Source organism: Fundulus heteroclitus, chromosome 3, assembly GCF_011125445.2.
Source record: "Fundulus heteroclitus isolate FHET01 chromosome 3, MU-UCD_Fhet_4.1, whole genome shotgun sequence".
NCBI lineage: Eukaryota > Metazoa > Chordata > Actinopteri > Cyprinodontiformes > Fundulidae > Fundulus > Fundulus heteroclitus.
In genome coordinates this window covers 7,123,594-7,355,149 of record NC_046363.1, presented here as the reverse complement: position 1 = coordinate 7,355,149, position 231,556 = coordinate 7,123,594, and the positions used below count along the sequence as shown (strand labels likewise).

At 42.3% G+C, this 231,556-nt stretch overlaps 2 protein-coding genes across 4 annotated transcripts in view; one reads left to right on the top strand and one right to left on the bottom strand.

The window, feature by feature from the left end:
- Window positions 1–9,461: 9,461 nt before the first annotated feature.
- On the top strand, window positions 9,462–223,994 carry oxr1a (oxidation resistance 1a). Of its 3 annotated transcripts, XM_036129399.1 has the most exons (17): window positions 9,462–9,628; window positions 23,886–23,971; window positions 105,510–105,706; window positions 165,225–165,307; window positions 184,348–184,455; window positions 187,876–187,989; window positions 200,159–200,311; window positions 203,060–203,244; window positions 206,503–207,173; window positions 210,066–210,225; window positions 214,867–215,032; window positions 218,644–218,724; window positions 219,919–220,044; window positions 221,542–221,694; window positions 221,783–221,878; window positions 222,344–222,417; window positions 223,184–223,994. In XM_036129399.1, exons 2-17 carry the CDS (start codon window positions 23,955–23,957, stop codon window positions 223,317–223,319), a joined length of 2,520 nt encoding a protein of 839 aa, XP_035985292.1. In that variant the 5' UTR covers window positions 9,462–9,628; window positions 23,886–23,954; the 3' UTR covers window positions 223,320–223,994. The 3 variants fall into 3 exon arrangements, with proteins under 3 accessions (XP_035985292.1, XP_035985301.1, XP_035985298.1); XM_036129408.1 differs by lacking the exon at window positions 218,644–218,724 and having other exon boundaries at window positions 9,463–9,628; XM_036129405.1 differs by lacking the exons at window positions 9,462–9,628; window positions 23,886–23,971; window positions 105,510–105,706 and adding an exon at window positions 136,807–137,128.
- Window positions 223,995–227,027: 3,033 nt separating this feature from the next.
- sqlea (squalene epoxidase a) overlaps window positions 227,028–231,556 on the bottom strand; it is an 11,117-nt gene continuing 6,588 nt past the window's right edge. The window contains exons 8-11 of the mRNA XM_012872869.3: window positions 230,873–231,015; window positions 230,457–230,553; window positions 230,230–230,317; window positions 227,028–228,467 (exon numbers count right to left, since the gene is read on the bottom strand). Coding sequence (XP_012728323.2) covers window positions 228,275–228,467; window positions 230,230–230,317; window positions 230,457–230,553; window positions 230,873–231,015 — 521 coding nt within the window. The 3' untranslated portion in view covers window positions 227,028–228,274. The remainder of the gene's footprint in view (window positions 228,468–230,229; window positions 230,318–230,456; window positions 230,554–230,872; window positions 231,016–231,556) is intronic.

The window sequence follows — 231,556 nt, the reverse complement described above, 5'->3', positions numbered from 1 at the left end:
GTGCATGTTAGCTGATATGTCAGTTATCACATGTAATATATATATATATATTTTTTTTTTTGCAAACACTTTAATCCTGAAGAATGAATTCTCATGACAAGCCTTTCAAGTCGAGCTTTAAACAAATCGGCCATGCAGTCTGTATGGGAGTCATTTTTTTAACTTTACAGATTTTTTTTTAAATTAAAGTGCCCTTTAAGGCAAGAAGAAAGTGTTCTTTTTTCTTATTTTTTTATTTCACATGTTATTTATGAGAAAGTTAGAATAACATCCGCCCTCCAGCGAATGAGGACGGCAGAGTTGCCAGGTCACTTTGACACCATGCTGGGTGTTTTTTTATTTATTTATTTATTTATTTATTTATTTATTTTTGCCATGTCTGGAGGCATCCTTCTCCACCCCAGCGCTGACATTCTGCAGAGGCGGACAGAACACATTTTATCCTTTCGCTGCACAGCGCCTTCCCAAAACAGCACATATACGACGGGACAGCTGCTGAAAAACAGAGAACGTAACAAATTCCGAGTGCAAATAATAACCTATTGTTGTGACATTTATGGAACATGACCTTCCTTGCAGGAGCCTTTGTGTTTAGTCCCAGGCCATGCTTTTTTGCTTGATCTCAAGTCTGAATTATGTTTTTTTTTTTTTTTTTTTGTTATGTAAAACTATCACATCACACCAACGTGTTGACCCACATGCCTACAGACTTTCCTTGTGTTCTTGAAATTAAATTGTACTTGCGATAATATGGGAGGGGAGTGAAAAGCCATTTCCTGTTTGTCTTATCAGTATCGTCACATACGGAGCAGGTTAACTGGCTGATGTTTACGCACGTGGCTATCTGCAGCAGCAAAGGCCCTCATTAAACCCTGCAGGAGGATGTATGTCCCTCTGCATGCTGGGTTGCTTTTATTAATGCCTCCTGAATGGGTCAGGTGCACACACACACACACACACACACACACATACACACCATCTTCCTCACTGTTCATGGTTTAAGATGAACTTGTGTCCTCATCTATGCTAGTTTGCCAGTTTATCTGACTGCAGACATCAGCTGTCATAATGTGAGTGTGCGAGACCCTAGTGCTGGCAACAACTCCGGACAACAGAGGCAGGCTGAACAGATTTATTCACACAAGCGAAATAATGAATCTCTTTTATTGGTTCGGGGGAAAAGTCCAGGTCAGCAATAAAGGAGGAGAGGTAAGAGAAGTGGAGATGGTGGTGAAGAAATAGGGGCCTCGCTGTTGCTGTGACGTCGGGCGAGTCCAGAGGAGAGGTGAATAAATCCACAGCGGCTGGGGTTGGCAGCTAGCGGTGTGTTTTTGCAGGAAATGTCAGAAATGACAAGGGGCGCGTTGGAGGGTGGACAGGCAGGTTAGTGATGGTGGTAGGATGAAGGTGAGCCCAAACAGTGGATCCAGAGGAGCGACCAGATGATTGTTGAGGAGACAAGCGGATGGGGTCCTGTCCTGAGAGGAGTTCCTCTATGATACCCAGGAACAGGAGTCCTTGAACAGACCTTGAGCTGGATTTTGGTTTCCTGGAAGGAGGACAACAAACGAGGAGTTAGGACTGGATCATAAAGTGGAGTAAATATCAAGGTGGGAAAAGAGATGACTACTATACTGTGAGCTGGAACGATCTGGTATCTGTCTCTGCTACCAAGCAGAGTAATTTATTGTCATAATTTGACTCAGGGTAATGGCTTCCAAGCTTTCTGAAACTAAAAAGCAAGGGTATTCAGGAATTTACCACAGAACCCAGTCTGAATATCCACTAACCTGGCTTTGTGAAACAGGGCCCTGTTGTTTTCGGTTTTGTTTTTATTGTGTAAAGCATAGGTTCCTCCAGAACCAGGATTTTTTTTCTCGTCCATTTTGAATAAACTTAGATTTGTGGACAGCAGAGCAGTGTTACCATTTCCACTAGCGGCGCTTTTAAACCATTTCCTCCATTCATCTACTCCCAATACGAGATTGTGTAGGTGTTTACCATGATGCTGTTTACATCTGATCACCCCGTCTAGACCGGAGAGCTTTGGTCACTCAGCTGCATCCTCATCAGTGATGGAACCTGAAAATAGATAAAACTAATAAACATCGTGGGGATAAAATTAACCATGTATAAACTTGTTAATTTGTCTTCTGGTATTAAAAAGAAGGAAATATAGACATATAGACGCATGTAAATGTATTTTAATTCTATTAAAATGTTGCACTGCATAGTCCCTTTTTTGGAAACAGAGTTGTTCTTTAACAACTCTGTGGTTGGTGGTTAAACATTTATACCACTTCCAGTACAAGTCCTAAAAATCTCTATTGACATCTACAGATTAAGAACTACAGTAACACTGAAGACAGTATACATGACAGTTGGATAACTCGTATATTATTAGCACTGGGTCAAAGACAAGATTTAAAGAACTCGACTGGAGTGTGTTTCACTCGAGTTTCACTTCATGATCAAAACTTACCTCCTCCTTTTTCTAGATACAACTGTGTGACTGGGCCAATGAAAAAGCCAACTACGTCCAATCATTTCTCCTTCAGCTCCACAGTGAATTCAGACGTCCGTTCAGTTTGCCTCGGCATTTCTACAACTGAACAACTGCAGATGGAAGCTGTTGTCAACGACTGCAAAACATCCCACCAAAATGAAAGTTTTGGAGCAGCTCATTCAAAGTCTGGACCTAAATCTGTTGCATGACCTTCAACAGGCCATTCAGACTTCAAGCTCCTCCAGTGCGGCTGAATTAAAACAACTTCCGCTAAGCTTGGCACAACTAGTTATAAGGTTCCCACGAAGGGCCAGGTTGGTTTGGATAGCTTGGAAAGCTTCGTTTACCAAATTAAATCCTCATTATTTAATAAAGCTATCTTTTTCCTATATTCAAGATGTAAAACATGTAAGTTTTATTGTCGAGCCAAATTTATTTTAAAAATGATTATTGTCACAGCGACTAAATCTTAGAACTGCATCCAAAGGCCTATTTGTCTATATATTGTGAAAATTTTCAACTTTTCAAAAACAACTCTTTAACCAGTCACAAACATTTGTTTGTTTTGTGCAGAATTAAAAGGACTTTATCAGAGCCTCTTCCTCTGCACATACAACCGTCATTTCTATTTATTTATGAGGGAGTCTTAAGATGTTCAGGAGAGTTTTCTGCACAGGAATCAGTCCTCGGCCTCAATGTGGCCATCAGTGCACCATCACTCAATACAGTAACAAGTCTTTATTTATAATTGAGAAATGCAGCCTCCAACCCTGCCAGTACGACATTGAACTGTTGTCAGTCCAGCTGTATAGGCAGGGCTGCATCCTGCTCTAGGCATCCTACTTATCCCATCATGACTGCCACGGCACCGTGCAGCCACCACAATGTCAATGAAACCGTGGCCACTTACAAAAGTAACGCTGGGAGGAACAGGTCTTGGAACAACAGGATAAAAATAACAGCCGGTGAAATGGCAGGAAACAAAATTCAGAGTAAAACAGTGGAAGAAACCAACAGAGGACGACGAGTGCCTGGGGGCTTGAATACAGAAGCAGGGGTTGGGGAAATGGCAATAAAACCAGAAGAGCGATCAGATTAAATGATGAGCAGCTGAGGTAGCGAAGGCAGGGCAGCTGAAGGAGGGAGACTAACCAGGATAGAGCTGAACATCAATACTAAGGAAACCCAGGGAAGTACAGGGGTTGGACTATGAAACTGAAAAACCTGGTTTTAGACCACAATAATTTATTAGTATAGTGTAGGGCCTCCTTTTGCGGCCAATACAGCATCAATTCGTCTTGGGAATGACATATACAAGTCCTGCACAGTGGTCAGAGGGATTTTAAGCCATTCTTCTTGCAGGATAGTGGCCAGGTCACGATGTGATGCTGGTGGAGGAAAATGTTTCCTGACTCGCTCCTCCAAAACACCCCAAAGTGGCTCAATAATATTTAGATCTGGTGATTGTGCAGGCCATGGGAGATGTTCAACTTCACTTTCATGTTCATCAAACCAATCTTTCACCAGTCTTGCTGTGTGTATTGGTGCATTGTCATCCTGATACACGACACCTCCTTCAGGATACAATGTTTGAACCATTGGATGCACATGGTCCTCCAGAATGGTTCGGTAGTCCTTGGCAGTGAGGCCCCCATCTAGCACAAGTATGGGACCAAGGGAATGCCATGATATGGCAGCCCAAACCATCACTGATCCACCCCCATGCCTCACTCTGGGCATGCAACAGTCTGGGTGCTACGCTTCTTTGGGGCTTCTCCACACCGTAACTCTCCCGGATGTGGGGAAAACAGTAAAGGTGGACTCATCAGAGAACTATACATGTTTCACATTGTCCACAGCCCAAGATTTGCGCTCCTTGCACCATTGAAACCGACGTTTGGCATTGGCACGAGTGACCAAAGGTTTGGCTATAGCAGCCCGGCCGTGGATATTGACCCTGTGGATCTCCCGACGGACAGTTTTGGTGGAAACAGAAGAGTTGAGGTGCACATTTAATTCTGCCGTGATTTGGGGAGCCGTGGTTTTATGTTTTCTGGATACAATCCGGGTTAGCACCCGAACATCCCTTTCAGACAGCGTCCTCTTGCGTCCACAGTTAATCCTGCTGGATGTGGTTCGTCCTTCTTGGTGGTATGCTGACATTACCCTGGACACCGTGGCTCTTGATACATCACAAACACTTGCTGTCTTGGTCACAGATGCGCCAGCAAGACGTGCACCAACAATTTGTCCTCTTTTGAACTCTGGAATGTCACCCATAATGTTGTGTGCATTGCAATATTTTGAGCAAAACTCTGCTCTTACCCTGCTAATTGGACCTTCACACTCTGCTCTTATTGGTTCAATGTGCAATTAATGATGATTGGCCACCAGGCTGGTCCAATTTAGCCATGAAACCTCCCACACTAAAATGAGAGGTGTTTCATTTTCATTGTCCAACCCCTGTATCTAACAGGAAAATCTCTAAATGTACAAAAAAATACTCAAGTAAAGTAGAATGCTAACTACAGAACTAATATGGAAAGGGCGTGTGGCTCCTGTGCATCTATTTCTTTGCTCATGTTAATTTTAGAATGATGGAAAGATTGGATTTCAGTTCAACCTTTAATTAATGATCAAGTACTTCTAGCCATCCTCTGCTGCACTCATAATCAAAAATCAAAAGCTTAAGGAGAAACACAACCGGGTTACCACCTTAGTTTGCTGTTATTTGATCTACCCTTGGCAGTAAGCCACTGATGCTGTGACCACATTCAGAGATCCCGCTTGGATGTAATGTTCCCATTATAATGGTGATTTATCGAAGCACTGGGATGGGGGAATCTGTGCAAAATTCTAGAAGAAGACATTATACATGCAGAAATGGGCCAGTGACCCCTAAAAAGGGTGGCGAAGACAAATATGTCTCTTATGTAAAATGTTAGGTGCTGTTCTTTTCTGATGGAAAACCACCGTTCTGCCGACCCGGAGACATTGAGACTTGTCACAGTCTTAAAATTATTTATTGTTCTACTTAGAATCAGAATCAAAAGAAGCGTATTGTTCAAGTATTAAACTGAGTAATGCATTGTCTGCATCATAGCCTAATCTATCTCCTAGCTTGGTCATCTACTTTCCTTCAGAACTGTCTCTGTCATGTTTCGGGATCATTTCCTTACCAACAAACAGAGATACCCAAGATGCACTGCGAACACCTCTTATTCCTGTTTGAAAGTGACCCATACCAACAGTAAGAACTGACTCAATAAAACAACAATGGAACACTTTCATGAAAAACAGCACTGACATTAAAAATGAAACGTTTCTGAAAAAAGTGCAAGCGGCAGTTTGCTTTTTTAACCAATGACTTCCTGGGGGCCGAAGCTCAATTTGTCATCAATAAGTACTCCCAGGTATTTACGTTGTGGCACCAGCTTGACTGGTTGCTGATCCCTAACAGAGTGATTGAGGTGGCGCTATTACTAAAGAGAAAACAGACATCTTTCGTCTCGTCCACATGCATGTTTAAAAACAGAAGCTTTGCACCATTTTAAAACGCCATTAATTACCAGGCCATGTTCCACCTTTTCACTCCTTAAAAGCGACACACACACACAGAATCATTTGCAGAATTCATAATGTGGTGCCCAGTGTAATGGCTCTGGGACTCATATGTGCAAAACAAAATTAGACGGGGTAGAGGACACAAACCTGGGGAGACCGGGCAGAGAAGACAAGGGGCTATGATAAAAGACCGTTACATCTGACCCACTGTGTCCTCAATGTTATAAAACTCATCAACCAGGAGTTAAAACCAGGGTTAATATTATTACAACTATTTTACCAGTGAGTTAAATTTGAGCTCGCTAAATCATAACCACTGAAGGAAAGTGCTGATTTTTTGGTCTGCATCTCCATCATGTTTTTCACTCCTTCCAGAGCAGGACATGAGCTTCCTGTTCCCTGCATGGCCCCCGCATCCTCTTTGGATGCGTGCTTAGCTCATTTAATTTCCATCTTCAGCTGTTCAGTGCGCTCCCTCTGTTGAGACCCTCTGTGGTCTCACACAAACACACACCAGCATCACGACTGGATCATGGCGATACGTCCAGGTTAGCTGCGACTGGCAGCAGCCAAAAGAAGTGTCTTGGAGCTCTGCAGGTTATATGCTTTAGTTTGCTAATAAATACAATTTTTGTGTTTACCGGCGTTCCTGTGTTGTTTTTGAAGGTCTCTCCTCAAGGGAGAGCAGGTGGGGTTTTGTTGTTGGTTTTGAATAGAAAACGTTAGGAGCGGAGCTTACTGGCAGGGCATTTCAGCAGAGCTGAGCTCTTTCAGGGCCAACACCTTGACTTGTCACAGGGGAAACTTGTTGTGACTTTGTTCCATCTAGTGTCCCTGTGAGCCATGCCAGTCAGTCAGCGTGTGCTAAAATAAAACTACTTCTGTGATTTCCATACTGTGGAAATACTGTGGTGTATAGTCCCTGATTTTCAAAAGGTGTTGGGTGTTTATCTTCATATATTTTCAAATAATACGCTATAATTCAAAAGTGTATTAAAGGTGCAACTCTGTTGTTTTTTTTTTTTTTTTTTTTTGGTAAATCACGGACTTAAACCTCTAGATGTTTTCTACTGTGTCAACATGAAGGAAAGGATGCTTTATTATTTCTCACTTTTGGATTTATTTATTTATTTCTGATGACACCAGTATTTTCAAATCTGGTGGAGATCTGGTAACCTGACGCCCCCAGATAGATTTGCTCCGCATATCCATCTGGAAACCTTCCGTTGAAGTAATTTTGGGAATGGCCAAAAATACTGGTTAGCTGATTGGCCTATGTTGGTGATAGACGGGCCAAATAAACCAATCAGATCAACAAAGCATATGACGTACTCGTCAACATGCTTCGTCGTCACTCTGTTACGAGCGACGACGAAAACACAACCACAAGCCAAGCTACTCTTGCTGCTGCAGGTAAAGGCTCGTTAGCTCAGCAAAGAAATACTCTGTAATTCCGATAAAACTTGCTGGATAGCCACGCTAACGCTAGTTTCATCGGCTGAAGCCGCCATGTTCTTTAGACTGAACTGTCGCGCTTCCCGTTGCGTCACACCTCAACCCGCCTCAAAGCCAACGCTGATTGGACGTTCGTTTGGTGAACGGCTCCAAATTTTCTTTAACGGAGAGTAGCCAGACTGATCTGCGAGTGAAACCTTGAAAGCTCGCGAGATCAGGATGGTCTCACGAGGCTAGAGATCTGTTTAATAAAAACAGTAAGTTTTTATTTGGAAAGAAACTCATTTTAATTCTAAAAATGTGTTTAAATGCACATGTAATGATTTGAGTAAGAAGGGGCTATATTAGATACTAGACTTAGCTTAAAAGCACACATTGGAAACACTCATTCTAAATTAAGAGCCATTATAGTCCTAACTCTTAAAGCCCAGCAGGTGTTAGAGTACAGGAATTGCATTTTTTGCCAATCCCTGGTTTCACCTTGTTTAAGCTATTGTGTGAAAGAACATTATTTTCACTTTTTATTTCTTAATAAGAAAAGCGGGGATAGAAAGCCATGAGAAGTCCTGTTTTGTATGCCACAAAACATGTAGGGCACACAATTTACGTATGGAAGAAGATTATCTTTGCCTATAAAAAAAATATATATATCTGGGAGGAAAATACCAGGCTCATCCCCCTGTACATGGATCCTCACAGTAAAACATGGTGGGGGCAGTATTATGCAATGGGAAGGCTTTTCTTCCACAAGGACAGGGAAGCTGGCTGCAGTTGGTGGTAATACAGATGGAGCTAAATACAGGGCCAGGCTGGAGAAAACCTGTTTGAGGAGGCAAAAAACCTGGGCTGAGATTCGATTTCCAAAGGACGCAGACAGTTTGCACTTTGTGTGTCGGATTTTTGTGATTGCAGCCTTTCTCTTTCGCTGTATTTTTCCATTGCGTGTGTGTCTTTGTGCGTTAGCCTCTGTTTTGTGCTTGGAGTACTTTTTGTGTTTGCAGTGCGTTTATATACATGCAGTGAGTTTGCACATCTTGGCCGTGGCAGAAAGGTCTAGATTGAAGCAAGTTCCTTTGTTAGAATCACCCAGTCAAAAGCCAGACCTTCATCCAAGTGAGAAACTTTGATGTAATTTGAAAATTGCACTTCACAGATGCTCTCCAATCTGACTGAGTTTAGGCTTATTTACGAAGAATGGGCAGAAATTTCAGTTTCTAGGTGTAAACTGTTTTAGACATTGTCTCAAACAAGGTGGGTCTACTTACTACACTTTTCTGATTTTTACACGTTTCCCTTCCACCTTACAGTTGTTCCCTGCGTCTTGACTGTCTGTCTATAATAATCCCCTAAAAGCACATGGAGGGCTGTGGCTGTGAGAACTTCCAAGTAGTGTAGGCCCACATCACGCACTGTGCACTTCTCCCTTTCGTTCTTTCTTTCTTTCTTTCTTTCTTTCTGTCTTTTTTTTTTTTTTAGATTTTTATTTGCTACTAACCCTCCCTCGCACCACTTTCTGCTTCTTGTTTCCACGCTCAGACCCAATTAACTGAACAGACCTGAAAGGGCAATCGCAGCATGTGTCGTGCGGTCGCCTGTTTGTCCATTTCCCATGCAGGAGAAATTGTATCTGCAGGGTCACAGCATCAACGTAAACAGCTTGGGACAGGTCGCTCTCTGCTGGGGAGTGACCGGGCTCATCAGCTGGGCTTGGCCTCCGCTCTCAAACACACATAACATGCTGCATTGCCCGTGTGTGTCCCTGCCCTGCGTGCTCTGCGTGAGCCCCATCCCTGCAGCCTCCGTGGAAACATCCCAGCATGACAGCTCCCCTCCCCGCCCCGCCCCCCTCCTTCGCCGGCCGGGACCTTCCGCTTGGTACGGTCCGCTCCTCCCCTCCGCTACGTCGCGCCGATGGTAGTTCCTATTGGGAGAAGGTCAAATGACTCCGCATGTCTGCCTCTGTGTACATTCCCGCTACGGCACACGCCTGCTGCTGAGGAAGCGCGCTTCCATCCACGGCCACAGCACAGCCTCCCGCCCGGTAGGGGGGACGCGTGTCCGAGCATCTCCTGCGGGACGTCGGCCATCCGAGCCTCTCTGAAAGTGAGTGGTGACGCGCCGCGCGTTCGCCGAAACCGAGCCGCAGTTGTTTGGATCGATGTTGTAGCGTTGGTCCGGGCCGGTCCGGTCCGCTCCGTCTCCTCGTCGAGGTTTTGGTGTTTGCAGAAGAGTTGCGTTTCCGTGCAGCTGGTGGACCTGCCGCGTTAAAAATAGTTCTGGATGGGAGGGGAGGAGGGGGGATGCTGCTGGTGGCTCAATTAAAGGTGCGTTAAAGTGACCTGCCGGCTCCCATCCCTGCGTTAAAGCGCGAGAAAGTAGCCTGCAGGAACACGCTTAGGTATAAGTAGACTGACTCAATAATGCAAAAAGTAAATGATGCAACCAACACGGGAGGAATTAGAAATAAAGTCATCCTGATCAGGGGCGTTACAGCCCCCTTTTCAACCCTTATACACTGTAGGTGTCTTCAGAAGTCGGCGCTCTAAGATGGAAAGTTCTCCCAAACTGAAGCTCTGAGGAAGGCAGGCTTAATGAAGTGAGTCATCTGAGTGAGGCCAATAGCTCCCCTCCCCTGCAGAGTAGTGTGCAGCTAAGCCTATTACAGCATTGCATAATGATATGAGGTATAGTCCCTTAAGGTGCAGAGTGAGCTGCCTGCAGGGTTCCATGGCTGGAAGCCTGGATGTGTGTGTGTGTGTGTGTGTGTGTGTGTGTGTGTGTGTGTGTGTGTGTACGTTCAGGTTCCTTTTTAATCTCTCATTATACCTCCCCCTAATAAAACATCCCAGTCCAGAGAGAGGAGTCGGGTTGTTCGGAGCTGACAGGAGTGGAAACTGGATCACTCTTCACCAACTCACTCTGCTGCAATATTCTGCGAGGTAGTTTGCTCAAGGTCAGTGAGAAAACGAAGGTTGACGAAAGTAGAAGGAGCTTTAAGGGTGAAGTGAGGCTTTATTATTCTTCTTGATGAGGTATAAGCTGATAAAAGGTTCGTCGATTTGCTGCAGTTTGGGTAGATGCATCTCTTGGAGCAGGGATCTGCAACCTGCTGCTCCGGAGCCCCAAAGGGCTCTTAGGACTTCCTCAATGGGCCGTGATAATTGTGGCTAGGAATTACACCTTTTTTTTATTTTATTATATCTAATCAAATATATAATAAAAAATGCTGGGTTTAGCAGATTTTTTAGTTTTTCAAGGAATATTTAGAATAAGCCTTCACAGCAGAATGACACTAAAAGGACCAGTCATGTGTTTTAGATTGTTTCTTGTCATTAAGTTGGAAACAAATTTTCCACTAATATCAAGGTACAGAAGAATTTTTTTTCCATCTTCTTTTTGGAAAAGATTTATGCTTTTCTTCATTTTAAAATGGTAGAACTCTTTAAAGAATGACAACATTTTCTTATAGTAGATCTTTATCAACATTTATAAGTGACCTTTTTTTCCCCCACAAGGTCGTACAACATTTGCAGCTTTGAAGTAGTTTTATTTAGCTGGGCTGAGAGCAGATATGGCCCTTTGGTTTGTAACAGTGGCAGAGCCCTGCCTTAGATATTCGCCGTTCTGAGGCTTCATAGCCAATTTTCTAATCACTGACACAGCTGTGACCTGTCGGGGTTTTTTTTTGTTGTTTTTGTTTTTTGCTGCTTGACGTGACAGGAAAAAAAATTTTTTTTTACCTATGATTAAAGCCGGAGTACCAAAAATAATAGCATATAATCTCTTTCACTCCAACCTTAATTTGACTGGAAGATTTCCAAAAGAATGCAATCATTTCCAAATTCAGCACGTTCTGTGACAGACGCCATTGGACTCTTCAAAAGGATCAAACTGAGCCAAATTTCTGCATTTTTGCTCCGTTTAGCTCCTTTCTGTTTTCTGCTGCTGTCTGTTGTGGAGTGATACAAAAAAATTACTTCATTTGACTTTTTTCTTGACAAATCCTCTGTATGGGTCTGTTATTGAGTACTCAAGGAGGAAACGGTAAAGAAATAATTTTATATGCAGTAGTCTTTCTCTAGTTATTGTAAAGGTTTGAATCCAGCATTTTCCACAAGAGACGACTCAGAAGGATAAAACTGGAGCAGCTTTGCTGTTTCTCTATCAGCCTTCCTGTTATCTGTTAAACGTCTCACTCTCTCTGGCAGCCTGAGTGAACCTTGTCTCGACGTGTCATGAGGTTTCTGTTTTGTTTGCGTATCTACTCACACCTTCGAGCTTTCACTAACTTTAGTTGACTCATCTCCACTGAAAAGAACGTCTTCACACAGTAGCTACGTTTACATGGGCTAAAGTAATTGGAATAAAGGGCAGATCGGGTTAAAAATGTGTCATGTGAACAAGGCAATCGGAATATTGCGAGCAGATTCAGCTCAATCAGAATGAAATTGTAATCCGAATGAGAGGGGTGGTTTATGCCGATTGATAATCTGATCGACGTGCATTTAAACGCTTGTCAAAAACAAGTTATTCCGAATGAGGCAAACTGACCTGACTGCACATGTGTGCCCGACGTAAACGTGACGTATTTCCGCTTAGTTGGGTGTCGGAAACATGTGGGGGAGCAAACCTGTCTGCGCTTCCAATACAACCTTTCTATTTGAAACATTCAAAGAGCTCAAAATTGTTATTTATTCAGCAATGCATATTTTATTTTTTATTTTTAGGGAAATTTGATACATGCGCATGTTAGAATGGTTCTATTTTGAATAAAGCCAGTTGCCTATACATGCCCATATGAAAGGGGCAGTCTGATTTCTTTCTTTCTTTTTTTTTTTTCATCCAAATATATTTCACTCTGATTGTGAATACCAAACATAGCTTGTGTCAGCTTCCACACTGGACACTTTTTTTTTTTTTTATTGTAGGTGTGATCTGGTATAGGGTTGACGAATGATGTTTGCTGATCAGCCCAAAGATGGGGTGTCCTAAGTTTCCAGATTAAGCTGAAAATTGACAAATTTTTAGGTCACCAGCCGAGTTCTTGGTGCACATGAACTTATTTATGGACCATATTGACTGGTGGACGAGTTGATCCTTCTGGGAACATCATTTCATCAGCAAGTTGAATTAAAATCTACTTCGTAAAGATGATTGGTTAGTTGTTGTTGGCGTTTTGCACCCTGAAATGACGAACCTACCGAAGGAAAATAAAAAAATTGTGTCTCTCGCCAGAATAATACACTCATTCTTTCAGCTCTGTGAACTTTAGATTCACTTGTTGAGTTCTTGTTTGAAATATCACAGCCGTAAAGCTTGGAGGACACACACACACACACACACACACACACACACACACACACACACACACACACACACACACACACACACACACACACACACACACCCCTTGAGTAATAGCTGTCACGATCAAATTATGCACGGCGCCTCCGGCTTTGATTAATCCCTCCCCTTGCCATCATCAGTGTGTGCTTGCTGTTACCAATTGATTACTGCGTGCTACTGATGAAACTGAACTGGATTCATGTAGTAGAAATAATTTCAAACACGCTCCTTTAGAGGGAACAAATGCAATTCGTTTTAGAGATTTTGTAATTTATATTTCATGTGCATCTCTGAACTTTTTTTTTCAATTAAAAAAAAATAATTTTTTTTTTGATAAGCTGAACCCGTTGGAGACCTCAGTGTCTGTTGTCTTCAACGCTCTGCAGACGTGTCGGTTTGCAACAGATGCAGCTGCGCTAAGCTCATGAACGCATCGCCACACAGGTAAAACCTCTGTGAATGAGCAAAAGAAATGTCAAGTTGGCAACAACAGAGCTCACGTGTTGCCAAGCTCTGTTTTTAAGACACATTTTGAGCAAAGTAGATGGCGGTTTTTTGAGAGTATTTTTTTGGGTAGGGGTGGGAGATTATGAAACAAAATATCGTCTAGTGAATGCACGCTTTTGTTCTTAAATGATAAGACATGAACAAACCAGCGTGATGCATATTGGAATATATGTAAGGCTCTCCTTAGATTTTTTTTTTTTTTTTTGCATCAGATAGACCAGATGGAACAATAGCGCTTGTAACAAGCTGCTTCTAAGACTGACCGGTACCAATCTGTGCCTAACCCTGAACTGAAGATGTTCTGTAGAAGTTGTCGCCTGGAACTCAAATCACTACGCTCCTGATCCCAGGGAGCCGAGTAAAATGACGGGCCTTTAAAGAGCTGGGCGAAGAATTCAGATGAACTCATCTAATCTGACATTAGAGCTGCACAAGTTATCACATCGCAGTCGTCTCACCACCAGCATGCGCCATATCACAAAGGGCTGCTTTGATACAGTATTTGGTGCACTATTGCATTTTTCAAGCTATGGTTTCATGCTTTGAATGCTAATATTAGACTTTGACTGCCCTTGATGCCCACAGCTGATGTAGAATGTATTGGTTAAGTTGCTGAAGCTGACAGAGTGGTGGGGATTTTGTCTCAACAAAAACAAAAGACAGTAGAGCGGGGCGATTACAGTTCGTAATGTGATTGCGGTATTTAACGTTGGCATTGTGTAATGTTGCAACCCTATTTGGTGCACATTGTTGTATGAAGTTTAGCAGTCGTATGTAGAATCTGGTTGTTGTGCATTTGAAGCCTCTGAACCTTTTGCCAGAGAGCAGCAGCAGCTGAGGGAGTTGTAAAAAGCCCGTATGTAGCTTATAGAGTTACCGAAGGCCTGAAGAACAACAAGGACCGTCTTGAATTTGTTGATTCCTGTGCTAATTTGATATCAAGGACTTAGCTTTTTTTTTTTTTTTTTTTTACAATTTGTTACTATAGAGATTGTAGAGAAAGATTAGAAAAGGACCAAATGTTTAATGTGTCTTTGAGACGAGATGCATTTTTCCTTGACAAAACATCTACGTCCTGTTTATATCTAGAAAAGCTTTAAAAAGAAAATGGGGGAAAAAAAGAATTGATTTGGGATGCTAAAAAGCACAGCGATCATGGCTGATTTGTTGTCTCACTTCCATCTGTGTGATCTTCACTGCTTTTGTTGGGCTGTCTCTCTGTTATCCCACAGTCTAATCATGATAATCTCCAAATGGGCTTATGGGGGGATGAACGTCCTCTGCGGTCTTCTCAAAAGAGCAGGTGAAGAATAAGTAAGGTCAAGGCTGAGCGGCAGTGGGACATGGCTTACTCAGTGGTGGGCCACTCCTGGTTTTGGTCCGTCATAGCTTTACCTACATGCAGTAAACAGCTCCATGGAACTGGTTGGAGGATTAGAGGATTTGCTGTGCTAAGCCACAGGAACCCAGCCCAACGACTCCCTCGTGTCTCCTCCTCCCTTGCTGTTCAACAATCCACTCTCCTCTTTCCTCCCAGTTGTCCAGAGCGTGGCCATGTGACCAAGATCAGAGATCATATGGATGGGATAAAGGAAGTTGGAGGCAGACTTGGAGCTTTCATGGAGTGATTAAATTGGTTTGCCCTTCGATTTAGTTTGAAAGCAGCGAGTTCACGTTTTTCCCAACTCTGCTCAGGTTACCGTTTTCAGACAAAAGTGCAGATTTTACACAACGTGTCATGGAAGCCTGCTGCCAGCCACGTGCAGAGAGGTGGACGGTGGACGACACGCTTTCCGAGGGCCGAGTCGTGGAGCGTGGGGGGGTGGACGACACGTTTTCCGCGGACAGAGTCGCGGAGCGGGGGTATCCATGTGTTTTTTCCATGCCATTCACGCACGCGCGAAAGCGCGTGTTAACGTCACTTTTTTTTTTTGTTTTTTTTTTGTTTGTTTTTTTTTTTTGTTGGAATGTTGGCGTGGCGGTAGCGTGACTTTGGCGTGGCGGCTGCCACGCCAAGATAGCGCTGCGGGAAACACTGAAATCTGACCTGGCCCCATCAGTAGAGTTAAGCAAGCATTGCCTTTAGTTCCACTTGGAGACAGCCTGAAAGCTAATTGAATCACAGCAAGGGGACGGGGTCATTGTTGACTGACAATCCACGGGCGTTTGTCTCTGTCAGCCTAATATCACACTGGAGAGTCTCGGCAGAGAGCGGTCCCCAACCCGGCCCGGTACGTGCCTTTAACTCAAACTGACAGTGCCCCAGTCCACGTACATACCTTGCCACCAGCAACTCGGCTGGAAAGCTGAAGTTTTCCTTTTGTTTATTTGACTGTCGTCATCATGGACTGATGACATGAACTGAAAAAGCAGCAGATCATGTTCCACAGAGGGTGATCTCCTTGAAATGGACCCCAGTAGTCCGCTTGTCTGTAGTGTCAGTTCTTGTGACTTGCTATTGTAAATCTGATTCCCGCTGGTTCTTTTCTGTAATTCCTGGTTAACCCAATGAATGTTACTTACTTTGTAAGTAACAATCTTTTATCGTTAGTTTAATTTGATCACACAGTGTCGTTTCTTCTCTTGGCATGAAAAGACTGAACAGTCTTTATCAAGGCTAAAACGTAGATACTAACTGTTCATTTTACGTGAACTTGAAAGTGTTTTTTTTTTTTTTTCAACCTTTTGTCTTTTTTACCCACTAAAGGGGTCGTACATACCAGGGTCAGAGAAATGCTTTCCTTTTCTTCATGAGGCAAAAAAAATAACAACATACTTTGTTCTGGCTAGAATATTTCATTATTCATTAGAAACCCAACTACCAAGCTCCTAGGAAGTTCTCACTGGGTCCATCCAATGCAGCATACATCGGGTAAAGACAAATATATAAAACTAACATTTAGGGATGAACTGACAAGGAAATCTTTTTTCTGTACCTGAGAGTGAAAGATACACAAAGACCCTAGTCTAATGCAAGAATAAAATCAATGTTGTGTTTATTCTTGAAAATGTTATTTTAACGTATCACTTGAATATTATAAAATTCACAAGTTTGGGTTTCTCAGGACAGCACTTATAATATTTTGTTCAATTGAGCTATATGGTGCACAGTAGCTGCATACAATTATATTTGCCAATGTAACAAATGCAAACCACACCTTCAGTTTTAGGGTTTACAAACATCAGTAAGAGTTTATCAGTTTTCATCAATTGCTATGCGGTAATTCCCGAAACCTACTCAACACATGCTGTTGCAATCATCAGTAAACTCACATCTCACTCCTTTTCCTGATTTATTTGTCTTTTATTTGTGGCAGCTTGTTGAAGTGTTAAGGCTAACTATAACGTGTTTACTCTATTTTTGACAAGAGAGTTGAGTTGTTGATAATTGAGCTGGTAATATATTTCGATCTGGTTCCAGGTAATCGTGTGCAAAGAGAACTGAGGACAAGTTGTTTTGCTTCACAAACTTAGTGCTTTGCTTTAAAGGCTGCAAAAATGAATGACTAATGTTTCAGCTGTACTCAGGGCCCTAAAAAAAATGATAAGCCAGTGTGGCTTATTGTCAGCAAATTTAAATAGTCACATTATAGAGTTGATTGAAGCCTTGGTCAAAAACTGAAACTCATACGTTTACAAGCATAGACAAAGATCGTTGAGGATGTGACCCGCAGACTGAAACCAGCAGTAATTGTGCTGGTTGTAGGAAGAAGTTCGTACTTAAATGTGCATGTCCCTCTGTCCAGCGGGTAGGTCCTGCATCCAGTGTTCTCCAGAAAACAGATGTTGGAAGTGTTCGGAAACCCATCCCTGTTCCCTGATGTCACTGAACAGAGGATATTTTACAATCTACATTTGCTAATGGCCCATTCTTGTCAGCTTAAATAAAAATACCAGGTTAAAGAGTTCAAAACCCAATTTTATTTATATAGCACCAATTCACAACACATGTCATATCAAGGCACTTTACAAATTCAATCAAATCATCCAGTCATATTGGTCAAAAAGTTTCCTATTTAAGGAAACCCAGCAGATTGCATCGGGTCTTGACAAGCAGCATTCACTCCTTATGAAAGAGCGTAGAGCCACAGGGGACAGTCGTCTGCATTGTCCATGGATTTGCAGCAATCCCTCATACTGAGCATGCATGAAGTGACAGTGGAGAGGAAAACTCCCCTTTAACAGGAAGGAAACCTCCAGTAGAACTAGGCTGAGTGTGAACGGTCATCTGTCTCAACCCACTTGGGGTTAGAGAGGACAGAGCAGAGACACAAAAGCACAGAAGCAGGGAATACAGTATGAACATTGGTGTTCACAGAAGTGGAAGCTAAAGCTGCCGATCGCTCAGATTTGCCTGAAGAGTTGATTGACGTGAGTAAACGTCCTTATTAATACTGTGATAATAGTTGTAGCAATGGTCTTCTTAGCTTCTACAGTCTTAAGTACAAACAGCATTATAAAGGGATTGATTAACTGATTGATTTTTACCTTGATGCCGTGTCCCCGTTTCTGTTTATGAACGGGAAATTCGTTTCTCCATGATGTTCTGACATGAGGCAAGCCAAATTTATTTGTATAGCACATTTCAGTACAAGGACAACGAAAAGTGTCTTAGGCTCTTAGAGTTGCTGTAGATTAGTTTATTTAACTTATAACGGCTGGTCTTCGATCACGTCGAGCTGGTGCTTTACCATGAGGCGTTTCAGTGGTCAGGCTCGGTCCTGAGTTATTTAATTTTGATTTAGTAGTCGCCATCTAGCTTTCTGATAGCTCTGCGGTACTGCTGGTAGATGGTGCCACGTATATCTGCTCATCGCGCCTGATGAGCTGGTTATTTTTAGGCTCAAAAAGTACTATCAAAACTCTATCTGGATGGATGCTTGGAGTATATAGCCTTATTTTATCATAATCAACTGGATTTTGGTCTTTTTGGCATAGGCATATAATGTGGCTATGTACCTTTTTTTATTTTTTTTTTATTTTTTATTTTTTTAATTTTTTTTTTACCTTAAAATTGTATATTTTCTAAAAAAATAAAAAATAAATAGTGACCATAAAATGTTGAAATGGAACATCCCTTTTTAATGCACTGTTCTGACAACAAATGCATAAATCAACTTTAAACAACCGATACATGTAGCGCTGTTGAGAAACACTATGGTAGGAAAATTTGACAGGGTAGCTTGTTTTCTTAGAACTCCGACCTACATCTCAAATAGCTTCTGTAATTTATATTACTGAGCTGGAAGCAGATCATTGCAAATAAAATCCACCACAGTTTTAAATTTTGAGTTGCATCAAATGTAGTAAAAATCAATATATTTTAGATAAAGCTTGACTTTGACTACCTTCTTGATTTTCTGTTCAACTGTAGGAAAAACTAAAATTGGAAACTTGGAACACACTTTTTTACTTAAAAAAGGCCGTCAACTCTTACCTGTTGCAAATTCTGCAAGTGAAAGCTTAAAGTTGATGTCAGTATAAAGGCACCATTACTGCTAATAGATGTTTTGATGGTAAATTCAGACATGACAAAGGTGTTGTTATGCGTTTCGGACAAATGTTTATACTGGGATATTTTATTTGCCTGTGCTTTAAAGCATTTATATCAAAGATCGCATCAATTAAACTTGCAGATGTGGCTGGTTTTATCCTAGACATTTAGATGAGATGCCTTTTGGAAGATAACATGCAATACCAATAGCCCAACACAAGTCTGGGAGTCAGAAATGACAAAGATGGTGTCTATTCCCTGCACCTTAATTGACTGATCATTACCATAATGGCATTGTGTTTCCTGCCGACCAGTTGTGACCCTTTATTAACTCAGGAAACAGAATGCAATCAGGGCCGGTAAGTGCCATCAGATCCAGCCAAGGATAGGAATTGAGAAGAGAAAGGGGAGATGAGGGGTTTGAGGGGGAGAGACGTAAGCAATGGAGAGGTGCCGACTGTGGGACAAACAAGGGACAGCAGTGAGGAACAGAAGGGAAGATGAGTCATATTACTGCAGCACACCGGGCTCAAACTGAAATGTGAATGCAGGAACTGCACTAAGATTTTGGTTTAGTCCAGCATGGATTAACATTTGTCTTGGCAAATGCTCCACAGTTTCATCTCAAGGAGGGGCTTGTGCTGAGCTCCAAGAACAAATGTTCTACCTATCCACTTCTCCGGATGCAGGAATTATGAAAATAAAAGCCCCACATCATCCTAGTTATAAATAGAGCAGAGTTGTTTCATTTGAGTTAAACTTTAAAGGTAGGCGGACTGGCATCGCCTAAAATATCTAGCCCTGGCAACTGTATCGTTGTGGCCTTTGCTGGCCTTTTTTCTTCTGTGCTTTCCTGTATAACAGTTTCCACTTTAACTTCATGCTGGGCCAGCTAATCCTCCCATAAATCAATACTCTTCTTCTACCGCTCCATCTGCTTTTTCCATCCAAGTGTCAGCTCAGCTCATATCTTCATTCACATTGTTGGCTTGTTTGTGACTGTTGAAGTCTAAACCATGCAACATTATTGTTTACATCTGGAAGGATTAGATGTGTGTACAGTGTTTTTACATTTCACATTTTATCATATTACAATCACAAACTTGAATGTATTTGTGGGGGGGTCGTGTATGACCATTTTCTTCCATTCAATTCCCATTTATGCAATACTTTGTCGATCTAGCTCATGAAATGCCAGCAAGGCACTGCATTATATAACATGCTTAGCTCATCATTGCATTCTACGAAGTAGCTCTCAGAGTAAAAAGCATCCTGCATCTTGTTGTACTGTGCACTTCACTGGCACCTCGTTGTTTTTACAGTCGGCGGCTCTGGACACAGAAGTCTTGTACCAAACACAGACGATACCTCCTGATCCATCTGTGAGTCGGACGGATTCGCCTCGATCCATTACATGCTCGGATGCTGATGGTGTTTGTCAGCATGCTCTGCATGGCCAGAGACAATTAAGCTGAAACACAAGGTTGATTTAATGAAGCCTGGCAGGAAAAACATCCTCAAACAAGTTTTGCCTTTGAGATGGAAGCCAGGGGGTGAGCACGGCCGTAGTGAGGCTTCACGGAGTAACGATGAAATAAAAAAGATTAAAAAAAAGCAGGTGAACAAAACCAACAGCGTATTCCCTTGAAATAACCAATGGGTTTTAGTCCTCTTTTTCTGGGGGATCCCAGGACATTTCCAGGGCAGTCTCATCAGCTAGTTTTGGGTCTCCCTCCTGGGTTAGCCTCAGGAAACCTCTGATGGGAGATGTCCTAGAAGCATTTCAGATCAAAAACTAAAACCTTTCGGTGCAGAGGAGCAGTAGCTCTACTCCGAGCTCCCCCCCAGGATGATGTTGTTTATTACCCTCGCTCTATGTCTAAGGTCAGCAGCAGTACCAGGAAGCTAACTTCATTCACTTGTATATTTTTTCTCACCCACATGATCATGATAACAAGGAGAGGACTGGAATGTCGAAGAACCAGTTAATCAAGAGCTTTGACAGAACGTTATCCCACAGGATCTATTTGATTAGGCGCCTAAAGTTTATAATGCTAAATTCAACAAAGGTTCTGTTGAAGATTTAGAAGCTGGCTTTTTAATTTGCTTTGGTAATAAGGACACACTTTAAAAGAATAACAGAGTCAGGTTCTGTGGGACAGCCAATGGTTGGGGTAGGAGGTGGGAGACGGTGTTTTTACCAGTCTGGATGAGAAACCCATTCCTGTGAGAAATTAGATAAAATGTTGAAGATGTAACTCGTTGGGAACCACTGATGCCAAACTAGCTCCTATCTTCCCAGACTAAAGTTCTGACACGGCGACGCTGGATCTATAAAACAGTAAGGGTTACCACTGCATACAAGATAATTTAGCCGATAGCATTGTTTGCTTTACCGATTGACTTATTCGGCTGAATGCTGTGGCTTAGCTTGTTTGGCTCGTTCCCTGTTTGATCATGGAGCAGATCTCTTGCAACACAGCATGTAAAGCATGAAACCAAGGACAGTTTAAACACAGACAAAACACTTTCAAAATGCCAGAAAAACATTTAATTGCAATAATACTGCAACTTTTGTGACAATATTCATTATGGTAACCAATACTTTAGATATAAACTTAAAGGGGACATACCAAGAAAAAGTTACATATTTAGCTTTTAAATAAATGTTGTATACAAAACAAATGTGTGTTAGAGTCTCTAGGAGCGTAGAAAAGTAGTGTCTCCAGGTGCTGCGTAGATATCTTTGTTTGGGTCATACTTTTCAATGTGTTTAGTTTTGTTCCCTATTACGATACTTTTTCCAGCTAACCAACTTAACAAATCTGCCGTTTTTATTTCTGGCAGCAATTTTGCTCTCCAAGCTGAAGTTTGTTGTTTTCATCCTCCTCTCGCTCTGGCTCAGACTCTGGCTCAAAGATGTAAGGCTGGATGAACATGTATTCCATTGTTGTATCTTTTTAATTAATAAATAATCAATAAAAGGTTTTTGCACTGCTAGATAGTCATATCTCTGTTATTAAATCACAAATATGGCCGAACGGGGTGGAGTGGAACTCTGTGTGACATGGTCATGTGGACGGTCTTATTTGCATTTAAAAACACAGAACCAATACAAGTTGCTCTGAGGCACACCTCAGAACAGGGGTAAAAGAGAGGAGCTTCTTCTGCGGTGGCACATGCTCTATTTGTATGTCAGTAGAGGACAACACATGTACTCCGCTGTACTCCTCCCCTTGTGCCTGTTCTCTGTCTCAGTGGCATAGCAAATGAGGAGCTTGTGTGTCGTCTTTGAAACCCATCTTTTAAAATACCACACCAAAGAAAGCTGCGAACCAGTTGACATAGTGTTGGTTAAATAGCCTGCCAACACAGTCGGTTCATTTGACCTTTATAACTCTAGTGTTAGAGAAACTACAATGCTGTTATCAAAATCGTTAATGTTTGACCCCAGAGGCAGGTGCTAAATATCCTTGAATATGCTAGATGTTGCTGTGAATGCAGTGTTAAATGTAATTTTTAATTTTGTTTGCCTCTTATACCAGCTCTTGTATAACTAGCCTTGAATTATTAACCCCTGCGATTCCTGTTGGCATCCTGACAGCAACCATGATGTCATGGTGAAATCTGACTGAAGTTATTGAAACTGAAGACGTTGTGGGGAAAGGGACACTGGATCACATGAGTAGCTTTTGTTTTCCTCAGCAGCTTGACGGGTGTATCCCTGTCGGTGCTTGATTGGCGGCTGAAAGCTGGCCGATTCCCAGCAGGGGAAAAAGAGACAAAGTAAACAAACATGCTGAGTTGGTTAGACCGTAGATCTGAGCAGAACTGACCGCACCAGCATCTTAAGTGGGAATGGAGGACAATTTCAATGTCTTTGCATGTAGTTCATGCAGCAGACAATATGTTGAATTATTATTTTCCTATCTGTTTTGATTGCTTACACGTTTGTTTCTCATTAATAACTAAGGGTGATCCGAATGAGTATCAAGGCTCCTGCATCTAAAAGAAAATTCAGGTTGCTTTAAATCCTAAGGAAATCTCTGTTTGGGTTCCTGTTAGCCTAACAGAGCTCACAGGATTTCCTCACATTTTCTTATAACGCCACAGAACCATGGATTAAAAAGAATAAAAAAAAGAATCTGCCTGTAAAACGATGACTGGAGCCTGGCAACATTCTAAATAAACGTTTAGATAAATTCTGTCCTTAAAGTTGTTAGGAAGCTGCGTGTGCCAACACCGACGGAAAGGGTTAAGAATAAGGCCCTCAGGGTATTTCACACTCTGACGTGATGAGCTGGTGTGGACTGCCGCTCACTTGGACGAGAGGATGACCGCAGACGTTGGCCGGCGTCGGTGCTTTAGTCCCTTCTCTTCCTCTCCCTCTGTCCCTCCACTCATCTCATTACCGACAGCAGAGGGTGAGAAGTGAGGCCCGTATAGACCTCTGCATTAATTATTGAATCCTATCTTCTTTTACCTCGGCTCCGCCTCCACAGTCCATGATAACCTTTACATAAAAGAGCGGAGGCCAACTTGCGGGCTTCATGCAGCAGAAATGAAAGCGGCAAAACGGCCTCATTGGGACTTCATCTTTCAGAGGGCGTGCTACTTAAATGGCCTGTGTGTGACATGTTTGCATTAGACAATGCTCCCTGTTTTTTAATTACGTTTTGATTGTTCCAGTCGAGCCTCATACCCAATTAATTCCATTCAGCTTTAAATGGTGTGGCGAGGTAAGGCAAATAATTATTAAAAATGCCATTTGACTCCGCGCATTGTCTTTGCTTGTTAGCTGAGCTCTGCGCCCGTGCCACGTCCACTCAATTTGAATCGCTCAGTTTGAGGCCAGCTAATGGAGGCTGAGGAGGTCAGTGCGGCCGAGGCTTTCGGACAACTGGAGGGCTCACCGTGATGCTGAAAATCTCCCAGTCCCCCCCCCCCCCCCCCTCTGTCCCCTGACCCTGCCTTTGTGCTGACTCTGTGTGTGTGTGTGTTTGCTTCCTGCAGGTTTGAAAAGGCAACATCAAAACTCGACCTCCCAAAGCCCCCTAGCAAGAGAAAGAAGACGCCGGCAAGATGTTCAGCACCAAAAGGTCAGCGCAATGTCACTTTTGATCTATTCTTGTGTATGCATAAAAAGAAATCTGAAAAAAGTCAGCAGAGATATCTGGGAGTTAGAAAGAAAAGGATGGTAATGGCTGATATCGCAACTCGACAAACACATCAGAAGCAAAAGGTAAGAGGTGTAATCAGGTCATAGTACAAAACACACGGTGTGTTATGTAATATGAGACCCACAGATATATGCACCTGCCGTATTGCACTAAAGGTTAGCCTTCAAACATAAGCGTGAATATTTTCCTTGAACCTTATGCAGGATGTTTTGGTAGTCCAATGTACAAACCTGTGCATTTTTAATGCGGCCCATGGTTGCATACATTCTACATGAATGATTCATCAGTTTGGCTTCTCTACATGTTGACTGCAAGCTGTTAAAGGTCACGTTGTGTTACTGGTGGGGATGCAACATGGACAGAGGGGGAACCCAAAATATAGGCGGTAAACAACTAGCCCTGGACATGTTGGGCTTTGATGATAAAATAAAATTACATATTTGAGAATAAGCATCAACGTTTTTTTCTTTTCTTTTTACTTTCTAAGGTGCATTTCTTTCTAGAATAAATTTATTCTTTACTTATTTTTTTGAAGGAGGAAATTGGAATCCTAGTTTTACAATCTAATTTAAAATGGTACAACTTCAAGGTCTAAACCAAAATAAAGTGCATATTTTCATATTTCTTCGTATTGCCCTGTAACGTTTACTGTTTTTAAAAACAATGACCAAGTTTGCTAAGCAATGAATTATTTCTGTGTTTATCACTGATGTAGCTGGCTTCCTAAGCAGAAAATGTCATCCTTTATAATAAGCGACCAGGGGTGTTTGGGTCTGATTGAGAATTTGTCCTTAATTTCACATTCGTTCTTAACAGTAAAAGATTTGTTGTTGGAAAAATTGAAAAAGTTCTCACATGCCGCATTATTAAAAATGAATGAATACAGTAAAATTGTTCAGTTTATTGCACAGAAGTAGATTCTTTCTAGATAAAGAATAATTGTGCATGTTCTTTAGTCTTTTACGTTACTGTGTTTGTTTTTTTTTACCACCACTCATTGCCAAAATGAGGAGATATGGGGTTGCTTAAAGTCACAACCGATGAGAAGCACAGTGTTATTCCTAGTTTATGTGTCGGACCCCGAGGGTTAGGTTTAAATTTTTCACATCATCTTACATTTTAGTGACAAAGTGTTGTGTTTTGTTTTCCTGCTCAGATCTGTAAGCGGTTTAACATTATAACCACATTTCATCTGCCAGGAGAGTTCAAAGTGTTTCACATCCGGTATCCTCGACAAAAAAATAAATAAATAAATAAATAACTGAAACATGAGGAAAAGTAAGGGAAGTCCTGATCGGGATTTTCAGATTTCCTGTCTGATGCTATAGCAAAGTCAGTGCCGTGTATATATTGCAAAATAACACACTGTGGTAATTCGCTTTACATTATCTATTGTAATTGTGTTTAACATGAATGCCACCAGGAGGCAGCAGAAAATATTTCCTACAGGTAGATGTGTTATCCCAGCAGGAGCTTTGAGAGAAAGCCATTTGTTTGTAACACTGTATATAAACCTATTTAAACATATAAACTCCTGCTGGTGATGTTTTCATCTAGAGCAGTGTGCTACCATGCCTCCTTTCTATTTTGATATGAGTTATTGATCATTTAGCAAGTTTAATTGTGATTTCAGGAAAGAAAAATAAACCTCCAGAAAACTTTTATAGCGGGTGTTTCATTTGCAATGTCCTGGTCTCTGGTGAAAGATGTGTTCACAGTTCACGAAGGAAGTCACATGACATGGCAAACTGCAGCACTCCATACGGTCTCTCTTTTAGTGGAAACATCACTGTAAAGACTTCAAGCAAAAACCTAAGTTTATCAGACCATCAGTTGCAAATCATGGGCACAATGAACACCATGATTTATTTATGTATTTTATTTAGTTTTAAAGGGCCGGCATTGCTGAGGGATGTGTAAGTTCAGTAAGGGAGCACAGTAGAGGCAGCGTAACAACAACCGGTATCTGGAGTTGTTTATTCAAGGCCTTTGATACGGATCTTCTAAATAGCTTAAAAGAATACTTTAGATGGGATCAGAACAATCTTATTTGAAATACAACAATTTATCAATAACAAAATTATTACATGTGCCGTTTTTACACAAACTGTAAGGTTGCTCCTCCCACATGGAAGTGAACCCAAGACCGATCTTACCCCCAAAAACAAAGACGTTAGTGGCGCCGATAGTGTAGCTCTGTGCGCAACTATGAGGCATTTTTGCCTTTTCTATCAACATTAAAGCAAAAAATACAGCGGGAATACATTTTCTAATGAGTTGTCAATGTTATTTCAAGGTAACCACGGACAAATAAACATTAAAACCCACATTTAAAAACCCGATATGTTAGTAGATTAAAATAGTTATTGCAGACTGCAGCAGATGTTTTTAAGCTGCTATCGAGCTATCCATGCCAAGAATTTACAGTGAAATTCTGTATTAGGAGTGTAAATTTGACTTATCACTGAATATTAAAATGGGAGGTTGCATGCTTTTATCCCTCGTTTACATTTTTCTAGACTCCTTTTTAAGGTTTTGGGAAAGGGGGCAAAAAAACTGTATTTCCCCATTTAAAAAAAAAAAAAAAGCCAGGATAACATGTGACTGAATTATACTTTCCTCACTGACAGCGTTTAACCATTTTTGAATTTTTTTTTACTGATGTCTTTTAGCTAAATCCCTCTGACAGCAATGTGTTAATGTAAAATCCCGGCAATGTTGTTGGAGCTAAAGGCTCTGCAGCTCATGCAGGTAAGGGATGTTTAACTTTTAGGAAAAATTGCGATTGCTGATTGGTCAGTTACTGACGAGCCTCCAGGTTTGGTTGACAGGCGCCGCCATGTCAATCGTGGCAAAGAATCACAGAAAAGCCAATGTCTGACTCACAGCAAGATGGTAATAATCATCTTTATTTGTCATTGCAACCTTTTTTTTGTTTGTAGATTTCAATAAAATGTGTCCTGCAATTAACCCATCCCCTAGGGAGTAGTGTGCTGCCACGATGCAGAGTGTTCTGGGGCTGATGGGTCTTGTTCAGGGACCCAGGGCGGCAGTCGGGGGAGTCAAACCTGGTCCCAGGTTGGACTCCTTGGTCTAGCCACTAGGCCGCTACTCCTCTATCAAAAAGCTGGATGATTCCTTCTCCAGGAAAAGGCTGCAGTATTCAGCCCACAGTGAGGTTAACCCTACTTTGCAATCATGTTCAGGAAAAAAAAACAGCGAGCCAGAGAGCAGCGTCTTTCACTTTGACATGGAGAACGACCCACAAGTGAGAACTTTGGTACTGAAGGTTAGTTGGATTTTCACCCCAGTCACTAAAGAGTTTATCATAACGCCCCATCCCCATCCAAACCAGTACCTTTCAGAATGTCTTGTTAGAATATTTTTATACATCTTGACTACTCACAAAGATCTCTCCATATTTTCTCATCTCTACCTGGTGCATTTAAAACTTCGTTCAGAAGTTACCTATACACTGGTACTATATTGATTCCTTATTCTTCCAGAGTTGCACTTTTCAAAGTAACCCACCGAGTTCAGCCCTTAGGTCAGCATTAAAACTTTGTTGCTGCATTAACAGTATACAGCTTCCACGGGGAAAGGGGAAACGTAAATGTATAATAATGCGATGCTGTCCCGATGCTGCATCCCTTTAGCCGTCTCATGCTGCTGTGTGTAATCATCATACAGCGTGTGAGGAGATGATTAAACCATGCCGGGCCTCCATCTTTGGGGAGCTGTGTCAGCACAGTCGATGACACAGATATGCTCAGAATGACTCTGTTCAGCTGCCATTTTCAAATGCAAATGCTGAAAAGCCTGTCACCTTTTTTTTTTTTTTTTTTTTTTGCTGATCAAGTCACAAAAGGACAGTCTCTGTCATCCAGAGATTGCTCTGCAGTAAATCTTTGTAAATGAGGCCTCTCTTCTTTTTTTTCTCTTTTCAATCGCTCCCTCGAGTCACAACACAAGTATTTAAAAGTCTTTTGGTAAATTTGATTTGAACATCCTGACAATGTTGGAAAACATTTGGTGTAACTTAAGGAAGAGGGTTCCTTTGTTTAGCCCTCTTTGACAGAAGGTGCTGTCTCGCTGTTGTGGATGAGCTGAGGGTTCTCGCTGCATGATTGTTTATTTCTACATGTGTTCCTCATAAAACTAGGACACTAAAAATCCACTATTAATACTCTGCAATTTCTGAACATTTATGACATGACCGAGTCTGATTTTTATGGCCTCTTTAATATGCCAGCTCCATTAAAACCAGCTGCACATCCTGTTAAAGTTTTAAGATGGTAAAGATGCAGTTTTAGGCATGGCTTGTGAATTTTTCTTGTCGTTTTCACAGATGTGGGGGGCCGTGTGAAGTAGTTAACGTAGAAAATTCTCATGCACCGATCAGAGAAGCTCTCACCTGCCGATGCTGTATTCATTTTATTCCGCTTTAGCTTTAAACTTATTCTTTTACTTTCTGAATACAATTAATATTTTTCTCAACCATAAATTGCTTGTATTAAAATAAATGTATGTTTTATTTAAAAACCATCCCAAAGTTACAGCATACTTAAAAACCTTGTAATGGAGCAAAAACTTGCTTCATGGGACAGAGGGAACTGTAAAATACTACAAAGAACACAGGCATACCACATTTACCCCTTTACAGGTCAGACTATATTTCTAGACCTGTCACAATAACGCATTTTGCTGAACGATACGTTTTTCAAAAAATTATTGTGATAAATCATATTGTTGTCATTTGGAGATCTTGTTCAACTAATATGATAACGGCATATTAACGCAAGTATATCGTCACGACCTACTGGCTCAGACAAATTAAGTGGGGGCGGTATTTGGTTTAAATCCAAAAAACATCCACCCTGCAGTGGTCGTGTTCGCCTTTGACACCAATTTAGTTCAGTTTGTTTTTAAACTAGCGTTTCTCTGACTCTACCTCACCAGGTTCTCATGTTAACTTTGAGGATGAGCCTACCTGACAAGCTGGGTTTCCCCACACAGTATTATAACCCCCCCCCCCCCCATAGTTTCAACATTTGAAAATATAATCTATACTATTCAATTTTATTTATATAGCACCAGTTCATGAAACATGTCTTCTCAAGGCACTTAACAAAGTCAAATTCAATTCATACAGATTGGGTCAGATTATACAGATTGGTCAAACATTTCCTATCTAAGGAAACCCAGTTGATTGCATCAAAGTCCCGACAAGCAGCATTCACTGCTAAAGAAGCGTAGAGCCACAGGGAGAGCCATCTGCATTGTCCATGGCTTTGCAGCAATCCCTCATACTGAGCAAGCATGAAGCGACAGTGGGAAGAAAAACTCCCCATTAACGGGAAGGAAAAACCTCCGGCAGAACCGGGCTCAGTATGAACGGTCATCTGCCTCGACCGACTGGAGGTTACAGAAGACAGAGCAGAGACACAACAAGAGAGACAAAAAAGCAAAGAAGCAAACATTGATCCAGTAATCTGTTCTACATTAGATGGTAATAGCGAGTGATCTGTCTTCCCTGGATGATGTCAGAGTTAACAGAACGCCAGACCAGGTGTACCTTCTATGAAGAAAAAAGAGAGAGGGCAAAAAGTTAAAAGCTGAAATGACGACAAGCAATGCATAATTGAAGAACAGTAGAAATCAGTAGAGTGAGAAAAATAGATCCTGATGTCCTCCAGTAGCCTAAGCCTATAGCAGCATAACTATAGATGTAACTCAGGGTAACATGAGCCACTCTAACTATAAGCTTTGTCAAAAAGGAAAGTTTTAAGATTATTCTTAAAAGTAGACAGGGTGTCTGCCTCACGGACCAAAACTGGGAGTTGGTTCCACAGGAGAGGAGCCTGATGGCTAAAGGATCTGCCTCCCATTCTACTTTTAGAGACTCTAGGATATACTATATGACATAAAAACATTTTTCAACATTGTCTCACATACCATATCTTTCCGACTTAATATTCAAGTTGGTTTTACGTGATGTGTTTTTATACATTAAACTGGTAAGTCATTCAACTTTGTAACTATACCGGAAACTAAAAAAGCCTTTTTGTCATAATCTTTATTTGTATTCGAAGCAGAGGTGATATCCCACCATCTACGTGAGAGAGCAGTAGGTGTTACACAACTCCTACTGTAGAAAATATTGTCTCAAGCTAAAGACAAAGTGATTTAGGAGTTGGTAGAAATTAGGAGTTATACAGTTTACGAGTTGTAGACGGTCCTTCGTATCTTTAAATAAGTATTTTGCATATTTATGGCAGCTGGCCTTACTGACATCAGTCTCTGTTTGACCCCTTGAACTCTGAGATTTCCCGTAGACTGCCAACCCAGCATGTCCCGTGATGTATAGAATTAGACTTTGAAAAAGGACGAAACAAGGTAACTTGGTAGAAATGTGTTCAGCTTCGGCACCCCCCAGGAACAGCTCACATGCCTTCATTGAAAATACAATTTCCAATTTCTAGAAGCTTCTTGCACGTTTTTTGTAGTTCCTCGTTTTGGTCTTGAAATGGCTCCATGATAATAAAACCTTTGACTTGGAGTCTTTTTAGATAGTAACACCCTCCTCACTGAAGTGTTTTCATGCCAGTGTGTGTGACCCGCTTATGGGTTCATTCACTGATGGTTTCCAACCAGCTGTTGACCCATCATGGCCAGCCAAGAGTGAAATTGTCTGGTTTTGTTCACCAGCTGACTTCTGTTTTAAAATCCTACCTGTAGCTGAGGAACGGTTGTTTTCTTTGTTTTGCATCGCGCGCATTTGCATTTCTGAACCGTGCGAGACATGCATGAGGACAAGATTATTATGAGTCTGCTGCTTGTGTCCATACACACAGACAACCATATTAATGGTGTCAGATTTAACTCTTACAGCCGTGACCTTGGTAATTCAGACCCTGCTGTTTCTTTCCTTTTTCAAATCTGGATGGAGTCACAAACGACAAATAAGTGTGAAACTTGAGAAAGAACATGCGTTCTAAACGGGAGGCAGCGTGTCAACCGCGAGCTGCTCCACCCTCCATGACATCCTCTGCTTTAACGTCTGAAGGGAACCTTAATTCATGGTCCGTCTCGCCACTTTGTGAAAAGCAGCATACTGAAAGAGTAATCACAGCTGCCTTTTTATCTGTCATGTTGTGAAAAGAGTAAGTCACCCTCCGGAATGAATAGCACATCTGACCTCACTGCTGTTATATGATGCTTTTTGTTTTAGTTCATGTGAAGCAGGAAAAAATGGCAGTGAAGCCATTTATGTGCTCCTTTTATTGTTAATTAAGGTTCTTCATCTCTCCAATGCAAGCACCGACTTACATTTTGCTTTAAAAACATTGGGAACTAGTGATGGGAAGCTGTCAATACCCTGTTGTGCTTTTTGGTTTTAATCGCCGTAAGAATTTTGTTGCATTGTGACGGCAATAAATCCGGCTTGAAGCCTACTGACCCCAAAGACTGAAAGCAGTGTTGCGATTGCTACGTGTAATGTTTTCTCCACTGTTGGTTCCACCTGGGCAGTAATGTAAATGTCTTTTAACACATGATTAGCTGCAGTTACTGTGCCGGGAAGACCGGACAGATTTTTAAATGCTTTCTATAATAATTTTTATCGCTATCACAATAAAAGGCCCAAAATATTGTGACAAACGTTTAAGTCGATCTTGCCCATCCCATTTGGGAAAACCCTGATTGTGTTGCCAAAATGGCACGGACCCTAAACTGGAGCCCTGCATTGGGATCCCGCATGGTGGGAGTGGGCAGCTTTGGGTGGCAAAATTATTTTTAAAAGGATGGCGAGTATCACTGTGGTTGGTAACACAATAAAGACTGGAGACATGAGGAAAAATAAATAATATAATTTAATAATATAATCATTAAATTGAAAAAAAATACTTTAATTCAAAAATGGATGAATAGTATCTTAAATCGCTTTTATGGATTATAATATTCTAGGGCTGGGCAACGATTAAAATCTTTAATTGCATAATTTGCCTGATTAATCATGATTAATCGCATTGTATTTACAAACTCCATAAATGAATTCAAAAGTAGTGTAAAGAGCACTTTTATTTTAATGTTCTGCTGCCATATGAATAAAATTGTTGTAACATTTGTAGCACTTATCAGTAACATATTTAGTGTAAAGCTCAACTTAAACATGTAAAACAAAAAATAGCAATAATAGTAAATTAAAGCTTATTGCCACTGGCAGGAAATTCTCTTTATTGGGAAAAAATCTACCAAAAACCGGCAATTTCTGAGGTAACAGCAGGGAGCAGCATTACCATTTTATGTTCAATACCAAAGTGTGAAGCACAAAAAAAGGTCTACAGTAGCTATCCACTTCACCATTACATTGGTTAGCTTCTCTGAGTCATTGAATTGTTTGGTGATGTCTAGAGTGTGTTTGGCATTTAAGTGATAAGTTTCTGTCATATTCATTGCTGGAAGAACTTTAAACTAAAATGCTTGCTAACTCGATATGCGTGCATGTTTATTTGACGTTAACACGCGTTTTTTTGTTGTTTCTTTCTCGCGTGCCCCCCCGCTCCGCTCCGCACAAAACTTGTTCTGTTCGCCAACTCACCGCCTCGCCTAAGCAAATTCCTGCGGGAAACACCGCCTTCCGCATGTCGGCTTTGTTTTTTTCCGGCCAGCACCTTTCTTCCTCTTTGAATCTGAGGCTGGGCTGACAGCGAGGTTATTGGCGCATTATTGCCACCTACTGTTCTGACTCAAACCCCTACACCGCAGCAACAGACCTTCACAAAATAAAAGCATGTGAGCAACATGCGTTAATGCGCGTTAAAGTAAATATCGCCGTTAATAGTCTAATGAATTAACGCAAAATTAACACGTTAACTTTCCCAGCCCTATAATATTCACAATTTCATCCAAAGAAGTAAAACAAATCACTCAGAACATGGGCTTTGAGGTTGCCCTAGCGGGGGGGGGGGGGGGGGGATATATCCCCCACCTGGTTTGCAGAGTGGGAAGAAGATTGCTCCTTCAATTCAGGCTCAAAGTCCGTAGATACAGAAACGAGAGAATACCTCAGCGCTCCGCTGTGAGACAACACAGTCCCAAATCCATGAGTCAAAGCATGCGAGGCTTATTCTGCGTGTGAGTCCAGTCCGTATCAGAGAGAGCATCCGGAGAGAGCGGTGTCTGTGAGCGTATTCTAAAAGAGACCAGTCTCTCAGCAATATGCTCCTTCTGGACAGTAACCTCAAGACAGACAGCTGTCCCAGTTCCGTTTAACTGTTGCTAATGTTGTGAGCTAGTTGTGGCGTTCTGAGCCATCGTTTTGTGTTGCTGCTCAGCAATAAAGAATATATGATTTATTCTGCTCTAGTTAAACTGCAGTAAAACTTTCAGTGGGTAAACATTTGTTGAATTGTGCAGCGCATAAAGTGGTGAGGGTGGGAAGGAACAACGGACACAGACGGTGGGAGCACAAGTGCGGTGCGAAAGATTTTTGAGAACTCTCAGAACCAGGGTTGCCAGATCTGACTGCCAGTTTTCAGCCCCAACACGGCAATTCCACCACCACCTGATGTTAGAAGCATGAAACTATTACACACATGATGATAGACGCGCCATAAGCACCGGATGGCACTAAAGCAGAGATGTCCAAAGTGCGTTGGAAACTTTTTTTATTTTTAATCAGGGCAACATTTTTACAGACAAGTTACAATTTAAAATGTTAGGTACAATACAAAGCATTTTTATGTCACATCTATCCAAGGTTTTTTACTTAAATCCAAAATTTGGGGTACCAAAATATACTTTGAATTAATTTATTCAAATTGGCTAAATAAAGTGTTTTCAAAGAAATGGGTCTACAGACCCAAATCCTTTTCTGATATTACTAGACTATTCATTACTATGAATCTTTTTTTTTTTTTTTTCGTTCCCAAAACAATTTACAAACTGGATTTTAATAAGGCAAATGACCTTCGGATCTACAATAATTTGCACAATCCTTTCCAAAAGAGAAGCTGACTAATTTGTTTGTTTAAAATTTAAAATGAAGTGGGTTTAAAATGGGTTATTGTACACTCTCTGTCCTTTCTATGCCAACTTATTTGCTGCAGTTGCAGTCACAATTCCTGTGCATAGATGTTTGTTTTTGTTGCAACCGTCAATGGAAACTCTTTAACATCACACCCTCAATGCAGTCTTTTTGATAATGATGGTAATACTTTATTTTTAAGTCATTTTTAATATCTTTTTAATCTTTCTATTAAATAGTCACCACAAGGGATCACCATGCTTGCAAGGGATTGCCATGCTAATAGCACATTCATTTGCTTGATTGGATGCTGTAATCTGTAAGTCTCTAGTTGGATGGAAAATAATGACTGCATGTGCTTTTTTTAACATTCTGTGCAGGATAGTATGCACAGTAATGGTGTTATGGTTTGGTAATGTATCTGCATGATGTTAGCATTACCAAATGAGTCATAACAATTTCAAGATACAAAGAAGAAACTTTTATTTGTGATGCCACATACTCCCTAATTGGTCCTTGATAAACTTTCACTGCAATGGTCTGCAGCTCTGACACCTTTAACACTGATCTGTGTTTCATTGTCACCATCTTTAATGTTATCTCTGTTAATCAGTAAATCTCACATTAATTTTTTCTGTGTCCTGTCAGGCAATGTAGCATTAAGAATTGTTGTTTAACACCAAAAAGAGCCCAACAGATTTTACTTTCACAAGTGGAGCCTTACTGCTTTCGCCATAGTTCTCCACTTGAATTATATATGCAAGAAGCTTTATTAGAATTTATGCTGGGACTATTTCATGTTCAGTGGACACTGAAAAGGGAAGGTAAAAGAGGAAAAAAGGAGAGAAACAGATGACTCAAACTGCTAAAAGGGAGAAGAGGTAAAAGAAAGAGGAGAGGAAATGAAAGCACAATGACATTCTCTGAGTCTGCTTCTTCGCCTGCAGAGGGAGTTATAAAAAAAACCCAGTAAAACCAACCGATAAAGTATTAAAGGTACAAACAACCAACGCCTTGATAACATCACTGAAAAATATACTGTATTAATTAATTACATATATGAAGTGACAACTAAAGATAATAAAAGGGTTTTCTGTATAGAACTGAATCTGTAAGCTCCTGAATCCAAGCCTCTGTATGTGTTAGTGTGTAAGGTTTATCTATAAGAAAAAAATAAATCTCACATTCAGCCCTGATGCAGTCCCACCTGCATACCCGTCCTTGACTCTGAGCTGCTGACATCAAGCGGCCTTGCACTTGACTATTTATTTATGTATGCAGAGGAAAAGGAATTGTGTTTGGGGAGCGTAGTGCATGCTGTGCTCCATTAACCCCCCCCCCCCCCAAAGGTCTGCTGGTCCAGTCATGACGTGCAACCTGTGACCTTGACGTCATACGCCGACTTCCCCCTGAACTGACCTGGGAGGGTGTTGCCCGTTTCAACTAAGGGTGATGCTCCTTAGTTTAAATTTAATTCAGCTTATTTATATAGCACCAATTCACAACATAAAATGCAAAATTAAATTTTATATTTTATTCAATTCAAAACCAGTTTGGAGTCAAACACACACATTGCTATTGATCCGATGTCAAACACTGCTGTCAAGTTCAGTTTGGTATACAGATTGGTGAAGAAGTTTTCTAAGGATACCCAGCAGATCGAGCCATTGACTCACAGCATTCACTCCTGGATGAGCGTTCTGCAGTTATTCTCCAAGTGCCGTCTCACAGTCTGCTGCAGCTGTCTCATCCTGAAACCCCCGCCTGCAGAGCAGAGAGAGCGGAGAGAAGAGCTACTTTGTTTTCACATTGCAAATGTAGCCCGTTCTGTGGATTACAAAGCGGGATAAAATATTATATTGTTTAAAATATAGTCTTTTTTTTCCTCTGAAACTGTTGCACTAAAGTAATTCCCTGAATTTGATTCGCAAATTTAGGCAACGTATAAAGATTCATATATAATTTCATAAGGTTCATTTGTAGATCTACTGAGCCCTTAAAGGGACATTGAAGGGAAATAAAAAATAGTACTCGCTCTAGCAAACCAGAACGCGTCAGGTGTGCACCAGAAAGTACTTTTTTTTTAAATTCCCTTCAATGTCCCTTAAGGGGCTCCTTGTAGATCCAAACAAGTCTATACATTGAGAAATAAATGTTAAAGTGAAAATTTTTGATATTGTATTATTAGACTTAACAGTTATTACCACATAAACACACAAAGTGACTTGGAGAAATTGCATTCACGACACTCGAGATGTAATATCGTACATATTGATATTATGATGAAGATTGGATGTCGTGCAGGCCTAGACTCTCTAATGTTTCAATAGAGAAAGGACTTGGCAAACTATAGCCAGTGGATTATTGCTAGTTTAACACCAGCCTTGTCCTTTCAGTCAGAACCTGGCTCCTAAGCAACACAGAGGGACTATATTAACAAGAAGCTACAAGAACAATACAAACTAAGGACAGTAACTGTAATAATGACAGTAACTGTAACACTAGGCCTTTACATCACACGGCTGTGGGATATATCTGCAAATGTGAGCTCTACCTTAAGCTCCCTCACTCTTCCATACGCCATGAGTAGCGAGCTTTTAAAATGATGGCCACATCCCGCGTTTGTGTGAACGTTTGACAGCGGCACCCCTATCCCCACACGCTGGCGCTCTTGGACGCTTTATCTTCGTTGCCTCACATTACCAAATAGTGCTGAGCTTTATTTGTGAGTCCATCTCCCTTAGCATTGGGTGTCTTTTATTTCCTTCTTAGTAGTGGAACATTTTTGATTATGCAACATTTAATTTCAGTAGTCTGGTTTCCAATGTGGCACTAATCCACACTTTTGCACTGGCTGATTTACAATTCATGAGAGATCATAACTCTTGATCAACCAAAAAATAAATAACCATGAGTGCAAATCTCACAGTACAAATTTCATACAGCAAATTAGAGTAGGCTTCTTGAAATCATCATATTTCTAAACATAAAAAAAGACACAACAAGCAGGTGGCTCCTTTTTCAAAGCGACTAAAGTTGGAAAAACACCAAACACGCAAAAATACACTGATAAAGTGGCAAAGGAAGGAAGTAACCAGCAGCCTTTCAACCCTCTCCCTACTTCATACCTACCCTCCAACTTTGTTTTGTGATTCCCTCACAGTGCAGTCATGAAAATGTTGGATTAACCACCTCAACCCCTCGTAAACCCTCCTCAGTCATTAGACGCCCTCTGGCTGTCTCAATGTGACCTATCTAAAATCTATCCATGGTTTTTAATGAACTGTTGAAGTCAAACAGTGGATAAAGGAGTCTTGGTAAAGGCTCTTCACTCTTTCCTAACAAGATTTGAATGCAGCTTTCCAGGTTAGGCGTGTCCGGCCCTACCTAATGTATAAAAGAACGTTGCATTGTCTAAGAACACACAGGTGCTACTATGTACGGCAGAACATTGGGAGTACATATATATCTTGCATCAGCAGGGAGATAATCCCGTCCTTCCATGGGTTGGCTACGATCTGTGCCTTTAAACTGCTTCGTTCACCTTTTCAAACTGCGGCAGCGTTTTGATCTAGCAGCCCCCAGTGTGGCAGATCGCCGGCGGTAATGAAGCCCGAGTACCGACAATGTCTGAGTAATGAGGAGAGGACTTTCTGCTGACACAGGAAGAGGCAGGTATCAAATGTCAAGGGATGGGTTAATTTAAGTCTCTTCATCAGCCTGTGCAAAAGAAGAAAGGGTCTCATGTCACTTAATGAGCAACGTGATATTTACATGTTCACAAATATAGTAATGGTCAAACATGTTTCTGCAAAGAGCTGATAGTAAAGTTTTCTATGTGCTTTCATTTAGCTTTCGCTCGACTAAAGGCAGCATTTGTAGTTCACTTCGGCTGCACTTCAGCACCTTTCAATTGCCCTTTCCTGCTTGTGACAAAATAAATCTTGAACAGGTGGGATTTTGATGGATGCAAAACGTTGTACTGTCTAGAAATGGGTTGGAAGAATGTCAAGGATAACTTAAACCCAAGGACCAAAAGCCATACCCCCCCCCCCCCCCCGACCAACTTCCTGCCCAATTAAAATGGAAATATCCCTGATGGGGATGTTACCTTTTTACCTATATCAAAATATAGGATTGTATAGTTGTTTAATGTTTAAGACATGAAACCAACACTTTTCTAAATGACCAATGGATTCTGAACATTGACTGTCCTCAAAGTCTATTGAAAGACTTCACAATTCCAAGAGTTTTTCCCACAGAAAGTGTGGTTCTAAACCCACAAGCCGTCTGCGAGGAGTAGGTTTGTGATGGAGGCTGCGTTGACACAAGCTTAGTTATGACACTTTTCAGCTGTGTTTGCTTCCGGTAGAAACTTGCAGCTGTATCTCCAAACAGTCCCCTCATTAGGAGGCTCTTCACGGACGTAAATGTGACACATTTGGAGGTCCAATAGTTTCCTTCCTGTTGCCTTCTCATAGTGAAGGTAATGGGGGCAACTGATGGGTGAGGGGGTAGGCAGCGTCAGGAGATGAATGCAGCTACATTAAAATGAATTGGCCTTCTGTGGGCGTTTGCGTGCACCTTCCTCCCTCGGTGTCGATCTCCTCCCCCTGCAACACATAAGTAATCAAGCGCAAAGGCCCCTCGATGGTGATCAGCGTCTCAGAGCAGCCGATATCTAATTACGCCTAATGAGGGCCATCGCTTTGAGAAATGTTCTAAAATATGGCAGAATTAGCCTTTTGAAGCAGAACAAGCGTGCTTGTCTAGGCCCCGTGGGGGGCAGCGGTGCTAGCCTAAATTAAAATGCGCCATCATAAAGAGTTGCAAGGGTCAAGCTACGTAAACACAGTGAGCAACAGTTGCAGTTTGGTTTAGTTGTCAAGTTGAATGCTTGACACTTTCAACCACTTTTAAAGGCCTGATGTCGCACCGTTTCCCAACTAGTTGTGTAGTTCTTGTCTGTCTTCACTTGATACAATTTAATGTTTATTACTGGTCTCACAACCAGTGACCGTTTCGATGTTTTTATCTTTTCATGATGTAAGGCACTTTCTGCTGAAATGTACTGTACAAATAAACTTAACTTCTACAAGGAAAGAATAGCTATAAAGTTAAGTGATACCTTCTGTATTATTCAGTCTGTAAATAAACCTTTGCAAATAAACATTTGCACTTTTAGTCTTATTGTCAGTAGTCGTCGTAGTAGTAGTACTTGGTTTTTAATTGATTGTTGCTTTCTGGATTGGATATTCCAAAAGCAAGCCAAGAAGCTGTGTGTTAGCCCTGTTTTGTAACCATTTTTTTATACCACTTTTACCCCATACGTTTAAAATGCAGAGATTTAATGAGAGTTATAGCTGCAGGCGTAGAAGTACCTGAGGTTAGTTATCCCAATCAACAAGTAATGCACAGTGGAGGTGAAGAAGAGCGTTCAGGCGGAGTGGATTGGGGGGATTTGGAAGGGGGGGTTGTGATAAAAAGGAATAGGTGCATGAGGTGGCCAGCGCTATGCTGCCACGGATGTTTCTATTTAGCTGGAACAGGAAGTTCATCGGAGGTGGTGAGAAGATGAGATGGTTCTAATTCAAAACAAATTTTGTTTTTTGTTGTTATTCTAACGTGTCCCACCCAACACGCTCTGTGATTAGGAAATCAAAGTACTGTAAGTGCTTAAAAACAAGTGTTTAGCACCAATCAGAGGTTCCTTTTCACCTCCTATAAATCGAAATGTTCTCACAAAAAACTTCAACGAAATAACATAAAAGGTCTTTACGTCTCCGTAATGTGCAAGTTTTCTCTTGGAGGCACATTGTGTTCTTTGTTCCATCACCACCTCCTCGCTTTTCCGCCCCGACAACGTGTCAGTCATGTTGATGTCGGCTGTCAGCCTTCAGCTGGAGGCGACAAATCTTCTAGAAAAAAATAAAAATTAACTGAAAAAAATGTGGTGTTGTTTTTTGTTTGTTTGTTTGTTTCCATGTTATTTGCGTCGTTCTTCAGAAGCTGTTATGACCTTTTTTAGGTGAGTCACAGACCACATGGCATCGGTAATCAAACTCCTATTTACTTTTTATATAAACCAAGAGTTGGTTCAAGTTTTTAATTGGAGGACGAGGAACCAGCTTTCTACTCCGCCAGGAGCTCTAATCAGTTGGAATATATCAAGTCTATGTACAGGGGTTGAATGTCAGCCAGTGACACAGGTAAAAGTAATTTTCATTTGGCTTTATTTAGAACTGTATTTTACGGGATTACGTTGCAGGCTCTGTTTCCACTTCAAAGGTAAGCTTTCCCCACTGCTGGGGGTTGTGTCACTGAACTCCGCAGAACGGGACGCTTCCTCCATAGTTGCAGCTTTTGGGAGACGGTTTTTACTTGCCTTAGTTTGGCATGCAGAAGCCTTGCAGGGCTTTATTTGTTGAAACTTTTTTCCTTTTTGCTCTGCTAAACCATGACAGAAGAACTGCGGCGGGTCTGTGTGTGTTGCTCTCTGTGAGATTAGATTAGCTCTTTATTCACTTGTGGCTAGATGAGAGCGTGTGAGAGCGATTGGTGCACAGAGGAGTGTCTGAACTGGCTCCCTTTTTTATTTAAAAAGGGGCTCTTCAGTTTATTTTAGGAGGCGTGATTCTATTCTGGCACTCTACAAGAGGAGGAGAACTTTGCACAATATCACTCTTTAAATATTTATGTTATGCTGTTTTGCAGGCCAAAGTTTATTCAGTGGATTGGGAAAAACGGGCATCGCTTGTACCGATGAAAGCGCTTAGTGTTACCAAAATTTTTGTTCTGACTGGAAAGGATAACATTATGTTGTAGACGGGCTCAGTCAGAGTCCTGACTTGATTCTGATGAAGAATATGTGGAGCAAGCTAAAGATTAGGGTGATGGACTTGGAGCTCATCTCCAGAGATAAATAGTGAGAATATCCGTGGAAACGTGCAAAAAGCAGGTCAGCAACTATAACAATGTCTGAATGGTGTGATGCCAATATAGATTTGTCCGCTTGTTGTTCAGTAGAATATAGTTTTGTCATCCCGTTTTTTTCTTTAAATATAACTTAAAAAGAGATCAATATTTTTTTTTAAAACTGATACTCCTTTTACACTTATTTATTTTTTTTTTGAACAAGGCATGTCTCACCTCCTTTCAGAAACAAACGTCTTGGTGAAATAAAAAAAAAAAAAAAAACATTTCCAACCAATTGAAATAATCCTTTTGGGCCTTAATTATATACGTAAAATTCTTAAGTTGAAAAGATAAGGGCTAAAATATTGTTTGGACGCATAATTCTTAATGTGATCGATCAGTAATTATTTATTTTAGTAACGGAGGCGACATAATGTGTCTAAGTGCAAACACTATAAAACCAACTGGCTTTAAAAACAGAAGGATTAAAAGTTGACATTTTGAGCTGTCTTTAACATATTTATTAGTGACTAACATAATCATCGGGGTTGGTATTACAAACTATAATCAGTTGTCTCTGTATGTATTCCCTAGTTACTGTCATTTCCAAAAGGCTGCAAACAAGGGCTGGGTGATAAATCGATTTAATCAAGTATTCGAATTTACAGTTTTTTAAAGATTTAATATTTGGAAAATTGCAATTTTACTTTGCAAATGCAGTCATTGGGCTTCCATGAAGAAAATAACAGGCAATGCTGAACATTTTGTCAAAATATTGTAAATAGGAAACAATTTCTTTCACCATAATAGGAGGCACTTTAATTTACTGACTTTTTTAAAAACTTAGTTTGACATTACACAAGTGAAGTTAAGCCTGTTCTCAGCTCATTGTGTAATACGACTAGCAGCGAACATTTAGTTATATTGTCACTGTTTTCAACGGCAGTGCTGCCATCTTGTTTTACAAGCACGTTTCACAGCTTGTATTTAGTTTGAATTCAGGTCAACTCCCAGATGATGCTTGACATGAAAGCAAGTTGTACTTCTTGTAACTTCTATTTGTGAAACCAAAAGAAGGAAAAGAAATCAACTAATTTTATTTGGTACAATAAAATCAGATATTTTATTTTTAAGCCATATCGCCCAGCCCTACTGCAAACATTTTCAAATCCCTCATATATTCAATGACCAGTCCTCCTGGTATCTACCGATGTCCGCTGCGGTACCCTTTGCTCCTTCGCTGATTCTACTAAATCAATCTGACTGGTAAGAATAGACGACCCTTCTGCTGACAACTTATCTTTTGTACCAAAACAACAGCAACAACAAAAAAGTCAGATACGAAAAAGCCAAATCTGCAAATGTAAAACCTGGTAAACGTAGCAAAATGTGCAGCAGCCTCCAAAGACCAGCTTTCTGCTGTTGCAGCCAGTAGAAAAAGATTTGGCCTCTGTAAAAAAAAAAAAAAAAAAAAAAAAATACAGTTTCCTGTTGAATAACTTTGTACAGATTTAGTTCTTTCTTTGAGTCATAAGTTCACTGAAAAGATGGGATTTGGGCTTTCAAGCAGCCGGTCACCCATCAACGCTGACGGAGCTGAAGATTGAGTGATTGGGGTCACCAGTCTATTTCTTAGCGCGTCTCTGGTGTTTATCTGTTGGATCTCCTGTGTGCATGAAGACTAGATGGGCTGGGAAAACCCTCATCTCCTGATAGTTTTAACAAAGGAAGGGCCGTCCTCGGCATACTTTAAAAACAAAATAATGTCCCATGAGGAATTTCACCAGACAAAAATGCTCAACGTTTGTTTTACCTGTGCTGTTAGCAGACAGGGGGAAGGTTGTAGTCTGGACCTGTGCTGCTTGCTGCTCCTCCCCACACCAGAGCAGGTCCAGGCCACAACAAACCATCAGGTTTGATCGGGTGAAGATCGGGTTCGACCTTCACCTCCATCCAGGACCTGTGCAGGTCAAGGGTCTGGAAAAGTTCAGACCCCACACCTCCTGCACACAAACTGTTTAAACTTTTCCCTTGTTTATGGGCAGAAACTTGCCGATTAAAGCTGATGCTGATTCTAAAGAAGCTGAAACACAGAAAAGCGTTTGTTTTGTTTTGAAGTGGTTTTCCTACACCAAAGGAGGCTCATTAGATATGTTCAGGTTATTCAACATTTATTTTTTATTTGTTCTCTTAGATTTCAGACATTTCCTTTCACTCTTTCGCCCCACCTTTTCCTGGATTCTACACGTCTCCTCCCTGTTTCTCCCTGTTTCTCCCAGTCATCCCATCCTCCTCTCCTTGAACCTCCTGCGTGTCGGAGGCCGTTCAGCCCTCCAAGGTTGAGCAGCTGCTGCCACGGGGGAGATCAGCGACCTGTCGTGAACACGCAACAGGATCCCAATTACCATTTGTTTCATTACTTACTCCAGCAGCAGCAGCAGATTTCAATGTCATTTCAAAAGCAGACGTGGCTCAGCCGAGGGAAGCAACAAGAACATTGTCTTAACGTGCCGTCCTTGCTCCTGGAACATAGTGGCAGTGTTTGTTTAGAACATGCTGACTTGAAGAGGCATTCGTAATCTCCTCAGCAGCCCCTTTCCTCTCTATTTTGAAGATTTAACATGTTACGTCATACACGCAGACTGAGCGAGTAGGAGCGGATGAGCAGCAGAGAGAGAGAGAGAGAGACACCTCTAGGAGGCTGGATGTGTTTGTTAAAGCGTGGTCATTGTCTCCGAAAACGCTAGAGGAAAAAGAAAAGAGAAACAAATGCCAGCGCTTTAAAGACGCACCGCTCCTGCAGCCATGCAGCCTTTTCCCTTGTCCGGGCTTTTATCCCCATGGCTCAGATTATTCCATGTCTTATTTACAGATAGAAAAAATAAATACATTTAAATCAAGAAAAAGAAGTCTTGGCAAAAAAAAAAAAAAAAAAAAGTGGCTTCAAGCGACCACGCTTTAGCAGTCAGATATGCAGCGGGCACGGCTCGCTTCCTCTGCTGTGCCATCTAACTCAATATGCTGACTGCTGTGACATTTTTGTGATCACGGGGAAAAAAAGTGCAGTGCCTGGATTTACGGCCACAGAGCCTCAGCTTTTGGTTTTTGTTGCGGGGGGGTGAGGTCGCAGATGAACGTGCCGTGAGCTCAGCCTTATCTGGCGGGGAAAGTTAAAGCTTGACACTGATCATTTGTTTCCCTGCCTTTTTATAAAACTGACAGCCAAGCAATGAAAAACCCAGAGATGGGACAAGTTTAAAGGGGGGGGGGCGATCCAAGTGGGTCAGCCGGAGAACCATATCTAGGTGCTGCGCTGGTGGATGAATCTAAATGAAGTGTAAAAATAGAACCTAATTTTAGGCTCTTAATGTGATTAGATGTCGAGCCTACGTGGAGGTCCATGTCTCTTTAAATGGCTCTGGATTTACAGGTGTGTGTAAGACATAAAGAGCCATGTGGTGGTCTCTGACAGCTCCTAAAAGGTAAAAGCCTCGCTTTTCTTGGTGGTGAGCTAACCCACTCAGGCAGTTATTCTAATTTATGGCTTTAGAAAAGATGGCTCGGTGAATGTCCAATTAAATTACTCTGGCTGATTACTTAAAATCTGAAAATGCATATATATATATTTAAAAAAAAAACACCAATTCATGTGCTTGTTGGATGAGAGCCATGTTTTAAGAGGTGATCCAGAACCTACAAATGCAAACAAAATGAGATGGATTGTTAAAAAAAAAAGTGTATTCACCATGTAGCTGATGGATTGTGTGCCCTTCTGCTGTCAAGGAAGACGATGTCAAAGAGGATGTTACATTGCCCACCCCCCTTTACCGATATTTAGTTTTTGTTTTCTTAGCCTACTGGGAGTTTGTTTGATCTGAAGCATTTAATACCAGACGGCAATAACCTGAGTAGATACCAGATGACGTTTTCAAATGACGATGTCATTTATTCAGGGAGAAAAAGCTATCCAAACCGACTGTGGTGGAGCCTTGTTTACATCACTTTGTAGGACTATTCTGCCAATCTTTCTTTGCAAAACTGTGACAAGTTGAGCAGTTTTTGAGCTTTAATTACATATTTAAGGCAAAGCAGCAGTATCTCAAAGGCCTTGTCAAAAGTCTGAGCGCTAGGCCACTGAAAAAAAGACTTCTTATTTAGATCATCGTCCTGCTGCATGTGCTTATAGGTCAAGCCTGATGGTCAGGGTGTCTGGTTTTGGATTACCTACTGTAGAAGAGCAGATTTCCTCAAATACAGCAAATGGGTCCAGGCTCTGAAGCAGCAAAGTTGTCCAAGACTGTCACTCTACTACCACCATGTATGACTGCTGGTGTAACGTTACTTTTCTAAGATGCTGTATTAGTTTTACGTCAAAATAATCAGGAGTCACGCTTTTCCAAATAAGTTTTATCCTTATTTGGGGATCATGAAGACGTTTTTTGGCAAAATTGAAACGGGCCTTTGTGTTAGTTTTGGTCAGCGGTGGTTTTCTCCTTGGATTTCTCATGGATGGCAGCAGTGCTGAATGTCTTTCTTTTTCCTTTTAATCATGAACACTGATTCAGACTGATCCAGACTGATGGATGCCAGTGACTTGTTTCTCCTCTGTTCTCGACTTTCTCTAGTTTGGAGCATGTTGGTTTTGAGGTCTTTTTGTCTTTGTCGTCATAAAGGTTATATTTAAGTGATTTTGTTTTTATTATACCGGTCAGGCAGTAAATAGGCCTGGGTGTAGTCTGTAAAATTGAACCAACAAAATGTGGTGAATCCCAATTATATCCCAATTAAACACGCATGGCAAATATATTTACCTGGTGAGAAATCCGTGGGGAAGCAAATACTTGTTTCACAGGCTGATGGAAAAGAACAAGAAACTTTGCCTGTTTGATTCACTTTGCGCAGGGTTCACAGGAAGGTAGCGGTGTCAACAACTCTCTAGTGCTCATCAGCCTCCTACACAGAGCCAACTGCTTGCTCCAGTTTGCTCTTCTGTAGTGTAGCCTTTAGTTAATCTTTTTTTCCCTTTCTCATGATGTCTCCTCCTTCCACTCTAATGTTGCACAGCTGAAGTGGCCTGGAGGGGGAAGGACACATAATGGACAAAGTACTCCCGTTTGGTTAAAAGACTGAAGACTGGTTGGTTTTGCTTCAATGCTTTTATTTGGTGCATCAAAAACTATGATAATTGATTACACTTGCAGACCAACCATGGCTATGCAAGTGATTTATATTTACAAGGGGCTGGTACGTGTAGAATAGGCACCGGAAGGCATCATGAGTGGAGCCTTCAGTTCCTCTTAGGGTGAGTCTGCAGAAGAGGCACTAAGACGGCACCCTGTTTCAGCATTTCTAAAGCCAAACACGATCAGACAATGCACATGTCTACTGGTGGTCAGGTCCCCCCACTGTTTTTTCTGACCTGTGCCGCATTAGCTTAGATGTCAGATCCATCCTATTGCTTACTTGACAGAAATTCAGGACCAGCCGAGGCAGCTGATGGCTGACTCGGAGAGGATACAACAAGTGTCTAGCTTCTTTCATAAAACAATTCAAAGTAGGAAATGGATGCCTTTTCTCATCTATGGGTTTATTGTGGAAGGGCTAGATTGGTTAAGAGGGTTTAAGTCAACCCACTGCTGTTACACCCCTGACTCACTGAGTGAGATAATCACAGCCCCATAAACGCTGATGGAAGATGGATAAGGCTAAAAAGATGGCTGGTGTATTTAAGACATTAGACTGCTATTGTGGCGTTTACTTTATGCACATAACTTACTACCATAAAAACCCATTGGACTAGTTGCACTAAAGTGTGGAGAGACAGAACAGATCAAAGGACATTGGCTAACGGTAGTTTCTTCAGTTAGGGGGACGATAAAAATGGAATGAATTAAAATGAAGTACTCTATCAGCCATAGTCATTTCCACTCCACACCTCCTTTGGCAGGCGATGACCGCCTTAGTTTTGTAAAGCTCAGATTGTGGGTCATCCATGGCTGGATTTGTGATTTATTAACGGCCCGAGGCAGCTCACAGGCAGTTGGCTTTGGGTGTTTCTGATGGAGCTATTTTGTGAAAGAAGCACAAAGACTCTCAGAATCGGCTTCTTTTTTTTTTCTCGACCTGATGGTGTGCACGACCACGCTGATGAGAGAATAGCAGTGTAATCATTGCAAGACAGCTTAATTTTAACCACTCCATCAGGGTGTTAAACTTTGTTGTTGCAAAAATGAAAACAGTTTTGAATTTTTTGTTCAGTGAGACAAATCAGATCTGGAAAACATGAAGCCTTGGCTGACATCCACCTTTTTAAATGGGCTTAAGACGGAGATAAAGTTGGTGAGCGGACCTTTTTGTCAGGTAAGCTGTTAGGCTTTGACAATAATATCAATATTGCTTAACTGATGAGTCGCCATGACCTCCTCAGTGGACATTGTTTTCATGTTTCTGTAGAGCAGGGGTGTCAAACAATTTAGTCCGGCCCGGTGGCTAAATGCATTATCATTATTCAAAAAATATATATAATAATTTTCTCCAGTGTCCTGTCTGGCAATGTGGCAATAAGAATTGTTGTCTTAATGCCAAAAAGAGCATTTGACTTTCACAAGTGGAGCAGTACTGCTTTTGCCATAGTGCTCCACTTGATTTATGAATGTGAATAGTTTTATTATGATTCATGCAGGGAATATCTCAAATTATGTGGACACTACAATGGGAAAGTAGGGGAGGAAAGGAAGAACAAAATAAAAGGTGAAAGAAAGAGGAGATAAAAGGAAGAGAATGATAAACAATTATTGAAAAAAACATGTACTTCGTTTAATTGAAAATCTGCAGTTCCTATATTGTCCACGAGGGGCGCTGTGTTTTAATCAGCAGATTGTAGCACTGAGGTTCAGATGTGGAAAATTGATTTTAAATCATTTCTTAATTTTTATCTGTTTGATGTATTTTGTCATGCAGGACAGTGTTTTTAAGTTCCAAACAATGTGATTTTTTTTTTTCAACATTGTGCAATCACTGTGATCAGTTCTTATGCATAATGCACAAGTAAAAGTTTAACTAAGTAAAAATATTGTTAAATTGCACATACTTTTCTTAAAAACGCTGAGGTTATTCATAATATATTGTGTAAAAGTGAAATTCATATAATATAAAAATCAACAACAAGTTCACTTTTATTAGTTCTATTTAATCTTGCAATGAGTTTACTCGTGTGGCCCTCTTGAGATCAGATTAAGGCAAGGCGAGGCAAATTTATTTATATAGCACAATTCAGTACAGGGACAATGCAAAGTGCTTTACATGATTAAAATATAGCAAATTAAAACAGAATAAAAGCAAGTAGGAATAAAATGTAGATAGAAAATAGAACAAAAAAGTGGTGATTCAGTTAACTAGAACAGTTGAAGGCAATCCTAAACAAATGTGTTTTTAATCTTGATTTAAAGGAACTCAGGCTTTCCGCACCTTTACAATTTTCTGGAAGTTTGTTCCAGATAAGCGGAGCATAGGAACTAAATGCTGCATTAAGCTGAATGCGGCCCCTAAACCAAAATGAGTTTGACACCCCTGCTGTAGAGTAATTTACCTTGTGACAAAGACCAAGCTGCCTTGTTTTAGGCTAAGATGGGCAACTGCGTTATCTGCAGTATTTAACTTTGTGGAGTTTTTTCTGTCCCATCCTTGTGGCAAAATGTCTTCAAGATTTATTATCAATACATTTCTAAAGAATCTATTGGTTGCTACATGTCTCAGTAGAACCACCAATAAGCTAATGAGGGACAAGTGAAAGCAGTGGTTACCAACTGCTGAAGGAGGCAACAACATGTGGAGCGGTTTTAATTCCCCTGGTGTTTTTTTTTTTATTTATTTTTTATTCTTTTTTTTTATACATATATACATATGCACTTTAGAAACACTGTATGGTTATGAAATCATTTTTGTCCCCCAAACAACTTGTACACACATTGGCACACACAAACCTCCTGCATATGCACACCGTATATATATTCATGCAAATATCTGCCGCTTGTAAGTTCCAATGGAGCATCTCTAAATGATTTCTGACAAATCTACCCCCAGTGGTACAGAGGCATCTTAAAATAAACTGCACCCCCCCCCCCCCCCCCCTCATCTTTCCATGGCTGCTGCTGGATTGGACTCTCCTCTCCCTCCCCGTTCCTCCCCGGCTCTGTTGCCTAGGGTTGGGCCCGTGACTCATCATAAAAGAAGAGGGGAGTTAGATAACGTGGAGGGGCACTGAACACAATGCACACGGCGTACTTATATAAAGCGCTATACGTAAAGAAGCGAGGTCGGGCTCAATAACTGAGGGAGCGTTTGGAGAGCAGGATGGTCGTAATGACAGAGCACCAAAAGCTAAGGAGGATAATCTACTAGGAACTAAATAAAAAAACCAGAGCGACGATTATTGAAGACTTGGGGAAAAAAGTACACATTTATTGCAGTAAAACCAATGATGCCCCGTTAACATAGATTAAAGGTTAACAATCAAAGTGTCTTCTAAATAAATTATACCAGTCAATTATTAATGATGTTCTAAATAATGAATGCATCCGGTCTTCAGCTAAATAAATTATCTGATGGAAATGGAAATTAGAACGGCAACAATAAATTGTGAAATTACTGTATGTTTATATTGCACTGTACATTTCATTGGGAATATCAGCTGCATCTCCCATCCAGATCTTCAAATTTAAAAAAATAAATAAAAAAAATCCCCAGCTTTTTTTGAATCGCCACCTGATGAATTACACACTCCTGTGCTTTTTATTCACATCCATAGAAATAAATCTGTCATAGTGAGAGCATTTTTTTCTTCTTTCTTTGTTTTAGTTTTAGATTTACGAGCCTTCACCATGACCTTGCGCTGCTGCTGCTGCGTCTCCCAAACGGTATTTGTGTTTATTGTATCAAGGTTGGTGTAAGCATCCCACAGACTGTCGCCTTTTTATGTCTTCATCTGATCAAATGTAAATCACGCTCGTGAGCCGTTGGCTGTGAGCGGGCGGCAGACTGATTGCAGCTGGTGATGTGTTTACAGTCTGAAGGCCCTGATTAACTGCCAGGAAGGTTGTTCTTCATCTGCTGCAGGTAAATTAAAGCAGGGAGGCGAGAGAGGCCCCCTTCGGGAGCGGCTTTGGCACGTCACGCTAGAGTAAATTGGCTGCAAAGTCAGCGAAAACCGTTGCCTCACCTGCTATAGCATATTAGCAGCGTCATTTAAACAGGAAATGCTGATTTTGGGGGGGAAAAGCCCAGGATTCCCCCATAATTTGCCAAACTCCTCTGCATCTATAGCACACTCATAGAAACTGTGGCAACTACTGCTGCGAGGTTAAAAGCAGACGTTTTACCGCATGCATACATGTGACGTGCATCTAAGATGGATAGGGTTTTTAAAGTGCTCGACCTTGAGACGTACCTGATAATGTCCATCGTGATTTGTGCGTATTCTAATTATCCCCACAGGAAAGGACTGTTTAAATGACCAGGTTTTGATTGTGCAGTTGTTGGTGGGTTAGCTATACAGTCTTACAAAAGTAGGCATCCTCCTTGAACTTTTTTGCATTTTGTCACATTTTGACCACAAGCTTTATTCATTGGGATTTTAGGTGCCGGGAATTAACGCAAAGTAGTGCATCCATGACCTGGAAGTCCAGAGATGTATGTGTTTTTCCAAGATTCTAATCTGCAGGTACTGAAAAAAATTCAGTTTATTTTAAACACGCTATTCTTTCGTTCCAGAAATTGATCCTTGTCTAGGAGCAATTAATAGTATCGTTCATTAGACGGCTATTGCCAATTTAGCAACTTTTCTGGTAAATTCAGGGGCTCTTTGGACCCCTTTAGGTGCTGTTTAAAAAAAAAACAAAAGTGATATGTATTTGTATTTTTGGAGACTTTGACACCGAGACGGGAATGCATTGTTTGCTCTTATTGTTCTGAACAAGGAGCAGGTGCTGCTGTGGTCCCCACCTCCATCCTGAAGCACTCATAGGTGGCCCAGTCCTCATGCAGCATCCTCTCTCAGCTGCAGCTGCACACCCTCACCATCCACACTGAAAATGAACACAGGCAGACGATTATTATTTTTTTTTGTCTAAAATAAATCATTGCATTTCAGTTGTGTTTTGGTCCATTTACATTAGATGGTTAATGTTGAATACGTGCAAATAAATTTTAAAAATGTTTCAGTGACTTGTTGATACCTGAGTAAACCATAGGAACAAAAAACAAATCAGATTTAAGAATAATAAACTAAAATAATATTAATGCCAAATAGAGAAATTATTATTATTATTATTATTATTATTAAAAAAAGCATTTTAAACTTTTGCAGGCTTGGTGTTGAGGTGAGTGGGGTTGTTAAAAACAAGAATCAACCGAGGTTCATTTGTCATTTTAAATATATTTAGGATGTTTTAATTTCCATCATTATTGTCTCTCCCACTATGTTATCCTTCCCACTTACAGCATCCATTATAGTTCCATACTGATGGCCAATGGGGAAATTAGTTGGACAGCCAACAGCTTCTTTCCTTAGAAAATTGAAAGTAGCGGAAAGCAAGCTTCTGTGGTAGACCCGGCACACTATAGATGTGCATTAGTCTCTTATTTAGTACCTATCATTCCAATCTTGCATTTTGCGTATTGTTCCTTTATTTTCACACAACATGAATGCTTTTGTTGTGAAGCAGGTAGGGGTGCAGAGATTAAACTCTATTTTTTATTTTAATTTCTCTCACTAGTGATGCATTCCACAGTATATAACAGCTGTTTTCTTTGGGTATGTTTCAAATGTGGCCCCCGCGGGAGCCTGCGGAGGCCAACATTGGCTATAAGCAGCCAAAATCTAGAAACAATGATATCTCTGGCAACATTTTGAAATCATTGCGTTCTTTCAAAGAACTTTCAGCACTTTTGTTATATCTTGTCAATATTCAAGCTAAAACGAAATGCATATTACAGTAAACTGAAATGTAAATAATCAAGCTTAATTGAATAAAATTCCTTAAAATTTTTCAGTGATTACTAAATACTGAGCCTGTATAATAGTCTGTGTCTTTCCACCGGAGTCAACCTTCTTTACCTGGAGGACTTTGGTTTCTCCACATGGATAAGGTCGTTGTGAGGGGAAACTTCAGCATTCCAGCATCGTTGGTTTTTAAAATTACAGCATCCATATTTAATGATCATGAGCCTGTTTTCCTAGAAACCAGCCTGTTCTGGAAAAACCTTCCTACCTGCCATGCGGATCACTCATTTCTGATCTTATCTGTCTTTGGATCCTTTAAATCGGTTTTCTGTGGCTGTGACTATCAGGAAAGTAGAAATACATCATTTCCCCTTTTCAAAGTGGAGGAAAAGCATCAGTTTTGGGTTCGGACTTGAACCGTCTCTGTCACAGCGTAACTAAACAAATCCTTCTACCTGATTGGTCTCTGAGGCGAGCGCGCACACACACACACACACACACACACACACACACACACACACACACACAAAGTGGCTGCTAATGTTAACATTTGTCAGCGTGGCAACCAGTGAGACTGAGTGCTGTGTGGACATGAATGTTTAATTATATGCACCGTGACGCTGCTCCTTTTGCTTTGAATACTCGCGCACGCCCATCTGTAATGAGCTTTGTTCGTTCAGTCTGGGGGGGAATGAGTTGATATGCTGTTGCAGATGGTATCCATCCAGACAAAGGCTGCCCTAAATGTTAATGATGCCTGAAAAATGAGAGGCCAGAGTAGACTGTCTGCACATTTTCACCAAAGCACTGAACACTGGCTGGTCTCAAGGTACACAAAGTGACTCATCAGAATTACTCCTCTTTTTTTTTATTGTGTGTATTTTTTTATTTAATTTTTTTCACTAAATGTGTCCCTCAGGATAAGAAGGCATCCTCAAGGTTTTATAATTTAGATTCTTTTTTTTTATTCTCTTGTTTTTCCATCCTTCACAAGAACCCCCCTGTTTTTCCTCAATGTAATGACACGAACTGAAACAACAGATTCAACCCGAGTGAGTTGTTTTTTTGTTTTTTTTATGGCATTATTATTTGTTAAATGATGCCATAACAAAAACAAGGTAATAACCAAGGGAGAACATGTAGTTGCGTATTTTAAATTGTATGCTGAAGGCGACGACCTCTTCTTTTGTCAACTTCCAAACATTTTTCTTTTTTCATTAAGGCCACTTATTGACCAATATTGCATCCAAGACCAGACTGAACGTTTACTGCCACTCTCTGACCACACTTTAGAAGCCTTAAAAATATATATATATATTAGATTCATGTCAATAAACATGTGTTTAATTGCCTCTGTTTAAAAGTTTCCAAAGTAGTCATGTAATTCCAATGTAACAATGTAATTTTTGTTTTTGGAATAAATTTAACACCAGGGTCCCATATGTCATGCTCAAAGCACTCAACTTATCTAGCATTACTCACTACAGCAGTTTATATTAGCGTTTTAAACCAGAATAAAAGGTAATGAATGCCGTAGTTTCCTTTGATCACTTTATGTTTGCAAATGGATGCACATGCAGTAGAGAATGCATTGCGTACCGCCCATGGATCCACTAAGTACAGGTCCTTAATGTAACTGTCTCCAGTTACAGTTGCATAACTGGAAAGTGACTCTATAGAGTCCCACCAACACTTTATAGCCTCTTGAACCAAACCACACATGTGCAGAGACACGCGTGCAGATAAGTGACGGGCTTCTTGACCGAGCGTAGGAAGCAGACACTAAAGGCAGGGCAGTGAAAGCCTACAGGGCTGTTACGACTGCTCCCGTTAAAGGAGCGTTTCACCTCCAAGATATGTGGATATGTTATGTAATCAAATGACCATGACTGCCGTCCTCAGAGGGATGCCATGCAGAGGAATTGATGTCCAGCATGTAACTCTGGAGCTTAGTGGCAAATCAATTTGTGCCAAGCAATAAGACAAGAATGCAAATATTATTATTTTTATTTTTTTTAAGAAACAAAATAAGTAAAAAATGTGCAGGGGTTCAGAGACTGAGTGAGAGAGAGCGCGATGTACTCATAAAGCCGCCAACTGAGCTCCCAGCATGAAAAGCTGCCTGTAACCGCCCATCCAGCGCTTGTCTTTGGTTGCTCCATATTAGTGTAGAAGGTGACACGAGACAACTGCTATAACAGCTGGACCTGTCTGCTGGATCAAGAAGAACTAATTTGCCTCAGAGAGCCTACCTGTGAGCTGCAGCACTTATTTTTGGCCAATTAGGCCTCACCACTTCCATCGCCTTGTTATTGCAGTCCTTCCCCGGACATGGCTGGGAGAGACGGCTCTACACGTGATGTTTTTTTAGACTTGCAGATTCCAGACAGCGCTCGGACATCTTAGAAAACCTATGTTTCTAGTCAGTTTATCGATGCCTGAGGGCTTTCTTTATAGTTTACAGCTGTTCGATTGTTTGACACAGATGCGACTGAATCAACTGAAGTTGAAACCGGGCATCAGAATGAAGAAATGGGATTTAAGTGACTTTGAATAGGACACATTGGGCCCAGCAGGCTGGTCTGACGGGTTCAACAGGACGGTACATGTTGGAATTGTGTTCAAACTCAAGGTTTTTTGGCATCTAGTGTCCAAATGCATGAATCATGCAACTAAATCCCTGCTGTGGACCCTCCCTTGCTATGCTTGACTTGACAGTTGAAACCAACATAAACTCGAGAGCTGTCAGTTGTGTAATGCCCCCCCCCCTCCCCTCTCCTCTCCAGCTGATGGCCCAAGGACGCTGGGCCGCAATTATTGTGAAAGGTCATTTAGTGTAGCAGAATACGCCGCATCCGCTCGGCTGCATGCATAATTCAGGACGACGCGCTCAGGGGTTGAATGTAATGTGTTTGCTGGTCAGTCGTCACGACGCCCATTCAGGCATGCTCTGGAATTAAAATAAAATGCATTTGAATAAATTAAGTCGGGCCCCTGTTTTTTTTGTTGTGGAGCAGCGTTGGTGTAAAACTCAAGTCATGTTGGTCAAGGAGGAAGTTGGAGCCTTGTTGGAAAATAGCATCATTCTTTGTCTGCATCGCTTTTTTTTTTAGACATCATGCAACATAGGCGGACTGTAGAGAAAGACGGCTACTATAATAGTATAGTACAATTAAAGTCACTCGCAGCTTTCTGGTGGCTGATGTTTGCTGGTAGTTCAAAATGATGCACAGTCATGGCCAAAAGGTTTGGCACCGACCAAAATGTCTTGCAGCTTAAATGTTTTATTTTTTTATGTTGACGACTCACGTTGTTAGATTATGCAGAGTGATCAGATGTGTCTTGATTGTTGAAAAGAGCTTTGTTAAATCAGAAGTTTAACTTGAAACAAACTATTCTCTCACAGAGGGCTATGAAAGAGCGGTACCTGTTTGAAACATGGTTTTGTGTTAGCAGTAAATTACTCAAAAGATGAATGTGCATGCGCCTTAATATTTTGTGGCTAATGGGAAACTGTAAATTGAGGTAAGAAGAGGTTCAGGATTGCAGGGAGTGTCCAGAACGCATTCCTGCAAACCTGAACCAATTAACCAGGCGTAGAAAATCGACTGAACCCTCCTCCTTGTTGCTTGGAGTAGACCTCTGCAACCTGTGGCTCTTTGGACTTTTGACAATTAAAGGCTTTGGCTTAAATGCTAAATGTTGAATTTCTGACATTAAAAAGTACCAGCAGTATTCTTTCTGATCTGGTCATTTACATTTGATACTATGGGCATTTTGTTTTACATCATTTTACACAAATATCAACATCCTGTAAGAAAACAGATCCGTCGTCTTTTGGTAGAAGTATTTTTTTTTTACATTTTAAAATCTAAAAATAGAAATATAATAGTTGTTCTTTAAAAAATGACAACAAATAACCCATAGCAGGCATTTATAAAAAAGATGTATTTTATTAAAAGATCCTATAACATTTGTGGCACTAAATGAGCTTTATTTAGCTGGACTGAGGGCAAATATTTTTGATTGTAAAGGTTGCAGCCACGCCATTGTCGGATATCTGAAAACATCATTGGTGTTATTGAGATGAACCATGAAACCCAGATTATGCTCAAAAAGCTTCTCTAAAGGCAACTTTTCCACCAACAAACATTTTAGTAGGGAAACTTCTCAAATGTTGTCCACTTTTCTTGGGCATAGCAAAGAAACATGGAGAAAAGCAAATCTTAAACAGTTAAAGCTATAAACATACTACTTATACAACCGTTGTCTCAACATTCAGTTTTTGGTACCACCTCTAAGAAGGGGAACAAATGAAATAGTTGCTAATATTTTACTGATCTGTGCAGTTGATCCTTAAAACAAAGCCCAGTCCATAGTGGTTCAGTGATTTCTGCTGCTGGTGTGTGTTTTTGTCTGTGTGAGTGTACCTGTTAGTAGTTCGCAGCAACAAGTGAATGAACATGAGAAAATCGCACCAAGAGTTCCTCTCAGCTCTGCACCGAGGTGTGAATGATGGGGAATATTCTTTGAGGGGAGATTTGTTGAAGAATAGCTACTCAGTTTTTCTGCTTTACCAGTTTGATCAGACTATCAGTGTGAGCTTGTTTCTAATCGGGCATAACATTATAACCACCTGGTGAATAATCTGTTTCCCCTTTTCCTGTTAAAACAAATTCTGACCTGTTGAGGCGTTGTCTTCAGTGTACCCCTGGTGGTTTGCTATGGGACTGGAACAAAAACATTTGCAGCAGATTATTACGTCCTGCCAGCTGGGAGGCGGGGCCTCCATGGATCAGACGTCTTGTTCCTGCACATCCTACAGAAGCGTTTAATAGCTTGAAGTCTGTGGAATTTGGAGGCCAAGCAAACACCTCAAATCCTTCCTCATTATTTTCTGCTTTGTGGCAGGGTGCAATATCCTGCTGAAAGAAGCCATGTCGACAGGGAAGACTGTTTTAATGAAAGGGCCACCTAAATGGTAAATGGACTGGATGTATTCAGAGCTTTTCTAGTCATAGCAACTTCTCAAAGTACCTTTACTCAAAGTACCTTTACTCGCAGTCTCTTTCACCAAGCTCCTTCACTCGCTCAAAACTTTGCCCTTTCTCACTTTTCTGCTTCTAACACATCAGCGTTAAAGACGCAGTGCTTGCATGCTGCTTGATATCCCACCCAATTCACTTCACCGGTCAGTGGTCATAATGTTATGGCTGATCAGCATAATTTAGCTTTAGCCCTGGCAGCTGCATAGTAGAGACTGTGAAACCAAAACTTGCAGAACATGTTTTCCTATGATTTTGGACAAAACCGGATCTCGGAACCGCCTTGGCAGCCCAGTGCAGCTGAAGAGAGTTAATACGGCGTTTCGGGTTTTCATCTGTAGAAAATATAATTGCAGAAATTAGGTTGAAGGCAAGCAGCCAATGAGCACAGTCTCATTCCATTCACCAAGCTTTACAACTCTTCACAAAAAAAAAAAAAAAAAAAACTGAGTCGCCCAAAACAACATTTGCTTCATTTATAGCTGCTATGTACCAAAGTCATTTCAGGTCATGTTTTGACAGATTTCAATGCGAGCGAGAAGAGTTCCGCAGAAATGTGCAAGAAAAACATCTTTGACGACTCAGTCGAGAGTCTAGAGGTGGAAAAATATAAACAACACCCTCAAGATTTTTCTGTCTTTGCACTACTGGCTGTCTGATTTAAATGTCAAATCAGTTAGTTGTAGTTTTTATTTATTTTTTTGTTATACCCAGTAAGCCCAGGGACACATTCACCACCGTCCCTTATGTCTGCTGTAGATGACAAAGAGTGCTGCATTTTCACTTCACGTCTTCCTTTCAGGCGACCAGGCAGACGCAGAGCACACAGTGTTTGGGGTGCGCGCGCGTATATGTCGCGCTTTTATGGCTCTTGGTCCAAAGGTGCCATCTTTCATAAGTGTGTTTGCTGACATTCTCCTCACACTTAGCAAGTAGTGGAGCATGCATCAGGGTTTTAGAACATCAGTGTTAGAACCGTTCCATGTGTGTCATGTTTTGCTTTTTTATGTTTATTTTTGGACTTTAAACTTTTAGTTTTCTCCTAGAAGCAACATATCGGGCTTTCCTGAGTGGTAAAATCAGAAAATATGCACCCCTTAAGAGGATATCTATTATCCACATCGCTATATCAATTATATTAACAATCTATTTACATCAATGCAAATTAAAAACGTTGATCCATTTTATAGTTTTTAAGATGAAAGATAAATATTTTGAACTTCACAAACCATGGAACTATTGTGAACAGGTGATCTATTAATATTATTTCATCATTAGATGAATGCTGTTTTTTATTTAAATGCCTGATGCCTGTAGCCTCGTGAGACCATCCTGATCTCGCGAGGTTTCAAGGTTTCACTCGCAGATCAGTCTGGATACTCTCCGTTAAAGAAAATTTGGAGCCGTTCACCAAACGAACGTCCAATCAGCGTTGGCTTTGAGGCGGGTTGAGGTGTGACGCAATGAGGAGCGACAGTTCAGTCTAAAGAACATGGCGGCTTCAGCCGATGAAACTAGCGTTAGCACGGCTATCGAGCAAGTTTTATCGGAATTACAGAGTATTTCTCCGCTGAGCTAACGAGCCTTTACTTGCAGCAGCAAGAGTAGCTTGGCTTGTGGTTGTGTTTTCGTCGTCGCTCTGTTACGAGCGACGACGAATCTGATTGGTTTATTTGGCCCGTCTATCACCAACATAGGCCAATCAGCTAACCAGTATTTTGGCCCCTTCCCAAAATTACTTCAACGGAAGGTTTCCAGATGGATATGCGGAGCAAATCTATCTGGCGGAGTCAGGTAATGATGCCTGTAAGAGCTTAGAAGAAAATCATATTTGTTGTTTCTATGTATTTTCTTGTTGGTTTATATCGGCGTAAATAATAGTGTTTATTTCGGCAGATGATATCACATCATACCAATCACAGACTTGTGAACTGAGTTTAGTGGGAATTATGTCATAATAGACTTTGCGATATCGGCAAACATTGTGTTGTCGCTGAACAAATTGATATGACATATCGTGGTAAAGCTGGTGATTTACATCTGTTCAAAATGACTTTTTTGCTGCTATTTGTTTGTTGAACAGTTGTCTCTGGACTTATACATCATTACCGTGATGTACACAATGAGGTAATCTCTTTCTAAAAATAACACCAAGAGGATTGTCTGGCCTGATATTAAATTTTCATACAGGATAAAAGTATTTATGTAATGCTGCCCACGCTCTGTAGCCTCCAGCCTTTGGTGCTGCAGGCTTTGGCCTTTTTTTTTCTTTTTTTTGTTGTTTTTGCTATTGATTTAAAAGCCAGTGTTGGTCCCCTGTGAAAGGACTTATTTGATGCATCGCAGAGAAAGACATGGTGAGACAACAGAAAATGTCTTACTTTGCTGATTGCCAGGGTTCTTACGCAGTCTGGAACCACAACTGAAGAGCTGAATGTGATTTGAGCCTACTGCAGGTCTCTACAAGTATGGAGATAGGACACATGGAGAAAATGTTCACTACCCCCTTGACTAAATATTGTCCTTCCTACCAGCCTGTGTCTTCCTTTTCTTCTTTGGGCCATCTTTGTCTTCTTGTATTTTTCTTTCCTTACATCTGTCCATACTTCCTTGTGTCCTTTTTCCATTACTTCCCTTTTAACCCTCCCTTCCTTTCTTGTTTACTTGTGTCCTTCCTCGCTTGCTTGAGTCCTTTTCTTGGAGCTTTCTACAAAGGCTGGGAATGCCGCAATAATTGGAGACTATTTTGACTTCCGAACAACAATACTTAAAAAAAATTTCTAACCGATTGTGGTCCTGGGAGTGCTCTGACCAGGTTCAATGCTCAGATTGGCTGCCTTACTTTTCAGCTGGGTTTACCAAAGTATCCTGATGCTACCAGACAGATTCAGGAGATGGCAGTGCTCCTTTTGTGAGGAAAGCATTACAAAACACAGCCATTTTTCACCCTCTGCTCTGAAACGTAATCATGCATTGCCCAACCCAAAGCGGGACAGGAAACAGATGGGTAAGGCGGAGTTTCATTACCCAAAATATTTCACTAGAAGAGGAGAATTCCTCAGCAAAATGGAGACCGAGACGCTCCCGACTCTCATATTTGAGTTTTATAGTCACAGAACTGCCCGTAGATTAGAAGAGGAGAAGAGGAAATATCCTTCGTTGTCCTCCAGTGAGGAAATTCAGGTGCATGAGCAGCAAAGTGAAATGCAAATTGAAGCACAAGGGTAAGAAATATCCAAACAAAAAATATGAATAAGAGACTTTACAGTACAAGCATATTTACAACATATGAACAAACACTGTATAGTCATTTTATGGCATATTCAAAAGGAAATAAGTGTGCAACTGAGTAAGGTGATTAATTTATTTATTTATTATGTGCAAAATGTGTGTATGTTTATACATATAAAACAGACTATTATTTATTTACAAGAAATAACACACTGCAAATAGCAGAAGGGATGTAAAGACTTTATTGAGTTTGTTGGCAGCAGGATTAGTTGTAAAGTCTGACAGATGCTCAGAGGAAGGATCTGCGATAGCACTCTTTTGTGTAGCTAGGATGCAGCAGTCTGTCACAGACGGAGCTCCCCAGCTCTTCAGTAGCTTTGTGCATTGAGTGGCTGACATTGTCCAACAGTGATGTTATCTTTGCCAGGATCCATCTGTCTCCCACCACCCACACTTGGTCGAGGGAAGGGGGCATCCTTTGACAGAGATGGTCTTCCTGAAGACCTTATTTAATCACTTCCTCTTAGCCGTTGATGAGCTGCTGCTCCTACAAACTGCACCACATAAGATGACTGATGCCACCACAGAGTCAGGGAAGGTCTTCACGAGCTACTGATCACCTTCTGCGCTGCCATCATCCAGTCCATCTTGTGTTCGTCCATTTTTGCATGATAGCTGCCGACCAAACACATCCTGGTCGCAGTTTATTCAGACGCTACAGAGCACGGAAAGCTAAAATGATCCGACACAGAGCCATGTTTTAACCCCAGGCTGCGTCTTTGACGTATACCTTACAGCCAGGGTAGCATTCTGCAGTACACACACAAATATACACTGCTCAAACAAATAAAGGGAACATTAAAATAACACATCCTAGATCTGAATGAATGAAATCTTTTTAATAAATACTTTGTTCTTTACATAGTTGGATGTGCTGACAACAAAATCACGCAAAACTTATCACGTGCCTGTATTACCTCCCTACAACGCCTGGGCATGATCCTGGAGAGGTGGCAGATGATCTCCTCCTGAGGGATCTCCTCCCAGACCTGGACTAACGCATCCACCAACTCCTGGACAGTCTGTGATGCAAAGTGGTGTTGGTGGATGGGGCGAGAATGATGTCCCAGATGTGCTCAATTGGATTCAGGTCTGGGGAACGGGTGGGCAGGTCCATAGCATCAATGCCTTCGTCTTACAGGAACTGCTGACTCACTCCAGCCACATGAGGTCTAGCACTGACTAGCATCAGGAGGAACCCAGGGCCACCAGCATATGGTCTCACTATGGGTCTGAGGATCTCATCTCTGAACCTAATGGCAGTCAGACTACCTCTGGTGAGCACATGGAGGGATGTGCGGCCCCCCAAACAAATCATGCCCCCCCACACCATTACTGACCCACTGCCAAACCATCATCGACATGTGACATGAGGAAGCTAGAGTTGAACTGACAACTTTTAAAACTTATTCAAATTAAAGCAGAGTTGTTGTAGTATTCTTTCAATCAAGCTTAAATAAATTCCTTCAACTTGATATGATTTTTATGTAGAACCCAAATTGGGAAAAAAAAAAAACGGTCAACATTCTGGGTATCTTAAGGCATGCCTTTGTGTTTGACTATTTAATGTATGAGCTCAGAAAACTGTATTTTATAACATAAGGATCCACCAACGCAGCGACTGGCCTAAAGACAGCTTAAATAAAGTATATTTTGCCCCTTGGATGGAGTAGTTTATCACTTGTATCTTGAATGCTTGAATGATTACGTACTGTTAATCCTAGAAAGGTTATCTAAAGCAAACATTATTCTCTAAAATATAATGCTAATTTCATCTGTCCAGTGTGAACCCCGCCTCTCACCCATTGACAGCTGGAGATGGGCACCAGCACCCCTCACGACCCCATAAGGGATAGACGTAATGGATAATGCTAATTTCTGCAGCTTTAGCATTTACCTATAACTACTGATATTATTTCAAATACAATTTTGTGAAAGGAGGAAAACTCAGTGAAATTGTTTCTACTATAAGGAGCTTAAGGATTTATTAGTAGACATATTAAGTTGGCCATAAATCAGACTCGTGCAGTAATTTGCACGAGTCCGCTGCAGAGACGAAGCTGCTGCGTAATTTTCTGTACAGTGAAGCCCTCTGTTGACAGATAGGGGGCAGCAGAGGTGAACCTGTGCAAACCAGCATCCTCAGCATTACTCTGTAGAAGGAAACGTGGATGTGAGAAGAGTGTGAAGTGTCGGTGGTTTTATAAAAAAAAACAGGAAAAAGGATTTGGGTCAGATGTGGCCTGAAGGAAAGGAGCTGTCACACTGGAACTGAGCTCTGCGATTGTTTGCATTTATCTCAGAGGAAGCATGCATGCTGCCATGAATATGAGGTCACTCCGCATCAGCTGCAGCAAATCTATATTTTTGCAGCCCTTGGATGCAATTTAAGACATGCTGCTAAGCGGAAGGTTGTCCGTATGCACATTTTTCTTCTTTCACTTTATTTTGGGAAGTTTTCCACCCGGTTTTTGGCATGCACACATGCTTCCGTTCCGGGTCAGGAGACAGGGCCTGGCTTTAAATTCAATGAGTTGTAGAGTCCTCACTCATTGCTTCATTTCTAATGAAATCCAGATAGTGTCAGCTTGTATTGATCTTTTTTTTTTCCTCCACCGAGTAGCAATCACATAAAATGTGGAATGCTAATGCTTCGAAAGGACACGTACTGTACACGCCCGCTTGATGGTCTGCAATCTCATGCCTAGTCAGAGCAAACAAGAACAGAGACGGTGTGACTCATCACCAGATGGCTAAGCGCGAGCGTGGAACATCTCTGCCACCAGGAGCCCTTATGCTTTTACCACCTGGAAAAGCCCCAGCTGACAAGCTTCTGGAGCTCGGCCACCTGGGACACGCAGCCAGAACCTGGCAACGTGGGGCAAATGTACACTGCTTTGCAAAAGTGTTCAGATTCTCTAGAACTTTTTTGACATTTTTTTTTTTTTTTAATCAACATTTTGTCACATTCCAACCCAATAAATGAATTTATTTTAATGGAGTTTTCCTGTAAAATTTTCCTCCTCAGAGTTTACATGCAAAAACATCAATTCAGTTCCAATTGACCAATTCATTTTCAGAGGTATGAATTGGACCAGGAGTATAGTAGCCGTACATTAGGACCTGCACTTTAAGAGAAAAATAACAGTTGATAGATTATCCTATCTGTTTACTCTTGTTGGGGTTTATAAATTGGCTTTCTATATTTTTTTTCCATCGATGACAGACTACGTTCTCACAGTTTGTCTCAAGTGACAGAAACGTTCCAGACCACCTTCACAAGTCGAGCTGGATAAAGTCGCTCTCCATTGACTGTGGAGGAAGCAGCTCTGCTGTTACTGCAGCAACAGGAAGAAACTTTTTTTTTTTTTTTTTTTAATCATCTCCAGTCTCATTCATACTTCTCTGACTGGGAGAAGAAAACTCTTGTTAGAACTGCATTTCTACGAAGCTGACTCTGGTTTTTCCAAGAGCCAATGCCAACAGGTTTTGTGCAGCGGACCTTTTTAATGTATTAAAAACGTCAGAAATGCAAATAAAACGCCTCGTTTTGAAGTAAACGTGGAATCATAATGGCAGGTCATAAGACAGATATTTTTTAATCAGGTGTATTTTTTTGCCCTTTGTGGATTCTGGGGCTTGAGGGCAGAAGCTCGGGTCTGACGATGCCCATGTTGTCTTCAGTTTAGCTGCATCCATCTTAACCTTGAACTGTGACCTGTATTCCAGCCCTTGCTGAAGAAAAACGGTTTGAACGGTTTTCCTGCATCTTTTACTGCACGCCCTTTCCTCCAGAAGCCGTTTCCCTCTGTAATGGGGTGTAAAACTGGCTGAATTTTAAGCAGTTGGTTTTGTTGGGGGAGCTTATTGTGCATTTTGCTTATTTAGCATTTTGGTGAGCAGTCGTGGTGGGCGAAGCCTTTCTGTTTCATTACAATGCTTTATCAAGGAAATCAAAGGAGTCTTTTTTTTTTTTTTTTTCTGGCTAGAGCTTATCCTAAAGCTTTGACTTTTAAAGCTGTAACGGGAAAATCCTTAAGCACAGCAGTTAATGCTTTATTTTCTCTGGAATGGTTTGGGCTTCAGTCGAGACTAAAACCTTTTGATTCTGACTGGTTAGGAAATGCTCCCAATCGATTTTGCCGAAGGTGGTGCCGAGTTGAGGGGAAGAAAGGTCTGTTATACCTATTCACTCATAGGCAACAGCATAAATACATTGAAAGAGTTTTTTTTCTTTTTTTAAATAAAATTGTTAGCGTTCTAAAGCGCTCATCGCAGAGCCAGTCGTTTGTCCACAGTAGCCACGGCACCGGCATAAACCGCACTGATTTAGCTCCAGATGGTGGAAGCATCAGTACGCTGCTTTGACAGGCCTTCCAAAGGGAAGCGTCATTTTCCACACTAGCTTTTCGCAGGCACATCATCCGTTTTCCAGATCACCTCTCTCTGCCATCGCACACAATCAGAGCTGTCTGGCTAAATGGTCAGAAAGCTTCAGTGTGGCCCGGCCAGCAGCTTGGCGCAATGATGGATCCTTTGGAGCAAAGGCATTTTTTTTTTTAAAAAACACTGCTGTGGCTAAACATTTACAAAACAGATGCATGCTGTAAAATAATGATGGTTAATGTGAATGTTTTATTCAAGTAGCTGCAGAAATGTCCATTATTTTGCTGCAATCACAAAGGAAGGATCTAGCGCAGTCATCTCTCAGGAGTTAAGTTTGTCTGATGCTTTATTTTAATCCAGTTTAGACAGGTTGAATTTTAGCCTCAGTTGACGGGGACTAAAAAAAATAATCGTTAGGTACTTGATTGCTTCAGTTTGCGTGTGAAAGCTGTGTTCACTCTGGCATCAGAAGTTGGGGGAAGCTAAACATGTTGACTTACTAGAACGACACACGTGAACATCTTTGCTTCACTGTAAACCCAAACGACATAAAAGTGAGAAGTCGTGAGGTTCAGCCCGCGATAAGAGCATTATTAGTTCAGCTTCTGGTCACCTCTAATGGTTTTTTTTTTCAGAAGAACACGGAAATTTCATATAGGTGTATAAAACAGAATAAAATGAAAATCGGCTGGAAAATCCAGACGGAGAGCTTCTGGCGGGTTCTGACGTCGGTTGGAGGCTGAGCAGTGCTGGTGTGGACGTGTTGCTTACTTGCTTCCAGCATTCCTAGTGCGCACAGATGGTGCAGCGCTTTGGCTGATTGTGGGGAAAATAAAGCGCAATGGTCCACAAGAAATTGCAACAAATCAGCTCCACTTTGTCTGAATGAGTCCTAATAGCACTTCAGATCCTGTTTTTAGGTGATATTATTTGATTTTAGGGCTGCAGACGAGAACCTTCATATAATCGAACGTGCATGACATCACATGCAGTGTGCAATTGGGAACTGGTTCTTTTGTTCTTTACACGTTGTGACCGTCTGACATGTAGCTATTTTCCGTCTAGAATACCAACCTAACTGTAAAATCTGGCTCCTCTTTTGGTCCCTGTCTTTAAGGTGCAAAATTGGAGTAACTAGCTGTTTGAAGTGCATTGAAGCCTTGACCAAGTGCACCCCCAGGGAAGCCAGGGCTCAAGGTTTTTGATGACATTTATGTACCCGAAGCCAGCCTGGCCGTTTCCCTTTGATCTTTATGAGTGCCACCTTATAGGATGTGGCTCTGAATGTTTTCTAGGGACGTCGTGCCCTGGTGACGTAAGCTAAGTGGGTCTATATTAGCGCTGACACACAGGCATAGGTTGACAGTGGCCTTGGCAGAGTGAGCGAAAAGAGCACTTCAGGACATGTTTGTGATCTGCACTACTGCCCCGCTAATCAGTGGAAGAAGTGGATTTGGTGCTGAAGTGTGGGGAGAAATCCAGCGGCCCAGATAGACTGAGTGACTGAAAGGTCTGCGAGAGGCGAGCGAAAGAGGGAGCTGATCAAAGCAGCACGGCTCCTGAGTGTGCCTGAACAACATTCATGGAAGTGGTTTAGGGTCCGCTAATAAACTCTGACGTTTCACTTTCAACGTTCTCTAAGCCATAAATACTTAACGGGATTACCTCAGCAAACCTGGACAGATGAACTTTTCTTTTAACGCAAAACATGGTCCTACGTCCACACGCGGATGGTCCGCGTCAGCGTCCCTCCAGAGGAACAACTGACTGGGCTGCACCGTCTGTTTCTAATGAGGAAACTAATTCAATTCAATTTCATTTCAAAAATACTTTATTCATCCCAAAGAGAAATTAAATGTTGATGTAACTCATTTTGTCAAGTTAGATTGGGACATCCTGTTCTCGTGGTTTTGGACATGCATTATTTATTTAGATTAAAGCAAAATAAAAACTTTTAAATCTGAAAATTCGAACGCCTAACCTGACTAAAAATCATGATGAAATTGGAACTAAAATTATTAAGCTGGGTATCAAGTTTCATACATCAGCTGGGGTTAAATCTTCATTGGCGCACAAAATGTGAATTTAGTTTTAGTTGCTCTGGAGCTGCTGAAACAGATTTTAGCTGATTCTGATTTACTTTAAGAACATTAATATAGGAAGATAGATTGGCTTACTGACATATCGATTTAACTAAAAAAATAAAAAAACCTATGTGGATTTTTCAAATTGGATATGTTCCAAAAGAGTGCAGTGCTTTGAGCAAAGGAGTACAGATGAGTCCTCCTCCCAGCCTTCCTGTTATCTGTGGAAAGTCTCGCTCTCTCACAGCCACTGTTTTTTGTTTTATTTTATTTATCTTGTGATCTTGTATCAAAATGTATTATTTGTTTTTGTATTTCTGATTTAGGAATGAAGGCTACTTTTCTAGGTTTTGTGAGTGCACAACATTCGGAGTTAATCACGTTAAAAAAAAAAAGTGCCAAGACTTGACCTCTGCAATTCCTGGGTTTTGGGAATCCTGAAATGTTCTGCATACTATTAAAAACAAAATTGAGGTCTTTCTAGAGTCAAATTTGTGTTCTACCGGTAATGACATTCTTGTAAGTAAAAGTACAATGGCATGGTGTATACAGTGAGAAACAGACAGCTGATTTTAAGAAGTATTGCATATTTTGTTGAGTAGACTGGGAGCTGAAAATGCTGAAATATGCAGTGACTCGGTGCTGTATGGTCATATTTTTACATAAATGAATCAGGACTGAGTCACATGTCTCCTTTATACCCTTGGATGTTTCTGTGTGTGTTTGTGATGGAGATGCAGAGGGTCTCACACCTAAAAGTGTGTGTGTGTGTGTGTGTGTGTGTGTGTGTGTGTGTGTGTGTGTGTGTGTGTGTGTGTGTGTGTGTGTGTGTGTGTGTGTGTGTGTGTGTGTGTGTGTGTGTGGCCGCTGCGTTGTTCTGTCGGTTGTGATTAACATTAAACTCAAGTGGGAGCAGCATGCTGCGTGGATGTGTTCGTCAGGCTTTCAGATGTGTCTGAAAACATTCCACTGTGACAAATATCCAGCTGCTAATGTTATATAAGCTGAAGACACCTTTGCTCCAAAGATTACAAGTTAAAGTTTGTCTTTTAGAGTCTTTTTAGCGTTTTGCACTGAGCAGTTATTACCAAAGGAGGTTTATTATGCACATGTGCCAGAAGATTTGATAGATTTCCTTTACTGTCAATACTTCCTCATCACCTCTGCACTCGTCCCTGAATTGCTGAATACTACTTTCAGGGCCCAAATCCTGACTGACGGTGAGCCTCTCTTATCTTAATTCTTCCGTTTTTCTGTCCGCTTTATAAGAACTGACTAGAGGTTCTCTGTGAGATTAGGAGCTGAACAGTTTTTTGACCACCTGTCTAAAATGTCATTGTTACGATCTTATAGTAACGTTATCATTTGCTGTGCTCGATAGTGCTGGAAAATACACATATCAATAATAACACGTGCCTGGATTGTTGTAAGATGTTTCTCTTGCATGAACCTTTTATGCCACTGTTTGTTCTCAAGGTCGTTTATTTAATATACATTTGTAATGAGACGCAGCCCACACATAGACTCTTGGCACAGCTCAGCGCTGAGCTGTTCTGGACAAATGATGTTTCCGCATATCAACTAATCAGCATCAGTCTTCTTTAGTCTTCCATCCTTTCCTGCTGCATATCCGTCTGTCATGAATGTTTCTGTCCGTGACTGAAGTGGCTCCTCTCCGTGTGTTTAGATTCACTCTGTTTCCTACCTGCTGCCAGTGATGGCTAGCTCTGCTCTGGTAGCAATTAGATTTTCAAACATTACACATTCTGGGCACTTGGTGGACGGACTCTGGGATGTCCTGAAGCCTTCTTCATCTGAACTGAGCGTCGAAGTTCTCGATGATCCAGACAGCTGTCCTTTGCACTGTTCTGCATCTGAGGCCATTTAGATGCAAAGTGATGATGGCTGCACGCTTCTCTTTGGAGGGTAACCATAACTAACCAAAAAAGACCAGAGCCAGAAGTCCAAAGCTTTCTTCATCATCTTCAGTTTTGATCGCCAGCTGGAAACTAGTAAGGCTCTCTAAATGCATGCAGGCCTTATTCAGAATCTGAAGCGAGTCCGGAGTGGGTCCAGGTGAACATGTACTCCCACAGCGGAGCGCTGAAACGGACGCAGTTCAGTTCTTGAGCGATGTGTTCAGCTTGATCCATCTTCACGAGTCACAGAAACCGTTTCTTTCTAAACAGCGTTAAGTAGCTGCATAAGTAGCCATGTGTTTTCTTCAAGCACGCAGCTTATTGGCCGACACATAACAGAGGCCTGCGAGGAGCCAAACGAAGGCGGTACACAATGAGCGGCGGGGTTCCCCTACCCTACATTCGGATGTGGGCCAGCTGGTACTTAAGCTGAAAACGGGTCGCGTTTAAACACAAAAGTTTACCATTTTTGAAACGTCCGAAACGGTCAATTAAAGCCTTGAATGGTTTCTTTGTAACTTCCACCAACACATTTTGCAATAAAACAAAAATCCTGATTTTTCTCAGAAATTGAAGGTTTTTCTCAGTTCTCTCCGTTTTGTGCTCCGCCGACTTGTTCCTGGTTTTCCCGAGGCGCGTTGCGAAACATTTGTGTCACTGCCAGAAGTTATTAGCATGACTGAAAAGTAGTGTTGCGCCAATGCCATTTTTTGGCCCCGATACGATACCCGATACCTGGCTGTGCCGATACCATACCGATACCATCTGTTTGAAATTGATGTGTGTTTGCATATATGAAGAACTGCATACTACTTAGGGTAGTAGAACTTTTCATTGCCTACCTGGAATGGGTGACAATAGTTGAATAAACTTTTGGCTCTCAAAGGCCAAAATAGTGCAACATTCATGAATTTATAACATGTATAATAGTAGTCCCACAGTAAGACAGTAAGATTACAATAATTGAATAATCTCTTTTAAAACCTGAGTTTTGGCTCTCAAATGCCAAAATAGTGCAACTTTCATGAACTTGTATAACATGTATAATACTAGTCGGGGGAGAGAAGGCTGCGTTCAGGTGACATACAAACATCAAAATGGTATTTTGTTGGTACTCGCCGATACCAATACCATCATTTTAGTGCTGGATCGGGGCCCCGTCTGATACTGGTATCGCTATCGGTGCAACACTACTGAAAAGTGCAAGATGATCCATTTTATAACCCTCCACGCCTTACTTGTGTGAGAACTTCCACTTTTCCTACAGCTCTCCTGCAAATATTCACTGTATTCTCAATAATCCTTCCTATTACTGTATGAGCGTAGATCAGCCACAGACAGCTGGTTAGGGTTTCTTCCACATGTTATGTAATAAACTGACCCAGGTTGGTAAAACACCTCACTGCTGAAAGAAATGCAGGAGTAATAGACCAGCCAGATGGTATCTTTCTCTTTTATTAGATTTAACAGTGAGCAGATCTCATACCTCCTTGTTTAAATTGTTTCCTGTCCTCTTTTTTTTCTACATTCATCAAAAAATTCATCACAAAAAGGAGTATTTGTTTATTTTATGATGGAGCTCATGCTTGTTTCCTGAGGGGGGCCTACTGGCTTCAAGAGTGGAAAAGATATACACACAGAGATTCTGTCCAGCTCGTGGAAAATATGTCTGCATTGGACCCTTCAGAGCTGGACAGTGAATCAGGAGGGGGGGGGGGGGGGGGATGTGTCAGCATGTTTCCCTGTCCAGAAGCAGAAGCCAGCATGCTTTTTTTATTCAGGAAGTTTTCAGGAGATTTGTGGTGATGGATTAATGGTGGCAGCACTGTCTTCACAGTGAGGGTGGGGGTTGAGGGAAAGTGATGCAATGGAGAGAAGTCATTGCCTCATCCTGCTGCCACACTAGACTCTAGAAATAATGAAGAAGCAGATATAGGGACATGTATATTTCCTTGCCTTAATATCCCCAGGAGTATATTTGGAATTCCTTTGCAAAATACTTCAATGAGACTGGATTGGGAAAATATCTGAAGTTTTCATGTCTTGCCACAGATTCTGAAATGAATTTAGGAACAAAATGCGACCTGGCCACTCATACTGATACATAGATTTACTTGAATTGAGTTGATTTTTGTCGTAGTTCTGGCTGTATGTTAAGTCTTTGTTCTCAAGTCTTTTACAGGATCTCACAGGTTTCCTATCCTGATGAGGTTAGCTACATCTGTCTTCACATCTACTCTGACCAGCCTCTTTGTCCTACAGAGGAAAAGCATCCCCACAGCATGATGCTGGTCCCACCATGCATCACCATGCATAGTGTGTTCAGGGCCATGTGCAGTGTTAGTTTTTTGCCACGTGGATCATAGTGTTTTGTGTGTTTGCCAAAAAGGACTTCTTTTTGCTATATTTTATTGACGGCCGTCTTGTCACTCTGTCACAAAGGCCAGATTTGTAAAGTAGACAACAAAAAGTTTGTGCTTTAACATATTCCTCCCCACCTGAGCTGTGGATCACTGCAGCTCCCTCAGAGTTACCTTTCTCTGGTTTAATGCTGCTCTTGCCCAACTTCCGGTTTAGGTCGATGATCTTGGTAGGTTGGCAGTTGTTCCATTTTGGACGGTAGACTGAACAGTTCTCTGTGTTAAAAGCTGGGAGTATTGTTTTATAACTTAACGCTTCTTTAAACTTCTCTAGTCCTTCACCCCTGACCTCTCTATTGTGTTAATTAGTCTTCATGGGGCTGTTTTTTTCATTAATGTTCTTTAAAAAGAAACCTCTAAAGCAGGGGTCACCAACCTTTTTGAAACTGAGAGCTACTTCACTGGTGTTGTCATACGAAGGGCTACCAGTACTGATCTTTGAACTAGAAGAGTCAGAGTTTACTTTAACTTTATGTAAAATAAGCAACTTTTTCAAGCTTTGTTTATAGATATTGTCATTTTAAAATCTATATAAATGCAAGTGTGAGTAAAAAAAGGAAGAGTAACGGAATAAAAACGTTTTAGATGCAGCTCACTGGTGGATTGCACTTTATTTTTAAGAACAGTCTCATGGGCACAACATGTGGTCCTTGGGGGCTACTTGGTGCCCCCTGCTCTAAGGCCTTCATAGAACACCTGGATTTACGCAAAGATTTATTTATACACAGGTGGACTCTGTTCATCATTTCGGTTACTTCTAGAGTTACTGGGAGAAAAGGGGTTTAATACAAATGTGATATTGTTTAGATTTAATCTAGTAAAAATTATAAAACCTTAATTTTTCATCAACTTCACAATTATGCCCCACTTTCTGTCGCTCTGTCACAAAAACCTCCATTAAAAAAGAAACAGACTGAATTCTCTACTGGGCGGTGTCGATGGGTTGTTTGTGGGTGGAGTAAGGATGGAAGGGAAGAGCAAGGAGGCAAGACTTGATACAACAAGATGAATGTAAAGACTTAGACTCAATTAGGTTTTTTGTTTTTTTTCATGAATTTCTCTGGTGACTGAAACCATTTACAACAACACTACCCTCACTGTGTGCTTCACGGGGAAAGAGTTGTGCATCATCAAGCTTTTGAACAACATTTTGGGTACTGTAAACTGCGAAAGACTCTCAGGGGAAAAGCACTAATTGGTAGAACCTTTTATTTAACAACCTAATGTATAATCCGCAACTGAAACCTGTATCACTGAAGGACTAATAATGATTCTCTCTTCAAAACAAATATATTCCTCGGTCTAATCCTGCTTGAGTAAGAGAGGCAGAATTTAAATGTTACTCTGAGACAGAACTCTAGAGAGACTGATTTAAGTGTTCATTTGTGTTACCGGTACGATTACCGATACGATTATTCTGACATCAGTCTAATAGATGCCTGATCTGTGCTGCCAATTTTTTGATATTTTTTTTCTTCATCTTCTATTTATATGATAAAAATAACACAATAACTAATGTTACACAAGTCTCAAAACTTGTTTAGTCCAGCTAATATTAACAATCAGCTTCATACCCCAGTTTAAAGGTACAAAGAAAAACATGCATCACAAAAAAAGAGTTTCTGTAGGTGAATGAGGAGAAGGAGAAAAAACACTGACCACCACTGCAGTGTATGGACATTATTTTATGTAAAGTAAGTGATTGGTAATTATTTTAGTTGGACACATGATTCTCCACGGAGACGAACACATGCACAGCAGTGGCAGCTGGCCAGCTGGAGATCAGACGTGGGTTTTTAGACACTGAAATTGACACACACCGCTGCTCCCTCCGGCTTACGGTGGGACAGAGACAGACTTTCAAAGGCTAGATGCAGCTAAATTAGACAGTGAAAACTACATCAAAAGTTAAAACGTACCGTTGTTTGTTGGCACCCAGTCTTACAACATGGAGTTCACAGGTACAGCCATGCGATAGATTAAACCTCTGATTATTGTAGGGCTGAAACAATTAACGGGATTGATTGACTATTAAAATAATTGTCAACTAATTTAGGAATCTAATCGTTAACTGGAGCCTGCAGAATATAAAAAAATTTATTTCCTGAAAGAACAACCCACTCAGTGTAGTAATTAAGTCAGGACTGTGCAAAAAATATATACATTTTGCATTTAAGATGAAACCCTTCTGAAATGTGTAAATGTGCTCTATCCAGAACTTCTCAAGTAGCATAGTTTCAGCTTCACCTGGTTCAAGGTTTTAAAAAAAAACGAAAGGTTTGCAGTTTGAATATTAATTGGTTCATCAAAAAATAGTACACAGATTAAACAATTAGCACAATGATATATGCGGTCCCGATTATATTGTCAACTGTTTTGCCAAGCAGGGATAGGTAGATTACCATGTTATCAGCATTAAACAGTTTTTTTTTTTTTTTTTTTTACATGTTTCTATCCTTTACAATGCATCCTTTGAAATGTACAATAATGTTGGCTTTTTAGTCCAAGACACTTGTTTATTGAGTTATGTTAATTTATGAATAGTATCTCTTATTAGATTAATTGATTAATGGAAAAAAAATTATAGGTTCATTGATCACTAAAATAATGGCTGGCTGCTGCCCTAGATTATTGACCACTTGTCTCATCTATTATACAGCCTAATGAATCAACCTCAGAGTGACATTTCACAATGCTCTCTCTTTTAAACCTACTCTGAAGGTGGCTGCTTGTCCTGTTTTCTATTCATTCTATTTAAGGAACACTGGGTAATTGAGCTCTTTATTTCCGATGTTGGGTTGCAAATGGATATTCACGCACTGTATTAATTCCCTAAATTAAAAAGCTCTATGGGTCATCTACAACTGGTCCAAAATGAAACCACTACCTCCCGTTTTACATCTTTAATGATATCGCTACGCTGGCTGACTGTTCGCCACAGAACCCAGGTTAAAGTTCTGGTTTGGACTCTTTAAGGCTCTTCGGTGAAATGCTCCATCGTAAATCTCAGAGGCTTTACACCTGGGATAGAACATTTGCACTTTTAGACCCATACTTTAGATCAGTTTGCCCCTCTATCTGCATTTCATGGAAGTTTTTTTAAATTAGATTAAGACTCATCTTTGATGGCTTTTGATTTTGTTATTTAGTTTGTTTTGTGAAGCAGATTTTATCTTGAAAGGCTCTATAAAAAAGTGGATTCTCTTATGTCACTTTGTGCAATAAACAGATCATGGCCCTTTATTTTTCATTTCTGTTAATTGTAACATACGGTGGACTAGCAAGGGTAACAAATCCACATCACTGAGCCTGTGCCACATGCAGTTGCACATCTGTACAGCGGGCTTGTTTATCTGCAGCGTCCTGCAGCAGCTCTCGGGTCCACGGTGACATATTGGGGGCTAAAAATACACAGCAGTTATGTCTGTGTGGTTGACGGCCGGGCTCAGTATTAGTGCGGATGATTCAGTGCAGATTATGACTGTTCGTCAGCCACATTTAGACACTCAATCCTGTGGATGTGTGTCACACGTGTAAGGCAGACCCCTGTGTTGGTGTGCTTTTGCGCAGGTAGGGCCTTTAATCTGTCTAGCTGGTCACAGACATGGTTTCAGTGTTTATTGGTGGCTCACGGCTCTGAAACGGCTTAGCTCCGGGAATAGACTGTGTAAGGCAGTTGAAGCAAACGTTTGTTTAGTTTTTATCCCAAGTTGGCAGGATTTACTGAGGTTTGAAGTGTCTGACGTTTTTGGTAAAACACAGCCGGATTAAAGCAGCTCCCTTTACCATTTCTCTGGAGGTTTTCTCTCCTGCAGCTGGTTTTGGGAGGAGGTGAGAGACACTTATCGCTCACTTTTGCTCAAGGCCGTGACTAAGCTTGGCCCGGTATGAGATTCTCACTATAACATGACCTCTTATTTAAAAAAAAAAAAAAAAAAGAAAAAGCCACAGTAAAAACATAAAAATAAAATATGCAACATTATCAAATTGCTTTTACGTAAAATTGAAAAGCAAGTCATTTCTGCTCGCTAGGCTTTAAATATAATTATTAATAAACTTCTCTAAAACATTTAATGTGTTATTTTAATACAGTCTGGGGGTGGGGTGGGGGGGCTTGAGTGTGTTGACAGTGGCGTCAGTCGTGGACCAATGAGCTCCAGGAGAGCTCTTGGTGTGAACACGATAAGCTTGCTACCGTCGGGGAGAGCCGGATCTTCAGCCTCTCCTCCTCTGCTTCCCTGGGAAGGAATCTGTTTGGACGGGCGCACCATGTGACCAGTCCATGCAAAGACGATCGTACCATTATGTGAAGGACAGGGGGGGAAGGGTGTTCTGAAGATGGTGACTTGGTCAATAAACATGATAGCAAAGGGGTAGCACTGCCCTGTTCCGCTTTGCAACGTTGGAACAAATTCTGGTCCGCGCGAAACTGTATCTGACATGTTATCTGAAGGACTTTACACTGTAGGAATGATATAAGGGGAATATTGTGAGATTTTGAACCTTTTTATCCTTTTAAAACAACAGTGTCCAAACTTGCTACATGCACCAGAACTTCCAAGTTGAGAGTAAATAAATCTATTTTTTAATTAATGTAAAATTAAAGTGCCATTTCTCTTTTATTGTTATTCTTTCTTATCTTTTTAACAAGAAACTAAGCATCCAAAATTTGAATTCAACAAAGTAAATCATTGTAGATCTAGGAAAGGACATTTATTGAGTTATTGCCAAAAAATTTCATTAATCGATAATAGTTTTGATTTACTGTGAAAATGGTGAATTCCAATCAATGATGTCTGGAAACACCCAAAAACAGTACTGTCTGCGTTGCTCCTAAAGTTTTCTCCACTTTTGGTTACATGGGTGCATGAGTAAATATCCTACAATTTCCAAATAATATCAAATGCAGTTACTTTAGTCATCAAAATCGCATTCCTTTGTGTAACTGCAGTCCTGAATCAGCCTATTTCAAAATGGGCATGGGCAAAATATACCACAAGATGTGATTAAAATGTTAAGTCCATATCACCCACCCCTTGTCAAAAACAATGCAATTACACAATATAAAGAACTTGGTCCTTGATACTGGTCGAGTGAATAAGGCGGATATCTATCCTGAATTTGCCATGTGGAGACTGTTTAATTAGACTTTTCTCTGTAAATTTGTACTTCTCGGTTCAAGATGTGATCCAACCAAAGGTACTTTTGTATTCTATTTTTAATAGGTTTGCTTGAGTTTTCTTTCAGATATAATTTTAGATATATATTAAAATAAAGCTGTCTTTAACGCACAGAAAAACAGGAAGCATCAGATTATAATTTTTTTTCACATGTTCTGTCGTGGCATTTCAGGTATACCATATTGAGAATGTGGTTGCCTACATGTGCCAGGGCAGTTTCACTTAACAGAAAGGATATCTCAAGACAAAATCCAAACCGTGTGATTGAATTTACTAAATCAAGATTCTAGCCAGCATCAATGTATGCAGATGACAATGTGCCTGTGCTTGTATTACCTTCAACCATTTGGATTATTTGTGGGCGTGTGTATGTGTGTGCTGAGCACATGTGTACAAATGTGTGTTTGTGTTGAGTGGGTGTATGTGAGCACGTTTGTCACTTGGAGGTGTACAGTTGTTAGAGAATGGTAGAAGGCCTGCAACACAGCACCCAAAGGTAGCAAAGGACAGGTGGACTTGGCTACAGAAGGCTGCAGCAGCCCCAGACAGACACAAAGCATCATAGCCGTATGCCCAGCACAGAGGTAAGGGTGTCAGTGAAGCAAAGGAGCAGCAGCCCCCAGACGTAAGCCTTGCGTCCCCAAAGAACTCCGTTTGAAGAAAATAAATAAAAATATGCGATCTTTGCTCTTTAATTCCCCAAGCATCCGCAAACCTTTGTTCTGTCCGCAAGTGGAATGAAAGTCATCAAAAAATCTGGGGTAACTACACACGCTTGAACTTTTGCAACTTGATTTACCTTTAGGCTGCCTTCTCACAACATGCTTGAAAGTTAGCGAAATATTAACATGAACTGCATCCCAACTCTGTGAATTGGAAATGAACACGGAAGCAGATGGGCCGTCCATCCACATTCCTCTGGTGACACCTTCTTGTGTGGAAGGTGGTGCATGGAGGCCTTGCTGCAAGAAACGAACAGATGTCCCATTTGAGCCGAGCTGTGCTGGGAATATCAAGTGTAGCTGCCTGCATGGTGCTAGTTGGCTGCTGTAGCATGAAGACGGGCTGTTCACTAAGTGCTGCCCAGTGGGAAGGATCAGCTACCTCTTACACTTGCCCTGCCCTGTGGCATAATGACTACATCACATCCAGCTCACACGGTGCATTCTCACACACACCAGGAAAAGTGACAACTCCTTACGCCTCCTTTGTGTTTTTATGCTTGGATTTGTTGAACGGTACCTGGTCTCTGGTCACTTAAAACATTTTATTGAAGAAAGAATTTTAATTGGTAGCTCCCTCTCTTGACAGTAAAGGCAAGGGAGGGTTGGGTAATTGTCTGGGAGTTGTAAGTTTCAGGCTGTTAAATCATTTGAAGGATCTCTTTTTAGGGTAACTGTCATAGATGTTCTTTATACTGAAGATGAAATGATCAGAGTTTTATTGTCAATTTGTTTTTGTTAAGATTTGACCTGTCAATAACACACCAATTCCAATTTCTGTTTAAGAACCGTAACATAAGCAAGTGTAAAATAGAAGAAATAAAGCCTATTTGTAGGCATCCTGCTGTGAGTGGGTCATATATTTAATTTGATTGACTCATTAAGAAGGTATTTCAAAGCGGCTTTATCATATTACAGTATATTAGCAGTTAGCATGATTAGCACAGTAAGCATTGCTTTAACAGCTCTATCTGCGCATGTTATTGCGGGTTCACACGGCAGGAGGATTAGCCCGATATTTGTTGCTCGTGTTGCTCTTGTCGTTTGACCGGACACCACACACTGTACGAACAAATCCTTTTATACAGTATCCACATTTTTTTTTTTTTTTTTACATGTTTAGGGTCTTGGAGGTTTTGAAAATGGACCGTTTTAAAATCTTTCTGGATGAACCAGGTATGAGCTTAACAGTTCCTAACATTTCCAAATTCACCATGCATCCATGGTGGAGAGAGGTTGAAAGCACAAAAGAATAAGTCTCTCTCTCCCTCTCCTTCCCTTGGTTTGTAAACGCTGGTTCACATGGCAGGATTTTTGCCCCGATTCCCCCTTCTGAGAGGCGCCTGATTATCGGTGTATCTCTTAAAATAATCTTAAGACAATATCCAGCCATTTGTGATGTGTTAAGAGCGATCGGGTCCGCTCAGTGGAACGTCATGACCGCTCCGACCTCAAATCAGGGATATTCAACATGTTTGATTGTCTTCCCCGATATCCTGCCACCTGCTGAATGTGACATTAGCCAATCAGAAAGCGAGGTGAGGGATGCCCCAAGAGAAAAAAAACCCAACTCTCCTCCATTTCATAGTGCAGCAAGCATAGATGGTCTTGTCTCCGCTTCTTTAACCTTTTCTTTTTATGTTTTTTCTCCGTTAAAATTAGTCCACAGACTATCACCATTATTCTTCCTGGTCGTCCATGTTTATTTACTCTGAACACACGTTTGATCTTGAGAGGATTTGCAAGATTTCCCGTCTGACATCTGAATGATCTTAAGTGTAATCTGTTCGTATGTGTTGCCCTTGTCGTCTGACTGGACACCACATGCCGTACGACCAAACCATGAAAATCGGACGACTATTTTAAAATCCTGCCATGTGAACCAGCCTTTACACCTTCATGATTCCTCTGACATCATTTCAAACACTTCTATGATCCTGAAAATGAATAGCTGTGAGTTTTTCTACAGTAAACGTTCTCACCAAAGCGTTGTTAGTTCAGACAATTAGTGCTTATGTAGGCTGTATTTACTGCTGGGAGAGGATATCAGATTTTTGATTTTGCCGCCACCCACAAACCTTCCATATATCAAGATATCATTTGCACGTTTATGGGTCTAAAAGTGCAAATGAGCTGAAATATGGAGATGGTAAAATAGTTCTCTCCTTTTCAAATGCTTATTGAATTTCAACAACGGGCAGTCTGTCATATTGTCACTCTAAGAAGAACTAAGAAGGTTAGTCTTAAAGCTGAGTTAAGCAGTGTTTTAATTCCAATCATTGCGGGATTGATGGGTTATTTCAAATGCAATATTTAAACACTGAAATGCAACCTTAGAAGTTATTATAGCATCTATATCTAATTTGCTTTTGCTCAATGTGAATAAAAATGGTGGTACAAATGAAGCCGGGTGTACTAACTGGTGTGCAGGACGTTATAGTTCAGCCTACAGCAGATGCCAGATAAATCAACCGGAAAATATAACGTTTTAGAAACTGTTCAAGGATGAGAATATTCATTACGACCTTTCCAGAATTGACTGTGAAGATTTTATTTACACACAATAAAATATTCACTGGAAGTGCCACATCCCAGTTATGTCGACCTCAGACAGTCCACTAATGTCGGCCTTATTTATTTAATAGCTTTTGTTTAATTCTTTTAAAACTGGGTGTTGGTTGTTCCCTAACTTTTCCATTGATGTTTTCACATGTTCCTCAGTATGTATGACTAATTTTGGAGCCATTTATTTTATCCAACCCTTCGTTGAGCCGTTTGTTCCCTTTGGTGTTGCCGATTTGTTTTCGATTTATCAGAATTGAACGCTATTCAGTCCCTCAACGATGTGATCGATGACATTTTTTCAAACCTTCATTCACTTCAGGATTTATTCATGCATGGAACGCCTCTGTTGCACGCCGGATTTTTAACAAAGGTTACAAGGACTTCACATAGAGCAGGAGGAAAATACTTTAGATTGGTCTCAAGATGCTGCTACATCCTTGGTAAAATCTTTTTCTGGTGTGCAAAGAATTGTTCCCTTCTCTTCGTGCACTTGATTCAACCAAGAAGCTTCACTTGCTCCTGCCGATGAGTAGGCTACAACTGGTCGGTAATGATTTGCTACAAGAGCAAGTTTGACATGATTGACAACTGCCCAGAGAGCTCCTGGAGGCTCCGTCTTCATTTGCTGAGCCTGTCTGGACTGTCGCTCTCCATTTAGGAGCTGCTCTTTCTCCTAACGTCATGGATTAGACGCTTTTCACTCTCGTTTAGAGAGAGATTCATCTCACCTAAACTACCTCTCAGATCCACGTCCACTTCTAGTTGTTTTATCTTGTGCACCAGTTAAAATTCGCTGCACAGCAGTAGGCTAATGTGTTTCCTGGGTGGGTTTCAGCGAGCCACAAAACGTGCCAAGCCCCGTCACTGCTGCTCTCTGCAGAGGGGCCACCAGGTCGACCGGCGGGAGCCAACAGTCCTGCCAGCCGTCGGGGTGGGGTAGAGAGTGGGAGGATAAAAAGAAAAGGAGTTGGTTCAAGACATAAGACACAGAGGTCATTCAGGTGCCAGCTCAGCCTCCTGAATTAGAGTCGCCCCCCCACAAACGAGTCCGACCACAACTCTCCAACTCCTGGGTACTGGCAGATGCCGATAACACCAGTGGTGGCAGATGCCGATGCCTCCAGTCAACCAGCCGATGCTCTCTGTTTCAGTAATGAACAGATGTGTGAGAGGGAGAGAGTGCAGTGAAGTCTGCGCGTCTCATGTCTGTTCAAGGGCTGGCATCCAGGCAGAGACAATGGAGAATGGCTGCCATGTTGGCAGGAGTGTGATATCGCAGCACACGCCTGAGGAAACATGTAACGCATCACTTTCTCTCCCGGTCACCAGCATCGTGCCGTTCTGCGGTATAAATCCGAATCTCCGTCTGCAGAGCAGCAGAGATAACATTTGTAGCTTTGTCTGACTCTGTTCTCAATGAATGAGTGGCTCATGTGACAGATCGTATGGCTTGGCAGTCCTTGTTGAAATGCTGTCCTTCTTAACATCAAGAGAAATCAGCTTTTTGAGTAGCGTTGCACCAAGAAATGGGTAAGCAGAAAGGGAAATGGTCTGTGGACGTCCCCCTGCAGCACAGTTCTAACCATAGCTGTCTGATGCCAAAGCCTGGCTCTGCCCTTTTCTCGTCCAACACAGTAAAGAGTCAGGTTGATGTGTGCTGAGGTTGAGATCCCTACTATGGTAGTCAGTTGGATGGCAGAGATTTAAAGGTGACCCGGATGATTGCTTAATTCATCCGCTGAGTTTATCCCCAGCATTCGAAACAAGCACATCTTTTTAGCTGCGCAGGTACCCATCACTATGGTGCTTCAGGGTGATGTCAAGAGAACGACATTAGTCCATCATGTTAACAATGCCTGAGCTATGATCTCCTTATTGTGTTCCTAAACTGTATTTAATTAAAAATGAGACTAACTAATGTACCTTGAAATCATCAGCTGGCTTAAAAAAAGATTTAATATTTTTCCTTTGCATAAAAGCATGTCATTTTATCCAGATGTAAAACATGCTAACAATAGTATCAATTAGATTTGATGTCCACTATATTCGATATCACTTCTTGTACAGAACCTCACATGGATCAAACCTGTTTAAAAGTCATAAAAATGCCTCTCCAATTGCCACCTCTAGACTGCCGTTTATCCCCCCCTCATTAATCCCAGAATGCAATGCAGCGTGATTTCTGTGCCTGTCTGCTATTGGCTCTGACCATTGACTGGTTGGTCGGAAAGACAGACGCTTTTCTGATCTGCGGACTTGGCCGTTCCAGGCTGCACTGACAACATTCTTCATTGTGGATACAGTGACTGAGTGAAAGACTGTTGTAGCTTTTTTTTAGTTTCAGTGACGTGTTTTTATGATGTCAGGGGAAGTAAAGCGATGCAAGGATGATTGGGGGGCGGGGGGGATCCCTGTTGAGACATGTCTGATTCACTCAAGCTGAGCGAGAACAAAATGTCTCCAAGCTGCTCTGTTTGATGCTTCCAACTCTTCTGCTGTGCTGCATGCTGGATTTGGAAATGTTGACAGTATTTTGAAAATGGCAAAGTAGTAGTAAGGGGTCTCCATTCTGTAGTGTAGGGGAAACTGACTGTGGGAACCGCTGACAGAAGAAGCGACAGTAAGATTAAAATGTCAACCCCTTAACTATTGTTTTATTTTTTTATTTAAAAATATTAAGTCAGTAAAAAATGCTGTTGCAGGGTCATGAATGTGTCCAGCTTTGTGTTTAATACCCGAAATGGCTCATGCCTATGTCCTTCCTTTTAATCACATGACCTTCATATATACGCACATAAAGTAGTTTCAAGAGCCATCCTGGGTCAGATAAGAACTTTGTATTACTTAAAATACTTTAACAGCTGTGCTACACATGTGGGCCTAGTTATAAATGAATAAATAAATGAGAGAGGCTTCATCAGACCAGTGTCATATTGCCAGTGGCGACACGTTGTGTCCTTCCCATCCAGATTCTGAAAATGTCCACAGTGAGACGGCAGGGCTGCGCTGTGTTATTTCAAGGACATGGCATAAATTAGATGGCTGGTGTCTAGCACTTTCTTTTCCTAATTAATTTGGGCAGCCATTCAGAGGTTTGTGTGTCAAGAAACGGTTGTAGTTTCATCACCGCCTCTGCTCAGAGTCAGGTTGGAGGCTTGTTTAAAGTAAAACGGAAGATTCTGTGAACTTTCTCCAATGGGGATTTTCTTTCCTCCAGCTTCACATCACAGCTGAGCACCATGGATCTCTGCCCACGCTGACCCCATGTCCTCTAATATCTTCCCAAACATTAATTTGCTGAGGTGAATTTGTTGGCCAACAAGCAAACCATAGAGACTAAAAACTCGCCAAGTCCATTTAAAATGAGACGGCTAGTTCAGCCTGGGGTTAAATGAATGGAGAAATGCTTTTGTTATATCTAGAAAGTATAAAACATTTAAATAAGAATTATGTCTAAATCTCCAGTGTTCACTGTGGTGAATCTATTAGTGACTTGCATTATAACAAGTTGTTTCAGTAACAAGGCAGTTCAAAGTGCTTTGTATGAATAGAACATAAGAAAAACAGAGATATAGACTTAGACAGACTTTATTGTCGTTAGGCTACACCTTCACAATGTACATTTGAGCAAAGGTTTGTTGCAAGGCTCAGAGTAAAAGCACAAGACAAAAGAGAAACATTATCTAATGATAATATTTGTTAATAACAAATATAAGTATTTGTTATTAACAACAGCCTGCCACAATAAATGCAGGTAGTTGGAATACAAACCTAAACAAATGAAGTTTCATCTAAAGCTATAGGTGGTAATTCTGTTCAGAATTTTTTTTTTTTTGTTATACTGAGTAAAATGGTTCTTCCATCCTGACAGTAGTGAATATGTTATGTATTCAGAAAAAGGAGATTAAACAATTAGATCTCTGTGGGCAGCCAGACTGGAGTGGGAGCTACAGGCTTACAAAAACTCAGACCAATCCTGTCATTTGGACCGGATGGCAGGGATTGTTTTTTTTTTTCCTGCTCTCACTCCCCCCTGTCATTCAAGTTTTGGGGGTATCACCTTATCTATTGGTTGTCCCACATGCCAATCATTCTGACACGCTCACGTAACACCAGTGTGTGTGCTCCTTCCCTGTTAGTTTCCGCTTGCTGGCTGCGCTTGTGCACTTCTAGTGTTTGTGTATCCGGTTAGCTTCAGTGTTTATAAAGCATTTATTGTTGCTCCACTACTCTCACCGTATACTTTGAACATGGCAAAGAGTCGCAAGAAGCAATCTGTCTTACAAGTTTATGAGAAGGACTCAGTAGAAAGAAATTAGACTAGAGTGAATTTGGGAGAGGAGTGGATTGAGCCATAAGACCTTAGTGGTCTGGATGGTTGATACACTGATAACAAGTCTGTGATGTATTTAGGTGCTAATCCATTCAGTAATTTATAGACTAACAGAAGTATTTTAAAGTCTATTCTCTGAGATACAGGGAGCCAGTGTAAGGACTTTAGAACTGGGGTTATGTGCTCTACTTTCTTAGTCTTAGTGAGGACACGGGCAGCAGCGTTCTGGATCAGCTGCAGCTGTCTGATCCACTTTTTAGGAAGACCTGTGAAAACACCGTTGGCAGTAATCAATTCTACTAAATATAAACGCATGGATTTGTTTTTCCAGATCCTGCTGAGACATTAGTCCTTTAATCCTGGAAATGTTCTTGAGGTGATAAAAAGCCAACCTTGTAACTGTCTTTAGATGCTTTTGGAGGTTCAGGTCTGAGTCCATCACTACTCTCAGATTGCAGGCCTGATCAGTGGTTGCTTTCTGATCTCTGTTGGTCCAAAATGATTACCTCAGTTTTTTGATTCAGCTGAAGAAAATTTTGGCACATCCATGCATTGATTTCTTCTAAGTATTTTTACTCGGTGGTTGAATTAGTTCATAGTTACCTGGTGACTTGGTGATGTAGAGCTGTTTGTCATCTGCATAGTTAATGTAACTTATATTGTAGTATGTTATGATGTGAGCTAGTGGGAGCATGTAGATATTGGATAGGATTGCTTGCATATGATTTGTGTGGTCTCTGATGTAAAGTTACCTACGGGCACAAGAAAATCCCTGTCCTTCCAGTGGGATTCAAACCAGTTAATTGCCACTAGAGTGATCAACTGGGTCGGAGAGTAAAATCAAAAGCCATTTTCAAATGTCTTTCACTTGTTCATTGCACTCAAAGCGCATTCCATTATCAAGTTAATTACTATTTCAAAGTGTTTTTTTCCCTGTAATTGATCATTTTAAAAGTTAAAAACTGACAGTGTGCGTTTCCAGCACATGGCAATAAGCCCTTATCTGTTTTTTGCATAGCTCTGATTCTCCAATGCAGATTTATTTTACACATTCTGATGTCCCTTGAAGAACTAATGTTAACTTTTTTCCTAGCCTTTCTGTTGTAAGCGTAATTATTTATTTTAGGAACAATGTCACTAAATGTGTGCGAGAGAGGAACAGGTTTGGGTTGCTATGAGATTCTCTCCATATTAATTAGCAAGAAACTGTAGCGTTATTGAATCACTTTAACAGTAAAGCAAGTTAATACTGATGCTGCTAACTATACTGAAATAATCTATTAGGTTATGTCATCTTTTATTTAAATATTTTTTGTGAACCTAAGTTAAAAAATAAATACATTTAGCACAGGTAACTGGACTTTTTTACAGTTTTGATCTTTGTAGAGTAAGTCGGCATTAAAAAATTTTTTATTGAGATGGGAGAGTAGTCGGGCTGTTTGCTCAGGTAGCACCTGCAGTCAGCTGATTAAAAGAAATGCCACTCATAACTCATTGACAGTAGTTTTAAAACAGCATTACCTTAGAAAGTGGTGGCTGGCACTCCTTCACTCTCAACAAAATTACGTCTGTGTTTTTTACAACTGTGAGTATTTTCTAAAAAAAATCTAGGAGCCTTCTTTCAGCACACTGACCAGCAGAGTGCAGCAACAGACAGGGAAAAGAGAAAGCTGCGTTGTTCTTTTCTCCATACAGCTAAATAGACCCCCACCTTAATCTGACTTTCTCTGGAATCACACAAAAACCACTTGGATGATGGAAATTACAATAACTCCCCTCAGCTCAGAGCTGTCAATATAAAAGTTTTATTACTTTCAATATGTATGTTCTTATCATCAAGTCTTCAGCCCCCATTGTAACTTGAGCTGATTACTCTACTGGCTGAGCTGAACAGCCTTCTAGTTTATTACAGGTCGCACACAAGAATTTCAATAAGATTACCGGGAACAAGAGCTTAAAATAGACGAAGGGTCCCAAGATCTTTGGACAGATGCAGAGTGCAACTGAGGTTGGTAATCAAATCAACATTGGAGAAAAATAAATTAAATAATCGAATAATATAGTAATTAAATACAAAAATTATTAAACAGATAAATAGTAACGCAGTATTTTAAATTTTTTACAAAGTTGGACAACAATTCACTCAGAACATAGTCTCTGACATTGCCCTTTGCACAGAAGAAAAATAATCCCCACCTGGTTTGCAGAGTAGAAAAAGATTCCTCCTTCAATTCAGGCCCAAAGTCCATTGATAAAGAAATAACTGTATATCTCAGCGACAGCGCCTGACTGTCGGACAACCCAGTCCCAAATCCATGAGTCTAAGCTTGTGAGGCCTATTTTGAATGCGAGTCCAGTGCGCATTAGAGATAGGGCTGGACAATTAATCGCATTTGCAATATAATCACAATAAAAAAAACACAATTTTCAAATCAGCGGCCTGCAATTCTTGGCTACATAACAATTAATGGATAAGATGCGTCCTTTACGTGTCGGTAATATGTTTTAAAGTGGGTTTGCCTCCAAATGGAAAGGAAGAGAGCTGCAGCAGTGAGAAAATCCAATTTTATTACTTGTTTTAGAGTTTATATAATCATAGTTTACCAGAAACTTTCTGGAATCTTACCATAGCATTAAGTACTGGTCAAATCCTTTAATACAGTTTGTTGGTTGCACTTTGCACTATATTTTCAACAAGGACTGATGTCCAAATCAATTAAAAGCTATTCTCTTAAAAACTATTCTCTTGAATAATAATATTCTGATTAATAAAAGCAGTTAAAAAATTGTTTTAAATAGTCAATGTTTATGAATATCTTTATATACAGGCCATTTTTGTTGCTTGTGGTTAATGCAGAGAAAAGTCATAATTCAGTTGTAATTATGGTTGAAAAATATAATAACTATGATTTTTGGCAAAATCATACAGCCCTATTTAGAGAGAGCATTTAGTGTCTGTGAGCGTATTTTAGAAGAAAGCCGTCTCTCAACAATAAATCGGATAGACGGCTGTCCCAGGTCCATTTAACCGGCATAATCTTGGTTATTTGTATCTTATGAGACATTCTTTCACATTGTTCTTCAGCAATTCTGAATTAATTCAAATGTTTCTCTGGGTTTTCATGATATTTCGGCACTTTTGTTTTACAGATTTTAGAAGAGCAATAAGCAATATTTCACCACTGGGTGGTGCTTGAGCACTGTCTGTAGACCAAAACAACATCTGTGACGAGCCACGCCTCCGGCTCCTCCTTTCCCTTCTCACATGTGGCCTCCTATACGCATATTTATAGAGGATGAAAACACAGCAAAACAGCATCACCTTTCAGAGGAACATTTCTAGAGAAGTACCTAACTCATAACTTTATAATGCCATTAGCAGGAGAACATTTTGATCTGCTGGGGGTGCTCTCGGCTGTGTTGCTCCAGCGCTCAACTAATCTGACGGTGGCGTCTAAGATCTGAGTTGCAGCTGTTCACATGCACGCGCGGCTGGCCCGACTATGTAAACAAGGAACTGGAGGACAACACAGAAAGATGCAGTGTGACATCATACCTTAGTCTATCTAAAATATAAAAAATAATACAATTTTGCTCATTGCACTTTTAAATATATTTGTTTCTGCGCAGATATATTTTTGGTGTATGCCCTCAGCTTACATGAGAATTAATGATCAAAGCAGAAAAATTTAAATATGTTTATTCTGTTATTGTTGAACTATAGTAAAACATTCAGGGAATATACACATTTATTGACTTGTACAGTGCATGCGTTAAATTAGTTGCAGGTATTGAGGAGTGGGCCGTGAGTGACGAGAGACGGATAACTGGAGCGGGCGATAATAGTCAGACATTTTTAAAATAGGCGTAGTAGCTACACATGGCAGGTATTAGTTTGGGTCCCGAGCAAGTGCTAGAAATGACAACGGTGGCATACTTTTGTCTCAGGTCAACATTCTCTTTATTCAAAGAAAATATCAAATAAAAATATGTTGTAAAAAGCTGTAGGAGAATCCAGAGCAATGCGAATTATTATCTTCCTTTTCTTGCTGCAGCGTCGCCAACAATGACGTTATCACCCCCTGCTGGTCCCTCTGGAGTTTTTTTTTTTTTTTTTTTTTTTTTTTTTTTTATATCTCTTTGTTACGCAGAGACGTTTCCGCAGATTTTGTTTTCAAGCATATTAGGAACAGATTCCCTTCGAATGCCTCGTCATTCCTGCAGTCTGTCCTCCATCTCTCACCCCCCTCCCTGTTTGTAATGATCGAATCGATTCTACATACGCTGCTAAGAGCTGCCGGGGACCTTCCTCTACTTTCTGACAAAGTGGTGTCTTGTTATACCCAGTATGTGCGTTGACCAATCGTTTCCTGTTTGTCACCGGTGCTCAGCAAATGAGATCAGCACTGATCCCGGCAACAGTCAGTGGAGGCACGGAAGGGGGAGGCCCACAGCAGGTTCTCACTGACTGCAACGCTGAAGGGTGCGTGTGATTGAAGGGCCGAGTCAGGCGGAGTGTGTTTGCATGCTGCTCCCTCTGTGTTTCTATGCATTTAGTTATACGCATAAAGGCAAAAGGCGTAGCAGGAAAAAAAAAAAACATGGCCTTCAGTCATAATGAAGCACTGATATTTTCTCCTCCCTTTCATTTTTTTTTGCTTCAAATCAGCCTTGTGTCAGCAAAGTCCACGGTTAGTCAAGTGAAAGGCTGGAGCTGAGGGGTGTTTCAGTGAGATATAAATGCACTTTGGAGAAATATCAGTCTTTCCACCAGCTGTGTGCCCTCAGGCTGAAATGTTGATTTATGGGCTGTTTTTCTATCTAAATGGAGATGTTTGATACTGTTGACAGATGCTGCTAAGTGGAAGAAAAATCATTGGATTTAGTTCCAGGGTTGGCTGGCTGCGGGGACATTTTTTTTGTTTCATGTGTCGCTTCACTGGATGAGGCGGTTTCCTCCAATGAATAAAATGTGCAAGCTGATTTTGTGAGGATTTTGGTTTAGTCCAATGTCTGTGGTTCTGAGATTCTATTCATGACCAGACCTCAAAATTCTTAATTCATTTTTTTTTTTCTTGCAGCTTTGGTGTAAACATGAGAGTTGGCATTCACATACAAAGGTGTTGATTTGAGGGTTAGAAGAACATGAACTGAACGTTCTGTGGTTCTCATTTTACCATCTCTGTTTCTAAACACAGGATATTTCTATATGTGCACAAAGATTACGTAACAATTTAGCGCATTCTCTGGTGAGTCTGGATTTTCTTTTCAACTGGAATTTGTCCTCAGACCAGCATGGGCAGTTTGTTGGACAAAAAGTCACAGCTTTTCTTAACTGAAAAGGGAAAAACATCAATGCTAATGCAGATGGTAGAGCGCCACCAGACTTAGAAAATGCATCAACGTCCAGCTGCTGCAAAATTGTGCTGGAACCCTCATTGCGACAAAGTGCTGGCTGTCACGATGGCAGCGATTCAGCGTGTCTCTATGAAGAACATCACGCATGTTTGGAGTGTTTTTCAGTTCACCGTGAGGCCACACTGACAAGAAGCAATCTATAACCAATCCATTAAAGCAAATCATATCTCTGTGACAGTTGTGTTTTCAAGGAGTGCCGACACTCAGAAGCACTTAGTTTAGTTTATTTCCCCTGAAAGCATGTCTGACAGCACCAGGTGGCATGTAGGGGGTTGGACCCTTACAGCCATTTTAGAAAACAGTCTTCCCTTTTGCTTGCAATGAGGAAGTTGTGGGTTATATTCCAGCTATTGCCTGTCACATGACAACGTGCCCATGTGCAAGGCACTAAACCCTAAGTAGCGTACCGATCTGAACAAAATGGCTGCTGTGAGTACAGTCCTTTGCAAAACTATTCAGTCTGGAAACCCACTAAACCTTATCATGTTTTGGTCATGTGATATAAAATTATTAAGTGAAGGGAACATGTCTTTGTCTTCATATTTTTTTTTTCTATTTTTTTATTTGCAAGTAAAAATCTGAATAGTGTTCTACGTTTCTACTAGTCAGCAAACTGCAGATGGCTGAAGACTAAGGGACACAGGAGACAGGTACAGGATAAAGTTTTGAAAAGCTTTAAAGCAGGGTTCCTTGATAATATTCCTTGTGAACGGATAGGCTAGGGAAGGAGTGCACTAATCAGAGAAGCAGCCCAGGGACCATGCTAACTTGCAGCTTGCCAGCAGCTATGTAGGGGAAGCACCAAACACGTGAAAGAAGGCCATCTGTTTGTCGAACAGAGCTTCAAGGCGAAACAGCGTGTCCAAGAAATCCCCCCCCCCCACACACACACACCATCCCTACTGTAAAGCAAGATGGGGGCAGCAACATGCTGTGGGAATGCTTGTGTTTACCAGGGACTGAGGGCTGATCTAAGAGGATGATGAGATAGATGGACACTTATCACCATTGTTTGCAGTGAAATCACAATCAGGATTTTTCTTCAGTTTCCTTGCAGAGTGACATAACCTATAAATAAAATATGTATGAGAGTGTTGAGACTAAATAACTTTTCTGAACAGATCTAATCATTTTGTACAATATTACTAATGTGACCAACACACATGCCCCAACACTAATAAAATTAGGACCCCACATTTGCTTGATCTGGCTGTTGTCTTAAAAGGGAGGTGACAACACCATTCAGAGTGTACTCTTGCTGTGTGACTTGAGAAAACTAAAGCATTTAAAATGGTTGAGTTAGTTTAAGAGCACTGCCGCAGCAGACATAATGTTCTGCAAAGCAACCAGCAAAGCAGAGAGACCCCGGTCTCTCTGCTTTGCTAGTTCAATAAGTTCTTCACGGTCTAATACCATCATGTAGTCCACACCTATTCTGGACAGGAGCTTGTTTATGTTTTAGAGTTACCCAGTTAATATCCCAGCCTAAATTCACTCAAGAACCTTTGGCAAGACTGGACATTGATGTTTACAGATGCATTCTCATTCAGTCAGACTGAGTTTGAACTATTTTATAAAGAATGTTCAAGGATTTCATTTTCCAGATAAAGCCAGATAAAGAAAGGGAAAATGTAGCTGTTGTACATCTTGTGCTTCTTTCAGGTTCACATGAACACAGGAATTCAAAAACTATAAGTGGTGCATTATCTCTCACTAACATATGGCTTTTAACAAGGTTTGAATAAATATGAAAGGCCTGACCTTAAACCTGCTAAAACCCAGTTGGTAGATTTTGTGAACTGTTGAACCCATGTGAAATATTGTACTCGTCTGACATCTGTCTTTTATATTCAGATAGAATGTGCGGCTATTTTCCTTCCAGAGTCAAAGTGGCCGTACATGCTAGGTGTCTTTCCAACACTTTTAACAGTCTCACTGAGATGCACGGAGCCTGACATGGAGTTTTCTGAACTCTTGGCATTTTACTCTGAGCAGTACATGACCTGATCTTGATGTGAACCTGCTGTGCTTTCCACTCCTTGTCAAAATCAACTCAATGTTTTCCACTTGTGTGCAATGTTTCTAACTATCGAATGAATGCCTACATGTTTAATAAAAAGACATTTTTGACCCTTTCCAGAGTGGAGGCTTAGTAAGATCTTTGCTGATGGATTTTCCTTTTTGTGAATGCTCCACACCAGCAAACTATCAAAGCATCTATAGGTTAGAGGTGTTTTTCAGCGCTTTTGGTGAGGACGTCTGGCCTTAGTATCTCACACACACCAATGACATCTGACCACAATTCGGATAGGTTGAAACTCTGCTTGCCCAGCTCACCTATGGGTAGGTCAGAAACTAAAAATGAAATCCTTTTCATGATCCACAAAGTCAGGTTAAACAAACCTTTTGTGTGTAGAAGTTCTTTTGTTCCTGATTTTACTGACTTGGTTATTAGCAATGTCAGTGAGCTGTGTAAAAATGAAGTTGGACGAAAGACAAAAGCAAAGTCTCTCATTTGAAGGAGACTTGAAGACTGTTTTATTGATGCTTCCACAATGGGCAGTGAGACGAGAAGTTGAACACATTACAGCTAAGGTGCTCTGTTTAACCCTGAGAGAGTGTAGTGTGTGTATTATGGAACATGCTGGATTAGGAAATGTTGGCCTCTTTAGAAGTCTCAAACAGACGGATTTTAGTATTGCTAATCTCTCTAATTGGGTGCTAAAGACTATTTAAATGAACTCTGTAATCATGTTGTCCTTATTTTTGATATAAGGAAATCCTGTTTAATTGTTTTTGAATGGGGTGGAGAAAAGTGTCAGGTGTGCTGTGTGAGTATCAACGAGAAGGAAAAAAAGATGGCGGCGAGAGCAGTGACGTATGGTTTAGAGTCAGTGGCACTGAGCTGGAGGCAGCAGAGATAAAGATGTTGAGGTTCTCTTTGGGAGTGACGAGGATGGATAGGACCAGGGACGAGTTTATCAGAGGGACAGCTCATGTTGGGTGTTATGGAGATTAAGCCAGAGAGGCCAGGCTGAGGTGGTTTGGAAATGGACAGAGCATGGATAGTGAGTACATGGTTAGAAGGATGCTGAGGGTGGAGTACTAGAGGAAGACCAAAGAGAAGATGTATTGATGGGAGTTAAAGAGGACTTAAAGGTAGCTGCTGTGAAGAAGAAGAAGATGTAGAAGCTGGTGTTAGACGCAGATGACTCACTTTGGCGACTCCTGATGGAGAAGTGAATTTTTGTTTAACTGCAGAGCGGTGTAAGACAGACTGCTCTCTCTAACACATGGCAAGACATCTGGGTTACCAATATAAATAACGAATGATCAGTCGCAATGGAAGGGTTTTATTCTATTTTATAGCTAAAATAAATGATTTAACAGGGTCTCAATAGTTAGGCAGCTTTTAGCTCTGTCGCCTTTGAGCAAGAAGGTCCTGGGTTCAAATCTTTCTGTATGTGTGCGTGTGTGTGGGCTCTTTCCGGCCACTCCGGCTTCCTACCACAGTGCAAAGATATGACTGTTAAATAATCAAAATAACGCTTGTTATATGTGGGGGTGCAAAAGTCTCATGTTTTTCTTAATAAAAGAAAGATGCACGTTTTCCTAATTTCTCTTTTGTTGGTCTAAAAAATGTTAAAAATGCAACGAAAAGGAGAACTTTCTTTGAAAACCATTGCCGTGTTTGGCCAAGGTTAATGAATGGCTGTGGCGAAGGCTGTTTGTGAATAAAACTTTGCAGGATGTTGTTTGGCAGTGCTCACTATGATATCAAAATGAAAGGGCGAAAAGGAACATGTCTATTAAAAGAGAACTAAGTTGTGCTCTATGTCTATTTTCTATTTGAAAAGACATAAATATGTCAGTCAGAATCTCACCCTAAAAAGTGTCCTTCTGTTTCAGCACCATTTGCTAGGAGGCCAAATTTGGCCCATTTTTGGATTGCAGTCAGGGCCCACGAAGAATAATTTCAATATCCAACATGCTGCTCTTTGGACACTCCTGGTCTAATGCAACAGTAAATCAGATTTGTTTTGTAGTGATAGAATCATCTATACTTCTGGAAATGAAATCGGAATCTGTTAAGACTGCTTTCAGCAAGTCAGAGCCTCACAAAAATGGGTGAATCCTTTCATTCATTTCTTAGTTTTTGCCCAGATTGTGCTTTTATAATCTAAAAAACAACTGATAGCGTTAGTGGTGTAATTTACAAACTGCACACTGTAATTTACCACATATATGCGACTACATATACAGTGATTCGATCACGGTTAGCCCAGTGCTCACCCTGTGCGCTCTGTCTCATCTTGGACAGGAGATTTCACCTCCTTGTGACTTTAACAGCACTGACTGAAACCCTCACAGCTGGAATGCCCCTCTTTTGATCTTGCCCTCCGTCCGCCCTTGCCACAGGCTAAACAAAGTGAGACAGTTTGAAGACAAGAAAAAGAAAACAAAAAACCGAATGAGTCGGGGTTACATCGAATCAGTTAGTTTAGAGAGGGGACACGAATCGAACCACCCACTCAGCCAGGAAACAACCAGGCCTGGTTTCTCTGTGATGTTATAGCAAGCAACAGAGATGAGATTTACTGTTTACATTTTCAGGTTATAGACATTAATAATCCAGGTCTTTTTATTCCACCTTTTTTTTTTATGTCCTTTTGTTGTTGCCGTCACCACTTTGTTACGTGGGCAGGCCAACTTTAACGTCTCATTGGTCAAATCCGCCACATCGACCTTTGACACGGAATCGCCGCCGTGGCATTTAGCTCGGGGGCCGGTGAACGTGATGTGGCGCACGGCTCCCTTGATCACGACGAGAAGTTATCCGACAGATGAGCAGAGAGCGGCGGATTCAGGCCGCATTTCATTAGAGCTTCCGGACACAACAGAGGTCCTCATTAGCATGCATGGCCACAGGTTGTTACTGCCCTCTCTTTTCCCTTCCCTATTGAGTGCTGGGAGCCCAGGCTCCACACGGGGCCGACTCATTATTGTTCGGGCTTAAGGTAGTCCACAGTTGTCTGCTTGTTTTTTTGTTATGACTGCCTGCCTCACAAGCTGAAGTCTTCGCAGTCCTGTTCGAAAATACAATTTGAAGCAACGCTACTGGGTGGTGCGAATTCTGGGGGAGATTCATCAATCGACACATCGGATTTATTCCTGAGTTTATGAAACACAACAGTAGTTCTTGTACATTTATTCATAAATTATCTACCGCTGTCTGTGACATTTCTAGTTGGTGGTTTTATTCCCCCAAAACACTTTGGCGCCTGAAGTGATCAGCATCGTCCATCTGTGAAAATAAAATGTTACAGAGTGCTGTGGCTTTGAGTAACATTAACTATCTGTGTGAAATGAGCGGTCTGCTTAACTACCCCACAGAAGCTATTTCTACCGCCCTTTCATCTTCAAAAGCTTACCGAGTTGTAATGTGTCAGGATGAGATTTGGTCACTTCACTGATAACATTGAGTGAAATTACCAAAGGGTTTTACCCAGAATTGCAAATCAAAAATGGATGGCATGATCTAATTGGTTTACAACAGAAAAGCTGCAGTCACTTCTACAGCTGCAAAAGTAACATGGTGTGGAGTATTAGTTATAAAAAAGATATTAAAAGCCTTTATTTACAAATGTAAAGAATAATCCTAAGAATTTTTTAACAATACTTTACTGTTTTCAAGAAAATGTGTTTGTTACTTAGATTTCTGTACCTTTTAGGTGTTCTGCTGTTTATCAGATAACGGTTACTTAGCGCATATCAGCTGGTTAATTCCTCAGGTTGTATATGTTCAGGTCTCCAGCCTGCAGTCTGCTGCTCAACACACCTCCTGCTTGTAGGTTGATGACTATACAGTAGTTTCAAAACTAACTTCACCTCAAAGGATTTTCGATTGAAGAGCAGTTTTGTCAAATTATTAGTAATGGTTTCCTTACCTCATATAGAAAGATGTCATCTCACGACATCTTGCTGAAATCTGAGGAAATTGGAAGAAGCTAACTATCAGACATACGCCACCCATTTTAGTCGACATTAGCATTTCAAAAGCAATCTAAAGCAACTATGAATTTAATCCGGTTTGATCCGGTTTTGTTCAACCGACTGCGTCAGTGTTTTTATGTGGAGCAAGAGGAACTGGTACTGATAAATCCCAGAACCTCAGCTCAACACATCCAAACAGTCCTTTTTGATAGGAGTGATGGGTGGCCCTCCTTTTAGCCTCCACACAATGACTCTAAATGTTTTTCCTGACTGGAAACATTTGCGGAAACTTTTCCTTGTTTTAATCAAGGGAAAAGCATCTGAGGCTTCTTTCAGCCAGCTGACTGGCAGCGTGCAGCAACATGAGGGAGATGGTTCAACACTGTGTGAAGCCTGAGAAGAGTCCAGTCTTTTTGCATTTTGTTTAAAGAATTTTAAACCGGTATTCTTTAGTATCGCTTATCAGCCCAGGCCTATTGCCATGTTTGCTCTTAAAGAGCTTTTATTTAAGAGAAAAAAACAAACCTGTTTTGTTGGGTTTTTTTTATTTAAATGTATTTTGCTGTTTTACTTTGGGTGGATAAATGCTTACTTGCCACACCTTTTTTTTTTTTTACTCTGTTGGTGTGCATCTAAAGCCAGGCATACACAATACCATATTTTCAATCGTTGTACTCAGATACAGCTCAAACTGTAGGACGAAACTGCAGGGTTTAAAGGTTCACAGCTCACAATATCTGTTCTTACACTGTACGGCCCGACGCTCTGATGCGACCTGGCTGCTCACTGTACGTCCAAAAACCACGTCAGATTCTGCCCGTAAAGAGATGGCGCTTGTCGGACTCAATCCAAACGAAAACAGTAGAAGAAGAAAAAGACGGAAGTGCCGATGCTCATTGTTAAAAATGAGGCTCACTAGAACGAAACGCGCTGCCTTGGCAATTCTACTAGTTGCTCCTCCGTAGTTTGACTCCATGTCACATGTACCACCCCCATGCTTCTCTTTCCACTCCTATGTTTTCGTCTGAGAAGAAGAAGAAGAATTCCCTTGTTTGCACATGCGCAATGCGCAAGGTTGGGGGAAATCGGCTCGTAGATGGTGGTAACTCTGCTTCAACAGCAGGATGCGCTCACGATCACTCACGAGGGCCGACTGAATTTTAAACGTTTGGTTTTCATCCGGCCGTATGATTCCTGATCGGGAGGATCAGGAATCACGTGAGAGGCTAATCGCCCCTCGTTAACCCCTGTATACTACATGACGCACGATGCAGCTGAAACTCGGCCCAATCTAAAAAATCTCGCACGGCTTAGCCCAAAAAGGACAAAAAAATCATACAGTGTATGCCCAGCTTAAAGGTCGTCTGTTGGTGGAAAGCTGCAAATTTACCAGTAGGTGTCCCTTAATGGAGCTATAAGTAATACTGACACCTTGTGGCTCAAATCAGTACAACCGCTTGCCAATCACAACAATCTAATATGCCGTTTTTAAATGGTGTGAAACCCTTCTAAATTTTTACTTCCACAGGATCATTTGTATTCTGTTCTATGGTCCGCTTCTCTTACTGGCTTCCATGTTTGCAGGCTGCTGCTCTTTTGCCAAGATTAAATGCCAAAGGCTGCTGCTTTGTTTTGGGAACAAAGGGGACTCTCATATGATTGGCTCAGGAACCAGGAAGTAAACACGTGCTACACTCTGAACTGAAGTAGTTCTGGACCGTACCTCTAGGTTTGAAAGGAGAAAAACGTGACTAAGGCGTTGATGGAGAGGACCGATTTTTTATAAGGAATGTTACTTCCATCCTGGGTGACAAATGAGAATGATTTAGGTTCATTTTACAGTAAATATCTTATTTTTTAGCTCCTTTAACCTTACAATGCTTCGCTTTCTAAACGCATAATTTCACCAAGACGCTTTGAAGATCTGGCAACAGAAAGACATCAGAGCCTTTGAACATCAGACTGCAGCATGCTACGTTTTAAAAGGAGCTTGAGCTCCACTGTGGAAATGTTCTTAATCTTAATTTGTTTTTCCCAAAATGAATCAAAAGGGTTTTTTTTTTCTCTTTTTCCTTTAAACAGTTACATAAGCAGCATTCGTAGTTTGCCTAACTCAGACAGGCCATTGTTCTGCCAGAACTCAGACTGTGACATTAAAAGTATTGTGCTGCTGCAACAGGATTTAAAGCAGAGGAAGTCGATACAGACGCAGCCCCCTTTTTCTCTAGGTCTAATCCCTCTTAGTAGGGGAGCGATAAGCACATTTTGACTTAGCCCCAAATTTCCCCTTGTTCGTGCAATCTTGGCCAAACCACGTGGATCCCTGTAGAGTCGCACGTTTTCGCGGTCCCACTTTGTTCCAGGTGGGACTGCCACTGCAGAGTGGGGTGCAAAATGTCGCTGCCTCTCTTCACATATTCATCTTTTCCTCCCCCTGTTTGAATCTGGGAGGGTTTGATTGTTGATCTGTGTCTTTGTTTACGTTTTTTCCCCTCCGTTCTGTTGCTCATGGGCTTTTATGCTCACAGAAGAGATGCCTCACTGGTGTGAGGGGATAAGCAGCCTGATGGTGCAGCCTTCCACCAGGTGCAGCTTGTTCTACTTTTTACGGTTGAAGAGCCGAATGTTAATGGCCCTATCAGTTGGGTGGTGAAACTCCTTGGTGTAACAATGTGATTTGATTTAGAAGCACCCTTTGGCATTCAAGCACAGAGCCTAGTTGCATCTTGTCAGGATGTCCTTTAACAGTACCAATTAAATGTTTACCTGCACTTCAGACCACTTCTTTTCCAGGGTGGAAAGAGGAAACAACTTTTACTTTCCTTTAAAAAGCAAGATAGGATGCAAGTTTGAATAATGGGCTGAAATAGTGTGATAGTGAAGTTTTTAATCATCTCTCGTTAGTGTGGAATAATCCAATTGGCTGCTGTTAAACTCAAATTAAGACCATACTACTTTGAAGATTTAGTCTTAAAGTTTTTTTCATTGTAGGATTTTCTTTTTGACTGCGAGCAATATTGTTCTCAAGTCGCCCAGCCACTTCCCAGGCTTGAATCTCATAAAGAATCTCTGGAGGGCACTAAAGATTAGGGTAATGGCATGGAGGGCTTCCGACATCAAAGACTTTGGAGCTCATCACCAAAGATACGCAAATCACCCAATTACCAGGGGTCACTTGCAAAATGCTTGCCAGCAATTATAGGAGAGGTCTGATTGCTTTTAGAGGGGGCGACAGTGGCGCAAGAGTTGGGGAGTTTGTCCTGTTACTGGCGGGTTGTCGGTTACAGCCCGTTTCTCTCTTCTTTCATTAAAAGGACTCTAAACTGTAGGAATGGTATGATGGAAGGTTTTAGTGGTCCTGAAACTGTAACTAAGCATACCTCGATACTGAATACTGACTCCTTTCTAGTTGGGTACATGCCCCAGCTGTGGAGGGTCAGCAGGCTCGTTTGGTTTTTAACACCTAGTAACCCATATACATGCTCCACATTAACAGAGAAACTTGTTCTTTCACTTGAGATGACAAGAACAGAGTTTGTTCTGACCAGGAAGTTTCAGATTTTATGAAACGCAACTATTGTAACCTCACCTCTTCAAATTTCTGACCAATCACATGATAGTTGGTGGACACCACAAAAGAAAGTCCTGCTCAGATGAAGTGTAAAGAACAAACTGCAAGAACTCCAAACAATGTGTAGAGGGGATATTTCTCTGCTCCACAGACCTTTTGAGCTTTCTTTTCCCAGCGCAACCTTTTAGGAGGGTTCTCTACCTTCAGTCGTCTGACCATCACCTAGCCTAGGCATAGGCTGGTTGTGAGATTAACTCAACGTTATGTAGTGGCAAAGTGCTATGGTTATATTGAAAATTAGAAGCCAAAACATGATCTAGTTGCTTTTATTTAAAGCAGGGGAAAAAAATGCTTTTATTGGAAGTGCTGAAAAAATAACATTCATACACTTATGTTTTCCATACGCCTTATCTCGATTTTGAAATATAGGCTTTTAATTTTTAAGTGTTTTTTTTTTTTTTTTTGCAACACATTTTACATTTTTGACGCTGCTATTTCTAGAGCAACACAAGTATAACAGGCTGATAACGGGTTTGTCGGGCCGTCTGCTCAGGTAGCCGTACCGCAGACCAAACACAGTGCTTTTTTCTTGACAACTACTTTTAAAATGGTATTATCCTCTGGAGAGGTTGGCAGGTGACACTTGTGCACAGCAACAGGTAGGACTGGGAGCAGCAGCAAGGCAGTAAATCAGAGCGACATTGTGACGGAGCAATTTAGCAGGACTGAAACCGTGACTTTTTAAAACCATACCTTGAGACAGTAACCCATGACTACCAAAAGTTTCCAGTTACAGGAGGAAAGCTGCGTAGCTCTAGAAAACTCTGGCACTTTTTGTAACCCACTCAAGTAATTAAACATGAAGAAGAACATGATGGAATTTTATACAGAATTTGATTTTATAGTTTTTGTCAAAGCCATGGTATACCATAGTACTCAGATTATTGCTGAATGTATGGACACAGATGGTCTGTGCACCACTAAGCACTTAACTCTACCAGTAAGCTGTCACTGCCTATTTACACTTAGGTTTTTGAAATCATACTATTGTCATAATTGTCAGGATTTGTCACGATAAACCCGAACACATGCCACACACGGAGCTTAGTTTTGAGAGTTTATTGAAGGAGAGATGGATTGTGGATCAGCAGCAGCGTAGCAGAGAGAGTCCTTGGAGGTGCAGACAGGCGCAGGCATAGGAACTCTGGCAGACTGACGTGGAAAAATCTCAGGCTGGCAGAAGTGGGTAGGTTTAGGCTCAGACAGACAGACGTGGGAAGATCTCTGAGTGGCAAGCATGAGATGATTGACGACGGTCCGGCGGTGAGGAGCTGACTGGAGTGAGTTTATATAGGGAGGCTTGCAGGTGGAATGAGTCCAGGATGATTGATGGCTGAGCAGGTGTGGATAATTAGGCAGAGTGGAGACAGAGCTGGGCGGGAGAAGGAAGGTGCTGGAAAGGCTCTGGGTGCCGCAGGCAGAATTGCACCCTGACAATAATGGTTTTTAATTTGAGGTGGGGGTTTTTTTCCTCCTAAATGTCATATTTCTGTGTTTAACCGTCCCTTGGAAACAACTGCTGTTTGGATGTGCTTAGAAACAAAGTGGCTCGTAAATAAACTTTGTGTTTATTGAACCTTAAAGCTATGCTCGGGGAAAAAAAAGCTTGTGCACAGAGTGCCTCTTCTTTACCCAGTTCTCCTTCCATGTCTCTTTCTTACACAAACTTATTGATTTATTCTCATCCTTCTTTGCTGATCTTGGACACACACTTGGAGCACTCCCCTGCCCTCCCCGCACGTAACCACACACCAGCATTTCCACCCATATTTGGACTTTGTATTTCCCAGTATATTCCCAAACCTAATCCTAAAGAAAACCTAACGCACACCATAGCTCTAAGACCTAACCCCTAATTCTAAAAAAACGGGGTTCACTGCATTAGGACCGTGCTTCGGTCCGCATAAAGCCTCGTAGTAGATCCATTAAACCAAGTTAGAAGAGGGGGCTTCTGTTCCCCTGATGAGACAGTAATTAGTACTGACTCCCAAGGGAGTGCGGATAGACTTCACACAGCTCGGCATCCCCGCCACCCAGCTCTCTCTGTCCTCCTCTGCCATTAACAGCAGCAAGTCTCTGCTTCTCACTTATTCTCCAGCCTCATTATGTGCCATCCAAACAAACCCTCTGCTTCCTCTGAACAGTTGCCGGCGCATCCAGGAAACTCCGTCTGCTGGTGCTTTATTTAGTGTGACCTTCTGCTACATGCAAACAGAGCAGAGTGAATGTGCGTGAATAAGCGTAAACTATGTCATCGGGCTAAATGTTTTGCAAGGAGAATAGTAACTTTGTGGAGGTTGAGTCTAAAAACACTGTAGTGAACATCTGTGAGGAGCCGGAGTGGCTTCCGCCCTACTGCTCTGATGTTAGGAGGACAAACGGTGATGGACAGCATTTCCATGGAGATTATGCATTTTCATTAGGCACTTAGACTCTGTGCCATGCGTGCCGCCTTGGACCATGAGGGGATGGGCACTTGGGTGAAATGGCCAGAAAGATTCTGTTCGCTTCAGCAGTTTTGCTGGAATGATTGAAAGAGTGTGCGAGGAAGCGCAGTGCTGGGAATCTCGTATTGCTGTTTCAGGACTTTTTCAGACTAGAGACAGATAGTGTTTCACGAGCAATTCTTCACTTTGTTGCTCTAAGTTTTTGTCGGTGTATTTTTAAACTGTCTCTTTTGGATATTTGTGTGCCTGTGACTGTCTCCCAGTGGGTTGGAGTGTTCTGGTGTGTGTTTGTCTGTATCCCTGTGTGGATGTAGAGTTCATATCGGGGCCAATCAGTTGCTGAGTGCAGGATTAACTGTCCAGATTAGCCTAGTTAGCTCACTTTTATCTATAAACCTTAAACTAAAGATCTCGTTAACCTTTTAATAGGCTTTGTGTTGTTGTTGGAGACAGGCTTGATTCGACCTCAAGTAGGTCTTTAAAGCCTCTTACGTAAGCTGTGCTGTTCAAAAGGCCTTTACGGCTAAAATGTTTGTGTCACATGTTCATTCTACAAATTGACCTATTTTCTATTTCCCTACTCTGCCCAGGACCATGTTTAATGCATAATTAACCTGCACTATAGTTGGCTGTGTTCAATATATCATGATCAGGAAATAGCAGATTGTCTTAAAGCAATAATAGCAATATATAAAACTGCACACTGCTGTAAGATATTTACCGTTACTTTACAACTTTTTATCTAGTCCAGATCCAGAATTTTAATCCAGCCCAGATATATTAATTGAATTAGATGCCAATAGTGGTATTTTCTGATTTAAAGCGCTTCTACCTACCTATTTGTATTAATGTTTTTTTTTTCCTGGTGGTGTTTGAGTGAATGTAAATAAACCACATAGACACGGTCAGCGTTTAAGCTACAATGGTTATGTGGTTAAAAAGCCACTACATCCAGCAACAGATATTTATTGTTAATTGAATTTAGCAGGCCTTTATGCCTAGAATAGTTATTAATTATTCATGAGTACAGAAAGACTGACAGAATTCGAGCAAAAAGGCTTGACGGGGAAGGAATTTACTTTTAAAACGCACATTGGTGAGAATTACAACAACAAAGAACGTTTTGCAACATTCGATGGCGATTAGCACCATAAGGCTAAACGCACCACAGGACAAGTACAATCACCAATGCTAACAGCTCTTTCTGTTGCTGTTCCAGCTGTATTTTCTTCTTTTAACCTCTCCAAAAAAAGGCAACGCTTGGCATCAGACTGCTTCCTCTGTAACGCCCCACAGGATCCCTAACGTCTGGTTTGGTGGATGGAAAGCTACAAACATTGAAATTGGCCATAATCGTTGCATTAGTGGGAGAACTTGGGCTGAGACTTTACAGGTCAGGCAATTGTAAATGCATTTATGGGAAAGAAAACGAATAATATTTACCTTCAAAACTTGAGCTATGCACCTTTAAATGTCTATATAAAAATGTCTGACGGTTCAGCAAGGAGGAATGAATAAAGTTAGTTACCCAGAGCGCTCTGGTAGAAGACTGCTAGCGTACAATGCTAACATCAATTAACCATAAGTGCATCTAAATTTTCAGTTTTTTTTATCATTCTCCCCATTTATCCTGGTTTTTGGTTTTTCAGGTCTTCATAACTATCACAGAGTAGATTTATGGTGTTTCATTTATAACAATAAGTTGATAAAAATACTTCTGAAGTTGGAATTCTGACTTTGAAAGGCGTATATTCCTCGCCATGTGCACTTAAATGTTTAAACTCATAAAATCAGAGAAATGCATCGTGATCAACTTTTATAGCTTATAACCATTACTCTTGTCACTTAGAAAAACAATTAACAGGTTTTATGACTTGCTAATTGACTGTGACGTCTTTCTCAGAGCCGACTTCCAAGACAAAAGGAGTGCAGCAGTCATATTTGTAAATAATGCAACATGGCGTATTGGCTGATCTTTTTTTTGACTTTCTGTTTATAGCCTCTATGAATCTTTCAGCAACAAGAAGCCGCATTCAGGTGTCCATTCACAGTGTAAGAGAAGAGTGCAGTGCTGGCCTGAGGAGGCCACGTTATCTCTGCAGGACTGTTTTGAGGGGGGACCATATTGGGAGACGCTTAGAAAATCCCGATACTGAAGGTCACACCTCCTCTCTGCTGGCATATATTAACTTCTGCACAAACAATGTAATGCCAAAATCAAATCAAAATGTTTCCCAAACAAAAGCCCTGGTTCAACAGCACTGAGCTCAGGAGACGAGGAGGCCCACAGAAAATTAAAAACTGACCTGAACAAAGCAATCAATGCAGTTAAAAACCGATGTAAAGAACACATAGCGGCAAACTTCTGGGAAAATGACCTCTGCTCCATGAGCCAAGGCATCCAGTATATAATGGAGCTTTAACAGTCCCTTGCGCCGACGGCTCTCGCTTTGATAAGGACACCACACAGGCAGTCGACACACTGCTGAGACCATCAGAAGACCATCAGCCACTCATCCTTCAACAGCAGTTCGCCACAACAAACTACAGTAGAGTCCCCGGCTGCCTGAAACCTGCCCAAACCTTTGCCATCACAGGTCTGGATGAAACCAGTAATAATGAAATGCACAGAGAAACTGATGCTGCAGCATATTAACACCCTCATGTCACCAGTTTGCTCACAGGTCCAACAGATCCATAGATGATGCTATTGCCACTTGGAAAAGGTTCTTTGGGCTAAATATTTGGGAAGACCTTAGCTGAAAAGCCAAGCGGCTCCTATTGTACCTGGGAACGCTTAGAGAAGCGTTCCTGTGCCAGAGCAGAAAAAGAGACGGCAGCAGTGGGTCATTAAGGCGCCTCAGTGCGGCGCTGGCTGCCCGCTTCAATATGAGCATAAAATCTACTGAACTTGTCTTCTTTGACGGGCCAAAAATATCCAGAATGACCCCAGCCTTCCAGGACTCCCTCTGTTCACAACCCTCCCCTGTGATAGGCTGAGAGTAATACCAGCTGACTTAAATGCACCCGCTTCCCCAGAGCTGCGTGAAAAGATTTCTGCAGGAACCACAGGCCGGTTTTCCCAGTCCTCCCTCCGTTCTCTCCACACACAAACAGCACCCATCTACATGAATGACTAAGAAAAGCAACAAGAACACGCAAAGAACACAAAACAAACCCACACAGACACACTGCCTTCTTCTGTCTCCAGCTAATTCTGCGCAGTAATCTGGTCTGCTGGAATGGGAGCACTTTGGCATTTTAATACCTTTGAGTAGATATATTTTTATATACAGTACATTTATGTGGTTAAACTGTCTTTTTTTTTTATTATTTTGTTTTTCCTTTAGGCATTGTAGCTGGGTGCTGGCATTGTCGCCAACAACATTTCATTCTACCCAAGAATCCAATGACAGTAAAGCCGGATTTTCTAAAGTTATATTCTGTCGTACCGCTTTAAAAAGTCCGAAAGTCGATTTTCTGTTCAGTCCCGGTGGGTTGTAACTTGAAAGGACAAAGTTGTTGATAGAACCATGACTCTGTGGCCATGTCGTCTGGTCCATTTATCAACAGATCAGTGTTACGCCGACTTTTTAAAAGAAGACAACAGTGTCGTCTGGGATGTATGACATACAAACTTCTACCTGAATACATTGCCTACAGCTTCGTCACCTTTTTCAGCTCAGTCCTTCCCCCTTGGCTCCTGCGGCTCTCTTCCCATACCCTGCTGTTTTATCCTCCTGTACAGTAGACAGCTCTACACCGGGGAGAGACGAGGGATGCTAATGGATTCACCCTTAACAAGGGTGTGATTAACCTATTGATTTCTTTTATTTTCCCCCTCCTCCCTTTTTGGCCACTTTTGAAAATTGTCTTGCACGATTCCATTACTGTAACACAGCACAATGACACCAACCCAGACGCACGTACTTCAGATCAGATGCATTCATTCTTCTCGCCCTTGAACTGTGAAGGTCACCTGTTCTCGTTTTAGCGTTCCCTCTCTAACAACCGCTGCGTGCTGTGATTTTCCCCCCTTATGATCATGTTCGTAATTGTTTCTTTCCTTCCCCCTCTCCAGGCTGAAGCAGAAGTCTCAGTCGGTGGATATCGCCAGTCAAGGTTTCTCTCCAACTCTGGTGCCAGCCTCGCCCCGCAACAAGGCTGCGCCACCTGTTGCCAAGGCGACCACCGGCCTGGCGGTGCAGGAGAACAACACCACCAACGCCCAGCTGCGCTCTCCTCGTTGCGTCGAACTGAAGAGAGGGTACACCATAGGTAAATGACATGCGGTGGTGTTTGTTCAGCAGATTGACATATATAATCCTCCCTTTTCAGTCTATTTCAGTTTGACTTGACTCTGACGCATTACAATCTCCCTGCCTTTCGAGTTTTTCTTTTTTTTTTTTTTTTTATAATTGTCTCATATTTATCCGGGGCATTCATGCCGGTGTGCCTTTTTTAAATCTGTTGACATGAATGTCACACCTCTAAAACTTTACCACGCCACTTTCGAGGCTGGCTGTTCTTCTTTCAGACGACCAGACTAACTGCGGGCGACAAACTGTTAGCATAGGTCCCAGATGAGATTAACACCTGTGACGAATTCTATCTTTGGCCACTGCGATGACTTTGTGGGGGCTAATTATCTGCCTCGGCTCTGTTTCTGGCTTTCAAGGGTCGGTTGCTGCTCTGAGAGTTAAGTGCACTTTGGGGAGTTGACTTCATACAGTTGATGAAGTGAGTCTTAGTTAAACTAATGGTGAACAGATGAGTGTAATGCATCCCTATTCTGTTCACTGATGTGATTTAGTTAGCAAGTTGCTTTGGTCAATGTGAGGAGGAGGAAACGCAATACATTTTTCTGTAGGTGATCGACCATGTTCGGCTTTCCCAGTAATGCAAACCTATTTCTGTCCTATGGCATCCATTAGAGGCTGCGTGGGCATGTTGATGACGGTGGCTGCTTGTAAATAAAGTACCACTTTACAAAAAGTCACCAAGTTCATTAAGTTAATTTTAAATTGGGCTGAAGGGATAGTTACAAATGTTTAATTAGGGGTTATGTGGAGCAGTTGTGACCAATTAGTATGTTATTTGGATTACAGAATTCCCTCAAGAGAAATATGGTCTGTGTGTTCAGACAAGCAAATGGTTACTAAGAAAGTGTAGGGCATGTCTTGTATTAGATTAATATAACATTAAAACAAAACCATGTAACTTGTCTACAATATAGATTTCAGTATTTCTTTTGGAACAAGTCTCTAAGTATAATTGTAGTTTTCAAGTAAACTTTAGTGCTTATAATAATATACAATTTTTGCCATTTCCCCTTTTATAGAGTAACAGTGGGAATGTGTCCAAATATAACAAGTTGATATAAGGTGAGTAAAGCCTTGTTTATGCTTGATGCATTCATGAGGTCCGCACGGCCATATTACGTCATTTTGGCTACCATGGCCCTCCACGTGGCCAAACGTTTCTGCTCCACACACCGAGGAAACTTCCTAATTACATGAACAGTCCAATGCAGAAAATTACGGTGGACGAGCAAGAGCTCCTACTGGTGGAAGTTCGTAAAGTTCATCTTTATGGTTCGGCCAATAAAGATCACTGTGATCATCGCATTAACAATTCCTGGAGATGAATCACCATCACTCTTAGACAAAAGGAAGAGGCTTTAAAATGTTGGAAAAATTGTGTTTTTATATGTAGTGAGGTGTAGTACCCTTGGTGTAGGAGCACAACACTGCCCTCTAGAGTGTAGGAGAATAGTGCTACTTTGGAGGAAAAGCCACAACAAACATAAATGCTACAGACTGCACGTCTCACTTCCATGCAGAATATATGTGTATCAAACATAAACCAGCCTTAATTAAGCTAGCCTACCCCTGGTTAGCTACAATTAAGTGCCAACTGTAGTTAAAGCAGCCTTACCTTAATCAGAGTGATCAGTGGCACAGAAAGTGTATTTCTTGTGAGGGAAAAGTACCTTATTTCAGTCAGCTAACCAGTAGTGTGCAGCAATGGCTAAAGCAGGGGCAGCCCTTCATTATTTTAGACTCCATCTAGACAACGCTTTTGCCAGTGTCTCATTAAAATGTCTTTACCCAGAAGGAAATGTATAACAGAACATTACAGCTGTTTTAAAACCTTTACCTAGGTAAGTGGAACATTATTGGTAACATACCAAAATCCTCAGCGTAAGTAATCATAAGTAATCATACCTAAGGAAATAGCGGCAGAAATCCAGAACCTGTTAAAAGCTAAACTATTCCTCTATATCAGAGCAGCACCAGGATAGTCCTGGCACTAGGTGTCGCTGTGGGCTCTGGGAAGTGCGCGTGCTACCAGGGTGGGGGGCAGGGGTGTGCGTTGCATCATGCGGCTCGAAGGAGGGCCACAATGTGGTGTGCATCGAGCTAATCACAGCTAGCATGTTAGCTATTTCAACCGGGAGGTTTTCTGCCGAACGGGAACTTTATTGACCGTTTTATGTCGCTCTCAAACATTTTATGTTTATTTAAAATAAACAGACGACGCTTAACCTGTGGAGTTGATACTTTTAATACGCTGTGGGAAACCCTGAGCACTGGAGCTTTTTTTAGAAGGAGGGAGGCGTCTAATGGGGTGGGTTTCCAAGGGGGTTTAGCCACATTAGAGACCAAGGGAGTATTGTGTAGCTGCGTTTGTGTGAGTGTGGGTGTACTCCCACAGAGTCATCATGCATCGACTCTTTCCTGCCGGCCAGGATTGTATCAGGAAGCGGGTTGACCTGTGGTCATCTGCATAAGCGCAGTAGGCGATAATCAATGATGGAAATTTGGGGATAACAGCTTGGCAGCCCAGGTGGACTGACTGTTCATATGTCATCCAGCCTTATTCATCCATTAGCCATTCAGTGTCAACAGTAGGCTCCTTTTAAAAGCGCAGGAGGTGGGCATAAGTCAGGCAGTAAATGACTTATTGTGCATTTACAGCTTTTAACAGCAACATGACAAATTGTGCAAGCCTTGAACACATGAGTTAATAATTTGCCCTGGCTGCCATTGGCCTAGATGAACCACATTCAGAGCAAGGCCTGTGTTTTCACTATATGACTACAGAAATAAGGCATCAACACTGCTGCAGTACATAATGAGACATTGATTAGTGAGTGCCCCAACTCTCCAGTTCCTATCTTGATGGGATGCTGTAAGCATAGCCCCGTGGCACAGCCCAGACCGCGCTGCTCCTACTGGGCTGATCATGCTAATTTATTCTAATGGGATACTAAAAATGTGACCGTGCTCGTCTGCAAAGCTTGAGACTGTTCTGTTATTAGAGGCACTCAGCATCTTGGCAAAAGACATCTTAATAACCTGGCAAATGAGGCCCCCCCCCCATACGGGTAAGCGTTTGATGATGTTGGGGGTTGTCTTCCATTAAATGCATGTGTCCTTTGACTCAAGATGAGGAATCATGGCTTACTCGAATGTCAGAAGAGCAAAAAGAAAAGGGGTCGAGGAGAATTTTACACGGTCGGTGGGAAGCTGTTCTTGTTTTATCTCAGAGTCCATGCATACACTCCTGTGGCTGCGAAGACGAGTTAAAACTAGTCTGAGGTGAAGGAAAGGACAGAAAAACAAAATGGACAGAGAGCTATGCTAAGGGAAGAGGAGTTAAACTAGCGAACTGAGATGATAAAAAAAGGAAGCAATGAGATGAAATGGAAAGATTAGGAAGAAACGCGGGGCATGGAAGCAAGACGAATTAATTGGAGGGTAAAATAGAGGAAAGAAATTGAAAGGGAGGGTGAATGAGACACAGTGGAGGAGAAATTAGATAACTGGAAATAAGAGGGAAGGAAAAGATGTTTCAAAGAAACGAGATGAGAGTACATAGAAAAGAGAAAGTCTTGTAGGATGAAGATGGAGAGGAATAAATTAAAATTGTAAAAGCAAAACTATCCTGCAGAATATGAAGGTTTAGGAGATGACAGAACAGATGAAAGCAGTGTAGAAGTGTTGTGGTTATGCTCAGGTAAAAATAAAGGTAATAAGCCAAGTTGAAGGAATCAAATATAAAATAATAGCTGAAAGTAAAAACACTAAAGATGAAGCATGGAGAAAGGCGTTGTTCTGTGATATGTGATGCAGTAAAGATGTGGAAACTAAGACACTGCTGGAGAGGGAAGGGATAGCCTGGATTAAAGTAAACTGGACCCCATGGAATTAGATGGAAAATGTTCTGGAGAAGGTGTGACACCTGATACCAGCTCTCCTTGGACTCAGCCTCAGAGTACCATGACCTCACCTGACCTTTTACTTCATTACTGGGGCGTTGGCCTATTATCGACTGTTACCTCTAAGCTACACATCTCTACAGACGCAGTCTCATTTACAAGCTCCTGCAGTCAAAGAGCACCTGAGAAAAGCGTTTAATGCCACAGTGCCGATGCTGAGTTACATGAAGTTCTTCATCTCTTCATATTTCAGGCCTGGCTTATTATTCTCTGTGCCTAAATACAGTGCCCACGGGTAGGCATGGGGCTATTGGTGATTCTCACGATATGGTGACCTAAGAGTCAGTTCCTCCAAATCTGAAAATAGTTCACTTGGAAAATGGTTGTTAACTTCCTCCAACTCAGAGTTTAGTCTATGACTTAAGCCGAGGAGTTTAAGAAGGTTGGTGATTTGTTCACAAGTTGGTGGCAGGATGAAACAAGAGATGACTAAACGGACGCCAGGCCCTCCTCCAGTCTGCTTAACACAAACGTAGTTAGAAAAACAATGTTATCCTAATAATAGGGAGGCCCCATTTATTTTTCTTTTAAGCATAGGAATTGAATGTGCGCCTTCTCCCAGCCTGCTGGCCAGCACCAGGCATTAGGGGGGGCTGTCCTGCATTGCTCTGCGCACCACGGAGCTGTTCCTTTGGCATTAAAGGGACTTGAAACTACATGAACATTATGGCAGAAAGTGTGTCCGGTTTTAAAATCACAACCTTTTAAAAACCTTAATGTAGTCTGATACTGGCAATCAGTCCGTTCCTACATTCTATATGCTTTCTGCAATAACTATGTGAGGACAACCTGTGGCTCACATGAGATCCTTCACCATCCCTCCTTTAGACCTGTGGGTAGAGAGCCTTCTCAACAGCCAGTGGAGGAAAGCTGCCTTCCTCCATACCCCCGCTATGTCTCTCTATTTGTCCTTCTGTGATCCATCTCTTTATTTCTTGCTCTCTCCACCTTTAAAACATCTTCCTCGTTACCCGCTAATGCATTTCCTGTGTGTCTGACCGGGGGCGTAGGGGGACGCCTGATCTGTCACAAGGACAGACGGCTCCAACGGACCGCTACAAGCTGTGGCACCAACCTTGCCTTCTGCCTTCATGTCTTTCGCAGCGTTACGCCCCTGTTTGACCTGATCGTATCAGGCGAGGTATTGATTTTTTTTTTCTGGGATCAGAATTTTAGCCGAAGAGCAGAGTCGGGTTCGGATAAAAGTCCAGCAATCACCCAGGGGCCGTCCTGTCACGAAACATTCTCCTATCACGAGACGCTTTGTGTTTGCGGGGGGAGAGACACGGTCCTACTGCGTGCTTCCGCGTGTCGTGGCTCGCAGGAAGAAAGTGGACTTCTTGCTCTGCTAACACAGCGGTGCAATACACACAGCAGAGTGTATCTCCAGCAGCTGACACAGCAAATGCAAATAAACAAGAGGGAACGACGCGTACCGGTGAACCCTGGCGCCCGGAGAGCGCTGGACCCTTACTCCGCTGACTGATTATTCTCCTGTTAGTTATTCATTGGATTTTCCCTGCGGGGTTGAAAAGGGGACGGACCAGCAAGGCTTGCTCGATGTGCAGTTTTAGGAGCGTAGCCACAATTCCATTAGCAGATGTTCAGTAGACTGAAGAAGGTGACAGGGTGGGTGTTAAGTCGCTCCCTCGTTGCTCCCGTACTTGTGCTGCCTGCAGGTTTTCAGAGGCTGTTGTGTTTGTCCTATAAAACTGCACTCTGTGCTGCCCGGCAGCGGCATGCTGGTATCAGGGGAGGGCTGGAAGTGGCCATTCTAGTGGAAGCTGAAGGTTATAGCCAGAGCCGTACAGCCGTGTTCCTGTCTCTGTCCGACGCTGTTGTCTCAGGTGGCAGATTTCTGGTGCTTAAACCGGCCGGACCGTAGCCAGAGGTGCCGATTATACACTTCCATATTTGTAACCATTTTTTAAGGCGCTGGAATGGCTCTGTGTGGTATTCTCAGCAGGATTTCCATTCTCGTTCTTTCCTCAAGCTTTAAGTTTAAATGAGTTGAGAAGGACGAGCGTTTCTACATGATGGCTTTACTTTATTCAGACGAGAAACTGCTTTTCATGTCGCTTTGGCTCAGACTAATTAGAAGCTGTTCCTGAAGATGCCACGCGGAGAGAAATGCTGGTAATTACCTGTTCAGAGGCTCGTGACTCCGTTATTGTGGATCCTTTTCCCTGCCTTTATTTAGGTAATGGACCAACAGCAATTAGTGCGTGGTTGGTATGCAAAAAGAATGTGAAGCATGATTTTCACTACTGTTTATGAATAGAAATTTCAAAAGTGTGGCACACTGTATGTATTTTACCCTTTTTTTCAGATGCCCCTAAATAAAATCCAGTGAACCCAGTTGCCTTTCGATAGGGTGTCCATATTTTGATTTGCAAAGAAAAGGACACAAGAGACACCTTGATACTGCTTACCTAAAGAACACCAATGATTTTAACATTTAAAGTATGCCTTCTCTGTGTGATTACAAAGCATTTTTAAATAAGAAACTTCGGGTAGGCTTTTACGAGTCATCAAGCACAAAAATTACTTTAACATGTTTGGAATCAAATAATGACAAAAATAGTGACTCTTGTGTAAAAGAAAATCAACCTGTAACAACATTAGCTCACTTTTTGAGTCATATTGGACATACAAATAAATAAAAATCTGAAATAATATTCTGATTTTTTTTTTATTTAAAAAGTATTCTTTTCCATGTAATGATAAAAATAAAAAGCAAATCTCACAAAGGCACTTATTTAACAAACAAAATTATATTTGACATAAAAAAAATTCAAATGTAAAACCATTTCAGTAGACCAGGATGTTCAGTGCGCGTGTTACCGACTGTTGATTGTAAACAATAAAAATAAAAAGTTAATGTATTAATTTTGGAGTTCTCTCAGTGTAGATGGTGGTCCTACATGCCAGTCATTGGGACGTGCTCACCTAAAGCCAGTGTGCGTGCACATTCCTCCTCAGTTTCCTCTTGCTGGCCGCACACGTCCAGTGTTTAAGTCTCCAGCTAGCTTTGGTTTCAGCCATTCATTGTAGCTCCACTGCTCTCACCGTACACTTTGAGAATGGCGCGAAACTGTCTTACAAGTTTATTAGAAGAAGAGGAAGGCCTCAGTAGAAAGAAATAAGACCAGAGTGGATTTGGGAGATTCTTTCACACGATCCCTCTGAGGAACGGAGGAGCAGGTAAGATGGTCTTTCACATGTGCGGTTAATCAAAAAAGGGACTAGGGCTTTTCATACCTACATTTATGGAAAAATCGTCCTCTACCTTTAATACACTGTGATGTCAAACATAGCATTAATAAGCAATGTAAAGCAGGGACAGTTAATGGAGAAACATTTCAATGGGAAATGTTTTTGGATACCTTCATCTAGAACTGACATGTTTTACATACAGCGGCCCACAAACGTCTCTGCTGTGGACCTGTGCAGCTCCTTCAGGGTGACCTTTGGTCTCTGTGCTGCCTCTCAGATTCATGCCCTCCTGGCCCAGTCTGTGACTTTGGTGGGTTTCCCACTGCTGGCAGATTTGTTGTGGTACCGTGTGCCTGCCATTTGAAGATGATGGATGTGATGGTGCTCCAGGGGATTGTCAAAGATTTTGGCAATTTTTTTCTAGCTCCAGCTTGATGTGTACTTCTTAACAACTTTGTTACTGACTCATTTGGAGAGCTCCTTGGTCTTATGGTAACAAAATGGGTGTAAAACCAAGAGGGGTGAATACTTACAAGGCAGAGTAGATTGTCTGGTTGCTCCACTCTTCAGTCCAGTAAACAAAGACATTGCTGTTCACTTAGAGGAACCGTTGGGACAAAGAGAAGATTAATCAGAGAAACCACAAGAGGAGTTGTAGAATCACAGACTCAGGCAGAGGAAACTATTTCGTCATTCAACTTCACAGATCTGGAAGAATGGCAAGATAAAGGCCATTCATTCCTGCAAGAAAGTCATAAGAAGTCTGGTCTGATAAAATCCAACTTTTTGGCCTACATGGAAAATGCTGAGTTGCAGAAGCTAAATTGCACACCAGCCTGAACACAGTACTCTGATATTGAAACAGTGTTTCGGTAGAATCATGCCATGGAGATTATTTTCTTCATCAGCTGCAGGGAAGCTAGTCACAGTTGGATATAGGGAATACAGGTCAGTCCTGGAATAAAATCAAGTTTGAGGCTGCAACAAACTTGAGACTGGGGCAGGTATTCACCTTCCAGCTGGACATTGACTCTAAACATACAACCAGAGCTACAACAGAATTATTCAGATCAAAGCATTCATGATTTTCAAATGCGTAAGTCAAGGCATAAGATCTAAATCCAAATGAGACTCTAAGGAAATAGAACAGTTGTTTAGATGCTCCCCATCTAATCTGATTGAGCTGGGAGTGTTTTACAAAGAAAGATGGACGCTTGTTGTAGCAATGTGACAAAATGTGAACTTAAAATGAACTAGTAACTAGTAACATGGTCTGACATGTTACCCGCTGCACCGTTTGTCCTTTATGCATCCAGGTTCAACCCTGAGTTTGGCACTAAGGCCGCCCTTCTGTCTGCACGATGTGTCCACGGTTCTAATTATGTTTCACATGAACTCCTGAAACAGGCAGTTCCAGACAGATTAGATGTGATCCAGAAGGTCCATAACTTGGCTGATCTGTCCATATTTTAATGCATTAAAAGAAATGGAATGGAGCATTGAAATTAAGTTTATGAAAAAACTGATCAGCTTTCTAATTTCTTTATTAATCCCTTTGTGATCTGTCGTGTTTTACTGCACGGTACGAAATGACATTGTGCATATCTAAGAGGTTTAAGCTGCTTATCTCACCAAATACCAACATTTCTGCTCTCCTTCTCATTAGGACAGATCAGATTACATACCGTTCATTTGGCGGCCTCTACCACTCATCCACTGGGGTCGTAGTAGTAGCGTCTGCTCAGTGAGATATTACAGGACTTCAGCTTCTTTCATTTTGCTCTAATTATTCAGTTCACCATGTGTTATGCAGTTTTCATACTAAATCAGAAAATCTGTTTTCATTAGAAATGATGAAATATTAGGGACTAGAACAGCCCACCCTTCTGATCATCTAGTAGGTTCCTCACACCTAAAGGTTGTGATGCCTGCGTTTGTCAATTTGCTGCAGCCTCCAGTACTGGTGCCACGGATCTTTGAAAAGAACATGAAGCTAAAATTTTGTTCTATGAGGGAATCTACATAAATTCAAGTTTAAGAACCCAATTCCTATGTATAAAAAAATATATATATAACTATAACTGAATGACATTCATGCCAGTAATCCGTGTACTTCAACCCAAGTCTGATCTAGAGATGTGGTGAGGAGTGCGATTATGAACTATTTAAAATACCACATCTGAGCAGTGTCACAATATTACAGCACTAATCAAAACAAACATGTAAAACATTCACTTTTATTTAGTAACACAAGTACAGTTAAATGGAAAATTTGGGACACATGCTTGTTGACGTCTACATATTTGAACATATGGGTTTTTGACAATTAACAATTCTGGCCAAATTTAAGTGTAACCAAACAATTAAAACCTTTTAAAAGGTCTGTATTACTTAATAAAAATGCAATTTCCGATAAAGAATAAAATGGGACACCGCCGCATTTCTTTTCCCACCTAAAATGGTTGAGGTCAATCAGGTACACTTCAGGTGTCCTGACTGTCAAAGTGATACGGAACATCGTATTAAGATCCAAAGAGTTCTTAAAAGTATTTAAAATCCACCACTGCACTGTCCACTAGAAAATGGTCTTCAAGTGAAGGACAGAATAAAACAACCACCAGCATGCTGAGTTCTTACTGTCAAAGCAAATTCAGACTCTAAAAGAAGTCTGAAAGGATCCTAAAATGTCGTAACGAGACCTCCTGCCGGCTCCTGCTAATGTTGATGAGAAAGCACGCCTGTCCAGTTGGAAAGCGACAACTTTACAAGTTTAACACTCATGGGCGGAATGCATGGAGAAACCTTTGCTCCCAAAGAAAACTGAGATTTTATTAGGACACAACAGACAACATTTGGGAAATTTAATGTTCCAGGAAAAGAGCATTATACCAGCTGTGAAGCATGGAGGTGGAAATATCATGGTTGGGCAAATCTTTGCTGTAGCAGATCCTGGCCAGCTACTGACATATAATTTAAACAAAAAAAATAAGTAAAATAACGTGGCTATGCACGTTTAATCTCATCAAGATGTTACAGTAAGTGACGCATTCAGGATCATCTGAAGAGGGACGACAATGTGCTTTATGATGCCTGAGAATAGGCTTTCTCTACCCCTTTTTCTGGAATGTGGTTTAAACGAAATAAAACCATTGGAACAAACGTTTTAAAGGTTTGGAAAGCGTTGCTTAAAAGATTTCTATACCTTGATATGGGTATACAGGGTCCAAACTACAACAACGGTTAGGTCTGCAGAGAGGATCGTCAGCGGTGACCGTCCCACTATCTAGGACGTGGGCAGGTCTAGGGTCAGAGAAAAGTTAGCTCACATTTCTGCAGACCCCACACATCCTGACCTGCACACAGACTGCTTAGACTTTTACCTTCAGGTCGGTGCTGTAGAGCGCTACTTACAAAAACCTGCCACCAAGAGACCATTTCTTCTCCCAGGCTGTCACTCTGACCTTTTTATGTTTGCTAGCAAACAATAAAACTGTCCAACTGAATTGCTGAGGCTTGGTGGATAGTTACATTTTTTGTCCATATCTGAATCACTTCAGTTAAAAATGAAATAAAAGCATAATCTGCCTCAGTTTATGCATTTTTTTCTTTTATCCACCTCATGAAAGAGTTTTTGGTGGAGCTCCTTTGAACTGTGAATAAGTTTGGTTTGAGGAAATGCATCTGAGCAGGATGGGTCTCCTTCACATCGTTTTTTTCTGAATATGTACAGCAAGTCCACTGGAAACCCAGCTGTGAAGATGAGTGGACAGACAAAGAAGGGGAGACCTCAGGATTGAAATCCACCTTGAATGTGAGCGTTCATCCTGACCCTTTGGCAACAATCACACTTTAACATCTCCATCCCCGAAATAAAGAAAGATGGCATTGGCGACCACAGAGGCCAACTGTAAAATGTGAACGAGAGTGGTGGGATCAGAGCAATTGGGCACAGTCTCACGGCAGAACCCACGGCTATGCCGCTGTGCCTGTGCCAGCGGTGCTGCTTGTGTGCGCCGAGATAAGCCCGATCCGTCTTGCCTTGGCAGCAGAGGCTGGTCACGTAGTACCAGAAGGCAGCTTAGCCTCTTTACAAATCCAGAGGAGCCTCTTTTTCCTATGCTTACTTCCTCCCACTCAGTCTTTCTGTCTCGCTCCTGGCTTTGCGGGGATCTGTGGCTTTTCAGTCGTTCTGCTTCTCCGTCAGTGTTTGACTCTGTCTGTTTGCTAAACAGACCAAATATTACCATTGTTCTCGTTGAGCTACAACCTGATGGGCATGCATACGACTGGTCAGATTTATGCTCAGTCCTCCCTTCTTTTAAGTAATGTTGTATGAAGTGAGTTTTTTTTTTTTTTTTTTTTTTTTTTACTTTTGTCTGGACAATCAAGTCCAGAGTAACATACTCATCTACCTACCAGATATCTACAGTGGCCTGAAACTGATTTCTGCTGTTTTTGTTGTTTCGTCCCGATTAAACTTTTCAGCTCAGACAGATTCTAGTATTAGTCATTGATAACCTGAGTTAATTCAGAACTGCAGTTTTATACTGGTGATGTTATCTGTTCAATGAAAGTAGCGCTCCAAACCAAGATGACCCTGTGCAAAGAAGGTATTTGCTCACTAAAGTCAATAACTGCTTGTGCCGCAAGCAGTTATTGACTGCTTGCGGCATCCATCGGTTTGTCCACAAACCGATGGATGGACATTCTCCCTATGGATTTGTTGGTAAAAGAGCAGATTTCATGCTCCCAGGAAGTGAACCAGCTACTAAAGCAGGAAATGCTGCTGCAATGTTTTGTTTCCTGGATGCTGTTAGTTTTGCGCCAGAAATGACATGATGTAGACCGTCCAAAAAGTTCACCTTTAATCCTCTCATCAAGATATTTAGAAAGGGGGGCAATTGTGAGACAAGCCTATGTGTTTTAGGTTTTTGTGAGTCTCTTTTTTTTTTTTTCCTTCAATCATGAACTCTGACCTTAACTGTAGGGAGTGAGGTCTGCAGTGGTTTACATGACCTAAAGAAGGGGCTCAACTGTTCTGTGGTATCTCCATTTGTGGCTATTGGCCATCCCTGTGGTTCACTTTAGTCCCAAAAAACTTTAAAAAGGGCCTTTGTAACCCTTTCTAGACTGAGGTCATTTACTTTTTCTCTTCTGTTTCTGTATATCTTTAGATCAGTTGGGATCCTTGATCCTATATAATGTTTACTCAAATGTTCTGTTTGTGTGATTTTTATCCTACAGGTCTGTAATCAGGCCTGGATGAAATCAGACTTTTTTATGTTTCACAACAGATTATGAATTAGATGAATTATGATTCAACAAGGACAAGCATTTATACTTTTTACAAGGCAAGGTTTGTTCAGTTATGTGTTTTTCTGTAATAAATGAACTCATGATTTGAAAACTTTATTTATTTTATTTACATGAGTCTTAGTGTTAAAGTTAGTTTCATGTCAGTGGAAGATATGACTTCCTGAACGGATGAGCGTTTCCGCTGTGCATTGAAAAGAAAATGTATCTTCCAAAAATCCTGCCTGCCTTGCAGTCTTCTCTCTGTACACACTTGGTATTCTGTCCAAACGCAAAGGTTTAAGTCAGTTTGGGTAAAATTGAGTTAATCTGGCGAGAGCGCCGCTGCCCGAGGTTCCACCGTTTTTATTGTGCCTGTTGACGAGAAAAGCCTGACAACGATGTGCCCCCAGGGCTGCATGACTCTGAAAAGCTCAAATCACAGTGTCGTCGCAAACCCTAATTGGGATATCTGATGCGTCTGGGGTATTATTATCCCTGGAAACAACAAAGAGCTCATTTGTCTCATTCAGGTGGATCTTGTGTAGCCGCTCGTGGTGTAAAGTATGATGGAGGTGCATGGCGGTGGCCATGAGTCACAGACGGGAAGGTCAGCGTACAGGCCCCACGAGGGCTCGCAGCCATTACCACAAAGGTTAATAGTATGCTTTAACTGTCTCCAGCCGGCAACGGTGAGGATTTGATGCTAACGTGCTTACAGGCAGAGAATGTCGCCTCTGGTTTACCACGTTTTGACTTTTTACGCCGCGCTTATTATTCTCCTAGCTCCCTCGACGGCTCTTGCCCCCGACCAGACCGGCGCTGGATTTAATCTCTGCCATCTAGAACTGGACTTTTTTTTTTTTTTTTTATGACGACTGCTGATAACGAGAGGAAGAAAGGTGATTGTGAAAGAAACTGCGTGACTTCTAGGGGAAGGCTTGTTTCAGCGTATGCATGTTCCGTTTTATTATAAAGCTCGTCTGAAAGGCTTGCTTAATGAAGTGAACTCATTTTACTGTGTTATAACACACCCCAGAGACGATAAGAGTGTGTCTCTGGTTCTATTATCTCCAGTAATGGTGGTATTACAGCTATGCTGAGGCTCCATTTTAGCGACTCCAGCGATACTGGAGCAAGATCATCTTTAAAAAATCTTGTACTGCTTACTCGGAAGTCCATCCCTCCCTGGACAATTGTTATTTTTCAATATGCTAATTGCTGAGTCCAACTCTTTTTGACTCAAAACCCAATTTGTCAGATGTGACCTGCCAACGTCTGGGTGCAGTTCTTCCCAGCAACAGTAGCATTCAGTGACTGTAGGAGAGGACACGCGGGGTTTGCTCTGCATGTCTGAATCATTCAGGCCGAAACATTTGTAGTAGTGGAGCTGCTCATTCTTTGACATTTTCACTTATTTCGGAGACAAAATAAACTGAAAACACAAATGCTTAAAAAGTCACTGAAAATCCCTCAAACGGTGGGCTTGGAGTGCGCTTTACCTTAACTGATGCCGAGGGCACCAAATGCAGATTTTTCTCCACAGTGGTAGTATGCTGTCGTGTGCTTGAGTCACGCTGTGCAGATCTAAATCATTACCCTGACTCACGGCTCGGCCCGCAGCAAGAACGCCACAGAGATTTGTAGCAAGCAAGGCCACTGTTTGTTTCTTCTTTGTTTCTTCTTTCTTCTCCCCTCCTTAGACGGCTATATAAAAACATTGGTTTCTTTCTGTTGTGCAAAAAAAGCCAATGCGGGGGATAGCGGTCTGAATTTACTGCAGCCGGGCTGTAAAAAAACATCGGTGCCTCCGATTTATTGGCCTGCCGGTGTAATGACGTTGACCGGGAGTCTCTTGGTGGCCCTCCTCTCGTTGGGCTCAATTTATAAATGCCAGCGAGCCAGTAATCCCAGCGTTTCCCTCACTTAGTCTGGAAAGGGCTGCAGCCATCCTGCGCCTGGGATTGATTACATATTGCTCAAATGAAGAGTAAGCAGTTTTCCGCTGTCGATTGCTTACACCGGCCCCTGCTATTGATTTATCTACAGCGGAGGGAAAATAAGATCTGCCACTTCACATAACTGTTGATATTTGTTTCTCTTTAGCTCATGAATTTATGGACTGAAAACGGCTCTGTTTTGCTTGTATTTAATACACTTGCTCCGAAAGAGAAACACCCTCTTTAGTTGACAGAAACCAGTGCAAAGTATTATTTAAGGGCCAGGAAAAAACGCTCAAGCTGGCACGGAAGACATTGTAGGAGGAGAAAGCCATCGGTGGAAATGATCTGATGCGTTAACGTACCAGCAACAGAAACGAATCCCCGATGACGCAGTGCAGATAATCTGATAAAGCGTGGGGTGTTTTTGTATTAGTCGATTGGAAACACAAGATGTTTTAATGATCTCCAGGGAAGCATAGAAGTTTGCTTAAAATGAAAATGAGGTTGATAAATAACGCTGTAAACATTCAGTGCAAATACCCTTTCTAATGCTTAATTGTGGTCACTATATGTGGATAAAAGGCAAAAGAACAAGATCCTGAACTAAAACCATGTGCCTCCAGAGTCACCAGGTTCTGTAAGTGCATTTTTCCTATTCACAGCCATAAAATTAGGTACACCTTGCTAGTACCTAACCCTCTTTTCCTTGACATACATTCAGCAAGATTCATGGCGCTTATTGACATGACATACAGCACACAGTTACTGCAGATTTCTATATGCATGTTGGGGTTCCCCTGTTCCACCACATGCCAAGTGTGCTCCAAAGATTGAGGTCCAGTGATGATGGAGGTCATCGGAGTACAGTGTAGGGTTTTCAAAATTACATATTTTAGTATAAGCAAAACCAAGAATAAAGAATTACTCAGATATACTTGTTTATGACAGAATCAATATAAACTGACCCACATAGATTTGACACTCAGCCGCTCACCTGACCAAAACAGTCAGGGGCGGTTCTAGACAGGGGCCAACAGGGGCCTGTGCCCCTGTAGAACTGTTCCTGGCCCCTGTTATGGCCCCTGTACTAAAGACATGATATTAAATTTCTTAGGATGATAAATGCTGACAAAGATACCGTGACTGAATGGTCATTTGGATCAGTTGTATTTTTTTCATTTTTGTTTTTACCCAATAACAAAATAACAAAATAATTAAAAAATAAATATAACAAAAATAACAATAATTAAAAATTAAGCCATTTCACGTTAAGCTCCCGCTGTATTGAGAAAAGATCAGGAGTCTGCAACCTGCAGTTCCAGAGCAACAATTTACTCTTTGGCTTACTTAATATATTAAAATTATATATATTATATAAAATTATATATTAAATATATATTAAAATAATATATTAAAATAAATTTCGTTCAGTATGCACTCTGTGCATACAAAATGACAATAAAGTCCCCAATATTTGTTCTGTGCCCCTGTGAAAAAACACTGGCCCCACCGTGGCCCCCCTGCTAAATTTGGTCTAGAACCCCCACTGAAAACAGTGATCTGCTGCTGGAAGTTTGAAACTCTAACGTGGCGAGTACATCGAGAAAAAAACATATGCGACCCTCTTTGGCTGAAGAGGCAAAAGGAGAGGCGTTGTTTTGGAGGAGCCCTCTCTATGAGGCAGACGGACAGACGACCGGCTAAATAGCAAAGCAACAAAACAATCCAGTGCTGAATCAAAGGTACATACTTCCATAAAGTATATTAACACTGACACTGTTGGTGTTGCCTATTGTTTTGCGAAACGAAACAGAGGCTCAAATGTTCCCTCCTTATTGGCTTCCTCCTAATTAAGAAAGTTATTGTCATATTGTAATTAACCACAGTTTGTGCTCTTAACTGGAAAGAACCCTGTGCCTTCAAAAACTGTTGCTGTGATATCAAAAATGCTATCGATATTTTTTCTTAGTGTTATTGAGTTTGATATTTTTGCGTCGAGGAGACAATCCATGTACAGTAAACGGTTTGAGATGATTTGAGCTTTAAAGCATGGTGGATTATCTTGTGGGAAGTAGCTATTGGTAGATGTGTACAGTGTGTTCATGAGATGTTAATAAAGACTTTCTAATAGACCTGGTAAATAAACGATGCTCAGCATGCCCAAAATATCCCCAACACCACTACACTACCACCAACAGCCTGAACCGGTAATACAAGACAGGATAGAATCAGTGGAGATAATGACAGTAGATAGGAGCCTTGGCTCTAATCCAGAATGGATCGAGTTGAGAACGATTCAAACCCGATTATAGCTTATCCACATCCACCTTGAGCCCTGCTCTTCACCAATTCCCGTTACCCCTGCCCCACACCCCGCAGCGCCGCACATTACGACTTCCAGGTCCACATTTCAGTGGCTTATCCAAGAGAAGAAAAAATAACTGCAGTGTAAGATTCGTCTTCTCTACATGGGTCTGAATAATCACCGGATGGCAGGACTGTGGAAAGCTGTCAGATGGTGGTGTAGTAGCAGAACCTACGTGAAGAGGGTTTACAGCCTTTCCTGTCCCTTCAAGGGCCAAACAAAGTAACCCAGGAAGAGCGGCTGGCTTCTAGAGGGAAACCTGCTCAAAATGCTTCTCGTCACTCAAAACTTCAATTTGAGTTCCCTTTTTATCAGGGTTATTTAGGATAAGTGCGTTGAATTTGTGATTGCGGATGTCTCATTTAGAATGCATTTATGCTTCACTTTTGAGGCACTTTATAGCTATTATTATGGAGCTTTTTGGAGCAAAGCAAAACAGCGCTGATTTAAGGAGACAACACATTAATCACAGAGTGCAGCGTCAGCGGGGTCACGGCTGTCTGCTCTCGTCGACGTGTCTTTCTGATCCCTCGCCACGTCGTTGTCGGTCTGTTTGGACATTTTAAAGCAAAGGCTGTGGGCATTCGGGTGCCATGTTGGTTTGAATGAATCGTGTCGTGACGTCATCTTTTCTCGGGTGCGGCCGGCCTGATAGCTTGTCCTAACGGGAGGCGTATGGTTGCTAATGTTCCTTGAGATACTCGCCCTGTTCGGCTGAGCTAGCTTCCAACAATGTATTAACAATAGTCCAATGAAATTAGAGATTATAGAGAGACAGAAAAAAATTGAAGACTAAACCTAATATACATCGCAATTACATGCATTCACTGATTTAGGTGAACCTTTGAATTGGTGCAGTATAAAAGTAACAACTTGATAATATAAAACCTTCTGTTTCTATAGACTGATGGTTTATTTGAGCAGAGTATATTTCACGAATAGACTGATTATTATCAATGAGTCCCTCCCTGCACAGTTAATTACATCTTCACTGCTTCCTAATTGACTCTTGTTGCTGCTTACCTAAAAGGTTGGATCCATTTAACCACACTGACATCTCCCACCTCAAATGATGCAATATGTCTGCTGCTCGTAATTTAGCCAGCAACGTATCCATCCAGCGCGTCTCCGGGGGGGTGGGTGGGGAAATTCATTAGCCAGTGTGGCGTACTAGTGGACTGTGAGATGTCAGGTGATGGATGAAGAGTGTCCGAGGATGAGGACAGCTTTACGGCAGCTTTGGGGGAGGAGGGGGTGAGCAGAACCCCCGTTATGCATCCCTCCTGGATTTGAGATGTCTGTCTGGCTCACTCCTCCTGTGTGCCAGGCTTTCTGGGTGCAGTCTAATTCCTGCCTGGGTTCCCAGGACCACCTTTGAGGTTTTGATGTGGCTAAGTGATTTATGAGGAGTTTTTCTTTAGGGTAATGACGGAATATATGGCTGTGTCTGAGTTTAAAGGGAGGTAATTAACTCCTGCGCGGGGGTTCAGCACAGATAAGCCAGTGGACAGTGACATAACAGCGTGTTTGTTTTGTGTATTTGCCTATCAGTGCCTTTGTTGTGGCTCCTCTTTCTGTCTCCCTGTCAGGTTTACTGTGGACTTAACCTTCAGCGCTCGGCTTGGCGTTATTATTTTCATAAATTACCGTTCATGAAGGGAGCAGCGGTGCATGTCTGATCCAAGTCGCCTCTCCTTCCCTTCCTCCCTGCAACCCTCTCTTCCTTTCTCATCTCCGACCATCTCGTGTTTTCCTCCTCCTCCTGTCTGTTTCTGCGCCTATAACTAAGAGTTTTCTGGAAGCTGTCATGCATCTCCTCCTCCTAACATGGCTCTGTTACTAGGGGGTAACATGAAACGCATCCACAAGGCAGAAAGAAGCCTGTGGAGCGATTGAAAGGGAAGCGCAGATCCTCTCAGGTGACGGATGTGCTCGTCCGGCTAAGCCAGTGGCCATCAGTCGCCGAGGCCGCCCAGGCTCTCGCCGAGCCTTCAGACAGTGCCGACGCCCACACCGGATAGATGACCCTGAGCGGGGGCAGCGGATGAGGCGCTGAAAGATGGCCCGCTCTGGCGCCACCGCTTATCGATCACTGCTAGCCACCCTGTTGAAGTGTCCTGAGAGACGAGTCTGGCAATAACAGCGGGCTGAAACGTAGCGGCGGCAGGTCGGTGTGTCCGGCTTGACGACACACCAGCAACTCACATTTCATAAATCTGCTAAAATATTAGACTGAAATACAGATCCCCATACTTATTTCCATCTCCGTGCTCACTGACCTCACAGACGTCGGGCATGAACATGCATGTGACGTTCAGTCAGGAAGCTTATATAGCCCTTATGCTCTTTCATTGTTTAAAATGTTCTCATGGTAACAGTTGATCCAAGTTGATGGATTGACCTTCATTTAACATATACTGTATGATGCAAAGATAATTGTGTGTCTTGAACATTTTGCCTCATTAGAAACATAAGCTTCCATGGAATCTATTGGATATGACCGACAAGAAAGTAGTGCATAGTTCTGAAGTGGAAGGATAATGAAACATGGATTTTTCTACTAATAAATAACCTGATAATTGTATGGCTCATTTCTATTCAGCTCCCCTGAGTCAATTCTCTGTTAAAGCTCTACTTGTTGCAATTACAGCCTTCTGAGATGTCTCCTCCAGCTTTACACATCTGGAGGCTGACGTGGTTTCTTTCCAGCTCAGTCAGATTGGTTGGATAGCCTCTGTAATCTGGAGTGTTGCTGTCATTTTATAGCTTTGTTAGTGGTTTTTGGTCTGGACTTTGACTAGGCCAGACGTAAAATTGGTTTGAGCTAAGCCATTCCACTTCAGCGCTGTCTTCTCAGCCCCAGTCTAAAATCGTTTGCAGCTTCTAACAGGTTTTGCTCCTGGCTTGTCCTCAGGTTAGCTCCATCCATCTTGTTGTCAATTCTGACCAGATTCAATGTTGGAAATAATTTTGTTTTTTGGAGGATGTGCAGTATACATTTTCATTTTTTTAGCCAAACGTACCATATCTCAGTCTGAAATTTCAAGTTAGTTTCCACTTAATTGCTGTGAATCCCACATGGTGTTTGCCCAACTGCAAATTTTCTGTCTTCCAAAGAGTTTTTTAATGATAATTCTTTGCCTTTTTAATTATATCTGGATGATTCTGTGGGCTAATGTTGCAGTACAGCTTGAAATTCAAATCCTACTAGCTCTAAACAGGTGGAGCTGTTTTGATGTAATCCTTCCCATGTGTTTTAATTTTACTTCTAGATTGTTCTCAGTTTGTTTGTTGTATCTTTGTTAAACGGATATGATTTGAACCATAGACCTGGTAGGAACTAGATCTGTCCCTTCTGTCATAACAAATGGGTTACCAGGAAGCAACTGTGGGTTTGACTTACTTAACACCATCTGCTGCTTAATCGCCCAGTCATACAGTTCATACTGAATGCTTGATATAGAAAACACTGTCAACCCGTCTTGTTGTTTGGTTTTCTTATTGTGTTTCCATTACATGATGGGATGTAGGCAAAACTCGAGATGTTTTTAAAAATTAGAAAATAGTTCTCTGATGTTGATTGGCAAATGATCACATGAAAAAAGGAAAAATACACCCTCAAATCAAAAAATATGGAATTATTTGTAAAACCCATCTTAAAGGTAGTGGACGATTTTTCCAGAAATGTAGGTAAGAAACAGCCAAATCCCTTTTTTGAATAGCTGCACGCATGCTATTCCTCTCCTTTAGGGGGAATAACATGGAAAAAAATCTCCCAAATCCCCTCTGGTCTCATTTCTTTCTTCTGAGGCCTTCCTCTTTTCCTCATAAACTAGTTCTTGCGACTCTCAACCATTTTCAAAGTATACGATGAGAGCAGCGGAGCTATATTGAACGGCTAAGACCGAAGCTACATAACATAAACACTAGAAATGCGCAGCCAGCAAGTGGAAAGTAACAAGGAGCGTGCACGCACACTGGTGTTACATGAGCACTTCACAATGATTGACATGTGGGACAACCAATCGATAAGGTAAACTCAAGGCCAAAAAAGATAGTTCACTAGCCACACCGTGTAAGTATTAGCTTAATTTGAGATATATTCGTCAATATATGGCATATGGATGCTCAGTGCAAGGCAACACGAGTTTATTTATAAAGCACTTTTCATAAACAAAACAAGCTGCCCTTCTCAAAAACTCGACTGTGTAACTTAAGAGGGTCGAATCCATTGCTGAATGGGTCTTGTGACCTAAAGCGTTGCTTTACGGCAGTCTGAGCTCCCCTTAGTCATGAGAGCTATCCTTGCTTGCTTCTACTTTTCTCCTCAAGTCAATGTTTGTCACAGCCGAGGAAAGCAAAAAGAGAAAACTATGAGGAGACCAAACAGAGAAAGTGAGACAGGGAAATTCCAGAGGAAAAACAAGAGTGGGTCTTGCATAAGAACTTACTCCTTGGTGTTTGATGAAAGAGCAATCAGGATGTAAGACCCATTCTCTTTTTGTGTTATCAGACTGGTAAGTTATCTTTTTGCCTGTTGTATAAAGAATACATTTTTTAGTTTTGCAGGAGCTAAATGCAAAGCTACCTGGCTAAAAGTTGTTGTTAGGCAACAAAGCAGATATGACACTTACCTGATCAAACCTATTTTTGGTTCTCTGATGTAGGATTTAACCTAGAGTGGTGATTATATGGCCTTGTCTTTACTAGTAACTCCATGACTTCTCAATCTGGTGGTCCAAAGTGGTCTGCTATCAGATTCCAAAACACGGAGGGAAACTGTTTCATTTTACGACAGTGCAGTGTTTCCAGTGGTCTTCAGGGGTGCTAGATCTTTAACTTCCAGGTTTAAAGTTATGTGGTGCTGCTTTCATTTCTACGTAGAAAGTCTAAAGCACTCAAAGGGGTGAGGTTTTGTTCACGGTACACCTTTTTAAATCTATATTAGGATTATTGGTCATCATAGTAAACATGAGCAGTGGCTAGCAACCAAAAGTTTACAGAAAATGCAGTTCAGAACTAAGTAGACACAAAAATCATTTAAAATGTCTGAAATCTACAAAAAGGAAAACAGATTGGAAATATTATAGAAACATGACGTCTCTAACAACAGAAACCAAACATATCTTCATTCATACCTCCAGAATGGTGTTTTCTGGATACAAAGTTACTCCGATATTCTCTAGAGAGAGGACTTTCTCCTGGCAGGCCACCCCTGCTTACATACTACTGTGCAATTATACACTGTTTAAAGGTATTTAATGTTTCATAAATAACCGTCTGTTAAGTATTGTCTGGTGATAATGAGGTCTTAAGCTGATATTGACAATGGTTGAAAGGGATGAATTTGAGCACTAGCAATGTTTTAACAGCAAACTCTGCACACACATAGAATCAAGGAGAGACAACTCTTCAAATTCAAGAGTGTAATAACAGAAATAAAATGAACATCCAGAGAACATCACTATATAATGCTGTTTATCTGAATTAACACTATAATTCCAATTAACAAATCCTGTCTACTAGGCTAGTGAAACTTAACTAGGGGTCGTTGTAGCGATCGGTCGCTAAAATTGGTTAATCCTAAAGTTAACCAAAACGCCTTTAAATCGACATTAATATTCCATGTTAATGTGGGAATAATGCTCATAGCACTATCAAACGACAGTGGAGCGAAACAAACAAGCCTTATGCTTTAAAACGAGCTCCTTTTTGAAAGTCAGGAACCGGATGTAACCAGGCGCTAAATAGCATTTTGGCTAGCTTCGGCTTTTATTTTAGTCATAATGAGTGGCCGGATAACATAAACATTAATAGCCCATCAATGTATGACACCCCTGTGGAGATAATGTTTGTTATAACCATAAAACACATTTGAACCATAACAGCAATGCCATGGAACAGGATGCTATTATGAGCTAATTCCGTTAGCCTCTTTGTTTAAAGACACCATGTGAACGCCTTACACAAACATTTCCCAATGACCATTTAATCTTTCCCTTTGGGTCTGTCTGTCCAACCTGTCGGTGCCTCGTGTGAGTTCGGTCTACTTTGGCCATCCAAGGAAGGAGCACTGAAAAGCAGGGAAAATCGTTGGTCTTTCAGCAGCAGGCTAGCCTACGGCTCTGCAGCTATGAGCTAACCCACAGCGTGGTCAGGCAGCTTGGAGGCCCTGCAGCGTCTCGGATCTCTCAGCTTGTAGGGAGAGGGAAGGCGACCTATCCGCGCCGTCTCGAGTCCGCTTTCCTGCAACAGCTGACAAAAATAAACAAAGCTGTTTCAGCATTCTGTACTTCGCGGCTGGTTTGCGCAGAAGTCAGAGTGCAACTTAGCTTCGGTCGGGTCGATGATTTTCCGAATTCAATCAGGTCATCCGCTCCGCAGAGGACGAGATTTTCCTCCCCCCTTCGTCATTCCGTTGAAGCAGGCAGATGAGTTTCACAGAACGCCTGTTCTGTGCAGTTTGTGGGCTTTTGGGGCCTTGAGGCCCGCATGGTCCTAGCTGTTCTCAAGCCAGCCTCCCTCCTCCTTTGACCCAGGCAGAACAAGGTGAAGAAGTAGCTTTGTCCTGGAGTGCTCCAGGAAGAAGTGGTCTGAGGGTCTGGTCAGAAGTGCTCTGACCTTTGTCTATGGTGCAGTGGTTTGTAGCATGGACCCTGCTGAGAAGGGTTCCTCCCCCATGGTACATGTTCAGAATTCAATCTGACTTCATTAATTCCCTCATCATGGCCTTAATATCCTGGCACAACACATACCATATAGGATTTAACATGAAAACTCGGGCCTCTATTGTCTCTGATGGAGTTTGTGACAAGCAAATAAATGTTCTTCCTTTGAATCATCCTTTGTTCATCAGGCCTGCACACTTGGAGCCGAGATAAATGATTTCACAATCAGTGGTGCTGTTGGGTTATGACTCATGGGCCAAACTGCCTGAGCGCTGCTCACAAAAGCATTAAAATGCAAGGTGGTGAAAGTTCAACAATGTCTGTTTTTCTTGTGAAACAATGACTAGATGGAGCAAGTTTGAGTGATGGCAGTCAGATTTATGAACTGGAAAAATGAAACCGGCCTCTGTCTCCAGATAATCCAGTGATTCAGCTTGGCATTGTTGTGGTCTTAGCAGGCACCACAGCACAGTCGATTCATGTTACCCACTCATGAATATTTGGGTGCTGCTGCCAGCATGAAAAACATACTCATCTGTTGTAGTGTTGACAGGCTGTTTTGAGAGGTGAAGCCTGAGAGAGGGTGGGATTTTCTGACAAGGGCTGTTTAACACCTGTGATTGCTGCTATTGTGCGGGCGCCTCCTCCCGATTCCTCCTGCCAGCAGACACTCTTTATTGGTCGTCATCTCGTACGAGCTGCGGGATAATGGGGCAGAACGCTGGTGAAATTCAAAACAATGTATGCTCGGTGTTTATGCTCTGGCTGCATAGATGCTTCCAGAAATGCCACCCAACATTTGTCACGACGAGCGATGACTGTCTGAAGCCGTCCTCCCGTACCTCCTCAAAGCCCCTAAACAGAACACACTGAAAGGCTTGTTTGTGTTTGCCAGCAGGCACATTTGTGCCGCGTGAGTGAACTCTGCTGCGTTTATATCCTGCTCATTTCAGCTGTAAAACAGCAGATTGGGATTGTGTGAGAACTTGTTCCTGCGTAATGTACCTGTATGTTTGCATGTTAATATAAACCATTCCAATGCACACATATGATGGGCCCTGCTTATGTAACTGTATCTGTTAACCGGGATTAACATTTTTTTTTTCTCTTGCCTCTTCGTTTAGCAGATGATAAAGGCTGGTGTAGAGGACCCTCTAAGGCGCACGTGTCATACAGGCCTTATGTGGCCTACAGTTTAATAATATTTTGTTATATTTCGCCCACAAGATCATGCCAGCTGTCTACCAGAGCTGACCCGCTGGTGGATTTGTACTGCAAATCCCAGAATTCTCTGCTGGTGTGTCCGCGTGTCAGTCAGGATGAAGAAGGCCCCGTCCTCTGATGGCATTCATTTGCGACCTCATGCTACTACCGGTCACATCGGTAGACGGGGAGAGGTATCTGTGTTGGCCCAGTGCGCATCAGAGCAGCTTGATAGTGTAGAAAGCTGAGCTAAAATGAATGTTTCCTGGCAACTCAATGGAATGAACTGGAATGGTTGGATGGTCCATTGAAGGAAAATATTATTGGTCAGTAAAACAAAATGTTACCATGGAGGTTTAAGGTGGAAGATTAAAAATATTGCCATATATATTATTTTAATACTTATCTGAGACACAAATGCCACAAATATATTTTTATGTTGGATTTTTACACGGGGTTATAGTATAAAGCTTTGCTTGATTCCATATGAAAAAAGAATATTGTCAGATCTGAAGCAAATGAAAAACGTATTCTTGACATTTTCTGAATAAATATCAACTCCGATTCAGTCAGTTTTTATTTCTGGCCTACTTTGTATTTGATTGTAACGCCCCCGCACACCTCCACCGCCGCTCTAAGGTTGTCTGCTCACCCCAGCAAACACCAGATTTTTTTGTTATACTGCTACCCCAACATGATCTTTCTTTAAATAGATTGTGCTTTGCTCAAATTACAACCTGGTGGTGCATCAACTCTCTTTTCTGCCCTGTCATTATGGCGCTTTTATTTGCATAAGCTCTCACTCACATGGTGCATTTCTTCTGAGACATAACACAGACAATTACACTCAATGAGCCTCATTTATCAAAAGCTCCTGTAGATCTGGCCCAGAAATGGTTACTGTACGTGTGGCCCATGGGACTTATTCCAACTGTATGTATAATAGCTTGGCGTGAATCGTTTACTGGAATCAAGGTAGTCTGTGGCTTTGAAAAGATGAAATAAGTTTCAAAACCTCAAAACAATAGCCTTATAGTATCCCTATGGTCCAGAGTAATTTAAATTAGATGCCAGAGAGAATTGCTGCAGTGGGCAGAAACTTTTGTTGCTTTTTTTTTCTTGCATAGAGTAGTGCGGAGCTACCCTTATCCTGCCTTTTTCTGCACACCACTGCTCAGCTGGCTGACTGAAGGCTACTACACTTTCCCCATGCATTCAAGACAGCCGTATTTGGCTAACTAAGAATATTCTTTGTTGCGAAACCCACAAGAGCCATGATGTAGAAACTGGAGAAGCGCAAAGTGATTAAATCTTGTTAAAGATTTTACTTCAATATTATTATATTAAATGTGTGGGTGTTTTACTTAAGGTTATGGTAAAAATATCTTATTTGCCCATGCCTAATACTGTCTTGTCGCAGTTTATGTACAATTTGGTGTTGATAAATCACGCCACATCCCATCTCAGAATTTGAATACCTTTGGTTAGGGATGCACTGAAATGAAAATTTGGTCCAATTTCGATAGCCAATATCAGTGTTGGTGTTATGGCTGATGACTCATACTTACCAACATTTATATATTCTTTATATTTCCTTAACTTTTCAATGCAGTGAAAAAACGACCACCCCTCGGGCATTGCTTTCCTGATTCGGTTAAACACCCTGCGTCACCATATCACATGCCCAAACAAATGCAATTTTTAGAAAATTAGCCAACTCAAAAAATGTAAAAGGTTTTTGCAAAACGCATAAATATATTTATGAAAAAGGGGCATCAACAGATTATTTACAAGAATAAAAAAAACTGACTTTTGACTCAAAAAGAAATTGTTTTGGAGGTTTAATCGCCATAATTCTCCTCTTAACACTGCATCTGTAACTGATCTTGTTTGGAAATTAATAAGAGGTGGTGATTTAAATTATGAATGCAGTGTAAACACAGGCAGAAATAATGCTGCATCTCTAAAGGGTGTTAAAAAAAAAAAGCTCCCACAGCAAGGACCAACCTGCCTCTCACAAATAATTTAGAGATTCAGAAAGACAAAACACTGCTATAAATGCCAGTTAACTGCTTTGCTCATCAGTCTCTTTTAATTACCTCTTTTAAAAAAAAAAAGAGAGGGAAAAAAAACAGGAAAGCCCCACATCAAACATGCTGGCTTAAGTAGAACAAAGTCACTTATGTAATCTCCATGCAGTGATGCTCATGTAGTTGGATGAGCACAGAGGGAATTCTTTCCTTTTTCCTCTTTGGTCACACTCCAGCTTAATTAAAGGGTGAAGGTGTTCTTAGAGGAAACAGTTCTGTATAAGTAGACGGTTATTGTTTGGAAGTGCACTCCTACCGCTGTGTGTTTCTAAGCCGGCGGAGGGAGCAGCGGTCCAGCCTCTCCGAGGAACCTGAGGATGGGTTTGATGGCCGCTTTGTGCAGCAGTACAGCGACACAGTGACTTTTTGGGAGTCCGACAGGGACCCGGCTGAACACGATGCCAAGTGCCCCGGCAGGACTGCTGACAGTCAGGAAGGGAAGAGCTAGTTAGATTAAATCCTCCTAAAACCTACCAGGTGCCTCTTTAATCAGTGTAAAGCTGCTTGTGTTCGGGGCGTTGAGGTTTCAGTGGAGGCTTTTACCACTGATGCTACCTGCATGTGGAGTGCTTTGCAAAAGTATTCACACCCCTTGGACCTTTACACCTTTTATCACAGCTTAATCATAAATTTAAATGTGTTTAATTGAGACTTTATGCAGTTAACAACACAAAGTAAGGTGTGATTTTGAAGTGAAAGTAAACGCACGTTTTTAAATGTTTTTTTTCTTTTTTTCTTTTTTTCTTAGATCTGAAAAGTGTGGCATGCACCTTTCCCTTCTGCTACCTCAGACAAAATCTAGTGCAGATGAGTGAAGAGAGTCTACCTGTGTGGTGAACTTTAGGATAGAAAACAACACCCCACCTTTGAACATATCTAACTGTTCAGTCCTTCATCCAAAAATGGAAAGAGTATGCTGCAACTGCAAACCTTCCCCGAGTGTTAATGAGATAAGCAGCCAAAAAGGTAACTCTGGAGGAGCTGCAGAGACCCACAGTAGGGGTGGGGATGCTGTGGGGATCCTCAGCTGCAACCAGAACAGGGAGTTGGTTTAGTTGAAGCATACTCGTATGAATTATGGCCAAATACGAGGTTCACAGATGGTTGAGTGATGCCCGAGCTAAATGCAAATGTATACCATGTTCAGATTTTTGATTGTAAAACATTTTCAAAAATTGTATAATTTTCCTTTCACTTTATAATTATTTACTACTTTGTTTTGGTCTATTACATGAAAATCCTTTTGCAATACAATTAAACTTGTGGTGGTAATACGATCAAATGTTGGCCAGGTACTGTTGGAACCTCTGTTCTACTTTAAGGTGGAACAATGAGCTGCCAGGCACTTTGACGAATCAAAATGACTCTTCATTATGTGCTTCATATATTCAGCTGACATTTTTATGATAACCATTTCATCATTTAGGATCTTAAGAATTGTGGCGATCCAGTCTTTAAACTGTTACAGACTAAACAAGTAATAAGTTAATTATTTAATTAATAAATTTTAATAGTCTGTCATTAGAATCAACACACAGTGAACAAAGGTCAGACCAGGGTTCAGAAAACCTAAAAATATTTTTACTATGTTACCTTCGTCTTTTAAAATCATGAAAGTTGCTTTTTCTCACATGAGCTGCATCTTTTTTCTTACAGAAACCAGACCCCACAGTACCCTAGATGGTCAGCAGATGGCGCACTATCACATATATGTAGCCCTCCTTAAACAAGCGCAGTGCTGGCTGCTGTACCAGCTGCTTCAGCTTCATCTGGACATCTACAAATATAACAGATGACTTTGTGGCATTATTCCTATTAGAGTATTCCCTGAAAGAAAAAGGAAAAAAAAAACTGCTCCCAGTTTCTATGATTTTTAAGTTACCAACTGCTTGAATAGTGTCGGCTCCATCAGTGTGGTCAATTTTCTAAGTTTGCCAGAGGCTCCATTTGCAGCATGGCAGGTCTGCCTCAGGATGAATAACATATTTAAGGTTTCCAAGTTCATCAGCTGTGCCTGCATCACACCCTTCAGTCCATCACTTTTTCCCCGTCCCGTCTTCATTTTGTGTTCCTTCATTTATCATTTCCATTTGCCCCTTGCCACGCCAGCTGACATGTCACTGGTGTCGTCACTCTCCGTAGAGGTGTGGCCCATGAGTTATGGCTTCGTTAGCTGTGAGCCATAATCATCAAAATTCCAATAAATAAAGACTCTGTATAATGAATCTACTTGTTATTGTTAGTTTCCCTTTCTAAAATGAGTAATAAAAAGCTTTTTCACTACAATTTAATCTTTTTTTAGATGTACTTGTAGGTTCTAAATGCGGCTGTTATGGTTCATTTGAATGCTTGTAAGGTGGATTTGATTCACTTTAGTGCAACATGCCATCACAAGTGTAGAGAATTAAATCCGTAGTTGTTGCACGTCGATATGAGCGCGCACCAAGAGATGCGGCACATAAACAGAGCTAACTCTCCGACTCGTTATACATTCCAGTTAAATGTGGAAAGCTATTAAAAAAAAGAACATTACTAAAGTTTGTCTCTGGGCAACAAAGTTAAAGATCCATATCCATATACTGGGTTTATAATGATATGCAGCATAAAACTGCACTGTTCCTAGGTTCTAGACTGTAGACCGCTGTACAAACGGAACAATGGCAACATAGTTAAAGATAAAAACTTCCTGTGAAATTAATCAAACTCCCTTTAGACATTTTCATTACAGAATTACAGAATGTCATGGCATTATTTTCGCCCGTCTTTTATTAGTCAAATTCCTCCATTATAAATGTTTACTTGTATGAAAATACTTGCAGACAAACACGTGAGAAGACTGTGGATACCCTGAGAAGTTTGTAACATGGAGAGGCGGTATGTGAAGAGAGCCAGGCCTTACTAGAAAAGCTCAGGTTCATAGCCAAAGGTCCCCCGAAATCATTTGAAGCAAAGTCATAAGAACCATGCTCTCTGGTCATTGCTATACATTCAGATCATTTTCAAGTCCTAACCAGGTTTCCTGTAGAACAGCTGGCATCACCCACTCCCGCTGATGGAAAAAAGTATGGGCAGACAAAACGTTCCCTCCAACGAGCCCAATCCACACCTGAAACACCGCCAATATCATCACAGCCACTTTGGTCAACACCGGAGAGAAGAATTAAGAAATAATCTCATTGCCTGAGTGGAGAATGAGAGTTAATCACTATTTAGAGTATAGTGGAATTTCTGGTCGGATAGAAAAATGCCAAAAAGTAACTAAACTGAGCGGTATCAGTCAAAGGTCGGGAAAAGCAGTATATTCACCATGCCTGTCTGTTTCAGTCAGTAAACACTATTGTCTCTAAAGCTAAACTTTGGCCCAAACAGGGAAGGTTGAACACTGTTTATTACGCCAGTGCATCATGATTCATTTAGAGTTTTTATAGCTTAGCCTGTAAGCTGAATTCTCTCAGTATTTGTGCGTTCACAAACACACGAGAATCCATTTTGTACCGCGCTCCCACTTCAACCGTTTGTGACCGAACCAAAAGACGGTTCGGGCCAATCACAATGCAGTATTACGGTTTAATGGCGAGACACGGCGAACCAACATAAACATGGCAGCGCAGGAGGACGCACGCGTCAGAAGCCACGATTTCTTCTTTGAAAGAAGAACAGCAAGAAGGGCCGGTGTTCCATCAGAACAGCATACGCTGTCAGAATGACATATGCTTAATTTTTATCTTACCCAAATTATTTCAGATTAACAGAATAAACTACAGGTAACTTTTTTTAATGATTTTAAAAATCAAACCAAATTAAAATACACTTACAAACGTTATCTACTACTAAAAGCAACTCCTTCCAGATTAATATTGCATAACTTGGTTTTATTTATTGAGGTTTCTTCTCTCAACCTCCCTGAAACGTCACTGCGTCTGGCAGTTTCTACCTTCAAGAAATAGTAGTAGGCCTACAGTCAAAACTGATTCCCTGTTTGAAAAGTGAATAATAACATCATTATTACTCATTTTAAAGCTAGCTGCTCAGCTGGAGTCCTGGACCCAAATAAAACGCTTTAGCTGTGGTTTGTTTACTTCTACAATCTGGTAGGCCCGGTTATTGAGACCCTGAAACTGCAGGCTGCATGGAGCAGCTGTGTGAACGCTCATATCGACATTTAGAGAGGTTTGCTGCGGTGAGGTCTGCTTCAATTTATTTTTAGGCTCTATGAAGGTTTCCCTTCTGATCGGTGCGAAGAGAGAACTAGCGATACTTTCACAGCTGTCACTTTTTCTGCGGGCCGGGGGGAGGCGGTCTGTTGGGGGAAAAAAAAAAAAAAAAGTTGCCCTGTGTTTTGAACAGTTCCTGTTGCGGAATGCCTTCTGACAGCGCGCGCTCGGAGTCGGCCCTGCCGTGACGGGGCGTTCACTGCCATGTGGCCCGGTGCGAAAACGCCTTGAAGCCGCCGCGGCCCCCCAGACTGCTGCAATGGACTTCATATTTTCCGTCACCGGCAGCGGGGCCAGAGCTGTCAGGGACGCCATCTCCCAGAGACTGTGGCCGGGACACGGACAGGAGAGCGCCCCGCTGCCGCCGCCGCCGCTGCCGCCGCCGCACGGAGACAAACACGCCCTCCTCCTCCAGCGCGAGCCAGGTCGGTCTGCAGGGTCGAGCTATGCTAGTGGGCAGAGAGGACGAAACGCGAAGGAAATGGTCTATATAGTTATAGTTTGGCTTGTCTTGCACCAGCTATCGTCCCCCTTTCAGGCACAGTTTGTTGCCCCTGAAGGCACCTAGAGGGTAAAACTTCGGCAAAGTGCTGAAGTCTTTCGGCACCAGGTTAAAGAGCCGTTTCCCCGCATTGGGAACAATCTGGCGCCCCACCAGTGACTTTCTTTATTTCTTTCCTTTCACTTGTAAGCTCAGATCCTGTGGCCTGCTGCTGTCTGCCATGAGGCTGACGAAGGTTTTAAAACCTGCAGGTTTTAAAAGTTAAACCCATGACAACAAGCCCTCAGCCTGGTCAGTCAACTCTGCACAGAAAAGCCAGGCCTGCCTGCTAATGGCGTTCGTGCAGATTTTGAAATGCACATTTTTCAGCGTATTTTAGTCTAGTAAACATGACTGGACATAATTACTGGATGTGGACGTGCTAGAGTTGTAGCGCTGGTTGCAGCAGGGCCGTGCAGAGTTTTAATAGGGCCATGTGCTCAAAGTTAAAGGGGGGGGGGGTCTAGAACACCATGACTAATTGAGTAAAAACAATACATAATCTTTCTGTAACTTGTATTCTGGTGCTGTCTGTCCCACAATGAAGGGGGTGAGCTACTATTTCATCCGTTTCTGTGCGTTATTGTATATATTTTTTCACCAGAAATCATCTTCGGTGCACTCTTGTCATTCTCTGATTCCCTATTTCACTACCACCTCTGTTGTCGTCTCCACAAAGGATGCTTCAATCAATCGACCACAAATTGACTGTTTTTTGTTTTGTTTTTTCCGTGATTTGCACAGCTCTGTGATCAGCTGGTCATCAACTAAAACCAACTATTCATTATATATATTCATTATACACGAAGAACTCCCCCAGTTTCTTGGTCACGTGTATGCATGCAGCAGGCATTACTTTAATGCACTTTAGGGACACCGCTGTGATGCTGCAATAGGTTAAATCTTGTACTTCCTTCGTTTTCTGTCTGATCAAAGCTACCAACTGTATGGAAGAGCCTGCAGCTCATTTAGGTTCCTTTTTTTTTTGCATTATTATCCTTAGGGGGAGGTAATAGGACCACAAATGTCCTTCAGTTTTTACTCAGAAGCAGACATGGGTGCACCCAAATCTGCGTTGTAGTGGTAAACAATTTTAAAGAGCGAGCCAAATCGTCTTGCTTTGCTGCGAAGAGAAAGTGGGGAAAAAAATCTGTTGTATTGATATATACATATATGCAGTCATATTCAATACATTTTAATATGCATTTGTAAGGGGGGGGGTAATCTGTCAGATAAAGGTTAACTTTTGAAAAAAAGGCCAATCGTAGTTTTCATTAAGCCCCCATTTATGCATGAAAGATTGTTTTTTTGGTCTGATGCAAAATTCTAATCCTAAATGCTGTCTTCTTATCAGCTGCAGGTAGAAAAAAATTCACACTTAACAGAAATAAAGGCGTTAAACCATGATCAGTCTGTGTTAATCCATATGTTTCTGCTATGGAACTTACTGAAATAAAGGAAGATTTAACAATCTAATTCATTGAATAACAACATAATTACGCTATCCTTGCTAAGTACCATAATTGGTCACTGAATAATGTGCTACTGAAGGGATAAAAATGCTAAAGAAAAAATACCAAGATGTAACCAAAATATTCCAACATGTAAACGGGCTCTGTGCGAAAACCCTGATAGCCTATAAGAAACCTACATACCCTATAAGTTATAGAGCAAGGACTCTTTAGCCAAAGCGGAAGTGCATCAGCGGTTGCCATAAGTTTTTGCACTTGTTGGCAGGAAAGGTTTGTGGTGAACAACATACCGACTTCAGAGCAAATAATCAAACCACTAATCTACAAAGTTTCATGCACGGAATAGCACACCATGCCTGTTTATTACTGTTGCAGATCGGTGGAGATACCACAGAAAAACATTTGTCAAATCTCTTGATCTCCCTAGCAGTAGCCAGGTTGATTTGATGGGGACGGGGGGACAATAACTCAAAGGATGGGGGGGACCTTGTTTATCAGTGGGTAATAAAAGTGTACATGCATGAGCTGCAGCGCCTCTGCACGGCTCTGAATCGGCGGCGACTCTGTGCTCTCAGCTGGTGGCTCTGTGAGCTCAAGCATGGGCTTTTAATTCAGCAAATCCATAACGTTTCAGTAAAAAAGGTCAGTGGCGCTAAGTAGCCCTGCAAAGATAAAACTGGAGTTTCTGCTGAGCTAAAGCCCACTGCTTTTTGTCACCTCTGGGCCACTTTTAAACATTTTTCCCTTTTACGTTATCCGGCAAATAAGCGTTCGGGCCTTAAATGCAGTTTGCTGCTGTTGCAGGCATTCTGAGACCGACCTCCTGCACAGTGCTTGGCTCTTGCGCTGGAAGTCTCCACCGGTGCTTTCCTGTTTAGTGTACTGGGCTTAAACTGCGGCTAATGGAGGAGCAGACTGACGGGGCTCCTGTCCTCTGTGGTCTGACCGTGCCCCTCTGCTTTGTTTCGAGGCCGCCTGGCGTGTAACTGTACGGGCATTCCAAATATTTCACATCAGCAGTCCGCTCTCCAGCCGGTGCACAGGCGTGTGCTTGAGGCTTGGTCACATGAAGGGAGCGTCTCCTCGTCCCGCCCTCTTTCTGCTTGGCCTCCCACGCTTCTTTTACTGGTGTGAGCCACGAGCGCCTTTTGTTAACTTCGAGTCAAAATGAGAGAATCTGGTGTTTATTGAAGTGAAAGACGTAAAGAGCTCGTGGATCTGTGGGAGTACAATGCTCCATTAGTCGCCATTAACTGGCTGCTGTGAAAACTCGCAGGGTAAGGGCTCATTCTGAAGTACCTGGAAGAAGGGGGGGGGGGGGGGGGGCGTGTTGGTGCTCAGCTCAAGCAGAGACGTCGGGCTTCAGGGCTCTGCGGCGGACAGGTTAACTGTTGGATCTAATTAGGACACAGATTAATCAGATGCATGCTCTGCTACTCTTGAAACGACCACTGACGGCAGCGGGGTTCATTAGCGGTCCCTGGGCCTGCTGCCGTGCTGTCGGCCACTGCGCCCCACTAAGAGGGAACAAATGTGACCGACTAGAGGAGAAGTTGGGTAGCAGAGGTTAAAAAGGATATTACGGACGAGGTGGGGCACAGAGCCGGTTAAGTGAGTTATGCAGTCTGTCAGTCTGCCCCAGGGCAGCTGTGGCTACTAACATAGCTCACCGCCGTCAGGGTGTGAATGGGTGAATGACTGATTGTAGTGTAAAGAGCTTAGGGGTCGTCAGACTAGTAAAAGCGCTGTACAAGTACAAGCCATTCACCATTTTACCATAATGGACTGTATTCCAGCACTGCTTTATTGTAACATATCTCTTCTTTCTTTTTTCTTACTTTCATGCAGAGGATCAAAATACTGCAAGTGATTTGGAAGGTTTGCTCGATTAATCAGCTGTAGCTAAAATCTGTGAAGCCTCCTGCAGATCTCCAGCCGGACGGCCTCGGGCGTTGAGCCGGTTTGCCGGGAACTCGTCAAACGTTGTGGTCCGTTGGAAAAGGAGAGTTGGGTCGATCCGGACCGGACGAGAGGCAGAGACGGCAGTGCCCGTTTGCCGTTCCCTGCAGCTTTACATGTGGCGCGCAGAGCTGGAGGCTGATTGGCAACTTTGACTGAGATGAAAAGTCATGCAAACGCTTTGTAAATACAGGGAAGCGTCACGCCTGCAGTCGCAGGAACACGAGTCGCTGCACAGCGTGGCGCTGCAGATCCAGCTTCGTCAGCCACCCTGTCTCAGCTATGATCAGCAATCCACACCTGTGGGAATGCTTACAGTTTGCTGTTTGTCTTTTTATTCTGGGGAAGTCTGTGGGGGGGGAGGGGAATAAAAACCTGCGATCACATGTCCTGTTCACTGGGCATCCAATTCGATCTTTATATAGGTGAGGAAAAAGTTCTCTTAGGTCTTGAAGAATTGGTTCAGCTGGATGGTAAATAGCAGAGCTGCCAATTCTGGCTAATTTCATTCAAAATCAGTCATTGATTCGAAACCTTTTGTCATGGAGAAAACAAAAAGAATGCCCTCAGAACTTTGCAGTGCAGAGAATCCAAAAGTCAGATTGAAGCCAGCGATTGTGTGTTAAGGGTTGGAGGTTTTTATTAGAAGTGCTCAGTATGTCACATCAAATAGTCATTGCAGTATCACTATGTGCAGCATCACAATCACAAAGGGATGCTTGGATGGCATATTAAGCAGGCTTTTATATTTCAAGTACAGTACCCTTAAATGTAGTTATCCAGTCCATCCATTTTCTTCCTCTTATCCGGGGTCGGGTCGCGAGGGTAGCAGCTTCAGTAGGGAGGCCCAGACGTCCCTCTCCCCAGCCACTTGGGCCAGCTTTTATTGCATCTATTTACGTAGGATGACCTTCACGGCCCTGAAAGGCACTTTTAAATAAAATGTATCATTGTTAGTACCTCTAATTATTACTCTGATCATTATTGTGTTATTTTCTATCAGAAAGTTTATCCTTGCAGTGCTAGTTAATAATGCTGCCAAATCTACATCGGTTAGATTTAAGGTGTTTGTGCAGGAGATGTTACTTTTGTCATGTCTTTCATCTTTGCCGTTAACCTCCCAAACTGATGGCCTGACTGTTGGATCATGGCATAAATGGCGTGAAACGAGCCTAAAAGAAACATTACCAGGCTGCGCTGTTGCTGTCTAGCTCGTGAAGCAGGGGTTAAGTTTTGAATATGCTCATACGTCTCTGAACTGGGGGGCCTTTCTGCCTGCCGAGGCCATGATATCGCCCGAACGGATCGCTATGCACCGGTACTTTACATTAATAAGAGATGATTCAGTGGCACCTGGGCGAGGGAGAGAGGGAGAGAGAGGAGGTTTGTCCCCATCCTCCTGACATTGAGCTCCTCCTGCGCCGCGGCGTTCAGCCTGGCCCAGAGGGCGTCCACCGATACGTAGCTGTTCACACTCAGCCCAAAGATGACACAGGCTCCTCCGCAATTATCCGCATGATTCAGAAAGCGCAATCTGCTGATGCTCTCAGCGCTGTAATGGATGATCTTAATCACATTAATTTCCAAAAAGTCCTTGAGCAGTTTGCATTAGCATGTCGCTTCCCGGACGTCATTACGACACTCTTTTAAGGACCGTTTATGTCTCCGTCAGGAGGTGGGGGTGTGGGGGGGGCGTTGGAGACGAGGGTCCCTGTGGGATCCGGCGAATGGCAGGGACCACCTGTTCTTGCCTCTCGGATCTGTGGCCAAGGTTTGAACTCTGAGCTCTGACGCGGGCCCCGTGTTGCAGGAGACAGCATCTCCCCGCGAGGAAATGAAAGCCGACGGTTTGCCCCGTCGCCGGGACGATGCTCGGTGAAGTTTGCACGATGAAAGGAGAGAAACGGCCGCGTGTTAGGCGTGCTGTGGGGAACCTGAACCATTCAGATGTTTGCAAGTTGAGCAACGTTGCACACTTCATCCCATAATTGCCCGTCTTCAGATATTTCCACGTCGGCTTTTTACATGTTGAAAGGGGGTTAGCATGTGTGCTGACTGAGTACCGCTGATGTCGGGGGGGGGAAAGTGATTTAGAACGTGCTCTGACTGACTCGACCGCTTTTCTTTCATCATCCTTTCTGCACGCCGCCTCAGTAAACATGCAGGTAGTAATTTCCCTCGCTCTGAAGATGCGGAAATCCAATCCGCAGTCCTAAACGGGCCTCAAAGTGATTTTACTTTCAGATGGATTCTTTTCATAGGTTTACCTCGGCTTGGCTACGTGGGAAGTTTCCGTTTCGGCGGATTTTACTTGGAGCTCTCTCTCTCTCTCTCTCTCTGCTTGCTTATAAGGGACAATGCGGGATACGTAACACAATGTTAAGATGTCATACGTTAATAATTATTATAATTATAATTTTGCATGGATCGCACATTACAATAACCAATGCTTTAATTTGCTGTTAGTGCACAGCAATGATTTATCACAATTGTTAAACGGTAGCCCATTGATCGACTGAGGATGTGTCCTTGTCGTGCCGCGCGTTCCCGCCTCTCACCCATCAACCACTGGAGACGGGCACCGGCCTCCTTGCAACACTGCATGGAAAACCAGATGGCATGTTAAACTATAAAAAAAAACGTACTAAATTGTTCTAAGTTTATCAGAAAAATCTTTACTCTCTTTTAAAGATCAACACTTCTTTAAAGCTTATTAGAGAAACATTATTAAACTTTTGTGTTAAGTTAAATAGTGTTTGAGTTCATCTTGGCTGTACCTTGTCTGTCCTGCAGGTGGTTTTGGGGTTGGAGTAAAAACTTCCCAAAAAGCTCTCTGAGAATCCCCTTTCTCTGGCCTCACCCTGTTAGAAACTGTTGCCCGTTCTGTTTAGCAGAATATTCTTTATTTTGACGTAGTTTCCTTCATATTCTGTACGCACCGAAATCCTTTTTGTATTATGTTTTACGTGCGTAGTTCTGCCCATCAACATTCTCCGTGTGTGCAGATATAAAACAATGCTGTATTTGTTTTGGTACATGTCCGTATCGAACCGGCACGGCTGTACCGGATATTTTTCAGTGCGAGTATGTGTACAGTCACACCCCTAATCGGTAATCGCTCTCGTTCTCTTTTTCTCTCTCGCTCTCTCTCAAAAAGTTAACTTGGTGTAGTCGGCTAATTAGCTTTGGGGAAAGTCTGTAAAAAAAATAGCAGAGTAACAAGGGAGCCACCTTGATCCACCAAGAAGAACTTTGCGGAGTTTGGACCTCAACCGGTGCCGTTCCCAAACTCTCGTCTGTCTGACACTTTCAAATATCCATGACAAACATGGCCTAGCAAGCCTTAAGATCTAACGAAGGTTTCTCACCTGCAGCAAGCTCCCCTTCAGCTTCAGCTACCTTTCAGCTGGTACAACACAGCAGGTGGTTATTAAGCCACACTGTTGGAGCTGCTGGAGTTTTAGCTTCTCACTGATCAAGAAACCACTTACTTCCCGTCTATGGGGGCAGTAAATAGGCTTAGATTTCCTTGATTGTTTGACTTTAGGTTTGAATGGGGCCGACTTGATTTAGCGACTATTCGATAAAAGCTAAAAATCAAATCTGCAACTTGCAGGCATTAGAAGAAATGCTGAAATTCTGCTCCCAGTAACCCAGAACTGAGCAGCTGAGAAGATCCTCTGTTCCCAGGGAGATTAGATGGTTTAATGCCCTCTGAATGTGTTATTTTTTTTTACATAGTTTGAGTTTTTACATACCATTTTGTTATTTATTAATAAATTTCCCCTTGGGGAATTTATAAGTGCCTATCCATCTATCTAAACGAATAAAGTCATTTGCAGATGAATAAGATTTTTAAGAAATGTATTTGTCCTAAAGTTGCCTTTGCTAAATGGAAAATGTTAGAGAGCACATGCACTGGTTTGAACGCACTGACCCGATGGGCCAGACAGGCTTGGCTTAAGGTTTCAGTCAGCTCAGTGACGATCTGGGAACGGTTGACGGAAATCTGGCTTGTTATTAAATAACCAGACGTTAACTTCTACAGTAAAAATAGACTGCAAGAGAAAGCGGTTCTGTGTGTTCTCGTCGGTTCTGTTGGAGTCTACTACAGCATGTTGGAAAAGAAGAAGAAAAGTCCAACTCTTGCGAACAGACAGTTCATCAACATGTCCGATCTCATCCCTCCTCCTCCACGGCGGTTAGTCATGCAGATGGATCTGAAGAGACACCGTCTCCGTTTTTTTCCACTTGATCTCGGCAGACTTGTCTAGCTGAATGGAAACTGCTGTATGCGCCGCAGCCTCTGTTACTGATGAAGCTTTACTGTGGTTAGATAGCGGGAGCATCACATTACAGCCTTTACTAAGCTCCCAGTTTTAACCCTTTAAACAAATAACATTTCAGTTTCATTGTAGCCGAGGCTACTGTAATACACAAACTTTTTCCCCCCTCTTTCAGAAACCCTCGGTACTGCAGGCTCTTCACACGTTCTAAAAAGCCTAATTTTCTTCCATCACATGTCCTCCTGACCGTGCGACAGAGGAGTAGAAATGCCTGTGTATGTAGTTCAAATGGTGTAATTGACTATGTTTTCAGCAGGCAAGATGGAGCAGCTAACAAGACTGCCACCAGGTGGCAGTAATGCAACAAGTTGTTTACCAGCATCCCCGTTGCTTTCCCAGTCATGGAGGCTTTTTTTTTTTTATGGCAGACTTAAATCCGTTTCCTTAAGTGCGTCTGCTTCAATGCATGAATGTGGATTATCCTGTAATTTTCTGTTTGATACAAACCTCAGAGTAAGCTTAGCTTTACTCTGAACTTCCGTCACGGCCCGACCAACCTAGACCTAAAAGATGGCATGCTTCATTTTTATGCAACGTAAAGCATAGTATATTAAACATTCAAATGTTTATTTCTATGGCCTTCTTTTTGAGATCCTACATTTTTAGGCTGAATGCCGATATACGATATTTATCTCTGTGTTTCTTTTGATAAGTTAATTATAAAAAAAAGCATCTCCGAATCAAAGCTTTATCCCAAAAAGCTCACAGGCAAATTTTTTAACAAACAGCTGTAGATAAATAAGAGAAACAGTTACAAATAACCTACTGGAATACATAAAGATATAATGCTAACACAACATACATTGTCTCGATATGAACCATATAATGTGATCTAATCCCTTTTTGGAAAATGTCGATATTTTTAAAATCTCAATATATTACCCAGCCCTAAACATAGGTCTAGTTGGAAGACCTTAAGCCTACTTACAGCTGACGGCTAGATAGCACATCAACTCAAATTGTTTGAGATCTGCTTATGAACGCCTCTGCAGCACTAATAGGTGGTTGTTAAGCAATTATACTCAAATCTAAAGTTTCACTGCAGTATCCATCAAAGAATGGCGGCCATTAAACAACGAAAACATTCAAAGTGAAGTATTTGGTTACCCAAAATTTCCCCTTTGCTTTATGAATCGATCCCTTTTGCTGGACTTCATATTTCTGTGTTTGGTCAGTGTGGCCGGGAGCTTGTTCAAATCTTGACTTAAGAACAGGGCTGTTTGCTTTTAGCTCAATAAATTCGGATAATGCAGAGTTAGTGTTCCTCACAGCTGAGGTAATCACTTTCCTGCTATTGATTTTTGCTGTAACCTGAGAGGTTAGTGTTGCCGCTGTGATGCTGCTGACAGGCCCCAGGATTTACTGCCAAAACGCGCTTTTGTAGCGCAGGTTGCACGGGTTTTCAGCAGCCCTACTGCACGGATTCCTTTCCTCACGGCTGCTTTTGCTTGACAAAGCCTGTGCAACCATTATTTTATTCATTCTCTGCTGGAAAAAAAAATAATGTGCGTGCCGGTCTTTGTGTGCTTAAGGCAAATCATCACAAGTGCTGCTTGTTGTCATGGTAAAGATGAAGGGAAAAATCTAAACGTGAGTGTACATGATGTACAACTGGTGTAGATGGTATGGAGATGGCGCTGCTGTTGATTGAGCTGAATCACTGCAAACAGAGCTGTGCCGTTTATTGAATCCTCCTACATTAACGCAGTCACACACTTACCCTCAGTGTTGACTTGGGGACCATTATTGCCCAACATGCAATAACCTTAAAGCTAATGGTTGGAGGGATCAAAGTGTAATTAGGAACCCTGGAGGCTGAATGTACCAGACAGAGAGCAGGAAGAGCCTGTGGGCTTTAACGTCACGTAAATCCTCCTCTTCCCTCTGTGTTGGCGTAGGTTTTGCAGACGGGCGAGTGTTTAGCATGCAAATTGCAGCATGCATAAAGTATACGTTTTAATCCTAACGGTCCAGTTGGCTCAGTAAAGATGCAGGTCACACTTTGTCAGATGACAGGCTGTATGAGTTTTTTGTGGTTTTACTTTTTACTTGCTAATGCTGAGCATTAGTTACAGTAGATTTGTATTACAATAAATACGGTTATATACTTTATTCAATTAATTAAAGTATCCCTTATCCTGCACAAAGGAAATCATGAGCGAGGAGAACAGTTTAGTTTAAACAGTAAGCCCCGCCCCCAACAGTTTTTTTTTTTTTTTTCATGAGAAACCCTCCTTCTCTCCCCCCTGATCTCTTCCCATTGGACATGCACGAGACTAAACGGGCGCCTCAAGCTTGTGCACAGTCCTCCGGACAAAACAAGGCTTCATCGAGAGAATTTTCTTAGTTTTCTTTGACATAAATGGCTACGTCTCGGGTAAATTATATTTTCTTATGCGAGTAGTCAACGCCCCTCGTTGTGCAGTTGGCAGAGGAACTTCATCCCGGGGTTGTCCCCATCTTGCTGCTTATTCCTACAAAAATTTAAAAAAGCCTGGACTCACTTGATCATGCAATCAGTCAATTGTTATCAAATGATGTCTTTTAACTCGGAATATATTGCGTAAAAAACAGCCAAAAGTATATTCGGGTATAGCTTCTTTAATTATTAGGCAAATGTAGAACTGTAATTATGAAACGCCAACGACATCTACAGCAAACATGAAAACATTACATTTTCTAAAGGAGAAAATATACTTTGGCCACAAGACAAAAATTAAACATAAACTTGCATTTTATTAATGTAAGTAAAAAATTGTAACAAAAATCACGTTGTTTTAAAAAAAAATAAAAAATAAACTTTGCGATATAAACAGGAGCTGGAGGAGTTGGTTTTTCAAAATAAAGTAAATTTTAACATTTTATGATATTTAAATGCATTTTAAACTCTGATTATGATTAAAATAAGTATGCAAATATACAGTAGCTATGCTGTATCATATGCTTTACATTGTTTTAACGTTTTGTTATTAATTCTGAATGTGTGGCGGCTTTTATTTTGGTGTGGTGGTGTGCTATGATCAGATACATGTAGCGGAAACCCTCATCTTAGGGTAAAAGAAGTTTCCTCTTTAGAGTATTTCCACTATAAATTTTCCTAATCATATATTCAACATTGTAAGCTTTTACTAAAACAATTTTCCCCTTTCGGGATTGATATATATATATTTAGTAACATGGAGGTTCAAGGGTTGCATTCGCAAAAAAGTCAGATGAACCATGTTGGTAAAATGACAAATAGGCTAAAACTTGAAATCAATTCTAAAAGACATGTAAGTAACCAGGATAAAAAAAAAATACAATCACTCTTTCTGGCTCTTGTACCAACTGCAGTGGAGATCTGTTCTTCTTAGGTGGTCCAGAAAGCAGAACATGCAATATATGTTCTGAAAGCATGTTACAATCTCTGCATTGGACCAAGACAGAAACAGACAATACTCCTCAGGTAATGACATACCCCTTTTTAGTCAAACATTTTTGATACGACATTAAAAAACAATCTGATTTGGATTTAGCACAGAATGTTAGCGAATTTGATCATGTGAATCGTTCATGAATCCACGTGACATTTTTGTTACATTTTAGTCATGGCTGTCAATTCCACACACACACAGAAAGGAAGTATTTACTGTTGCAATCACTGCAATACAGTAAATCAGAGAAGTTGTTTTGCTTCTTTCTTTTTTTTTTTTTTTTTAAAGGAACCAGAGAATGGCGTTGATGCCTGTTAATTAACCTCTGTGATTGCAAAAATTCACTATCTGTACTAGCAGGATTATTTTCTTCTCATAAACTAATCAGTTGATTGGCTAATTGGTTCTGGCCTGTTCTTGTAAACACAGTGTGTAGAGGTTTTGCTGTGTCAGTGCCACCACCCCCCCCCCCCCCCCCCCCCATTCATCCGTGAAGCACGCACAGCTTGTGTCTTCGAAATTACACGTTCAGAAACCAGTAAATGGACAAAAGGGATGCACTTCAGCACTAATGCTTTAAGCATCTCACCCATCTGACTTTTCTTTTTGCCATTTAGTCTGTAGCAGGTCTGTCGCCATGGCAACAGTCATGTACACGTTGCGAGAATATTAATGTAACAGTATGTTACCAATGACACGCCTCAGTGCGGACCAGCGTCTGCATCTCAGCGCTGTCCGCTTTGAAGGAGGATCATCTGCACCCGCTGGCGGAGACGCAGAGAATGCTTCCAGTTTCTGAGACGACCCGACGCGCCAAACTACCGTCGCCACAACAATCGCGTGAGACGAGATTTTGGCAAAAAAAAAAAGTAGGGAAACACAGTTTTTCACGGAGAGGGTAATGTTTCTCAAATCAAAAAACAGGCCTACTAGATATTAGGAGGGATTGGGAAAGCACGCTGTAGCAATATTATGACAGAATATTTCTACAAGGATGTCGACTGTATTCTCCAGTGCCATTTATTTCCCATCATCACAATGTGGCAGAATTTGCCTAGTCTTATCTTATACTGCTATGTCTCAATTTAAGATGATCTTAATGCCAAAAAAGCCTTGAAGATGTACTGTTTTTGCAAAAATAATCTATGGGGTTCATAAATTCCCAACTTTCAAAGAATATCTGTTAAAAGTAGAACCATAGATGGACCACTCTTGTGTATTTTCCATTTTGAAGTTGTTGTTAGCAAACCCAGCGGACGAGTCTGTCAGCACAGCAGGGCAATTTGTGCGCTACTTTGCTTCGTTCTTTAAAATAAAGAGTCTTAAATATAGAAACAAAGACGTGTCGAGTTTAAAGCTCTTTCCTATGTGGTTCTCATAATAATTCGTCAGTCACTATCAACGTCACACGCCGATGGCGACTGGATGGCGCGCTGTGACTGCTTTACACCCGGACCTGCCACTGTTGGCAATGGAAGGTCGAAAGGCTGAACTAAAATAAAAAGCCTCTGAACTATTTTCCAGGAGAGGAGGGATATCTTGAGCTTCGCTGCAGCAAATTCTCATAATAGCTATTCAAATATTCACTTCAGTTACTCTTTTAGACCTTTTACCATTAACACATCCAAGAAGTCCTATTTCATGTTTTTATACCCAGCTGACCCCTGTCTTTTAGCTAACAGCAACTGACAGCATGAAACCAATCTTTCCTTTTCTTCACGCTCTGTTTTTAAAGATTTGTAAAAAAAAAAAAAAAAAAAAAAAAAAATTGTTTTGTTGTTGTTGTTGTATAGAAAGGGCAGGGAATTAAATGCTGTAAGTGATTGTGGGGAAAGTGCTTTAGCACCACTGAGGCTCCTGATGCCATATTTACAGATGTACAAAGTAATAAAACACCCGATGATTTTTATTAAATCTGGAGAAAAGTTTTGTGCATCTGTCTCCGGTGTTTGTTCATGAAAGTAAAATCGTTGCCATTAAACAAATTAAAGGAGCTTGTATAAATCATACACTGATGCGTTTTTAATTAAAATAGCATCCGCAGCTTACATTATGAGTCCAAACAACAAACGCGTACTGCAATGGAGAGTTAGAAAAGGTCCGGCCAATTCTGCGTAGACCGACCTGAAACATGCCTCTAAAGGAAAGGGCCATCTGTTTTACCGGTGGTTCCACGAAGCATGATCATCAGCAGAATAACGAGTATCATGCCTCAGGATGAATTGGTAATCCCACATGATTAAGTGGGATTCACCGTGGTTCAATATGGAAGAAACATTTCCTGGTGGGTGGTGACTAAACGGTTTGGTTGTCGAGGAGGAGCTGTTTTATTCAGACTGACAGAGTTTCGGCTTATTCTCTCATTTATTGTGTCAGCCGTTCTCACAATGACAGTGAAATGAGCTGCTACTAACTTCCCAATATCTCACTAGGGTTTGGGAATATAAAATTGTCATAGAAAATGAAATCTTGTTAGTTTTTTTTTTTTTTTCTTAAGGAAGAAATCTGTTCTGTATTACCAATGAATAAATGAAGTAAAGGGAAGATCACAAGCTCACTCTTGGTTTGTCTGTGCAGAAAGGGGATCATCTCCCAGCAATAAAGGCTGGGACGCACTGGTTAAGATTATACTTGAGCAAAACTCCGTAAGGTTCCAGCTCAAGTCTGTCATGTGATATTAGTCTGGGCATGTGACAGTGATGCAGCGCAGGATTGTCCGATGTTTAAGTTAACTGAAGCATAAAAGAAGTGTCGGCCATTTGTTGTTGTTCTTTTTCCAATGTCACAATAGGTGGTCAATATTAGGTATAGGTCATAACAGCAACATTAATATCGGATATTATCGGCCCAAATTTCCATATCGGTGCATCCCTACTTGTATGAATTACAAGATTTTAAAAAATGACTTTTCTGTCTGTAAATGTGATTATACACCTATATCACCTATATAAAAACTAACCAGAATAATATATATATATATATATATATATTATATATATATATATATATATATATATATATATATATATATAATAGATATATATATATAATATATATATATATATCTATATATATATATATATATATATATAAACATATATATACTATATATATATATATATAAGCACATATATATATAATATATATTATATATAATATATATATATATATATATAAACATATAAAAACATAACAGCAACATTAATTTCGGATATTATTATTATAAGTAAGCCAGCAGCACAATGGGAGCCTGATTAGTTGACAAGGGAAGAGTGTTAATGACTGTAAAAGGGAACTATAAGTAAGTCAAATTTTCTTGAAATTAGTGTATTTTTCCTTGATTTGAGCAGGTAAATAAGAATGCAAATTCATCTCCACCATCTTATATCAAGTGTAGTATAACTGATTATCTTATTTTAGGGGTAAAAATACTCATTCCATTGGAACATCCTTTTATTTTCCTGCTCAAATCAAGTAAAAATAAACTTATTTCAAGAATATTTAATTTACTTTTAGTTCCCATTTTGCAGTGTGGCAGACCTAGTTCCTGCTGTTCTGACACGGAGATGTCCTCCTCACGCATACAAACACAAACCCGCAACTCAGCAAAGTTTCTAATAAAAGCTGAGTGCTGCTCCATGTGGGCTGGCACGGTGATATAGAGCTGAGTAGTACTAAAACTGTTGGCAAACGGAGTTTCCTGTCTTACTCTTATTCCCTGTGTTTCAGTATACGTGCTTCCCCACAACTTTGCTCCCTCCAGGGCAAATGCAGCAGCTTATAGCAGTTACTACATTAGTTGCATGGTGATAATCACGTCTTTCTTTATTGAACACATTTAGGTTATACTTATATTCTCTCTGAGGCTATCTGGGTGTTGATAACAGCAGTTATTTGCTGTTCTTAGTATGATGCATTGCTTTTATGATTTTATACCACAGTGCGAGATATAATGGGAAGCATTCATATGTGTAATTGCTTTCCTGCACCTTGGAGATATTTAAGGTTTTACTAATTTTGTAGAAAAACGTTGCTGTTTGCTTCATTGTGAATCCGACGATGTAAAATATTACAGTTTGCACATGCCGCAGTCTTTAACTTAAAGCACATTGTTGACAGAGCTGGTTTCGTTGGACTGGAGCCACCCATGAAGTATAAAGGTATTAATCCTTTGTCATCTGCACAGGTTTAACACCTGCAGGTCAATTTTCACACGTTATATCTACAATCTCCTCAGGTTTCCCAGTTAAAATTATATTACAAAACGCATTACTACGGTTGCTTATGAGATGGGGACTAAAAACTAAAGATTGGGTCAGATTATACAGATTGATCAAAACATTTCCTATATGAGGGAACCCAGTTGATTGCATCAAAGTCCTGACAAGCAGCATTCACTCCTGGAGAAGCGTAGAGCCACAGGGAGAGTCGTCTGCAATATCCATGGCTTTGCAGCAATCCCTCATACTGAGCAAGCATGAAGTGACAGTGGAAAGAAAAAACACCCATAGCTGGAAGGAAAAACCTCCAGCAGAACCGGGCTCAGTATGAACGGTCATCTGCCTCGACTGACTGGAGTTACAGAAGACAGAGCAGAGACACAACAAGAGAGACAAAAAAGCACAGAAGCACACATTGATCCAGTAATCTGTTCTACATTAGATGGTAATAGCGGGTGATCTGTCTTCCCTGGGTGATGTCACAGTTAACAGAACGCCAGACCAGGTGTACCTACTATGAAGAAAAAGAGAGAGAACAAAAAAGTTATAAGCTGAAATGACGACAAGCAATGCAAGACTGGAGAACAGTAGAACTCAGTAGAGTGAGAAAATAGGCCCTGATGTCTCCAGTAGCCTAAGGCTATAGCAGCATAACTATAGAGATAGCTCAGAGTAACATAAGCCACTCTAACTATAAGCTTTGTCAAAAAGGAAAGTTTTAAGATTAGTCTTAAAAGTAGACAGGGTGTCTGCCTCACGGACCAAAACTGGGAGTTGGTTCCACAGGAGAGGAGCCTGATAGCTAAAGGATCTCCCTCCCATTCTACTTTTAGAGACTCTAGGAACCACCAGCAGACCTGCAGTCTGAGAGCGAAGTGCTCTGTTAGGAACATACGGGGTAATCAGAGCTCTGATATATGATGGAGCTTGATTATTAGGGCTTTATACGTTAGAAGAAGAATTTTAAATTATATTCTTGATTCAACAGGAAGCCTATGAAGGGAAGCTAAAATTGGAGAAATATGATCCTTCTTGTTGATTTTCATCAGAACTGAACAAATATGTGATGCCCGACTCAAACCCTCCCCCACAGATTTTTAGCAAGTCTTTTTATCTTGCGCTGCTCCCTGCATGCTGCCTGCATCACTGAGCATTTTGCTAAATAGCGACACAATAATGTTTTGTGTTGTGAAACAGGCCTGTCATTGCTTTTCTTGATTGATGGATTTGATTTGGGATTGAACTTGGTAGCAAGCTAATTCAGTGTTTTTTTTAAAGATGGGATTTAATGATTCCTGGTGATCATAAACTGCCGGCATGGCTGCTGATGTTCTCCACCTTTAATGCCAGTAGATGCTGAAGGCAAAGCTTATTTCCTGGGTTCTCTAAAGCTATAACCTCACTCCCTCCCTTTTGTTTTGTTTTTTACATATTTAAAATTTGTACGGCAGTAGCTTACTCTGGTTGCATACATTCTTCTGAAAGATTATCACGTCCTGCTGCCGTTATATTTATTTTTGTCTTTTAAGCTCTTTTTGCTCAATTTGTTATTAAATATAGCCTTTCCTGTGTATATTGACCATTACAACATCATATGACTGGGGTTACGTTACTGCGCATGCGTACAATTGATCACCAAGCCAAAGCAATGTTCATAGAATAAAAGAATTTGTACCTTTTTTGGCTAAAGGTTGTAATTCTGCAAACATTGAAATAGCTTTCAAAGTGACAAAGTTTTTGTCAAAGTATATGTAATAACAGATTTGACTCACCCTGCAGTACTGTTTAGCCACACTAGTAGCGTAGTGCACAGGAAGAAAAGTTCACGACTGAGAAGTGAACTACATTACATAACATGTAGACTGCGTGCAAGGTGGGGAGGTCATAAATAATTTACTTATCGGGGATATAGCGTTCTAATGCGTTTAATTTGCGTTCATTCCGATGAAAAGGCTTTAACCTTTAAATTTTATTCATGCCATTAAAATAAATTCTCACTGTGATGCTGTGTCCTTGTTTGCATCTGGTAGGAGCTGTAATTTTCCTAAATTTTGTAGAAGGAGGCTCACTGGAACTTACTGAAATAGGAGCAGGTCGGGTTGGTCTTCGTCCACGCCGAGCTGTCTGTTTCCCGCGTGGCATTACAGCACAGTCCGGTCGGTCTGGACTTATTTAGTAGCTGCGTCAGTGGCAACCATCTGGCTTTCTAACAGTTGTGTTGTTCTGCCTGTAGATGGCGCCATATCTGTTTATGTCAGCTCATTGCTCCAGGTGCTGGGGTTCTACTTATGCTCAAAAACGCTATCTGGATGGACGCTTGGTGTATATAGCCTTAATTTATCATAATCAACTGGATTTTGGTCTTTTTGGTATAGGAAAATAATGTGGCTATATGCCTTTTAATAAAGCTAAACTTTAGGCTAGGGTCAGATGTTTTGATGCATAAATAGGAATTAGAATTGCACTTCCCACATTTTCTTAGTAATTCAAAATGACTACCATTTTCAGTGAATCAGTAGCACATTTTGTAAACTTGTGGTAGTTCATAAAAACACAATGGAAAAAGTAAAAATCTGAATGGCCAGGTCAGATCACATAAAATAACTAGAAATCGGTTGTGTCCAGAAAAGCTTGATCAGCGCACCTTAGGTTTATACGTGGAATTGTGTTACAATGCTAAAACACAAACACAATCAGTTATAAATAGTAGGTGAGACCTCAAAGAGAACCCCTACAAAATCCTGATCATTGCAACTCCAGTTTTTTACATTTTGGAATCCATTTAATGAGATTCCAGATAGTTATCGGAGCTTTTTGCGTTAAAAATCGCTGCGGTGCCAAAGTCTTTCAAAAACCACAATGAATGGAAATTGTTCCAGTGCATTAACACGCAACAACGGGTTTTTACGGGAACTGCAAATGCCGACTGCAATACATCTCATTGCGTGTGTTTCCGCTCACCATCTCAACCCTGCCTCCCTCCCTCCTTTTTTGCAAAACTTTTGAGACAAGTCTCCGTTTGCTTTGAGTGATGTTGTTCAGCACCTGTTCAGCGGGGCTGCAGTGCGGAGCTATTGCCTTCTCTGCTGTTAACAGAGGGGGAGATATTCTAAAAATACCATCTGGGGAAGGCTGGCTGGATATAGCCAGGAGGCAGGGGAAATTGGCTGCTTGTGTACTTTACCAGACCCAAAAGGGAATGTTTGTCATGCAGTCGTCTGCTTGAGGTTTTCATGGATGTTTACAGAGCGAAGACGGGCTATATATTTAGCTGCTGCGATTCATCCTCAGCAGATTGCTTGGCTGAAGAACACAGCTTGTTTTCCTTTTTTTTTTTTGTCTTTTTTAAAAAAAAACAGTAACGGTTCCATCTCATATTAGCTTAGCATTATTGAGATTAACAATAGTTTTTAACTGCAACACTCAGAGATGCGGTCTAGTGTTTCATGTCTTTGAGGATGCTTGTGGAGATGGCCTTGTGGATGAGATTTGCTGTTTTGGTATTTGGAGCGATTTCATGTTTGGTTTTTGGATTTTTTTTTTACCCACTGAATGCAAGCAAATAGATGAGGGCTGGAAAATACGTTCAAATTCTTCAAAAACGCCTTCAAATCCTTTTGTTCAGCAGATTTGTCCTTACCAGAGATGCTCTGTGGCCTGTAGATACAGATTTCTAGTGGATTCTGGTTTCCTTTTTAATGATTCTAATGATTAAACAGGGTTGAAGATATTTTGCCATTAGTTTGAATTAGGTTTGTGTGTCTGCGTGTCTTGTGAAGTGCCTCAGGATTACATTTTTCCTCCTTTTTGGAATTATTTTTTATTGCATTGAAACTAACATTTGCTTTGATTTGAGTTTTTATGCCAAACATCCTCTTAGGGATGTTAAACTGGAGCATATTAGGAAGTGGAAAGTGAGCAGTTTGACTGTAATAAAACCCCTCCACCTTGATGAGAGGCAGCCTTTGTTTTCCCTGATCCACAGCAGCTTCTTTCAGTCTTTGTGCCAGTCTCGGGGCTTCCCTCTCACAGCTGACCCGCCGTTCTTGTAATTCGGCCTGCTAACGAGCCACTCCAAACAGCTTTTATTGGAAACGGCAGCAGTAAAAACTGCTCAACGCCGGCTGTAGAAACTGTTGTTTTACTCCAGTGAGCAACAAATTGGATAACTAGAGAGTTCCGTTCACCTCGGTAAAGATTGATTTTCATTATTTATTTATTTATTTATTTGTTTCCAATGTGTGGTTGAGCGAAGAAAAAGGTATTATCTAGACTGCCATTAACCAGGGCCACATTTCATCTTACTGTCTTATGTGGCCTCTGCATACTCCCGTTGCTTCTGACTTTGCCGACTTTGACTTAATGATGTTGTGTCTGGTCAATACATTGCACACGCTGGCCAAATACATATGCAGGTTGATTAATTAAGAAGTTATAATTCTGTTGGCTCTTAAAAACTAGATCTGCTTATTGCATCATTTGGTGCTGCTGCGGGCCACTCCCTAAGGCACAGTAATCTTAAAATGTAACAAGTCTAAACTATTAGCTTTTTTTCTGGCTTAGTCAGGGGTTCTCTCTGGTTAAGGGACATATAGTTCTTCCTACTGCAGTGGAAACTGAAAGATAACTTTCAGTTTCCACTGCCCCCCCCCCCCAACCCATCACCCAGTTAATTCACAACCACAGAACGTAACTCTTTGCTGAGACCCATAAACTAAACACAATGGCTTGAATATCTGCATTGCGGGCAGGTTACGTTGCTGCCCATGTTATTTTTCTATCCATTATTAGGTTTGTGCAGTCTGTTCATCAAACAGAACTGTGGACAGGGTGCAGAACACGATTAGGCAAACAGAGGTGAGAGGGCAGATCAGAAGAGTGGTAAATAGGTGTCCACCTTTGACAACAATATCGTCTGGTGTTGTTAAGCGGTTGTATTTCATCGAAGCCAAAAGAAATTCCAAAGGTTTGGCTTTACAGGATGACGGCTAAGCTCTAGAAAGATCGTGTGAGGAAACGTCTTCATCTGTGCCTGCCCACTACGGTCTGCCAATGGCATTTAACTTATAGTTATCAAGAGGAAAAAATAAAATAATGTTCCCAAACCCCGGGAAGTATCTTCTTTCTACTGATAGATCCAAGAGAATGCCATCAGTGAATATCTATACATTTGAAAATATGACTGTGTGCAATAATTTTTCCTTTCTAAGGTTTATAATTGCACTAATTAATGGAACCCTATTTGGTAATATGTATGTTTAAGTATTTTCTTATGCTCTGACTGCATTCAGCAACAGATGTCTTGTCAAAAATATTCAGTTGAATACTTTTTATTGCCCCTTTTGATCGTTACCGCAGTAACCACCATAAATTTGTCTGATTAAAATCTGAAGTCCCCGACTCCCATCACTTCCTCAGATGCTTTGCTTGTGCTCAAAAGAGGGCCCCGGTCGCACACGCCGGGACTCTGATACAAGCCCCGCATCATTTTGCATGTCCATTGAGTCACCGTTGTTTGACGACCACCAGTACGAAGCCATTGTGCTCCTGAGCAATACGTTGTTTTTGTTGGCCTTCTAAAGAAATGTCAGCTTTTTTTCTTCTAAGGAGCAATGCGATAGTTTTGCTTCTTAAAGACGCTGGGGAAGAAAATGTCCATTTCTTCTGTGGGTCAGCTTTAACTGTAGATCAATCCCAGAATCACCATGTGCCGTCACCCCCGCTGCTAATGCATATCTGCTTTTCTCCTCCACTGCCCATCTGTCTGGCTCTTTTCAGCCTGCTCTCTCCCGCTCCCCCTACTCTGTTATTTCAGCTATTTGAGTGTGATTTATACGCGCCCACTTAAGCGGTGCGCGTTTCGTGTTAAAAGCTGTGTATTCAGTGACAAGAAAAGGCACCGGGTCGGGCTGGAAGTTGCTTTCTGCTGCAGTGAAAAGACGTGCAGTTAAACAAAAGACTCGCCGTTTTTTTTTTTTTTTTAAATTTCAGAGCAAGACGGCATAAAAATCTGAGATATGGCGCGTCGCCTCTAAATAGCAACACAAACCAGATCGGTCCCAGGCGGCGGCCCTGCCAGGTATTTTCTTCCGGAAAGCAATCACTCTCCCAAGGTTTTCATTTGGCTGCTGAATAATTGATTTGGCACATACCCATAGCTCGTGCATACACCGCGTGTTTGATCAACACAAAATATTCATCCTGCTACAAGTTAAATAAAGTTAGAACGGAGATCTAATCACGACGAGAAACGAACGGCCATATTATCACACAGCGACTCGCCTTTTAAATGTATTCATGAATTTATTTCGGCGATATCTCTTTACCTGACTGTATTAGTCAGGTAAATGTGTGTGTCCAGGTAAATATTTGATATTTTGTAGATGAGCAAGAAGGTAATGAGCTAAATGCATTACATTTCTATGAGATCAGTGAATCTGTGTAAAGCTAGGAAGTAATGCAAGACGCAGCTTTTCTATTTCTGCCAAAGCGAGCAGAAATGAAGTGCGGTTTACGAAACACTGGGTGTGGGGTTGCATCCAGTGCAAGAGGAGACCGTATTGGGTTGACCTGGGAGCAAAGCGTGGCAAGATCTTAGTAATGTTGATGCAAAGACTAGAAATCCCTATACTGCATTTAATTTTCAAAGATACAGAGAAAAGGTATACAAACTGGGTTTAAAATAATTTTTAATCAGTCTACATTATTCCAGCCTCTGACTAGTCCATACATCGGATTTGACTCATACGAACCTGGCCCTAAAGCCACGATAAAAACATTTAAAATGCCCTTTTGTGTGTGTGATTTTTTTCCCCCCACATATATAGCGCATATAGTATTTTAGATGAGCCAGCTTCTGCAGCCGAGGATCTGAACGCCAAGGTCCTCGCCCTCGACTGCCACCTATTTCGCAGCGCACCCGACCCCTTTGGCCCCTCCTACAGGTGGTGAGCCCATTGGAAAGGGGACCCATGTCTTCTCTTAGGGCTATGCCCGGCTGAGCTTCATGGGCAAAGCCCGGCCACCAGGCGCTCGCCAGCGTGCCTCACCTCCAGGCCTGGCTCCAGAGTGGGCCCCGGTGACCTGCGTCCGGGCGAGGGAACACAACATCCAGTTATTGTATTTATCATAAGGGGCTTTTGGGCTGCTCTTTGTCTCGTCCCTCACCTAGGACCTGTCTACCTTGGGTGACCCTACTAGGGGCATAAAGCCCCTGACAGCATAGCTCCCAGGGTCATTGGGACACTCAAACCCCTCCACACGGTAAGGTGGCAGCCCAGGGAGGGGCTGCTGGGCTACTGGTCGATCTACGTTCCTACCCTCATCTATGGTCTCCCTTAGAGATAGGGTGAGGAGCTCAGTCATCCGGGGAGGACTCAGAGTAGAGCCGCTGCTCCTCCACGTCGAGAGGAACCAGTTGAGGTGGCTCGGGCATCTGGTCAGGATGCCTCCTGGACGCCTCCCTGGTGAGGTGTTCCAGACACGTCCCACCGGGAGGAGGCCCAGGGGAAGACCCAGGACACGCTGGAGGGACTATGTCTCCCGGCTGGCCTGGGAACGTCTTGGGATTCCCTTGGAGGAGCTGGCCCAAGTGGCCGGGGAGAGGGACGTCTGGGCCTCCCTACTGAAGCTGCTACCCCCGCAACCCGACCCCGGATAAGCGGAAGAAGATGGATGGATGGATGGATGGATGGATGGATGGAGTATTTTAGATGTTGAACAGAGGTGATCAAATACCTCTTGAGTTTAACGACAACAGCTCGCTCGGATGCAGGTACACGGCACCTGAGGCAAATGGATATTGTACTTAAGGATGAACCACCTAATCACTGTGTGTTTTTGTTTTGGGTTGTTGTCTTCTATTACTCTACCTCTGTTCAGTGACGGGGAAGATTTCATTCTTTATTCAATAGCTGTGCAACCTTTTCAAAATATTTTTTTTACCGCTTTTTCTAAAGCGAAGAAAAAAATTCTATTTCATCAGGTGCTATTAAGCCAACATTCTAGTACTACTTTTGCAATTAATTATAGCCGCTATCTTGTTGCTTAATGGTATTGGTATCAGAAGCAATCTGATCGAGTAGATGGAAGGAGAAATGTGGACACACTGGAAAGCTTTCATACTAGTGCAAAGACGCTAGTCCTAAACAACTAACTGACATAACTGTGCACGGGAACCTATATGGGGAGGTGTCTGTACATGAAAAAGTTGATTAAGAAAAACCTGATGGCAGAAAGTGAAACAGCGATATGAGTAAAAACGTATTAACATGTTTACACACTCTTTAAACGTATGCTGACGATCTGGACTGTGCAGCATAGTCTTTCTAGACGTTGAGAAAGATTTTATCCTAGCAGAAGTGTCTGTAAGACGGCCTTTTTTTCTGAAGACAAATCTTATTAAACACATCGCTTTGTTAAACCCATGCCTTCCTCCTACCTACAACATTTTCATGCTGAGCTTTTTCCTTCAGTGCTTAGCTAATGCTAGCCTGGTTACGGTATGTTTGGATGTGACTTGTTGATGCTTTCCCTGAAATCAAAATCTTCTTTGGGATATCTGAGCACAGTGCTCAGGCAATCCAGTCTCTCTTTCCCTGTATTCATCACTGTAAAAATTGAAAAGCATTTAGGTTCTCAAGAAAAAACATACTTTGTTAGATCAATGGAATTCATAGTCAAATTTGCAAGCTGTGCACACGAAAGTGAAGCCACTGGTCAAAATTGGTTATTGGATTGTGTTTCATCAGATGCTTTAAATGGCACCTCAAACTGGTATTTGGGATTGGGTCTGAACATCCCTGGTAAAAGTATTCTGACCATCCCGACCAACTGGGCTTTAGGGAGTAGGCACTGGTCGTAATTATACACAGCTCAAAAAAAATAGAAGAACCACTTTTTAATCTGATTATAAGAATCAAGAAGTTTTATTGTTATTGTAGGTGAAAAATTTTCAGGACATACTCCGGCTTAGGACACAACCAACAAACAAACAATAGGCAATGGGTAATAATAACATAGTGAATAATTTTATTTATTTTTTATTTTTAAGATCAGATAGTCTTCGTGGTCTGCTCGTTCCGAAAGCCAGTCCCACCTAAGCGCGATCCATTGTGTTGGATGAATCGGTCACTTGAAGCCAATTTAATGATAAATTCAGCTTGTGGTGAACCTTGTGCAATGTTTTTAAACCCAGTATGCAGTACTGTGCAATAAAATATTCCAACTATGAAGTATGTGTTCATGGAAGTGATATTGTAACATCTAAAGCCTGCAATAAATCTTGTGCAATATACTTTTGTTCTAATTTGCAGAACTGTGCAATGAAAACTGTGCAATGAAATCTTCCTGATGGTTAAGAGTCTGCAAAGAAAATATGCATCCACAGTGGGGATGTTGTAACGTGTACAGCATCGGCCTTCTCAGCTGGGGCGATAGCCCTCACAGCTTTAGCGAAGAAGCTCTTTCTAAGTCTGTTCGTACTGGAGTTGATGCTCCTGAAACATTCACCTGATGGGAGAGTGGCAAACAGTGCATTGCCTGGTATAATATTAAGTCAGTGCAGTAAGAGTGAACAGACCGAACCAAATTTATTAACTGATTTGTACATTTTTCAGCACAGTTGAGGAGGAGGTCAGCGCACGTCCAGCTCGGTACTCGAACTTCCGTGTTCTGTCGCGCTCGTGAATCTGAACACTCACTGCCCCGAGTGATTCAATCTAGCGTTTCCTCTTGTGGGCGATACGGTGTCATGCCACAGTGGTATCTGTTTCTTCAAGCTAACAGTCATGTGTCAAGCCACATGAAAACAAATGTGCACACACATACACACGCCTGTCGCTCCAGTCCCCATTACCTTAACAGACACACAGGGCAATGAAACTGAGGGCAGAGGAGACAATAGCAGGGAAGACAGGAGAGGTTAGGTATCATATGTCTGTGTGTGTGTGTCACAATATATTTTTGTCTAGTTTCTTAAATATTGAGCTGGTCAGTTTAGTAGGGGAGGGGGGGGATTGATCAGTGTCCGTGGTTCTGTTGCAGTAAAGGGGCAAATACAAGACAACCCCGAAACAAGGAATAAATGTGCAACTGCAGTCCAACTCCAAAAGGATGGCACATCAGTACGTACCAGGTTAGCTGTGTCTCAGCACAGTCTCGAGAGCAAGGAGGAGATTCCAAGAGACAGGCAGTTACTCTAGAAGAGCTAGACAGGGATGTTGGAGGTCATTAACACGTCACAGGACCAGTATCAGCTCCTTTGTGCAAGATGAATACTGCCAGAGTGCTGGTGTGAATGTCTCTGACAAACCATTAGAAACAGACTTCATGAGGCTGCCCGACGTCAGAACCTTCAGTGGTGCAGTGGGTCCTGGGTCCAACAGAACATCTCTGGAACATCATGTTCAGGTCCATCCGACACCACCAGGTTGGACCTCTGACTGCCAGGAGCTCAGTGATGCTGTGATCAGGATCTGGCAGGAGATACCCAAGGACAGCAGTTTTTAGGCACACATACAAACACGTGAGGGCTTGTCAAACTACTGAGGACCATTTTGAGTTGCTGCAATCCACATTCCAGCAAATCGAGCTAGCCTGCTGCATCAGTTTTTCAGTTTCACTTTCTTTGACCTTGCATTAAGCTCTCTGTGGGTGGAGACTTGGCATTCATTGACGTGGCACCCTTTTTGTTCCTAAGACATTACCCCTTTTAGCGTCAAGATGGATATCCAGTAGGATTTTGTTTTCAAGTTGTTCATCTAATCTCTTTAGCTGTTTATAGAGGAACACAATAAATGCCACCGTGAGTGTTGCTTTTTATATTCAGAATAAAATTAGAGTTAATTAAAGTTGACCCTAATTTCATCTGTTTTTTTATTTATTTTTTGGCTAGTAAGAATTTGCTGTCTAATGGGTGGGGGAGGGTGTAGATCTTGCAAAAAGTGTGACAAGCTGTCAACCTTGTGGTCTGTGGAAAGATGATTATGGAATACACATCAATAAATTGCTCAACGGCTTCTAAAATGTCATGTATATTTTTTTTCAAAATATGCAAAGTCTTCCGCTAACACGTTTGGAGGGAAAAATAGAGTGAAAATAATGATCCAGCTCCAGATACTTCAGTGTTAACTTCAGGAAAGTAAGCCCCAGTATTTTAGCAGCTCTGATAACACCTGAATCAGCTCTGATCCCTCCCTCCCTTTCTCATTCTATGCCAGGCAGTCCCAAGCCCTAGAAATAGCAGCGCCGGAGTATGAGTCATGCCATATATATATATATATATATATATATATATATATATATATATATATATATATATATATATATATATATATATATATATATATATATATATAGTGCCTGAAGGAAGTTGTGAATAGGGGGAGTTTCTTGAAGATGGGACATACTGGGAGGAAGAAGAGGGACTTTAAGCAGAATGCATTATCTCAGGGCGCTGTGCCAGTATTCATAAACTTGAGTGACCATCACCGTAGATCTGGGGTGTCCCACCCTGCATTTTTCCATAAGGCTGTTTAACAAATGCTCCTTGTAGTAGCCATGGACCAAAGCCAGTCCCTTGGGAACAGCTTCTCTATTCCCAGAAGTCTCTCTGCAGTTTCTTTCATCTTCTGGCCCATCGTTTGCTTCTGTCTTTCATCTCCTGGCTTATATGCTATCCACCCTCTCTCCTTCGTCTCCGCTCCCCCACTCAGCCCCCAATCTTCTCCATAAGCGCAGTTCCATCATCTTCTCTCACCATTAACCCATTTATCATCTGCAGCCCCGGTTCTGCTCGCCTCATATCGTATTTACTTCGTTTGCCATCCCAAGACCCGGCTGCCGCTGTTCTCCAACCTGTCCTTGAACGCCCGTCTCCAAAGACGAGAAGATTCTTAGGTGTAAATGAGAGTTGATTCTTTAGCTGTGGAAGAAAAGGTTGGTTTTAAAAGGGGGTCACTTCTCCTCTTCGTTAGCTGATGTTGCTTTCTGAGAAGGGCCCTCCATTCCCCAGCCAGCACGTCGTACTGGACCCTCCCCTATCCCTCATCCACCCTCTGTTTTAGCCCCCACATTGCTCCATCGCCCACTCTTGGCGTACCCCGCTTCCCATTCGAAACGTTCTCCTCCTTTCTGTTTTCCTCCTTGGGCTCACAGCCCCCCACCCCCTCATCTCACCCGATGGAGGTCAGCCAAGGCTGTTCCAGCTGTGAGAGGCGAAAAGGGGGGGCGGGAGGCAAGGTGAACCGCTTTCGACGGCTGTCATTCTGTTATGCGCTGGGCTGAGAGGAGAAGAGGGAGGGAGGGAGGGAGAAGGAAGGAAGGCAGAGCGAGGGGAGGACAGTGTGATAGAGAGAGAGCAGGAGCAGCGGGATAGGAGCAGAGCGAGAACCAGTGAGAGAGATAGAGAGAGAGGGGTCCGGCGCTCACGGCTCGTATCGCTGGCTGGCTCGCCTGCTCGCTGTTGACGAATGAGCTGTCTACCCACGGGGCTGGGAAACGGCAGCTTGTGACAAGCTGGGGGAGAGAGGAACATGAATGTAATGCGCACCTTGCCTCGTTTGCTTTCAGATACCGGCCAGAAGAAGACTCCAGAAAAGAAGGATGGGAGGCGCATGTCGTTCCAGAGACCCAAAGGCACCGTGGAATATTCTGTGAGTAACGTGCACGAAACTCCGAGCGTCGCGTTATAACGTCCTCGAGTGTTGCTTCCCCGCTCCGCTCCTGTCCAGCCGTCGGCGGTCTCTGCAGCTTGGACCGGATCCGACACCGACCACGACGTGGCAGTCGGCGTGTTTGGTGTTGTGCAGGAACTGCCTGGCCATGCTCCATGGAGCGCTGCTAATGAGAAGAAGTATTTCATGGGTTTATGTAGGCTGACACGTGTACCTCATTCCTAAACTGTTTACATAAAGAGGAGTGCGTGTGTGTGTGTGCACATAGACAAACATGCCGTGCAGCTTTGGAACGTAATGTTTGTCAGAAAATGTGTCTCCTGTTGAGGATTGCCTCTTCAGCAGTGCCGACGTTCATCTGCGTTTTGCACAGTGATGTAGGGGAAGGAAGCGGGCGAATTGTGACAGCTCTGTCCGGTCTTCCAGCTGGACCCGGAGCAGGGCGCGCAGGCAGGAGTGCTGGCAGGACGTGTATTTGTTTTTCCACTCTGTTCCCCCCGTGCTGCAACTCGGCAAACATTCCACCACATAGCTCGCTTGGTCTTGCAGATGACCTTCCAACTGCGTTGTCATTTCTATTGATTTAGCTGTTGTGTGGCGAAGGGGGAGGGAGGGGTGTGTGTGTGTGTGTGAGGTGATATAGGGGGGAGCGAGAGAGGGAGAGAGAAAGGACTCCTGTTCCCAGGCATGGAGTGAAAACAGAGCTCTCAGTGCTTTGCCTTGCCTCCTCGTGTTCTTCAAATGACCCTCAAATCCAGCTGCAGTCAGACGGTGCCTTCTCACCTCCTTTTTTTTTTTCCTTTTTTTTTTCCCCCCCGTGGCAACCGCGCAGAGTGGCAGTGCCGTGTCTCCGCTCCAGCCGACTGCTGCACGTCGGCTGTGGAGCAAGAAGACGAGAGGAAGGGAAGGATAGAGGAAAAGGGAGCGTTGGGTCCGTGGCGTATTGTTGCCATTCCTGTCCTTGCTTCCGGCTGCCGTTGACGCCCCCTGCCCTCAGCTGTCTCAACATTCCCGCTCGCTCCGACCGCTGTGGCTTTCCCTAAATTTGACCCACCTGCACTTCCGCCGCCGCTCCCTGCAAAGCCTGTCAGTCATCTCAGTCCGGCTGATTGACACGCTCCTCGTTTACCTCGCCAGGGGTTTTGAACAGCCTCCGCCATTACAAACATATGTCCTGCGTCTTACCTCCTGAGTTCCCTGATACATGCAGAAGGACAACAGAGTCTGCTAGATGGACATGAATGCTGATGGTTAGGAAACATAAGGGAGAGGCAGAATTCATATGGCATACTAATCCTGCTCTTGTCAGCCATCGCTCTCTGTCTGCCGTTTTCCCCGTGTTGGCCTCCTCTAGATTACCGGTGTTTTGATGGATGGATCGACCTGTGCCGATGATTTTGTTCTCTGACTTGACACGCTGCAGCGGCATGCAGAGAAAGGGCTCAGGGTATGACCGAGTCCCATTGATTGAGGAGCAGCTTTATCTAAAACTCATCTCTCGCACTGGAGGGGGGTGAGCAGCCACCGCCAGCGTTTCCTGATTTCGCTCGACAGCAGATAAGTTTATAAATATCGCCCGGCATCCACAGGAAAAAGGAGAATTTCCTCTCGTGGCCGCCTTATCAATGCAATCTCTCTCTCTCTTGTTGCTTTACCTGAGACACTAGCTTTTCTTTCTCTGGCTGTTTTTTTTTATGTATTGAGAAATAACCTGTGCAGCTGCAGCCCATCTGCCTAGACACTGATAACGCCAGTCCATTCAGCGCTGCCCGAGCTATTGGCTGACCTGCATCCAATTAAAACGTGTTTAAAGTGTCAGGAAACGACCTGGATCCGTTCCCTGACAGAGTTCTATCACACTATGGATGTTCAGGCTGTAGTTGGTGATATGGATCTTCACAGAGCTCCTGATTGGCTCGTACTGCTTGGTGACGAGCAGAGGCTTAGTTAACGTGTTCAAGGCCTGTTGTAAAATTACTCATAATTATTTTAGTAGTTTTATACTGCAGTTGCACTTATTGATCTTTATGAAAGCACTAGCCTTTATTGGACCGTTGAGTCCTGCACTGGTACATGCCAGTGCAGGACTCAACCCTGGTCTATCTAAACTGCTTAGCCTGTAGAGTTACTCTCTGTATGATGTTCCATTGACACTGACCATCTAGAGGAGTACGAGTAGATCTGATTGAACACTATATAAAGTGGTCAAAAAGTTACTTAGGAACACTTATGAAACATATCAGCTCTCAATTGCTGAAGATAAACATGCTGGCTATCCATCCTGATATGGAATGGATAATGTGTTAGGACAAAATGATGCTACATGACGAAAATGATCAACGCACAGATGGCGTTATCTAAAGTTACAGAGAAAGTGAAGCCGAAAGACTGATGCTGCCGGCTAGTTTAAACACCAGAGGTTCAAGCATCATCATGCCCCACGAGGAACCCAGGACCCACTGCACCATTGAAGGGTCTATCAGTGGGTTTAAGGATTTCATGCTGATGCCTAACAGCAGTCAGGGTGCCATCATTTATCCTGTACAGGTCTGTGTGTCCCTCCATGGATATGTCCCCCATACCAACACTGACCCACCACTAAATCATTCTGAACAATGCTGAAGGCAGCATAATGTTCACCACAGCTTCTCCAGACCCTTTCACGTCTGTCCCATGAGCTCAGAGTGAACCTGCTCTCATCTGAGAAAAGAACAGGGCACCAGTGCTGAACCTGCCAATTCTGGTGTTCTCTGGAAAAAGCCAGGCAGTGAGCAGAGGGCCTACTAGAGGATGCTGGGCCCTCAGGCCACCCTCATGAAGCCTGTTTCTAAGGGTTTGATCAGAGACATTCATGCCAGTGGCCCACTGGAAGGCACTCTGTAGGACTCTGGCAGTTCTCGTCCTGCTCCTCCTTGCAAAAAGGAGCAGATACTGGTCTTGTTGATGGATTAAGGATCTCCAACAGCCCTGTCCAGCTCCTGGAAGCAAACCTTCTGACAATGGCACCTATTGATCTACCACCCTGGTAGAGTTGGACTACCTGTGCAACCTCTATAGGGTCCAGGTATCTGCTACCAGTAGGGACACTGACCCAAGTCCAATGCTAAACTACTGAAGGTGTAAATTTCGATGACCTCTGCTAAACGGACTATACGTCTTCGATGACTATACATTAACGCGCCGAGGCAGACACCTCCTCTTGATTATGAAACAATCAAAATTTCATACGTTTGAAATGTGGAAGGAGAGAAATGACCTGCACCCACCAATGTCTTGCTGTCTGTTGAAGCAGCCTGAATGAACAGCTAACATGCCTGGGTAGAAAGAAATGTTACCTTAAATAGTTTCTGATGCTTTTTTACTTCATTGACTTTGTTTTTAACTTCTACACTGAAGAGTGTTGTGGTTTGCAGACTCCAGCAGCACGTACGAGTGGTTTGTTTTCAGATCGGAGGAGAACGGTCAGATTTTTGAGTTTCCTAAGGGCCTGGCACCTGTCAGGATCAGTCAAGCTGAAAATATTGATGCGTTTCTAAATGCCTGCTTCCTGCCGGACATGAGTGAAATGGAATGGTTCACTGGGTCCTGTTTCTGTGTAAATGGGTGATATTTGGTCATCAGCCTGAAAACCCAAACCACTAAACAAGTTGATCTTGGGGGTCTTTTTGAATGCAAAGATCCCCTCATTTTATCAACAAAGGTTTAAGTACTTGAACTACACTGTAGCACATTGAGTTGGACACATGTTTCGTAGTTATTCAGATCCTGCTGAACAGTGGCTGTATAAACCTGTTTAGTCCCAGTCTGTCAATCGTACTGCGTTACTTCATATTATCAGAACTTTCAATGTCAATTTTAATTATAAAGCATTTTAAAAACAGCTTGTATCTGCACCAAAAGGCTGCACAGTTTTCAGAAAACCCATCAATGAATTAAGCACATTGAATAAAACAATAAGAATGAAACACAATAAATAAGAACAATTAGGACAGCTAGTTTACAAAGTCAGCCCTTGTATAAATGGCAAGGAATATAGATGAGTTTTCAGGAGTGATTTAAACTGTTCCAAACTTTAGGCAGATCTTTCATTGAGGGGTAAGCTGTTCCACATATTGGGTGCAGTAACGGCAAATGCACGGCCTCTTCTGCTTTTAAATCTGGTTCTGGGAACTTGTAGGAGTAGTTTATTGTTTGATCGTAGTGTTCTGTAAATGGAGTGGTCCTGCTGAAGATCTTGGAGGTAAACAGGGGCTAAGCCATTCAAAGCTTTAAAAAAAACAATAAAAGAATTTTAAAATTAATTTAATAACATACAGGCAGCCAAAGCAGAGAAGCCGATACTGGGGTAATATGTTCACGCTTCTGGGTTCCAGGTAAAAGTTGAGCTGCAGCATTTTGAATCATTTGGAGACTCTGGCCCATGTTTTTAAATAACGAGCTGCAGTAATCTAAGCATGTGGTAATGAAGGCATGGGTAATTTTTTCAAAGTCTCAAAGTGCAGAAGCTAGATTTCACCTTTGCTAGAAGGCACAGATGAAAGAAGCTTGATTTCACAACAGTAGATTAATAAAAAGGGGCTAGGGAACCAAGAAATTATTTAGGTTTGCAATTAAGGTTCTTTTTTCTAAATATTGTAACTTGAGTTTTAGTTTTATTCAAGTGAAGAAAATGTTGGTCTATCCATGATCTGACTTCTGCTAAACAGCTTATTAAAAACTGTAGGGAATCATCCTTATCGTTTAACTTCTTCAGGTGCATGTATATTTGTACGTTGTCTGCAAAGAGGTAAAAAGAGATGTTACCTTTTTTTTTTTTTAAATGTTTCCGAGAGGCAATGGGTACAATATAAACAAATTAGGGCCTAAGATGGAACCCTGAGGGACTCCATAATTTAGGGGTGCTGCCACAGAGGAGCAAGATGAATATTAAAACTTATATCTTTCAAATATGACGAGAACCAATCTAAAACCACACCCTTAAGACCAAGAATACTCTAAGCAAAGCCGTTTCTGTACTATGCCCACCTTTAAAACCAGTCTGGAATTTCTAAGATATTTCGTTACATGTTAAAGATTGGAGCTGAATAAAAACAATCTTCTCCAAGACTTTGGATAAAAACGGTAGTTTAGAAATCAGTCTAAAATTTGTAAGGATGCTGTGGTGTAAGTTTTTTTTTAATAAGTGGGTGTACCACAGCATGTTTGAAGGCAGTCAGGACATGTCCAGTCAGAAGAGAAGTATTTATCATGGTATCTTCAAATAACCAAACAGGGAGACAGACCAATGGATAACTTGTCGGCCGCAGTTGTTTAACTACAGTAGACTACTGAGACAATGAAACTAGCTCAAACTGATCAAACCTGGCTTTATAAAGAGGCACTTCCAGGGGATCCAAGACCGGCAAAGAGAGAGTGCCCCTTAGGGCTAAAATTTTGCCAGAGAAGAATTTAAAAAAAACCAAACAAAGACCAGCAGAAGCTGAGAGGGCAGGTGTATTTGAAGGTTTAATAATTTTATCTAGCCCTTTAAAAAGAACTTGAGGCCTATTTTTAATTGAGGCAGCCACAGCTAGAAGGCATTCTTATTAAGCAGATTTTACAGTATTCTGGTAATTAATCAGATAATTTTTCACAATGTCAAAAGAATCCTGTGTCTTATCCTTTTTCCAACGCCTCTCAGCTAGCCTGCAGTCTCGCCCGAGAGCTCGCGTAGTTTCATTTAACCAAGGCTCAGAGAGTTTCAAAGGTTATGTCAATGTGCCAATGATCAGGAATTATCTTCAAACTTTGAATCATGTTTTAGCTTGAAGTTTCTTGCTACTTAAAGGAGCAATGAGCAAAATGTCATTATTTTAGATAGAAATAAGTAAAAAGTAGTTTGGTGAAGAACATCACACACTATCTCTGTGTTGTTCTCCAATCTCTTGTTTACATAGCTATGCCAGACAGCATAAACAGTTGCAAGTGATTTTTTTTAAATTGTCTGCTAGTTGGTTGCAGAAAGAAGAGAACAACCGTTATTTTCTAGAAAAAAAAAAAAGACTCCACCTTCAAAGGCTTGTTAGTGCATGTTTTTCAGCCCAGTTAGCAGTGAGCCTGCAGGGATCACAAGGTCAGCCGGTCATTACTTCACATGGCTCTGGCTGTTGGATTAATGTAACAATTGGAAAGGAAATTGTCCAGAGAATGAGTTCAAATCGCCAGTGAGCCGTCTGCATGAAGCAGGGTGACGTTGCCAACAGCGCCTCCATAAATTACAGCGATTTTCAAGGTTTCCCCAGGTTCTGTCCCGTAAACTGTGCTGATCTCGCTGTTCTTTAGTGTTGCAACAACTTTGACATTTATGGTTTGGTATAAAAATGTAACTAGGTGGTTTTGAATTACAGCCAAGGTATTCACGCCTCCCTTTAGGGGTGAACTATTGTAGTCTTGATAAAAAGACGTGAATTTTGAGGCCTGTTGGCAAAGCCTTGCACGTTATTTAAAGAACGAAAAACAAAACATGGCTTGGATAGGATTTTAAATAAATTAAACTCAAACACAATTGAAAACCTTCCAACTTTCTGTATGCAGCTTTATTTCAAATGAAATCCAAGCTTCAGTATTACCAGTAGATATCTGTCTACCTTTGGTTATAAAACAGATATCCTTATCGTGGTGCGGGGACTGATGACAGTGGAGCGAGGTCGCTGTGTATCACCGGTCATCAGGTTTAGTGGGGCTCTGCTGGGCTGAAAGCAAGCAGTGTGACCATTAGAGGGCTTGAGGGACATTAGGTGAGTCACCACAGATGCGCGCACACACACACAGATGCACCCCTCCACACACAGGGTACGGTTAAATCTTAACACACAGTTGTCGTAAACTTACCTCTGCTACCACCTGACAATCAGTCACCCTGATTGCATTATTCAACGCCGGGTTGCAGAAGAGATCCCAACAATTGAGCTCTTTAAAGCTCCCAGCCTGTGAGCTGGAGAGCAAGTCGGTAGATGATGGACACGAACGATGGTAATAGTTAAATGGGGGGGGGGGGGCAGTATATAGAAATGCTGATGGAAAATATGGAGATGGACGGGGAAAATGGTCGTCTTGCAATCGGAAGGTTGGGGCTTCGATTCCAGCTTCCCCTTGTCACATGTCGACGTGCCCCTGGGCAAGCCACGTTGCTTACCGATCTTCGTATCAGTGTATGACTGTATGTGTGTGTGTGTGTGTGTGTGTGTGTGTGTGTGTGTGTGTTAGAGAGTGCGATTTGGTGAATGTGGCTGTAGTGTAAAGCGCTTTGAGTGGTCAGTTTGACTAGAAAAGGCCTATATAACTACAGTCCATTTCCCCCTCTGTGAACCAAACACCAGCTAGTATTTTTTTACTGCAGGTACAACCGGCATCTTCCAGCCTGGGGTTTTTGAAGAATTCAACTGAATGTGAAAAATTAGGTGAGATGAGAGGGAATCAGAGGAAGTTGTCCTAAAATGGAACAAAATGTTCAGCAACACCAAAAAAAAAAACAACAACAATGTACTGGTAGTTAACAGTTTTTGATCACTGAGATTTTGATTGCAGATCACAAACAATTCAGATGTGGATACTGAAAGACACCTGCTAACAGGGTTGTGATTTAGCAAAAAACAAACCGGGCAAACCTGCTAGTAAAGCCATCTTTGATTTGATTATTTTACTTAATAAGTAGACCCGTTGGAGCAGGGTCTGGTGGTAGGATGGGTCAGAGACAGATTTGGGTTTCCTCTGCAGTAAGCTTAGCCCAACTCTTGTTTTTCATGATGAAGAAAGAGATTGTCCCTAAAAACTAGTTTCTCCCATGTTCCTGAGTGCCTTTCCTTGGCAGTTTTCCATCAACGCCTTCTTGCCTGGGAACACCTAGCGATCCCCCAGAATGAGCTGTGGAGTACAGCAGGGGAGAGAGATGTCTGGGTTTTCCATCCTCAGCCTGTGTCCTCACAGGCTGTGCTTGAACCAGTGCAGAAGGAATTCAGGCAAGATGTCTCTGTGGCATTAGTCTTTTGCAATATATTGTTGATATTTTCAATCTTGTTCCAGAAACCTCTAAAGTATGACAAAGGGCTCACTCCCTTGCCCAAGAGCACTTGAACATACGGTAGGGGAAGTGCTGTGTCAGCTCTGGGATGTTTGTGTCATGCCACACCTCCGTCGTGTTTGCAGGCTCTGGTGTCATAGGGTTCATGGCCTTCTGTCGGCAAAAACAACAGGAAAAAAGCCATTGCAGCCTGAAAGCACAGAAGAAGCAGGTCAGAGCCTGACAGGCGGGAGAATCCTTGAGGACTCGAAAGTGAGACAGCAAAGTGTCTCCTTGAAGTGGACAGAATAATGCGATTTGCTCCCCTGTCACCAGCAGCTCTAAATTTAGGCCTTCAAGTGATCAGCAAGGGTGTAGTTGCACACAATAAACATACCATTCGGTAGTAACGACAAAGTCACCATGGCAACTGTCATGCTAAAGCTGCGCCTCGTCCTTCAGTGTAAGTCGGAGACTGATGGCGTGAGACGGCATCATGGGGAGGATTCACCACAAATTCTAGTAGCATTTCGGGTTTGGTCTTTTTCTAATCCTTGTCCAGCTCTTCCAAATTGTAAGGTGTTTAATTTTGATTGGAGTTTAATGTGTGGGGTGGGGGGGGTGGGGGGGAGCATTTGATGACCTCAGTCTAAAACCAGGTCACGTGTAAAAGTGGGCAGCCAGCAGCTTTAACTGCAGTGGTCACAATTAAATGTGTAGCTCTGTGATTACATCTCATTTCCCATGTTGACCTTTTGCATTAACACTTAAAGAGCTTTTCTCATGTTCCACACTTAATGTTATGTCCAGGATGGAAGCAGAGTACTTAACGGAGCCATTAGTCCGGTCATTCTTCCAGACGGCCCTTTTGGAATCTGTGCTCTCGTTCTCACCATTCTCACCGCCTTTCCTGTCACATGGAGGGTATCACCCGAACAGAAAGAGGACTAATTATTCATCCTACTTTGAGATGAGTTAAGAGCCATATTGATCCAGAGGATAGGACAGTAAGGTCTATAGGACGTTAGTAACCGCTATCCTGAGTGTGATTAACCTTGCCCTGCTTCTCTCCTACGTCCTCTCTGCCCGAGAGTCGATGACAGGTCTTCATCGGTGGCTCATGTTTGTACTTCCGCTGTCCCCTGCCACTTTATATATAGTTAGGGCTAGACATTTTATCAGTGTGATCAAGAATAGATCAGTTTTGACCCAAAACCTGGGGAAGCTGTTAGAAACTGAAGACGAGCATCACGGTGAGTCCAGGCAATGCGTCAAAAGCAACGAGAGAATGGAAACGGGAAGGAAAATTAAAGCTTTGGATTTTCCGAGCAGAGGTCAAGAACTATATGTGTAACCTGATGAGGGCTGTGGAAAAGAGGTAGCAGGATGGACAAATATTACTCAGTAGAGACATGGGATGCTGGTAGGAGACAGAGTGCTGAAATTGAATCAGAAGTTGGTAGCTTTGATGGAAGACACCCACATTTTTCTCCTTTTTTTTTACCCCTCTAACAGATTTTGTTTTTCACATTAAAGGCAGTTTATGTCACAAAAACGTAGCATTTTTGCAGGGGGGGTGGGCAGACGCGTTTTTTTTCTATCCTGTGTATACAAGATCGTTGTAAGTGGCACCTGGGAAGAATCGATGTTCTGCTGAAGCGGCCAGGATGAAAGGCTCTGACACAAAGGGAGCCTGATTAATTCTTCATCCTCCTCACTTAAATAAACCGAGTCATCTTCTCAAATAAGATTTCCCTTTTGAAATGCTGACCACATACCAAGGTCGTCTCTCAAACACGTGCGGGCCTGGAAATGCTCGTAGGACGAGGCGTTCGCCGTTCCGCCAGCACTCACCGAAGAAATTATCCTTATTCCTTGGAAGTGAAGTCATTCTCCAGCTTTTTATGGTCCTGTTGTAAACACATGACAAGTGTTTGTGTCTCTCGTCAACGTAGCGACACAGAGACATCTCTGATCTCCCCGACACTACCCGTCCTCTTTTCGACAGGATGTTTATTAAACCGTCTCCCTTCTTTTCTGTCTGAACAAACACTAGGGATCACTTTACGGAGCCGATAAGCTGCAAAGTCTTGTAGCACCCTGCTACCAGCACCAAGCTGTCTATGGGCAGTTGTTAATGTCGAGAGTTGTTAGTAGAGATGCACCGATCCAGTTTTTTCCGATACGATACCGATACCTGAGCTTGTTAGCCGATACCCGATATAAATCAGATACTGACTTGTGTACCTTGCCATGTGACTCAAGGCATCAGGCTTGACATAAACATTGTTTCAAAAAAAGATCCGCGTGCTCTTTAGCACAGTGCTTTAGGAAGTGCTTATTTAGGTTTGTTGTGTTGAATTGACCAACTTTATCACCACCCCTCGCAATTTCTACGTTGCAGATATTGGATGTTGCTGTCAGACGATCAAGTTTGAAATGTTTCCAAATAGCAGACTTAGCTCGGTCAGGTGCTTGCTACATGATGCACTGCGTTTCCTCATCACCAGCTGCTCTGCATGATGACATAACCGGCATTGCAAACATAGAATTGAAGTGACTAGATCGCTGTTACTGCATTGCTGTGTATGATATTAAAAAAAAAAACATGACGGGGTCAAAATGCTAGATCGGCGTCATTCATCTGATATGCGATCCAGCTAACTGGTCAATATCGGAGCCCATATCCGATCCAGGTATCAGGTGGGTGCATGTCTAGTCGTTAGGTGGAGTTTCAGATTGGGGACCAGGCTGTGATCCCACATCCTCCTCCTGTCTTAGTAGCGGATCGGCTGTAATCGATTCCTTTACAGCAGAAGAAAGATGCAGAGGTGTTTCCAACCGCTAACATGGACATTAATTTGTCCAATTCCAGAGGCAAGATCCAGAATCAAAGGGTTGCACGGACGCACAGTGGTTAGTGCTGTTGCCTTGCAGTAAAAAGGTCCTTGGTTCGAAACCTGGCCTGGATATTTTCCTGGTGCAACCTCGGGTTCTCTTTGTAAGAAAGTAAGTAAAGTGTATTTATTAAGTACGTTTCACAGATCAAGCCATCACAAACAACAATAAAAATAGGGTAAAATCACAATAACAAAATAAACATGCAACAAAAGGCCTGTTTAAAAATAAAACGCTTTTAAAAGAATCCACAGAGCCAACTAAACGTAGCTGTAGAGGTAGCCTTGGTGCCACGGACTGAAATGCTTGGTCCCCCTTTGTTTTAATCTGGTACCTGGAACAACTAACAGAACCTGAGCTTCAGAACCAAGGGAGCAAGCAGCGGTGTGTTTTGTAAGAAGATTACATAAGTAACCCGGAGCCTGGTTGGTTAGTGCTCTATGCGTTAGTGAGAGAACGTTAAAGCAGATCCTAAACTCTATTAGTAGCCAGTGGTAGGAATATAAAATTGGGGTGCCGTGACCTCGCTTTCTGGAGCGAGTCAAAAGTCTGGCTACAGAATTTTGTAGGGTTTGGAGGCGTGACTGTCCGTAAAGAGAGCATTCCAATAATCTAAGCGCAATGACACAAATGCTTGAATACATTTTTCCAATTCAGCTGAGGATGTCGTAATACATGGGTACTGCTGCTGTCTCCCACAATCCAAAGCCATGTATGCTAGGTTAAGAACTGCGTGTCTGCTTGTTTGTCCCGTCTGACATCCTGTGATGTTTTCACTTCCCTGGTTACATCCTCTATTTATTCTAATGTCTACTTTGATTTAATTATTGCGTTTAATCTTCCTTGATGAACTAGCGGTATAAATCTAAAGGTAACTGATTGCCTCTGAAACACGAGAGATGCTCACTAATTTTATTTGTTTCCAAGAAAATGATGAAATTAACATTTAATCAAGCCAGCTTATCGGAGCTCCTTAAAATAATGCCATGATTGCTCTTCTCTGCCTTGGCACTTTAAGGAAATCTGTTTGACACACAAAAACAGACGTCTGGATATAAAGTAAAATATGTATTTGAGGTGATGGTGTTTTGAAAGTAGTAATAGCAGTTTGCTTTCACTTAGTCCACAGCTACCGGGCTTAGAGCTCACCATCCGATCCATACCGCACAATGCATCCCTCTTCTGCATTCTTCATTGTTGGGGCGCACTGATTGCTGAGTCAGGGCAACCAAGTCCCAGCAGCGTGACCGACCTCAGCTCTTATTAGGTTGTTTCCCCAGAGGTTGGCCATCTAAAGTCAGCAAAAACCACAATCAACCCTGTGTTAGAGCGCTGTGCACTCCCTGGTCATCTCTTGTTTTGTTTTGTTTTTTGTCCCACCCACGCTGCTTCAGTCTTTGCCTATGAGCTCTCTAACCTGTGATTACATTAGCGCTGATCAGTAACGACGCTTTAGCAGTCAATGCGGTATCCTCTGAGGTTTCAGGGCTTCGCAGCTGTTATGACGCGCAGATGTCAATTCAAGCCCAAATCTGTTTTTATGTTGAAGATTCTCACAGCCCTTTTCCTCCCACTCTTTTAATTGCTCAGCAGTGGTTGGGGGGATGTTGCAGTCAGTAATTGACCAGAATCACACAGGACTTTGGTTCCAAAAGCTAATGAGCTGCACTCTGGAGCCAAAGCTGGCGACCCAGGGAGGATTCCTGTCACTGTACCTTTGTGGTGATTCGTCTTTTATAGAGCGTTCCAGCTGGATTTCTGCCATCATTAGCTACTTTCCTCGTATGAGTTGTCCGTCAGTTTACACCGAGAGTCTTCCCAGAGATGATTTATCAGTGGTGGTGTCACTCCCCAGGATGCCTGGACAAGTCTTGCCTCATCCGTATCCTCCTCCTAGGTGGGTGGCTGCCTGGATGACTGGCTCGGGAATGTCATCAGGATCTGCTGTGTTCCTGAGTCCACTTAGGGTTTTTAATCATTTGTCCATTTTCTTTTCTCAAAACGTCCTTCAGTCTTTATAAGAAGCGGGGATGAAATTTCCGTCTATTCGACCTTTATTTGAACCGCTGACCTATGGCAACAAAACACGCTTTATGTTTCAGGGCACAGTGGAAATAGCCCTATATGGACAATTTACCTCAAGTCTACAAAATAATGTAGAACAGATTCAGTCATTATTCATTGAACCAGAACCAGGGAAAACCCAAGTTCACTCATTTCTTCTGTAGCTTATAGAACTGCTTTTAGCACCATTAACTTTAAACCAATCAGAGATAACATTATGACCAACAGGGGTTCTACAGCCACATGCGTTGTGAATCAGAGACTGCATTAACTTCAGCAGTGTGACTAGAGTACTTGTTGGACTGAATCACACCGGCCATGGAGAGTGATTCTGGTCAGCCCCATCTCTGGATCTCTCCACGTTCTTTGCTTGGACCAATCGTTATAGACTGTGGTTACTGCAGACTGGGGACACGCCTCATCCGCTCAAGTTCTGGAGATGTTCGTCACTAGGCCCTGTAAAATTTACTCAAATAGCTTGTTTTCCCTGTTTCTAATGCAATAATCTGAGGGTGGGGGAAGTGTTCACTTCCTGCCTTATTTGTAACGGCCACTAACCGTTACCGTAATAAATGTTTCTACAAAGTTCTGTCAAGGTCCTGGCACATTATTTCAATCAGAAATAGCTCTGGAGTTCTAACTGAGCCACAGCAACATCTTTATTATTTTTCTTTTTAACCCTTTCAGCTGTGGGTTTGTGGATTTCCAAGTCATTGACCTTTGGATGGCCTATTATGGGCCTTGTTTTAGCTACCTGGCCATTTAAAGGATCTCGTGACCTCAGGAACCTTGCAGTCCATAAGTTGATGTTCATAATCCTGTTGCTGTAAAAGAGGCCTGACTCATACCCACCACCGCCCTGCTTGACAGCCCATTTGAAGTGTTTGTGCTGACATGAGTGCTTCAGTTTCCTTTTCCTATAGCGTTGTACAATAAGGCCAAACATCTGTACTTTGGTCTCGTCAGCCCAGGAGACAGTGTTCCAGTGGTCCTGTGCCTCTTACAGAGGCAACTCACCAAAGAGATGTGTTTTGGATGGTTTCCTCATAACCATTTCAAACAAGCCATGCTTGTTCCATGGTTTTTCTAATTTTATTGTAATTAACTGACCTGGATCGTCTGAGCTGGAGATTGTAGATTTTTCTTGTGGCTTTGCATGGTTTAAACCTTGGGTGAACATTAAAAAGTAAGTAAATTGCCTTAAAAGTTCAACATTGACAGGCAGGATGAATCACAACTTATTGCTGTGCTTTATTTAATAAGTACAAGCTAAAGGTTTGAATATTTGTTCTGCTTGAGAACTGTTGGTTATGCTGTTAATGTCCCATTATCTTTAGATGCCTTTTAAAGGTTTTGGACTTTTGTCAGACTCTGTACTATCCACCCACTGTGATGTGCACGCTTCACCTCTGCGTTTGCAAAAGATTATGACTGATGAAATCCAGCACATTTGGAGAAAAAGCTAACTAGTGTAAAATGGCCTCAAATATTAACTTGAATTCTTCTTGGATAGAAAAAGTAGCGAAAACCATTTTCTGCTTGCTTACAGCTCGTGACTGTGTGCTTCTCTGTTTCCTTGCCTAAAATTGGAACATTATTCCACAGACAGGATCTTAAATGAGTCATATGTTGCTGGCCTAACTTCCTATATGTTCTTGTCTTGCGGGTCTGAACAACGGTATCTTCCCGGAAACTATTCATGATGTCGACAACTCTGAGAAGCTGTCATTGTTGTGTTTTTTGTGGGAGTGTTTGCACAGGCGGCTACCACAGGCATGCAGTCCCATGACTGTTGCACCAAAGCATGCAGGCCGTACTCTATGCTAAAGATGCACAGCTCCGACTTGGTCCTGCCGCGCTGGTTATAAGGGTCTCTGTCCTCTGAGCACTCTTTCTTCACTTACACCACATTTCCTGCACACGCAGGCGCTTTCTGACACTCATGTCCGCCTTATTTGGAAGCTAGAAACTCCCAGGGGGCACGTTGGACGCCTAACTATTCCAGACACATGAAGCACATCTCTGTTGTTTGGATCCTAAGCGGTGGAGACAAGCAAACGCACCTGTGTCACACTGCAGGGTGCTGCAGCTGAGCACAGGGTGTAACCCACAGCAGCTTGCATGATCTGCTAAATCTCAGCTAACATGAAGTGTGGCCTCCTCCTCTTCAGCTTGTTTGATGTGATTCAGGCTGATGTGCTTATAATGGAATAAATACCTCGGGCTGTGCACAGTAGAAGTCAGATTATCAACAAAAAAGAATATTACGCAGTTTTCCGATTTAATTATTAAGCGAAAATGACAAGAGTAGTTGTCTTTTTTTATTATTATCAAAAATGTGACCCATCTGCTTTTTCTTTTTTTTTTCTTTTTCACTGTTCATCAAGAACTTGGTCTTATTTTTTTCTGATATTGTGGTTAATTTATACGGGGTCCCTAAAGGGACATTGAAGGGATGTTTTAAAAAATTTACTTTCTGGTGCTCACAAGATACTTTAGGCACCAGAAAATATTTGGTGAGCATGAGAAAGTTTTTTGTTTTTTTTTCCTTTAATCTGTATTTAGGGGCTCAGTAAATTTCGGCCCATGAATAAAGTAAGATCACAGGCACCGCATAGCTTCGAACTCCTGCATCCATAACTTGTTTGTACAATATTATTGCTTTATGTTATGAACGATACATACTCCCACCTCTATATTTGAAACTAATAAAATGGGTCTATATTTTAGCTTGCTGTTAGAGTGGAGCAAATCAAAAGGGTTGAAAGTAGAAAGTCATTGTTTTGCAGTTTCTTAAATCAGAGTTGGATTTTGTTAGTGCCAAACTTGTTACTTTTAAAAGTCATCTCAAACTTTTAAAGAAAAGAGAATGCTTTCCCACCCAGCCCTGTTATATTAGATCAAGCAACGAGACGACGGTTGCTGACTTGCTGTTTCTGTTAAGGTTGTCGAGTTGTTGTCGAAGCATTGTTTCTTATTTAGCGAGCATACTGACCTATGTTTGTGAATACATCAGTATAGGTCCCCTTAAGTAAATTTAGCCAAATCTGGTTTATAAAAAAATTGCTTTATAAAAGCTTTTACTTGATAAACTACATTCTTATTTAAACTCTAAACACCATCCTAGTCTAGTTTAAGATCCAATCATTGAACAGAATCTGCACTACTAAAGGTTTTAAATAACTTCAGATGTGATATAGATCAAAAATAAAAACCTTCATCACTGGTATTACTGGATGCTGCTTTTCATACAATCTGTTTGAGTCAAGTGGTGTGGTCACCACTTGACTCAAACAGATTGGCACCTCTGCAATTGTCCTGGTGGTTCAACTCATATCTTAGTGTTACATAAATGTTTGTATTTTTGTCATTTATACCATGGTGTTCCAAAGGCTGAATTTTAGGTCCTATGCTTTTAAAACTTCTTGTCTGTGTGTTATGTCATCTGTAGACGTGCTATATATTTTCATAGTTACGCTGATGACACACTGCTCCATATTGTTGGGTTTCTTGATTCTCCCAGAACCTGTCATGCACTTTTTAAACTGTATTTTAGATATTAAGTCATTATTGGAAGAGAATTTAATTTAGTTTGATCAGGACCAAAGGGAAGTTTTTTCTTTTATAGCTAAGAAAATCCGTGAGAGACCCTCACAGCACAACACTGGCAATAAATCCTTCAGATGAGGTTAAAAATCCTCTGATTAACATTACAGGAGAACTATTTTATTATCTCCCAGTCCAATGCAGTGAAATTAAGTTTACGCTTTTAGAACTTGCCAGTACTATAGATTACTGCAATGTTCTGGTTTTTAGTTGTCCTGAAGCTCCTTTAGAACTCAGCAGCAAGGATGCTGACAAAGACCTGATTTTAGGGTCAGTTCATTTATGACCTGTCCATTTTAGAATTGGTGTTAAGGTCCTCTTGCTGTTTGTAAAAATATTAACTGTTAGCCCACGCTATGTATCAGATTTGTTTTTCCCTCGGGTCTTCTGTTGGTACCTAGAGTACGAACTAAAACGCATGTTGATGTACCCGTCACCTATGACCACCCTCAGCTGGTCAACAGTCTTCCTGAAGAACTGAGGGCAGCCGAGAGTTCAGATTATTTTTTAAAGCAAACTTTTTTTATAAAGCTGTTTTATATACAGCTTCTGTTTAGTTAAAGCTTGTAGCCATTTATTAGATTTTAATGTTTATTCCAGACTCTTTAAAAACTGTGAAATAAACTTTTCAGTTTACCTCCAAGTATCTCTGAAGCAGATGACTACTGATGTGTACTTAAAGGCTAACTCATTTTCACAAATAATTTCTGTCCTGACAGCACGTCATGCTTTTCTACCATATGCCCAAAATTCTGTCACAAAACATTTAGAAATGGAGAATGGTTTTCTAACAATGTGTTCTCGGCCAGACTGTGGACAAATCTTTGTCGGGGCGTCTCAGAGGTCAGAGCTGGGAAATTTGTCACACCAGCATTAAATGCGTTTAGGTTGCAAGTTGAGAAAGCAGTGGGGTATGCAAAAGGTTGTGGCGCAAATTATTTGAATTAAAAGTAATTTAATTTTATTTGTTCAGATACTAAAGGATTATCGGCATAAAAATTAACCTTATTTGGCATGTCTGTGCATTCAAAGAAGGCATTTGACTGTGGTTCCACTTTCCCCTAAATGAAGGCATTTTATGTAATAAGTGTGTGTGTGTGTGTGTGTGTGTGTGTGTGTGTGTGTGTGTGTGTGTGTGTGTGTGTGTGTGTGTGTGTTCTTGCAGCTGATCAAGAACATTTTTTGCTCATTTTACTTGTAAATTGATGACTGAAAAAAACGGTCCTCACTTTTTTTCTGGGCTACGGATTAGATTTAGGACTATGGTGTCATTTTGCGGAACGTGGAAGTGCAAGAAGCGTTGCGTCATGCGGGTCAAAGGGGGCGTGCAGCGTGGACGTACTGTGCGTCAAGCTAATAACAGTTATCACGTTAACTATTTAGACCAGGAGGTTTTCTCCCGCACGGGAACTTTAATGACTGTTTTATGTCGCTCTCAAACATCGAGGCATTTAAAGCACACAAACCACGGGTTTATAATGCGCTGGGGGAAACCCTGAACGATGGCAGTGTAGAAGATGACCAGCGAGTCTCTCTGCAGACTCGTCACTGTCCTGGATCTGACCAAGGACGGTGGTGTCATCTGCAAACATCAGGAGTTTCACAGACGGGTTCACAAGTTGAGACTGTAAAGCACTCTGTGCCACTGGCTTGAACAGTTTTTATACAACCCTGTCAGACAGTGAACTTGTGACTTTTTTAAGATCTCCGACTCTCCCAGTTAAATATTCAACTTTAGGGCTCATTCTGTTTATTCCTCTGTTTTTTTTCCGAAGTGGAAATTCTGACTTTTGAGCATAAATGGATTGCACCGCTAGAAGTCAACTTCAGCATTATAGGGAAACCCAACAACTATATGGATACAGCTCTATGCAAACTTCAAGTATGAGCCTTAAACTTACCTTATTCTGACATAACTAGAGGAAGTAACATGCTGAAAGCAAACGGATAGATCTTTGCAGAACAGCCCTCTCTTTGGTAAGGAACATCTCTAGTGTGATCTCGCACCATCCCTTCAGGCAGCTATTTAAATTCTTGGCTACAGTCTTGGGCTTTGTGTATATTGTTTGTGTAAAAAAAAAAAAAAGACATTTTGCCTTGTGGTTGACGAGATAGCAGAAGACATTGTTGTCAGTTTGGATTCCTGCAAGCAACAAAAATAAAAGCATTCCTGGTCAACAGCTGACTGCATTAATCTGAGTTCATCCCAGATTCCAGCATCCAGAACAGAAGGCACATAAAACCCTTCACAGCGATCCTTTCACAGCTCCGCTCTTCACATGTTTTTTTTCTCCGTTTGTGCATGTGTGTGTGTGCCCTGTGTTCATGTTTGGCTTGTGCAGCTTTGTAGGCTATGCCTCGAACAGGAGCAGCCCAGTGATATCTCTGTCCTCTCTCTTGTCTTGTGGTCCAGGTGGAATCGCGGGACACGTTGAACAGCATCGCGCTCAAGTTTGATACCACACCCAACGAGCTGGTCCAGCTGAACAAGCTGTTCTCCAGAGCAGTGGTGCCCGGCCAGGTGGGAACCGCCGCGCACGCCTTCACTGTGCCGCTGTAGCCTCGAATCTGCAGCCCCCCCCACGAACACCTCCAGCTCGCTTTGCTGCTTCATTGTGCATTCTCAGTGGTTTGCCTTCTTCACAACGTGAACCTGTGCTGCATTTGTGAATATATCTGGGATAGGGGAACACAACTGCATGTGTTTTTCCACCTACTTTCTCAGAGTAGCTCGCTGACTCACTAACCACGTCTCTATCTGTCCTAATTGCCAGCTAATTACAGCATCACTTATCCCGACAGGCTGCAGTACATTCTGTAAGACCCATTTTGTTTCTAAAAAGACTCAAGAACACGTGTGGATTCTTGGATTCCAGCCCCTGATGCTGTAGTTCCCACATCACACAAGCTAACCTGCCAAACACTTTGCCAGCCTGGGTTTAATGTTTGTTCTTTTTTCTTTTTAATATGGGAAGGTGACTCACATTTCTGTTTGTTTTTGTCTCTGCATTTCCTGGCACCCAAAACTGAATCAGTGGAAGGGACCCAAACCGGGGGCCCGTCCTGCGGGCACCCCTCGCTCCGCCTCGTCCCCAGCAGTCAGAACATTTAGCAGCGTTCAGACAGAGAGGAGGACAGAACTTACTGAGCCTCGGCGCTCGGCTGAAGCTGTTCCACAACAAAAGGAGCTAGATTTTTATTTCAGCCCAAAAAGCTGTTTAATCTCACAAACCCCTAGAACCGAGGAGCAAATTATTACAAGACAAAAGCTTGAGACATTTCTGAAAGCAGGTCAGGATTGGTTTTATACAAACCGTTTGTCTCTTTGTTCTCAGTAATTGCCTAAATGAATAATGAGGCCTTTCACTGCAGCATAGAATGATTTTGTTAAATATCTAGTTAAAGGTAAGGGAAATACTATTTATTCCAAACTACATGTTTCTTTTCGTTACTGTTTTATATTCTTCTAAGTAATTTGAGACAATAAACCAACATGAAGTAAGGTTAATCTAACAGAATCAGTGGTGACTCACTATCCACCTCCCTAAATGTGCCGACTAGCACCTCTTAAAGTTAGCATCAGAAAGCTCACCGCTACCTGGTGACTGATGCTGTATCACAGTGGGCCTGTAGAGAACGTTCAATACTAGCTGCTAGTTAGACTGACCCCCGTTTCAGCTGATCGTACCAGTTTAAATCCAGATAAAACTGTCGGTGTACTTTAAATGTCACAACCTACCCTTGTTAAGAGCATGTTGCTGTTTTCTACGACGAATAACAACCATGTAGGAACTCTGGTGGAGGCCAAATGATACAGACAGCAGCAGCCACCAACTTTGTAGTTATAGACTGAGGTAACGCCGAGCTTAAAGGTCTCTTGTGCCAATTTTGATGGTTCATTCCTACTAATTTAACGCTGACATGAAAGTTTTGAGTCAGAGATGTTTTAAATGTGTGAAATCAACTGAAGTCAGGCCCCGTCCAACTAACTTTGAGCAGGGCACTATCACAGACTCCCTGTGATACATCTGTTAAGGGATCTAGTACCCATAACTTTCTATACTATAGTACCTTTTTTTTTAACGGTTTTATTTATTCTATTTTTTTAATACAAAAGAAAAGAAAAAATCAGAACATGGCAGATCAAACAAAACAAAATATACACCATCCACACCCCAGATACACTAAATGTTTCTCAATAGCATTTCCTTTTCTCAGTGCGTTCTCCCTTCCTCCGTTTTTTATTAGCTCTGCAAATTCTCTCTTCTAAATGTTATACAATTCAAACCCTCTGTTTCTAACAATGCAGGTCAAATTCTCCAGAACCAAACTCAATGTAAAGTTATTTAACCTGTCATATGGAGAGGTATACAGTATGTCCGTGTTGTGTTAGCTTTACTTTAAGCACACATTTTGAACGTTGAGCAGTTGCTTTCTTGTCTTATTCAAAGGAGAAAATACACATGAACGGCGACAAAAGAAGTCCTTTACCCGGCCAAAGATTAATCCAGTTCAAACGGCTGTATGAGAAACAGTTTGAACACAGTATTTGTTCAGGCTTAAGTCTGCTGTGTACAATGTGTTGCAGTCAGTCGGATCCCGTTGCCTTAGTGTGTTTCCTTTGACTGTCCCTCTTATACTAAAGTAAAGTAAGGATTTTTACTTTTTTCTTTTTCCCTTTAGAAATGAAAAGCAGAGATTTTTTAGGTGTGCTAACAGCATGGCCCAGAGCAAAGTGCCTTTATAACAAAACAAAAAAAAACCATCAGGCTCAACATTATAAGTTGGATTACATTGTTATTAAACCTCCCTATTGTTTAATTTCTTTATTTATAGGGTTTTTTCATATTTACAATAAAAACCATGTTGATCCTGTGTTACCAGAAACCATGTGCAGCACATTTAGCAAAAATAACAAAAAGATGATTGAACACCTATCAAATTTGACTAATTTAGCCCACTTTACTTATGCATCAGAAACTTTCTTGGCCCAGTGGCACTTTTGCATTTTGTATATTGGTAAGGAGCACAACTCTGTGTACATAATGCAAACATGCAAGGGTTAAAAAAAAACTATCCTTTACTATGATAAGTTGTTGATTAGCTTCTTTTGGGGGGAACTTTTAGACTTTGGGCAGACTCTCAGTCTGACTAGCCAGGAGTTCTGCTGCGAACACTGAACCTCACTGTTTTCCTACAAAGTGAGGGTATGAAAGGGAGACACTAGCTGCTCATACCGTCTCCATGGAGCTTGATTTAACTAAAATGACATCCCTTTAAATTCACTGTTGATCTACTCTCTAGGTGGTTTATAGAGCTGCTGAATGCCATGCTGCGTTATGGGCATTGGAATTGATGGTTTTTGAATTGTGTGACATTTTAGAAACTGAACAGCGAATATGTCGCCTCATCAATAATGTAAAAAATACTTAACTGAAGGCCAGGTGAATAGATTAAATGCTTGCCTGAGTTATACACATACTCTAAGTGACTGGTCTCAAACTTCCAGTCCTTGGGGGCCGGTGTCCTGCAACTTTTAGATCTCTCCGCTTCGACCTGACTCGAATATTGGCTCATTAGCAGAGCTTTGCTGCACACTTTCAGGTGTGCAGGGCACGGCACTCATCTACAGGTTGCAGGACACCGGCCCACGAGGATTTGAGAATGAGACCAGCGCTTTCAGTGAACCATGAAATGCATGAGACATTACATCCAGTCACCGCTAACTCCCACGCTCTGACCTCCTGTCACGACTGTCACCTTCCCCCTATGCGCTCACATTGTCCCATAACATGAGACTCTCCACATGATTTCATGTTACTTGCCTTGTCTAACACATGTCTTTGCTGTGCATCAGCGATTCTCTGTCTTTCCCTGTTCTGGTGTGTGTGTGTGTGGTGGAAAGCACCTGTATAAATACAGACATGGGTTATGTTTGCAGGTTCTGTACGTTCCTGACCCTGAGTACGTCTCCAGTGTCGGAAGCTCCCCGTCCCTCAGTCCCATCAGCCCCCTGTCTCCCACCTCCTCCGAAGCTGATTTAGAGAAGGCGACGGTATGTTGATGCACCGTCTCACACGCACAGAAAAAGCAGGGTTATGGGTAAAATCAGCAGCAGCAACATTAAATGATCAGATGAAAGTATTTGTTTCAGGAACACAATGGGGTCAACATTTAGAGTTCTCAAAAAATGCCATATCTGCCTGTTTGTTGCCCTTCACATTAAAATATTGAGTTCCTCAAGAGTTTTTGTTGCTGAAGTATTTCGCCAATATTTACTTCCACACATGAGGTCACATGTTAAACCTGATTGTACCATGTTGGGGAGGTTTCACAAACACACAGCCAGAGCAAAGTCAACATAAACATTCTTCCCTACCTCTTTATATATATATATATATATATATATATATATATTTCCTGATTCAAACTTCAGTCAATAATGCTAGGCCTAAAGTTCTGCTTATTGTTGGCTCCAGGATGATGTCACATGCATAAAACATTTTGTGTGCGTTTAACACAACAATCAGGAATATATTTGTGTGTGTGTGGCTGATGGTACATGTTGCCTGTTTCAACGACTGAGGTAGCTGGTCACCCTTTTCAGGTACAGATGTTTCTTTGTTTCAGTCTGACTTGTTTTATGAGACAAATAATCAAGTGTATCGTTTGCCAGCTGTTGACCATTTAAAAAGGTGAAACAGGAGATTAAAGGGGCCTAGTCATGTATTTTGGGCATGTAAAGAAAACACGACATATATTAATCTTCAAATAAAAGAATATACGTCAAATGTTCTGATGGTGATCACTTGGTCCGTTTTGAGCCTGAATAGAGCTTTGCACCGGGCGCGATCAGCAGACATAAACATTGTCGTGCCATCTGCCGGCAGTACAGCAAGAATATCAGAAAGCAAGATGGTGACAAATGACGCAGCTACTGTAAGAGCCAGCAGAGCGTCCTGCAATGGAAGTGACAGCTCGGTGTAGCCGAACACCAACCCGACATGCAGATTTAAGAGTTTTTTAACTTTGTTTTTTACGCTCCTCGGCGGATGATGCTGACTCGCTCAGCTCCATCACAGACATGTATACGTTGGGTACTGAATTGCACGCCGACATTGCCGCCGTACTGGAAGTGGCATCGTGGAGCGATTCGGAGAATGTGCTGCGTTGGATTGCACCAACCGATTCCCAGTACAAACCAGATCTACCGAGGTCAATGAACATAACCGCTGAGATTCTATTTATTCATTATAACGTTGTGTATATATGTATGTGGGCTGTATTGCTTCTCTTTATTTACTCGTTGCGAGCATACAAAATATCATGGTTTCAGTCACGTGTCGTTTTAAAGAGACACAACAGCACTTTGTTTACTAACAACTAGAGCAAAAGCAAAGGGTAAAACACAGAAAAGAAATACAGTAAGCCAACAGGGTGCGATAATTCTGTCATAAAAGCTTTGTAAGCAACTAGAGTGAACCACTGGTGTAGAATTTCATTAAGTCATGGTACGTGACCAGGCCCCTTTAAAGCAGGCTGTTGCTGTAACTTTTAACTAAATGGAGGCATTTTGTGTCTTATAAATGCTTCAATTCAGTACAATAAACAGCAAAAGTTCTGATTAGACATGTCTGACCAGCTTCTACAAATCAGGAACCTGTAGAACTGAACATAAAATTATAGATGGAGACATGTTTGTTGCCAATATTCAATTTCCAATGTTTGTAAAGCCTTGTCCTGTCCTGCTGATACAGATTTTATCTGTTACCTGAAGGTTTCTGATTAATAGAATTTAGTATATTTGGAAGTGGTACTTTTTCACACCTTAAAGCATATAAGTGCACCATTTCACAGTATGCACATTATGTTCTTAACTAGCTGCTGTGTCAAACCTAATATTGTTGAGGAAAACTCTGTTTTATTAGTTTTATTTAGAAACTCATGTGTGGGTTTTAGACAGAGTTCTCAGATTTATAGCAACTTTGCTTTTAAATAGATTTTTACCAAGATTTTAAAACAAAGGCATTATTAGGAAGGTGAAATTAATTTGTATCTTTAGCGTTTAGATCAGGCGTGTCCAAAGGGGGATCGGGGGCCATTTGCATTTCCCTGTGCTGAATTTGTGCCTTCCTGTTATCTGCACCAATCTTGCTTCACTCTAAAGTAGCAGCCTGATGGTCAGCTGGTATGTCTCTGCAGAAAATACGCTTTTCCTTCTAGAACGTTAGAAACACCTGCTCTGCTTCATTTGAAAACTCAAGACACAATGGCTGACTTTGATTCCTTTTCACTTTGCAGCCACTTCTACGTCAAAGAGTGTCGTGGTTAGCGCCACTTGATATGGTGTGTTCACTGACGGTGAAAAGAGTTTCTAACTAGCTAATCAGGACAAATCGAGCAAAAAAGGCTCCCTTTCCATTTGCTACATGAACTCATTGTATGCACCTTAACTAGCACATTAACTCATTACGCATAAGCTTGCATAAGGAATAAGGAGTTTTTGTTTTCCAGGTTTATTTATATTCATCCTTTTTTTATTTTTTCCTTTGGAAGAAAGCTTGGCATGTGAATTGTTGCCAAGCATGAAGCAGACAGGAACGCTGTCTAGAGCATTTTACACAGGAACGTGAATGTGTGAAATGGGCTATTATTGAAACTTCCTCTGCAAATTCTTTGCTCTAATTAGCAACCAAGTCGATTGGATTCTGATGTGTGACATAAATACGGTTAGCCTCTGGACTCGAACAGTGGGGCTTGTCTCCGCTCCGACATGATGGACCAGCTACACAACATGTCATCGCTATTTCCCCCACCTCCGCACATAAGACATGCAGAAAAGCTTGAGATTGATTCCCTGTTGCTCGTGTCTGCAGCGAGTGCAGGTCCGCTCCAGTCAGCCGTACATATCCTGTCCTCACAGCTCTTAAAAGCAGCAGCGTAAGCCCTCTGCTTTCAGGTACCGTCTGCAGCATCTCAACGATCCAATCACTGAGCACCGCAGGAAGCCCACTAGTCCCTTAAGTAATATGACTGTTTGTTGGTCTCCATGGAAACGGGGGATCTGGTTTTGTGCATTTGTAAGAAAATGGATGCTGTCGGTCTCCGAGATTTGACCATCCCACCACCGGCGTTTTTCCCGTCGGTGCGCTCTCGTCTCTCTGGCGGTTAATTCCTGCGCTGCTGCCAAGAGAAAAAAGGCCCCCGTTCATTTGCCACTTATCTATTTAGGTCATTGCTCGTGAGAACAGGAGCGTATTCTGCGGCTCTCGACGGGGGAGGATCAGAGAGGGGGGGGCCCGTGACTGCATGGAAATTAAGCCTTTAAAAGTGATGCGGCGTCTGATGTTTTGAGAAACTAATGAACGGAGCCGCTCGCTCGCCCAGACAAGCAGCCAGGCGGCAATTATTCCAGGCAGAGGAAGTGTGCTTGGAAGGGAGAACGGAGGGAACATTACCTCACTCGCTGTGTCAGCCCAGTGTTTGTGCTGGTGGGGGCGGTGTGTGTGTGTGTGTTTGTGTGTGTGTGTGTGTGTGTGTGTGTGTGTGTGTGAATGTTGAAGTGTGCCTTTATGTGTCACATGTTAATGTTAGGGGCAGCTCTCGAGCATTCAGTGTGTGAATGCATCACAGAGGCAGATGCACCATCTAGGTGAGGTTTCTTTTTTTTTTTAAGACCCCCCCCCCCCCAACCACAGGAAGGACCTTTAGAACTCGCTCGGCTTCTCGTTTTCTCCAGAAACGCCGGCATCTCTTAATTACAAGCCTATTTCGGTGTGCAGCACACTAGTCTCAATGAGGACATTATCCAAATGAATGGTTCTGGAAGGTGTACAGTAATAGCAGCGCAGTCGGAAAGAGAGCTGCTAAAGCCTTGATGAAGATGGGTACCCTGAAGAGAAATTGCTTACAGATTGATCTCTGAAGGATTGGAGTATGATAGAAGACTACTGCAAGCGGTTTAAAAAGCCTGTTAGCTGTTAAAGTCACTTTAAAAAAAAAAGAATCTGAGCTGTTCAGGGTTTGCTTTGCAGAGCAGATTCATTTTCTCTGCGCTGTCACTGGTCTGTTTCAATAAGGGTTCTGTTAAAATAGAGGTTTTTATGCCCATTGATGGTTTTCATATTTTGTCACATTCCAGCGACAGACTTTAAATGTTCTCCGTTGGGATTTTATGTGATAGACCAGCATAAAGTGGTGGTTTACAACATTTCTTCCAAGTATCAGGAACGTAGCGTGCATTTGCATTCAGCTCGCCCGACTCAAATAGTCTGCAGAACCAGACTATTTGCAGCTGTGCTGTAGGCACAGCTGCAGGTATTTTGAGGTCTGCCTCTAGAAATTTAAAAGACGGCAATTTTTCCCTTTTTTTTTGTTCAAAGTAGCGTAAAGTCCATTCCATAGTAGCTCTGGCCGTATGTTTGTGGTGTCTGTCCTGGTAGAAGGTGAACCTCCACCCCAGTCTCATGTCTGTTACAGTGTTAATTTTTACATTTAGCTTCATCCAGCTCCACATCCCCTCCAACCAGGTTTGGTGTTGCTGCTGAAGAAAAGCCTTCCCATACCATGATGCAGCCACCACCGTGTTTCATTGTAGGGCGGTTGTGTTCAAGGGGATGTGCGGTGTTCATTTTCCGTCACGCAGCTTTTGCATGTTGCCCGAAAAGTTCGTCTTTGATTTCACATGAATGTTTTGGCTTGGCCCAGTCCAAAATCCCCACTTAAACCCGACAGAGATTCTGTTGAGGGAGCTGGAGATTAGAGTGATGGCAGGGAGGTTTACTTTTCCATCCTCAAAGACTTGGAGCTCATCACCAAAGATTAATCACCAACATAGAGATTGTGGGGAGGGGGGGTGCAAGTAATACAAATGCAGTAAATATTGTGGTTGCAGCGTCACTAAGTGTGCAAATTGGGACAAGCACCTCTGCCTGATGAGGTGCTGCTGCAGCCCCACGTGGCCGGGTTCTGCTTGACGTCCGTCCAGCTGCAGTCGACTACTTACTGTTCGAGTCTGCCTCAAGCCGAGCAGCTAAGTGTAAAGAATTAAACCCAGAATTTGTGTCAATCCTTCCCAACGTGTGCTCTCAGATAGAAGGAACAAAAAACTATTTGTTTCTCCTTTCAGAAATTTGAAAAAGCCCTTCCAGCACATGAATCACTTTATCTTATTGTCTACCTGTGTCGTGTCATTTTGTAGAATAATGGAGCTCAGGTTGCCGTGTTTGAAAGCAGCGCGAAGAAGATTGCTTCTTTCTAAACAAAGGCTTTTTCCTGTCAAGATTTTTCGCTTTGTTTGTTGGTGTTTTTTGTTTAGTTTTTTTTTTTCATGTAGGAGCCTAAAGACAGTTAAGAAGGCCCTGGAGTGCCTTCCTGGCCCGGCTTTGGCTGTGGGCCTGCTGGTGTTGGCAGAGAATTGCAGCGGGCCTTGACAGCACAGACCGTTGCTTGGTCGCCTGTCTGGTTCTGTGAGTTTGCGAGGACGCGAGCGCGTACGTGCACAAGTAGAGGGCTGACTTTGGGTTGACTGGCCTGCTGTCGTCGGAGTATTTGGCAGCCTGCGTTCTCTGGCACGGTCTCTCTGTGGTCATCTGTCTTGTTTGTACTCTCCGGACCTTCCTCGTGCTCACACTGACACGCAGGCTCGCGCACGAGCCCGTTTACCCTGCTGGTGCAGCCACTACTGAGATCTCTTCCTCTGTTGGCACTGCTATTGCCCCCCCCCCCCCTCGCCTATTTCCTTCCTTTCTTCTGCGACGGCATCTAAAAATAGTTGTGAACGAATCAGAGCTGGTTTAGGTTACCTGGATATCTGATGCCTCCCCACACCATTTGAATTGTCTAATATTTCTAATGTGAGAACATGGTGAAGGTTGTGTGTAGCCGCGCATCAGCGTTCCAGCCTGACCATGATCCTACGTGACTCCAGCATACCTATACCTATTCCTTTAGTCAACTGATGCAGCTCAATCATTCTGTGCTTCTGTTATTCCAGTAGGCTTCAATTCCCACTAGGGGGAGCTGTAAGGTTGATTTTTGGATGAACCTCCGTCAAGGTCAAAAGAGATGAATTAAACATGTTTTCCAGAGTTTCTCTTCTCCGGCCTTGGTCCTTTTGTGTGGCTTCCACTGAGTGTGTAATTAACAAAAAACCCACGCTCCTCCGTTATTTTTCCCCTGCCAGTTCTCAGTGTGGTTGAAGGGAAACATATGGGTGTGAATCTAAAGCGATAATGCCCTATAGTTTACCTCTACCACACGTGTCACTTCAGAGCGTCATGCCTCCAGTACTCCTCTGATGAATTTGGGGATATGAGCAGATCCCAGAGGAGTTTTCGGATGCAAATCCCTGCCATCCATTTGTAGCCCCTTAGTTTGTTCATCGTTTTAGCGTGCAAGAACTGGATGGGTCGGTTCAACAGCTAAGAAACCCTCTTAGTTTGTTCAGACTGTTGAATATTGAGATTTGAGTCTGCCGGTCCTAATCCGTACCCAACATGTAAGCATAAATCACATTATGAACGCTTCCTTTCTTCCAGTTGGACTGTATATCCAGTCCACTGTTCATTAAAGGTCTAAATTGGTGTTGTAATTGGCAGCATTGCTACTAAATAATTAAAATGCTTCTCATTTTCTCTTGAATCTTTTTCACAAGATATTTTGTTACATTTTACATGCCTCAGTGTATGTTCAGACTGTGTGTGAAAAATCGAGACAAAGTGCTACATAAATTCATTGCATAGTCCTGCAGACTCCCACCTGACTTCTTGACTTGAAAATGAGTCCATGAGCTGCTAAAGACTAGGGCTGGACGACGATTCAATAACAATATATATCGATCGATAGACGTATATCGATGATAGAAAAAAAAGGGTCAATACAAAGTTCAATAGAATAAAAAATTTTTCTTCTTTAGTATTCGAGCCATGTAGGTAAACATTAGTCATTACATCCTCCCAACCAATCACAAACTCAGATTCAGGAACCAAGCCCCGCCCACTTTAAAGAGTTCAGAGAGCACATGTTCTTTTTTTCTTTCTTTTTTAAACTTGCAGTTTTGGTAAAAAGATTGTTTGAGTAAAGGGTTGAGTTTGAATCCATTGTTTGTGTGTTCTGTATCTAATATCGCCACTGAATAAGATCCGGTGCAACCAGCGGCCTTTAAAGGTGCTGTTGTTAGTAGCTGGAGTCCACTTGTGTCAGCAGCGTCAGGATCACAGCAGCCAGGCCAGGGAGAAAGTTGCAAATGGGGTGTTTCCCAGTTAAGGCCTGTCATGGAGAGCATGATCCAGAGAAGCAGCCAGGAGGCATGGTAACTCTGGAGGAGCAGCAGATATCTACAGCTTAGCTGGATTCTTTTAAAGCTACAACTGATTATTGGTGCACGTCGCAAGTCTGGACCTTATGTGTGAGGGTGGTGAGAAGAAAGGGAAAGAAAGGGACTGCTAAAGGAAAGTCATAAGAGGTCCCATCAGTCAGCGGACCTTAATGCTGTCAAACTCTTCACATTTGAATCTACAGAACATTTGTGCCACGCAGAGATGTGATAAAACTGATCCTTTGCTTTCCAGGAGCAGGGGATTGTTTACCTTAACTAAGTTTCAGTTTATCTCAACCTTACTGCTTTTGATTCCCCTCCCCACACCACCACCACCACCATGTTTACGGCTCTGGTTGTCTAGACAGGGCTTATTGTGCAGGATGTAATAACGGGTCGGAGCGTTAAGTATTCTACCTCGAAGAACCACTTTCTGGCACCGGCTGAGAAAATATTGTACGCCTCCTGGAAACCTCGGAGGCCTGCACTGGTCAAATATTGAGCGATCGAAACAGAAAAGCAATATTTGCGTCTTATGTGAAGTATTTTTGGCACGGCGGTGCCTAAAGCCGTATTGATCTGTGAGCTGCACTTTCCCTTTTGTGCTTGTTAGCGGTTGTGGCGAGCCTACACTTTAAATCATTCATTTCAGGCCGTGGGACTAGTTCCCTGAGGGGGGGGGGGGGTTGCTTGGAAAGATTAATTCAGCTTAAATTATACAAGGACAAAAATCTCCTAAATTAATTTGCATATATTGTCACATTGTGAGTCGGCTGTTAACACTAACTGCGGTATATTAGAGGGCATGAACTCCGGTTGGGTGTTTAGCGCTGTGCAGGGAGAGAATTAATTAGAAGTTGACGTTTGTGAGAGTGACTCGCTGCAGTAGAAACGATAGGAACTTAACCAGCTCTACATCTCTCTCCTGTCTTAAGCCAGTCGCTGGGTACAGTAGCGAAATCGGGAACCTCTCCACCTCCCCATGGAGGATCAAAAGATATTCTCAAGCTAGAAGAGATATACCCTTGGAACATATATGGACAATTTAGAAAATCCTAATCGGATCTCCAGACCATCCATCCATCCATCCATCCATCTATCTGCTCCATCGCTCATAACCGAGACAACAAGCTACATTAAGTTTTCTTTATGGGTCAGCGTCTCATCCTGGAGCCGATGGAGCTTTTTTTTCTGGTTGAAAAGCATATTGTGTTTTACAAAACACTTAAGGTGCCTTTACACCACGTTTTCCTTTTTTCTTTTTTTTGAAAGTGTTGAGAATTAATTTAATGGACGTCCACAGGCCCCAGTTAACCCTGTGAGATGCCATGAGCTGGTTTCCTGGGTTGAGGTGTATGTAGCAATTTCTGAGGGTTTGTGTGACCAGCTGGTTAGTGAATATCTCCCATTTAAATAATTATGTATGAATGACCACAGGCAGCTGGGAGAGGAGCTCATCCCTGCTGGTTTATAGCAGATTGAGGCTATTGCTTCAGACCAATATTGAGATGCTACGATATCCAAACCAGTCCTTCACTCTCCTCAACTGGACCTCGGGGTCCTATCCAGGGACACTTTGTGCCGTCTATCGACTTTATGCTATGCTTGCAGACACTGCTCTTGTTACGATACTCCAGTAACTGCCTACAATTGAAAGCCAAATGTTATAATGGTCATTTAAACTGGAAGATAAAAACAAAAGAAAGGAGAAAGGCCCCTGCAGATATACGGTATGCATTTGACAAGGCGTTGCGTCCTTCGACAAGCTTTCACTGCAAAAATAGAACTAAAAATAAGAAAGATTCTCTTGAAATAAAAGTATTTTTCCTTGATTTGAGCAGGCAAATATGACTATTTGCCAATGGAATAATATTTTTTCACATAAAATAGGAACAATTCATCTCCGTCATCTTATTTCAAGTGCAGTATATCTAATTATCTTATTTTAGGGGTAAAATGCTCATTCCATTGGCAAATTATCTTATTTACCTGCTCAAATCAAAGGCAAATACATTTTTATGTACATTTTTATTCTTTTTTTGCAGTGTTGTTTGTCAGAAATCCAATAGTAGGGATAGGTTTGAAGCTGACAGCACTATTCTGGGCCAGGGCTTTGCTGGTCTGACAGAGACTTTGTTTTATTCTGAGAAGAAGCTCCTAATCCTTCAGTAATAAGAATCGCAACAGCTCCATTGGCTAGAACCAGTTTTTATCATCCCTTTGCCATTTTAGAGGACCTTCATATTAAAACACGGAATAAGAGAAGAACCTTCCTACCATTGACATTTCGTCGTATTTGTTTCCGTTTTTTGTTTTGCTCCAATAAAGACTCCATGAGTCTTTATTGGACAATACACAAACCTCCATCCACGTGTTTGTGTATTGCTTGTGAACAGCTGCCAGCTGATGGGCAGAACGTGTGGGATGGTGGATGGGTGTTACCGTGTTGCCACCACATAACACCCCTCTCTGAGACGTGCCAGACGTAATGACGGGGGAACAGCGGTCTGTTTCTGACGTGTTTGGATGCTGGTGCCTACTTGGCTAAATGCAGGTGTGTGCTGCACGTGTGCAGGTGAACCAGCCTCTTCCTCTTATGTTCGACCTGCGCAGGGGAAGCTCGGCTTAAAATGAGTCACAGCTCAGAAGTGACTCACTTCAAAAGCTGAGCGGAAGCGCACGGCGAGCTGTTTAAACTCCAACCGATTGTTTCACGGATCATTATTAGTGGAAGCCTCCACCGATCAAAGGAGCAGTTTTTTTGCTGTTGTTGTTGCTCTTATGGTTTTGATCTCCAGCTGATTCCATTGCTCCTTCAGATTTCTCAGTTCGTCATCCGTCTTGTTTTTCCTAGAGCCCCCAACCAGGCTTCCCAGGCAGCCAGCGTCTGAGCTGCTTGTGTCGGTGTGGGTTAGTAGCTGCAGGCAGTCTGTCGGCTGCGCTGGGAGACGGAGAGGGGGAGGCGTGGGGGTGGGTGTCAAAAGGACAGCAGACAGTTGTTACGGGCTCTGACTCTCTTCTCTGAGCTCTTCTCTGCAGAGTCTCTCTTCTACGCCTTAACTTCCTCGCTTCGTGGCCAAAATCCTCAAACGAAAACCCCTACATGTTGCCCACAGTCTTGCTTTTTTTCTGTCCTTTTGCAAATCATGCCCTTCCATTGTTGCTGTCGCTTCTAATTTTCCTTTCCTCTGGCAGTAACTGTATCCTTCTTTTCTGTGTTTGGATCTCCTTTTTCTGTATCTTGTATCCAAACCTTTTTCTTGTCCTGTCCATATCAACCCCTGAATCCCCCAATGCGCCGATGCCCCTCCCCCCCAATCCTGTCAACCTTTGTCCAGTCAGTCACACCAGCAGGTCTGCAGGTGAACCTCCTCTCCAGTCTCTCCTCTTTTTTTCCAGCTCCATCCATCTTTCAACTACTCCACCAGCTTCCCTGAACTCTCTAAAGAAACGTATCCCTGCACCATGATGCTTCCACCCCCATGCTCCACCATGGGGCTGGTGTGTTTAGAGTGCAGTTATCTATCCACCATGTACAGCGCTTTTGCAGAAATGCAAGAAAGAGGGCAAAGTGTGTGGTGTAGTTGAATTTAAGCTCAAAGCAGTTTTGTAATTCAATTTGAGCGTCAACAAAGCGTCCAACATCTGTACTTGGACACTTGTGCAGAGCGTCAGCAAAGTGTGCACAGACTGGACTGATGCGCTGTTCTTTTCCTCAAATGTGGGGGAAATATTTACCGTGTCAAAAGTCAAGGTCCTCACCAATCCTCCTCCAGGCAAGGTCCTTAACTGTCTCTGTAGTGACAGCTTGACTAATCATAGATAACAGGATGGGCACAAACTCCGACCATGAGTTTTTCCTTCCGTCCCATCAGAAAATCCGCCACTACGTCACATAGAGGAATCTCTATGTGACTCTCTGCAAGAGTTCAGATTTTCCAACTCTAGGGTGTGCCGCTTCGAACACCCAGACGCTTGAAATCTCAAAACGCGCCGCTCCCGACGGTTGAAACGTGTCGGAGGACCTCTCGACGCTCCTAGACGCACATCCACCTCAAAACACAATGGGTGTGAACGCTCCATTAGTGTCCTGGTTGGATTAGTAAGTCTGCGTTTCACCTGGAACACACCTTTCCACAAATGAACCAACGGATGCAAACAAATGTAAAATGCCCGCGTATGCCGAAAAGCCGTAAAAACAATAAACGCAACGTGCAAAACGATAACGAGGACATTGAAAAGAGTCGGACTGCTAAATCCCCAGGTATGAAAATAGAAAACATCCAAGGAGACAGAAATGCAGTTGGACGGTTGGGGCTTTGCTTCTCCTTTGGCCCTGGGGGTGTTGTGCCTACTTATGGGGGGGGGGGTCGCTCCAGTGGTGTTATTTGAGGTAACAATATTCTATTTGAACTACTCCTACTATAGTCAATAAATAACCAACGCGTTTAATAACTCCAAATGAAGTCCAGCCTTGACTCTAGGGCATGTTAACGTGGTCTCGTCTGAATGTTTTCAGCTCATTACGGCCGCGGCTTTCTGCCGCACAGGATGCTCATTGTTTCTGGCTCTTCGCTGGCTTTCTTTAACCACATTGTCCGTCTATGCAGAAAAGATCTGATGCGTTGGGAGACTCGAACACGTTCGTGTGATCGAATGAGACGCAGATTAGTCATGCTGTGTATTATCAAATGAACCAGGGCATGCATTTTCTTTCTTCCAGAGCTCGTTATTTATGAGCAATTTAAAGGAAAAAAAAAACTATCTAGAGGGTATTTGTCAATCCTGTATTTGTTAAAGGGATTTTGCCTCATTAGTGCAACCAATTGCAACAAAAGCTTTCAATCACAGACTATTACCTTCCCTTATTTTTTTTTATTAACACCACTTCCTTTTTTACCTTCAGGAACCCGATGCCCCCCCAAAACCGGAAGGCGTTCACCCCCCGGTGTTCTCAGCTCTGCGCCAGTCCAGAGTGGTCTCATCCACCTCCGAGGAGGAGGAGGCCCTCACCGAGAAGTTCCTCAAGATCAACTGCAAGTACATCACTGATGGCATGGTAAGACGACGGCAACACGGCTGCAGCCAGCGAGCACGAGTTGCCCGAAAAGCTGCGAACGCGCTTACCCTTACGTGTGGTGGATGAAAAAGAAGTGGATGAAAGTGGTTCTATTGCTGCTGTACTAAGAGATGAAGTAGGCTGCAGAGCTGCCAGCTGCAAACACTCAATACATTTAATATTTAAGCTGATTTTAGCTTCCTACGAAACAGCTTAGCGTCATTAATCAGGGCTACGTTGTTCTACAGGTTAAAGACTAAATGTTTCATTATTAGGGAGTCAGACCTGCGTTTTAAGAATATTTAAGGACAAACGGCAAAGACACTCCATAGTGGAGCCAGTGGGCAAGTTTTGGATCAGGAGGATTGAAATCAAAGTTTAAAAAGGTGAATATCTGTTTTTTCAGGCATCAGTCAGCCTGACTATACTTTTGCTTAGATCAGTGACAAAAACATGATCTCCTCATAGTCCCCATCACAATGTAAAAAAGCCTTGCGTGTTTTATGTTTCATCCCCTGTGGAGTTCAGCAGCTGAGGGGAAAAACTAGTTTGGTGAGTTGGCTAAACATGAACCAGCTGGAGCCCAAAGGTCATCCTTGGACTCGTCTGATTACTGAAGAAAACTAATTGTTGAAAAAAATCAATTTTACTTCAGTCATGCAATATTTATTCCTCGTGGGGGCGATTAATAAACATAAGCGTGCTCTGGTTAAGTGACAAAAACAGAGGCTTAGACATTTCTGTTCAATAGCTGTTTGATTTAAGTCATGTAAAAATCTGTTGTTCTTCGAAACGTATGAATATTGAGCTCATTCAGTTTTGATTTGTTTAATCAAACAGAATTCCAATGTAGTAGCTGCCGATGGGGGAGAAAAGTAATGAACAATTTTAGTTATGAACAATTTTATCTTTATTCTTTGTTTTCCTTCAGAAAAGGAGAACAGAAAATGCTCATACTGGAAGGGCATGTTTGAGCTTGTGAATGAGTTTAAATCAGCTCATCTGAAGCCTGAGAACAGCTGGATGCAGTCAGGATGGATGTCAGATTGCCACACATGCTTCACGTTTCCAAAAACTGCAATGCACAAAAGATGAGAGCTGTGCCCAAGAAAACACAGGAAAAAGATTGCATTGTGATAACAAAAAAAAGAAGAAAAAAAATCGTTTCAGTGTGTAAAGAAAAAATGCCAAAAAGGCGTTTATTTTCATTTAGAACGCTAACCGTGCTGTCCAATCACAGGCCGTCTCTGGTAGGCTGTCGGCTGTGCTTGGCTTCAGATCAGGGCGGACGGCAGGCTGCTAATGGCATGTCCAAGATTAAAAAGCAGGACAGCCTCTGTCAAAGTGTGCGTGTGTGTCCCGACAGCTGTTCTGCTCCCACTCATTCATCCACACACACACACACACACACACACACACACACACACACACACATCCATGTATCGAACGGCATCTGATTCACTCCCAAGCATCAGATCAAAGCACTTAAAGCTCAGGCAGTCAATAACTCCTCCTTGATTTAGAACGTTTACGGTCTAAACTAGAACCGACCTTCGTTTTTTTGTGTGTGAGTGTGTGGACGCGAAACCATATTTTTTTTTTTATGGTTATTTTTTTTGTCCTTTGTCTCCTGTGATGTCCAACCCATCATCGTCCAGTCTGACTGCCACCAGTGGGCGGCCCGCAGTCTGTCACTGAGTCCCGTTGACTGCTAGGGTGGTTCTAAATAGCGGCTAAAACTCATACAGAGGAAGGGAGAGCCAGAGCCGTTTGATGTAGACTGCCGAATGCTGAAGATGCTCTACAGGGCTTCTGGGGCCTGGCCAGCCAGACCCACTTACACCGTGTGCATTCAATACGCAGCCTGTCAGTCTGGGCAGGCTCAGACTCTCCAGTCTACACTCAGCGGACCACTCACGGCGCGGGAGTTTACGACGCGTAGCCCATAATCCAGCAGCGCTTTTCTCTAACCATGGCAGTCACGATGGCAGCCACAACAGAGCGATGTTTCAATGACGCTCATTATTATGTCCTGAATGAGCTGGATAGATCTGTGAAACCTCAACAACCAGCTGCTCTAAGAGCTAAAACTGAACGTGTCGCTTGGAGTTTGCGTCACATCCGTAGATCTCTGGTTGGTTCTAACCTGTTTCCGCTGACCCTGCTAGTCCCGCCTTCGAAATCAGGCTCTACCTGCTGCTTTCCAGACTCATATGACGTGTTTTCTGCCGTAAGTCAGTCTGGCTGGCCAGGCTGTGGCTTCTGTGTAGAGTGTAATGTAACAAGTGGTTTGGTGGCTTAACCGAAGCACAAAAGCACACAAACCGAGGCACATAGCTGCTGCTGCTGGTTATCAGTATGAAGGACTTAGAATACATCTGCAGACTGAGATCTCTTCATGAAACAGAAATATTCTAGCTGATCAAAGGCTTCTACTAGATGGGTGTCTATGCTGAGCCCTTTCAAAAAACAATTAGCTTCTTGCACAAAGTAAAAGGTTTTAAAATGTCCCTTTTTACAATCTGCAGGTCTGAGCATCACAAAATGTAATGTTTCTTTTTATGGGCAGATGTTTAATTGATCGTGATTTATTGTTACTTATTGTGTCTGTCATCCTTATGCATCACTGGGTTGTGTGCTCTAAAACCGTGGGTTGCAGAGGATGTTGTCGCTCTACCTTTGCATCGTCTGTTGTTACAGTATGTTTGGGTGGAGATTTTTATGTCTCTGTTTCCCCCGTGTGGTCAGGGTGCCGTGAGCGGGGTGCTGTTGGTGACGCCCAATAACATCATGTTCGACCCCCACCGCATGGATCCGCTGGTTCAGGCCCACGGATGCGAGGAGTACGGCATCATGTGTCCGCTGGAGGAGGTGCAGTCCGCCGCCGTCTGCAAGGAGATCACCGACCCAAAGATCAGAGAGGCGGTCCCCGAGTAAGGACAAAAGGACATTCACTATGCTTGGATATTTTGTTCTGTCGGAGTGGCAGCCTGCCGGTGTCGGGGCAAAGGGTTTCATACGTAACCACACCGCCAATGAACCCATAAAATGAACCGTCTAACATCAGGTGTTTCGGCAACAAAAGCAACGTCTTCATCTTCTGTGTGTACCTGGACTGAACCTACGGAAACGCGGCTGCCTCGTTGTAATCATGTGCTCATTCTCACCATCCAGCGCTGTTTACTTATTTCTCCCCACATACCTACATAAAGAAGAAGCAGCAATTACACCAGGGTTAATGAAGTGTGCCTTCGCCCTCCTACATTGTGATTGCTTACCTCATTGTGCAGCAGAAAGCAGGCACTTCGCCCGTTTCCTTCTACAAGTCTTTTTTGTTCTTAACGTTTGTCCTTTTATTTGTTTTATCTTGGGTTGTTTTAGTGCCTCTGAAGACAGATGTACTTTATGCCAGGGATAAATGCCGCGGTGCCTGATGAGCGGCTGTTTGCCTGCTTCCGTTGGGGCGGAGCTGTGTTTAGCTGGCTGGCTGTAGCTAATGGCAGGTTCCTGTGCCAGGTCCAGCTGTTTTCTCAGCTGAGGCCTGTCCTCTGTGTCTTCTCTTTCTCCTTCTCTCTTGGCTGGCCTGGTTTTCTTTAGTGTGTGTGCGTGTGTCCTACTGAACACAACACTGGGCAGCTAGGACGAGTCCCATCTCAGCGGGGTACCTAAATGAGGCCGAACATCACAATGCATTGCAAATGGGGTTCATACCTGTTGAAATTTGACCCGTTTAGGGACATTGCATCCACAAGTGTGAAGGACTGTAGAGCAGAAGGAAAGTGATATGTGGATGGCAGCTATTTATTGCGAGTGTAAATCTGAAAAGTGTGGCTTGCTTTGGCGTTCAGCTCCCTCTGAGGCAATCCTTCGTAGAACCACCTTTAGCTGCAATTACAGCTAAATGTCTTTTGCACATCTAGAGATTGAAATGACTGATAATCTACTCATTCCAATACAGGATATCATGCAACAAATAATTACAAATAACAATTTGCTGCCTTTCAATACTAAAAGTCTAACCTGGAAATATTGTAGATTAAAAAAACTACTATATGTACCCAACCATTGCCAACACCCACTGATCCTTTCTGGGCTGAGGCTGATTCCTGTTGTTTCGATTATCATCTTTGCTTACATTTTAGAATCAGAATAAGAACGGTCTTTATTGTCATTATACGCACACACAGGAGTCTATACAATATTGTTGTTTAGGGCATCACAGCCTTCACAGCATAAAGGAGTACAAATAAGAACCCTTTTTGTTGCATGGGGTGGAATTAGAGCTATAAAGTGCAGTAAATGGTGCAAGTGAGCGTCTAAAGGGGAGCAGTGGCTTTGACAGGAAAAAGCTCTTTGAGTCTGTTAGTCCAGGTTCTGATGGTTCTGGACCGCCTTCCTGAAGGCAACGGTACATGGCAGGGTGGGAGGGTTCAGCAGCGACAGCTCCCACTTCTCTTCTGAACTCGTCCGGTGTTTAATGTGGTTACTGAAAGGTTCAGCAAGTGAAATTAAATCTAAGATTCAATTAGTTAATCTCACCTTCTATATTGGTGGATCAGGCCAAGCTTAAATTTCAGCTGGTTGCTCGGATTTATTGTGTTGACATGTGGTGCAGACGCCACCCGGTAGAAAACTTGCTTGAGTTTTGTTTGTATTTTAAAGGTATACTATGCAACCGGGGTTGATTTTTCCAGCGAGGCTCTCCCCAGAGGGCGAAAGTAAAAGTGCACTGTCATAAAGATGCTCAGCTGTTCTGGTTCCTCCGTCAAGCCAGGCGCGGTTGTTTTGAGCTTAGCAGACAGGCGAACGCAACGAAAAGTGGAAAAAACGGCAGTACAAACAATGACTAACACAATGAAAGTATGAACTTCATAAGTTTCCTGCATCGCTATCTTGGCGAGGCGGCCGCCAAACTCACGCTACCAGCCTCGGCAACATTCAAAAAAAAAAAAAAAAAAAGAAAATAATAATAATAAACTGGATATGCTTGCATGTTTATTTGACGTTAACACGCGGTTCTTTGTTGCTTTCGCGCGTGCATATATTGAATGGCAGGGCAAAAACACATGGAGTTCTCGCCGTAAAGCAAGACCGACTCTCGCGGTCTTGCACGAGACTTCTGAGCCTGTAGGAGCGGGCCGAGGGCTCTTGCAAGTACGGTATTTCCCCCACAGACCACCAGGGCGGCCGAGAAAACCTTAGTTCGACCTGAAATGACTCATTTAATCATCCAAAACAGTATGGAAGACATTAATTAACTGAAAAATGTTGCATAGTATGCCTTTATGGCACAGACATGGATTACAAAGATTTCCCATAAAAATGAAAACGGCTCTCCAGTCCACCCAGCTATCCATGTGGTCTGACCAGCCTGAAGATGGCGTCTACAGTGATGTTCTGTGTTGGTTCATTTTTCTTCCACTTCACAATGATGCACTACATATGTCATAATATATTGGAATTCGTGGGTGTAATATGTCAAAATGTTGAAACATTTGAAAGTTTTCTGTCCAGCACTATATTTGTCTGGAAAATAAACACATTTTACAATCAAGGTAGTACCAGTCAGTGTATTTTAAAGGAGCAATAAGTGACATTTCACCACTAGGTGGTGCTAGAGCACGGTCTGTAGACCAAAACACAAGCCACGCCTCTGGCTTCTCCAATCCCTTATAAACCATGGCTAAGGATAAGTTCACAGCAAATCAGCATCACCTTTCGGAGGAACATTTCTAGTGAAGAAGTAACACATAACTCTCCGCCATGTTGCTCCAGCGCCCCACTGCTCTGACGGTGAGGTTTTAGGGCAGGGAGGAGCTGAGCTCTGAGTGGCAGCTGCTAACATGCATCCAGGTTCTGGAGAACACAGAGAGATGGTGTGTGACGTCACATCATAGTATAACTAAAATATTACCTTTTGGTTCTTAACATCACTATTTTTTTAGCTCTATCTAAAATAATGACTTTTCGCTTATTGCTCCTTTAAATGTCAATATATATGATAAACTTTAATTTATCTGGCCAAATATTAATAAACATTTTAGAGCGCAGTCTTGAATTATATCTACAAATAATAAACGGGATTTGTGATTTATTTTGTGCATGGCTGCCTGAATACAGACGTAACTGCCATGCCTTTGTGAGGCAGGTCATATAAAGGTTTCTTTAACATTCTCGCTCTTTGTTGTCAGTGACCTGGAGCCCCTGCCAGCTGAAAGGCACCCGTCCCAGCAGAAGGACCCGGAGCACCGCCTGAAGGAGCCGGGAACAAATGAAGGCGGCGGCGCAGCCCCACGCAGCACCGAGGGCTCCATCTCTGAAGACGTCTTCACCGAGACGGAGCTGTCGCCCATTCGGGAGGAGGAGCAGGCTTCCAACGAGGACCTGCGCCTGGACAAATCGTCCGGTGCTTCAACAGAGTCTGTGCAAACCATCACCCAGGTGGAGACCCCCAGCACTCAGGCACCAAGCAGCCCTCGCAATTCAGTCAGCCAGCCGGAGGAGCCCAGCGTGACTAAGTCAGAGGACAATCCACCAGACACTGCCACAGTAAAGGATAGCCAGTCCCCCATGGGATCCAAGCAGCACAGTGTAGAGAAGCCACCTAGCACACCCACTACTACTACTACTACTACTACTACCACCACCAGCAGCAACACTAGCCAGACCCAGGGTCCCAGCAGCAGCACCTCTCGCCCAGGGTCCCAAAGCTCCGTCATCACTTCAGTCTCAGCCAGTCAACAGGAGGATGCCAACCAGGAGGCCGACGTCTCCAAAACGGACACTATGCAACAAGGCACGGAGGAGGAGAAGAAAGATGCAGAGCCGACGCAAAAGGACAACACGCAGGACCCTGCTGAGGGTAAACACATTTACTGCATCAATAAACGCCAGATTTTCACCTTGAGGTGCAGTCGCAGGACATTTCAGCTCATCAGAACGGCCCCCGTGTCATCTTCGACATCCATTCTCATCTGAAGCCAATCAAAGGGAAATTCTCTCCTCTCTGGTTGCCGCGCTATCACTTCTCTCATGCTGCTTCCTGATAACCTTTCTGTTTCCACTCTGCCTTGGCGTGGGCAATCGGAACATAAAGACGAAGGGAAATGGCACGCTCCCCATTGCTATCAGCTTTTGCGAAGCTTCCCGGGCCTTATTGGGTTTTGTGCAGCGCTTTGATCTCCGGCCGCGGTGGCCTGGGCCGCTCCTCTGGGCGATAAGCTAAAGCCCATCAAACGCCACAATGCCACAATCGTACACGGCCCCCAGAGGGGAACCTCTGTGAACAAATAAATCCAGCATCAAAACGCCATCTGAGACCGCATTCAGGCAGCTTTTATTTATATTTTGCATCTTTTTCTGGTGCTGCTTTCATGTCCACTTATACTGGACAGAATTTATTTTATTTTATTTTTCACTTCCACCTTTTAGGTCTTCAGCCCCATTTCCAGAGCTAACTCAAAAGTATTTTTTTTGTTCAGAACACCACGCTGCCAAAAAAACTTGTACATAAATAATCTTATATACTAATACTACACAAGTATTTTTATCAGCTGGTGCTAAACGTTATGGCATGTTAATAACATATTTATGACATGTTAAGCTAAATGTCTCATTATGATACCGTCCTTTCTTAAAGTGCACACATTTGATTACAGAGTTTATAGAATTCACAAATCTAAATTTTCAAAACATCTCAAACTGAGGAGTTCACTATGAGTTCACTGCACTGCATTGGCCAAGAATCACTTCAATAGAACCTGTCAGACAACATGAAGTAGGCTAAAAGAGCTCAAAAAGAAACACAAACTTAACTTGAAAGAAAAAAATATATTATTGGGCCATAATTTTAGAATACACATTTCTGATTTTGACCAACCTGAAAATGTATTACTTCTGTATATTGTGCATACATAATCAAAAGCCAGACCAATAACAGAGCACAATGTGGCTCTACAGAACTTGAGGAAAGTATTGGATACACCAAAGTAAAAACCAGTAAGTACATAAGGGTGTTTTTGCAGGAAAACAAAACCCAATTTGTTGCTGCAAACCGCAGCAACTATAAAGCCTCGCTCTGTCACATTCACTGCGCCTAAAACCCACTCCAGTTATAGATGCAACTGTGCTTCTGAAAAGCTTTCTCCCTCCCATCATGAAGCAGCGTAACGTTGTGAGAGACTGAATCCTGCCAGGTAATTATTGCCACGCAGATCCACAGATGTCTCAGCACTGCCGAGCTGCTCATTATGCACTGCAAGTTCACAAAGACCACACACGAAACAACAGTAACTTTGAAGCCGAGCTACATTCTTCTTAGATGACTACAAGTTTGGGGTGAAAAGTTTGCATTAGGTTAGCTTCGCTAAACAAGCACCTTTGTCGCATGGGCAAAAATACACAATTCAAATATAAATAGGAATATTACAAAGCTTTCTTTACAACTGGCTTCATGCTTGAAGTTCACAATAGTTGCATTAATTTCCACAAAAAGCAGGAGAAAGACAAGCGGTTTGGAATGCAGCCGAAGAGGAGTGAGCTTATGTCTAAAAAGCCGAATCAATGTGTCAATGCGTAACGCCGTCGCCACACAGGATAAAGGTTGTGATGGCAAGGTCTCCAGCTTAAACTTGAGTTTATAATACTAAGATTCCTGACATCCTCCTCGTCGCTGAATAAACAATCTGCATCTGATATCTGCACGCAGTAGCTTGGAGGCTTTATAGATCTGCACCCTTGTGAGGGATTTAAAATCGCACTTTGGTGAACCCAGTCTGTGTGTAATTCTCCACAGTGGGGAAGGACCGCTCGGGACACAAACTTTCACGTGACACACTGAAGTTCTTTGTTGTAACATCTACTGGCACTGCTACTTTGATGCCCACAAGTGTCGTTATTTTCCATTCCTCCAAACAACCAGAATGCTTTAGATCATAGGGCCAAGCTGGGACAGTGCTCTTCTCACTTTTCTCTAGATAATCAATCCATATTTTACTCATGGGAGTCTAGCTCCATTACAGTACAGTAGTTCTCTAAAATGACCTTAACCCAGGGGAAAAACAATGCTGCTTCTGCATGTTATCAGTAAAAGTATTTTCTTACTTGACTAACTGTTCACAGAAACAAACTTCAGCGATCTGCCGTCTCTAAACTCAGCGGTCTGCCTGTCGACTCTGCTGGGCCTTTGGGTGATTCCATCCCTTAAGTGAAATATTCCAGTTGATTCTAAAGTCATGTAAAAAAAAAAAGATTTCCGATTTGGACTATTTGTTTTATGTGGCCTAGCTCAACTTTTTCCTCCCTACATGTGTCTATTTCTGCTGAGCTTACCCACATTTCATGCACAGATGGTTCTTGTAGCAAAAGTTCATGCTATGTCTTTTCTTCGTGTTGCCAATAGGTGGACAGACATCCCTTCAACAGTCCCGTTATTCTTGGTTTAATCTAGAAAATAATATCTTCTGAGAATACAGCAGGAGATTTCTTGAAGCACTACATCGTCATCCATATATACTAGCGCCTCCATGTTTTAGTGCATAGTAGAGTTTTAAAAGCTCAAAATATAGGGATGTACTTAACAAAAACTCTTAACCGTTCATTAACAGATATTATTTTGATCCACACAACCAAAATGTAAAATGCTTATAGGGAGAGGTTTAAATGAAAGCCTTTTGGTAAACGTTGGAAATCATCTTAAGTGAGTATTTAGTCTTTGGTTTTGTGTTACTGCCAACATATGTCTGTTTTGATACAGGGTCTGCTGAGAGGAGGAAGCACCGCTCTCACAAGTTCCTGTGTCTGCGAGTGGGGAAGCCGATGAAGAAGACTTTTGTTTCCAACGCCAGCGCCTCCATGCAGCAGTACGCCCAGCAGGGGAAGAAAAACGAGTACTGGTTTGCTGTGCCACAGGAGAGGTCAGTGTCACGTCACCTCTCAGCCGCCCTGACCTGTATGCCTTGCGATGCAAATTCCTGCTGGGTCAAGTTACAGCACTTTAAATCAGACTTCTTTGCTCGCTCTAAGATTAGTGGGAAATCATGAGACGTTGTAAAAATTTACAGCGACCATTTATTGCCGTTTATTCCGCACAGGTCCCTTTGGTATGGGGCCAATGACACGGGGTCTCCAACCTCTGTAACACTCTGATGGCTCTGATCCACAGCAGGATAATTTATTATTCATTCCCTCTGCGGAGGAATAAACTCAGGTTATTTCCTTATTTTGTCAGACCCACACCCACAACAGTGGAAAAGCAAAACTGATTTAACTTCTCTCCAAGGCTAATAAATATATCTTCAGGCAGTGTTTTACCCCCAGGTTTGATGATAAACTATTTATGACTGGCACTGAATGCTACGGTACACAGACACTATAGGCATGCCTTTGTTTGTGTTTGACTTTTTCCAAGTAGGGCAAGCCAGTCTTGGTGCTCTGCTGCCTTGTAAGCAGTACTTAGATTTACATTTGGAGCCCTTTGAACAAGGGGAGGGACATTATTACAAACTTCCACACTTGTGAAATGTGAAGAATCCTTTCCACTTGCATTAAAACCTTAATATGATAAGTTAACGAAGTTCAGTCCTAAAAGAGGCACCATACCACTCTTCCCCCTCACTGATCGCAATATTCATTGAAACACTGGCGGCTGCTGTTCATCACAAACCAAAACTATTTATGGAAACCACAGGGCTAATGGAGTCCGCAAAATGTATTTATACGATGACGATAATGTCTTGCCCTGTCTGGACAATGCAAAAAACCTTCTCTTACAAACATGAACCCCAATAAATAAGTTCTCAGCATATTTAGACAACTCTATCAACTGGAATAAACCAAATGTCCTCCTTATCTCCACTAATATTGTTTCTCTTCAACCATTCCTTTACAGATTGGAAGCATCAGGTACCTGGGCAGCAACATTTGTAACGAGCTGAATGAGCTGACACAATGAAATTATATCTCGTTACACAAATTAATAGAAGACGATCACATGTGGTGGAGGACTCTGTGGTGGAAGAATGTATGCAATTAGAAGGGTGGTCCCACTTAAAATAAACAATGTCTTCCCATTTAACCCACCCAGACCTGGTTTAGAAGCTTAGATTCTATTATATCAAAGGTCTTATGGACAACTAAACCTTCATGCATAAGTTTAAAAATATTACTTAAGGCTGAAAGTTTAGGAGGATTGGAACTTCCATACCATTGGGTATTACCTTAGATGATGATATATCTTAAAATGGATTTGGAAAACACCATCACTCTATGGATATAAATTGAACAAACGCCATGTAAGGAAATCTGAATCTCAGATATGAAATTTATCAGGCCTTTGATTAAGCAGCATTCCTGCTGGGAATATCTCGGAATCAAAATTCTCCCATGCATACAAGCATCCATTTGGAACAACCCAGACATCCTTCACCAGAAAGTACTCTTAACTTTTCAACACAGATAAGTAAAATAATTTAGAGGCCACATTTGATGGAAAAGATTTCATACCTTTTAATGTTTTTGAGACTTCATATGGCATTAGTAGAAATAAATTCTTTGAATATCAGCTTAAATTTGTTGTCCAGTCTGAATTTAAGATTGAGCAAACATAGATCTCTAAAAACTAACTTCCTTAAAGTTCAATCCCAAAGCTAGTCTCCATATTTTACAAAAGTTTCGGAAGTAGATTTGAGAATCTCACCTCCCATCAGTAAATGGGATGTGGATTTATGCACTGGTACAGATGTTAACTATTGGAGCACAAACGGCTTTAGAATTACTTAAAATGCCAATGTTCAGCTTAAATAATACCAAATGCCTCGGCCCCCATCCCCTCCTCTACATGCGACACCACACGTCAGTTGGGTATTGATGTCTGGGACAAAGGATCTTGAGATATGGGGGGAGCATCATGCAGTCTCACTCCCCCCCCCCCCCCCTTTCAAATCTCCCCACCCCCAACGCCCGGATGTCAGCAAGCAGTGGGGTCTCGCACACCCCAGCCACAACCCTTATTTTAATACACTTTAGACATGCATAACTGCAGTCATCGCAGCATTTCACATCACCGCAGACACACATGCAAACACTGGGGTGTGGTGGTATTTGTGTGGAGTGGTGAGCTGGAGGCCTATGGCTCCCGCAGATGTGTTATGCCGACAATGGAACCCGGGTTCTACCATGGGTTCTGGTGGGCATCCTTCTCTTTAGACATCTTGGGCTACTTCAACAGGTGAGACGGTAATGTGCCATCCCAGCCCTTGTCCTTCTGGGGTGGTCCCCCTTGCTTGGTGTTACCGGGGGTTGGTGCAAGGTCTAGACCGCCAGGGGACTGGGTCCCAGGCTTGCCGTGCGCGCCTGGAGATGGCAGTGTCGGGGCGGTTCTCACCCTGTCCCTTCCTGGACTGGGGGCTGCTTCTCCTGTGCTTCACTGATGACCCACGGCTGTGCTTGGCATATGGCTGCCCTGGAGTGATACCTTGTCATTCTGCCTGGGACTGCTGTGGCCTTCTGGAGCCGAGTCCACCTTTCCTTTGCATTTGTGATTTTCAGAACAGAAAATACTTAATTTCTCATAAGCTTTGGCTTTGTAGATGGTGTCTGATGGTTGTTGGGGAGACTTGGTGACCCTGAGATGCAACTCTTTGTAGTTGTCATACACTGAGCTTTTTCATGTTTTTTACCGCTTACCTTTCTGCTCAACGTGTGTGGTGGCAACATAAATATGGGTTCTTGTTCAGTCTATTGCCTCTGCGCCATGGCATATTTATACCCCATGGAAACAGGTCCCCATGTGCTGCTAAGTAAAAGTTCCTTGATAAAAGTATACATAATGCTTCAGTAGGATTTATTTTAAAGGAACAGTTAGGGGTATCAGGAAGTATGCCACCAGTTCTAAATGATTGCATTTTGTAACATGGGATTTTTTTACCCCTTAAATGTAAATACATTTTATACTATTTTTTTCCTCCTTTTTTTATATATATATTTTTATTTGAATCAGATTATGCAACTGGTTAGTGTATTTTCTCTTCATTAGAGCTGCACAATATATTGAATCACAGTAATCATCCCAGTATCAGTGTATTCATCAATAGTGCAATCACAAAAAAAACGATTCAATGTTTGGTGTGCCATAATATATTCATTGCCATACATTAAAACTCCGCTTGCAGATAACATATTTGGCCAATTAGCTCGACCTTTGCTGTTCTTTATGCCACCATCTGATATAGAGTCTCTGGCCAATCTGATCAGAAAGCTGAATGAAAGTGGTGCAGACTTTGTGTTAATGGGGGGCAAAAAATAGTAGTAAGAATAATAGGAGTTAAAGTGGATGCAGGCATTGCCATGCTGTACCATAATACCACACTGTCGTGTTGATTTGATAATATCACCCAGCCCTATATGTCTTTATATCCATCTGCATCTGTAAATGCTTAGACACTGACATTGGCCTCTCATCATCTTCTCCATGAACTCGGAAGGTAACACACAGCTCTTTTTGTTGTGGCTCTCGGGTTGCTTAGCTACCACTTGTCCCCACCTTATAATAAATAGTATGCTGCTCTTGGGTATAATAAACCAAGGGTATGGCAGATTCAAAGCTAGCATTAAAATGCAGGGCTCAAATCCGTCCCTGCTCCTTAGTCCTCTCCTGTCTTTCCAGGTCCCGCCTACGGCAGGCTGGGGCGTGATCATAAATCTTTCAGATTGCCACAGCGTCCTTCGCAGTATTGTTCAAGCAGATACAGCTAGTCTCTCCGTAGCTTGACCTAAATGGGAGGCGACCCTCAAGACGTGTCTCTTGGAGTCATGTCATCAGTGAGTGAGGAGAGAGGCTCCCGCGCAGCTAGGACCCTGCGCACAGCTCTACGGCTTTACTCCTCCACATCTCGTGTTTATCCAACTTAGTGCTGCATTTTCTGTTTGCTTACAACGCATTGAGGACCAAATTGTAAGACTTTAAAAGTGGAACATTAAGTGCCTTCCAGGTGAGGGAGGATGCTTCAAGGGTTGACAAGATGAGAGATGTTGGGATTGAAATTCAGCCTTGTCTTGGTAGTTGACTCAAAACAGTGTTGCTCCTCTTTGTCCTTGTAATGGAACAATGTGAGCACTGGCTAAACTGTTTACTTCTGCTTGATAAGAAAAGATGAATCGTGTGGTTGGCCTCGCCCTTCTGAGATAGGGATTAGGTTTTTTTTTCATGTGTTATGATAAAATGAAACTGTGTACAGTAGAGTACATAAATTCACTCTACTTAACATATTTCACGACAACACCAACGACACATACCAACTGATGATACGGCCAGTCTTTGACTCGGCCATGAACTTGACTGTATGTACAAAAGTAATCTAGGGTCATTTAGTGTCTTCCTGCTTAAATGTGGCCCAAACTCACCAAGTCAGAATATAAAATATTTATAGCATTCCGCTGTTTTTTTTACCTGCTTTGATCATTGAAACTTGAATTGCATCTGGAGTCCGTCTTCTTCTGAAATTAGCTCTGTATTTAAAGCAACTTCATGTTTACCGTGTGCTTCTTTTTTTTTTCAGATCAGAGCACCTGTATGTATTCTTCATGCAGTGGAGTCCAGACATGTACGGCGAGGGCGTCAGGGGCATGGGACAAGAACCCGGGTTCATGGTCGTCAAAAAGATCGTTGCATCAGAAACCCCTGACGATGAGCCCATCACTGACCTTAACGTGAAGGAATGGGAGGTAAGGTCAGAAGGGGAGAAGTTTCCTCACCTGGCCAGAAGTTGCATCTTTGGTGTTGTTTCAAACCTCACAGATATGGATTAAGTTTATCGTTCTATGTTAGCTTGATCCATACCCTGTGAAACACAAGTTTATGTGCTAGATTTTATCTTCATTCGTATGTAAATGTTAATTGATTTGCTTTCATTACGCAGTGCATATTGTTGTACGTATTGTGTAGATCTTGTTTGAACACCATTTGAATTTTGTAATTGTCAAGCCTCTGTTTTGTACTTCAGTATTTTTTGCACTGTTTTTGTACCACTGCATATGTTTTTAGTTGAGTAGTCAATCTGTGGCAACTTTCTCTCACATTGCAAGTTATGTAAGATGTGTCACACTTGCTTTGCTTGGAAATGCGCTTCTCTGAACTTCCAACCAAAGTGTTTTGCATGTTTGTGTAATTTATTTATTTCTTTAATTCCTCTTGAGTCACTGTATGGTAGTTCCATCACATGTCGTGTGATTGTCTCGAGTGTTGATCAGTATTTGTCACCTTCAGTTGCTGGATGACAAATGACCAACACCACTATGAGTTACTTATACCTTTTTGGACATGAAATGCTCCCTGAAAGGGAAAGTGACACTGATATGGGTTCTTCCTGTGTGTGAAAAGCTTTCGGTTGAGAGACAGTATGTGAAAGGAAGTGATGACGGTGGAGTTGTAGAGAATTTTGCTTGTCTGGGTTAGCTTTGGTGCTGCTTTGCATCGAGTATGATAGGATCTACTGTTGTCAATTGAGACTTGTTTCCAGCCCTGTGATTAATGAAAGGGGTTGTATTCATTGTAGGAAGAAATTGATACGATGGAGGCTGTGCCGTGCTTTAAAACTTTAATGAAAATGAATGATGTAGGAAACAAAGTGGACTGATTTGTCTGTCTGTGGACTTCAGGCAACCAGCGGCAACATGATCCAAAACATCTGAATAAATAAATAGGAATCGGAAGCAGGAAGTTTTTGCAGCATTAAACAAAAAGTTGTCAGTTTTTCATAACCGTTATCTCATCAACTCATGTTTTAAACTTATAATTGTTTGTTTTAATTCGCTTTTTATCACACGGGACAAAAATGTGACACGATTTGGGCTAAAATAGCTATATTTTGGGACGGTTGTGTTGCTGTCTCTTTAAATTCTGTCGGTTATGAGATGGGCGTGACCGAGTTGCTTTTCCAGCCAATAGCACGCCGGTTTCCGTCCAATCCCGTGTCCTCATTGGACCTCGGCGATGTCACGCATGTCAGACATCGCAGCGACCCCTTTGAGAGGGAAAAAAAAGCTTCTATTTTAGTCAAGCAGTCTCCCAGGCTTTCAGCCAAACTCCCTGTGTTGGTCTCGGAGTGGCACGGAGAAACTTGAAGGGGCTGTGATGTGACTGTCCAGCTTTAACAGCGCCCAGTAAGCAGGAAATGTTCTCTAGGAGGGGGAAGGACCAAGACAAACGGCAGACCCCTAAGTACACCTGTGTATGTTGCGTCCGCTCTTCCTCTTTCAGCTCTAGCCACGGATATTCTATGTTTCTCTCTGGTCAGCTGTTGTTGTTAGCGGGCTAGGCTAACGTGCTAGCGAAGCTCGTCAGCCTGCAGGGTGTGTAGCTTGTGGAGTTTTGTGTTCAGGGGGAAATGTGGCGCTCATGTCTCCCCACTGTTTGACTGCATTGACACTGACTTGCACTTCTGCGTTGCTCTTTTTGGCGAGGTGTGTCCCTGTAAGCTCTAAAAGTTCCCACAGCTAGTAGTCCTGTAGGGACATGCTCTGTTATTTGCACCCGAGTTAGAGCACAGCCCGCTGATCACTGAGTTTCGCCTCGTTTCTTCTTGATTTCTGGCCAAAAAAAAAAAGTTTACTTTAATCCAAATACAGGTTCTTTTTTTCTTAATACTGTCACTCAAACTTCCCTTTATGGTGGTTAGGGATTTTCTGCCATTAAAATGTTATCTGTCAGATGAAGCAAAACGATTTTAGCTAAAGTATCAACAATGTATTTTCTATATAGACCAAAGCTTACCTGGTGAAGTAGCTTACTAACAATACGAGCAGAGCATTCTCAGTTTCAGAGAACAGTGAGAAAACCTGCACTGTGTGAGAAAAAGTACATCGCTTTTTCTTCTGGAAAAATCCTGATTTTATTATAACGCATCAAGTCGTTTATGTCCAGGAACATTTCAGTTTGCACAAGTTTCCTGACTTGCTTATAAGCAGAGAGGATTCTGTAAACTGTTTTAAGATAAACAGACCAAAGCCCCTTTTCCACCGACAGAACCCGGGATTTAGATACCTGGGATTCTTTTAACTGAGAGAAAGGAATCCTGGCTAATTTGTCTTTCTGTTTGCACTGCGTTGAAATGCTGTGGATAAGGTATATAATATAGCCTAATGACATATGGAGAAGTTGTGAAGAAAACTGCACTACGCCTCCAGCCCAGCTGGTGGCAGTAATAAGAAACTAATGGCATCACCAGCTGTGACCGCCTTTCTGTTGCCTAGCAACGGACACCACTGAAAAACGTCGGGATGCTTCTGCATTTAAGCGATGTCTTGATAAACCGAGCAGATAATTGAGCTTCAACCCGGTGACAGCCTAGCCTAAGATAATTTCAAAACTTGTGTCACAGTGTGATATGTGAAACTTCTGCTCCTCTCTTCCCCATTGCCATGTTCTGTTTTAAACAATCCGCTTCGACCACACCCCTCAGTCATCTGAAAGTCCTACCCCCAGATCTGGCTCTGTTATCCGGATAGGCGTGGACCCTGGAAATTACAATGACTCCGGTGAAATTAACAGCTCTAACCTAACCTCTTTACGTCCATGTTGATGAGCTAGAGCGTAGAACTATTGTGGACAGAATGTGCCTTTAAACTATTCCAGCGTCCAAGCCTTCATGATCTGATATCCCTCTATCCACCGGCCCTATTCAGAGTAGATCTCTTTGTGTATTCGTGCTGGTTGTGATTGTTTACCCCCCCTCCCACCGGTGCTTCAGGTATCCTCCCTGTATCTGCTCAGTGTCAGTAACACAGGCAGGTAGCTCTCCGTGGAGCATCGTGCTGTGTCTGGTTGTTGGATCGTAGCCATTTCCAGTGGCCTGCTCTGGATTTTAGAGTCGCTGCTGACAAAACGGCTCCGGCAGGTTTTGTTGCCTCACTTGGACCTGAGCTGCTGTGTGTTGACAAAGAGAAATCTCACACATGGGCTCTCGCTTCTCTCCCCTCTCTGCTCACGTCCTCGTCGCAGCCTTTTTTGTTGTTGTCGGTGTTGTTGTTGTTGTGTTTCAATGGAACCGCAGGATCTTTGGTGGTGCAGGTAGAAATGCGTTGCACAAACATGCAAAACAACTAAGTGCTCTAAAACAGCCTGTCCCCTTTTTTGGCGCTGCGCCTGTTTTCAGCTTGTGAATGCCAACCTCTGCCATTGTTGCCAGGCGGAAAGAGAAGCGCTGACCCTGAGCTTCCCTACTGCTGCTGCTGCTGCTAGATAACTCTTTTCAGAACTCATCTTTTCTTCCCTGTGGCCAGCGAGTGAGCGGGGGTCAAGTTTTATGTTCCACCTGTCCCTGTGTTTGTGCTGCCAGGTAGTGTCTCTGACGGAGTACCACCGTCGGATCGACGCGCTAAACAGCGAAGACCTGCGCTCGCTCTGCAAACGACTCCAGGTGCCCCGACCAGCCCTGTTCACCCCCTCTGTCTGCTCTGCCCAGCACCCACGCCACGTCTCCTCTAGGCTCCCCGCTGCCGCCGTTCACTGCCGCCGCCGCTGCTGCTGATGCTAATGTTGCAACAAAAAAAAAAAAAACAAAAAAAACTAAGAAATGGCTAAGCGGCTAGCGAGCACCGTGGGTGGATCAGTTTTAGCTCGTTCCAAATCAACCAAACTTGCAAGACCAGATGTACTGGAGGAAGAAGGCCTTATCACTGTGCTACAGAAACGCTGGCCTGTGAGGTTTTCACGTGCCACCAGTCTTATCTACGCGTGTCAGGCTTCCCCTCTGAGACCGGTTCTCCACACGCAGCCCTCTAAATTAGTTGCTTATTAGTTAGGAAGCATGTATTTTATTTTTATTGACGGCTGTAGCCCCAATATGCAGATTGCGCTTTAAGTGGCTTGTTCTGTGAGCGGTTGTCTGTGAATGGCGGGACGGTAGGCTGCAGACATACTGACCAGGAGACAAAGGCAGCCTGTGAGGGCGGGCTCAGACTCCCCTTACAAGATGAATGCTGTTGTCCGAACACAATGCAGGACGGCGTTATTTGACTTGGGGCTGAAACAGGAGAGGCTCCCGGCCGGCGGCGGGCGGAGCGCTCCGCGGTCGGCCCCTCTCATGGAGAGAGATAAATGACCCCGCCACAGTGCCTCGGTCAGGAAAGGACGGCGAGTGGAAGAGTGCGAATAATTCATCGGGTTGGTTCTCGATGCGCAGACAGCCTCCCGGCCCTGCCCAGCACATCCTGATTAGCCGTCTCCACCAGATTGTTGGGGGTGTTGGCGTGTTGCCAGTCAACGTTAACTCTGTTTCTGCCGGGGTGACTGGTTTTAAAGCACCCCAGCAGGGATGTGTGGTTTTACTGGCTGGGTTTCTGATGCCGACTTCCCTCCTGCCTTCCAGCCCCGGGCCAAATGACCGGACCTGCTGCCGCTTTAGCTAGATGGTTCCCTGCCCCCGGCCTTTAGAGTTAGCTGTTGGTTAGTTTAGCCTGACCAGCCTGACCAGCTGAGCTAAACGCAGCCGTTAGCCGTTAGAATGGTGAACACGTAGTAAACCTGAACCCAGTCAGTGTCTGTGCTCTCAGGAAGCTGAAGCCCTGCTTGGCGGCACGCCTGGATCACTAACCGTTATTTGCGCTTGTAGATCACCACCAAGGAAGAGGTGAACTCTAAGCATGGCACGTCGATCAAAGCCGAGCTGGAGCCGGAGACGTTCAAACCCAACCTCAAAGAGCCCAGTGAACTCCTGGAGGCCGACCAGATAGAGAAGGTATCATCGTACATCCATGACACGTGCCATTGCAACACGCCTAAATCTTAGTCACACATCAGTTACTCACTATTTTCCCCCATAGGAGCACATGACATCTAAATCCAACACATTTGAAGTTTCCTGCTGGAATGACACTAAATGTTAAAAAGTTAAAGCTATAGGAGCAGTCAGCCTCTGTTTCTCTCAATTTTTCTCTTATTTATCAAATATTCTGTATCTTTTTATGTTTCTGTCTCTATCTTTATACATGGTTATATTCTGAAGGCACCTGCCATTCTTTTTTCCTACTGCTTGAATGGATGAAAATCTATTTAAGTCTAGATCTGCCAGAGTTTATAATATTTTTGAGCGTAAATTCTATTTTAATTGTATTACATTTGGGATCTGTTTCTGAACTATTTATGGGGTCTATCTAGCAACAAAAATGTGTTTTCCAAGAATAATGCAGCCATCTTCATAGATGGACTCAGGAAGGTGGATTTTAGTTTTTTTTCAACAGAAAGACTTTTGGTGATTTGCGACAACCAAAGCAAATGGTATTTAGTAGGACATCTGAAAATTACCTTTTATTTGTTGCGATCATTCTGCATTGAGCGTTAATGTGTATAATAATTGAGTTTAAACAGATGTGATCATCCTCATATTTGTCTTATGTTCTCAGTATATTGAAGTAATCATGTGGAGCACCACACAAAAGAAACAAGTGCGTCCTTTTCTGACGTAATACACGTCTGCGGCGGAGCGGCTCAGTGAAAGTAGCCTAGCGCTGACTTAGCTTAGGAGATACACTTGATTTCTTGTGACAAATTCCTGCATTTCCCACAGCAGGCGCCCACCACACCGGTCTGTCAGCGCGGCACAGGGTGGGTATCTGCCGCTATTTAGAAAGGCAAATGTTAATAAAATTAGATGTGAACACCTCCAGACGTATAGACAGGCTATTTTGTTGGCGGGGCGGCCGTGACCCCATCCCCTTGTAGACCCCTGGTAGTGGAAACACTGTAAATTCATGAGACAGGAAATTGACGATCCCCTCTGCAGGCTGCGCTCATAAGCCAGCCTCTGCACTGGCAAATCTCAGGAGAGGAAACAAAATAAAGCAGTTTAATGTCAAAAATTGGGACAATAATTCCACATTTTAGTCAGTACCTTCTGTTTGAAATAAAGTGTGTACACTGCTCCTCCTCCACGTCTGTGGGCTTTATCTCCCCGTTAGCGCTAAGTTAATCCTGCAGGCTGTCTGCAGCGGGCCGGCAGGCTCTCTGAGGAAGGGTCCGACCTCTCCGTCTCTTGTGGCTGATCTGGACGTTTTCAGCCCCGTTACTCTTCTTTAAACACCAGATGGTGTTAAAATGTCAGCGCACACGTAATTGAGCGTCGGTGGCTGTGGCCTTTCAGTGCTTCGGGCTCTTTTTTTTTTTTTTTTCTTTTCCTGCTCTCGATCCCTTCATCTCATTTACGTTGAAGCTTTGTCCCCCTCCCTCTCACACACAGCTTGCCAGGAATCTGCCGCCACGGACCATCGGGTATCCCTGGACGCTGGCGTTTGGCACCTCAAAGAATGGCATGAGCATTAAGACGCTGTATAGAACCATGCAGGGCCAGGACACGCCGGTCCTTCTGGTCATTAAAGACAGCGACGGCCAGGTGAGCCGTGCGTGTAGCAGAAAAGCTTCTGCTGGGTTTAAGTGCTCTTCCATTCTGACCTGCTGCTGCCTCTGCTTGCCTCTTCTAGGTATTTGGTGCGCTCGCATCTGAACCCTTTAAAGTCAGCGACGGCTTTTACGGCACAGGGGAGACTTTCCTCTTCACCTTCAATCCAGAGTTTCAGGTACCACATCCGTCTGAGGCTGTAAAAGAACAAGTCAGTGTCCTGTTCTCTGATCTACAGGATGTGGCTCCTTGTTAAACGTTATCCAGAGGAAACGGGGTGCTAATTTGTTAAACGACGGGAACAAGGAGGGTAGATTTTCTGAAGTAGGCAGACTAGGAGAAATGCTGAAGCTGTGAGCAATAGGGACACAAGCTTCTGTTTCTATGTTAAGATTGATTATAGGACATCACACTAGGCAGCAGCACTAAACTATCACTAAAGGATCAATGCTAAGGCATTTTAAGCTGTTCCAATAAATCATAGCAGACAGGCCATGGTAGTGTCCTAGCTTGTAAAGGCCAATAGTTGCTCAGGAATGAGCGCTGTTCACTTCATGTAAAAGTTAGCTAAAGTTCAGGATCTTGACTGGCTTCTGCTTCAGTCTTCTGCCTGGACTTACACTTTTAAACCTGATCTCCACAGGTGTACAAATGGACAGGAGACAACATGTTCTTCATCAAAGGAGACATGGACTCCTTGGCTTTTGGTGGAGGAAGGTAAGCCAGAGAGCAACGTCAGCAATTCCCATCACTGTCTCTTTGAATTAACTATCATCCCAGTCAAACGGCATGTCGGCGCATACACTGTCACAGTGTGCGCTTTCTGGGCAGCACACTCCATCACCTGTGGAAATAAAACCAACAGTAAATTTAACATTTTGAAATTCAGCCTACTTGCATGACCAGCGCTCCACTTTAAAAAGGAACTGTGCAAAGAAATGATTTAAAAACCCAAAGTCTTTAGCATTGCTCTGTCTTCTGTAACCCCCAGTCGGTCGAGGCAGATGACCATTCATACTGAGCCCGGTTCTGCTGGAGGTTTTTCCTCTCTGCTAATGGGTGGTTTTTCTTTCCACTGTCGCTTCATGCATGCTCAGTATGAGGGATTGCTGCAAATCCATGTACAATGCAGACGACTCTTCCTGTGGCTCTACGCTTCTCCAGGAGTGAATGCTGCTTGTCTGGACTTTGATGCAATCAACTGGTTCCCTTATATAGGAAATGTTTGACCAATCTGTATAATCTGATTGATTTTTACTTTGTAAAGTGCCTCGAGATGAAATGTTTCATGAATTGGCGCTGTATAAATAAAATTTAATTGAATTGTATTAGCATTCATGGCCATCATGAGTGGACGGAGCAACTGTTAAATTGAATATCTCAATCCTACACATGTGAGAATGTTAGCCAAGCTGAGCACTTGTTCACGTAGCACGTAGCAGCCTCAAGCCGACTAAGATGTCTCCTGTGTCTTGTCTTCCAGCGGGGAGTTCGGCCTGTGGCTGGACGGAGACCTGTACCACGGACGGAGTCACTCCTGTAAAACATTTGGGAACCCCATGCTCTCTAAGAAGGAGGATTTCTTTGTGCAGGACATAGAGGTGTGGGCTTTTGAATAACGAAGCGGCGCTCCGCAGGGGAAAAAACGAGTCCTACAAAGGACAAACCAAGGAGTGGTTCTCCTTCAGAACTATGGCAACATCCCAAAAAAAACCTAACTGCACATCACCAGGGCTCCCCTGTCTGGAAGCCCGCTATCGGATGCTTGTTGTGCGTTACTACTGCAGTTATTAAGGAGCTTTGTTTTTTTGTTTTTTTTTCTTTGTGAAAAATTACCTTTGTGTGTATCTTATTACAGCCTTGTGGAGCGTCTTTGCAGCGTAGGGAGAGTATGAGGGAAAAAAGCAAGGTTGTGTTATAGGGGGGAGAGCGGGGGGGGGGGGGGGGGCCTCGCTGAGGGCATGAAGATGATGGTGGCTGCAAGAAAGACAGCTGTCCCAACAGGTCCTGGTAATGCATCAGAACTTTGAAGAACCTCAAGGAATCCCCCCCACCACCACCACCACCACCTTCTTGGATCCGACCTAGAACTGTGTGTGTTCGACAGGATGTGGCACACTGTGCTGTCAGCCTGTACACAGAGATGCCCAGGTAGAGGGAGAGACCGTAGACAGAAGCTGAACACATTCCATTCTTCTTGATTGTGGAGTGTCAAAAAAAGTGGTGATCTGTGGTGAACATCCTAAAACACATCTGCAACAGGATCTGACCACATTAAACTCAGAAAAGAGCGACTACGTGTTGTGTGTGTGTGCGTGTGTGTGTGTAGTGGGAGAAGGGGGTTTCGTCTTTTTTCCAGTCCCGTTTTTTGGGTTGTCCCCAGAGGCTTAACTTATTGGGTATCGTGTATCGTAGTCCTCCCGTCGTTCACCGTCATAGCACACCATCTGAAAGCACATAGCTATAACCGGATCACCCATCGTCGTATCGTTCTGTTCAGTGGGTGTACGTGTGAGTCCAGCTACCACCGGCTCCTCCTCGGCCGGATGCTGGCTGTACTGTTCGTAGACAGTAATGTGTTGCAATAGATTTGTGGAATATGCAAATAAACTGTCCTGTGACCTCAAATAACCGGCCGGGCGGGCGGCGCTGCTTTTGCCGTCGCCCGGCGCTCTTTCAGGAGAGCGACATGTAAAGCTTTTACGTCTTGATACACATTAATTGCTTCTCTGGGTATCATTTGAAGGCCTGAGATGTGGTTACCTGTTTTACATGCATATATGACAATTATATATTGTATATATGATTATATGAGTCTATATATAATCATATATATTTTGCTGTTGAGTGTGACAGTGATATATTTGTGCTGATATTTCAGCTATTACTATATATTGTATATTACCCTGTAAATTAATGTTAAAATAGTAGATTTGTTGCTATATATAGATATATAAATACATAATGCTATATATATATATATATATATATATATATATATATATATATATATATATATATATATATATATATATATATATATATATATATATATATATATATAAAAATTGTGAATCAATGGGTTGCTTCTAGCACTTTAATCTGGTTCTAAAGCATTGAATCCAGGTTCTTAGGTTATCTTAGAAGTAGCTGTACAGTATATATTTTTTTCCTTTGTTCATAACGACTACTGTTACTAGCAAGCTTGCTGCTACCAATATCAACAGGAATATACCCCAATGCTCTGTGGAAAGAGACGAGGTTACCCCGAGGATGTAGAGGGGGGGTGAAAGGCTGTCTAAGGCAGCCACAGGCCTGGGCGTCTCTCCGCACACGGCGGTCAGGTGAGTCTGGGTCGGTGTGACGGCAGACGCACAGAAACCTGGGAGAGCACCACCCTCCCCCCCCCCCCACCACCAAGTCTTGACTTTTCTTCTCCCCTCGTACTCTGGTCTTCCACGCCAGTATTTGTGTCCGTGTGGGAACTCACAGCGAGTAAATATGGTTACTTCTTTAATTTCACCTGAGCATTGTATCAGTGATGTACAAATACTAATAAAGCTGAAGTAATTGTTGTAACCAGCGGCGTCTCTGCATTTCTCATTCTTCTTCTTTTTTTATTTTATTTCCTTTTCCAAGTCGTTGGCTCTTGCCTGATCGTTCCTCTGCTAGTGGGGGACAGCTTGAGAGCAGTGTTCACTGGAGAAGTAAACGCTGCCTTGCTTATAGGGTTCACAACCCTTGAGGCCTGTTTTGTGCTACAAAGACAAACTTCAGTGTAATTTATTGTTTTTTTTTTGTTAAGGACTAGCACAAAGTACCACACCAGTCTAAGTGGGAGGAAAACGTACAATTTTAAGACAAATTGTCTTAATATGCGTGCCTTTGGCATCTTTACTCTGATTCCCATAAAGTCCAACACAACAAGCTCTTAAGAAATCACCTGATTAGTAGAGTCAACCTGTGTAATTTATCCCAGTATATGCCCACACAACCTAAAGATCTCTGTTAGAGTACGTTAAGGCCAAGAACACCATGCTGCAAGTTGAGGAAAAACGGCAGACAGGTCAGGGAGAGCGGTATGGAGACGGTCAATCAGCGTTGGGTTCTAAACTTGTTTGACAAGCTTTGAGCATAAAACGGAGCTCTTTGAGCGGTGTCGCTGCAGATGTGGACCTGTTAAGACATGGTGTTTTTCGTGGTAAGGTGGTATCTGGATGAGCTGCAGAGTTTCACAGCTCAGGAGGGTTTCGTATGAAGGGTTCGCGCCACACATCTGGCCTTCAAGAATGAGTGAAAGGAAAGAAGCCGTAAGAAATCCCTTCTGTATTTTGCAGGTAGTGTTTTGATGGAACTGCAAATAATCGGAGGAGGGTGTCCCAGTCAGATGAGACGAAGTTTAACTTTCCCACTTGCATGTGAAATGTGTCTCAGCACAGTAACACTGCGCATCACCCTGAAAAGTCAAGCTCCTCAGGGTAAAACCCAGCTCACGGTCCCACCCTCCATCTGTCGGTGGGTCAACCGCTTCCTGACTGACCAGCAGCAACAGGAGAGGCTGGGCAGCATCTTCAGCTGGTCCTCCATCATAAACTGTTTGGAGGAAGGTCCAGCAGGTGCTGTACTTCCTGCGGCAGCTCAAGTAGCTGCTGGTCATCTGTACGGCCATTATTCAGTCTGTCCTGTGTTCTTCCATCACTGGGGCTCATTTTACAATACGGGTCCGGTCCAGACTGCAGCAGACAGTTGGGTCTGCAGACAAGATCATCGGGGCTGACCTTCCCACCATCCAGGTCTAGAGTCAGAAATAAAAGTCTGCCATCATCTCTGCCGACCCCACACACTGCAAAATGGAGCAGTCATGCCTTCCATCTAATTTGAATGAACTTGAGCTATTTTGCAAACATGATGGGCACAGGTTACAGACCCCTGGTGTAGAGGATAACGTCCCAGTAAAATACAGTGAAGTTTGTGGCTGCCATGACTTGTTTTTCAAAGTGTCCTCCTGTGATCACTGCTTTGGCAGTTACTGTACTCGGCTTTAAAGGAAACAACATTTTTCAGTGTTGTTACTCCAGCACATTTATTCTGAAAAACCCTGCATAAATGATCATATTCCCTTTCTACCATCTGCTGAGTTTAAATTGTAAAGCACAACATGGGACTTTAATCCAGTTTAGTGTGACCCGATCTGCTTGAAAGCAAGAATTTAAATTGTGAGAGTGCGCCATCTGCTGGTCGTCCACAGTCGTCATGACGCACTGCAGACCTGAGACACATTTTAAAACTACTTCATAGAACGTTTTCAAGTTAATTCTTAATAAATACTTTAGAGGTAATGTAGATTCTTTTTGATTCTTTGCATTTTTATAAATAAAACAATCCTTTAAAAGTAAAAGAATTTATTACAGATGATGTCAATGTGTCCTGTAATCCTTATCTGACCTAATCCTGGTTCTGTTAAGTTAATATATATATACCAAAAAGAAAAAGATCCACCCAGACAAAGACCGGAAACTTGGAGAACAGCAAATATTTTACTAAAAGGAACAATAAGCAAAATGTCATTATTGTAGATGGAAATAAACAAGAGTGGGAGTTTTGTGAAGAACTAAAGGTATCTTTTTAGATCGACAATTGTCAAACATCACAGACATCTGTGCTGTTCTCCAGCCTCTTGTTTACGTAGGCGGGCTGGCCGTTCACGTGAACAGCTGCCTCTCAGAGCTTACCCACTCCCTGACTATAAAATACCAGCGCCAGGCACAAAATGGCGGAGAGCACGGCCATCTGATCAAAACATTCTCTCGCTAACAGCGTTATAAAGTTCTGAGCTACTTCTTCACTAGACGTGTTCCTCTGAAAGGTGATGCTGTTGTGCTGTGAATTTATCTTTTGATCATACGAGCCGATGGGTGAGAAGGGGGAAACGGGTGCTGGAGCGAGGTAGAGAGAGGGTTGCCTTGATACACGTCTTGTTTTGTTTTGGTCTACAGACAGTGTTCAATCTCCATCTAGTGATGAAATATCACTTATTGCTCCTTTTTAAAGTAATATCGGTCCTTTTGCTCAGCAACAACTACTCAAAGTACAAAGACATTTTGTTTGGAAAAAAACAAAGTTAATCAGAAAAGCCTCGTTTGGCCTCCCCGTCTCTGTGCTTTCAGTTCAAAATATAAAAATTAGCTTTTCATCCACATTACAAAAGAAATTGCAACAAAAGCGCAGCACAAAAATATACAAAAAAAAGTGGCAGGTTGGAAGCTAGGTCCTGAAGAAAACCTGCAGCAGAGAGGGCCCCGTGTTGACAGGAAGGCCTCTGTTAAGGCACTCCTGCTGGGAAGGAGGGAAGGAGCAGGACGAGAAGAGGGGGATTAAGGAGGACGTTCCGCTGTAGTGGTTTAGAGTCAAAACGCCTGCCGTCAAGCAGGCCTGTTAGCGAGGCAGCTGGAAAAGGCCGCTTCCAGAGTACATATGTTACCGACGTGGTAGTCGCCAGAACTAAGGCACGAACTAGGGGGGGTGGGGGGGCTACACGCCTCCTCTTGGTCCTTCTGTCCCCATGTTGTGCTCTCTAGTAGACCAGGTACTTGAGCTCAGAGTAGATGAGTGGGAACATGACGGTGCAGGCCCGGTACAGGATGGCGGCGCTCTTGAACAGAGCTCGGGGTTTGGTGCTCCAGGATTCCGACTTGAAGTTGAAGTAGATCGCGTACAGCGCCACGGCAAAGAAGTGTCCAATAAGGGTCATGGGTTTAGGTGATAGGCTGTGAAAACAAAGGGGTTATTGGCTACATTAAATGTTAAATGATTTTAAAGGAACAGTTTGGCATTTTGCTAAACATTTCTTTACATTTCAAAGTAGAAGATTGGCACACATAATGTGGTGAAATGATGACACTGCTCACTGCTTATAGAAAAGGAAGAGTAACACCTTTCTTCATTCTTAATTCATTTGACAAGTGCATCTTTATAAAACTTGGAGTATTGTCAAAAGTTAATGGATCTGTGTAATCTGTTCTAAAAGTGAAACTTTCCACATCCATTGCACTCAGTGATGTGTTTCAGCTTCTTTTTTTTGTTAATTGCACTGCAAAAACGGTAAAATGTTCTCAAAAATAGTTCTCAAAAATAGTGTGTTTGGCAGATGAATAAGATTATCTGCCAATGGAATGAGTATATTGATCCCTAAAATAAGATAATTAGATATACTGCACTTGAAATAAGATGATGGAGATGAATTGTCCCTATTTTAAGTGCAAAAATCTTATTCTACTGGCAGATCATCTTGTTTACCTGCTAAAATCAAGGAAAAATACACTAATTTTCAGAACATTTTGCTTATTTTTAGCTCCGTTTTTGCAGTGTGGGAACATTTTTTCCGAACAGCTGATGAGATCCCCAGATTAAAACTCTCAGAGAATTTAAACACTACATCTGATTGATTAAAAAGGGATTTCCAATACAGACATGTTTTGGAAATGACTGCATCGGTGCAGCATTGGATGTGGTTCTGATGAGGTGTCATGGAAGCCCAGGGTGCTTTAATACCAGCTTTACTCTCATCCTACTTGTTAGGCGTGGCGTCTCTAATTTCCTCTTGACAGTACGCCACAGGTTCTCTGTTGGCTTCAGGTCAGTGGAGTCTACTGAACATCAAGACCTGTGATACTGTGGTCATTAAAAAAGGTATTGGTACCCTTGGCATTGTGGGCAGGTACCAAGTCCTGTTGAAAAATACAATCAGCATCTCCAGAAAGCTTGTCAGGAGAAGGAAGCAGGAAGTGCTCTTTGGACTAACTCTGGACTTGATGAAACAAAGTAGACCACCACAGGCTTATGACATGGCACCCAGATCATCACTGAGTGGAAACTTCCCACTGGACCCAAGCAACTTGGGTTCAATTCATCTTCATTCTTCCTACAGACATTGATCTTCAAATAAAATGATAGATTAATTTCAGCTAAAAATGGCTTTGGACCACTGAGCAGCAGTTCAGTCCTTGTTCTCCTAGGAAGACACCTGACATGTCCCATGGTTCATGAGTAGCTTCAGGATCTCCATGTGGGGTGGCACTCCTTTCAATCTCCTATAAACTCTTGACTCGCCTGGACTTTCCAGTCCTCAAAGCTGTGCTTATCCCTATTGCTTGTGCGCCTCTTCTGCCAAACGTTTTCCTTCCACTCAACTTTCTATTAATATGCTTAGATACAGCTCTCTGTGAACAGCCAGTTTTGTTTTCCGTGACCTTTAAGGCATACCTCCATGTGGAGGGTGTCAATGTCTTCAGGTCAGTAGTTTTCCTTATGATTATGTTGGCCATAACATTTCTACATCAAAAATGCTCATTTGATTTTATTTGGAATTTTTTTTGTATGGTTGTTGTTTTCTTTTCAATGTACTGAGATGCACACATTTCTCTAATTCATGTAAATAATTATTCTGCAAACGATCAGCCTAAGTGGGGGTGTTTTTTTTCAGTGCACAACATGTAAACAAAATTGCAGATGTGCGTGTTTGCTGCTTACACTGAGAGGAGTCCAATGGGTCCAGCGATGCACTGTCCACCCAGTTTAAAGTACTGGAAGCAGGCCTTTCTCAGCTCATGAAGAGAATCTAATGAAAGCCAAAGCAAGAATGAAAAAGTGACACAAATACAGATCAGGATTGTTGTTGTCCTGATGATTAACATTCGTTTTCTTGTTTTCCGTTTTCCCTCATGTGCCATTAGAGGCACAGCGAGGCGTTGACTCACCGTCAGTGGCTGAAAACAGCTCGTACAGAGCCTGGGCCAACACATTCACCACAAAAGAATGTGATGACTTGCGTTCCCAGTGGAATTTTTTCTTTGCCTGTTGGGAAGATGGGGGGGGGGGGGAAACAAACGCTGGGTGTTAAATTGCACACTGGTCTGCAGTCTCCCACCTAGGACAGAGTTTAATAAAACATGATGCAGCTCAGTCCAAATATAGATTCTGCTTCTTTCCCTCTCTCACAGCTTTGATCCGGGGAAACCAAGCGGCTGCAGGAGCTGGACAAGACCTTACGGTTTATATTTGAGGCAGCACTATAATAGTCTTATTCTAGATCTGTAGTTTCCAGGTTTTACTGTTTTTATTCCTAGCGAGCAAATTTAGCAGAGCACAACAACAAACGGCTTCCTCTGTTCACCTGGGATAAAGCCGCTTCGTCGTCCAGATCTGGAATGCGCCTGAGCAGTCTCCTCCAGATGCACACGTCGTTAAGGGCAACGCTCATCCCTCCCCCCGTCAGAGGATGCCTCATGTTGTAGGCGTCGCCCAGGAGGAGCACACCTGGAACAAAACACACAGTCCAATATTCACTACTATCCACTTTGACGTGTGTTTCATGCTCTTATTATTGTATTTCCCTCTGATTTAACCATGCGCTGATCTAAATGGCTCCAGTCACTCCCAGGATGATAAAGAAACCGGGGGGGGGGGGGCACACAATGGCCTTCAGATCAACAGGTGAACTCCTGTAGGCCCAGATTACTGAGAAGCAAAACATGCTGCCATGTTTCTGTCTGAACATAGCAGACCGACTTTTAATTTTCATCATTCACCATTAACTGGTGTTCTGCACCATTTGTTACTGGTAAAAAAAACAAAAAAACATAATGTGTTGGTAACATAAAGGTGGCAACATACACCCTGACCTATTAATCTTCCAGGCATAGAATACACTCCATCTTGAGGGATTACCAGAGTTTTGTTCTCGCATAACAGACAACCCAGATGCCGAAAGACCAGGAAGGGGGGGCACCAGGGGCGGCTCTAGACGGGGGCCCACAGGGGCCTGGCCCCTGTTATGGCCCCTATACTAAAGACATAA

Coding starts and splice junctions, on each gene's coding strand:
- oxr1a (XM_036129399.1), top strand. Junction 184,456..187,875: donor GAGCAGTGGTGCCCGGCCAG/GTGGGAACCGCC, acceptor TTATGTTTGCAG/GTTCTGTACGTTCCTGACCC. Junction 210,226..214,866: donor TTTGCTGTGCCACAGGAGAG/GTCAGTGTCACG, acceptor TTTTTTTTTCAG/ATCAGAGCACCTGTATGTAT.